At 42.7% G+C, this 288,358-nt stretch overlaps 1 protein-coding gene across 1 annotated transcript; it reads right to left on the bottom strand.

Moving 5' to 3' along the window:
• Positions 1 to 190,940: 190,940 nt before the first annotated feature.
• Positions 190,941 to 204,008, bottom strand: LOC126234995 (uncharacterized). The gene is made up of 2 exons (XM_049943732.1): positions 203,789 to 204,008; positions 190,941 to 191,494 (listed from the first exon to the last, which is right to left on the bottom strand). Exons 1-2 carry the CDS (start codon positions 204,006 to 204,008, stop codon positions 191,058 to 191,060), a joined length of 657 nt encoding a protein of 218 aa, XP_049799689.1. The 3' UTR covers positions 190,941 to 191,057.
• Between the last annotated feature and the right edge of the window lie 84,350 nt (positions 204,009 to 288,358).

Below are 288,358 nucleotides of genomic sequence, written 5' to 3'. Positions count from 1 at the left end.
TTGAAACCCCCGTTGAAAGGACGAAGATTTGCAACGATAGACAAGATAAAGGAAAATTCGCAGACGGCGCTTCGCGCGATCTAGCAAGAGGCGTACCAAGACTCCTTCCGGAAGTGGAAACGACGTAGGGAGAGGTATCAATTGTGGAGGAGAATATTTCGAAAGAGACCACGCACAATAAGTGAAAGGTAATCGTGAAAAAATTTTGTGGACAAAGGTCCGTAATTTTTTGAACGGACCTCGTACAATGTCTTGCATTTGCTTAACAGAATACCGCTGTCCTGTGGCCATAGTTCACTAGAATTTTGTATTTGTCAGGATAAGAAAATGTACAGTGTATGTTCTACATCTACATTTATACTCCGCAAGCAAGAGCTCAGATGGAAACCCAGTTCTAAGCAAAGAAGGGAAAGCAGAAAGGTGGAAGGAGTATATAGAGGGTCTATACAAGGGCGATGTACTTGAAGACAATATTATGGAAATGGAAGAGGATGTAGATGAAGATGAAATGGGAGATACGATACTGCGTGAAGAGTTTGACAGAGCACTGAAAGACCTGTGTCGAAACAAGGCCCCCGGAGTAGACAACATTCCATTGGAACTACTGACGGCCTTGGGAGAGCCAGTCATGACAAAACTCTACCATCTGGTGAGCAAGATGTATGAAACAGGTGAAATACCCTCAGACTTCAAGAAGAATATAATAATTCCAATCCCAAAGAAAGCAGGTGTTGACAGATGTGAAAATTACCGGACAATCAGTTTAATAAGCCACAGCTGCAAAATACTAACACGAATTCTTTACAGACGAATGGAAAAACTAGTAGAAGCCAACCTCGGGGAAGATCAGTTTGGATTCCGTAGAAATACTGGAACACGTGAGGCAATACTGACCTTACGACTTATCTTAGAAGAAAGATTAAGGAAAGGCAAACCTACGTTTCTAGCATTTGTAGACTTAGAGAAAGCTTTTGACAATGTTGACTGGAATACTCTCTTTCAAATTCTAAAGGTGGCAGGGGTAAAATACAGGGAGCGAAAGGCTATTTACAATTTGTACAGAAACCAGATGGCAGTTATAAGAGTCGAGGGACATGAAAGGGAAGCAGTGGTTGGGAAAGGAGTGAGACAGGGTTGTAGCCTCTCCCCGATGTTATTCAATCTGTATATTGAGCAAGCAGTAAAGGAAACAAAAGAAAAATTCGGAGTAGGTATTAAAATCCATGGAGAAGAAATAAGAACTTTGAGGTTCGCCGATGACATTGTAATTCTGTCAGAGACAGCAAAGGACTTGGAAGAGCAGTTGAACGGAATGGATGGTGTCTTGAAGGGAGGATATAAGATGAACATCAACAAAAGCAAAACGAGGATAATGGAATGTAGCCGAATTAAGTCGGGTGATGTTGAGGGTATTAGATTAGGAAATGAGACACTTAAAGTAGTAAAGGAGCTTTGCTATTTGGGGAGCAAAATAACTAATGATGGTCGAAGTAGAGAGGATATAAAATGTAGACTGGCAATGGCAAGGAAAGCGTTTCTGAAGAAGAGAAATTTGTTGACATCGAGTATAGATTTAAGTGTCAGGAAGTCATTTCTGAAAGTATTTGTATGGAGTGTAGCCATGTATGGAAGTGAAACATGGATGGTAAATAGTTTGGACAAGAAGAGAATAGAAGCTTTCGAAATGTGGTGCTACAGAAGAATGCTCAAGATTAGATGGGTAGATCACGTAACTAATGAGGAGGTATTGAATAGGATTGGGGAGAAGAGAAGTTTGTGGCACAACTTGACCAGAAGAAGGGATCGGTTGGTAGGACATGTTCTGAGGCATCAAGGGATCACCAATTTAGTATTGGAGGGCAGCGTGGAGGGTAAAAATCGTAGGGGGAGACCAAGAGATGAATACACTAAGCAGATTCAGAAGGATGTAGGTTGCAGTAGGTACTGGGAGATGAAGAAGCTTGCACAGGATAGAGTAGCATGGAGAGCTGCATCAAACCAGTCTCAGGACTGAAGACCACAACAACAACATTACTGAATGGAAAAATGCAAAATATTTGAGGTGGTTGATTCGATGGAATCCAAGATTACCATTTACAAAAAAACTTGATCACTGCGGAACGTGTGTAAGTCGGAAATCTGCCTAAATCACTCCTGACACGTACAATACGCTCATACACGTTAATTTTCTTTTATAAAGCAGAACGTGTCTAAAGCGGAAACGGAACGCAAATTTTAAGACTTTTCTTAATAATTCATTCGGTAACGCGGAAAGTTATTCACGACTCTGCAAGAAGGCTACTTATAACACAAAGCGGCGAAAAACCAAGAAAAGAGGATACGTGCTGCGGGTGTTGACATCAAATTGCACCGCTCTGTGCAACAACGAACAAGTTAACGCGTAGTGTTGAAAGGAAATAGTTAGCTCGTGAGCGCTCTTTGTCGGGGTTTCTGGTTTTCCATTATTATTGACCCGTGGGGGGGGGGGGGAGCGCATACTGGAACACTGTAGCGCACCTGTGGGCGCTGCTGCAATATGCGCAGTGAAAGAGGTGAGTGTTGTTCTGGTAAACAGTGGTTTTACCCGGCAAGATCAAGAATTCCAAACAAATGCACTAACTCCATTATTTCTGTCCGTTTCAGTTGACTAGTAGCGCTTTAAGTGATAAAATGATGCCGAACAAAAAGTGTATGTCGCTAACACTTAGGTAATCGAGGCGAGTGAGATAGACCACCTCTCTGTGCACGAAATAATGTGGCGTTTCAAATGCAAGACACAAATTTACGATACTTTAAGAAACAAGAATAAGATACTGGATGAATGGTTCACTGGGAACGGGCAAATGTAAAGAAAGGCGAAGAAGAAAGGAAATTAAGAAATTAACGAAATAATGTGGGAACGGTTCGTAAGCGCAGGAAAACAACTTTGTCTGGACCTACGTTGCGTAGTGAGCCAAAGAGCTTGGAAATACGTGGTTTAGGCATACACGGGAAGGCTGGGTAGTTTTAGAGCTACGCACAACATCGTGTGGAATGAAGTATGAGGGTGAGCAGGAAAGTGCAGGAAAGTGTAGCAACAGAACGGAAGACAATAATGTACGTCCTAATTGCGGATTATTACCCAAAAGACGTGTTCAGAGCCGATAAAAGAGGTCTGTTTCATGGCGCACTGCCTTCCAAATCTCTAGCAATTCGAGGTGAAAAGTGCACCGGCAGAAAAAGTTCATGGAAAGACGCACTATACTGCTGTGTGGAAACATAATACGTGAAAAGGAGAAGCCAGTGGTGATTGGAAAGGCGGCAAAACTGCGTTGTTTCGAAAACACTGACCTCAGTTATCTTCTAGTCACATGGCAAAGCAGTAACAAGGCATAGGTGGTGTGTCGTCTTACGGAAGAATGGCTGAGCTCTTCAATGCCAAACTGAGAACAGGAAATTGCAAAGTTTTCCTTTTCCCAGACAAAGCAACTTGCTACCCGAAAGTCAAGTTATCAAACGTGAAACTGGCTTGGTTCCCGCCACAACCAATGGACCAAGGGGTTATTTACACATTCAACTACGATTATGTGCGATTATAGATGCCATCTCGTATTCTTTGTGTTGAGGAAGCAGAAAGTGCATTTGCTCTTGCACGGTCAGTTTCTGTCCTGGATGCAGTAAATTGGATTGGCTCGGCAGCAGGGAAATAAAGTCTGAAACTGTTACCAAGTGCTTCAACAAAGCGGGGTTTAGAGCTCAAAAGAAGACTGTTTTGTGGCCATCGAAGCTCAAGGAAATGCAGCAGTAATTGCTTAAGTAATTAAAATGCGAAACATTTCATGTAGCGCAGTTATGACTTTCTGTCAACTAACGCTGCTTTTACGTCAGCAACACATTTAACAGGAATCCGCAACATAGAAGATGATCAGGACGAAGGAAAGGAGCAAAATTATGTCCCTAGCAAGATTAATTTCCCGAAAAAGATATTGCATGCGTAAACAATGTTAGCAATTTACAGTACACAAAAATTCTCTCCCATGCTGTTGGAACTGTAGTACAGTGCAAAACAATCGTAGAAAAAACAATTTTGAAAAGGAAATTCATACAGATTTCCCTCCTTGATATGTAGCAAAAAAGTGAAATGTAAAGCAAATAAACACAGGAATAAAGTGTATTAGATACAACAATAAAAGAATTTAAAGTTGGAGTAAAAATACAGGAATGCCATATTATTTATCAGTTAGTGTAATAGTCTAGTGTTCTATTGTACAATATACAGTAAACGAACATCCTTAGAGCAGGAGTGCACATACTACGTAAACACGCTCATAAATTTATACCTTTGTGCATGGTACCTGACGAATTTTATGTAGCCTAGTGAGTTTTGTGTAATCCGGAAACTTGCCCATTATTATTTTAGTCCCATGGGATTCCGTTTTGAGGGAGTCTTACTGTATACGAAGAGAAGAAGTAGCTGAACTTTTTCTTTCTTAATTTTGACCAAACAAGCCTGTAGATTGAGAATATTCTGTCAATGTATACAAGTGTTGGCAGGACAAGAAATGAGACATTAATACAGTAGGTGTAGGAATGGTTTACTGTACTGAATACATTAATCATATGAATATAAACTGAAATATTTAATCATCAATATGAAAAAAAATCGCAAAAACAATAAAATCCACTGGGCCCTTTTTTTTTAATACTCGGGTTTTTCTCAACCCTACTTCTTCCAGTTCAAGTTTCCATCAATATGTACACCGAAAAATTTGGTGCATTCAACCGTATTTAATGTCTCTTGAAATTTATCATTTCCATCAAATATGGTAAACGTATGCCTTAGCGGGAGGCGATTACCGTGGCGGTAAAGACACCCCTAGCAACATTATTTTTGGTGAGTAGGAACGTGGTGAATTGCAAGTATAGACCTTGAATACCTGGAGTAGTTTAAACCAGACTCGTTACTATACTCTCAAGGGCCAAAGTATTACTCCGCTGCCCACCGCGCAACTGAAAGCAGCTTGTTGACATGGCGGACACGTGACACGGTAGAGAAGCAGTGAAGGGTGAAAATCATTCCAGTGATAATATGGGTATTAAATGAGGAAATGAACCAATATGAGGTATTCTGACAATGGGAAGATTGTTACGGGCCTGTGCCTGGGAAGGAGCACCTCTGAAATTGCGAAACTGGTCGACTGTCGCTGTTGGTGAGCTGCAGTCGTGAGTATTTACAGTGAGTGGTTGAAGGAGGGAGGAACCAAGTGTAGGCGACCAGGTGTTGGACGTCCACGCCTCGTCACAAACAGTGGAGGTCGGAATGTCTGTGGCAGATGTGGCGACAGAGTTAAGTACTAGCGGGAGGTCAAGTGTTCCGGAGCACACAGTCCGACGCACACTGTTGAACGTGAGTCTTCGCAGACGTCGCTTACGTTTTCCCGTGTTGGCTCAACGACATGCGTTATGTGACCAATAGCATCAGGAAATAATGCAAAATTGATCACTAGATGTCACGAGAGGCGGACCCACTAGTATAATAACGGGTGAGTACCGCATTGTCAGCAAAGAATCAGTATAACAGCAGAACGAGTAAGTCAGGAAAACTGTGTCTTCGCACGTGGACTAGTCACTAGATGTCATGTGAGTAACAAATCCATCTGGGACATATCAACAATTCCATAGCTACACAAGTCCACTGTTGGTGATGCGACAGTGAAGCTGAAATGCGAAAGAACAACCGTAGCTAAACCAAGACCAAGCAGAATTGCTGGAGAAAGTTATCTGCCATCGTGTGTAGTGACAAGAGTGACGCACTCAGGAGCTGGTGTTACGATATGACAGTGTTTTCCGGGGTTAGATTGTGGTCCCTTCACTGCCCTTAAGGAAATGCTAAATACGGAAGTATATGAACACGAAGCACATTATTGTGTACTGCGTATAGCAGATGAACATTTCGGAGACTATCGTTGATTCTATCAGCATGATAAAGGAACCTGTCACAGAGCAGCACTTGTGAGGCACGACCTGAACGCTATGGAACACCTTTGGTGTGAGTCCAACGTCTACTTCGCTCCAGACCTTAGCGACTATCATTATCAACATCTCTGATTTTGCTTCTAGAGGAAGAATGGGCTACCATTCCTCCACCTTACTGAAAGAGTACCCAGCGTAGTTCAAAGCGTCAAAGGCGACGGACAAATTAACGTCCAGTAATAGATGTCCAGATGGTCAAATAGTGCAATCAGCAGGACTGCAGTGGGCACAGGATCATCTAGACTGCACTCTGAATCAATGTCAAAGTGTCGCCCAGTCGCATTAATCACGTTTCTAGTAGATCAGGCGATCGGCTGCTCAAAATACACTGAAGCGCCAAAGTAACTGAACAGGCATGGGCATTCAAATACAGAGATTGTAAACACGCAGAATACGGCGCTGCGGTCGGCAACGCCTATATAAGAAAATGGCTCTGAGCACTCTGGGACTTAACTTCTGAGGTCATCAGTCCCCTAGAACTTAGAATTACTTAAACCTAACTAACCTAAGGACATCACAGACATCCATGCCCGAGGCAGGATTCGAACCTGCGACCGTAGCGGTCGCACGGTTCCAGACTGTAGCGCCCAGAACTGTCGGCCGCCTATATGACAAATGTGTGGCGCAGTTGTTAGATAGGTTACTGCTGCTACAGTGACGGATTTTCAAGATGTAAGAGAATTTGAGCGTGGTGTTACAGTCGGCGCTCGAGCGATGGGACACAGCATCTCCGAGGTAGCGATGAAGTGGGGATTTTTCCGTGCGACCGTTTCACGAGTGTACAGCGAACATCAGGAATCCGGTAAAAAGTCAAATCTCCGACATCGCTGCGTCCGGAAAAAGTTCCTTTAACAACGACACCAACGATGACTGAAGAGAATCGTTCAGTGTGACAGAAGTGCAATCCTTTCACAAACTGCTGCAAATTTCAATGCTGGGCCATTAACAAGTGACAGCGTGCGAGCCATTCAACGAAACATCGTCGATATGGGATTTCGGAGCCGAAGACTCACTTGTCTACCCTTGATGATTGCACGACACAGAGCTTTACGCCTCACCTGGTCCCGTCAATACCGACATTGGACTGTTGACTGGAAACATGCTGCCTGGTCGGACGAGTCTCATTTCAAATTGTATGGAGTGGATGGACGTATAAGGATATGGAGACAACCTCACGAATCCATGGACCTTGCATGTCAGCAGGGGATTCTTCAGGCTGGTGGAGGCTCTGTACTGGTGTGGGGCGTCTGCAGTTGGAGTGATATGGGACCCCTGATACGTCTAGATAAGACGCTGACAAGTGACACGTACGAAAGCCTCCTGTGATCACCTTCACCCATTCACGTCCACTGTGCATTCCGACGGATTTGGGCCATTCCAGCAGGACAATGTACACCGCACACGTCCAGAATTGCTACACAGTGGCTCCAGGAACACTCTTCTGAGTTAAACACTTCCGCTGCCCACCAAACTGAGCGTATCTGGGATGCCTTGCAACGTGCTGTTCACAAGGGATCTCTACCCCCTCGTACTCTTACAGATTTATGGACAGCCGTGCAGGATTCATGATGTCAAATCCCTCCAGCACTGCTTCAGACGTTAGTCGTGTCCACGCAACGTCATGTTGCGGTACTTCTGCGTGCTCGCGGGGGCCCCTACACGACATTAATCAGGTGTACCAGTTTCTTTGCCCCTTCAATGTATATACCGCGCCAAGAACGCACGGCGATGGGAGCAGGACTGTGCTATAGGGAACATTCACCAGGGCTTTCTTCGGCATTAATCGAAAGCACCATGACAGAGTGGCATACGTGAACTCTGTTGAAGAGCATCTGCATCCATTTCAGCTTGTTGTCTTTCGCGACAACAAGGTCAGAATCGTGCTCAATCAGCTTGGAAAGGACGTCCGAGAAATATCGCCAATGTCTCGGCCACCTGGAACACATCCAGGTCACTTGCGGGCGCCAGTTACTGCCCATAATTTTCCGGAATTGCACAGACTCTCATGTGGAGGACACAGTAATAAGCATCCCTGATGTTGAGAAGCAGCTAGAGAGTAGTCCTCGGAAGTGGCCCCTTACGCAGTTTGCATTTATTGCTAATCTCTTGCGTTCCAAGCGATTGCATAGAAATCACTAGTGACGCTCCGCTATAAGTAGGGTAAAATAATGGACCCAAAAAACTACAGACTAATATCGTTAACGTTTGTTTGCTGTACAATTCTGGAGTATATCGTAAGTTCGAATACAACACATTTCTTTTGGAAAAAACGACATTTTGTCAGTGGAGCGGTTGATTATTTTCTAAATTTTTTTTGTTTATTTATTAGACGCAATCACATTCTTATGAAACAGTCATAACCGGTTTCGGCCATACAATGACCATCTTCAGATTCTATAACAAAAGAACATTTATATCAAAACCTAAAAAAAGTGCAATATTTAACCAGGCTTATTAGTAATCTAACTGAATTTATGCGAAATACTACGAACCATATGTATTTCGCATAAATTCAGTTTGATTACTAATGAGCCTCGTTAAATATTGCATTATTTTTAGGTTTTGATATAAATGTTCTTTTGTTATAGAATCTGAAGATGGTCATTGTACGGCCGAAACCGGTTATGACTGTGTCATAAGAACGTGATGGCGTCTATAAATAAACAAAAAAATTACACAACACATTTCTTTGAGACAGCACAGTTTCTGCCCACATATCAGTACGGCGAAACTCAGCATGCCCTGGCACAGTGTACTGGGAACCACGGATGAATGGCAACAGGCAGATTCCACACTCCTAGATTTCCGGACAGCATGTGACACAGTGCCTCACTGCGGACTGGCCTTTTAACGAAGGTCTGAAAGGTCTGAGGGTGCGGAGTAGGTTTCCAGACATGTGAGTGGTTCGAATAGTTTAACCGCTAAGTGTGGAGATGGTGGCAGGAAGGGATAACATGAACGCCTGGAGCGATTTCATCCCAACTTAGTACGTACACGACTGTCTGGAAAAATACTGTTGCCATATGACACCACTATCACGCTTAGGAGTGGCGAGCGGGACTGAAAGGGTGATACGTAAAAATACACGAAAAAGGCCGATAGTTGTGTTGAAGACATAATTTCGTGGGTCGCTGCGCTGTTTGGTCACAGTTTTGTGGAAATTTAACCCGTATGTAAAGCGTAACATCCTAGACTCCATTCCTTTGCCTATCTGTTATAAAAATGGGGTAAATAAGTATCCGGGCAATTAGCTAGTATTCATTAAAAGTCTTCAGTAAGATATACCAGCACCTGCCCTTTCAGACAGTAATTAAAAACAAGTATTCTACAAATGATTATAGTGATAACGCCCTAACGTATACACTTGCGTAATCCAGAATATAGCTTAAAGAGTATTACACTGCTGGCCATTAAAATTGCTACACCACGAAGATGACGTGCTACAGACGCGAAATTTAACCAACAGGAAGAAAATGCTGTGATATGCAAATGATTAGCTTTTCAGAGCATTCACACAAGGCGCCAGTGGCGACACCTACAACGTGTTGACATGAGGAAAGTTTCCAACCGATTTCTCACACACAAATAGCAGTTGACCGGCTGTGCCTGGTGAAACGTTGTTGTGACGCCTCGTGTAACGAGGAGAAATGCGTACCATAACGTTTCCGACTTTGGTAAAGGTCGGATTATAGCCTAGCGCGATTGCGGTTTATCGTATCGCGACATTGCTGCTCGCGTTGGTCGAGATCCAATGACTGTTAGCAGAATATGGAATCGGTGGGTTCAGGAGGGTAATACGGAACGCCGTGCTGGATCCCAACGGCCTCGTATCACTAGCAGTCGCGATGAAAGGCATCTTATCAGCATGGCTGTAACGGGTCGTGCAGCCACGTCTCGATCCCTGAGTCAACAGATGGGGACGTTTGCAAGACAACAACCATCTGCACGAACAGTTCGACGACGTTTGCAGCAGCATGGACTATCAGCTCGGAGACTATGGCTGCGGTTACCCTTGACGCTGCATTACAGACAGGAGCGCCTGCGATGGTGTACTCAACGACGATCCTGGGTGCACGAATGGCAAAACGTCATTTTTTCGGATGAATCCAGGTTCTGTTTACAGCATCATGATGGTCGCATCCGTGTTTGGCGCCATCGCGGTGAACGCACATTGGAAGCGTCTACTCGTCATCGCCATACTGGCGTATCACCCGGCGTGATGGTATGGGGTGCCATTGGTTACACGTCTCGCTCAGCTCTTGTTCGCATTGACGGCACTTTGAACAGTGGACGTTACATTTCAGATGTGTTACGACCCGTCGCTCTACCCTCCATTCGATCCCTGCGAAATCCTACATTTCAGCAGGATAATGTACGACCGCATGTTACGGGCCTCTCTGGATACAGAAAATGTTCGACTGCTGCCCTGGCCAGCACATTCTCCAGATCTCTCACCAATTGAAAACGTCTGGTCAATGGTGGCCGAGCAACTGGCTCGTCACAATACGCCAGTCACTACTCTTGATGAACTGTGGTATCCGTTGAATCTGCATGGGCGGCCATCCAAGCTCTGTTTGACGCAATGCCCAGGCGTATCAAGGCCGTTATTACGGCCAGAGGTGGTTGTTCTGGATACTGATTTCTCAGGATCTATGCTCCCAAATTGCGTGAAAATGTAATCACATGTCAGTTCTAGTATAATATATTTGTCCAATGTATACTCGTTTATCATCTGCATTTCTTCTTGGTGTAGCAATTTTAATGGCCAGTAGTGTAGTATATTTCCGAGCTATACGAACGTAAAACTTTTCGTATGTGAAATTTATTTTTGTCGCAGCTGGACTTTCACGTGACCACTGATAGCACGTCCTCTAGCGCACACACCTGCAGACGTGAGAGATCAGAATAACGAGACTACAGTACTGTTGACGCGAACCGCTATCTCAAGGCATTGGCCGCGGCTAACAACGAGCCAATCTCGGACAAAAGCTGGCGCGCACGCACAGATACCCTCTAACTACCGCACAAGTCTCGGAACACTACGAATATTCTACCCTTTTACCGCTTCATTACGTCCTGTGTTCCAGCCCTTCGCGCCAATGGTGAGTTGGAGCGAAATGTGGTTGGCATCCCTGCACACGCCTCTGCCTAATGTGTAACTGGCGGAAGCTTCACTGTCGTATGTCTTTCAGTTATTGTTCACTGCTGTATTGAGTACGTCATGTCGCACGGTTTGCGAATTTCGAGATGGCAGAGTTAAGAGGAGCAAAGCGTCTGCATTAAATCTTGTGTGAAACTGAAGAAAACCTTTACAGAGACACAGCAAATGATGCAGGAAGCCTTCGGTGATGAGTGCTTAAGCCGTACTCGGCGTTACGAATGGATCACACGCTTTAAAAATGGCCGGACGGAAGTTTAAGATGACCCCCGTCCAGGACGCCATTCCACGATTTCCGACGACTGTCATGTGTCAGGAATGTCAACGAAATTGTGCGTGACAGTCGGAGAATGCCTGCCCGAAAGACTGCAGAAGAATGTAACATTTCAGTTGGATTATGTCGTGAAATCTTCATACAGCGTCTTGGAATGCATCGTATTTCCGCCAAGTTCGTCCCACGGTTCATGAATCCAAGACCAGACCTCCTCGCAATCTGTGGAGAGCTTTTGGATCACGCAAACCAGAACGGGATGTTTGTTAAGACAATCATAACTGGTGATGCGACGCGAGTCAACGGTTATGATGTTGAGAGCAAGGTTCAGTCTTCACAGTGGGTCGCGCAGGTTTCTCGAAGACAAAAAAAAAAAGCTCGCCTGATCAGGTCAAATGTCAAAGCCATGTTGATAGTTTTCTTTGACTTTGTAGGATTAGTTCATCATGAATTCATGCACAGCGACAAACTGTTGTTAAGCGATGGTTGTATCGGGACGTGTTGCGACGCCTACGAGAAAATGTGAGAAGGAAACGGCCTGAAATGTGTCGATACAGTTCGTGGCTTTAGCATCACAACACAGCCGCACGTTTCTCTCTGTTGGTGTGTGACTATTGCACAGTAAACGAAATCACTATCTGGCTCATCCTCCGTACTCTCTAGACGTGGCCCCTGCCGACCGTTTTTACTTCCAAAATTGAAACCCCCGTTGAAAGGACGAAGATTTGCAACGATAGACAAGATAAAGGAAAATTCGCAGACGGCGCTTCGCGCGATCTAGCAAGAGGCGTACCAAGACTCCTTCCGGAAGTGGAAACGACGTAGGGAGAGGTATCAATTGTGGAGGAGAATATTTCGAAAGAGACCACGCACAATAAGTGAAAGGTAATCGTGAAAAAATTTTGTGGACAAAGGTCCGTAATTTTTTGAACGGACCTCGTACAATGTCTTGCATTTGCTTAACAGAATACCGCTGTCCTGTGGCCATAGTTCACTAGAATTTTGTATTTGTCAGGATAAGAAAATGTACAGTGTATGTTCTACATCTACATTTATACTCCGCAAGCAAGAGCTCAGATGGAAACCCAGTTCTAAGCAAAGAAGGGAAAGCAGAAAGGTGGAAGGAGTATATAGAGGGTCTATACAAGGGCGATGTACTTGAAGACAATATTATGGAAATGGAAGAGGATGTAGATGAAGATGAAATGGGAGATACGATACTGCGTGAAGAGTTTGACAGAGCACTGAAAGACCTGTGTCGAAACAAGGCCCCCGGAGTAGACAACATTCCATTGGAACTACTGACGGCCTTGGGAGAGCCAGTCATGACAAAACTCTACCATCTGGTGAGCAAGATGTATGAAACAGGTGAAATACCCTCAGACTTCAAGAAGAATATAATAATTCCAATCCCAAAGAAAGCAGGTGTTGACAGATGTGAAAATTACCGGACAATCAGTTTAATAAGCCACAGCTGCAAAATACTAACACGAATTCTTTACAGACGAATGGAAAAACTAGTAGAAGCCAACCTCGGGGAAGATCAGTTTGGATTCCGTAGAAATACTGGAACACGTGAGGCAATACTGACCTTACGACTTATCTTAGAAGAAAGATTAAGGAAAGGCAAACCTACGTTTCTAGCATTTGTAGACTTAGAGAAAGCTTTTGACAATGTTGACTGGAATACTCTCTTTCAAATTCTAAAGGTGGCAGGGGTAAAATACAGGGAGCGAAAGGCTATTTACAATTTGTACAGAAACCAGATGGCAGTTATAAGAGTCGAGGGACATGAAAGGGAAGCAGTGGTTGGGAAAGGAGTGAGACAGGGTTGTAGCCTCTCCCCGATGTTATTCAATCTGTATATTGAGCAAGCAGTAAAGGAAACAAAAGAAAAATTCGGAGTAGGTATTAAAATCCATGGAGAAGAAATAAGAACTTTGAGGTTCGCCGATGACATTGTAATTCTGTCAGAGACAGCAAAGGACTTGGAAGAGCAGTTGAACGGAATGGATGGTGTCTTGAAGGGAGGATATAAGATGAACATCAACAAAAGCAAAACGAGGATAATGGAATGTAGCCGAATTAAGTCGGGTGATGTTGAGGGTATTAGATTAGGAAATGAGACACTTAAAGTAGTAAAGGAGCTTTGCTATTTGGGGAGCAAAATAACTAATGATGGTCGAAGTAGAGAGGATATAAAATGTAGACTGGCAATGGCAAGGAAAGCGTTTCTGAAGAAGAGAAATTTGTTGACATCGAGTATAGATTTAAGTGTCAGGAAGTCATTTCTGAAAGTATTTGTATGGAGTGTAGCCATGTATGGAAGTGAAACATGGACGGTAAATAGTTTGGACAAGAAGAGAATAGAAGCTTTCGAAATGTGGTGCTACAGAAGAATGCTCAAGATTAGATGGGTAGATCACGTAACTAATGAGGAGGTATTGAATAGGATTGGGGAGAAGAGAAGTTTGTGGCACAACTTGACCAGAAGAAGGGATCGGTTGGTAGGACATGTTCTGAGGCATCAAGGGATCACCAATTTAGTATTGGAGGGCAGCGTGGAGGGTAAAAATCGTAGGGGGAGACCAAGAGATGAATACACTAAGCAGATTCAGAAGGATGTAGGTTGCAGTAGGTACTGGGAGATGAAGAAGCTTGCACAGGATAGAGTAGCATGGAGAGCTGCATCAAACCAGTCTCAGGACTGAAGACCACAACAACAACATTACTGAATGGAAAAATGCAAAATATTTGAGGTGGTTGATTCGATGGAATCCAAGATTACCATTTACAAAAAAACTTGATCACTGCGGAACGTGTGTAAGTCGGAAATCTGCCTAAATCACTCCTGACACGTACAATACGCTCATACACGTTAATTTTCTTTTATAAAGCAGAACGTGTCTAAAGCGGAAACGGAACGCAAATTTTAAGACTTTTCTTAATAATTCATTCGGTAACGCGGAAAGTTATTCACGACTCTGCAAGAAGGCTACTTATAACACAAAGCGGCGAAAAACCAAGAAAAGAGGATACGTGCTGCGGGTGTTGACATCAAATTGCACCGCTCTGTGCAACAACGAACAAGTTAACGCGTAGTGTTGAAAGGAAATAGTTAGCTCGTGAGCGCTCTTTGTCGGGGTTTCTGGTTTTCCATTATTATTGACCCGTGGGGGGGGGGGGGGGGGGCGCATACTGGAACACTGTAGCGCACCTGTGGGCGCTGCTGCAATATGCGCAGTGAAAGAGGTGAGTGTTGTTCTGGTAAACAGTGGTTTTACCCGGCAAGATCAAGAATTCCAAACAAATGCACTAACTCCATTATTTCTGTCCGTTTCAGTTGACTAGTAGCGCTTTAAGTGATAAAATGATGCCGAACAAAAAGTGTATGTCGCTAACACTTAGGTAATCGAGGCGAGTGAGATAGACCACCTCTCTGTGCACGAAATAATGTGGCGTTTCAAATGCAAGACACAAATTTACGATACTTTAAGAAACAAGAATAAGATACTGGATGAATGGTTCACTGGGAACGGGCAAATGTAAAGAAAGGCGAAGAAGAAAGGAAATTAAGAAATTAACGAAATAATGTGGGAACGGTTCGTAAGCGCAGGAAAACAACTTTGTCTGGACCTACGTTGCGTAGTGAGCCAAAGAGCTTGGAAATACGTGGTTTAGGCATACACGGGAAGGCTGGGTAGTTTTAGAGCTACGCACAACATCGTGTGGAATGAAGTATGAGGGTGAGCAGGAAAGTGCAGGAAAGTGTAGCAACAGAACGGAAGACAATAATGTACGTCCTAATTGCGGATTATTACCCAAAAGACGTGTTCAGAGCCGATAAAAGAGGTCTGTTTCATGGCGCACTGCCTTCCAAATCTCTAGCAATTCGAGGTGAAAAGTGCACCGGCAGAAAAAGTTCATGGAAAGACGCACTATACTGCTGTGTGGAAACATAATACGTGAAAAGGAGAAGCCAGTGGTGATTGGAAAGGCGGCAAAACTGCGTTGTTTCGAAAACACTGACCTCAGTTATCTTCTAGTCACATGGCAAAGCAGTAACAAGGCATAGGTGGTGTGTCGTCTTACGGAAGAATGGCTGAGCTCTTCAATGCCAAACTGAGAACAGGAAATTGCAAAGTTTTCCTTTTCCCAGACAAAGCAACTTGCTACCCGAAAGTCAAGTTATCAAACGTGAAACTGGCTTGGTTCCCGCCACAACCAATGGACCAAGGGGTTATTTACACATTCAACTACGATTATGTGCGATTATAGATGCCATCTCGTATTCTTTGTGTTGAGGAAGCAGAAAGTGCATTTGCTCTTGCACGGTCAGTTTCTGTCCTGGATGCAGTAAATTGGATTGGCTCGGCAGCAGGGAAATAAAGTCTGAAACTGTTACCAAGTGCTTCAACAAAGCGGGGTTTAGAGCTCAAAAGAAGACTGTTTTGTGGCCATCGAAGCTCAAGGAAATGCAGCAGTAATTGCTTAAGTAATTAAAATGCGAAACATTTCATGTAGCGCAGTTATGACTTTCTGTCAACTAACGCTGCTTTTACGTCAGCAACACATTTAACAGGAATCCGCAACATAGAAGATGATCAGGACGAAGGAAAGGAGCAAAATTATGTCCCTAGCAAGATTAATTTCCCGAAAAAGATATTGCATGCGTAAACAATGTTAGCAATTTACAGTACACAAAAATTCTCTCCCATGCTGTTGGAACTGTAGTACAGTGCAAAACAATCGTAGAAAAAACAATTTTGAAAAGGAAATTCATACAGATTTCCCTCCTTGATATGTAGCAAAAAAGTGAAATGTAAAGCAAATAAACACAGGAATAAAGTGTATTAGATACAACAATAAAAGAATTTAAAGTTGGAGTAAAAATACAGGAATGCCATATTATTTATCAGTTAGTGTAATAGTCTAGTGTTCTATTGTACAATATACAGTAAACGAACATCCTTAGAGCAGGAGTGCACATACTACGTAAACACGCTCATAAATTTATACCTTTGTGCATGGTACCTGACGAATTTTATGTAGCCTAGTGAGTTTTGTGTAATCCGGAAACTTGCCCATTATTATTTTAGTCCCATGGGATTCCGTTTTGAGGGAGTCTTACTGTATACGAAGAGAAGAAGTAGCTGAACTTTTTCTTTCTTAATTTTGACCAAACAAGCCTGTAGATTGAGAATATTCTGTCAATGTATACAAGTGTTGGCAGGACAAGAAATGAGACATTAATACAGTAGGTGTAGGAATGGTTTACTGTACTGAATACATTAATCATATGAATATAAACTGAAATATTTAATCATCAATATGAAAAAAAATCGCAAAAACAATAAAATCCACTGGGCCCTTTTTTTTTAATACTCGGGTTTTTCTCAACCCTACTTCTTCCAGTTCAAGTTTCCATCAATATGTACACCGAAAAATTTGGTGCATTCAACCGTATTTAATGTCTCTTGAAATTTATCATTTCCATCAAATATGGTAAACGTATGCCTTAGCGGGAGGCGATTACCGTGGCGGTAAAGACACCCCTAGCAACATTATTTTTGGTGAGTAGGAACGTGGTGAATTGCAAGTATAGACCTTGAATACCTGGAGTAGTTTAAACCAGACTCGTTACTATACTCTCAAGGGCCAAAGTATTACTCCGCTGCCCACCGCGCAACTGAAAGCAGCTTGTTGACATGGCGGACACGTGACACGGTAGAGAAGCAGTGAAGGGTGAAAATCATTCCAGTGATAATATGGGTATTAAATGAGGAAATGAACCAATATGAGGTATTCTGACAATGGGAAGATTGTTACGGGCCTGTGCCTGGGAAGGAGCACCTCTGAAATTGCGAAACTGGTCGACTGTCGCTGTTGGTGAGCTGCAGTCGTGAGTATTTACAGTGAGTGGTTGAAGGAGGGAGGAACCAAGTGTAGGCGACCAGGTGTTGGACGTCCACGCCTCGTCACAAACAGTGGAGGTCGGAATGTCTGTGGCAGATGTGGCGACAGAGTTAAGTACTAGCGGGAGGTCAAGTGTTCCGGAGCACACAGTCCGACGCACACTGTTGAACGTGAGTCTTCGCAGACGTCGCTTACGTTTTCCCGTGTTGGCTCAACGACATGCGTTATGTGACCAATAGCATCAGGAAATAATGCAAAATTGATCACTAGATGTCACGAGAGGCGGACCCACTAGTATAATAACGGGTGAGTACCGCATTGTCAGCAAAGAATCAGTATAACAGCAGAACGAGTAAGTCAGGAAAACTGTGTCTTCGCACGTGGACTAGTCACTAGATGTCATGTGAGTAACAAATCCATCTGGGACATATCAACAATTCCATAGCTACACAAGTCCACTGTTGGTGATGCGACAGTGAAGCTGAAATGCGAAAGAACAACCGTAGCTAAACCAAGACCAAGCAGAATTGCTGGAGAAAGTTATCTGCCATCGTGTGTAGTGACAAGAGTGACGCACTCAGGAGCTGGTGTTACGATATGACAGTGTTTTCCGGGGTTAGATTGTGGTCCCTTCACTGCCCTTAAGGAAATGCTAAATACGGAAGTATATGAACACGAAGCACATTATTGTGTACTGCGTATAGCAGATGAACATTTCGGAGACTATCGTTGATTCTATCAGCATGATAAAGGAACCTGTCACAGAGCAGCACTTGTGAGGCACGACCTGAACGCTATGGAACACCTTTGGTGTGAGTCCAACGTCTACTTCGCTCCAGACCTTAGCGACTATCATTATCAACATCTCTGATTTTGCTTCTAGAGGAAGAATGGGCTACCATTCCTCCACCTTACTGAAAGAGTACCCAGCGTAGTTCAAAGCGTCAAAGGCGACGGACAAATTAACGTCCAGTAATAGATGTCCAGATGGTCAAATAGTGCAATCAGCAGGACTGCAGTGGGCACAGGATCATCTAGACTGCACTCTGAATCAATGTCAAAGTGTCGCCCAGTCGCATTAATCACGTTTCTAGTAGATCAGGCGATCGGCTGCTCAAAATACACTGAAGCGCCAAAGTAACTGAACAGGCATGGGCATTCAAATACAGAGATTGTAAACACGCAGAATACGGCGCTGCGGTCGGCAACGCCTATATAAGAAAATGGCTCTGAGCACTCTGGGACTTAACTTCTGAGGTCATCAGTCCCCTAGAACTTAGAATTACTTAAACCTAACTAACCTAAGGACATCACAGACATCCATGCCCGAGGCAGGATTCGAACCTGCGACCGTAGCGGTCGCACGGTTCCAGACTGTAGCGCCCAGAACTGTCGGCCGCCTATATGACAAATGTGTGGCGCAGTTGTTAGATAGGTTACTGCTGCTACAGTGACGGATTTTCAAGATGTAAGAGAATTTGAGCGTGGTGTTACAGTCGGCGCTCGAGCGATGGGACACAGCATCTCCGAGGTAGCGATGAAGTGGGGATTTTTCCGTGCGACCGTTTCACGAGTGTACAGCGAACATCAGGAATCCGGTAAAAAGTCAAATCTCCGACATCGCTGCGTCCGGAAAAAGTTCCTTTAACAACGACACCAACGATGACTGAAGAGAATCGTTCAGTGTGACAGAAGTGCAATCCTTTCACAAACTGCTGCAAATTTCAATGCTGGGCCATTAACAAGTGACAGCGTGCGAGCCATTCAACGAAACATCGTCGATATGGGATTTCGGAGCCGAAGACTCACTTGTCTACCCTTGATGATTGCACGACACAGAGCTTTACGCCTCACCTGGTCCCGTCAATACCGACATTGGACTGTTGACTGGAAACATGCTGCCTGGTCGGACGAGTCTCATTTCAAATTGTATGGAGTGGATGGACGTATAAGGATATGGAGACAACCTCACGAATCCATGGACCTTGCATGTCAGCAGGGGATTCTTCAGGCTGGTGGAGGCTCTGTACTGGTGTGGGGCGTCTGCAGTTGGAGTGATATGGGACCCCTGATACGTCTAGATAAGACGCTGACAAGTGACACGTACGAAAGCCTCCTGTGATCACCTTCACCCATTCACGTCCACTGTGCATTCCGACGGATTTGGGCCATTCCAGCAGGACAATGTACACCGCACACGTCCAGAATTGCTACACAGTGGCTCCAGGAACACTCTTCTGAGTTAAACACTTCCGCTGCCCACCAAACTGAGCGTATCTGGGATGCCTTGCAACGTGCTGTTCACAAGGGATCTCTACCCCCTCGTACTCTTACAGATTTATGGACAGCCGTGCAGGATTCATGATGTCAAATCCCTCCAGCACTGCTTCAGACGTTAGTCGTGTCCACGCAACGTCATGTTGCGGCACTTCTGCGTGCTCGCGGGGGCCCCTACACGACATTAATCAGGTGTACCAGTTTCTTTGCCCCTTCAATGTATATACCGCGCCAAGAACGCACGGCGATGGGAGCAGGACTGTGCTATAGGGAACATTCACCAGGGCTTTCTTCGGCATTAATCGAAAGCACCATGACAGAGTGGCATACGTGAACTCTGTTGAAGAGCATCTGCATCCATTTCAGCTTGTTGTCTTTCGCGACAACAAGGTCAGAATCGTGCTCAATCAGCTTGGAAAGGACGTCCGAGAAATATCGCCAATGTCTCGGCCACCTGGAACACATCCAGGTCACTTGCGGGCGCCAGTTACTGCCCATAATTTTCCGGAATTGCACAGACTCTCATGTGGAGGACACAGTAATAAGCATCCCTGATGTTGAGAAGCAGCTAGAGAGTAGTCCTCGGAAGTGGCCCCTTACGCAGTTTGCATTTATTGCTAATCTCTTGCGTTCCAAGCGATTGCATAGAAATCACTAGTGACGCTCCGCTATAAGTAGGGTAAAATAATGGACCCAAAAAACTACAGACTAATATCGTTAACGTTTGTTTGCTGTACAATTCTGGAGTATATCGTAAGTTCGAATACAACACATTTCTTTTGGAAAAAACGACATTTTGTCAGTGGAGCGGTTGATTATTTTCTAAATTTTTTTTGTTTATTTATTAGACGCAATCACATTCTTATGAAACAGTCATAACCGGTTTCGGCCATACAATGACCATCTTCAGATTCTATAACAAAAGAACATTTATATCAAAACCTAAAAAAAGTGCAATATTTAACCAGGCTTATTAGTAATCTAACTGAATTTATGCGAAATACTACGAACCATATGTATTTCGCATAAATTCAGTTTGATTACTAATGAGCCTCGTTAAATATTGCATTATTTTTAGGTTTTGATATAAATGTTCTTTTGTTATAGAATCTGAAGATGGTCATTGTACGGCCGAAACCGGTTATGACTGTGTCATAAGAACGTGATGGCGTCTATAAATAAACAAAAAAATTACACAACACATTTCTTTGAGACAGCACAGTTTCTGCCCACATATCAGTACGGCGAAACTCAGCATGCCCTGGCACAGTGTACTGGGAACCACGGATGAATGGCAACAGGCAGATTCCACACTCCTAGATTTCCGGACAGCATGTGACACAGTGCCTCACTGCGGACTGGCCTTTTAACGAAGGTCTGAAAGGTCTGAGGGTGCGGAGTAGGTTTCCAGACATGTGAGTGGTTCGAATAGTTTAACCGCTAAGTGTGGAGATGGTGGCAGGAAGGGATAACATGAACGCCTGGAGCGATTTCATCCCAACTTAGTACGTACACGACTGTCTGGAAAAATACTGTTGCCATATGACACCACTATCACGCTTAGGAGTGGCGAGCGGGACTGAAAGGGTGATACGTAAAAATACACGAAAAAGGCCGATAGTTGTGTTGAAGACATAATTTCGTGGGTCGCTGCGCTGTTTGGTCACAGTTTTGTGGAAATTTAACCCGTATGTAAAGCGTAACATCCTAGACTCCATTCCTTTGCCTATCTGTTATAAAAATGGGGTAAATAAGTATCCGGGCAATTAGCTAGTATTCATTAAAAGTCTTCAGTAAGATATACCAGCACCTGCCCTTTCAGACAGTAATTAAAAACAAGTATTCTACAAATGATTATAGTGATAACGCCCTAACGTATACACTTGCGTAATCCAGAATATAGCTTAAAGAGTATTACACTGCTGGCCATTAAAATTGCTACACCACGAAGATGACGTGCTACAGACGCGAAATTTAACCAACAGGAAGAAAATGCTGTGATATGCAAATGATTAGCTTTTCAGAGCATTCACACAAGGCGCCAGTGGCGACACCTACAACGTGTTGACATGAGGAAAGTTTCCAACCGATTTCTCACACACAAATAGCAGTTGACCGGCTGTGCCTGGTGAAACGTTGTTGTGACGCCTCGTGTAACGAGGAGAAATGCGTACCATAACGTTTCCGACTTTGGTAAAGGTCGGATTATAGCCTAGCGCGATTGCGGTTTATCGTATCGCGACATTGCTGCTCGCGTTGGTCGAGATCCAATGACTGTTAGCAGAATATGGAATCGGTGGGTTCAGGAGGGTAATACGGAACGCCGTGCTGGATCCCAACGGCCTCGTATCACTAGCAGTCGCGATGAAAGGCATCTTATCAGCATGGCTGTAACGGGTCGTGCAGCCACGTCTCGATCCCTGAGTCAACAGATGGGGACGTTTGCAAGACAACAACCATCTGCACGAACAGTTCGACGACGTTTGCAGCAGCATGGACTATCAGCTCGGAGACTATGGCTGCGGTTACCCTTGACGCTGCATTACAGACAGGAGCGCCTGCGATGGTGTACTCAACGACGATCCTGGGTGCACGAATGGCAAAACGTCATTTTTTTCGGATGAATCCAGGTTCTGTTTACAGCATCATGATGGTCGCATCCGTGTTTGGCGCCATCGCGGTGAACGCACATTGGAAGCGTCTACTCGTCATCGCCATACTGGCGTATCACCCGGCGTGATGGTATGGGGTGCCATTGGTTACACGTCTCGCTCAGCTCTTGTTCGCATTGACGGCACTTTGAACAGTGGACGTTACATTTCAGATGTGTTACGACCCGTCGCTCTACCCTCCATTCGATCCCTGCGAAATCCTACATTTCAGCAGGATAATGTACGACCGCATGTTACGGGCCTCTCTGGATACAGAAAATGTTCGACTGCTGCCCTGGCCAGCACATTCTCCAGATCTCTCACCAATTGAAAACGTCTGGTCAATGGTGGCCGAGCAACTGGCTCGTCACAATACGCCAGTCACTACTCTTGATGAACTGTGGTATCCGTTGAATCTGCATGGGCGGCCATCCAAGCTCTGTTTGACGCAATGCCCAGGCGTATCAAGGCCGTTATTACGGCCAGAGGTGGTTGTTCTGGATACTGATTTCTCAGGATCTATGCTCCCAAATTGCGTGAAAATGTAATCACATGTCAGTTCTAGTATAATATATTTGTCCAATGTATACTCGTTTATCATCTGCATTTCTTCTTGGTGTAGCAATTTTAATGGCCAGTAGTGTAGTATATTTCCGAGCTATACGAACGTAAAACTTTTCGTATGTGAAATTTATTTTTGTCGCAGCTGGACTTTCACGTGACCACTGATAGCACGTCCTCTAGCGCACACACCTGCAGACGTGAGAGATCAGAATAACGAGACTACAGTACTGTTGACGCGAACCGCTATCTCAAGGCATTGGCCGCGGCTAACAACGAGCCAATCTCGGACAAAAGCTGGCGCGCACGCACAGATACCCTCTAACTACCGCACAAGTCTCGGAACACTACGAATATTCTACCCTTTTACCGCTTCATTACGTCCTGTGTTCCAGCCCTTCGCGCCAATGGTGAGTTGGAGCGAAATGTGGTTGGCATCCCTGCACACGCCTCTGCCTAATGTGTAACTGGCGGAAGCTTCACTGTCGTATGTCTTTCAGTTATTGTTCACTGCTGTATTGAGTACGTCATGTCGCACGGTTTGCGAATTTCGAGATGGCAGAGTTAAGAGGAGCAAAGCGTCTGCATTAAATCTTGTGTGAAACTGAAGAAAACCTTTACAGAGACACAGCAAATGATGCAGGAAGCCTTCGGTGATGAGTGCTTAAGCCGTACTCGGCGTTACGAATGGATCACACGCTTTAAAAATGGCCGGACGGAAGTTTAAGATGACCCCCGTCCAGGACGCCATTCCACGATTTCCGACGACTGTCATGTGTCAGGAATGTCAACGAAATTGTGCGTGACAGTCGGAGAATGCCTGCCCGAAAGACTGCAGAAGAATGTAACATTTCAGTTGGATTATGTCGTGAAATCTTCATACAGCGTCTTGGAATGCATCGTATTTCCGCCAAGTTCGTCCCACGGTTCATGAATCCAAGACCAGACCTCCTCGCAATCTGTGGAGAGCTTTTGGATCACGCAAACCAGAACGGGATGTTTGTTAAGACAATCATAACTGGTGATGCGACGCGAGTCAACGGTTATGATGTTGAGAGCAAGGTTCAGTCTTCACAGTGGGTCGCGCAGGTTTCTCGAAGACAAAAAAAAAAAAAGCTCGCCTGATCAGGTCAAATGTCAAAGCCATGTTGATAGTTTTCTTTGACTTTGTAGGATTAGTTCATCATGAATTCATGCACAGCGACAAACTGTTGTTAAGCGATGGTTGTATCGGGACGTGTTGCGACGCCTACGAGAAAATGTGAGAAGGAAACGGCCTGAAATGTGTCGATACAGTTCGTGGCTTTAGCATCACAACACAGCCGCACGTTTCTCTCTGTTGGTGCGTGACTATTGCACAGTAAACGAAATCACTATCTGGCTCATCCTCCGTACTCTCTAGACGTGGCCCCTGCCGACCGTTTTTACTTCCAAAATTGAAACCCCCGTTGAAAGGACGAAGATTTGCAACGATAGACAAGATAAAGGAAAATTCGCAGACGGCGCTTCGCGCGATCTAGCAAGAGGCGTACCAAGACTCCTTCCGGAAGTGGAAACGACGTAGGGAGAGGTATCAATTGTGGAGGAGAATATTTCGAAAGAGACCACGCACAATAAGTGAAAGGTAATCGTGAAAAAATTTTGTGGACAAAGGTCCGTAATTTTTTGAACGGACCTCGTACAATGTCTTGCATTTGCTTAACAGAATACCGCTGTCCTGTGGCCATAGTTCACTAGAATTTTGTATTTGTCAGGATAAGAAAATGTACAGTGTATGTTCTACATCTACATTTATACTCCGCAAGCCACCCAACTGTGTGTGGCGGAGGGCACTTTACGTGCCACTGTCGTTACGTCCCTTTTCTGTTCCAGTCGCGTATGGTTCGCGGGAAGATGGACTGTATGAAAACCTCCGTGTGCGCTCGAATGTCTCTGATTTTACATTCGTGATCTCCTCGGGAGGTATAAGTAAGGGGAAGCAATATATTCGATACCTCATCCAGAAACGCACCCTCTCGAAACCTGGCGAGCAAGCTACACCGCGATGCAGAGCGCCTCTCTTGCAGAGTCTGCCACTTGAGTTTGCTAAACATCTCCGTAACGCTATCACGGTTACCAAATAACCCTGTGACGAAACGCGCCGCTCTTCTTTGGATCTTCTCTATCTCCTCCGTCAACCGATCTGGTACGGATCCCACACTGATGAGCAATACTCAAGTATAGGTCGAAAGAGTGTTTTGTAAGCCACCTCCTTTGTTGATGGACTACATTTTCTAAGGACTCTCCCAATGAATCTCAACCTGGTACCCGCCTTACCAACAATTAATTTTATATGATCATTCCACTTCAAAGCCCGCATCTCGTGGTCGTGCGGTAGCGTTCTCGCTTCCCACGCCCGGGTTTCCGGGTTCGATTCCCGGCGGGGTCAGGGATTTTCTCTGCCTCGTGATGGCTGGGTGTTGTGTGATGTCCTTAGGTTAGTTACGTTTAAGTAGTTCTAAGTTCTAGAGGACTGATGACCATAGCTGTTAAGTCCCATAGTGCTCAGAGCCATCCACTTCAAATCGTTCCGCACGCATACTCCCAGATATTTTACAGAAGTAACTGCTACCAGTGTTTGTTCCGCTATCATGTAATCATACAATAAAGGATCCTTCTTTCTATGTATTCGCAATACATTACATTTGTCTTTGTTAAGGGTCAGTTGCCACTCCCTGCACCAAGTGCCTATCCGCTGCAGATCTTCCTGCATTTCGCTACAATTTTCTAATGATGCAACTTCTCTGTATACTACAGCATCATCCGCGAAAAGCCGCATGGAACTTCCGACTCTATCTACTAGGTCATTTATATATATTGTGAAAAGCAATGGTCCCATAACACTCCACTGTGGCACAGACTTTAACGTCTGTAGACGTCTCTCCATTGATAACAACATGCTGTGTTCTGTTTGCTAAAAATTCTTCAATTCAGCCACACAGCTGGTCTGATATTCCGTAGGCTCTTACTTTGTTTATCAGGCGACAGTGCGGAACTGTATCGAACGCCTTCCGGAAGTCAAGAAAAATAGCATCTACCTGGGAGCCTGTATCTAATATTTTCTGGGTCTCATGAACAAATAAAGCGAGTTGGGTCTCACACGATCGCTGTTTCCGGGATCCATGTTGATTCCTACATAGTAGATTCTGGGTTTCCAAAAACGACATGATACTCGAGCAAAAAACATGTTCTAAAATTCTACAACAGATCGACGTCAGAGATATAGGTCTATAGTTTTGCGCATCTGCGCGACGACCCTTCTTGAAGACTGGGAATACGTGTGCTCTTTTCCAATCATTTGGAACCTTCCGTTCCTCTAGAGACTTGCGGTACACGGCTGTTAGAAGGGGGGCAAGTTCTTTCGCGTACTCTGTGTAGAATCGAATTGGTATCCCGTCAGGTCCAGTGGACTTTGTTGAGTAATTCCAGTTGCTTTTCTATTCCTTGGACACTTATTTCGATGTCAGCCATTTTTTCGTTTGTGCGAGGATTTAGAGAAGGAACTGCAGTGCGGTCTTCCTCTGTGAAACAGCTTTGGAAAAAGGTGTTTAGTATTTCAGCTTTACGCGTGTCATCCTCTGTTTCAATGCCATCATCATCTCGGAATGTCTGGATATGCTGTTTCGTTTAGAGAAGGAACTGCAGTGCGGTCTTCCTCTGTGAAACAGCTTTGGAAAAAGGTGTTTAGTATTTCAGCTTTACGCGTGTCATCCTCTGTTTCAATGCCATCATCATCTCGGAATGTCTGGATATGCTGTTTCGAGCCACTTACTGATTTAACGTAAGACCAGAACTTCCTAGGATTTTCTGTCAAGTCGGTACATAGAATTTTACTTTCGAATTCACTGAAGTTAACAACTTCTGCGAAGAGCTGGTTAAAATTCTAACATATATAGCGTCCCATACTTGGTGAATGAAGTGCTGGGGAGCAGATACATGAAACCTGCATCGGCGTCCTGTGCAGTGTCCCAATAGAGTTGGTTCGCCGTTTCCTTCCTGCGTCCTGTTACGAACTGTCTGGTGTGTGCCTGTGTCGCGTGGATGAGTGTTTGGGTAGTATAGTGTTAGTCTTCTGTTGCTACGTATGAAGGGTAGGGGGAGGGTGCAACCCGCTGCTGGCACGTAGCCTTCCCCTCTGTAATAGCACCAAGACGCTAGCCGAGCGGTTGGGCCGATCACAGTGTCCCATACCCATACTGCGCGAGAGACTGCGGAAAGGTTCCGTATTTAAACCAGGACACTGTCGCAATGGCTTTACGCCACCAGCACCTCTCCCTCCCTTACCGGGCAAATACTGGAAGCGGAAATTATCCACTGCCAAATCCGAATGCGAATTACTGTCGAGTCGTGCGCCAGCGCACTAGAGTCCGTTAGCGACGTCGGCTACGGGGGCGGGTATTAAAATTCTAGAAAGGATCAAAACAAGGGAGTATGGTCTCCCGCCAGGATGGAAGACGTAACTTATTTATGTACGAAATTAATAGTGATAAAAGAAAATAAAAAAAATTAGAAAAAACTTGAAAACTAAAATGGTGTTCGTCCATCTGTTAATTTATCTGCTGCTGTTTCTACTTGTCACCTGCACCCTAGTAGCAACCTCAGGCCATGTTTCACAGATATTATTACTACTATTATTATTATTATTATTATTAGTAGTAGTAGTAGTAGTATTGGCGAATTCTCCCCAGAAATGGAAGACGTTAAGCAAGTAACTATCAATTTTTCTCTGAGTTGTTCTTGTTCTTCCAATAGGCTTTCATTCTTTCCGAAAAGGCTTGTTTAGGCTCGTCCAACCACTTTGGTCTGTACTGTTTATCTTTTGATTGCTGTGATGTAACTTTCCATTCGTCTCTTCCTAGAATGTCGGCTGGTCTTAGTCTTGCATTATTTGGGTCCTTTCGAATTTCATCTAGCCAAGGTGTGGTATTCTTAAGTGAGGTTACATAAGCTATTATTCTCTCCGTCAATCGATTTTCTCGAAGTCGGCAGAGGTGGCCAAAGAATTTCATTCGCATTTTCCTTTTATCAGTTTCGATGTTTGAAAACTTTTCTATTGTTTTAACTGATTGTAGCCTATAACTGTCTTGGATATGTCTTCCCCCTAGAATTTTCCTGATGCTCTTTCTCTCTTCTTTTTTGATGTCTTCAAGTTGTTGTTTTCTGTGAAGGGTTAGTGTTTCATTTGCGTAGATGATTGTTGGTTTTATGACAGTATTGTTGTGTCGAATTTTTGCCCTTGTTTTTATTATCATCATCATCATCATTAATTCTCCTTTAAGGAGAGTGCTGAAGCACAATTTTCATAGCATTATTTCTTTCTTTTTTCTTCCGGAAAACCAGCCCCCCATATATTCACTGTTTCTTCATCCTCGCTTCTGTCCACTTCCTGTTCTCTTTGGGCGTTTGCTGACATTTCTGTTTCCCGAATTTTTTCTCTGTTATTTCCCTGTCTGTCGTCGCCTGTGGAGATGTTCAATTTCTTGAGGTCTTCCACGATTTCCTTTACCCAGTTCGTTTTCATCGCATTAGTTGTCATTACGTTACGACTCTTCTAGTTCAGTCTGTTTTCTTTCATACTATGTATGTGTCCGAAGACCTTTCCCCTTCTTTTCCTGATTTTCGATCTTCCCGGGATTACTGCTGTTTCTGAGGCATACAAGGCCTCTTGTGCGATTACTCCACTGTAGTGTCTTACTTTGGCATTGAGGAAAATACTTCTGTTGTTGTAATGGTTCCATGTAAGTCTGTATGTTTTTTGTAGTTCTCTGATTCATTCTTCATTGGATGTTGAGTTCTGCCCTGTTTTCTGCATACTCTCTCCCAAGTATTTGAAACTTTCTACTTGTGTTACCTTTCCATACTTCATTACCAGAGGATGCCTGTCTATGTATTTTGTGTCCACGTACTGCGTTTTTTCGTACCAGATTTGTAGTCCTGTTTTGGCTGAGATTTTTGTATAGTGTCTCTAGAGCTTCTTTGACAACTTTCCTCTTATTTGTTATGATGGCTATATCACCAGCAAAGGCCAGACATTTTACGATCAAGGGTTTTACCTTCGTGCCTTTGGTTCTCTTTTGCTGCCTTTGTCTCGTATCTTCAAGGTGCCGACATGTCAATTTTTGGTTGTGGCACTGTCAGTGGACGGATGCCCTTCCTGTTACCCCCCTCCCCTCCACCCCTTTTGTGTACTCCTACTGTCTGCGTCAAGTGTTATTCCATGTGAAAAAGTTTTCGAAATGTTTGTGAACCGTGTAATTGAGTTGGGACGTGGGTACCTGTCTGCTAATCACGAAGTCGGATGTGGGAAACCGCCTAAAAACCACATCCAGGCTGTCCACCACACCGGCCCCCCTCGTTATATAATCCTTCTCCCCGAAACCCGGAAACGGCGTGCAGACGCGCACGGTCATCCGGGCGGGTGTAGTGTGCCTCATTATAGCGCTTGCCTACTTAAAAAGAAAGTAAGGGAAGTAGAGAATGAGACTGAGAAAAAGTAACAGTAGAGCTAGAAGAAGACTTCATAATTAATAAGGAGAGAGTAGCACTAATGCTAAAATAAAGGGTGGCGCAGTTAAAAATACCCCGCCTTCCCTGTGAATGCGAATGAAATATTTCGACTACTGAAATAAACAGCTACAGTAGTGCACAGCTTTATGCAGTAATCTATTGTTAGCATTCTTGTGTCAGCATTTCAGTTTATTTCATCAGTGAAGTTAGACCTTTCTCCTTGGGCTCTGATGAAAGTGACTTTCTTGACAGAAGAAAGAATTGAAATTGTGGAAGCATTTGTGAAAACAGGTTCCATTAAGGGAACTCGCGAAATTTCTGGGTCAAGTGGCCAAACAGAGGACTATCAGTACAGAGAGCAATACAAAGTCTGTATAAAAATTGGCACACCTACGGATCTGTGCAAAACGTAAAACGACAAAGAATTCCTTCAGTTCACACACCATAAGATATTGCAGACATTCGCCGAAGTATTATTCAGAGCCCAATAACACGAAAGGCAGTTTGTTAGACCCTTTCTCTGACATCATGAGTGGTAAAGCAAGGTTTCATATTTCCGGCCATGTGAATTCATAGAACACGAGGTACTGGCCAAAGAAGAATCCTAACACTGTGTGTCAGCAGCCACTTCATGCTGAAAAATATTGGCGTTTGGGGCGGTGTAACAGAAACGCGCGTCATTGGACCGATATTCCTTTACATTTCTCTCAACGCGGTTGCGCGTATGGAAATTTTTGATGCATTTTGTGCTCGACTCATTGAATATGCAGGACAATACTGCTTCTTCCAGCAAGATGGGGCAACATGACACACCTCTAAGGTATCCCTGCAACGATTCCACAAATGTCTTCACCGAGGAACGAACTGTCTGCGAACATTTATGTCCACCACGTTTGCCGGTTCTAAAAACATTTGATTTTTTCCTGTCGGAACACTTGAAGACCAAGTGTATGAAACAAATCCACACACAATACAGGAACTGAAAGACGAACATCAACTGTGAAGTTGCCACCATCGATATTTGAACTTTATGCCGGGTGTATGTGAATATACTTAGTCCGTGCACAGCTGTGTACCAATGTTGCAGGGGGTCACATTCAACATTTATAAATTTATTATTCACTATATCTTTCATTGCGAATAAGTGTTAAGTACATTACAGCTCTTCGTTTCTGTAATTTCATTGCGTTTTCTTTGTACTTATACAGGGTTCAAATGGCTCTGAGCACTATGGGACTTAACTTCTGAGGTCATCAGTCCCCTAGACTTAGAACTACTTAAACCTAACTGACGTAAGGACATCACACACATCCATGCCCGAGGCAGGATTAGAACCTGCGACCGTAGCGGTCGCGCGGTTCCAGACTGTAGCGCCTAGAACCGCTCGGCCACCCCGGCCGGCTTATACGGTGTACTTTTATCTGCGCCGTCCTGTATGCACGAAAGATAAGATAACTCAAGTACATTCACTCTAGGGGAGTTCGAGCCCCCTATTTGCAAGTGGAACAGGAAAGGAAATGCCTAGTGGTAGCACGTGGTACCCTCCACCATGGCTTGCGGAAGATATACATGTAGGTGTTGTTATATCGACAACGCTGTATTTTGTTACTTGACTTCCTTGTACTTCAGAAACCACTGTAGCAATGGACAAGAGACTTTTACAGGGCATTACACGTTATTTTCTTTGTGTACTGAATTAAAATCATTGCATTTCAGCCAGTAGTTTCGGAAATGCAATTTTTTACCTATAGTTAAAATTTTGTATATTTTGTACGCTCTGCAAAATAATTTTAATCATAATACACATTCTGTTTTTATTTTAGTTCAGTAGACTCAGTATAGATGTGTTGCAACTCCCTGGAAATTTGATTACTCTACTCCAAGCGGTTCCAGAGATTTTCAGAAACTGTTTCTAAAGTTGTGATTAAAAGTTACTGAATACATCTACATTGGATCAAAAATCCTTAAAGAGGATGTACATGTTACATGAGTCTTATAATGGTCATGCATCGACGCATCATATTTACTGATGTACCTGTTTTTGCTCCTGTACTCCTTGTGGTGCTACTGTGGACATTTTATTTCGGAAGTTTTATATATTTGACAAACCAGTGTGGAGCTGTATTATTGTAATTGGAGAATTTCTCAGTATGTCGACGGGACTGATGTGTAGTTATATTTCTGAGAGATCTGAAGCTGACAGCTAGTTACCGTTGAAAATAGTCATGAAATGCACTATTTCACACCAAGCGATCTTGGCTTCTAATATTACTAATTACAACGTTAGTTCGCCGTAACAGATTGCAAATTATATGTGACAGATACGTTCTGCTCGGTCCACTGATTTATTATAATTTTTTTTTTCTCCAGAATCTGGACTTCCCAGTATCTACACTGGACACTGCAGCAACAGAATTCTTAGAACTTGTACACACTACGTGGGTTTCTGTTATGAAAAGCTACTTATTGATTTTGACGGTGCTACCTACAGAATCAACGTAATTTCGCGTTTGTAATACTGCAGTTCATAGCCTTCAACATAAAAAGTTACTGACTTCATTTGATCTAGAAGTAATGCGAATGATTTTTTAAATTTTTTGAACAGGTCCAGACATTAAAAAAATAATTCCCATTCGAGTTTACAAATTTTGTTACGAAAATTGCAAGATTTATAATGCGATAAAAATCCAAAAATGTAAAAAAAATTCGTTCTAACTCCTCTTAAGTGAAACATTATAGCGTGACGCTGCAAAGACCTACTGTGTAGAATTAAAGGAATATATCACGAGGAAGCCTTTCAAATTACATGTGAAAATATAGGGTTTATCACTAAAATTTTTCCGTTGTAGTAAAGTCCTGATGATAACGAAACCCGCAGAACGGTCCAGAGCAGACCAGAAAGGTTGTACAAAGTCCAAACTGCCTACGCGCCTAGCGCTCCATGCTGAAACGTGGCTGTTCCTTTTCGACGAGTCCGTGTCATTAACTCCATAGCCTTAGAGAGACTTCATGCAGAAGAATGGTGAGGGCGCCGTACTGCAAGGGGGTGGTGAGACAGACCCCTGCCAAGGGCGCAGAGGGGACGCAAAAACTGACCGGAAAAAAAATAGGAAGAAAAACCGTCTTTGGATGAACCTGGAAAGGTATGCTAGTTTAGCAGGCACCACGTTGTCGCAGTGACATTTCGTCCAAGTAATATCATTAACATACCGCTGCTACCGAATAGACTTCTGTAGCTGACATGGTCTGTGTGACACCAGAGCGCATGGTTCACTCAGGCCGCCTACACACACACACACGCACACACACACGCACAGTGCGCTCATGTTCAACAATGGAGTTCTTGGAAAATGTTCGCGGGATGTGTAATTTACTCGTCCCTCCTGATGGTACTTTAGCTACTCCCCAGTTTCGATTTGATCTGCTTTGTAAATGAACAAAGAATTAAAGAATAAGCCATCTGTAGGTGATTTTTATTCGCACTTGTAGAGAAGTATACTCTGTTCGTCTGACAATAAACTCATTCCCTGTGTGAACATCCCTGCCATTAGTCATCGACTGCAGTACTCATGCATGTGTTGTCGTGAATCTACTGGAAGTAGTACTTGTGTATGGATGTAGGAATTTTGCTGTTGTTATAGCGAGAATGAAACGGACACACAGTAAAGCATCGAATGTCATAAGTTTCTTTGTAAATCACGGTGTTAAACGTCTAATCCATATAGCTCTTTTATCAGATGTCACAGACAGTCGATTTCTTGGTACCTGCCAGTCGTGCCCATGAGAACCAATGCACAGTAGCTGCAGTAAAGAAAAAGGCATGGATTTCTTTTTACTTTCTATGTTTATGTTAATTTTAAAGTATTAAAAGTTTATATAGCTTATAATTTGTTTACTATTGTTATACGTGTAATTTCTTATGTGCAATTCTTGATCAACACGTAATATTTTCAATAATGCTTGTTTCATTAAAGCTGCTTAAAATTGTAAAAATTTGTAGGAAAAATTGCAAAAAATTAGTTTTACTATGGGTATGGCGTGGTGGACGGAGCAGCTATTAGAGACGCTGGATCACTTCGGCACGGCTCTGGGAATGACAAGGGTTAGAATGCCAGAGATGGCTAAAGAACGGTCTATAGCAAACATCGTTTGTAGACGGAATTCAATATTTCAGCCTCCATTTTACTATTTTCCACTACATAAGGCAGACGATGGACGATAGAAATAATTATCGCTTCTAAATTTGCGCCATTCTAGCGAAGGGTCTTCCATTAAGAGTGATACTTTTTAAAATTGTAGTTTCCAGTTTCTAATATATTTCTTCTGTGCTTCCACGTGTGAAAATATCCAGTACAATTTGCAGTTTCATCATGCAGCGAGCGACTCGTGCTTTCTGGACGTCGAGAAATCATTAAAACATTTCACCAAAGTGGCAGCTCAGTTGTGGGCGATCATCGTTTGTCAAGTAGAGAACTGGGTCGCCATCGCCGTTTCTCTACCCCGGCTATACGCCGCACTGTGGCCAAGTTTGAGCGGGATGTCACTCTAGACGACCAGACGCCACCAAGATGGCAACATGAAGCGCCAAGTGAGGGCAATATTGCCGCAATAGCGACCAGTATTGAGGAAGAGCCGACTGTGTAACTATGAGTACAATCTCAACGCTTGTGGCTAGCTGAGACATCGACTTGGCGAAGCTCGCGGAAGGTTTGGGAACTACAGCCTTACAGAGTTGTACAGACTCAAGAGTTGAAGCCAAAAGGTCACAGATTGCGCCGTGAAGTCCGCTGACTGCGACGTACAGCAATTGGAAGCTAATCACGATTTCAGTGGAAAAATCATATTCTCAGGTGAGGCGCATTTTTATCTTAGTGGCTTCCTCATATGCAAAATCGTCGTTATTGGAGCTAGAAGAACCCACAAGTGGTGAATCAGGTACCATTGAATAACTCAATGTGTAGTGCAGGTTAAACCGTGGCGTCGTTATTGGACCTAATTTCTTTGGAGATGATGCGAGAAGAACCATCAATGGCAACCACTTCAGATCCACGTCACGAGAATTTCTGTGACCATATCGTGAGACCATAGATATTGAAAACATGTGGTTCTAGCATAATGGCGCTACATGCCACACAGCTCATGGATACGTTCGATTTGCTGAGGTAGAAGTTTGGCGACCGGATCATCCCAAGATGTGGATGTGTGAATTGGCCGCCACGTTTGCGTGGCTAAAAAAAATGGTTCAAATGGCTCTGAGCACTATGGGACTTAACATCTGAGGTCATCAGTCCGCTAGAACTTAGAACTACTTAAACCTAACTAACCTAAGAACATCACACACATCCATGCCCGAGGCAGGATTCGAACCTGCGACCGTAGCGGTCGTACGGTTCCAGACTGTAGCGCCTAGAAACGCTCGGCCACTCCGGCCGGCACGCGTGGCTAAAACTCACTTTGCAACGTTTGGAGCCGAACATACGCCAGGCTACTGCAGACATAACGCAACTATTGTTGGAGAGAGTGATTAACAATTGGAGCCATTGTGCACGTCAGCGTGTTCAAAGCCTGTTCAGAACATATCCGCAATGTCTGAGTTTCAAAATAAAGCACATTTTACTTCGACAGGTTGACTGATTTATCTTTTTTTTTTCAAATTTAAAAAAGTATCATCATTAATGAATGGATACATTACTGCACGGGAGAACTATAACACAGACGACGCAAAAGCATTCTTTTAAATGAACAGCAACAAATACACTAAAAATAACAGCAGCAGCAGCATAATATACGTTACTTTGAAGTCATAGTAGTCACAATAGGAAATGAGCAACTGTCGCGGCATCCGCCTGAATAAATCTGTTACGACGTCCGGACATACGCGGACACGGGGAGTTTGAGGAGAATCGCCTCTCGGCCGGTACTTTGCCCCCCCCCCCTCCCCCTCCCCAACCATCCCACAGGAGCTGTGTGAACGTTGTGCGAGATGAAAAACAGATCTCCGTGCTTACTTTGCTTCCGAAAGAAGAGCACGACATGGTGGTGTTTCAACAGAATGTAGGCAAATTGTTCAATTAAGGAGAGCTGGAACGCTCTATCCCGACAATGATAAATGTAGTGACTTGCTTCCCTGTATTTCAGGAACCACTGTAGCTATTGACATGAAACGTTTATAGGACATTAAACTGTATGTTCTGAGTCTACTGAACTACAATAATTGCATTTCAGCCACTGCTTTCGGAAATACAATTTTTTAATTACAGAATTAAATATTTGTGTACTTTTTTTGTACGTTATCCTAAATAATTTTAATTATGCATAACACTGTGTTCTTCTTTTAGTTCAGTAGTCTCAGGATATATATGTAATTACCCCCTGAAAATTTGAATACTCTACTCTAAGTGGTTTCTGAGATTTAGAGAAAAATGCAACAGAAAATATAAATTTTCAGGAACAGCTTCTAAAGTTTCAAAAGACTTTAACTCAATATATGCTTAATTTTTTATTTTTAGTAACTCAGAAGCACCATGCACCATACTGTATATTATCCTCTTGATCTTTTTCCAAGTTTTTTCTTCTTTTCTTCTTTCTGGACTCCTTAGTGGCCAACTGTTGTGCATGCTCTGCTTTATCAATGCGAACCTTGTCCATCTGTTCAAGTTCTCTGACGCAGTTTGCTCCAGGATTAATCCCCATACGCTGTAGCACTTTCACCCTACCAATGTTTCCTTCATTAAAAGCAATAACAGCATCACTGACTCCCCACTTTAGTGTCTTCATTTAACAAAAACATTTTTTGGTAAGCGAGTCCATATAAGATTATTGAAGGACTCATTGGGATTTTGAGTCTGACCATACAGGCACTTCTTCAGTAATTCAGGATTTGCCAGGTCTCTGTAAATATGTTTTATGATATCCATGACTGCTGCTGGGATGGAATGTTTATGGCTGTATGATCTGTTTGAGTACTGGGCTTTGCGGTAATTGCACCATGAATCAGGTCCAGGAGGGCAAAGGTGGTGTACTAGTTTTTCATCAGTTGACAGCCTGTGGAAGAAGGTAGCCCATACTGCCTGCTTAATTTTCAACAAATCCTCAGTATTATTTCTAATGCCCATCCCATAATACTGCCGTAGTTCGTCAATCATTTTGTCTGTCAGCCTGCCTCTTATGGTTTTACCCTCAGAAAGTGTCTTGTCTCTCAAACTTTGTTGCAACTTCCTCAACCTGGTGCCCATCCTCTTCAGCACGTGACCAACACATTCCAGTTTTGTGATAATCTTCTCACCATAAGGCTGAGCAGCTGCTGCACTGTTATATACTTTTGAGTTTCCATCACCTAAGAACTTAGTGTAACACACTCCCCTTTCGTTCACAGATCGACTAAAGATTTCAATAGCTGCAGACGCCTCCGTACCTCCACTTGTTTCTTCATAATTTCTGTCACAGATATGCCCTTCTTCATTCCCTGATTTACACTTACAACAATGTTTGGTTACAATCTGAAAATCTATTACCTTTCCAGTATCAACACTGGTCACCGTAGCAACAGAATTCTTAGAACTGTAGCCGCACTTCTGACGAGTGCCATCAAAAGCTACTAGTATGTCAGTAATATCATCATTTATTTCAACAGCTTCGTTTGCAGCACCCTTCATTGACTCACATGCAACAGATTCCACAGCAGCTCCAATAAATCCTGCACACTTGTCGATTTTACAAGGTGAGCGTGGCATATTCATCATGGCACACACTGTTTCTGCTGCAGTGTGTCCTTTGCCAATAGCTCTCAATCCATAAAACCACCTAACATTTATTTCAAAATAATTATCTTTACACTTATCAGAATTCCAAAATGAATGAGTATATCTACAACTGGCACAATTAATGTTAAGTTTCCTGGCTACTCCATTTGATACCTCACTGTCTTCATGCAAACTAACTGACCCTCCACATATTTTACAGCACACACATTCACTTAACACCCTTGTTAGGATTCACTTTCGTTTTCAGAAAACTGTGTATCACAACGTTTTATTTTAATCTTCGAAGCACTAATGGGTGTTTCTCTGGATACTGGCGAGTTTGCCTGAATTCCATTGTCTGTAACGTCACACACCACATGTTGAACACATTGTTTCCCTTTATTCGAAAATCTATTACCATGAAACCAACATTTCTTAAAAACCACTTCGTTTTGCCTTCATACTTCACTTTTTTAGAGATTTACAAATCTATTCGTCACTTTTCCTCGGAACAACGTTAGCACTGCGCGTGTGTATACTATAAAACGATACGATACTGTTTTCGACGGTGCTACCAATACAAACACGTAATTTAACCTTTATAACCTTTATTTTATTCGGAAAATTGCAAATTATCTAATGAGATAAAAATATGAAAAAAGTTTTCCGTTCTAGCTCCCCTTAATACTGCACGGTTTCTAGTCTATAAACAAGCAGAAGACGTTGTTTGGCCTCAGAATACGCCTGAAATAGCACTGCATGCATCCATTCGTATCTTTCTACTACATATTAAAAAAAAAAATTGTACCTCAGAGTGCAACTTATCGAATAGAATTGTGACACAAAATTCTGACGAAGCGTAAGTCTATATAAGAATAATATTTCCCATTTCGGAATGTGGTTTATAAATGATTCTCTGCGGCACTGGTTCCATTTTAAATATTAAAACACAGCGGTAGTCTACATTGTAGCTATGGAAAACTGCTTAACTTCGAACTTCTATGCAATAAGAGATAGTCTGTAAAATGCACGCCAGTCTCACGAAATGATAACAAATGATTAAGGAATATGGGCATCCAGATGTAGCAACACTTAGTTACGGGCTGATGAAAATCTGAAACAGTTTATATTTAGACTTCGTCCGTATCTGTTTATATTCGCATGTTACTCTACAGTAGCATCGATCTATTACATTACGGGATAATAATCAGAAAATTCTGCTTCTTTCTTTACCTTTAATTAGCTAAAAGCGTTATTGCGCAGTAGACATAATTGCTTTGAACAGTTATACTGCTGGATTATGCCGATATTACATCACTGAGCATCACTCAAATGGAGTTCCTGTTGTCAGAAATTTCAATCACTCCAGCCTTTTTGCAACTGCAATTTCCTCCCTAATTACCATATTTTCTTTCTCTGTTCTGTCCCGTGACATCATTAATAATTATTCGTACGTCGCAAGAGACATCGGATTTCAGTGAGCAAATTAACACGGAGTAAATCGTGTACCTGTTTTTTCCTTTATTCTTTCTACAGGTGGTGTCTGCAAACCTCGGACAAACCTTGTTGTTCTCATTTCTCCGACATCTTGTATCACAAATTGCAAAGGAGAATACTTGCCTCAGGAAGCCATCCTGATTACTCATTACAAGAAGAATAGTTGCTGAAGTCCCTGAATTACCATAGTCTGCTATAGTAACAAAAACTTGAAATATTTCATTTTTTTTTCTAATGAATTGAGTTATACTCCTTGCATCTCGTCGGAGGGCTCGCTGGGATGTGGAACGTGGTCAAAGATGACAGTTTATTTTAGTGAAATACAATAACGTAACATTACGAAATAATATTTTATTACAGCGCTAATGCTGGTTGATAAAAACATGTAAGAGTTTCTGTGAAGATGTCTCCAATAGATTAGACGACGGCCGAATAGAATGTTCTTTAATTCAGCCTTAAGCTCCCACGTGTTAATCATAATGCCAATTAACATGTTCTGGCGTGTTGTTAAATACACGTAACTCCGTCAGCTTCAACATGATTTTCTGTAACTTTGAAAATACTTGCACGAAGTTGAAGGAACAGCCTCGGAAACGGGTGTGATATGGTAGGACGCAAATCCAGTGAAATGCTGATGATAGAAAGAAGAAAACAGCAATTTTTTTAATATGATACGACGGTGTCAAATATTGAACGCTGTCAGAACAATTTCACAGCGCTGCCCACCAGGACTACATTTTTTTGGGGGAGGTAAATAGGGCGAACGCGTACACTCTTTAATCGAAAAGAGTTGGAAATTCAAAACATAAATAATTCATCACACGATAAACTGCATTCTGCCGAGCACTGTGCGACATAATAGTTGGAAGTACAACACACATGCGCACAGTGTGTCAGAAATCAAAACAAATGTTAACCACATTCGTGGCGACTTCAATACAACCTTCATTTCACACCCCCACTCGAAGACCACACATATACGGAACGCTTGAGGTGAACCAAAGAGCGAAACGAACCTCAAGTTGCTGCTGTCAATTATCTACAACACGTCACGCTTCTGTGCGACAACCAGTGCGAATTGCAAAACATTCACCGTGCGTTCCACCAATAAGACGCCGACGACAACACATCAAGGTAAACTGGATACAAGGGTGTCTCGACTCTCCAAACACGACTCCATTAGATATCGCAAAGCTGTTCATTAAAGCATACACATTTACACGCGATACCTTAATGAGTCTGTATTTAGAAATTTCCTCCCCGGTGGAAGGAAACTCGTTATCCTCGGTGCAGCGTCATCGACAGTCTTGCAGGAAAATTCTATCGCGTGGCACCTTCAAGCTATTACAGCAGTATACTGGCAGCTTACTAAATAATATTAGAAGTTGTAACAAACTTGATGTAGGGTGACAGGGTCACAGTGAAGGGTGCTGCGACGTGCACTGCGTGAAGTTCTAGTATCTGTGTCAATCTTTTCTCACACGTTTTACGTATATGTTATTTGCTAATATTTGCTTACAATGTTTCGTTACCCCTACTCACAATGGAACTCCCGCACCATCAGCAAATGGTTGACCCTTCGTAATATTAAAAAAGTACTGCCTTGTCTTTATTAAGAAACCGTACGATGAATGAAGGGCTTTGCATGCTGCCAAACCGCTTCTGTAAGAATTAACGGAAACAAATGGTACAACTACGGATTTCGAGAAACGTAATGCACGTCATAAAAATTCCTCGTTGTACAGACGCTTGGAGATTCTATCCGTACCAATGAAACTGATTTACAGGATGGGCGAGCCAACTGGTAATGTTTGACTTACTGATAAGACACGAGGATGTTACAGCACTTCCGTGAAATAGGTCGCTGATAAAAATGTTTGTCAGCCTAATTCGAATACTGCTGGATTGTATGCGAAACGTCTCATATTCAAATAGGTGTGAAAGAATGTTTTTAACATGAAAGGAGGGAAGGGAGAATGTGGTTTAACGTTCCGTCGACGTCGAGGCCAATAGAGACGGAGCACGAGTTCGGAATGTTACAAGAAAGGGGGAAGAAATCGGCCGTGGCCTTTCAAAGTATCCATCCCGACATTTACCTGGAACTATTTAGGAAAATCAAGGCAACCTAAATCTGAACGGTCGGACACGGATTTGAACCGTCGTCCTCCCGAATGCGAGTCCAGTTTGTTGACAGCTGCGCCGTCTCAGTGTATTGAACATTGACTTCTGGGATTCACGCGAACAAACAAACGCCTAGCTACGAGCTGACGGTAATTAATTCAGGTACAGACCACCCATCCCACATCGGCTTAGTAAAGAAAAAGACAATGACCACTCACAGACGGATGTACGAGTATGATGTACGAGCATTAAAATTTATTTAGGCCCCACCCTTGAAATGAAAGCGAAGAAACTCTGTAAATAGTGCACACTATACAAGCAATTGTACAAAAATAGTTTCCCCGTTACATTTGCACCGGCCTTTAACCCTCACAATACTATGAGGGGGACTTCATGCACACCTTTTGAAAATATTGTGCTCTAGTCATGTACTCTAATTAAAAGTTTCGAAAATATTTATTGTTCCTAATGATCCCTTACACCAGATTCGGTAACTGTGTTTTTAAATTTTTCAGTAAGACGTAAACCAAAAATCTAAGTCATATCACCTTTGGCAACAAATGTCATTCATATTTTCAAGTTCAGCAACCTTCTTCTACAAATATATATGTTTAAAAAGTATGTTACAAACGTCAGTGACAGTTAACGAAACCTGTTTTTTTAATGTTTTTGTGATGGTTATAAAGCACCCGTCACCACTGCGTACGCCTCGTGGAAAATGCGTTGTGCTGCTATGATTCTCTAAAAGATATTGTCAGGTTCAGGATCCAACTTAAACATCAATAATTATTTAAAATGCATGTTCTTAATACGAGTCAACAGCAATTAACTAAATTTGCTTTTTAACGTACCTCTTCGCGGTAGTAAGCGTTATGAAAGTGCATTGGTATTGTATTGCTATGGTTAATGAGCCAACGCTGTGACTAGTTTCGCCCTACTAACCCAGAGAGCCCAGCAGCTAAATGGACGTTTGTTGACATCTGCTACGCTCGAAGTAAACAATGCGCATGGCTTCCTGAATGTGTCAGCTGTCAAGATGTTACTTAAGTCGTTTGACAGAAAACACAACATTGTACCGCTCCCATCATCACGTATTTCTGTTCGATTGTCAAGAAGTAGCACTAAGATAGTTTTTCACACAACATTGCTAACTATTAAGATCTCGAATGCTTAAGAAGTGTCGCGTGCGTTCAGAAACCGACCGGTGAAGAGTAAGTTAGACAACCAGTCGAAAATATCAGCGGCTGAAAAAGTAACAAACTACAAGTTCCGAACTTTATAAATAAATAGGTAAACAGAACTGTGCAATCAATGCATTCAGAACCACACACTTTCGTTTGTTTACATATATGACGGGAAGAAAGATTTCGCACCATAAATATGAAAACGTTGTGAGGCCAACATGATCATTAATAAGAAACTTGGAAAGGGGCAGAATGGTAGCAATTTCTCTTTCCATACGGAGCTACGGCCTGACATGCGAATTTAGAAGGGCCTCATGAATGAAGCACAAAACTGTCTGCGTCACTCAAATTTAGACAACACCACAGATATTTTTCTAAATATAGCATAAACGTGTATTGCGAGCACTTTTGCCTTAAGTAATGTCTCTGTCTCTTTATACGGAAGATCGTCTCTGAATGTAGTCTGTAATTGTTACGCAAACTCGAATTAAGCTTCGCTGAAGAATGAGTGGTTCACAGAAATTGAGTTTATGGAAGTTCAAAATATAGTAGGTTTGTAAACAATGAATACAAGGCAACCTCCGTCACCGTTTAGGTATTGCGAAGATCTATAACAGGCGCACGTATTCTGTGAATTATCAGCAAACATTCCGAAAACATGGTGAAATGTACTGTTATGAACACAATTAACCGCATACTTTCACCAGCACAAAGGTAATGCGTCATAATATATGCTATCTTGTAAAAAAATTGAATATAAACATTTAGCATTAGAAATATTATAATGGAGAATATTACGAAAAAAAAATAAAAAGCATGGAAACAAGGGTATTTATCCATCCATTACAAACAAACGACTATCACCGTAAGTGTTCGTATTACGAAACCAGTCGAAGGCTGGACAGGTTTTTAGAACGATGCAGGTATGCCGATATTCTCAATGTGAAACATCTGTTTCTCCAAACATTTGTAAAATTCATATATTTATCACGCGATTAAAAGCTAACGGAAGACGCACACTGTTTTGCCGTCTACATAAATGTTGCTGACAATATAATTGAAGAATCAGAAAGGTTTCGTTGACACAGTTTTTTCCTAAACACATGCTATGTTTCACGAAACCACATCAACCTGATTTCGAATGTTCGTTGAGGTTACAGTTTTTTAGCACACTACTAAAGGATAAAGAAAAAACTGCTCGACAACTATAAAGATAAGTGCCTGACACATCAGCTGCTCAACGGGACAGCAAAGACAACACGCACACCCATTCAAAACGTTATCTTTAAGATGGTTCACTTCAAGCAAGGCAGCCGCATACAACTTTTACTTTCGTTCTCATTCTTGCACGATTTCGCACGTTGTACAAAACACATCTTCCACATTATTGTGTCCACCAGCGCACCAGAACGGTGAACTGTCAAAGCAGTGACGCTAACGCCACGGGACAGTAACCAGCACGCGTGATTCCAGACTCACGTGCGCCTTCTCACTTTCAAAACGAGTAACACGTCATTTTCAACCGTCGCTGCGGGGCGTAATTCACATCACTGGCGCCCGTTTTCCCTTGTCCGCCGGTCCCCTGCGCCGCACGCGGGCTCTGGAAGAGGGTACTCACCATCGTAATCCGGCAGCATGGTGTTGTGGTCGTCGCGTGTCTTATGTATGTAGAACAGCGGAATCCGTAGCGGTTACTCGACACAACCCATGCACATCCTCACTGCAGCACGGCTGCGCTCGCACTGGACTACTGCCTGCTAGCGGCGTTGGGGGGGGGGGGGGGTGTCAGTGAGGGAGTAGGAGGGAGGGGTGGAGGGGAAGAGACGGGGGAGGGGGACGGCCGTCCCCCCCCCCCCCCCCACGTACCAGCGGACCGCAGCGGGCAGGAGGCCAACGAAAACACGAGCAGGCACTGCTTCCGCTCGCCGAGACAAGTTGCATTCACTACGTACTACACGCACAACGCTGGTCACTGAAACGGCTACTGTTCTCGAAATTACTTCGTACTTGAGGCTGTAGAGCACGTACCGGGAGATACGAAGCTGCAACGTTGACGAAAGAAATTCTGACTGCTCGAGCCAACCCGACTCCGTTCGTCGTAAGAATAAACCTGATGTAAACAAACACAAACTGGATGATTGGTCAGAAGCCGTAGCACACCTACACTGGTGTTGTTACGCTCTTGGAAGTAGGTCCCACTTATGTTTTAGACATATTATTACCCTTCTAACGGTAAGGTTGGGGTTGGATCCGACCCCAGCGAGTCTGTTTTGTTTATAACTTCCCACTCCCTTTTCTGAGAGCACTGTGGTTGTAGCTACCCTACCAGCCAGTCGTCCCGAGAACGCCGAGGAGGCCACGTCAGTCTGGTGAGTGACCTGCAGCTACCCTCTCTATCCGAAACCTACATTACCCGCGCTCGGGTTGGATCCGACCCCACCCTACTGTTTACGTCACACTTATTAGTTCCTTTTGTGGGGAGGATTCAACCCCATATTGATGTTTATATTACATCTAGGTTTTGTTTTCTCTTCTAGTATCTTACTAAAATCGCGCATCAACTCCTTAGAACTCCTGATGAGATATACAACGAGTTTCTCCGACAGGAGGCTGAGTCAGAGGATGGCGACAATATCGATGCAGAAAACTGTTCAGAAACCGAGGACGATGTATTATCTAATACCGATGTCGAGGATGATGTGTTTCATTCTGCGGCAGGAGCAGTCGAGTTTGATAATTCTCAGTCAGATGTAGATGATGAGAGAAATTGTGAGCTAGGTAAAGACTTAGAGACAATATGGACCAACAAACCCATCCATTCAAAATTTTCTAGGACACCAGCGTCAAATATTATTACTCGTCTCCCTGGTCCACGTGGAGAAGCAAGGGGGGGTCACTAGTGAATTGGAAATATTTTTATTATTTATAGATTCGAAAATTATAGAAAAAATTGTTTTGTACACAAATATTGAAATCCAGAAATCTAGGCAAAAGTACAATACGGTCCAGCGGTTTCATCCACCAACAGAGAGCGTTGAAATAAAAGAGTTGATGGGCCTTCTCTTCATGAGTGGTGTCCTAAAAAATTCTATGCTCAGCGTAGATGAGATGTTCTCAGCAACCTATGGACCTCGGTATTTCGTTGCACTATTCTTCTTCTAGAAAACCAGAGAGGCCAGAAAAATCGACAAATTTGCGGCTTTCAGAGAAGTGTAGGACATGTTTGAATCTAACAGTGAAAAAAATTATAGTCTATCTGAATATGTCACAGTAGATGAGACTCTACTGAGTTTACGTGGTGCCTGTCCATTCATAACGTATATCCCATCGAAACCCGACAAATATGGGTTGAAAATAATGTCACTATGCGACGCAAGGACATTCTATTTTTTGCGTGGCATTCCATACACTGGCAAGGACAACAGAATAAAGAGGAGACCTGGAGATTTGCCTTTACCTGCCCAGTATGTTTTGCGCCTGGCGGAATCTATCAGAAACATTACAGCGGGCAATTGGTTCTCCTCACTGGAGGTGACTGACGCCCTCCTCCAAAAGAAACTCACATTTGTAGGTACATTGAGGAGGAACAAACCGCAAATACCACCATCAATGCTGCTTTCCGCTCCAGTAGGCTCTTCAACATGTATGTATCAGGACGACAAAACTTTGGTGTCATTTACTGATATCGTCTATGCACTTCTCTAGAGAGATAAATGAAAAATCAAATAAGCAGAAACTGTGGAGTTCTACAATCTAACTAAAGGAGGGGTCGGTGTATTAGATATGCTTTGCCACAGCAGGACCACAAAAATAAAATCGAGAAGATGGCCCATGCGGTACTTTTATGCTATTTTAGACATCGCTGCTATAAATAGTTTTACCATTTACAAAAGCAATAGCAAAATGGACAGCTTTTAAAATGACACGAGAATATCATTTCTCAAAAATCTTGCGCACTCTTTGACAAAACCTCTTTGGAAAAGAGGTTGAATAACACACATCTTCCCGTGACCTCCGTTCGCCTATTGGAAAACTTTTAGAAAAAGAACCAATCGAATTAGATAAGCCTAGCCAAGCACAGCCACTAAAGAAAAGATGTGATTTTTGTGACAGATCAAAAGATAGGAAGGGGAATGCTTTTTGTCGTAAGTGTAATCGCTCTATATGTGGGGAGCATAAAGTTATTATATGCCCTGGCTGTAAAGAAACTGAGATGTGATAAATTGTGGCAAATATGTATTTTCAGGGCTGTATGTGATCGTTTCCAGGATAACATTATCCATTTATTATTTGTTCCTATTACATTATGTGTACAAAGACATTTATTATTGAGAATTTTATATTTCGAAACTGCTGACACTATAATTATTTTCTACAGTTAGTAAGAGATGTTTCTCATTTAGTTCCTATCTATAGAATTTCTAAAACACTCAAGTTCCTAGTTGATGACTGAATTTATTGATTTTTACTATTTTTTTTGTAATCAAGTTCCTATTTTTTCCCAAGTACTTTATATTCTTACTTATTGACTATAAAAATAAAAAAAAACTTGTTGCTATAACAAATATTATATGTGTTTAATTCATAATAAAACTTTTTCACATTATTCATTTTTTATTTTACCCCGAAAAATCGATGTTTGGAGGGTGGGGTCTGATCCAACCCCACCTTACCGTTTATGTCAGGAAACTTCACCTTACCGTTAGAGGGTTACTAATTTACGTTAAATGAAACTTTAAGATATTCAAATTTATTAACAGCCATCAAAGTTTTTCTTAATCACGCTTTGGTTACGTAGCTTTTATTTCAAAAATCGTGTATAGTCACAGCACTGTTGTGCTCTGATTGTCACGCTGTTCATACGCAGTGTGAAAATGGCTGAGGCTGCTTCCGGTTCGGTAGTGAAACACACGTGTGGAACACGGTTAAAAAGTGCCGAGAAGTAGGTTGTTCTTAACGTTTCTCGTAATTTACAGGCATAATCGGCTTTGAAGTTTTTCGAGGGCCTATATTAGATACAGTCGAACCGAAAACGCAAGTTAGTATGCAGCGCAATCGGTAGTGTAATAGCATGATGACTTAGTGCAACACATGGCTCGCTAGTTTCAAATCACGCATGAGTCAATTTTCTTTCTCGTACAATTTGACCTACACCTCGTAATTGTAAAATTCATCATCATTTTTTATAAATAATGCACGTCTTCTTGTTTTTAATTACTTATTGCGTGCGAACTCCTGTTTTCAATTCAAATATAAATTTTATGATTGACTGTTAACAAAGGTTGTTTAAATTAAGAAAACATAACAATTTAATTTTTTTAAAGCATAAATGAGAAACTAAATACTCTTATTGTTTTCAATTTTTTATACCACAAATGTGTCGTAGAAACAAGGAAAGCAATCATTTTCACAGGATCGAGCACATCATACAAATTCTGCATTTTTACATTTGCCTCAGTACCATTACAATATGGACCCAACAGAACAAATCAGGAGCCAAGTTAAGGGATTTGGCCCGAGAAATAACGAGACTGTTAAGCTGCCAGACGTACTGAATCTAACGCACGCAACTTTTTTAATGTCACTGCCGAACGTTGGCGGGATGTGGAACGGCACGTCATGAAAGACGAGGAGAAAATGCGGCGCCTGGGTGGCTTCGTGGACTCATTATCAACGTAGCAAATGACAGTTCCTTCTCGGCGTTGGATAAGGAAGAAGCTAAGAGATTACCAGGCGGCTGACTGTAATTAATACCTTCAGTGGCTTCAGTATTCAACAGTACGGTAAATTTCCTGCAGTATGCTTTTGCACCACACACAGCTCAATCAGAAAAGTTGCCCTGTTTATAAATTAGGAATTTTCATCGCACTTGTTTGTAATTATAATACTATGTCAAGTGAGAACGAGACATTTTATGCTTTCCGTCTGCTCACCTAGGAAGGGCGCGGTAGTGCTGAAGTTTTGCTGAATATTATTTCATTCTCTTTAAAAATTAAATGACATTCAAAGCGATGTTGTTTCTTTGCCCGTCTCTTTTCACGTCTGAACTGCAACTGTTCACATCATTGCTTGCTAGATGGATCGCTTGTTGTGCTTTCCAAGACCAGTTTTGCTGAATATTATTTCATTCTCTTTAAAAATTAAATGACATTCAAAGCGATGTTGTTTCTTTGCCCGTCTCTTTTTACGTCTGAAATGCAACTGTTCACATCATTGCATGCTAGATGGATCGCTGGTTGTGCTATCCAAGTCTAATGCGCAGGTAAAGCTGTTGTCTCGCACATTCTATGTGCGTTTAACACAGCATAAAACGCATAATTATGATCGTACTTGACTGTACTGGTCGCAGCTTGGCTACCGCTCCACGTGAAACTAAATCCAATGAGATTCAAGCAAACGCGGAAGAATACATTGCGTAATGTTTACGACAGGTTTATTCTTATGATGAACAGAGTATAGTTCACTGGTTAGTTAGTTTCATGTTTCAGATGTGATTTAGTAATCCCTACCCACCCACCACCTTTTGCACATTACAATGCTAGAAATTCTTCTACAGAGTAGGAGTAGTTATCAAGGAGAAAGTTTCAAATTTGTTTTCAAATTTTACTTTGCTGTCTGTCAGACGCTTTATATTACCTGAAAGTTATCAAAAAATTTAGTTACAGCACTGTGCACCGCTTTTTGTGCTAGAGACAACCATTATGTGGGGTAATGAATGTCATTTCTCCTTCTGGTACTGTAATTATGTACATCATTGTTCCTTTTGAACTGCAGCGGATTATTTACAATAAACTTCATGAGGGAATAAATAAACTTTGAAGCAGTAGTCAGAATGTGCAACTCATTGATGATCATTGGTGAGCACAACATTTTATTCTTACAACACGTTTTTGAGCAATGAATACTTTCTTTCTTGAAGATGAGTTAACCGAGAACATGATTCAAAATGCCACCGTGAAATGAAAATATTCAAAATATGTCAACTTACTGATTTGTCTTTCTCAAAGATTTTACATGATTCTAAGTGTTAGTGTGGCTGAACTAAGTTGTTTTAAGAGTTCCAAAATGTTATTTTTCAGTTTTAAAGTCTCATCAATAGGAATTTTAAAGTTTCCTCCGTATTTATTATTTCCTCACCATGAGTTACACTTATCATTGGTGTAGTACGCCTAGATGTGTAGAACTGAATGTGCTGTATCTTATTAAAACTGAGACCATACGCAGAAAACCAGTCAATGATACTTTTAAGAACGCTGTTTACAATTTCTTCAGTTTCTCTATGTATGTTTGGATTGATTACAATACTAGTGTCATCTGCAAAAAGAACTAATTCTGGTTGTTGTATATTACATAGAAGATCGTTTACATATATGAGGAACAATAGTGGACCTAAGACTGAGCCTTGGGGAAACCCATACATGTTTTCTCCTCAATCATACTGTTCCCAGGTTACATTGACAGAATCACTAAGAACAACTTTCTGCATTCTTTTGGTCATCTATGACATTATCCATCGGTTGGCTATACCATAAATCCCATTGTTCCTTTTTGGGACCTGTTCATTTTTACTCATTCAACGTTGCTTTTTTATCTAATTGTGTGCTGTATGGATTTTAGACAAATTTCCACAAAAAATAATCAAATACGCATACACATCACTTCTGCTTGATAAATTCATTACCTAATGAAGACATGTTGGTTACTTCGATTTCCTTAGTTGAATATGCTCTCAGCAAGCATCACATTGGTTGGGTGATGCGACAGGCCAGTCACTGCATGCCAGACAAAGAGAAGCCGGGGGAAGAGTGGATGTATGGATTACAGAACCTGTTTACAACCCAGCGCGGACAGCCCCAGTCGTCATTCACGTTCGAGGTAAGCCCGTAGTTGTAGCAAGTGCAATGTCTTGGTTTTCACTTCGTTTGAAGAAAATGATATTATTATTGTGCGGGCATTAAGTAGCAAGAAATAACAGGAAGTAAACTATCAATAGTTTTCATCAATAGTTTTCTTTTACAATTTGTGTGTAAATTAACTACGCAGCAAAGTCTCATACTGTGTGGGATGTAAAAATTTGTTTGGAAAATTAACAACTTTTGATGCAGGATATAAGATTCTGTATACTAAAATTAGGTTTGTGTCAGCAACGGCGGTAACTACTTGAATACTCTGAGGTGACAGAAATCATGGGATAGCGATATGGTCTTATGCAGAAGGCACTAGTATCGCTTACACAAGGTATAAAAGGGCGGTGCATTGGCGGAGTTGTCTTCGTATTCAGCTGATTTGTGTTAAAAGAATTCCAACATGATTATGGCTGGACGATGGGAAGCAACAGACTTCGAACGCGGAATGGAGCTAGACGCAAGGGGCATTCCATTTCGGGAATCGTTAGGGAATTCAATAATCCGAGATACCAAATGTCGGGCGTTACCTCTCACCACGGACAACGCAGTGGCCGACGGTCTTCACTTAACGACCGAGAGCAGCGGCTTTTGAGTACGGTTGTCAGTGCTAACAGACAAGCAAAACCGCAGAAATAAATGTGGGGAGTACGAACGTATCCGTCAGCACAGTGCGGCGAAATTTGACGTTAATCGGCTATGGCTGCAGACGACTGACGCGGGTGCCTTTACTAACAGCACGACGTTGCCTACAGCCAGCGCCTCTTCTGGGCTGGTGACCATGTCTGTTGAACCCTAGACGAGTGGGAAACAATGGCCTGCCCAAATAAGTTCTGATTTCAGTTGATAAGTGCTGATGGTAGGTTTCGAGTGTGGTGCAGACTTCACGAAGATATGGATCGAAATTGTCAACAAGGCACTTTTCAAGCTGGTGGTAGCTCCATAATGGTGTGTGTTGTGTTTACATGAATGGACTGGGTCCCCCGGTCCAACTGAACCAATCACTGACTGGAAATGATTATGTTTGAGTACTTGCAGCCGTTCATGGACTTCACGTTCCGAAACAGCAGTTCATGGCAGTGGGCCACAGCTGTTCGCAGTTGGTTTGAAAAACATTCTGGACAGTGCGAATGACTGATTTGGCCATCCCGATCGTCCGACATGTCTCCCATAGAACATATGTGGGACATAATCGAGAGGTCAGTTGGTGCACAAAGCTCCGCAGCGTCAACACTTTCGCAGTCGTGGCTGGCTGTAGAGGCAGCGTGGCTCATATAATGAAAGAGATAAACAAGTTGTGCTGACTCTACTGCCACCATCGACAAAGAAACTGGGACAGATATATCACTTTATTTCAAGATATCTTAAATGAGCTTCCTCATGACTCAACTTCTTTTCCACCAGTCTTAGTGTTATAGAAACAACAGCTGCCAGACAAAGTTTCCTCTTACCAGAAAATTACGACACAAAGATCTCATACAACTAGCCTTAACAAATATTGCAAATACAACTGAAAAACGCACAAAACCTCATATGAAGGCACAAGACAGTAAATTCCACATAGGACAAAAAGTTCTAGTTAAATGTCATCCGATATAAAGGAAATGTAAGTCTCTTAGTCAGAAATTCTTCCTTCTCTACAATGGAGCCTACAGAAGTGAAAGAATAGTGCACAAGAATGCAACTGAGGTTGAAACACTGGGTGCGTTGAAATCCAAAGGAATGCACCACATACCACACATAAAGCGATTTGATGAGTAAATACTGTTGACAATACGTGATACTGTAGATAGTGATACATATGTAATTTTATGTTATTCATTAGGCATGCAATGAACTACTAAGTTGGTACATGATAAACATGTATATTGACAGTGTTGTATACAATTCCATGAAGTATGTAAATTTGCCAATTTGTGAAGACTGAGCAGAGAACAAGTGTTGTACTGGAAAAGTAATGAATTTTTATGAGGTATGTTATTTGTGCATTGACGCCACTGGTGTTATATTTTGAAGACGATGTATGACGACGTTTGATGAGTAGCATGATATATGTTGATGATAGTAGAGGCAATGATGAATAGTGATTTGTTGTAGGCTTTGTTTTCTGTTGACACATGTTGTTGGAAGAATGACAGCACTATTTCTTACAAATTTTCTTTAGAAACTTTATGAACTTAAAAATAGTTTTACCACTTTGTACTTATCTTCAGTCTTTTCTGTTCACCAGACCTCTTGAGAGTTCATGGTGAGAAATTTTACTGAAAATGTTTACATTCTGAAAGATCTTTGGGAGAGAATTACTCAAAAACTACGAGAAATGAGATAGGAAGTATGTCACAAAGAAAAAAGAGCAAAATTTTAATGATTACTAACAGTTTTTTTTTCAGGCAACACTTTTAACTTACTATATAACACATATTTAGTACAAGCAGTACATGGTACACCAGTCTAAGTAAGCTAGTGTAGATAATCGTATATTCTTGTTTTATGTTTCCATGTCATCCTTCTTCACTTGACAGGGAGATTAATTTATGTTGGTATGCAATACATTTTGCCCTGGTTTCACGATTTTTTGCTAGGATGAGGTTTGACAGCTTACTTGTCTATGATTTTGCATTTCCGTTGTTTCTTGAGTGCAATAGCATTAGTGATGAAATTTCTTTCAGATATGTTGTATTGTTTGGTTGGTGCTTCTTTTGCTTGTAGTTAGATGCTTTGTTTTTCTATATTGTGTGAATGAGTGTGTTTTGTACTATAATTTAGTGAGATCTCCCTACTTTAAGTAATAGATATAAGATACAAACTCATGAGTTAGCAATAAATTACCAGTGGTATATGTTAAGATAATGGTTACCATGAGTGAGAAAATTAGAGTTAACGAAATGATTTCAAGTGATGTTACAAAATACAAGTTTTTATGAAAGAAAATGGTTTTATATGAAGTGCTGATCTGAGAAGTCCCCAACTGAGAAAGGTTTTGAAGTTATTGTTTTAATACCAGATATCCTGAAATTTAGGTATGAAGTTTGAGCAATATTTAAGGCACTATTTGAGTTCTATGGAAGTTATATGATTGAAAGATGAAATTTTAGGAAAATGTAAGTGATGAATAACAGATTTTGGAAGTAGATTCTGGGAGATTTAAGAAGATGAAGCATGGAAATAATTTAATGAATTTTTGAAGTGTAGGTGAGAAGTACATATTTGATGCATGCATGGGGATGTTTGACAATTTTGGGTGAACATAACTTGTTTGCACATGACTCTATCTCAGCCCTCTTTTCCCTTCCCTAAACATATGATCACGAATCCAAGGCAGATATCTGAAATTTTAAAGTAGTGACTATTTTGGTAGGAAAGAATATATATTTCTAGTGACAGGTTTGTTTTTTGCTTTTCATGGTTCGAATGTAAAGATGCCTATTTCTAATACATCTTCGATTTTTTTCTGAACATACATGAATCTGTTTTTATTACACTACCGTGTTTCTTATTTTGTGGATTTCTTATTAATGTCTTATGTGATTTATCTGCGTATCTAATATATCATACCCTTTCCTTTATCATGAACAATTCATTCTGAATGTTTGAATTTTGATTATTATCTGTGTATTGTGTAAATGTATGTGTCATGTTTTATGTAATTTTTTATATGTGTTTATGTAATCCTTTTTTGTGGATGTAATTCTGTGTCATGTAAAAAGATTGTATATTATTTTCATACTTTGTAATATTTTTGTAAGTGCCAAGGATAAAACAATTAGTGCACACTTTTCTCAGATTAGGTACAACTTTCGGTTTTGTTAGTGAATGAAGGATTGTGTCGTTATCTGCACCGTGATTTTTTGTGCAGTACTTAGTTTTTTCTCTAATTTGTGACATTACCAGGCAAGAGACAGAGTTTGTTTGTTAGCCAAAAACCTCAATCGTTATTGCAAGAGACAGTTTTCAATGACTGTAGGAATTTATATTGGAAAACATGTTACTTTGTTAGGGAAGATATTATGTTGCTCAGTGAAGGACTTTTTGTAACATTCCTGATCTTGAAACTTCACCACTGCTAACAACATTGGTCACGGTTAGCGGAAGACAATTTTCTATGCTGGTCGCTTGGTCAGACGTCAGAGGAGTTTCCTTTGGTCGCTTTCCCAGACTCCAAACACTATTTGATGTTCCGCTTGAAGATCATTTTTTGCTGATCATTTCGATTAACTCCAACCCTCATTGGTCATTCTACTGCAATATTGGTGATGTTAATTCACGAGTGGACTTCGAGAAACTGAAATATCAGCTTCATATACAAATATAGTCATACACAGTGACTGAAGCAAATCATCGACTATTAAGATGTTAGATGTGATAGCAATATATATGGACTTCAATGACTTCTATTCTGCAATGATATTTTCGTGTGACGATTAAGTATTTCATTTGTGTGCCTAATCAGAACTTGGCAATACCTGTGCACAGACTTTTAAAGAAAAAACACATTCAATTTCTTTATGTACACTTTTTCAGTTTATATGTTTTGTAAAATTTTGTATATTTATTGTGTCGAGTTTTCGTAGTTTTGACATTGTAAGCCAACATAAAAGCGTACGAAAATGTTATCAAATGGGATGTGGGATTATGAAAGGTGGACATATATAGGTGGACTAGACATTTATTTGCGAATAGTCTCAGAATGAGTGGGAATTTCATGTTACAATAGCGGAGCAGTCGCATGTGACATCTGTGGAATAATTGACTTTCGGCAGTGACAGTGGTATCTCTGGACTTGTGTATCGTTGGCTCAGTTGTAGAGCGCAGAGCAGTAGAGTATTGAACGTGGAGTAAGCTGGCGGAACTTTTAGCGTAGTGCGTATTGGAGTTTGATTTTGCTGAAGAAAATCGTTAGGAATTATTAATCTGATGGAAGGACTTACAGACGCAGCTTTTATGGAACAGAGAGAATGAATTTGCATTATGGATATGTTTTTAAGGTAATAATTTTTGCTGGCGCTTACTGATAATGTTAGCGATTCTTTCAATAGAACAGTCCACCTCCCCACCTCAGTTTAGGTCATTTCAGCCCAATTCATTTCAATTTGCATGATTGTTAATGCATTGCCCTGTAAGACTTTTGTAAAGTTTTTGTTTTTTTGTGAGTTTTATGTTGTTGTGAGATAAGAGTTTGAAATACAGCATTACCATTTATCATTGTACTAAAGGGATTGGTATTTTCATATCAAGTAGGAAGTTTATTTAGTGTGAGAAAATCATCCTAATCTTTCTCCCAGCAGTTTAGTTTTAGTTTAGCATATTTCAGCTGGTGCGATTTCTTCATGCTGTGCCATTACTGCTGATAATGGTGTAATTTTTCAGGTGAGATTATTTTCATACTTTGTTGAATCTTTCGTTTCTCATCTCACGTTTCCATTGCGCAAATTCTAGGTATTTTCTTGGTAATTCAGATTTTTAGTGGGCCAGTGAACAGTGTGTGTTTCATAGTGTTGCTACGTAATTTCAGTGTTTCAATTGTTTTGGGCAGTATACAGTTTGATTTTGGTAATGGTTTTTGAGTAACAGTTTCATTTAATTTCCTGCACAGTGAAAGCCAGTTAGTGTTGTCTTTATGTAAATGTGTACACTGAGACACACTGTTTCGCAGCGGTAATTTCAGTTCAATCTTTTTATAGCAGAGGACAGTACACTCAGTTTTGAATAAAAACCAAGCAAACATTTTAATGCTATTGAACGAACGAACGATCGAGTCGAGGCAAATAGCTTTCATAATATGTAATGAATGATGCTTTCGAATTTCCTCCATCTTCGGATTAGGCTCTGAATATCCTAAGCAATATTTTTTTTTCCTATCTTTCTTTACATTCCGTTCCAGGAACGAGACCGGCCAAGACAGAGGTGAATGGTGAACAACCATTCCTTAGAATTCCTCGGTCCGTCCTTTTGAATAAAAACCAAGCAAACATTTTAATGCTATTGTACGAACGAACGATCGAGTCAAGGCAAATAGCTTTCATAATATGTAATGAATGATGCTTTCGAATTTCCTCCATCTTCGTATTAGGCTCTGAATATCTGATGCTGACTGCCCAATACTCTGCAGTTTTTATCCTGTCAGCCTTGCTAAGCAATATTTTTTTTTTCCTATCTTTCTTTACATTCCGTCCCAGGAACAAGACCGGCCAAGACAGACAGTCACTGCCAGGCACCAGCCGTGAATGGGAGACGTGAACGAAGACCCGCCCTGAGGACGTTCCGTACACCGCTGCTGCTGGAAGTCTGATTACGTCAGAGTGCAGTGCTGCTGGCCGACTCTTTGATAGCCTGGTCTAACAGCAGCATCAACATAGCTCGGATATAAGAGTGTTAGTGTCATTAGTCAGAACTGTGTATCAAAGTTAATACTTAAATACAATGTGATATGTGACTGTCACTTGATACTGTTCAGAGCAATAAACAGTTATCACTGTCTTCTGCAACATTACAAAAGCCGGCCAGTGTGGCCGAGCGGTCTAGGCACTACAGTCTGGAACCGCGCGACCGCTACGGTCGCAGGTTCGAATCCTGCCTCGGGAATGGGCGTGTGTGATGTCCTTAGGTTAGTTAGGTTTAAGTAGTTCTAAGTTCTAGGGGACTGATGACCTCAGATGTTAAGTCCCATAGTGCTCAGAGCCATTTTGAACCATTTTTGAACAGTACTAAAAAAATATTATCACTCATGTGGACATGAATTTCACCCAAGTTAAGTATTCTGTATTAAAGAGTTTTACTAAAATGAACTAATATTCTTTACTTGTGTTGCACTATCTGCTAGGGCTCCTCCAAAAGCAAAACTGTTGACCTGTCACTAGGTTTGCTACGAAATACCACCTAAACGGATATGCTTGGTGTACCGCTAGTTACAGCAGCAAATGATTTGTGTTTTGAATCTAATACAAAGTATTTAGCCATGTCTGAGCCTCCACGTGTACTATCGCTAAACAAAGTTGTTCAGTTTCAGGCTCAGCAGACTGAATGACTGCTGCTCGGTGCTCAACAGATGACGAACTTAGTGTTGAAACAAGCAGCTTCACAGCAGATGCTACAGAACTGTTTTTCCAAAACCAGTCCCATAACTGTCATAAAACCAGAGCTGAAAATACCAGTCGAATCAGAACAATTTTTAATCCCCACTGATAATGAGATGTGTATTAGTACCAATGATTGCTAGCACTTAATGTAGATAGCATTTTTATACTGAATTGCATGGCTCACCTAAATAAGCGGCCACTATGAAGGTCTACTTAGCTGGGCTGCAAACACATGGGTGTGCAGCAGGTCACGCTAGATGAATAGGGGAGGATGCCCTAGCAAAATTCCCAGAAGGACTTACTGGCTACTGTGGAGGCCAAGGCCACTTGGTTGGGCTAGCCTTTGCTTTGAAGAGCTACCCCTGGGCGTCACTTGCCGGAAGTGACAATGTGGGTATGATCACCTGTAGTGCAGGGCCACCAGCAGAGCCTGTGTTAAGAACCTGCATGTGGAAGGAGGAGCTGTGCTATTTTTGATACCGACCAAAGAATATTTTTATGAACAGAACGTAGCAAATAGAACTTCTTTGAAATACACTGAACACAATTGATAACACTGGAAAGTGTAGTGAGAACTTCGAAGATGGCATACCTTTGAAGGTGTGAAATGCCTCCAAGCTCAGGCACTGCAAAAACGAAATGTTTAACACAATGAAAGAACAGTCAGAACTGGCTAACAGAAATAATTTATAAGTTAGAGAGGGAAACCTGATGTGATGTTTAGCTCCAGTCTCAGTGGCTATGGACAGAGACAGAGAGAGAGCAGGTCACAGTGTTTCACTGCCGTTTTAGGGAGCGTGTTATTGTGTAACCATCTGAAACAGGAGCCATGGCACCTTTTTACTGATCGGCATTCAGAATATCAATAGTTCAGCCAAACGAAATGATGAGACGAACGAAACATGTGAAAACACGAGTCTTCCTTTTTAGGAAGCAGACAGTACAATATCACCTCTCGGCCATCTTTTTCTGCGGTAGTACCTGTCTCCACGTGACCTCTTCTTCTTCTCTTCATCAGCTGAGCATGTCTGTAGCCGCATGCCTTTTCTGGCTGAGTTGAACTTAGCCAGAGATGCAAGTTGTTCGTATGAAACTAATGACTGATTTTGCTACCAGTTCAACCTCCACTTGTAGATTAACATGGTGAAATCTAACAGTGACAGTGAGACGAACCAAAGGGACAGTCAAATAGTTTTTGCTAGGTTTCAGTAATTTCAAGCTCCATTCTGAAGTCTTTCTTGCTGATTCTATGGTCAATATACTTTAAACTCTGGTCACAGTTGCAAACACATTCCCATCTCGACCGCTTTCTGCTTAGTAATGCTGACATTTTGCCAATCAAGGTACTACGTTACAAATATCATTGCTTCACAATGATATGTGTTAGTTGTAGGGCACTGCCAGCATGAGCCAGCCTTCAAATTACCTTTCAAGCAGCACTTTCAGCTACTGACAAATGACTCAGTTGCGCATGTTATATTCGCTGATGTCAGCACCAGAACTTTCTTACCTCCAAGGCCATTCCAGGAATCTTGACAGCCGGCCGGGGTGGCCGAGCGGTTCTAGGCGCTACAGTCTGGAACTGCGTGACCGCTACGGTCGCAGGTTTGAATCCTGCCTCGGGCATGGATGTGTGTGATGTCCTTAGGTTAGTTAGGTTTGAGTAGTTCTAAGTTCTAGGGGCCTGATGACCTCAGAAGTTAGGTCCCGTAGTGCTCAGAGCCATTTGAACCATTTTTTGAATCATGACATCCAGCCACATGAGCAGGCCAAGGAGGGGAGGGGGTCTGCCTGTCATACCACAACAGCATCAGCACTTTCTTATTTTCTCAAGGCCACTCTGGGAATTATGTCACCAGAATCATTGCATCTGACCACATGCTAAGGGCCCGGGGGGAGGGGGGGGAGGAAGGGAGGGGAATGGGAGGGGGAGGCTACTACGCCTTGGGATACTGGAACGAGTAGACAGTGTCAGCATTCTTGGCCAGAATGCCCAGTAACCCACTACTTATCGCTTCTCTGGAATGGATGAACTCGATTTGTGAATCATATGAGTGTGAGTCAGATGGACGTAGTGTGGTGCATTATAATATTTCAAAATTTCGTCTTTCATTGTAGAGAATCCCATCTTCACTGGTTATTAATTTTATGTGGCAGTTAATTACAGGCGCGTCACGGGTAGTAGGCACACAGTCTAATCATTTTACCCAGTGCGAACTGTTTGTTAGTTGCCTCCTTTCGAGAGATCCGATTGGCATCAAACTAAATTAAATATAGTATTTCGGAAAAAAAGGATAGGGAGATTACATCAGACTGTAACAAACTCTGATATTTATCGAAATATAACAAGGTGCTTTTTAGAAGACAAAATTTCCTGACATGTCTGCGAAAAGTCTGATAGCAACCAGCACTATCCGTCAAGTGACTAGAGTATAACAAGTAATCTTACCCTCCCACACATCACCATTAAATTTCTCTGCCTCTGAAAGCTTCGAGAGGTGTAGGATATACAAAAGAAAAACTTTTTACTTATCTTCATTTTGTATTGTTGTTGGCTGCAGTTCTCGCGTATAGGGGTACATTCTTGAGGCTGAAATTTTGATTTTGTAGGTTCCTGTTGATCTGAATAATGTTTGAGGATTTGCCTGTTTTACTCTTGAATTTTATTTTCTGTCACATTTTTCAATATCACACCAATTTTACAATTTCCACTTCAAAATAGTCCGCCTCCCTAGCGCAGCGGTAGCGTTACCGCTTACCGTCGTCATAGAGACGCAAGTCGCCGAGGTGGCGTCAACTAAAAATACTTGCAATGCGGCGGCCAATAAATGCCATACGATCATTTCAATTCACTTCAAAGTACAAATGCACATTGTTAAAATTATAAATACGTCTGTTTCCATCAGAGTCATGGCCACTACTCCCAACATTCGGCGGTATTCACAATATTTCAAAGCTTTTACAAACTTTCTTGACAAAAGAAGAATCATCACCAAGATATAACATCATTTTACAAATGAATCCAGAAATAAATTTAATATTTAGCGTTAGACTCAATTAATAATATGAATTTAACTATGCCAGATATTTCGTAATTTCAAATATTTCTAAAAGAAGAATAATTTTAACCGTACATACAAAGTGTAACAAATTAATTTCTTTTATGCCTTTTAGTCTGAAATATAATACATCATATACAAAATCACACGAAATTCATTTAGTTAAACAACTGAGATAATGTTCACCTATACAAGAATCGATAGTATAAATGGTATTGGTTATTTCTATAAAAATGCGATGCCAGAAGAGGGTGTCCCATTACAAACATGAACAGCAACCCTCATATACGAATCTCCTGGGATACACCAGGTATTAATACTGGTACACTGTCCGTTCGACCCTCCATACAGCATAACGTGCTGCCTGTGAGGAAATTTTTGACCCAGTTGCAAACCTGTTAGCTATCTCAGCGGAACTTACTTTTCTTAGAAGGCGTCTATGTGGTAGTGATTAAATAGGATTTCGAAAGTCTACTACCCCCAAATTAACCTGATTTCCGGTGTATATGGGGATACCGCTCGTAAAGAGAGCGAATTATATTAGGCGTGATCCACATTCTCGAAACTCAGAAGATATTCGAGGATTCTGCAACAAATAACTGTAACTGACGATATTCGACTTACAGAAAAGTATCGTCGTTTGGTATTTGTAGTGAAGTATTCGACGAGTTGTCCAGTAATTCTACTGTTTAAGGGGAACGGGGTTGGTAGCCGTGTGCCATCGAGGAATACCCACGTCATTCACAGGGAACAGAAGGGACGAACCGCCAGCTGTTCTGCATTTGACACATATTCAGTTCTGTTTGTTTCTCGCAATAATTTGATTCGCTAGTGTTCTATTCGTTTTGTTTCTGACAATTCTGTTCTAAATACACACTCATTGCTCGTGACGTTTTTAAAAAACAAGAGCAATCTTCAGCAAACAGCATTTCCATTCCTTTCAAGAGAAGAAATGAGTTAACTGTGAACAGAACCTCCACTAACAAGAAAAAAAGAAATCACGGTATGACGGCACAAAGTCTACTGACATAATTCCCGTGCGCCGTGGCCAACAACTTTACGGAAATTAACTCAGGTAAAACTCATATTTAACTACATTTACGTATACGAAATGCGAGCAGCGAAGCGAATTTTCCAGGTAGCAGCCTCGGACTTGGTGCGGTTAGACAGGAAGGGCTCGAAATTCAAATAGGTGAACGTAGCTGAGTGCCTTCGGTTTTCGTCAGAAAGTTTTGGTACGTTAAGATATAAAAATCATCACCAATTATCCTGTTTTATGAGGGATTAAAATGCTGAGAAGAAGAAAAGTGTAAAAAATCTACTGCTACCTTTCAAATTCATGCGCATGAAACGTCTAAATTTAGAATAGTGATTTATCTATAAAACTAGTTTGATGCTTAGTGGGATATAAGTAGATAATGTTTTACTAGAGGATGAAACTGTCAGAAGTGAATGGAGAGGTTCGAAGATCGTGACTGAGTTTAAACAGGAATGTCTTTAGTTTTGATAAGGAAAGCAGGAAACATTAATTGAAAACAGTAAAAATTCTTGTTTTCCTATGTAACAAGGAAATAAATATTGGATCTAGCCAGTTGCATGTTCAGTAAACTAGGCAAAAAACTAGTGTCATATCCCACTGAGGAACTAGTCGATTTACACAGTGGCTTCAAAGTTAGCGTACAGTCGCACGCAAATGAGGCAGGAACTGAAACTGCGTGTAGCAAAACAAAGGCTGAAATGCTTAACTCCGATTTCAAATGTTCTTTTACATAGGTAAAGCCCAAGAGAACTGCCACCACTAAAGTGTGAAACAGATGTTAGTGTCTCTAGTGCTGAGAAACAGGTGAAATCATTAAAACTGAACAGAGCTTCTAGGCCCATTGGAATCCCTATCAGATTCTATACCCAGTTTCCGGCTGAGATAGCTCCTCTTTTAACTATGATCTATCGTAGATACCTCGAACGACCAACCGTGTCCAGTAGTTGAAAGAACGCAAGGATCACACCTGTTCACAAGAAGGGTAGTAGAAGTGATCCACAAATATACTGTCCAATATCCTTGACATCGATTCGTTGTAGAATCTTAGAACATAGTCTGAACTCAAATATAACGAGGTATTTGGAACAGAACGACCCCCTCAATCCCAACCAGCATTGATTCTGAGGTTACTATGAATAGCATCTGCAGCATCATTAATATACAACATGAACAGCAATGGTCCCTGGGGCACATCTGAAGTTACTTCTACATCTGATGATGACTCTCTACCCAAGAGAACCTGCTGCATTCTCCATACGAAAAAGTCCTCGATCCATTTTCGCTTTTGACAAGAGTAGATGTGTTACACAGTCATTGGATCATGCGAAATCCAATTTACACTTTTCTCAACTGAGATACTGAAAGCTTAGGATCAAAGCTGTTAGTTAGATGCAGTGTTTCTTGATTTTTGAGAAGCATTTGACTGTGTAACACATCTACGCTTGTCAAAAGCGAAGCTGGATCGAGGACTTTTTCGTAGGGAGAATGCAGTAGTTTCTCTTGGGCGGGAGTCATCATCAGATGTAGAACTAACTTCAGATGTGCCCCAGGGACCATTGCTGTTCATGTTGTATATTAATGACCCTGCAGATGCTATTCATAGTAACCTCAGAGTTTTTGCAGATGATTATTATCTGAAAGAAGCTGCATAAGTATTCAGTCAGACTTTGACAAGGTTACCAAGTGGTCCAAAGACTGGCAACTTGCTTTAAATGTTCAGAATTGTAAAAATGTGCACTTGACAAAATTGAAGAGAAACTAAGTAGTCTATGGGTATACTACCTGTGAGTCACAATTGATATCGGCCATCTCATACATAGACCTAGGTGTAACACTTTGTAGGGATATGATATGGAATGATCACATAGGCGCAGTCGTGGGTAAAGTAGGTGGCAGACCTCGATTTATTGTTAAAATACTGGGGCCATGGAGTCAGTCTACAAAGGAAGCTGCTTAAAAATAACTCATGCGACCAATTCTGGAAAATTGCTTAAGTGTATGGGACTCACACGAAACAGGACTAAAAGGGAATTCGAACGTATCCAGAGAACGGCAGCATGAGAAAACATACAAAATTTCAGGACCCAGCTTTAAATGATGACTCTAAGAATGTACTACATTCCCGTATGTGTCGCCTACATAGCAACTGTGAGGACAAGATTAGATTAATTGCAGCATGTTCAGAGACACTGAAAAAAATCATTCTTCCTGCACTCCATATGTGAATGGAACGGGAAGAAACTGAAAGGTACAATGCGACGTACCCTCTGCCACACACATCACAGTGGTGTTAATAGTATATATGCAGATGTACATATGGAGCAGGAACTGTAAACAGAATGGATTTGTTTGCTTCTCCGCGTTTTATACCAGCTGCTATACATCTTATCTTTGTTTTGATGCAAAACGTATAAGACTTCCTGACGCCGAGGGTTGGTTTGAACGTTGCAGTGCCGCACAACACGTCACATAATTTACTACCTGGTGTCTTCTGCACGGTGTTAACTGCGCCATTAAGTGGACTACGCCTATCACTATAGTCTAACCGTTCTGCATCCACATGTCCACACTTCAACACCTGACCTGCTTCCCAGGGGAAAATAAACATTAATGCCCCCCCCCCCTTGTCACATGTACCTGGAGGTACCAACCAACCTAAAAATATACTTCTCTTAATAGTTGCAATTATTAGCTCGCAAATGAAGTAAATATGGATGTAATGTTGTTCAGTACACTGTCCTCGGTCACTAATAAAAATATCCGCACTTATACCCCTAACACTCTGAATTTTCTAAAAATTTTCTTTTCATTCTGCGTAAACTTAAATATGTAGATTTATATACACACTGCAGTACATCGTTTTCAAAGTTAATTCTATTGATCAGCGCCTCCACAAACGCTCGTTGTTATCGCAGAATGTCAGGCGCTGGATTTTCATTACAGTTTTAGTTATCCGCTTTCATGTACGTTTAATATCCCACAGGACATACCTGCTACGAGCGCGTACCTGTTTATTGCATTCGAGTTTAACATGGTGCTCACCAAAATTAAATTTTTCCGTGTTTCGTTTGCGTCGTGTACATCAGTTTCGCCTCCTGTTACTACAAGGTTTTCTTTCTTTGATAAGTACAAGGGGAAAAGTTACCAGTCCGGCGTTGAAAGACTCCGTTCATGTAAAAGATGCACTCATTTCCCGGTATACTTTCCCAGAAGTTCTCTGAGGAATTCGTCCTATCCCAGATTATGTAATATTAGTTGGAGGCGACTTTAGCCTACTGACTACAGACTGGGATGTCTATGGATTCACTGCGGGAGGGGAGGGTGGGGGGTGGGGGGGTACAGACAGACAGTCATGCGAAATACTCTCAAATACACTCCTGGAAATTGAAATAAGAACACCGTGAATTCATTGTCCCAGGAAGGGGAAACTTTATTGACACATTCCTGGGGTCAGATACATCACATGATCACACTGACAGAACCACAGGCACATAGATACAGGCAACAGAGCATGCACAATGTCGGCACTAGTACAGTGTATATCCACCTTTCGCAGCAATGCAGGCTGCTATTCTCCCATGGAGACGATCGTAGAGATGCTGGATGTAGTCCTGTGGAACGGCTTGCCATGCCATTTCCACCTGGCGCCTCAGTTGGACCAGCGTTCGTGCTGGACGTGCAGACCGCGTGAGACGACGCTTCATCCAGTCCCAAACATGCTCAATGGGGGACAGATCCGGAGATCTTGCTGGCCAGGGTAGTTGACTTACACCTTCTAGAGCACGTTGGGTGGCACGGGATACATGCGGACGTGCATTGTCCTGTTGGAACAGCAAGTTCCCTTGCCGGTCTAGGAATGGTAGAACGATGGGTTCGATGACGGTTTGGATGTACCGTGCACTATTCAGTGTCCCCTCGACGATCACCAGTGGTGTACGGCCAGTGTAGGAGATCGCTCCCCACACCATGATGCCGGGTGTTGGCCCTGTGTGCCTCGGTCGTATGCAGTCCTGATTGTGGCGCTCACCTGCACGGCGCCAAACACGCATACGACCATCATTGGCACCAAGGCAGAAGCGACTCTCATCGCTGAAGACGACACGTCTCCATTCGTCCCTCCATTCACGCCTGTCGCGACACCACTGGAGGCGGGCTGCACGATGTTGGGGCGTGAGCGGAAGACGGCCTAACGGTGTGCGGGACCGTAGCCCAGCTTCATGGAGACGGTTGCGAATGGTCCTCGCCGATACCCCAGGAGCAACAGTGTCCCTAATTTGCTGGGAAGTGGCGGTGGGGTCCCCTACGGCACTGCGTAGGATCCTACGGTCTTGGCGTGCATCCGTGCGTCGCTGCGGTCCGGTCCCAGGTCGACGGGCACGTGCACCTTCCGCCGACCACTGGCGACAACATCGATGTACTGTGGAGACCTCACGCCCCACGTGTTGAGCAATTCGGCGGTACGTCCACCCGGCCTCCCGCATGCCCACTATACGCCCTCGCTCAAAGTCCGTCAACTGCACATACGGTTCACGTCCACGCTGTCGCGGCATGCTACCAGTGTTAAAGACTGCGATGGAGCTCCGTATGCCACGGCAAACTGGCTGACACTGACGGCGGCGGTGCACAAATGCTGCGCAGCTAGCGCCATTCGACGGCCAACACCGCGGTTCCTGGTGTGTCCGCTGTGCCGTGCGTGTGATCATTGCTTGTACAGCCCTCTCGCAGTGTCCGGAGCAAGTATGGTGGGTCTGACACACCGGTGTCAATGTGTTCTTTTTTCCATTTCCAGGAGTGTATATTATCTGGAAGCTGTCATGAGCAGCTAGCTCGGCAGCCCACAGGCAATGGAAATATCTTAGATCTTGTAACTACAAATAGGCCAGGCCTTATCGACAATGTCAGAATAGAAACGGGGATTAGCGATCAAGTTCTCATTTCAGCAACTACGGTTACGAAAGTTTCTAAATCTAAAGAAGCAGTTGTAAACATCTTACTTAGACAATGAGCTGGAAAGAATCATGGGGAAAGTTGAAGCAGATTGTAAATCGTGATTTGGAGGGTTATTTGTCTGGTAAGTGTGTAAAGGAAAGAAAAGATCCACCATGGTTTAACGAAATTCGGAAGATGCTGAGGAAGCAGAGGCTGTTGCACTCTCGGCTCAAAAGAGAATGCACAAATGACGACAAGCGAATCTTAGTAGAGATTCGTGCGCGCGAACCATAGAACAGCTACCACCGTCGCACCTTAGCAAAATATCTGGTAGAGAACCCGAGGAAATTCTAACCTAACGTACAATCGCTAAGCGGGTCTAAGGCTTCCATTGAGTCCCTTGTTGACCAGTTTGGTATGGCAATTGAAGATAGTCAAACGAAACCCGAAATTTTAAATTTCACGTACAAGAAATCGTTCACACTGGAGCATCGTGCAAACATACCGCCCGTCATTTGACCATTGGACAGACATCGTAATAAGCATCCCTGGCGTAGAGAAACAACTGAAAGATTTGAAAGCAAATAAATCGCCAGGTCCAGATTGAATGCCAATTCGGTTTTACAAAGAGTACTCTACGGCATTTTCGCCTTGCCTAGCTTGAATTTACTGTGAATCTCTCGCCCAGCACAAAGTCCCAAGCGACTGGAAAAAAGCGCAGTTGACTCCTGCACATAAGAAAGGTAAAAGAACGGACCCGCATAACTACGGACCAATATCCAACATTTCGGTTTGCTGTAGAATTCTTGAACATATTTTCAGTTCGAATATAATAAACTTCCTCGAGACTGAGAAGCTTATGTCCACGGGTCAGCATGGTTTTAGAAAGCATCGCTCGTGCGAAACTCAGCTTGGCTTTTTCCCACATGATATACTGAGAACTATGGATGAAGGACAACATTCAAATTCCATATTTCGAGATTTCCGGAAAGCATTTGACACGGTGCCCCATTGCAGGCTGTTAACGAAGGTACTAGCATATGGAATAAGTTCGCAGATATGTGAAAAGGGTTCCGTCAGGAGTGCCCCAGGGAAGTGTGGTAGGAGCGCTGTTGTTCTCTGTATACATAAATGACTTGGCAGATAGGATGGGCAGCAGTCTGCGATTGTTTGCTGATGATGCTGTGGTGTGCGGTAAGGTGTCGAAGTTTACTGAACGTAGAAAGATACAAAACGATTTAGACAAAATTTCTAGTTAGTGTGACGAATGGCAGCTAGCTCTAAATTTGGAAAAATGCAAGTTAATGTGGATAAGTAGGAAGAACAAACATGTAGTGTTCGGTTACAATATTAATAGTGTCTTGCTTGAGACAGTCACGTCGTTTAAATATCTGGGCGTAACTATGCAAAGCGATGTGAAGCGTATCAAACTTATGAGAACTGTAGTAGGGAAGGCGAATGATCGACTTCGGTTTATTGCTAGAATTTTAGGAAAGAGTGGTTCACCTGTAAAGGAGACAGCATATAGGATGCTGGTGGGACCGATTATTGAGAACTGCTCGAGTGTTTAGGATCCGTACCAGGTCGGACTAAAGGAAGACATCGAAGCAATTCAGAGGCAGGCTGCTGGATTTGTTACCGGTACGTTCGAGCAACACGTGTTACAGGGATGCTTCTGGAACTCAAATGGGAATCCCTGCAGGGAAGGCGAAGTTCTTCTCGAGAAACACTACTGAGAAAATTTAGAGAACCGACATTTGAAGCTGACTGCCGAACGATTTTACTGCCGCCTACATAGATAGCGCGTAAGGACCACGAAGAAATATTCGATAAACTAATGCTCATACGGAGGCGTACATACAATCGTTTTTTCCTCGCTCTGTTTCCGAGTGGAATAGAAAAGGAAAAGATTAGTAGTGGTACAGGATACCCTTCGCCACGCACCGTGCGGTGGCTTGCGGAGTATCTATGTAGATGTAGATGTAGATCCCTAACAGTGATTACCGACATTTCTAAAGTACGTTTCTAGAGCTGCCAAAACTTGATTGGTCTCAAAATATTTTTCAGGCACGATTTTTGTAGATGTAGGAATAGGTCGAAGGGAGAGGATACTACGTCTGAAGGATAGGATGAATGTTTCGAAAGTTCACATTTCAAATACTGTATCTCAGGAATGCACGAAAGGAATTATACGTTGATGTACCACACAGTACAGTACAGTTACTGCCATCTCGTAGAGCACACCATCGCAAATGAGTCAAGACAATTCCAAAACATTTCAATCGTATTTTCGACTTTGTAATAGATGTGTCAGTAATAGAGAGATAAACGATGGCCTGTACATAGTTTAGCGTTACATTTTCATTACTACGGTAACGGCACCTTTCTGCTGTACTTCCATAATCATATGTAGTAGTGATAATAACTCACTATCGATGACGTGCTCCAACTGATGTCGCGAACAACTATCCTCCTCTAGATATTTTAGGTAATCTACTACATGGATTTATAATTCCTATCACGTATTACTTTCAAATTACTTGGATTTTAGGTAGTAAAATTAAGCTAGCCTACTTCTGCCGAAATCTGTCATATCTGTAAAATACGTAATCTAGGCTAGTTAGTTAGTTTTATTTCCCATGGATCATTCTGCACGATAAATCGTGATCATGTCGAACTACTCATTTTACATTCACATTAATTTGTAAATATGGCAACATGTTGAACATATATGTTTTTTTAAATATACAGATATGGGGTAGTAATTCCTGCGCACCACTTTTTACACATTACAATAACACAAATTCTTCTACGGAACAGAAGGAGTTGTCAAGGAGAAACTTTTCAGTTTTTTAAAAATCTTATATAACTGGGTAAGTTGTTGCAGTATTGTGCACCAGTTTTTGTGCTAAAGATAACCTTAATGTGCAATAATTAATGTGATTTTTCCTTCTGGTATTGTACTTATGTACCTAATTGTTTCTTCTGAACTGTAGTGGATTATTTGCAACAAACGTCATGAGGGCAAGCAACAGTCAGAATGTTAAACTCCTTAAACAGTGTCTACAAGATGATCGTGGATGAGCACCACATATTATTCTTACAGCTCGTTTTTGCACAATTAAGACTTTCTTTCTTAAAGATGAGTTACCCCAGAACATTATTCCATATCTCGTTATTGAATGAAAATATGAAAAACGAAGGAAAACATGCAAAAACTGTCAATTTACTGATTTGTCTCTCCTCAAGATTTGCAATGATTCTAAGTGCAAATGTGGCTGAACTAAGTTGTTTTAGGCGTTCCAAAATGTGTTTTTTCCAGCTTAAATTCTCATCAATATGGAAACCTAAGAACTTCGCAGTTTCCACGTTATTTGTAATTTGCTCACCATGTGTTACACTCATCACTGGTGTAGTACCCCCAGATGTGTGCAGAACTGGACGTATTGTGCTTTTTTAATAATTTCGCGTGAGGCCATTCACAGAAAATCAGTCAATAACACTTTTAAGAACATTTTTAGCATTTCTTCTGTTTGTGTATGTATGCTGGGATCGATGACAATAACAGTGGCATCTCCAAGAACAGCTATTTCTGCTCGTTGTATATTAGACGGAAGATCATCTATATGTGCAAGGAGCAATAGTGGTCATACACTACTGGCCATTAAAATTGCTACACCAAGAAGAAATGCAGATGATAAACGGGTATTCATTGGACAGATATGTTATACTAGAACTGACATGTGATTACATTTTCAAGCAATTTGGGTGCAAAGATCCTGAGATATCCGTACCCAGAACAACCACCTCCGGCCGTAATAACGGCCTTCATACGCCTGGGCATTGAGTCAAACAGAGCTTGGATGGCGTGTACAGGTACAGCTGTCCATGCAGCTTCAACACGATACCACAGTTCATCAAGAGTAGTGACTGGCGTATTGTGACGAACCAGTTGCTCGGCCACCATAGACCAGACGTTTTCAATTGGTGAGAGATCTGGGGAATGTGCTGGTCAGGGCAACATGCGATCGTGCATTATCCTGCTGAAATGTAGGGTTTCGCAGGGATCGAATGAAGGATAGAGCGACGGGTCGTAACATATCTGAAATGTCACGTCCACTGTTCAAAGTGCCGTCAATGCGAACAAGAGCTGACCGAGACGTGTAACCAATGGCGCCCCATACCATCACACTGGGTGATACGCCAGTATGGCGCTGACGAATACACGCTTCCAATGTGCGTTCACCGCGATGTCGCCAAACACGGATGCGACCATCATGATGCTGTAAACGGAAGCTGGATTCATCCGAAAAAATGAAGTTTTGCCATTCGTGCACCCAGGTTCGTCGTTGAGAACACCATCGCAGGCGCTCCTGTTTGTGATGCAGCGTCAAGGGTAACCGCAGCCATGGTCTCCGAGCTGATAGTCCATGCTGCTGCAAACGTCGTCGAACTTTTCGTGCAGATGGTTGTTGTCTTGCAAACGTCCCCATCTGTTGACTCAGGGATCGAGACGTGGCTGCACGATCCGTTACAGCCATGCGGATAAGATGCCTGTCATTTCGACTGCTAGTGATACGAGGCCGTTGGGAACGAGCACGGCGTTCCGTATTACATCCCTGAACCCACCGATTCCATATTCTGCTAACAGTCATTGGGTCTCGACCAACGCGAGTAGCAATGTCGCGATACGATAAACCACAATCGCGATAGGCTACAATCCGACATTTATCAAAGTGTGAAACGTGACGGTACGCATTTCTCCTCCTTACACGAGGCATCACAACAACGTTTCACCAGGCAACGCCGGTCAACTGCTGTTTGTGCATGAGAAATCGGTTGGAAACTTTTCTCATGTCAGCACGTTGTAGGTGTCGCCACCGGCGCCAACCTTGTGTGAATGCTCTGAAAAGCTAATCATTTGCGTATCACAGCATTTTCTTCCTGTCGGTTAACTTTAGCGTCTGTTGCATTTCATCTTCGTGGTGTAGCAATTTTAATGGCCAGTAGTGTAAGATTGAACCTTACGAAACCCCATGCGCGATTTCTCTCCATTAAGAGTTAAGTCCACGGACTACATTGGTTGAATTACTAAGCACAACTTCCTGCATCATTTTGTTTAGAAATGGCATCATCCATTCGTTGGCTATACCATTAATTCCTTGAAACTTCAGTTTATCTAGGAGAATACTGTAGTTTACAGATAAATGCGTTAGGTCTCTCTCTCTCTCTCTCTCTCTCTCTCTCTCTCTCTCTCTCTCTCTCCTGACCAACCGCGGTGTCATCCTCAGCCAGTAGGCGTCACTGAATGCGGATATGGAGGGACACGTTGTCAGCACACCACTCTCCTACCCTTGTCAGTTTTCATGACCAGAACCGCTACTTCTCAGTCAAGTGGCTCTTCAATTGGCCTCACAAGGGCTGAGTTCTTCTTGTTTGCCAACAGCCCTCAGAAGACCCGGGAGGTCCCCTGTCTAAGTGCTAGCCAAGCCCGACAGCGCTTAAATTCTGTGGTCTGACGGGGACCGGTGTTGCCTCTGTGGCAAGGTTGTTGGTCAAAAGCCTTAGATAGGTCGAAGAAAATACCAACCGGCACTATGTTCTCATCGAATGCTTGTAAAATCTGGTAAACGAATGTACAAATGGCATTCACAGTAAAGCAACTATTCTGAAACCGAAACTGTGATTTACTCATGATATTACTTCTGATAAGGTGAGATACTCTTCTAGAAAACATCACGTCCTCAAAGATTTTGGAAAAACATGTCCGCAGTATAACAGGTCGGTTGTTTATTGACATCTCTCTTATCACATTTCTTAAAGAGGGGTTTCACAGCGGCACAGTTCAGTCTCTCTGGCAGAACGCTTTGAGTTTATGATGAGTTACATATTTCATATAAGACTGAGCTTATTAAATGGGAACAAATCTTTAGTACCCTGACGGAAACACGATCAAAAATGTTCAAATGTGTGTGAAATCTTATGGGACTTAACTGCTAAGGTCATCAGTCCCTAAGCTTACACACTACGTAACCTAAATTATCCTAAAGACGAACACACACACCCATGCCCGAGGGAGGACTCGAACCTCCGCCGGGACCAGCCGAACAGAAACACTATCAAAATGAGCTTTTATTTTAGAGCGGAGTTCTATATTGTTTTAATTTCAGAAGGAAAAGTTGGTGATACGTTGATATGATTTGCTTTGCTTAAAAACTTGCTTTGTACTCACAATGTATTGTTCCATGTTTTGCTACGTAACAAGCAAAAAGAACCCGTGTGCACCTCGTAAAAAACACGCTTTGGCCTTAAGCTCTTCTGAATAAATCTTCGCAGAAATGCTGAACGGCGTAGGTCTACCAAACAAGCTGTGTTAATAAACGTATCAGGTGCTTGCTAAAAGTTCACAAAATAACTACCTCTCATCTGAACAACTTTGAAAGGTTGCTTGTTGCGAGATTTTGCTATGGTACTCATGACATCATTACGAACAAAATGCTTCTTCACTGTTGCTTCTTTTATCAATCAACGACCTCTAAAAGAGTTGTATGTAAACCGGAGGCCCAGAAACGACGGAGAGGCTCCGTCCCCGCCGCAGTCGCAGTGGTCCACAACCCCACGACGACTACCGCAGTCCACTTCACCCCTCCGCCGCCCCACACCGAACCCAGGGTTACTGTGCGGTTCGGCCCCCGGTGGATCCCCCCAGGGAACGTCTCACACCAGACGAGTGTGGCCCCTATGTTTGCGTGGTAGAGTAATGGTGGTGTACACTTACGTGGAGAACTTGTTTGCGCAGCAGTCACCGACATAATGTAGCTGAGGCGGAATAATCGGAACCAGCCCGCATTCGCCGAGGCAGATGGAAAACCGCCTAAAAACCATCCACAGACTGGCCGGCTCATCAGACCTCGACAAATGTCCGCCGGGCGGATTCGTGCCGGGGACCAGGCGCTCCTTCCCGCTCCGGATCTTTTAGAGTTACTAGTTTTTTTTTCATTGCCTTTCCTGAATTACATTATTTCCACAAACTGTTGTACTGCCAATGAAGATACGCAGGAGACAGGCTACAGAACAGCAGGAACAAGCGAAAGTTTATAACTTCTATGTATGGGACCTGGATAAACTGAAAGAACCAAAGGTAGTAGAGAGTTTCAAGGAGAGCATAAGGGAACAATTGACAGGAATGGGGGAAAGAAATACAGTAGAAGAAGAATGGGTAGCTTTGAGGGATGAAGTAGTGAAGGCAGCAGAGGATAAAGTAGGTAAAAAGACGAGGGCTAGTAAAAATCCTTGGGTAACAGAAGAAATATTGAACTTAATTGATCAAAGGAGAAAATATAAAAATGCAGTAAATGAAGCAGGCAAAAAGGAATACAAACGTCTCAAAAATGACATCGACAGGAAGTGCAAAATGGCTAAGCAGGGATGGCTAGAGGACAAATATAAGGATATAGAGGCTTGTCTCACTAGGGGTAAGATAGATACTGCCTACAGGAAAATTAAAGAGACCTTTGGGGAAAAGAGAACCACTTGTATGAATATCAAGAGCTCAGATGGAAACCCAGTTCTAAGCAAAGAAGGGAAAGCAGAAAGGTGGAAGAAGTATATAGAGGGTCTATACAAGGGCGATGTACTTGAGGACAATATTATGGAAATGGAAGAGGATGTAGATGAAGATGAAATGGGAGATATGATACTGCGTGAAGAGTTTGACAGAGCACTGAGAGACCTGAGTCGAAACAAGACCCCGGGAGTAGACAACATTCCATTAGAACTACTGACAGCCCTGGGAGAGCCAGTCCTGGCAAAACTCTACCATCTGGTGAGCAAGATGTATGAGACAGGCGAAATACCCTCAGACTTCAAGTAGAATATAATAATTCCAATCCCAAAGAAAGAAGGTGTTGACAGATGTGAAAATTACTGAACTATTAGTTTAATAAGTCACGGCTGCAAAATACTAACACGAATTCTTTACAGACGAATGGAAAAACTAGTAGAAGCCGACCTCGGCGAAGATCAGTTTGGATTCCGTAGAAATATAGGAACACGTGAGGCAATATTGACCCTACGGCTTATCTTAGAAGCTAGATTAAGGAAAGGCAAACCTACGTTTCTAGCATTTGTAGACTTAGAGAAAGCTTTTGACAATGTTGACTGGAATACTCTCTTTAAAATTCTGAAGGTGGCAGGGGTAAAATACCGGGAGCGAATGGCTATTTACAACTTGTACAGAAACCAGGTGGCAGTTATAAGAGTCGAAGGACATGAAAGGGAAACAGTGATTGGGAAGGGAGTGAGACAGGGTTGTAGCCTCTCCCCGATGTTATCCAATCTGTATATTGAGCAAGCAGTGAAGGAAACAAAAGAAAAATTCGGAGTTGGTATTAAAATCCATGGCGAAGAAATAAAAACTGTGAGGTTCGCCGATGACATTGTAATTCTGTCAGAGACAGCAAAGGACTTGGAAGAGCAGTTGAACGGAATGGATAGTGTCTTGAAAGGAGGATATAAGATGAACATCAACAAAAGTAAAACGAGGATAATGGAATGTAGTCGAATTAAGTCGGGTGATGCTGAGGGAATTAGATTAGGAAATGAGACACTTAAAGTAGTAAAGGTGTTTTGCTATTTGGGGAGCAAAATAACTGATGATGGTCGAAGTAGAGAGGATATAAAATGTAGACTGGTAATGGGAAGGAAAGCGTTTCTGAAGAAGAGAAATTTGCTAACATCGAGTATAGATTTAAATGTCAGGAAGTCGTTTCTGAAAGTATTTGTGTAGAGTGTAGCCATGTATGGAAGTGAAACATGGACGATAAATAGTTTGGACAAGAAGAGAATAGAAGCTTTTGAAATGTGGTGCTACAGAAGAATGCTGAAGATTAGATGGGTAGATCACGTAACTAATGAGGAGGTATTGAATAGGATTGGGGAGAAGAGAAGTTTATGGCACAACTTGACTAGTAGAAGGGATCGGTTGGTAGGACATGTTCTGAGGCATCAAGGGATCACCAATTTAGTATTGGAGGGCAGCGTGGAGGGTAAAAATCGTAGAGGGAGACCAAGAGATGAATACACTAAGCAGATTCAGAAGGATTTAGGTTGCAGTAGTTACTGGGAGATGAAGCAGCTTGCACAGGATAGAGTGGCATGGAGAGCTGCATCAAACCAGTCTCAGGACTGAAGACCACAACAACAACAACATGTCTGGTATAGCCAACTCGTGTAACACATTCTGCACTTTCCTCCACTTAGCATGAACAAGTCACAGGAGTTACCTCTCATACCACCTACATCAGCCATCATTAGAAATAACCCGTTCAGTGTGTAAAAGCCCTGTTCACATACCACCTAGCGAAATGCAAAACGTAATTGATGCAAAACTACCCCTTATCCTCTTTAGCATGATAACTCTTCAATTGCAGAACATACAAAGATATACCTTTCGAGTGATTAAACAAGGAAAAATTAATATTATCCACTAACAGACGACGGCTGGATTAGCTGAGACTTTCAGCAATCCGTATTACTTGCTGCAACGCACTGAGATGGGATTTCTGAAAGCTGTATCGGGTTCCTGCTCGTTCGATAGCTATACCACAGCGCTCCACTTGAAAAGCATTCACAAAATATCTCCTATATATCGAGTAGAGTCCTTTCACCTTCAGATAAAACTGATGCCCTCAAAGCAGCAACTCGTTGTCTTTTGATCGCCGAGAACAAAGGCATCGATATGCCAGCACGAGAGAATGACAAGTGGAGAGTGTTTGGATGCAAAAGTTTTACATCACCCGCATCTGTCACAGAAAGACACACATCAATGTGACAACGGCTGAATAAAACTCATTTGCACGATGCGGCTACAGAGGGGGGGGACTTTCTTTTTATTTTGTCACACAATAACTGTACCGCACCGCACTTTCGGCGGTCCATGCGACTTTGAAGTGGTTCTCTCTCTCTCTCTTTTCGTACTTCTTTCTGCGTCTCTTTCAGGGAATATTTGTAAGCTACGTTAACAATGGCAGCTGTCCGCGAGAATAATAGAAGAATTAGCAGGCACGACATGCGTGTAAAAGAGGGCGTAATTCATCAGGTCCATTGTATGTAGCGGAGGGAATAAAGTGAGGGAATGCGTAATTCAAGAGTCGTATAAAAGTACAAGCGCACCAGTTACCTCTGCGGACGTTAACAGGAGATATTGTCCCTCTAGCGGAGACTAAGTAAGACACAGCAGCGGTGTTAAATGAAAGTAGTCACGCTGACCCTATCGTCGTTAGAAACTGAGTACAAAACTGAGTCTGGAAGCAGAAACTCCTGAGTTTGGCGAGCAACGTTGCGCCAGTTGAGCAAACCGAACAGATCACGGCCCGACTCACAATAGAAAGTTCGACGTTCGAGTCACTGCGGTTTCTGTAACTACATAAAGTGCTGTCTCCCACGCTATGGTGTGTGGCAGTGGGCACTAATGGTCCGCTACCCCTGCAGGATTGGTGCGTGTGTAGAACGGCTGATGATCTCAGAACCCACTGGGCACTACTCGTATTAATGCTATCAATTCTTAGTGACTACTGTCATTCGTAGCTCATTAGATATATTCAAACTTGTTTCAAATAATTTTTCATTTTCATGTTGAGATTTTGTTGCTGTTACCATATGAAAATTAATATCATTTTCGAAGTTGCTGTTAATGGTAAAAGCACAGTATGTGTAAGAGACGGTCTAAACGCTGTTACCTGATCATTATATATAAATAAACATATTAACTAATTCATTAAGTGATTAACGTGCTATGTAAAACGCGTATGGGCTTGTGTAATACGAACAATATAAAAATACTTTGGCCAAATAACCGAATGTATAAGGAACGATCAAAAAGTTTCCTTTTGAGGGCGTTGCTACAGCGTGTAGGCAACGTAGAGCGACTCCGATAATAATAATGAGCGTATGGCATTGGTGGCCGGGAGACCCCTCGCGGGGCGGTTCGGCCGCCGCTCCACAAGTTCTTTAACGCCACTACGGCGACTTGCCAGTGAACGAGCATGAAATGATGATGAAAGACACACTTCACGCAGTCGTCTCGAGGCAGAGAAACTCCCTGACCCCGCCGGGAATCGAACCCGGGACCCCGTGCGCGGGAAGCGAGAACGCCACCGCAAGACCACGAGCCGCGGACAGCGACTCCTAAGCGGGTCTATAACCACCGACAATTAGGCAACAGATTAGTGTGACATTCGTGTCTTTCCGACGTGCGGGCGGTAAACGCGGAAACTTTAGCTATGGCGACGTTATTATCAAACGCGTCCAAATGAGACCAACGTCCTTTATTCCTTTCTTTACTGGCGAAGCACAAACACCGGTACACACCCATCGGAGAAAGAAGTATGTGTGTACGGCGGCATGTGTGCCAAAAACCACTTTTGTACACTGAAGAGCCAAAGAAAATGGTACACCTGCCTGATATCTTGTAGGGCCGCCGAGGGCACGCAGAAGTGCCGCAGCACGACGAGGCGTGGACTCGACTAATATCTAAAGTAGTGCTGGAGGGAACTGACATCATGAATGATGCAGGGCTGTCCACAAATCCGTAAGAGTACGAGCTGGTGGAGGTGTTTTCTGAACAGCGCTTTGTAAGGCATCCCAGATATGCTCGATAATGTTCATGTCTGGGTGGCCAGCGGAACTGTTTAAATTCATAAGAGTGTTTCTGAAGCCACTATGTACCAATTCAACAGGTTTGGAGTGTCGCATTGTCCTGCTGGAATTGCCTAAGTCCGTCGGAATGCACAATGGACATGAATGGATGCAGGTGATCAGACAGGATGCTTACGTACGCGCCACTTGTCAGAATCGTATCTAGACATATCAGGGGTTCTATATCACTGCAACGGCACACGCCCCACACCATTACAGAGTCTCCACCAGCTTGAATAATCTCCTGCTAGCATGCAGTGTCCATCGATTCATGAGGTTGTCTCCATACCCGTACACGTCCATCCGCTCGTCCGACCAGGCAACATGTTTCCAATATCAACAATGCAACGTCGGTGTTGATGGGACCAGGCGAGGCGTAAGCTTTGTGACGTGCAGTCATCAAGGGTACAGGAGTGGGCCTTCGGTTCCGAAAGCCCATATCGATGATGTTACGCTGAATCGTTAGCAACGCTGACACTTGTTGATGGCCCAGCATTGAAGCATGCAGCAATTTGCGGAAGGGTTGCACGTCTGTCACTGTGAATGACACCCTTCAGTCGTCGCTGGCCCCGTCCTTGCAGGATCTTTTTCCTGCCGCAGTGATGTCAGAGGTTTGATGTTTTACCGGATTCGTGATATTCACGGTACATTCGTGAAATGGTCGTACGGGAAAATCCCCACTTCATCGCTACCTCGCAGCACTGCAGCATCAGTAACTGATCTAGGAACTGCACCAGACACTCGTTGTCTTATACAGGGAGTTAGAAAAAGGTACGGCCAAACTTTCAGGAAACATTCCTCACACACAAAGAAAGAAAATATGTTATATGGACATGTGTCCGGAAACGCTTACTTTCCATGTTAGAGCTCATTTTATTACTTCTCTTCAAAGCACATTAATCATGGAATGGAAACACACAGCAACAGAACGTACCAGCGTGACTTTAAACACTTGTTACAGGAAATGTTGAAATGTCCTCCGTTAGCGAGGATACATGCATCCACCCTCCGTCGCATAGAATCCCTGATGCGCAGATGCAGCCCTGGAGAATGGCGTATTGTATCACAGCCGTCCACAATACGAGCACGAAGAGTCTCTACATTTGGTACCCGGGTTGCGTGGACAAGAGCTTTCAAATGCCCCCATAAATGAAAGTCAAGAGGGTTGCGGTCAGGTGAGCGTGGAGGCCATTGAATTGGTCCGCCTCTACCAATCCATCGGTCGCCGAATCTGCTGTTGAGAAGCGTACGAACACTTCGAGTGAAATGTGCAGAAGCTCCATCGTGCATGAACCACTTGTTGTCTTGAACTTGTAAAGGCACATGTTCTAGCAGCACAGGTAGAGTATCCCGTATGAAATCATGATAACGTGCTCCATTGAGCGTAGGTGGAAGAACATACTGACGAAACTAAAATGAGCTGTGACATGGAAATTAAGCGTTTCCGGACACATGTCCACATAACATCTTTTCTTTATTTGTGTGTGAGGAATGTTTCCTGAAAGCTTGGCCGTACCTTTTTGTAACACCCTGTATAGGCATTTCCGACCGCAGCGCCGTATTCTGCCTGTTTACATATCTCTGTATTTGAATACGCATGCCTATACCAGTTTGTTTGGCGCTTCAGTGTAGAATAATGCTTCAAGTTCCACAGCTCGTCCCCATATCGCAAATGTCATGACGCAGAAGTTACGCCAACTCAAGTAGGAGAAACTCGAGCACTCGCCCGATAGTCCTGATCTCTCGCCACTAGATTATCACGCATTCGGTCGCTTAAGAAAAAAAGGCCTTGGAGGGCCGACGATTAGTGTCGGACGAGGACGTGCAGCAGGCAGTTACGGACTTCTTCACGCAGCAGGACACGTTGTTTTACCAAATGGGCAACTTCAACATGGTTTGTCTCAACGCTCACGGCGATTTTGCGTGGTGGCCCTGAGCACTATGGGACTTAACTTCTGAGCTCATCAGTCCCCTACAACTTAGAACTACTTAAACCTAACTAACCTAAGGACATCACACACATCCATGCCCGAGGCAGGATTCGAACCTGCGACCGTAGCGGTCGCGCGGTTCCAGCGTCTAGAAACGCTCGGCCACACTGGCCAGCGCGATTTTGCCTGATCGTCATACCAATTCTAGACCGTACGCCCTTCTGAAGGAAACTTTTTGATCGCCCCTCATACATATCGTGACTGAGACAATATGGAAAAGAGCGAGGTGGCGCAGTGGTTAGCACACTGGACTCGCGTTCGGGAGGACGACGGTTCAATCCCGCGTCCGCCATCCTGATTTAGGTTTTCCCTAAATCGCTCCAGGCAATTGCCGGGATGGTTCCTTTAAAAGGGCACGGCGGACTTCCTTCCCCATCCTTACCTAATCCGATGACCTCGCTGTTTGCTCTCTTCACCCAAATAACCCAACCCACGCAATGTGAAGATGTGCGCGGACTCTCGTGGTCTACATTTTGGCGGAGCTCCATTCGTTCACGAATCATAGTTTCTGTCGAGGACAGGTCAGTGAAAACGACCCGAGGCGTCAGTTGCCGAATTGCCTGGTGCAGGCTGCTATTCAATCACCAGGAATAGTAACTCTGCGGCTGCTGTGCAACATATACTCCGTTATGGGATTTGCATTTGTTAATATGATCTGTCCGGAGGGAACAGCGACTTTCACATATTGTACGTTCACACTGTGAAAGTTGCAGCTCCACTCGGATGAATCGTATTGTTGTTGTTGTTGTTGTTGTTGTGGTCTTCAGTTCTGAGATTGGTTTGATGCAGCTCTCCATGCTACTCTATCCTGTGCAAGGTTCTTCATCTCCCAGTACCTACTGCAACCTACATCCTTCTGAATCAGCTTAGTGTATTCCTCTCTTGGTCTCCCTCTACGATTTTTACCCTCCGCTGTACCCTCCAGTACTAAATTGGTGATCCCTTGATGCCTCAGAATATGCCCTACAAAACCGATCACTTCTTCTAGTCAAGTTGTGCCACAAATTTCTCTTCTCTCCAATTCTATTCAATACCTCCTCATTAGTTATGAGATCTACCCATCTAATCTTCAGCATTCTTCTGTAGCACCACATTTCGAAAGCTTCTATTCTATTCTTGTCCAAACTATTTATCGTCCACGTTTCATTTCCATACATGGCTACACTCCATACAAATACTTTCAGAAAAGACTTCCTGACACATAAATCTAGACTCGTTGTTAACAAATTTCTCGTCTTCAGAAACGCTTTCCTTGCCATTGCCAGTCTACATTTGATATCCTCTCTGCTTCGACCATTATCAGTTATTTTGCTCCCCAAATAGCAAAACTCCTCTACTACTTTAAGCGTCTCATTTCCTAATCTAATTCCCGTAGCATCACCCGATTTAATTCGACTACATTCCATTATTCTCGTTTTGCTTTTGTTGATGTTCATCTTATATCCTCCTTTCAAGATACGGTCCATTCCGTTCAGCTGCTCTTTTAGGTCCTTTGCTGTCTCTGACAGAATTACAATGTCATCGGCGAACCTCATAGTTTTTATTCCTTCTCCATGGATTCTAATTCCAACTCCGAATTTTTGTTTTGTTTCCTGAACTACTTGCCCAATATACAGATTGAATAACATCGGGGATAGGCTACAACCCTGTCTCACTCCCTTCCCAACCACTGCTTCCCTTTCGTGCCCCTCGACTCTTATAATTGCCATCTGATTTCTGTACAAATTGTAAATAGCCTTTCGCTCCCTATATTTTACCCCTGCCACCTTCAGAATTTGTAAGAGAGTATTCCAGTCAACATTGTCAAAAGCTTTCTCTAAGTCTACAAATGCTAGAAAAGTAGGTTTGCCCTTAATCAGTCTTTTTTCCACGATAAGTCGCAGGGTTAGTATTGCCTCACGTGTTCCAACATTTCTACGGAATCCAAACTGATCTTCCCCGAGGTCGGCTTGTATCAGTTTTTCCATTCGTCTGTAAAGAATTCGCGTTAGTATTTTGTACCCATGGCTTATTAAACTGATAGTTCTGTAATTTTCACATCTGTCAACACCTGCTTTCTTTTGGATTGGAATTATTATATTCTTCTTGAAGTCTGAGGGTATTTCGCCTGTGTCATACATCTTGCTCACCAGATGGTAGAGTTTTGTTACGCCTGGGTCTCCCAAGGCTATCAGTAGTTCTAATGGAATGTTGTCTACTCCTGGAGCCAACTAACATTTAAAAATAAATTAAAAGAATTTCTAGATGACAAATCCTTCTACTCATTGGCTGAATTTTTAGATATAAATTAAGGGAAAAAAACAAAAACAAAACAACAACAACTTAAACATTAGTGTCATGCAATATTTTGTGTAATGTAATATCTTGTACAGACATCTTTTATTAACCTGACACTTTCCACATCATTACGAAGTGTCGTATTCATGATCTATGGAACAAGTATTAATCTAATCTGTTTCGACTTAGGTCTTTCATTGCTCTGTCAAACTCTTCACGCAGTATCATATCTCCTATTTCATCTTCATCTACATTTTCTTCCATTTCTGTAATATTGTCCTCAAGAACATCGCCCTTGTGTAGACCCTCTATATATTCCTTCCACCTTTCTGCTTTCCCTTCTTTGCTTAGAACTGGGTTTCCATCTGAGCTCTTGATATTCATACAAGTGGTTCTCTTTTCTCTAAAGGTCTCTTTAATTTTCCTGTAGGTAGTATCTATCTTACCGCTAGTGGGATGTGCCTCTACATCCTTATATTTTTCCTCTAGCCATCCCTGCTTAGCCATTTTGCACTTCCTTTCGATCTCATGTTTGAGACGTTTGTATTCCTTTTTGCCTGCTTCATTTACTGCATTTTTATATTTTCTCCTTTCATCAATTAAATTCAATATCTCTTCAGTTACCCAAGGATTTCTATTAGCCCTCATCTTTTTACCTACTTGATCCTCTGCTGCCTTCACTATTTCATCTCTCAAAGCTACCCTTTCTTCTTCTACTGTATTTCTTTCCCCCATTCTTGTCAATCATTCCCTAATGCTCTCCCTGAAGATCTCTACAACCTCTGGTTCTTTCAGTTTATCCAGGTCCCATCTCCTCAAATTCCCATTTTTTTGCAGTTTCTTCAGTTTTAATCTACAGTTCATAACCAATAGATTGTGGTCAGAGTCCATATCTGCCGCTGGAAATGTCTTACAATTTAAAACCTGGTTCCTGAATCTCTGTAACAAATGCAGATCCCGTAGTGGAGTATATGTTGTACAAGGGCGGCAGAGTCACAGTTCTGAGCGCTTCCACTACGGCCCGTAGGAAGTTCCGCGACTAATGTCGTAGGCCATTCTGAAGGCAAAATATCTTATATGGCGCGTATGTTTTGGCACCGTGTCAGACAACATACGAGGTGTGCCTACAAAATAGCGGGACACATGCTGCCACACAGTAAGTACGCATGCGCGAAAGTTGAACGACCAATAGCTGTGAAGCGTCAAGCCTTCTGAATAGAATGCGGCATCTCTTGTGTCTATAGATAAATGATTGTAGCTGTGGCCTTCGTTTGCGTAAGAACTGTTGTTTTTCTGTGCCGGAAAAATTGCAAGTGTAATAACAGCAAAGAACTGTCGTGAAGTTTTAACGAAACTTGGACAAACTGCTACTGAAACCTATCTTTTACTAAAAGAAATGTATGGCGAGAACTGTTCATCACTTATGTTGTTTTCTGAGTCGTTCAAGCGTATCCAAGATGGCCGAGAAGACGCTGAAGATGACTCACGCCCGGGACGCCCTTGAACAATAAAAACGGATGGAAACATCGAAACAGTAGGTAATGTGATTCGAACTGACCATGGGTTGAGTATTCGATCGATTGCTGAAACTGTAGCAACTGACAAAGAATGCGTGCAGCAAAGTGGTGCCGAAAAGTCTCACGATCGAACATACAGAAGCTCATGAAAATGTTTGTACTGACACTTTGAAAGTCACTGAAAATGATCCTTATTTCTTGAAAAGAGTGATAACATGTGACGCATCTGGGGTTTTCACTTTTGATCCAGAAACTAAGTGCCAATCCGTGCATTTGAAGCACCCATCTTCACAGAAAGGAAAAATTCTCTAATTAGCTAATTAAGACTCAGAGTGATGATGAATGTTTTTTTCGATATTGTGTACTTCACTAGGTTTATGAAGGTGAAACTGTTAATCAACACTACTACCTTGAAGTTCTTGCTCAGTCTATAAGAAAATAAGAAAACAACGACCCGATTGTGGAAGAACACATCATGGGTTCTGCATCAAGAGGGCACACCAGCTCATCCTGGGGAAGTACAGCATCCCATTTTTAGACTGTCCACTTCATTTGGCTGACCTAGCTGCTTGTGACCTTCATCTACTCCGAATATCAGATCTACATTAAAGGGAACAAGATTTTAGTCCGTTGACACAGGAAAAGAAAAAGCGGCACGCTTCGTCAAAGAGTTTCCAGAGGAAGATTTCCAGCGCAGTTTCCGTCAATGGAAAATTCAGTGGGACCGTTGTAGCGATAGAGGAGGGGAGTACACTGAGGGTGACCATAACACAATAGGTATGTTTTTGAAATAAATGTTTGCAACGTTCTATTAATATCTATTATTGAATGAATGAATGAACGAAAACTGAAGTTATTGTGTAGCGTGTTGTCACTGCATGTAGTGTGCTTTCCCTGTGTTACTGTAAGCAAAAACTTTATACGAATCGATTGGGCAATGCATCCCAATACCAATAAAGAAATACAGTCACTGCAAAACACATTCAGCCCCTTAGGTACCGAATCCTCTGGCCCTGTTCAAAAATGATAACTTCGGCCACTGTTCACATAACAAATAAATTAATTGTCTTACCTCTAAAGCAGCAACGGTGGAACGCGATATATTCTGGTCTCTCACGAAAAAATAAAAATATACTAGCTACAAGCTCAGCGGTGTGCAATGCTGGCCATAATACTTCGAAATGCACATGAAATTCTTTTGACTGATAAATGAAAACATATAAGAAAAAACAACGTCTTTTAAAAACGTATGACCTAACACTGATTTTTTTTAGTGAATTATATTACAAGTTAAGTTTGGCTTTTCAAAACCATCTGCAGTTAAAATTACATTACTCAGAAAAATTACATCCTTTTTACTAACTAACTGACAAACAATGAGATTTATACAGCTAGTGTTATCTGACTTCAATAAAAAGCCATAAATACAAATGATCAAATTACATATACCTGTGTTAACAAATCTTAGAAACATTACAAAAGGAAAATATCTAACTACCCTTTCATCAAATCAGTTTACGTACATTCTAGGGTTACTCAACAGTTACAAATTATCAGCTAACTCATCAACACTAACGCGCTGGCAAAACGAGAGTCATAAATATTTAATACCTTTACCTTGCTTGCGAGAAGACTTCTGCTTACACGTTCTCGTAATTCCTACATTAATCTAACACTTGGTGGCTTCACGGAGCACATCACAAAAACTGCCCACTCCATCCTCCTTCGCTCACCGACAGCTACCCACTACTGTGCGCCAAGCGCCCTCTTACTCCGACACCATAATCTCACACCAGTAACAGTATCTTTGGCTCTGCGGTCGTGCACAGTCAGCGATCAGCTTTATAAAGCCTATCAGAGACATAAATGGTTTATTGTATTATTGTCATATTTGGATGCCACATACATGTGTACCCCAGTGGACTCCTTTCATGTTTTACAGCAACAGTCCTGTTTTATAGCCATACCTCATATGTACATACAAGGTGTAGAAGAATGAAGCCTGAATTTGGTTGCAATAACTACACGTCTGTTGTTTGAAACTGATAAACAATATCTTACTCAAAATAATCTCCATTGCTATTTATACATTTCTCCCACCTCTCCGGCACGCTATGAATGCCGCGCCAGAAAACAGTTCTTCTTTTGAAGCGAACCAGTCAGTGAGCTATTTTCGTACATTTTCATACGAATTGAAGCTTTGTTTATGAACAGCGTGTCCCAGTGATGCAAACAGATGATAATCGGACGGAGTCAAGTCTGAAGAATAAGCCGCTTGCCCTAGTATTTCCCGACTGAACGCCTCGATCGTTTCCCTGCCCTTTTTGCTGTGTGTGTGATGGGGTGTTATCACGGAGCATTATACCTTTTCTTGCCTTTCTCCATATTCCGGTTGTTTTTCAAGTAATGTTCGATTTAAATCGATCATTTCGTGTTGACAGCGATCAGTGTTCAAAGAAGGGCAGCTCGTTTTGTATTATCGCGAAATAGGGGAGATAGTGCCACAGACATGTTACGTGAATTGGAGTGGCAATTATTAAAACAAGAGCGTTTTTCGTTCGGACGGGATCTTCTCATGAAATTACAATCACCAGTTTTCTCCTCCGATTGCAAAAACATTCTGTTGGCTCCCACCTACATATGGAGAAATGATAATCACGATAAAATAAGATAAATCGGGGCTCGCACAGAAAAATTTAACTGCTCGTTTTCCCTGCGCCGTTCGAGAGTGGAACGATAGAGAGACAGCGTGAAGGTTGTTCACTGAACCCTCTATTAGGCACTTTACCAAGAATAGCAGAGCAATCTCGTAGACGTATATGTAGTGTTAACGGTTTTACCAGGGATTTGGCAGCTCATAATATATGACACTCTTCTGAACCCACCAGACAAAAAGCGATTTGGCCTTGCAGTGGATGTCGATGGTTTGCCTGGATTCACCTATGATTTACGACGCTTAGGATTTTTAAAATATATCCATTTTTCATCACCTGTCGCTATTCGATGAAGAAACGACTTTCTTTTGTATCTAGCGAACAGCATTTTACATGTTCTCTTTCGATTTGCTTGCTGTCTTTCACTCGGTCCACCTTACCCATGGCTTTCAACCGAACAGAAACGCCTCTCTGCGTCACATTCAATTGTTCCGCGTGTTGCTGTTGAGTTTGAGTATCATATCCATCCAATAAGGCCTGCAGTTCGTTGTCTTCGAACTTTTTCGGTGGTTTCCCGCGCTCGTCGTTCCTCATGTCAAAATCACCATTTTTGATTTTTTTTGAGCCACTCGAAACACTGTGATTTCCCAACAGCATGTTCACCGAAAGCTTCGACAAGCATTCGATGCGATTCTGCTACAGTTTTCTTCGAATGATAATACACTCCTGGAAATTGAAATAAGAACACCGTGAATTCATTGTCCCAGGAAGGGGAAACTTTATTGACACATTCCTGGGGTCAGATACATCACATGATCACACTGACAGAACCACAGGCACATAGACACAGGCAACAGAGCATGCACAATGTCGGCACTAGTACAGTGTATATCCACCTTTCGCAGCAATGCAGGCTGCTATTCTCCCATGGAGACGATCGTAGAGATGCTGGATGTAGTCCTTTGGAACGGCTTGCGATGCCATTTCCACCTGGCGCCTCAGTTGGACCAGCGTCCGTGCTGGACGTGCAGACCGCGTGAGACGACGCTTCATCCAGTCCCAAACATGCTCAATGGGGGACAGATCCGGAGATCTTGCTGGCCAGGGTAGTTGACTTACACCTTCTAGAGCACGTTGGGTGGCACGGGATACATGCGGACGTGCATTGTCCTGTTGGAACAGCAAGTTCCCTTGCCGGTCTAGGAATGGTAGAACGATGGGTTCGATGACGGTTTGGATGTACCGTGCACTATTCAGTGTCCCCTCGACGATCACCAGTGGTGTACGGCCAGTGTAGGAGATCGCTCCCCACACCATGATGCCGGGTGTTGGCCCTGTGTGCCTCGGTCGTATGCAGTCCTGATTGTGGCGCTCACCTGCACGGCGCCAAACACGCATACGACCATCATTGGCACCAAGGCAGAAGCGACTCTCATCGCTGAAGACGTAACGTCTCCATTCGTCCCTCCATTCACGCCTGTCGCGACACCACTGGAGGCGGGCTGCACGATGTTGGGGCGTGAGCGGAAGACGGCCTAACGGTGTGCGGGACCGTAGCCCAGCTTCATGGAGACGGTTGCGAATGGTCCTCGCCGATACCCCAGGAGCAACAGTGTCCCTAATTTGCTGGGAAGTGGCGGTGCGGTCCCCTACGGCACTGCGTAGGATCCTACGGTCTTGGCGTGCATCCGTGCGTCGCTGCGGTCCGGTCCCAGGTCGACGGGCACGTGCACCTTCCGCCGACCCCTGGCGACAACATCGATGTACTGTGGAGACCTCACGCCCCACGTGTTGAGCAATTCGGCGGTACGTCCACCCGGCCTCCCGCATGCCCACTATACGCCCTCGCTCAAAGTCCGTCAACTGCACATACGGTTCACGTCCACGCTGTCGCGGAATGCTACCAGTGTCAAAGACTGCGATGGAGCTCCGTATGCCACGGCAAACTGGCTGACACTGACGGCGGCGGTGCACAAATGCTGCGCAGCTAGCGCCATTCGACGGCCAACACCGCGGTTCCTGGTGTGTCCGCTGTGCCGTGCGTGTGATAATTGCTTGTACAGCCCTCTCGCAGTGTCCGGAGCAAGTATGGTGGGTCTGACACACCGGTGTCAATGTGTTCTTTTTTCCATTTCCAGGAGTTTAGAAAACCAATGTTGTCGGCAAACCGTAGTTCGTAGACACAAAACTCGACATGTTTACGGGCTTGAAACAGATACTGATTTATGGAACTTGGGTTACGGTGTGTTGACATTCGTCGTCAGCCGTTACAGGAAGAAGATGAAGGTGAAGACGCGATATCACAGGCCCTACACTGACGGCTAGTACCATCTATAGGGAAATTCCGGTTTCATACTTCTACACCTGGTACAGTCATTTGTCCAAAAGATCCCTGTATTTTTGTAATGTGTGTATTAAGGCGATTAACTTATGTTTCATATTGAACAGGGTTTTACACATACAATACTTTTTGCATAATAGTAACTGTGCCATGAAATTGTAATTCTGTGGCACATTTCTCTCTCCGCCCGTCCAGACGGTTGTCCCTGTGTTGGTGAGACTATGTGTCTGCACCACAGGACACATGTATCAGCAGACCACTGCACCAGTGCCACGATGGCCTCAGTTGGGGCAGCATGACGGCGAGGAAGGGGTCTATAGTGTGGAGCGCCAGCAGGGAGACTGACTTGTGGCAGTGCCGGAGGCTGCAGGAGACAGGAAGGGACAAGTTGTGGGGTGGCGCCGATGGTTGGTACGGCGCGCCGGCTGCACTTGCTTGCTTCCGGCGTGGCCGGCGCGAGGAGTCGCCGCAGTCGGAAGTCTGCTGGAGAACCTAAACCGTGAGCCGGAGAGGGGACGGATACTCCACACTGCACAAGTACTGAGGTCCGATGTGGGCGGTGGCGAACAAGCAATGGGTTCGTCGCCTGGCCTGGGTGGCGAGTAGACCGTGTGTGTCTTTACACTACTGGCCACTAAACTTGCTACACCACGAAGATGACGTGCTACAGACGCGAAATTTAACCGACAGGTAGAAGACGCTGTGATAACCAAATGATTAGCTTTCCAGAGCATTTACACAAGGTTGGCGCCGGTGGCGACACCTACAACGTGCTGACATGAGGGAAGCTTCCAACCGATTTCTTATACACAAACAGCAGTTGACCGGCGTTGCCTGGTGAAACGTTGTTGTGATGCAATGGGGTAAGGAGGAGAAATGCGCACCATCACGTTTCCGACTTTGATAAAGGTCGGATTGTAGCCTAGCGCGATTGCGGTTTATCGTATCGCGACATTGCTGCTCGCGTTGGTCGAGATCCGAAGACTGTTAGCAGAATATGGAATCGGTGCGTTCAGGAGGGTAATACGGAACGCCGTGCTGGATCCCAACGGCCTCGTATCACTAGCAGTCGAGATGACAGGCATTTTATCCGCATGGCTGTAACAGATCGTGCAGCCACGTCTCGATCCCTGAGTCAACAGATGGGGACGTTTCCAAGACAACAACCATCTGCACGAACAGTTCGATCACGTTTGCAGCAGCATGGACTATCAGCTCGGAGACTATGGCTGCGGTTACCCTTGACGCTGCATTACAGACAGGAGCGCCTGCGATGGTGTACTCAACGACGAACCTGGGTACACGAATGGCAAAACGTCATTTTTTTCGGATGAATCCAGGTTCTGTTTACGGCATCATGATGGTCGCATCCGTGTTTGGCGACATCGCGGTGAATGCACATTGGAAGCGTGTATTCTTCATAGCCATACTGGCGTATCACCCGGCGTGATGGTATGGGGTGCCATTGGTTACACGTGTCGGTCACCTCTTGTTCGCATTGACGGCACTCTGAACAGTGGACGTTACATTTCAGATGTGTTACGTCCCGTGGCTCTGCCCTTCATTCGATCCCTGCGAAACCCTACATTTCAGCAGGATAATGCACGACCGCATGTTGCAGGTCCTGTACGGGCCTTTCTGGATAGAGAAAATGACTGGGTGTTTGTGTTGTCCTCATCGTTTCATCATCATTAACGAAAGTGGCGAGATTGGACTAAGCAAAGGTTGGGAATTTGTACGGGCGCTGACAACCGCGCAATTGAGCGCCCCACAAACCAAACATCATCACAGTGCAGCGGTGTGTGCCGACATGGGGTAAGTGGGCTTGCGCCTGTGTGCTTGCATAGAAGCACGGCGAGGCCGTGGGGTTTATTGTGAAGTGAATTCCAGAATTGCACGGCACGGCCGTCGTGTAAGACACTGTAATATTTTGATGGTGAAATAATACACACGGCAAGTGATTCCCTGATTGTGTACTATTAATAAGTTATCGTGTTCTGTACTGTATTTTCTTACGATCCGTCTAGTGGCTGGTTCTGTGTGCTTGTGTTGTCTTTTAGAGCTGGTCTAACACACGATGAAGGTTGGTAGCATTAGATCGTGGACATCGATTGTAGATATTACAGTGAGGCAGTTGTTTGTGTTAGTGATGCTGTAAAGTTCATTACGAACTTAATCAAGTTATAATTTTAGTTGATATCCGCTTGTATTGGTTATCTGCACAAAGAAAGATTAATTTAAGTATTATATAGACGTGTTTTAGGATACGTTCTGTAATATGTTATTGTCACCGATTTGAGTTAAGAATTATTACATTTCGGTCTGGGCGAAGTAGTGTTGTATTTCTGGTATCAGCAGCTTTTCCAATTCATTATTTGTTTAATTGGACGGCTAGGTTTTAATTTTCTTATGCACCGACATGTTATATGTCCGCCCCCGATAGCTGAGTGGTCAGCACGACAGAATGTCAATCCTAAGGGCGCGGGTTCGATTCGCGGATGGGTCGGAGATTTTCTCCGCTCAGGGACCGGGTGTTCATCATGATCATTTCATCCCAATAGACGCGCAAAATGCGGAAGTGGCGTCAAATCGAAAAACTTGCACCTGGCGAACGGTCCACCCGACGGGAGGCCCTAGTCACACGACAATGTTGTAATCTAATGATTAGTTGTTGTTGTTGTGGTCTTCAGTCCAGAGACAAGTTTGATGCAGCTCTCCATGCTACTCTATCCTATGCAAGCTTCTTCATCTCCCAGTACCTATTGCAACCTACATCCTTCTGAATCTGCTTAGTGTATTCATTTCTTGGTCTCACTCAACGATTTTTACCCTCAACGCTGCCCTCCAACACTAAATTGGTGATCCCTTGATGCCTCAGAATGTGTCGTACCAACCGATCCCTTCTTCTAGTCAAGTTGTGCCACAAACTTCTCTTCTCACCAGTCCTATTCAATACCTCCTCATTAGTTATGTGATCTACCCATCTAGAAGATATTTACTATACTCTCTCTCTACGCAGCCCCCACTCAAACTCAACTCCATCCAAAACATGCGCTACATAAATTAGAAAGTCAGAATAATTTTAATATGATAAACAATAATAAAATACCAGTAATAAAATTAAAAATGATTTGGAACATGTTTTGAACGTATGTAATGACAATTGTGAACAACTGCACTGACGAAGGACTGAAAGTGTTAATACTAGAGGGGCATAAAGAGTTCCAAGGGAGAAAAATTCAGGTATACTACACCAGGTGGGGACTTTGGGTAATGAGGAAGGTTTAATGGTAAGAAAGGTATTTTGTTGTAGTGGTAAGGAATGCTTAGAGTAATAAGGGCAGACATTGTCGTCTTGGTACATAAATCACTAGCTGTGTTTCGAAGCTACAGATGTTATTCAGTTCTCTGGTACATCGAATTACATCATTCCAGAGTCGTGTCACTGCTACTGAAGAGGACTTACAGAAGGTGGCTCAGGGACAGAGTAGGACAGAAAAGATTTTGCTCTGATAGGAACGACTGTTTCTGCTGTGTTGTGCAGACAAGAGCGTTAAGAGCGAGGACAGATACGAGGGGCTGTATACATTGATTAGATAGCAGATAAGACACAGTGTGTGGAAATCTGTGCTTTTGTCTCCACTTAGCCAGGATAGTTTTGCGTAAGATGGTGAAATACGACGTAAAAGCCGAAAGTCACAGATATGTCGTACGCCGGCGTTCATCACCAGCTCCAAGCGCTTTGTGCTACTGTGAGAAAGACCTTGCAGAATAACACGGCTGTAATCAACAACTGGAAGTACGATCGTTTGTGAGAGTTTCTGTTTTAGCTCAAAAGGGAAGACCTTTCTCTATTTTTGTAGGGGCTCAGAGAGATGCTGATGTCATGCGTATTGTAGCTAGGTACTCAGCACAGTTCAGGACTTCATCTATTATTACTTCTAGGCTCTTTGCTAAGGTAAAGAAATGTATATTTCTCGCATTTAGAATTCAATACGGTAGGGAGTCCTATGTTTCGGACCAGTGAGCTCATAATCAACGACCAGAATCGCCTGTGCTGTGGATGGATTGAAGATTAACCCCTATACCTTGTGTCCATCTTGATGATGCACTCAGGCCGGTTCTACAATTTTCGATAGCTGCCCTCAGGCTGACTGGTTTTTGCTTGGGTGTAACTGGGGGTCATCAGTACGTGCGATATTTACAGTATGGCAGAACTGGTGGCACATCACTGACGAACAATGAAGAGAGTATGGGACTTAATACCGACCTTCAGGGACTTCTAACACTGCCTGTCTCCACTGTCTCGATGGTCCCAGACGTGACACATTCTTATCGAGGCATCAGGCAGGAGTGAGACCATTGCGTCGTACTTATCTAGGTTGTCATGTCTGGCAAGTAAAACATCGAAGCCGATTGTTGTGAAGGATTTGCTAAAATCTAAAAAACACACGATAGCTCCCTTTTCAGGAAATCTGTTACTTTTTTAAAAGCAGATGTTGTGCTCCGATGTTAGCGGAAACGTGACTGGTATTCGTCTAGCACGTTGTTTGTAGTATAAAAGCTGTTTACCAGGTTGTGGACTATTTATTGTAAGCCCCTGGACAGTGACAGAAGAACACAGACAGATCGGTTATCAGAAGGTGCTGCGGCCAAATCCTTTTTGTGTGTGACTTGATAACTCCCTGTTTCCCGGCTTCAGAGAAAACGTTTGTAGTCAAGGAGTGGTAGAGGATATCCGTTATTGTGGGCAGTAGTAGGTCAATAATAAGGTTCAGCATTTGGACCGCGATATCGTCGTGTTCAGTAAATGCTGATCTCATAAGCACGATGACTTCTTTGACAGTATTGCAAGTAACATCCTTCAGACGGATTTTTTCGTGTCTCCCGTCATTTATTCCCGTGAAGTAATCAGTATGTCTCTTCTGTGACGGCCTTTCAATTGTGGATGTCAGTAAAGTGAAGTATTGGTTTATTTCCTCGACCGGGACATTGGGATCAGCTGCAGCTAGAACATGCAGGTTTTTCCACAGGTGTGTCTGTCTATGGCTTTTGTTGGTTAATGTATGGGCATGCCTGAGTTGAGCGTGTTTCACAGAATGGCTGACTTTGTTCCACTCCTGCTTGTAAGCAATACAGTTTTCAGGGGTAGGGCGTAGTTTTTATGATAATATGCAGCGCCTCTGAAATTCTTGAGTTGTTATAACTCATGCGTTAGCCAATGTGCAAGTTTACTTATTTTTCCCCGTTTTTGGCGGGGAATATTTTCACATAGCCGAATACGTTCGTTAGTACATCGATGAAGCTACCTTTCAGCTGGCTAAGGCGGTGACCAAGAGAAAAAGTCTGTTGAGCTCATTGCTGTTTAATTAGTCTTTGTATGAGTATATGGTACGGAAGCTTCAGTGGTGAAAATCCCGCCAATCTTCATGTTTTTTGGACACACAGACGTTTTTAGCTATTGCTAAACAGTCTTTGTCTCTCTGTCTCTCGGCTAGCGCAGGTTCTGCAGCAGCGTCAGTTTCGCGCCGGTACCTTCCAGAATTAGCACTTTCTCGTTACCTCCGTCTGACGTAACGACGACATCATAACTTCCGCCCACGTACTCGCAACAGGTGTCTGACACGTTGACGTGTGCGTTTCCGGTTCTCAAGTCACGGGTCCTTTGTTACATTACCGTCTTTCCTTCGTAATTATTTATACAGGTTTTATTTTAGAGACAAGCGAGGAGCAAACCATCGTTCACTAAAGGAGAAGTTACGTAAATTCAAAATATTCTTCCGTGTACGCTTTATCTTATTATTATTATTATTATTGTAACCAGACTTTCAACTTTTTCTAGCCGGCCGCGGTGGCCGAGCGGTTCTAGGCGCTTCAGTCTGGAACCGCGCGACTGCTGCGGTTGCAGGTTCGAATCCTGCCTCGGGCATGGATGTGTGTGATGTCCTTAGGTTAGTTAAGTTTAAGTAGTTCTAAGTTCTAGGGGACTGATGACCTCAGATGTTAAGTCCCATAGTGCTCAGAGCCATTTTTTCCAACTTTTTCTATTGACTCATTAACATTTGTAGTGTTCCGTATTGATGGGACGGAACCACCAGTGATATTGAAAGTTTGATACTTCTGGAACTGTTTGGTTAAGAAGACTGCTCGCGATAAGCACGAAATCTGGGTTCGAATCCCGTATGGGCTCAGATCCTCAGTTGCCGCTGTAGGTCATTTATATCGCAACAATAGCGAAGGTGAATATATTTATTTTTGTTCATTTTTTAAAGGTCACAAATAATTTTATATATAGACATCGAATACACACACCATCGATAATCTGTTTCAAGTATTGTTTTCTTTGCCTGCTCCTAAAGTTTCTCCGTTTCACTCTTGCATCAACTGACGATCTGAGTATTCCTCCACTTCACTTCTTATTGAGAGCATTTTCCGTATATTTACGAGTATATCATTGGCTATTCTTTGCAACGTGTCTTCCCCCCGTATAGTCCCAGAGCACGTAATACTCAACATTCTTACTAAGTCTTACTAAGAAATATTATAGACTAAGTTAAATCCTGAGATCTTCAACAATGGAATATTTGTGCATAAGCTTACTTTTTACTTAAGCGCGTTTCAGCTCACACTGCTACCTGTCTTTCCAAATATAATCTTTCTTCAGCAATTCCCGCCACTTTCACATTAACAAAAATAACTTTTAAGCTTATGTACTAAAGAGCTTTATGTATCTTTCAGTACGGGCACGTCATCTACAGGATGTTTGCCTGATGAAGATACAAACTTTCACGAATGATGGGCAATTGTAAATGTACTAGTCTGAAGTGCAGAACACTGACTCACAAAATGAGTAAGTCGGTAACTATTCATCCGCCGATAACAAGCTAGTAGATATATAGGGTGATTCACGAAGGTATGCAAATATTTTAATACGTCATTCTACAAATAAAAGTAAAGAAAAAAGTTCATATAAACATAGGTTCGCAAATGTTTGATTACGGAATTGCGGCTAATAAAAGATTTTCCCTGTAATTTAGCAACTGCGCTAATATGAAGCCATCGCAAAACTGTACAAGGATAAAGTAAAGCATGATTTCCATTTATTTTGTTGTTATTGGTCTGGTGAATCTAATAAAACATGTCCCAGACGTATATCTGGAGTAGTTTTCCAGAACATCCAGAGAAGCAAAGATTATTATACAAGTAAATTTATTTACTTTCCATTAAGAATGTAGAAACATTTATGTCGTTGTTGTCAACCGTTAGTGAGTCGTTTCCTAACTTGAAACGAGTTAGTTTTCTGTATTGTTCAGTGTAAGAACATAATAACAACAGTGTATTTTCCCCAGAAATGGACTGGTCGTGGTGCTACACGTCTTTGGCCACCCAGGTCGCCCAATTTAACTCCACTGGATTTTTGTGTATGTGGATGGGTGAAAGTTTATGAGAAGGTCCATACACGTGAGGCATTACTTGCCCGCATTATGAATGCAACAGACGAAATTAAGAACAACCCTGTGAATCTGAAACAAGTAACAAAATCTATTCGTACAAGTGAAGCTAAATGCACTGAACTCGTTAGAGACATTTTTGAACGTTTATTGTGAAATGGTATGTACACTGTACAACTTCCTTAACACTGAGCTTTGTTTTTTCCGGTTTAACGTGAATTCACGTGTGCTATGGTATTAGTAACAGCAGATTATGTGGCACATTTATACAATTTCAGTTAACGTTATTACTATCATTTTTCCAAAATTAAAATCTCTACTTCTGTTCAAAACTTTGTGCAACTGTCCAGAATAAAAAAAAAAAAAAACATATTGGCCCAAGTAGTTAATAAATTAAAAATTTTACGGGATTACGTCTTTGCTTCCAGAATGAGATTTTCACTCTGCAGCGGAGTGTGCGCTGATATGGAACTTCCTGGCAAACTAAAACTGTGTACCGGACCGAGACTCGAACTCGCGACCTTTGCCTTTCTCGGGCAAGTGATCTACCATCTGAGCTACCCAAGCACGACTCGCGCTCTGTCCTCACACGTCTTTGCTTCTCTGGATGGTCTGGAGAACTACTGCAGATACACGTCTGGGACACGTTTTATTAGATTCGCCAGACCAATATCAACAAAATAAATGGAAATCGTGCTTTACTTTAGCCTCGTACAGTTTTGCGATGGCTTCATAAAAGCGAAGTTGCTAAATTTCAGGCAAAATTTTTACTAGCCGTAATTCGGTAACTAAACATTTGCGGACCTATGTTTGTATCAGGTTTTTTCTTTAGTTTTACTCGTAGAATAATATATTAAAATATGCGCATATCTTCGTGACTCACCCTGTATATGTTCTTTGTAATGTCATATGTCTACAAAGATTACAATATGTGCTCCATTCTCAATAGTTGCCCAGAGCGTACTCCCCTGAGCTTACACACAGTCATGTCGTCGCCACACGAGATTCCGACGAACCCGTTAGAACTTTGGCGCTTCCGGAATGAATCTTATACTCTGCAGCGGAATATGAGTTATAAAAAAATGTAAATGTCGTCTGACTAGGGCCTCCCGTCGGGTAGTTGATCTGAAACTTCCTGGCAGATTAAAGCTGTATGTTAGATTGGGAGTCGAACCCGGAACCGTGCCCTTTGCACCTTTGCAGGGAGATGCTCTTACCGACTGAGCTACCCAAACACGACTCACGACCCGCCCTCACAGCCTTACTTCCGCCAGTACCTCGTCTCCTACCTTACAGACTTCACAGAAGCTCTCCTGCGTAACTTGCGGGATGAGCACTCCTAGGAGAAAAGATGTAGCCTAGGGGATTTTCGTCACACTCACTCTTTCACATTATTTTCTTTATTCTCATTTCATTCCCCTAAAGGGGTGGGTGGGCAGCAGAATGTGACTGCTTTCAGGCGTTAATAGGTGAAAACAAACATGCGGTGTTAATGAAAATGTGCTAGTTTATAAGGAGAAAGTTTTGATCGTGGCGCTTCAGTGCTTTGGCTGAAGGACGATTTTTCTTACCACTTCCAGGGAAACAAGTGTGTGAAACTGTTATCTCAGCAAGGTTTATGATGGTAAATAGAGATAAGAATTACATTGTTCATAATTTATATATTCACAGAAACGTATTACACTGCGTACACAGAAAAAAGGGACAACGACTCAAATCTGGTCCGTACGTCAGACAGTGATAAGAAAGATGAAACAAATGAGCCAGCTTATCAACATAACAAAGCTACCAATTAATATGGTGCAAATTTCAACTTATCAAAAAGCTACATGTGATGCTCCCTAGAAAGTGGTTTACTTAACACGCCAGCGAGTATTTCCTTTGAAGGCAAGTACTTAATGAGAATCCCACTTCGTCCTAATTCAATCTACAATGCAATGCACGATTTTGTGGCGGAATTCTGGTTGTCATGAAAAACGATTACATGATTCCGATGATTGTTATTTAATAGTTTTCTTGTCGGCTGCCTCAAATACACTGCTTCTTTGGCCGCAGAATTTAAAGTTGCATATTCATCTTCAGTAGTTTCTTAGTCTCCCAGGAAACTATATTTTTCGTCAACAGAGAAGCGCTCCCACATTGTTACAACAAATGCTCGTTTACATAGTTTGCTAAGTGTTGTGGATCATTTAGTACCTTATCCCCCTCCCTTAGCAGTACGTTGTTCTGCGTTTCTTTGCCTCTCCCCGTTTCCTTTTTTATAAGATCCCAGACTGCTTTGCTTTTACTCTCTGCATTACATATTATTTTGTCATTAAATGACCTTTTTGTAGCAATCAGCACCTTCCTATAGATCTTTTTGTATCTATAATAGAAATTTAAGAATTCTGGATCATTGCGACCCTTGTCATGGAACTGAGGTATTTAAGTGTTTGGGAGGACTTCTTCACACCTATTATCCATCTGTTTTGTGAGATGTTGATAAAGACATGTATACTTTTCTAAATGCCTTTTCAAAATTCAATTTAAATAATGTGGGAAATTTAGAGAATTTCGTATTCACATTGGTTTCCTTGTACGCTTCATCCCAGCTTTGTTTTGCTAGTTCTTTTGAAAAATCTTTTATTTTGATTTCTGATAGATGTCGTTTGTAGGCTTGTATTTTAGGGCATGATTCAACCCCTGATTTTACTGTTGTTATTTGACAGAGATGGTCTGATAGTCCAAGATCTTTTACAGCTACGTCACATTTTTCCCTGTCCATATTTGTGGCCACACGGTCAGTTACTGATGCAGTCATTGTAATAACCCTTTTTGCACTATTGACCAATAGGGACATGCCAAAACTATGAAGGATATTTATGAGGGTGCTGCTGGATTCATTTATGATATTAGTGTTGACGTCAATGTCCCCACACAGAATTATGTTGACCTTTGTACTTGAGACTTTATCTAGAACTTCTGTTAAGTTATTGAAAGAAGTGTCCACACTACCACTGGGAGATCTATACACACACAAAATGATTAATTTCTTGGTGATATCAAGTGCTGTTAATACAATAGCTGATATTTCAAAGTGTTTGTCTTCACTTACTGTGCTGAGGTCATGTCTTGATTTGAACTGTGTTCCTTTTCTGATATAAATGCATGATCCTCCACCCCTTGAAGCAGTTCTGCAATAACAGTTTGCCCTTTCATACAAAGATAATACTACATGTTGAATTTCTGTCTCTACACCAGTGCTCAGTAACACAAACTACTGTGCAGTTCAAAGATTGGAACTCAACTAATAGCTCTGTTTTAATTTTTATTGATTGCATGTTTTGATGGAGGATTGTTAAGTCTATGAAATGGCCCATGTTACTCTTTCCAATGGTTTGTTTTTCTTTGTGACATCTGGTATGTGTGATATTTGGAGTTTTAAAATCTATCTTGTGAGTGATTGTTTCAGTATTTTTTATAGTGGTGGAGACACTCTTTAGGCAGTGGAACCTGTTGTCTGGATTTATCCTAAAAAATACTTACTTTTGCTACCCATGACAACAGGTATTTGACCATGTGTGGCCCAAGATCCACCCCCTATACTTGCATTAATCAACTGTACCAGTCTTCCCTTCCCAGCCCTGTTTAGGTGTAGGCTATGCCTAGTGAAACTCCATCTGTTGACAGTCCCGATGGGCACCAGAGAAACATGTACAAAGTTGGCTGCCCTCAGAGCCATCCCTAACCCGACAATGATTCGCCTCACAGCTCCATCAAGGTGTGGTCTATCATGACGCAGGAACAGCTCAACAAAGTGTACGTTGGTACCATGAGTCAGGGAAGCTATCTTGTCCAGGTCACCACCTGTGTCATAAGCCACATCCCTGTCCAAACTGATTCCCACCCCACCCACTATCACTCCGTGATCCTCTTTTGTAAAGTCCTTACATAAACACCCTGGGTCCTCTATCACATGACTTAGCCCTGCATTTGGCTTGAAGATACTGATGGCCTGGTATTCTGCCTCTAAACTTTCCTGTAACTGAAGGCCTACACTTTTCAAAATCTGTTGTGCAAAAGCTCAGGACAATTGGCTACGCAATAATCCTGGCAAGACAATGTTGATATTTGAGATCCCAAAAATTGTTAGATGCTCGCTATCTCGTGCAGTGACTCCCATAAACGTAATGAGTGCTTTCAGAAAAGCTGGCATTTGGCCTTATTACCCCAAAATTTTTACAGAAAACGACTATGCCGCATCGTATGTTACAGATCGCCCTTTAGTTTTAGTAAACGCATCAGATGTGGCTTTAGGCATTTCACATGACATCATCGCCAATGGGTCCGAGACTTTTACTAGCATAGATGGTAATGCATATGAAATTCTAAACATTAGTACAGATACAAGACAAGTCGTTGATGTGCCAGGGCCATCAGGGGTTGTTAATCTGCCTGCATCTTCTGGTGTCATAAACGAACTGCTCGGTGATCAAGTCCCATTCTCTCCAGGAGCAGTACGTCCTTTACCGAAGGCACTGCCAAGGGTTGGAACAAACAACAGATGTCTTAGAAAATCCGCTATTTTAACCGATACTCCAGTGAAATAAACCTTAGCAGAGGGCCAAAGCAAGAAAAGGAAAGTGAACATTAACAATGAAAAAATGAGAAAAAATAAAGGAAAAGGGAAAGGTGAAACAACACAAGGAAATGGAAAAGGAAAAGGCAAAGGGAAGGGGTAGTCTGCTAAACGACTGGTTTTTAAACAAGTAGTGAAATGTCTGAGAGTGAAGAGGACAGTTTAGAGTATTATTGTATACTCTGCTGTGACAGTTACTCTAATTTACGTTCTGCGGAAGAATGGATTCAGTGTCAAGAATGTAAGAACTGGGCCCCGTTCCAGATGTAGGCAGAATCAAACCTTATTAACGTACCTATGCCAGAACTGTGATTGTGAATATCTTCTGATGATTAAGTAATTATAAGTATACGAGTATATGTTTTCTGCCGATGACGGCAATATGATAGATATTTTCATCCTAAGACAAGGCCAATATTCTTGAAGACTGAATTATCAAGGCTGAGTAGCTACAAATTATTTGATAAGCTGTTAATTACTAAAGGGTTAATAATTGTTTAAGTAAAAATTATAGTTACTTGTGATATAACATCCAAATGTTAACCTGATGATTCGTAAGAAATTGTTGATTATTACTTAAATAAACAGACATGTTTTAATCATTTATTGTTTTTATTTCACAAATAATAGCTTTAACAAATATGGTAACAACTTACCCGATCTTGTTAATAATTTGCCCCACGTCGGGGTAAGTTTTTATTTTACGACTTTAGACATTAAAACATTATTACTAAAAAAAATCTCACAACAAATGACCCGAATAACTGTCTTAATATCAAAGTTACATATGTAAGTTAATTTTGATTGCATCGCATGAATACTAAAAACAAGTATTCTTAACGAATTTTGAGGTTAGCTAAAAATCGAAACTTGCAGCTCTGCTCTCTCCTAGTACAAGTACTGATAGTATTATCTTTATTAGTAGTTAGTCAATACTGTTTATTAACATGCCTATACATACACTAAAACTATTTTTATGTTAGTAATACTACTTAGTTACTACTCGTCGTATTAAAATTACTGTTATTTCTTAGGAAACTATGATGTAAAGAAATAGTATATGTGGGAAACCCCAGTCCAATATAGAAGAGGGCCTGAAGACCCCAGTAAGGTCTAATTAAATAAATAAAATATACTTCACAACACACTTTTTTTGCCGCTAAGCAGACGTACAAACCTATGCGCCCAGTCTATGTCCCTGACGTAGACCTGTTGCAGATTTTTTGAAAAACATTTATGCTCGCGTATTCTAGTACTTCTGGAGAACGAAATTCTCCTCTGTAGAAATCCACATGGGTTCCGAGAACAACGATTGTGTGAAACCCAGATCGCTCTGTTCGTCCTTGACTTCCGTAAGGCGTTCTGTTCAGTTACGCATCGCCATCTAACGAACAATATACGAGCGTACAGAGTATCAGACAAGATGTGTCACTGGACTGAAGATTTTCTAGCAAACAGAATACAGGCTGTCATTCTTAACGAAGTGAAATCTTCAGACTTAGTTTAAGTATAAAAAAATTAAAGATAAGCCTGAAAGGTCACAACAATATACATACTTTGAAGGAGTAAACTTTTTTTTTTTTCTCATTGCAGGTGCGACGTATATTTCCACGTAGGTAGCTAGGTGGTATCATAATATAGATGGCGCTTTCCGGAGCTGAGAAGTCTTTTTGCGTCCTAGAGTTTGACAAAACAAAGAGTGCTGCGGATGTCCAACGAAAATTTAGCGTGAAGTACGGGAAAGCAGCACAGGAAGTCACTCAACAGTTGGCATGTAAAGCTCGTAGAAACTGGGTGTTTGTGTGACAGGAACAGAAGTCGTCGGCCAGGTGTGAATGCAAATGAGTGAACGAGTGAGAGAAACTTTCAAAAGGAGTCCGGCAAAATCTCTCCGTAGAGCGTCACCTCAGTTGTGTGGCGGGTTTTCCGTAAAACAAATTAAACTTGAGAAAACAAACAGACTACAGTTAGTGAAAAAAGTTATATCCTAAAGACAAAGACCAGCGATTCGAGTTTTGCTGTGCACTGGAGGTTGCAGATGACGGTTTTGTGAATTCGATAGTTCTTTTCGGACGATTCAGATTTCAAACAAATGGGAAAGTAAACAGGCATAATTGTAGAATATGGGAAACATAACCCCCACATAAAATTGTTGAACACGAGTGAGATTCTCAGAAGGTCTATGTTTTTGTCCCATGTTGTTGTTGTTGTGGTCTTCAGTCCTGAGACTGGTTTGATGCAGCTCTCCATGGTACTCTATCCTGTGCAAGCTTCTTCATCTCCCAGTACCTACTGCAACCTACATCCTTCTGAATCTGCTTAGTATATTGATCTCTTATTCTCCCTCTACGATTTTTACCCTCCACGCTGCCCTCCAATGCTAAATTTGTGATCCCTTGATGCCTCAAAACATGTCCTACCAACCGATCCCTTCTTCTAGTCAAGTTGTGCCACAAACTTCTCTTCTCCCCAATCCTACTCAATACCTCCTCATTAGTTACGTGATCTACCCACCTTATCTTCAGCATTCTTCTGTAGCACCACATTTCAAAAGCTTCTATTCTCTTCTTGTCCAAACTGGTTATCGTCCATGTTTCACTTCCATACATGGCTACACTCCATACAAATACTTTCAGAAACGACTTCCTGACACTTAAATCTATACTCGATGTTAACAAATTTCTCTTCTTTAGAAACGATTTCCTTGCCATTGCCAGTCTACATTTTATATCCTCTCTACTTCGACCATCATCAGTTATTTTGCTCCCTAAATAGCAAAACTCCTTTACTACTTTAAGTGTCTCATTTCCTAATCTAATCCCCTCAGCATCACCCGATTTAATTTGACTACATTCCATTATCCTCGTTTTGCTTTTGTTGATGTTCATCTTATATCCTCCTTTCAAGACACTGTCCATTCCGTTCAACTGCTCTTCCAAGTCCTTTGCTGTCTCTGACAGAATTACAATGTCATCGGCGAACCTCAAAGTTTTTACTTCTTCTCCATGAATTTTAATACCTACTCCGAATTTTTCTTTTGTTTCCTTTACTGCTTGCTCAATATACAGATTGAATAACATCGGGGAGAGGCTACAACCCTGTCTCACTCCTTTCCCAACCACTGCTTCCCTTTCATGCCCCTCGACTCTTATAACTGCCATCTGGTTTCTGTACAAATTGTAAATAGCCTTTCGCTCCCTGTATTTTACCCCTGCCACCTTCAGAATTTGAAAGAGAGTATTCCAGTTAACATTGTCAAAAGCTTTCTCTAAGTCTACAAATGCTAGAAACGTAGGTTTGCCTTTTCTTAATCTTTCTTCTAAGATAAGTCGTAAGGTTAGTATTGCCTCACGTGTTCCAACATTTCTACGGAATCCAAACTGATCTTCCCCGAGGTCCGCTTCTACCAGTTTTTCCATTCGTCTGTAAAGAATTCGCGTTAGTATTTTGCAGCCGTGACTTATTAAACTGATAGTTCGGTAATTTTCACATCTGTCAACACCTGCTTTCTTTGGGATTGGAATTATTATATTCTTCTTGAAGTCTGAGAGTATTTCGCCTGTCTCATACATCTTGCTCACCAGATGGTAGAGTTTTGTCATGGCTGGCTCTCCCAAGGCCATCAGTAGTTCTAATGGAATGTTGTCTACTCCCGGGGCCTTGTTTCGACTCAGGTCTTTCAGTGCTCTGTCAAACTCTTCACGCAGTATCTTATCTCCCATTTCATCTTCATCTACATCCTCTTCCATTTCCATAATATTGTCCTCAAGTACATCGCCCTTGTATAAACCCTCTATATACTCCTTCCACCTTTCTGCCTTCCCTTCTTTGCTTAGAACTGGGTTGCCATCTGAGCTCTTTATATTCATACAAGTGGTTCTCTTCTCTCCAAAGGTCTCTTTAATTTTCCTTTAGGCAGTATCTATCTTACCCCTAGTGAGACAAGCCTCTACATCCTTACATTTGTCCTCTAGCCATCCCTGCTTAGCCATTTTGCACTTCCTGTCGATCTCATTTTTGAGACGTTTGTATTCCTTTTTGCCTGCTTCATTTACTGCATTTTTATATTTTCTCCTTTCATCAATTAAATGCAATATTTCTTCTGTTACCCAAGGATTTCTATTAGCCCTCGTCTTTTTACCTACTTGATCCTCTGCTGCCTTCACTACTTCATCCCTCAGAGCTACCCATTCTTCTTCTACTGTATTTCTTTCCCCCATTCCTGTCAGTTATTCCCTTATGCTCTCCCTGAAACTCTCTACAACATCTGGTTCTTTCAGTTTATCCAGGTCCCATCTCCTTAAATTCCCATCTTTTTGCAGTTTCTTCAGTTTCAATCTGCAGTTCATAACCAATAGATTGTGGTCAGAATCCACATCTGCCCCTGGAAATGTCTTACAATTTAAAACCTGGTTCCTAAATCTCTGTCTTACCATTATATAATCTATCTGATACCTTTTAGTATCTCCAGGATTCTTCCAGGTATACAACCTTCTTTTATGATTCTTGAACCAAGTGTTAGCTATGATTAAGTTATGCTCTGTGCAAAATTCTACAAGGCGGCTTCCTCTTTCATTTCTTCCCCCCAATCCATATTCACCTACTATGTTTCCTTCTCTCCCTTTTCCTACTGACGAATTCCAGTCACCTATGACTATTAAATTTTCGTCTCCCTTCACTACCTGAATAATTTCTTTTATCTCGTCATACATTTCATCAATTTCTTCATCATCTGCAGAGCTAGTTGGCATATAAACTTGTACTACTGTAGTAGGCATGGGCTTTGTGTCTATCTTGGCCACAATAATGCGTTCACTATGCTGTTTGTAGTAGCTAACCCGCACTCCTATTTTTTTATTCATTATTAAACCTACTCCTGCATTACCCCTATTTGATTTTGTATTTATAACCCTGCAATCACCTGACCAAAAGTCTTCTTCCTCCTGCCACCGAACTTCACTAATTCCCACTATATCTAACTTTAACCTATCCATTTCCCTTTTTAAATTTTCTAACCTACCTGCCCGATTAAGGGATCTGACATTCCACGCTCCGATCCGTAGAATGCCAGTTTTCTTTCTCCTGATAACGACGTCCTCTTGAGTAGTCCCCGCCCAGAGATCCGAATGGGGGACTATTTTACCTCCGGAATATTTTACCCAAGAGGACGCCATCATCATTTAATCATACAGTAAAGCTGCATGCCCCCATGTCTCACAAGAAACTTCCTTGGACTTTCTTATTTGAAGAACAAATTCTTGCTGGAGAGTCCTTCTTTCACATTTTGCAGCGCTGGTTAATGCCATTGTTGCAAACACGATCAGAGAGCTTTGTCCTTCATTTACAGGGTGCACATTCACATTTTCGCTGTGATGTTAGGGCTTACCTCAATGCAGTGTTACCCAGTCGTTGGATTGGTCGTGGTGGAGCAACAATCCAATGTGTGCTAAAATGGCCTCCTAGGTCCCCGCATATTACCCGTTGTGATTTCTTTTTACGGGGTTATGTGAAGGACCTTGCTTATGTCTCTCCTCTTCCAGTGATGTTGTGGACCTGAAAGGGCGAAATGAAAAAGCAACAGCCACTCTCGGAAGACATGTTTCTCCCGTGTGTGGCAAGAGTTCGATTATCGCGTCGGCGTTTGTAGGATCACACGTGGTTCCCACATGGAGTGTATATGAAGTGAATGTTGTTGATAAAAAAGCTTACAAGTTTACTCTTTCAAATTATATACATTGTTCTTTGTAATGCAACACTACTGGCCATTACAATTGCTACACCAAGAAGAAATGCAGATGATAAACTTGTATTCATTGGACAAATATATTATACTAGAACTGACATGTGATTACATTTTCACGCAATTTGGGTGCATAGATCCTGAGAAATCAGTACTCAGCACAACCACCTCTGGCCATAATAACGGTCTTGATATGCCTGGGCATTGAGTCAAACAGAGCTTGGATGGCGTGTACAGGTACAGCTGCCAGTGCTGCTTCAACACGATACCACAGTTCATCAAGAGTAGTGACTGGCATATTGTGACGACCCAGTTGCTCGGCCACCATTGACCAGACGTTTTCAATTGGTGAGAGATCTGCAGAATGTGTTGGCCAGGGCAGCAGTCGAACACGTTCTGTATCCAGAAAGGCCCGTATAGGACCTGCAACATGCGGTCGTGCATTATCCTGCTGAAATGTAGGGTTTCTCAGGGATCGAATGAAGGGTAGAGCCACGGGTCGTAACACATCTAAAATGTAACGTCCATTGTACAAAGTGCCGTCAATGCGAACAAGAGATGACCGAGACGTGTAACCAACGACACCCCATACCATCACGCCGGGTGATACGCCAGTATGGCAATAACGTATACACGCTTCCAATGTGCGTTCACCGCGATGTCGCCAAACACGGATGCGACCATCATGATGCTGTAAACACAACCTGGATTCATCCGAAAAAATGACATTATGCCATTCGTGCACCCAGGTTCGTCATTGAGTACACCATCGCAGGCGCTCCTGTTTGTGATGCAGCGTCAAGGGTAACCGCAGCCATGGTCTCCGAACTGATAGTCCATGCTGCTGCAAACGTCGTCGAACTGTTCGTGCAGATGGTTGTTGTCTTGCAAACGTCCCCATCTGTTGACACAGGGATCGAGACGTGGCTGCACGATCTGTTACAGCCATGCGGATAAGATGCCTGTCATCTAGACTGCTAGTGATACGAGGCCGTTGGGATCCAGCACGGCGTTCCGTATTACCCTCCTGAAGCCACCGATTCCATATTCTGCTAACAGTCCTTTGATCTCGACCAACGCGAGCAGCAATATCGCGATACGATAAACCACAATCGCGATAGGCTACAATCCGACCTTTATCAAAGTCGGAAACGTGATGGTATGCATTTCTCCTCCTTACACGAGGCATCAGAAGAACTTTTCACCAGGCAACGCCGGTCAACTGCTGTTTGTGTATGAGAAATCGGTTGGAAACTTTCCTCATGTCAGCACGTTGTAGGTGTCGCCACCGGCTCCAACCTTGTGTGAGTGCTCTGAAAAGCTAATCGTTTGCATATCACAGCATCTTCTTCCTGTAGGTTAAATTTCGCATCTGTAGCACGTCATCTTCGTGGTGTAGCAATTTTAATGGCCAGTAGTGTACTTATTCGGCTATAACAAACTTCTCGAACTTTTGAAACAAATTGTATTGCTCCCTCCTACGTACTCCTATATCTCTCTGCGATCGTTCTTCACGCGGGCCATTCACGACTGGAACAGGAAAGGAGGTTCAAATGCTTCAAATGGCTTTGAGCACTATGAGACTTAACATCTGAGGTCATCAGTCCCCCAGACTTAGAACTACTTAAACCTAACTAACCTAAGGACGTCACGCACATCCTTGCCCGAGGCAGGATTCGAACCTGCGACCGTAGCAGCAGCGCTGTTCCGGACTGAAGCGCCGAGAACCGCTCGGCCACAGCAGCCGGCAGGAAAGGAGGAAGTGACACTGCTGCAAGAAGTACTCTCCACCTCACAACGCACAACATAAGATGATTTGCGGAATGTAGATGTAGATCTAGACGAATAATTAGCAGTAGATGATCACAATGCATAACATGTGCCATGATGTAATCGTGCCTGTTTGTTCATAGTGTTTTATGTTAGCAACCGAAGAATTTTAGGCGTGTAAACAAATGTTTGAGAGAGTGTGAGAGAATGTGAAGTGGAGGTTTTGTGTTGGTTCCTGTGTTCGGTGTGGAAAGGAACTATTTCCACAGCAGGTAAGTAAAGAAATATCAGAGATTTCAAATATACAACATACACAATGCTACACACTAAAATAAGTTAATCCTTCCCGACACGGATATTAACATTCGGAACATAACATTACTGGCAAAGCCAGCATACAATATTTTCGCCACTTCACATCAGTCTGTGCTAAATGATGTATGTGTGGATAATTGATCGTTTTATTTCGTATAATTTGCTATCATTTATACGGTTCGGCTTTAGAAGTGGTTTAACAACTGAAAATACTATATTATCCTTTCTCTGTGAGGTACTGGAGGGACTAAATAGAAGGTTTCTAAGGCTAGGAATCTTTTTTGATTTAACTAAAGCTTTTGATTGTGTTGATCACAAAGTATTGCTCCAGAAGTTGGACCATTATCGAAAACGGGTAGTGGGTCACAATTGGTTCACCTCTTACTTTAACAACAGAAAGCAAAAGGTCATTATTTATAGTGATGAGAATGGCTGTGATGTGGGGTCTGAGTGAGGCGCAGTCAAATGGGGAGTTCCCCAGGGATCAGTGCTGGGGCTGCTCCTGTTCCTAATTTATATAAATGATATGCCCTCTAGTATTACAGGTGATTCTGAAATATTTCTGTTTGCTGATGACACTAGCTTGGTAGTAAAGGATGTTGAGTGCAACAGTGGCTCTGTTTCAATTAGCGCAGTTCATAACAGTTCATGGCTTGTAGAAAGTAAATTAATGCTAAATCACAGTAAGACTCAGTTTTTACAGTTTCTAACACAGAATTCAACAAAACCCGACGTTTTAATTCACAAAATGGGAATATGATTAGTGAAACTGAACAGTTCAAATTTCTAGGTGTTCAGATGGATAGTAAACTATCGTGGAAAGCCCACGTTCAGGATCTTGTTCAAAGACTTAATGCTGCCATTTTCACTATTCGAGCGGTACGCGAAATAAGTGATCGTTAGACACGAAAATTAGTCTACTTTGCTTATTTTAATTCGCTTATGTCGTATGGTATTATACCTTGGGGTAACTGTTCCTATTCTAAACGGATATTTTTGCGTCAGAAACGGGCGGTTCGGGAAATAAATGGTGTAAGTTGGCGAACCTCTTGTCGACCCCTGTTCGCTAGTCTTGATATTTTGACATTGGCCTCTTACTGTCGTTTCTTGTTAACAGTATCAGCTTACTCCCAAGAATAAGTAGCTTTCACTCAGTTAACACTCGGTAGAAATCAAACCTGCATCTGGATCGCACTTCCTCAACTCTTGTGTGGAAAGGTGTGCAGCATACTGCTGCATCCGTTTTCAAAAATTTTAGCAGTAATCCACGTGCTTTCAAATCGAAACTGAAGAGTTTCCTCATGGGTCACTCTCGCTATTCTGTCGAGGAGTTCCATCAAAAATTAAGCTGATTCCTAAGTTATATTGTCGATTGCTTTTACATAAACTTATGGCTTGCCGTTTTTGGGTTCATAAACATTTTATTTTATCTGTTATTACTTTTATGTTGTAATCTCATGTACTGACACTTTCCATGACGTTGGAGATTTGCTTCTCAATTTGATCCTACGGAACTGGACATGTAAAATAAAAAATAAAAATAAAAAAAACATCAACTGTTGCCTGAGATTTAGGGATACATGTGCCGAGTTTGGTTGAAATCGTTGCAGTGGTTCAGGCGGAAATGTGCAACACACACACACACACACACACACACACACACACACAAATAGATGCGGGCGCAAAAGACACAGAATAAATTGTACACTGATGAGGCAACGTATTGAGAGCACCTACTTAAAAGCGTTTTGGTAAACTTCTCGGACGCAGTTTACCAGAGATTCTGCGTGCCATGGATTCAACATGTACTTGATGGGTTTCCAGAGGTTTGTGGCACCAGATGCCTACACGCAGGCCACACACTTCCAGTAATTTACGGGCGTTGGTTCGTGGACACAGAGCTGGCGCACGACAGCGTCCCAGTTGGGTTTCATCGGTTTCACATAAACCGAATTTGATGGCGAAGACATCAACTTGAGTTCACATCATGCTCCTCAAACCATTGCAGCACGAATCTGGCCTTGTGACACGGACAGTTATTGTGCTGGAAGATGCCATCGCTGCTCCCACCGACCTGCGTCCGTGGCGCTCTGCATCTTTCGAGCAACCGTTCGCTTGGATGACCGCGGATCTACACACGGCCATCGACCTGGTTTAACAATAAACGGGATTCGTCCGACCAGTCGCCACGATTTCATTGATCCGCGGTCCAATCTCGATGATCCCGTTCCCACTGTAATCGTAACTGCTGGGTCAACATGGGAACACGAAGGGGTGCTCTGCTGCAGAACGCCGTGTCCAAAACTGTGCTGAACAGTGAGCTCCAAAACACCTGTGCCTGCGCCAGCACTGTACTCTGTCGTCAGGCCTGCCACAGATCTGACGATCTCTAGAGAGCGGGCAAGCCTCCTATCCCTGTGTTCTGTGATGAGGCACGGTCGTCCGATTTCTTGTCGCCTACTCGTGGTTTCAGCACTCTCCAACCACTATCCACAGACGCTCACAACAGTAGCACGCCAACAGACGACCAGCTTCGCCGTTTCCGAGGTGCTCGTCCCCGGGCACTAGGCCATAACAGTCTGGCTTTTGTCAAAGTCGCCTATCGTCGCTACAATTATTCCCCATTCCTCTCTGTTCGGCTCATATACTTCTATTTCCGCGTCATGTACACCCCGCGCCCCAAGGCAGCATACAACCTCACGGTGATCACTAGTCATGATGTCTTGGCTCATCAGTAAACACATATAGTATTTTATGAAGCTGGAAAACGACAGTTAGCTGAATGGGAAGTGCAATAGAGTAATCCATTTGGGTTACGGATAATAAAACGTGACATAAATTTTCATTTAAACCATCAAATGCGTAGCAAAATATTTTTATGTAAGATGTTATACATGTAATTTTTTCGACGTTTCTTTGTATAGATTCCCGAACTAAAACGTTGCGTGCAATGTATCATTTGACTCTTAAACTGTTGTAAGGTGGTCATGTCATTTTGATTTTTGTTAGGTTGGGTTGGGGTTCGGTTGTTTGGAGGAAGAGACCAAACTGCGAGGTCATCGGTCTCATCGGATTAGGGAAGGACGGGGAAGGAAATCGGCCGTGCCCTTTCAAAGGAACCATCCGGCATTTGCCTGGAGCGGTTTAGGGAAATCACGGAAAACCTAAATCAGGATGGCCGGACGCGGGATTGAACTGTCGTCCTCCCGAATGGGACTGATTTTTGTAAGTCATCTATGTGCACGTCAGAGAGTGAGAGAGAGAAAGTTACGTTACTGTTAAACAATCTTTGGTCTTTTCGTGGCACAGTCTTTGCTTCTGCGCAGTTTCATACATTCCTAGTTCAGGTGTGGAAGGTGATGGACGTACCTAGTAATGCTGTGTGCGCTTGTGATTGTATCTGTTAGATGAAGAAAAGACAGCAAGAATGAGTATGATGGGTATACAGAAACATGAAAGGAATATACATTTTGAATAATGTGATTATTTTTGAAGAGAAGAAGTTTGGGATAAAACTGCAGCACTGCGCATCTAGGAATGATTACTGTCAGCCAGTTAACTTGCTCAGAGCTGAGAGAAAGGCCACCCTACTTCCCTGAGTCATGGATTTGCACATTAATTGATTGAGCTGTTCGATTTTTGTAGAAATTATCTGTTAACTTTGTACACTGTTTTTAAATCATTGTTAACTTTAACCATAGTATTTTTCAGACCATTGTTATACGTGAAAATGGCTCTGAGCACTATGGGACTCAACTGCTGAGGTCATTAGTCCCCCAGAACTTAGAACTAGTTAAACCTAACTAACCTAAGGACATCACAAACATCCATGCCCGAGGCAGGATTCGAACCTGCGACCGTAGCGGTCGTGCGGTTCCAGACTGCAGCGCCTTTAACCGCACGGCCACTTCGGCCGGCTGTTATACGTGAAGATGAAGCTAAGTTTTACTCTGTCTTTTGAATATATATTTCATTCTAAAATCGTTGTCTTGCCATACCTTTTCATAGGAATAGTTACTCTCCCCACCGCAGTGTTTATTATTATGCATTACCACATGGAACAGTTCGAATATGTGTTTAGAAATAGAAATCTGGCTTAGCCGTTGCCTGCTTGCTGTTTGCTGATGTGCTTTCGGGAAATCTGCAACAATGTTGTCAAGACGCGAGGCAAGTGAAAATTTTAATTAGAGCCAGATAATTGTTTTACTTCCGTTGCGCATTTAATACAAAGTCAAGCTGCATTCAGGTCAATTACAGTTCAGTTCATATTAGGTTCTGTGAAATTGGGCTAAATTTCATACAGAAACGAATGTAGAGGGCAACTTACACTTCATCTAGAATATTTCTCTGAAGTGAAAACTACAACAATTTACATTGTGTTGTTTATGTATAAAATAGGTCAGAAACATATGTCACTCTCAAAGGTTACAGTTTTTGCAAGAGTTGCAGAAGCAAAACAAATAAATAGACAAAATAATTACCAGTTTTTAGGAGGATGACGGTAAAAATAGTCGCTAACGTGGTAATGTGTGTATGTGTGTGTGTGTGTGTGTGTGTGTGTGTGTGTGTGTGTAGGTGGAGACGGGAAGGCGTCAGGAACGACCTTGTCACACTTGGCTTTGCTTGCTGCTGCTGACCTTGAGACGATGACTTTGCAGCAAGCGTTGCTACACGCTATACGCCGCTCGTGTCGCAAATCGCTCTCTCCTTCGAGAGTGAGGTAATACAGTCGGAACGTACCTTTCTGAGTTATTTCTGTTACGGACCATCATTGTCTAATGGCCTCCTGAAGCCAGTGCCACTACGGAACTGATAGAGTACGGTGAAGAGCTTTGTTTACATTCCATGCAAATGAAAACGTACTCTAAGGACTTGCCCCAATGAGAAAATTAAATTATTATTCGACGAAAAACACAATTCAATCTTTCACACGAAAAAATAGAGTAAAATTCTTAAAAAATTGTAAGTACTCTTAAATCCATTTAAGTACTTAAAAATACTGCAATTTGAAGTTAAATACTTGCCGCTTACTTATTCATTTCTTTACAGAACACTGGGAGCATTACAAAATATTTGCGAACATTCTTAAATATTCGCGAAAGTTAAAGAGAACTGTGGAACATTCTAGAACATTCTAGAAGCACGTGGAATAGTCTGTAAAAATTTGTAAAATTCTACAACTTACTCCAACATTGTTTCTAGCAAGTTTCGGCACACGATTCCTATCTGCTTCACCGACTTCCCATAAGAATTCAGCTTCTACATGAATAACGAGACAGATGAAAAAAGTACAATAAGTAAACAGTTTATTATTCCAAAGCGAGACAGATGAAAAAAATTAAGTTAACAGTTTATTATTTCAAAAGTAATCACTATAATCGTTAATACTTTTATCTTAATGTGAGACAAGACAGTCAATTTCTTAATGGACAAATGTTTGCGACTGTCTACGGAACCACGATTTTGCCCAGGCGTCGGCCTTTTCGTCGGAAGCAAATCGGCGGCCACGAATGTCTTATGTCTTTCTCCAGAGCTCCAAAATATGGAAACCGCTTCGGTAGAGAACGGAAATGTGTATGAGGATTTGTAAAGGCATCCTAGCGAAAACTCTGCAGCGTAGTCGAAACAACAGGCACGCCAGCTCCGGCAAAGTTATGATGACCTTTTTCTTTGACTGCAAGGGTCCTCTGCTCGTTGACTTTCTGGAAGAGGGCGCCGCGTGGACACCTTGCAACAACTGAAGCGCGCGATCGAGTCCAAACGCCCATGAATGTTGACGGAGGCATCAGTTTATTGCAGGATAATTCCCGCCGACATATTATCAAGACTGTTTCGACTATGCTGCAGAAATTCCGCTGGGAAGCCCTTACACATCTCCCGTACAGTACCGACCTCTCCCCAGACGACTTCCATATTTTTGGAGTTCTGAAGAAAGACATTCGTGGCCGTTTGATTTGCTTCGGACGAAGAGGTGCACGATTCGGTACAGTTTAGGGATGGTGGTTATCACTGAAATAACCGGTTTTCGGCTATGTCGGTATTCTTCCGCGCTAGTTTAATCTGACTGTTAAAACCGCTCAAAATTACCAGTTTTTGAGATAACCGATTTTAGGTTTTTTATTCCTATTACTTCCTGTAATAGACGCAGAAATCCAATAAAGATTGAAATTCAGAATGAGATTTTCACTCTGCATTGGAGTGTGCGCTGATATGAAACTTCCTGGCAGATAAAAACTGTGTGCCGGACCGAGACTCGAACCCGGGACCTTTGCTTTTCGTGGGCAAGTGCTCTACTATCCTTTTTTTTTGACATTCTGTCGCGCTGACCACTTTTTTTGCTTGTTTGCGTTATACCTCTTTTTTTTAAAAAAAAAGAGAAAGGAAATGTCAGGAGTGAGGTTGTTTTATGTTTTTTATTTATTTATTTATTATTTTATTTTATTTTTTTAATTTTTTAAGGAAGGTAGGAGAAACAGAAACCTTTATTACTCACAAAATAAACATAATACCTTCTTATACATTATAACTGTCCTGGAAGGAACCTCGCTGCCGTCCTACCCTGCAAGTGAAATAACAACAAAATCGAAGTGTGGCCACCTCCGGCACCCTAAAGAAAAGTATTTTGGATATGAAAACAAAATTTGAAGTACATCCATTTGCTAACTGTTCAAGCGTGAGTTTTTCGTAGGTCGCATACTCGCATAGTGTTTTTAGTCGGTCACTTTACTTGGTCGGTTTCACAACGACAGCACCGCCGCTCATCTTTGCGCACCCGGCACACCCCAAGTATATGGCGGGTCCGCAAAAACCGTTTCTAGGAAATTGGCATACCAACCTTTGTACTTCTGTAGCCGTAACAGTTTTGTGTGTCCATCTTGCAAGTATTGCCAGTAATCCAGTACGTTCAGACGTGTGTCTCTATAGATGCATTGGACCGTCATACCTGTGATCCACGCCACTGCGTTCGTCTTATGACGCGGAAAATACGTTTCCTCTGGAAAAAAATACTATGTGAGAAGAGACTGCGGTATAGATAGTGCGCCGCATGAACGCTATTATCTTCCTTGCGAGAGTCCAGACTGCCAATGCCTCGCCGCAGACCAGCCGATGGTCGTCCGTATCCAGCACGCCGCATTGCTGACACAAGGGCGAATCCGCCAAATGTATTGCGTACTTTTTATCATTCGTAGGGTATTTTCGGTTCACTACAATGTACCATGTTGATCTGGCTGTTGTAGGTGGGGGAGGTGTACCGTGCGCCACACCACGTGCCAATTAACGGCTGGATGTTTCCGTTCCACCCTATTCCGGGCGATCTGTCAAAGAAGCAGATGATACACGCCCTTCGATGTCGACTGTCGGGTCGTCGGTAGACGCTCTTGAACGTAACTGTGTTCCACGATGAACGTGCGCACATACGCTAACGGGGGCGATATATGGCCGACACTGACTGGAGGAAGATGCGATGTTGGTACGAGTTCCTCGATGATCGTCCCCGTAAGCGAGTGGTTCCTGTTGCGCCACAGTTTGAGCATAGTATACATGGCACGCGTCTTCTCGTGCATGTTCACTAAACCAACGCCCCCCTCTCGCGCTGGGAAGGTAAGCGTGTTGTACTGTACCTTAAAGAGCTGCCCCAGGCTTACATAGTACCCAAAAGCCGCCTGAATCCTCATAACCATCGAGCGCGTCAAGGGGAGAAGGTGTGTCAGGTGACACAACATGGGCGCGAGATAAAGGTTGACGAGTAACACTCGCTTCCGCATATCCATCGACCGTAGGGCGTTTAGTCGTACTGCCGTGCGGACTCTGAGTAACAGCCTTCTGTAGTTGTCCGCAGCCGTTCCCGCCGTCTCCTGGTGAAAGGTGATACCCAAACAGTGGAGGGTTTGCACCGCAGGTAACGGTCCTTCCGTTCCTGTTTCTAGTCCGCGCCCCACGTGCATGAATTGTGATTTTCGGTAGTTGACCTCACTTCCAGCTGCCACCCCATACGTCTGTAGCCAATCCAGTGCTGTTTGAGTCTCCCCCTCATTCCGCACGAGGAACACAATGTCATCCGCGTATGCTCTGCATTTTAATGATAGATGCCGTAGGGAAATCCCGGTAAGACGGCGGCGAAGGCCTGCGAGGCACGATTTTAAGGCGATCGCATATAGGAGGATAGACAAGGGACAACCCTGTTTGACTGTTCTTAAGATCGGAAAATACTCAGTTCTCCCTCCATTGATAACGATAGCTGATCTGGCGCCGTGCAACAGCCGCATCACGGCAGTGGTCAATAATGGCGAGACACCCATCCTGTTCATCACCGCCGCGAGGTACACATGATCCACGCGATCAAACGTATGATCGAAATCTACAGCAACCATCGCCCCCCGGAGGCGGCATGCAGCCGCGAGAGCGACGACATCACGATAGTCTCCCAAGGCTGTGTGGATATTATTGATGCCGCCAAGACAAGTCTGATCGGCATGTATTCGGTTCTCCAGCGACTTTTTGATACGACTGCCCAGTATGCGCATGAAGATCTTGTAGTCACTATTAAGGAGGGTCAAGGGCGATAATCACAAGGCCGTTTGCCGTCAGGGGCTTTGGTATCGGTATCATGAGCCCTTCCGTGAATTTATTGTGAACCGGTACTTCTTGCCGCAGAAGCTCATTAAACATGCATAGCCACATCGGTGTCATAATGGTCACAAAGTCACGGTAAAATTGCAACGGGAATCCGTCTGGACCTGGGGACTTGTTGCAGGCACCTCGTCTAATCGCTTCCTCCAGCTCTTCACACGTAATTCCAGATAACCCGTCCGCTTCCCCGTTCACACTCGTCGCGTCTGGGATCTCTTCCAGGACGTTCCCCAGCTCCCTCTGACCCTCGTCGTAGTTCGCATAGAATCTGCCAAAATGATCCGTGAACGCCTGTGCTATGCTCCTTTGTGTTGTAAAACGACGGCCATCTATCTACATCTACATCCATACTCCGCAAGCCACCTGACGGTGTGTGGCGGAGGGTACCCTGAGTACCTCTATCGGTTCTCCCTTCTATTCCAGTCTCGTATCGTTCGTGGAAAGAAGGATTGTCAGTATGCTTCTGTGTGGGCTCTAATCTCTCTGATTTTATCCTCATGGTCTCTTCGCGAGATATACGTAGGAGGGAGCAATATACTGCTTGACTCTTCTCGAAACTTTAGCAAAAGCCCGTAGCGAGCTACTGAGCGTCTCTCCTGCAGAGTCTTCCACTGGAGTTTATCTATCATCTCCGAAACGCTTTCGCGATTACTAAATGATCCTGTAACGAAGCGCGCTGCTCTTCGTTGGATCTTCTCTATCTCTTTTACCAACCCTATCTGGTACGGATCCCACACTGTTGAGCAGTATTCAAGCAGTGGGCGAACAAGTGTACTGTAACCTACTTCCTTTGTTTTCGGATTGCATTTCCTTAGGATTCTTCCAATGAATCTCAGTCTGGCATCTGCTTTACCGACGATCAGCTTTATATGATCATTCCATTTTAAATCACTCCTAATGCGTACTCCCAGATAATTTATGGAATTAACTGCTTCCAGTTGCTGACCTGCTATTTTGTAGCTAAATGATAAGGGAATTATCTTTCTATGTATTCGCAGCACATTACAATTGTCTACATTGAGATTCAATTGCCATTCCCTGCAGCATGCGTCTATTCGTTGCAGATCCTCCTGCATTTGAGTACAATTTTCCATTGTTACAACCTCTCGATACACCACAGCATCATCGCCGAGATCGATCTCATGTATTAACGCCCTTCTTCTTCGTCTTTCCTTTAGTACATAATGCATCGAGGGAACCTCTTTGGGCAGGCAATCCTGCGACCTCGCGCGTATCATCGTACCCGCCATTCTCTGCGTCGCAAATTGGACCATCTTCGCCTTGACTCTGTGGACGGACGTCTGGCGTTGTGGTGTAGGTGGTTGAGCTAACAGTTCCCGGAGAGCAGTAAAGTAAAACTCTGTGGTCGTGCGCTGCCATCGAGAAACCTCCTTCCCGTAACCTATTAACGTCCTCCGTAAAGCTGGCTTCGCGCACTCGATCCACCACTGCAGGACAGAACCGAAAGAATTTCGTCGACGGAGGCAGCCGTGCCATGCGTCCTCCACCATGCGTCGGCATTCTGCATCACGCAGGTGGGAGACGTTCAATTACCCCTCCGTCTCCATACCTGCTGTCTAGGAAGGTTAACCGTACAAATATATGCCTCGTGATCTGTAAACGCTGTCGGCCATATTTCTGCGTCCACCGTCGATATTGCTAATGCCCATGAAACTTAGATCCGATCCAAACGGCTCGCTGAGTGGCTAGTAAAAAATGTATATCCTGGTTGGTTGTGATACTTCAGGTCCCACGTATCGACGAATTCCATCCCGTTGACTAGCTCCCTAAGTTCTTGGCTAGTAGTATAGTTAGGATGTTGGTCCTTTCTGTCGAGCACACAATTAAAATCTCCGCCGAGTATGCAAGCATCGTATCGTCCCTGGAACAACGGTGTAACCTCATGGGCGTAAAAATCTGCTCTGTCCCTTCTCTTATCCGAGCCTGACGGTGCGTATATGTTGATCAAACGTATTCCACCTATGGTCACGGCCGTACCACGGGCAGAAGGCAAATACTCTACTTCGTCTGCACGTATCCCTTCCTTTATTAGCATCGCTGTGCCGACGCCTCTCTCGTCACACGGGGAACAGTAAATGTCGTAACCGTAAAAGTCCGAGGGGGGAAGTACCAGAACTTCCTGTAATAGCGCTATGTCTAAATCCGCAGCCTTTATCATGTCACTGAGCATCTTGATTTTTACCGGCGTCCCAATGCTATTGATGTTAACAGACCCTATCCGATAAGCTTGTTGCATGGCTCTCAACGTAGACAGGGCACCGTACGGTCGCTAATTCTTCCGTGCACAGGCTGCTTTCGTACTAACGTCCCCCGCCGTCCCCTCATATGGTCTGCCGTTATTCCGTGCACTCTTCCGGTCTTACACCGGGAGATTGTGTGGGAGCAGTTCCTCCGGCATCGTCTGTTCCCCACGGGGGTGGGTCTTCTGACCAGTCCCCTAGCGTCCCAACGTTGTCGTGCGGTGCAGGCGCCGTAGCCTCCTCAGTAGCCTGTTGCCGTCGATCGAACTCCGTCGCTGTGTCTGGAGCATCGTCAGAGGTAGGTCGTGTCGCCGTCCCGCTGGCCACCGCTGCATCCACGATTGGCAGTTCTTCTGTATCCATGGTCGTCTGCTCTGTACACGAAAAAGTCTCAGAATTGCCTGCTAGATCAGAGTGGTCGTTCTCCACCGTGAGGCGGCGCTTCTTCCGGCGTTTTGGTGATCTCTGTTTGCGTTGCCGTGCTTCGGAATCAGAGGTCAGCATTGTCTCCGGTTGTTCGTGGGGGACGTCGGAATCGTGCGCCGTCGTATTATCGACGTCTGCAAGTGCCTTTTCTGAAGGGGCCGCAAGCGGCACCGAAGACATGGCGTCCTGTGATTTCTGCAGGCGGTCCAGCGAAACATCGTCCTTCTGTGGCTCGCCACGATCTGCCTCTGTCTGTGTGTTATGGTACGCTTCTGTCTCGCGGCTCACGTCGTCGCGTAATGCGGCGACATAAGACATGGGGAGCACAGTCGGATGCGGTGTTAGGGGTGGATCATCCCGTGGCAGCTGTAACAACCTTCGTTGAACACACTCAGAACGGACGTGTCACTCCTTCCCACACCCAGAGCACGTACTTGGTTGTCCGTAGTAGATGACAATCGCCCTACAACCAGCGATGTACAAGTACGACGGGACGTGTTTCCGCAGTTCGATCCGTATTTGTCTGACGCCATTGAGGACCGGATGCGTCTTGAAACTCGCCCATTTTTCAGCCACGTGGGATAGGACAGTTCCATAAGGACGCAGGGCGTCTGTCACCAATTCTTCTGGCACTTCGAATGGAAGCTCAAAGACGCGGATCGTTCGGAGTCCCATGCCAGCGTGTTCAACTGTTACCGCTCCTACATTCCCGACCGAATGACAAAAACGAAGTCCTTGTCGGTGTCGGAGTAGTAGTTCGTCACATGCCGCTTCATTTATGAGCTTGACATAGACCACTCTGCTTACTATAGATAAGTGTATTCCAACTAGAACGTCAGGTTAGATTTTCACCTCGTTCCGTAAATAACGTTCGATCTCGTAAGCCTTCGGTCGGCATATTCGTTAACAAAACTAAATTTCAGTGTCGATTTGCGGAACGACAAGGCCATGATTCGTTCTATGTATACCGCGACACACCGCTACACACTTGACGTAAACACCTGTCGCGCAGACGTGCGGCGGGGGCGTAAACACCGTCCGAACCGCTGCGCCGCTGAAGGCTGACTGTGGTTTAATCTGGCTGTTAAAACCGCTCAAAATTACCAGTTTTTGAGATAACCGATTTTAGGTTTTTTATTCCTATTACTTCCTGTAATAGACGTAGAAATCCAATAAATATTGAAATTCAGAATGAGATTTTCACTCTGCTGTGGAGTGTACGCTGATATGAAACTTCCTGGCAGATAAAAACTGTGTGCCGGACCAAGACTCGAACTCGGGACCTTTGCTTTTCGCGGGCAAGTGCTCTACCATCTGAGCTACCCAAGCACGACTCACGTCCCGTCCTCACAGCTTTACTTCTGCCAGTACCTCGTCTCCTACCTTCCAAACTTGAGCACTTGCCCGCGAAAGGCAAAGTTTCCGAGTTCGAGTCTCGGTCCGGCACACAGTCTTAATCTGCCAGGAAGTTTCAAAGATTGTAATTTTTAGAGTATCTCAGTTTCGAGATACATAGACTCAAAACATATTCATCTACATCTACGTACATAGTACGCAAGCCACCGTACGGTGCGTGGCGAAGGGTACCCTGTACCTCTACAGTTAATAAGATGTTCAGGGCTCTTATGCCGTGGTCAAATGGATTTCACCTTAAAATCCAACGTTTCGTCCCCGTCTGCGAAGAACATTCTCAAGGGGTATCGTATCTTCTTTGAGTGTCCGGTTCACGTCCTGGCGTGCTACTGTCTGCAGCAAAATTCCGTTTACGGTTGCTTCCGCGCACTGGCGTGACGTCATATGTTTTGAATAGCCGCGCGGAATTCGCCGTTATCGACTGCCGTTGTCCGCTGTTGCTAACACCCCATTACTGGTACACATCTTCTTCAGCACCGGGATCCAGATGTCATTCAGTTTCACGCCCCTCCTCCTTCATACTGAAATTCCTCTCTGTATGGTCTTCCATGGTATCCCCTTACGGCTGTCAGTATTTGAGTCCTATCAAAAGGAAAGTGTCGCCTCCTGGCTGCAAATCATGTTCCGCAACAGCTGATCCGTCAATCTCCCCTCTTCCGCAATTGCCTTTGTGCTCTTCTAGTCGTTTTTTGACCGTTCGTGCCGGTCGCTGTGGCCAAGCAGTTCTAGGCGCTTCAGTCCGGAACCGCGCCGCTGCTATGGTCGCAGGTTCGAATCCTGCCTCGGGCATGGACGTGTGTGATGTTCTTAGGTTAGTTAGGGTTAAGTAGTTCTAAGTCTAGGAGACTGATGACCCCAGATGTTAAGCGCCATAGTGCTTGGAGCCATTTGAACCATTTTTGACCGTTCTTTTTGTAGTACCCACGTATATCTCCCCACAATTACACGGAATCCTGTGAATTCCTGCTTTTTCCAGTGGTTGACGAGCATCCTTGTCCAGTTTTGGGTGAGGTAGCATCTTCCGGGTGGGTTTGTAGATTACCTCGATGTTCCATTTTTCAAGGTTTTTCCTGTGCGATCGGTAACGTCCTTAGTGAAAGGTAAGAAAACTTTCCATTTTGCAGGTGCTTGTGTATCTTGTGTATATGAGTTCTGCGCGGTGGTCTTAACCCTCTTTTTACCTAAGCGGACAAATAACCATTTTTGACCAATGCATCGGTGAGGTGTTTTCATTCCGCTTCAAGCAGCTCTGGTCTACAGATGTTCCTTGCTTTATCCGCCAACGTTTTTATGATGCCTCGCTTTTGTTGTGAGTGGTGGTTCGGATCCCTGTGTAGATAAAGGTGCGTGTGCGTAGGTTTTCGGTAAACGGTGTGGCCCGAGCTACCAACTTCTTCCTTAAAAACTAGGACCTCAAGAAAATTTAATTTTCCGTCTGCCTCCTTCTCAATGGTAAACTGAATCGTCGGATTAATCTCGTTGTGTGTGAAAACGACCAAGATCGTCCCTGCTAAGCCTCCACAAAGAAACATACCATCCACGTACCGGAACCAAGTATTCGGTTTCTTGTTTGCAGTTTCCAGTGCCTGTTTCTCGAATTTTTCATAATGAAATCCGCTATAACTAGGCTTAAGGGGTTCCCCAAAGGCACACCATACGTCTGTTCACAGAACTCATCGCTCCATTTGAAATACGTGGTTGTGAGGCAATATTTCAACAGTTCCACAACATCGGGAGGAAAAACCCGATTCACTGTTGAAACACTCCATTGAGTGGAACCATAGTGAATAGCGACACCACATCAAAAGTAACTAACATGTTCCCCTTCTGTACCCCTATGCTGTTTAAGTTACTGATAAAATGTGCCGAATTCTTGATATACGAATCCGACCGGCCCACAAACGATCATAATATTGTTTTCAAGAACTTGGCAATCGAATAGGCAGGCGAACCAGTATCACTATAGATTTTCGAGAGAAACTTTCTTTGTGAACCTTCGGCAACCCATAAAGTCTTGGTGGTAGCGCATCTGAACAGACTTTTCTGAACATCCTGTTCGACAGACTTTTTTATGAACCGCGTAACAGTTCTAAGAACATTGTCAGTAGGATCTTTACTCGGTTTTCTGTGTGTCTGTGGATCTAATAACTTGTCAATCTTACTATGATAGTCAGTCACATTCAAAACAACCGTTACATTTCTCTTGTCGCAGATGGGGACGAAACGTTGGGTTTAAATGTGAAATCTATTCGACCACGCCAAATAGCCTGGAACATATTATTAATTGTGACATTTCCGGCCATGAAAGTTAGTATTTTACAACCCTGTACCTCTACTATTCATGAAATAATAAATAGGCAAAAAATAAAACTTAGTCCGTCGCTACTTTTCTCGGAAAGTTGTAAGTCGTTGTGTGCTACAGAAATTCATCAGTATTATATTAATTCCAATGTTTTGAAACTCTGGTCAAAAATCATATAGCAGTCGGCACCACAGCACTAATTGGGCATTACTAATAGTCAGTAACAAAAAGTGTGAACTGAGGTTAAAGAAGATGTAAGTAGGCTGTTTAGGTTTTTTTATTGGTAACGCCACCTCTGTATAAAAATCACTGGCTGTGCTGTGTGCAGTCTGTGGCTGCTTTGCATTGTTGTAATACTCGCCATTGTAGTGTTACGCAGCTGGCTGTGAACAGCGCGTAGCGTTGCGCAGTTGGAGGTGAGCCGCCAGCAGTGGTGGATGTGGGGAGAGAGATGGCGGAGTTTTGAAATTTGTCATGAACTGCTATATATATATATATATATATATATATATATATATATATATATATATATATGATATCAAGGTAAATACATTGTTTGTTCTCTATTAAAATCTTTCATTTGCTAACTATGCCTATCAGTAGTTAGTACCTTCAGTAGTTTGAATCTTTTATTTAGCTGGCAGTAGTGGCGCTCGCTGTATTGCAGTAGCTTGAGTAACGAAGATTTTTGTGAGGTAAGTGATTTGTGAAAGGTATAGGTTAATGTTAGTCAGGGCCATTCTTTTGTAGGGATTATTGAAAGTCAGATTGCGTTGCGCTAAAAATACTGTGTGTCAGTATAAGCACAGTCTTGTAAAATTTTTCTAAGGGGACGTTTCATATGTCGACCCTTAGCCTAGGATACCTCACTGGAATCTTCTGATTTTTTTCTTGTAGTTTGTGTAATTAGTGTAGCTATTGTTTATTGCTAGCGCGTAATTGTAGGGAAAATCTCCTTTGTAGTTGCAGTCTTTCATTGTTGTACAGTAAAACAGTTGTGGCATGCATGTAGATTTGCACCAAGTATTTCGCAGCTGCAATTAACTAGATATTATTTTCAGTGTTATGTTAATGTGTTCTCTTATTTTTGCTCTTCAAATTGTGTTTTTCTGTGTTGTCGTGTGAAATACTGTGACAATAATGGCGTGTGAAAAACGTAATACTAGGCTCCAAAGTAAACTGAGAAATGACAGTGAAAACGAAAGCAGTGTGTTAGCGCCACCGAGTAATGAATTAACTGATGTTCAAAGTAGTAATTTGTAATTGTGCATAGGGAAATGGAGCGGGCGGCAAACAATGGCGTGGACAGTGAAACAATTAGTGAAGAGGGAAGCATTATCGATCGATCGGTCGGCAACAGCTCGCCTCAGGAATCGGGAATGACAGGACACAATTTTGCAAATATTGTAGATCCAGGTTTTGGGTTCTCACCGTTTTCTCAAATGAGTCAAGACACATTTTCCACTTGTCAAAATGTGAAAGTTTCCGGTGCAAATTCACTGCCGAAAAGCACTGAGGAACATGTTCCAGACACCAGTGCATTGTTATTACAATTAATACAACAAATGGTACAAACACAGCAAAAGCTTCAAAAGTTAGACACAATGGAACCAAATCTTCGAAAGTTAGACACAGTGGAACAAAATCTTAAAACGTTAGACACAATGGAACAACACCAGAGACAAACACAGCAACAGTTAGACGCTATGGAACAAAATCTTCAAAAGTTAGACACCACGCTTGAACAAACACGTCAAGATTTAACTACTGAGTTACATAACATTGAATCGAAATGTCAAAAAGTCTGTAATGACGTAAAAACACAAATTTGTGAGCATTTTCAGCCTATTTTTTCGCGGCATGAAAATGCATTACAGAATCATGAAGCAGCCATAAAAGAACTGCAAATTATTGTTCATGAAAATCATGAGACCTTGCAAGCTAAAATTGACTCAGTTGCATCTACCGATACGGTTATGCAACTTGCAAAAACTCAGGAAAACTTAAAGGACACAGTAGATACCATTTCAACACAAATGGACACTCTGAAACTTGGTTCAGAAAAACATACAGAGGAAATAATTTCACTATCGGATAAAGTAGCCGAACTTTCAGATCAGTTCACTAACTTACATACAAAGGTAGATGATAATCTGAATGACACAAAACCGGTAGTCTTTAATGAAACAGAAGAGTGCGAACAAATTAGGAAACTGAAACAAAATCTGAATCAAATTAATACGCAACACCAAAGAGAAATCCGGGAAGTACAAGATCAGCTGACACAGGTAATACAAGAATTACGTATTTCAGAGGACACTCGCGCCCCGACACGGGAAGAGGGACTTAGAAATACGGAACACCCACAAGATAATAACACAGGACACTTCGGAAATTATGAAAGAAATTGGCAAGGTGCACCGAATTTTGAGATGGAACCGCCGACACGACGTAACAATGACAGATATGCTACTCGCCGACACGATGATTTTGACTATAAGCTGTTTATTACTACACGTAAATTCAAAACATTTAAGAATTCTGCCAACGACATTCATCCACAAGCATGGCTCCATCAATTCTCTCATTGTTTTCCTCCCAACTGGTCATTGGAGCACAGGTTAGAATTTATGTGTGGCTACTTGGAGAATGAACCAGCTGTAAGAATGCGATCGGTCATTCACGATTGTCACAGTGAAGAAGAATTTTACCATGCCTTCCTCTCAGCATATTGGTCTCAAGCCACACAAGACCGAGTAAAACATAGCATCATAATGATGAAACGTTTCGAACAATCTGAATTTTCCAGTCTTATGAAATATTTTGAAGACATGTTGCATAAGAATCAGTATCTTTCAAACCCATACAGCCCCTCGGAACTCATCCGCATTTGCTTAATCAAACTGCCTGAACATTTACGACATATTATTTTGGCAGGACGTTGCAAAGACGACATTGAAGCTTTTCAGGGAATGTTACAAGAACTGGAAATTGACACTAACAATCGCAGAACGCAGGAGCACAACAATTACAGATCACATCCGTCGCAATTCCGCGGTGAAAGAAATAATAACTGGACACGACAAGGCTATTCTTACAACGCAAATCGTGAACAAAACAGACACCACCCATATGACAACCACTGGCAGAGTAACAATAGTTACAGAGAAAGATCGCATTTCCGTAGTAATGAATATGACAGAGATTACCTTAGAAACAGACAATATGGGAACCAAAACAATTATTATCAAGGGAGACAGAATAACTTCAGACGCAACAGTTCAGCGCGCAGTTACGATTCAGGAAGAAATTCTCCACCACATGACCGACAAGAAAGAAATTATGAAATCTACCGACATGACGACAGACGAGATAATCATAACGACAGACCTGAATTTCATCAGAACTGGCGGGATTCAAACAGAGCAGGGCACTTTCGACAACTTGAATTTGTAGAAGCTAGGTCTCCTAATCCCAATAACGACGCGCGCCAATAAAGGAACAGACAATGACTCGCACCGCAGGCAGCCACCTGCACCGGCTGGGCTTGAGAAAAGTAACACAGAAGGCAACATTGAGAAAAATTTCAGTATTCTTTACATTCAGAAAGTCGCCTTTGAAAACTTCATCACCACATCTTTAAAGGACATTGCTCATGAACAAGATAAAGATCCGATTTGGAAAGACATCAAAAGTAAATGGCATGAAAAGACACACACTCAGATTCGGCATTATTACCTGGTTAGAAACAACATACTCTTCAAACGCTGCACTGTTGATGACAAGCTATGGGTACTTTGCATTCCAGACGATTTTGTTAATAAGCTCATTTGGTACGTTCATTTCAGCTACGCACATTTTTGGCCCACGAAAATGTTATCATATTCTTCGAACGACTTGTTATTTTAACAATATGGAAAAGAGAATTAGAAGAGTCTTGTCTATTTGTAAACTTTGTCAAAAGGCGAAACCATCTACTATCTCACATCGTGCTCCGTTGTTTCCTATTATTCCTTCTAAATTAAAAGAATTTGCTGCTGTTGATCTCTTGGGACCGCTTGTCAGAACATCTAATGGATTTTCGTACGTTCTAGTCGCTGTTGAACTTACTTCAAAATTTGTTTCTTTCACACCGTTACGTAAAGCCACTGGAAGGTCTGTATCCAACGCCTTTGTTAAAAATTTCTTACGTGAAGTTGGACACATTAGTAAAGTCATTTCAGATAACGGACCGCAATTCAGATCTGCTGTTTGGTCACGCATGCTTCGCAACCATAAAATCAAACCTGTTTTTATTTCATTGTACTCACCACATTGTAACCCCTCCGAACGGATTATGAAAGAAATCAATAAGCTTTGCAGACTTTATTGTCACAGAAAGCATCAGCATTGGGACAGATATTTACACTTATTTCAAAACGTGCTGAATGAAATGCCTCATGATTCCACTGCTACCACCTACTCTTGTACTGAAGAATGAAGAACCACCGAACAGAATCAGAGCGCTTGTACCTTTCCCGAATACACGTAAACTTCGACACAAAGACATAATTGATTTGGCTCTTAAAAATATAAAATCTGCAGCAGACAAAAGGAGAAAACTACACGGTAAAGCAAATGCAAAGAAATTGTATATTGGTCAGAAGGTTCTCATTAAAGCTCATTCATTGTCACATAAGAAGAAACACTTGAGTCACAAATTCTTTCTAGTTTACAATGGACCTTACAGAATCCGACGTATACCACATGATAATTGCGTTGAAGTTGAAACTCTGCGTACTAGGAAGAGTAAAGGTTTACACCACATTTCACATGTAAAACCGTTTATTGAAAGATAATCTGCTTTTTAAACTTTGTCTTTGCCATAAAACTTTTCACTTCACATTTCTAGTATGCTTTGTCAGACTTAAGAAACTGTTAACATGCAACAATGTTTGAAGTTAAACATCCAGTCAAGAACCAAGAGAACTTATTTAAACAGAAACTACGAATGCATTGTTATAGTGAACAGACGAAACGGTGTCATTGTGTGTGTACATTCTTGCTTGTTAGTTGCATGATTATATAACGACTATAAGGCTTACATACTTAGAACATTTACCAGTACTGGTAATGAAATTTTAGTGCAACATTTTGGTTTACTTGAAAATACATTCTGGATTTAAAGTACTTTCTGTGAGATACCAGATGACACAGTGGTTATTTTATGTGACAGCTACACGATTTTATCACGACGCTACTAATGAGTGACAATTTACAATGTCGCTTTTTCAGTGTTTCTGTTTTATATCTGCACAGTTTTTCTGTATTATTCTGGAAAGTAAAACATGTTTTAGTAGTAACTTTTGTAGTATAGCTACAATGAGACAGGGTTTTCCGTAGCACAACAATACGTTACAGTACAGTACTTTCTTCATCACAACAATAAGCGTAATAACTACGATATCTATACACAAAGCATTTCACTTTTGTTTATCATGAGGTAAGTACATTGAGTTCTGCAGAACTTAGCTTTCGGAGGACGATAAATACGAGACTTCCACAGAGATTATCTTACAACATGACGCACAGTTTAGCGCTACAGTACACGTATTTGAGTGATTAATTTCGCACTTAAAACATTTATTTTTTTTAAGATATTTGAAGTGCAATGGTACAAGGGTTTTCCGTGATACATTTCATTCCATTGCTGTAATCTGTAACACCTGAGGGTATAATTACATTAATTCTCAGGGGGTTACACACTTACTTTGTGTACCATGTGTGTGGCAAGCACAAGGAGCCCTAGCTAATATGGTATTTGCTTATACAATTTTACACATCGGTACCATATTTCTCTAACACACAAATTACACAGCTATCTGATCATGTAACTGAGAGATAAACATTTTTTTTACTACATCAGTGACAGATGTTTACGTAATTACACAGATGGATAACTTCACACTTAAGAAATTGTATTTTGTCTGTACTTTTGTGAACTGTTCATATGTTTTCGGAACCATTGTGATGCTATGAGAGCTTTGAATGATGTATTTGGTATGGGATCATGATTTTTAAAGTACGATTGAGGTAGATGACACTATTGAAATGAGCAGAGAATTTTTGTTAGGTTTTGAAATTATTGCAGAAAGCTACGACGTTTTTGAGATTAGGCTGAGGTTTTATGATGTTATTATTACGATGATGATGTGTATTATGCTGTTGCGGTATGTTTATGATCAGTAAGCTGATGCTATATGAGTTATTTGATTATGCTATGTATTTATTATCAGGAAATATTGAAGAAGCGTCGACGAATTTGTATATGTGTAATAAGGTAAGGAGTAATGAATAGTGGTTAGGGACTCTGACTTGTAAAAAAGGATGTTGGAAACCAAGAATCGTACTTTAAGAGTTATGAAATGTGTGTAAATGCGTGAATGTATCACAATGCCGGCGAAAAATTTTTGGACACTGTTATATTTATAGGATTTTGTTTCTACAGATTTGGAACGCAAATATCTCGACCTCTGAAATTTTTTATCTGAGACTGTCACTGTAGCGGAAACTGCTGTCGTAAATATTTCCGTAAGAAAGTTAAGTGACCACCTGCACGTAATGCGTCGTGGGCACCCAGATGGGCGACAGTCGCCTGGAAAGAAGTCATTAGTGTGTGCCAGAGGCGCAGGCGGAGAAGAAAAAAAAAAAGGGAGGCCATTATCCTCACTATTGACGTTCCTTTGTAGAAAGCATCGCAAATACGACACGCTCATTACTTGGAAACATATCGTACTTTGTGCTACTTACTGAAATGCTTATGAATTGATGGGAAATATTCTGACATCTGCAAACCTGACAATGACAAGTGTCTTTCTACGAGAGTTGAGAGCTACTGACTTACGAAATGCCACATAGCTATTGAATGATGTTTTTATGCTTTGGTTTGCGTAATTGCTTATTTCATTTGATATCTGTTTTCCAGCTGTGTTGCAGCATTGGTTTTATAAAATAAACTTAAATGCATTTGCTAATGTGAAAACTTTCTGTCAACAGATCTATAAAATAATAATTTTATGATCCACGTTCTTCGAAAAAGGAAAGAACAATAAGCAGGGATTAATAACAGTAACTGCATACATAATTTTCTTTTCAACTACTTGGTAATTTTTTTTGGTAGAGTAAGTTATCGTGATGCATCACTGTAGTGTTAAGATGTGACATAGGTATTAGACATGGCCATTTTTAGTGTAATACTTTTTCTGCTTGAACTTTGTCATGTTTAGGTATAAGTTATGCTGTTTGCCAGGCATAGTGTTACTGAATTTGACTTTGTATTACGCTGTTAAGCCAGTTTTACTACTGATTTATTTTTCTTGTTTGCTGCTCATTGCCTTATATTAGTTGTAATTTATGCTGCTTGCTTTGCCTTTTGTATTTTTTATCATTGCTGTTTGTGTTAATTGTTTTGTGCTGCTGCATTGCCTCATCCTTTAGTTTAGCATCTGAGCTCAGTAGATTTAAGTTAGCTTAAGAGGGGGTAGACTATATAAGAGAATGAGTTGCGATGAATTGGAAGAAATGCATTGGGAAGTTATACAAAAAAAGTACAGAAAGCAGGTATAGATAGGACTTTTTGGGAATAATGATGAACGAAGGGAGATCTCCATGCAAAATACTGCAGTAAAACAAACACTGTCCTTTCCTTTTGTGTCATCCCTCTATGTGTTTGTGTACCCTTGTGTACTTGTGTTTTTCCTGTCTTTATGTGTTTAGCTGATGAGAGATATGTTGTAGAATTTTTCTAATACTATGTTATTTACTTTGTAAAGATGTTTAGACATTATTTATTCTGTTTTGTGGCTCATATGTGGAGGTGATGTTTCAAAAGTTATTCTGATCTTTATGTATGTACTTATGTCATTATTTTTGTAACACTGATGTATATGTCTATTTCTATTCTTTTGTAAAGCCTGTTTTACTACAAATGTTATCTGTATTGTTATGTTCTTTAATGATGTATTTTGTACCTTTGTAATTGTATTCACTTGTTATAAAATTGTAATTGACACCAGTTCATCAAATTAAGTAACTTGTAAGTTCCATTTCACTGCACAAGTTTCTGTTGGTCATAGTATATGGACAAAATGTGAGAAGTAGGGACTGTTAGTGTTTGCACGTGTGTTAATAATTCAGCAAGGGACTGGATAACAGCATTGCTGGTTCTAAGGACAATTCCAAAAACTTTGTGAGTGGACAAGTGGTGGTTTATGGACTTGCTATATTAGCCGCAAGACTCTTCAATGGTGATTGTGCACCTGCACAGTCACAACAGATGGCTGCTGGCCATCTCTACAAGGACTACAGTGGGTCTGCATCTTTGATGACCCACCAGTACCATTATCTCTACAAGGACTACAGTGGGTCTACAGCTTTGATGATCCATCAATACCATTATCTTTACACCAGGACTACAGTGGGTCTGCACCTCTGGTGGCCCACCAATACCGTAATCTCTACCAGGACTACAGTGGGTCTGCTCTGTGATGACCTACCTACCAATATTCTTCAACACTTCGAATGACTCTGTTGTGGGTTTGCTCTGTTGTGGCCCATTACATGTCAGCATGTCAAGAGTCAGCACTGCCTTTCCGTTGGAAGGACAACACTACTTCTTCAAGACTGCATGGAAATCCACTACTTCTGTGTGCAATTTCTTTTACTAATGAGACTTTGTGAAAAAAAACTGTAATTACTATTATGATGAATGATCAGGACTATCTTTACGGACTGTGAGAAAATTTTAGCTTTTGACCAACATTGTATCAATAAGTGTGTGCATTTGATTTCTTTGTTATTGTAATTACGATTATGAAAAATTTTAACAAATATGTATTGCCCAGTGCCCAAAACAATTTGTAAAATTTTTTGTGGGGAGCATGGGGGCTATGTAAGTAGGCTGTTTAGGTTTTTTTATTGGTAACGCCACCTCTGTATAAAAATCACTGGCTGTGCTGTGTGCAGTCTGTGGCTGCTTTGCATTGTTGTAATACTCGCCATTGTAGTGTTACGCAGCTGGCTGTGAACAGCGCGTAGCGTTGCGCAGTTGGAGGTGAGCCGCCAGCAGTGGTGGATGTGGGGAGAGAGATGGCGGAGTTTTGAAATTTGTCATGAACTGCTATATATATATATATATATATATATATATATATATATATATATATATATATATATATGATATCAAGGTAAATACATTGTTTGTTCTCTATTAAAATCTTTCATTTGCTAACTATGCCTATCAGTAGTTAGTACCTTCAGTAGTTTGAATCTTTTATTTAGCTGGCAGTAGTGGCGCTCGCTGTATTGCAGTAGCTTGAGTAACGAAGATTTTTGTGAGGTAAGTGATTTGTGAAAGGTATAGGTTAATGTTAGTCAGGGCCATTCTTTTGTAGGGATTATTGAAAGTCAGATTGCGTTGCGCTAAAAATACTGTGTGTCAGTATAAGCACAGTCTTGTAAAATTGTTCTAAGGGGACGTTTCAAAGATTGTTTATCGTGGTAATTTGTCTATTTTCAAAGGGCTACTAGCAAATAAAGGCATGTTATGTAGACACACGCAGCTACTTTCTATTCTTATTGTATATCATGAATGAATTGTTAAGTTTTTAATTTATTACTGTCACCATAATTTCCTTCCCCCATTTTTATGGAAAAGGTAGAGAAATCTTTATCTTTTAATGCAAATGAACCATTTTACTTCATTGATACGTCACTTCGTAAAAACATTTCCAGACTAGGATTGGTGCATTTTAGCGGTGCAATACAACGGATGTTCAGCAACTATTGCCAAAAAACTACAGTATAGAGCAGTCGGGGGCAAGTCTTGCACACAGCACGTACCTTAAGCCACGACAAACGGCAACAGGGACGTATTGTCTCAGCAGTGTAGTACCAATTCTTACGTCGTGTGTTCGCTGCCCATTTCTGTCGCCATTGTTAATAAATGATCGCTTTTCCTATTTCCTGTAACAACGCATCAAACAAATGCAAATTTTAGGAATACAAATTACTCCTTTTTTTAAAAAACTGGTTTACCCAAAAACGAAAACTTTTGGCACTGCTGCCACGGATAATTGATATTTCGGTTTTTTACTCGGTTATTAGTAGAAAAAAACACCTGTTATTAACCGAGACCAAAGACATACCGGTTATTCAGATCTAAAATGCAGGTATCGGTTTTAACCGGTCCGTTTTTCCCATCCCTAGAACAATTGTTCCGTAGGACACTGCAACATTTTGCCATGAAGGCACTGACTGTCTTGTCTCGCAGTGGGATACAAATATTGACAGTTATGGCGGCTACTTTCTGTAAGGGCTAGAGGCTTGTACGCAACCGTCGCGCGCGAACTGTTGCTACCCCGGAATGCTGACGTACTGCTGGCGTCAAGACACCCCGCCCGCGAGAGCGCCCCCACACACACAGCGGAGTCGCTGGTGGCCGCAGAGCTGTGTTAACTAGCGTGGTTAGGTCGAGGAATAAGTGTCTCTCTAGACTCACAACACAGTCCCGTATTTATCCGGTGGTAGGGCGACGGTAAGTTATGGCGAGTCGGCGCATTGTAACTGTCGTTACGGAATAAACTGGTGTAAGTTTCTTACTCGATGCTCCAGTATTCTGTACCCCACGGACCCAGTGTCTACATATCCTGACAAACAGCACGGGAAATCCGGAGGCCAGGAGAGACCCTCTCATATTTTGAAATAATAAACAGTTTACTTAAAGGGTGACAATTATTGAACTATATGAAAAAACGTAAATTAGTTACAAACTACAGCGTGCACACACTTTATTCAACATATAAACTTATATTCGGATTTAGGTTATGGCATGTTCGATATGCCTGCCATCATTGGCGATGATGAGGCGCAGACGAATATCGAAATTCTGCATGACTCGCTGAAGTGTCGGAATATCGATGCTGTTGACGACTACTCGAGTGGCTTTTTTCAGCTCAGCAATGGTTTTGGGGTTTTTGTTGTACACCTTGTATTTAATATGGCCCCAAAAAAAGGAGTCGCATGTGTCCAGACTCGGAGAATGTGGCGGCCAATCGAGGCCCATGCCAGTGGCCTCTGGGTACCCTGAGACAGAATACGGTCCCAAAAGTGCTCCTCCAGGACATTAAACACTCTCCTGCTTCGATGGGGTTGAGCTCCGTCTTGCATGAACTACATCTTGTCGATATCAGAGTCACTTTGAATAATGGGGATTAAATCACCTTTCAAAACCTTCACGTACCGTGCCGTGCCGTCAAGGAATATCGCACCAATTATTCTGTGACTGTACACTGCACACCACAGTCACCCGTTGAAGGTGAAGAGACTTCTCGATCGCGAAATGCGGATTCTCAGTCTCCCAAATGCGCCAATTTTGCTAATTCATTAACCCATTCAAATGAAAGTGGGCTTTATCACTAAACCAAACCATATTCACAACAAGGTCGTATTCATCAATTATGTGGACAATAGTGTTGGCGAAACACAACCGCTGTTCCATGGCCCCAGGGCTTAATAGCTGATGCGTCTGAATTTTGTATGGCAAGAATTGCAGGTCTTCAACAACAGTTTGTAGTAGTGTCTCCCGGTTGATTCCCACCTGTTGTGCAGCTCGTCTGATCGATTTCCTGGGACTGGTTTGAAACACAGCGCGTGTCTTCTCCATGTTTTCAAGCGGTTCCCAGGTTTTTGGACGACCGACACTGCCAACACTGTCATCACGAACTCTACCCGTTCTCTCAAACTTGTGAATAAAATTCCTGATTGTTAGCACGCTTGCACCGGTTTTCTTCAGCTTGAACTCGGTCGCAGACTACCTTTGAGCCGCAGTTGGGCTGTTATTGCTCGCATAGTAGGACTTCACATGCGCTGTACACTCAGGTACGCTGTGCCGTGATATTTTCACGTGCAAATAACAAACAACAAGGCGCGTGTGCATGCACATACTAATTCCCATCATGCCCCGCGGCCAACTTTGCAGTTTGAACGTCCTAACGCAGACCATTCAGAAGTTACGACGATTTTATTTCATATAGTTCAGTAACTGTTACACAATAATTGTCATACTTTTTCCCATCTGTCTCGTTTTCATTTGACTACTCCTTATACATCTACGATGCCCTCTTTTGACATCAATATTTTCGAACCCAACTCCTACAGTTCCAGCCCGAACCCTTCTTCATGGATGGGAAATGGAAGGTTACCGTACCATATAACACCCTTGGGGCTGTGCAGGTTGGCTGCAGAGTTATTGCGGCACGCAGGGGCAAATCGGGCCTCGTTTGTTGTTTCAAGCAAGAAGGGCTGACAACGCGGGAAGTTACGAGCCGAAATGACAAACTTCACTGAAAAGTCAGTTGAACATTCAGCCGCTATCGAGAGACATGAAACCTCAAAGAGTGTCTCATTTGTGGGAGGGTTGAGGCAGAAGTATACTTGGAAAATTAACGGAGCTATGGAAAGATTCCAGCTGAAACACTCCATGGTCAGTCAGAGGTTCCGATATCAGATACCGGATAGTAAGTGAAACATGGACGATAAATAGTTTGGACAAGAAGAGAATAGAAGCTTTCGAAATGTGGTGCTACAGAAGAATGCTCAAGATTAGATGGGTAGATCACATAACTACTGAGGAGGTACTGAATAGGATTGGGGAGAAGAGGAGTTTGTGGCACAACTTGACTAGAAAAAGGGATCAGTTGGTAGGACATGTTCTGAGGCATCAAGGGATCACCAATTTAGTACTGGAGGGCAGCGTGGAGGGTAAAAATCGTAGAGGGAGACGAAGAGATGAATACACTAAGCAGATTCAGAAAGATGTAGGTTGCAGTAGGTACTGGGAGATGAAGAAGCTTGCACAGGATAGGGCAGCATGGAGAGCTGCATCAAACCAGTCTCAGGACTGAAGACCACAACAACAACAACAACAACAACAATTTAGTAATGCTGAAGAGTAGGCTGAACTTTAACGAGATTCGTCGGCAGAATCGATGTGCATAAAAAGTGGCATACTGAACTACTGAAGGATGAGGAGACGTTTTGGAAGTTGTCTGAGATTACAGCAAATAGTGTGAAAGTGGTTCTATGAACCTTCAGCCAGACACATGAGTGTGAAATGCAGAGTAGCTACATAGATATAGGTGCGTACATGAAGTTAGTGACAAAACTAAGGCGGCGAAAGGGACGCTGTCATGAAAAACATAAAGAACATGCAAGCAAAACATCGCAGAGAGATGCAGAAGCAACACTTGACTCCAGTGAATTCTGTTTTCGAGGAATCTCATTGTTGCTGTCAGTCTCATCGTAGTGTCTTTTCTTTCTTTTTTTTTATCACAGGGTATACAATTACGAGTACTCAATCTCATACATGCGCAGGAAGTTATCATATTTATTTAACTGCATACTGAACTCATTTAATAGGTTGTAAAGGCAATACTGTGAAGATACACTTCACAGGTGAACCTCAACGTTAGTACAGTCCTTTATTAAGGACGGCAAGCAGGTATTGAGTGGAATATCAGGGCAAAGGTATTGTTAGGAATCATCCCAGCGTGCTTTACATGTATATAATTTCTTTAATTAATACAGTATACGGATATCGCCTGCAATATATAACTCTGTATGTATGTATATGTTGTACATGTATATTTTACATGGATATATATACTACAATGACGCTCTGTAGTACTCACTTTTAAACAGTACAACTCGACCTCCGACAGTGTGCTCTCACTTTGCACCAGTTTCCACATCACCGAGTAATTGTTAGTGTCCTCTGATGTAATTTTTTATCTTTCTGGCGCATCTTACCACCAGTTAGTCCAACAAACCATACAACTTCTCTCTCTGCTCAACTGTCCATTCTTCTGATTTTACAAAAATTTGTGCTCCTAGGCACAGTACTTTTACAACTGTATATATTATGTTGTAAAAGTACTTTGCCTAAAAATATTAATTTTTTGTACAGTCAAAAGAACGGACAGTTGAGTGGAGAGAGCAGTTGGGTTGTTTGTTGGACTAACTGGAGGTAAGATGCGCCAGGAAGACGAAAAGTTGCATTAAAAGACACTGAGAATTACTCGGTGATGTGGAAAGTGGTGCAAAGTGAGAGCACACTGTCGGAGGTCGAGCTGTACTGTTTAAAAGTAAGAGAAACAGTGATACGACTTGCAGTGTCCTCGATATGAATAGTGTCGGCATATTATTGTTCTACATCTGCACAGACACTGACTTGTAGTTAATAATAAACGATCGTCCATTTCCTTACACATAAACTGCTTATACGAATGAAACCGGAGTTTGTGAGCATTTAATATCCATCCCGTCCAAACATCTCACCATAAACTGTTGTCGTATGTTTGATTAAAAAACTGCTATTTTAAAGCCATCCATTAGTCATTAGCTTCATCAATAATTTTAGCGGCCAATTACGTAATATTCAAGAAAGAGGAGTCGCCATATTGGACACGGCTTCAGAGATTTTAGCATCACCCATCATCTTCATACGTTACGAGGTAGACGCAACTTCCTCACGTATGCCTTTGAACATCGAAAACCGCTGACAGCAAAAAGGAACAAAATGAACAGCGTCATGTGTACAAAGCAAGAACCAACAAACTGTTTCAAGGGGTCCTTCTTTTATGTACCAAAAAAAGCATTTATTTAGGAGAAAACGGGCAGGCTAAATTCACTGGATAATAGATATATTTATTAATTGGTTATGCTAGAGCCATAGGCATCTGCGAGAAGAAGCACCTGCCCCCTCCCCCAAATCTGGAGTACAGAGATTTTATAAATTCTATTCATTACAACTGCTCTTGTGGTTGCACCGCCCCCCCCCCCCCTCCTCCTCCACGGGAAAATGTCTGCGGACGGCCATTGCTGGAGCAGTGTGTTAACGTGGTAACAACAGTAATTCATAACTTCCACTATACCTTTAACCTAGCGGTAAGAACCACAACAAAAAGAAAATCTATTTTGTGAAGTTTACATGTGTCAAATGATCTGCGTATGCATGAAATTTAATATGTAGGTTGCGAATGTAATAATGCCATTGATACAAAGTTAAGTAGTGGGAGAAGATTATTAACGAAGTGAAATAAACAAAAGAACAAAGAATAACGTTGCAAATACGTACGCTCGTATATTGATACTTCTTGTGATAACTAGCTGTTGAAAAATTCTTCACCATGGCCCGCGCTTTCGACCCATAACTTTCGCTATCGTCAAAACTGCTTCAGTGTTTGTACATCCATCACTGGATCGCTGTTAATGACTTTCGGCTTTGCCGTATCCCTTGATGTGCAGAATCCAACAAGGATCTTGAAAAGCTGACTGCAGCGCTGGCAGCCCAGATCCTGTCTCCGCGTTGAGTAGCTGGCCATTTGCACGCAACACAGACATACACACACACGCGCACACATCCACAGACGTTCTATTGTTTGGAGGCGAGTGCCAACTGCGCAACCTTTGATCGCCACGCTCCGCCTTGCGGCAGTTCTGGCAGATGACGCAACCGGTGTGCCGACTCACGTTCTCAGAATTCCTCTAGACTAGACCCTAGAGCGGCGTCGCGAAACGCTAAACACTTTCGCTGGTAAGAAATCGGGCTTACTATTGGAATGAACAGGCCTCTGCCTGCAGACACATATCAGAACTGCAGCAATGAAATTAAGATCGTTTATTTATATTGTTACAGCAGCAACCAGGCACAATTTGGTTTCTGGTCACTTTATTGCAAAAGCAACAATTACTGGTTTTGAATTCATACATTCATCACCAAACGGCTTCCTTGCTTTTATCAAAACACGCGGTTCGTTGGTTTACAGGTGAGTTGCACTGTTTCAAAAGTGTGACAATAACAGTTGTACGTAGTGTTGCCAGATCCTATGTGCAGAAAATTGGGGTGCTTTAAAAAAATTTGCCGGAAAAGGACACAAAAGTCGGGTAACAAAAAAAGAATGTACGTTTTCAATCATTAGATATACACACATCAAAAAAAGTTTTGTAACCCCCCGTTCCCACAACTGGTGAAGATAGACGTTGAATGTGGATATTGTATCACAGACACAGTCGCTTTGACTGTTCAGAGATGTCACTAAACCCGCCCAAAGATGTAAACAACCGTACATGAGCAACGCCTGTTAGACGGAGGGAGTCCGACAGCCGGTCAGTTCCAGTCATTCCACCAGGAAGGAGGTACACGGCTCGTGTTGTCTGTAGTTCAACAATGCCTAGACGGTCAATACCGCGGTTCAATCGCGTCCGCATTGTTACTTTGTGCCAGGAAGAGTTCTCAACAAGGGAAGTGTCCAGGCGTCTCGGAGTGAACCAAAGCGATGTTGTTCGGACATGGAGAAGATGCAGAGAGACAGGAACTGTCGATGAAATGCCTCGATCAGGCCGCCCAAAGGCTACTACTGCAGTGGATGACAGCGGAATATGGCTCGGAGAAACCCTGACAGCAACGCCACCATGTTGAATAATGCTTTTAGTTCAGCCACTCAAATTGTGCGCAATAGGCTGCATGATGGGCAACTTCACTCCCGACGTCTATGGCGAGGTCCATCTTTGCAACCACGACACTATGCAGCGCGGCACTGATGGACCCTACAACATGCCGAATGGACCGCTCAGAATTGGCATCACGTTCTCTTCACCGACGAGTGTCGCATATGCCTTCAACCAGACAATCGTCGGAGACGTGTTTGGAGGCAACCAGGCCAGCCTGAACGCCTTAGACACACCGTCCAGCGAGTGCAGCAAGATGGAGGTTCCCTAATGTTTTGGGGTGGCGTTACGTGGGGCCGACGTACGCCGCTGGTGGTCATGGAAGGTGCTGTAACGGCTGTACGATATGTGAATACCATGCTCCGACCGATAGTGCAGCCATATCGGCAGCATATTGGCGAGGCATTCGTCTTCATGGGCGACAATTCGCACCCACATCGTGCAGATCTTGTGAATGACTTCCTTCAGGATAACGACATCATGTTCTCCAGACATGAACCCTATCGAACATGCCTGGGATAGATTGAAAAGGGCTGTTCATGGACGACGTGATTCACCAACCACTCTGAGGAACCTACGCCGAATCGCCGTTGGGGAGTGGCACAACCTGGGCGAACAGTGCCTTGATGAACTTGTGGATAGTATGCCATGACGAATACAGACATGTATCAATGCAAGAGGACGTGCTACTGGGTATTAGAGGTACCGGTGTGTACAGCAGTCTGGACCACCACCTCTGAACGTCTCGCTGTATGGTGCTGCAACATGCAATGTGTGGTTTTAATGAGGAATAAAAAGGTTGGAAATGATGTTTATGTTGATCTCCATTCCAAGTTTCTGTACAGGTTCTGGAACTCCCGGGACCGAAGTGATGCAATACTTTTTTTGATGTATGTATATACAAGTTATTATGAATGAAATTGATGCACAGGTACAGTTTTACTAGTAATAAAAAATAATATGCAAAAAATAAAATTTTATTTATAATTAGTCTGCCTGACATATACAGGGTGTTTCACAGTGTTTTGATGATGATTTCAAATTTGAATAGCGCACGCTAAAAGCAAAATACAGCGACGTCGGCGCCGTCTGTTAGTAGTGCGGAGTGTCAAGTTTCATTCCACTTACAGGTCAGTAATAACGTTGTACTAGTCGAAGCAACATCGTATGTTAGCGGTGTAGTGCTTTTTTCGCTACGGTGAATCTGCCGGGAGCGTGCAACGTGCCTCTCTTAAGCATTTTAAGATTCAGCCGCGATATCCAATTTCCGCTCTTGAATCTGGATAAAAAACTTCCGTGCTACTGAAACTGCATCGAGTCCAAAGTCACTCGACCCTCGGGAAACCGGCCGAACTCTCGAAAGCCAGCATCTCGTGATGGCTGGGTGTTGTGTGCTGTCCTTAGGTTAGTTAGGTTTAAGTAGTTCTAAGTTCTAGGGGACTTATGACCACAGCAGTTGAGTCCCATAGTGCTCAGAGCCATTTGAACCATTTGAACTCTCGAAAACATCGAACGTGTGCGTAGCAGTTTACAGGCAAGCCCTCATCGTTCGTTATGAAAACGTGCTCAAACGCTGACCATGTCACATATCCAACATCCCCTTGCAAGTTCTCCTTTAAGCGTTTCGTAACTGCATAACTTCCAGAAGCGCATGTGTCGAACGAACGCCTCGGCTCGCCTGATTTAACAGTGCCGGACTTTCACCTATGGGGTTGTTTGAAGCGAGAGTGTACTCCGACCGGCCGGGAAGCTTGCATCAGTTGAAAGGTGGAATTATCTTACTCCAACAGTTACGAAAGATAAACTAAAAAACTGGGTGAAATGCCTCGAGTATTATATAGCTGCGAACGGTTGTCATTTGTCTGATGTAGTATTTCATAAGTAAACTTGAATATATGTTGTGCCTTGTGTAATATTCAACTTTTATTCGTTATTAGTTTACTTGTTATTCAAACTTGAAACCGTCAAAACATCGTGAAACGGCCTGTATGACTGATAAGCTTGTTAACAAATCATATCCAACAACAAATAGCGCATTACAAAGTAAAATACGAAGAAATACGAGCATAATAAAGAACCGTATCCTTTATGCTACTTAAGAATCCTAATGAAACTTTAAAGACTAAGACGGGGCCATGTATAGGAGGTTAGCGTAGTTATTAAATACTCCTAACTATTTAAAGGTTTCTTTAAATTACCGCTAGCAGTCACAAACTTTGTCAACTATTGTATTACTTATTTATTTAGCGACATGTTTCGAGGGTTATACCTCATTTTCAGGCTAAATGGTATTACAAAAATAATTTTACAATAAGGTCCTACTGATCATACATAGAGTTTTCGTAAATGCTGTGGTCATCTTTGTTCTTCTGGCTGTTTGTGATCGTGTTTCCAAGTTACTGATATGTTAGTGACAATTTGTGAACAGTGACCAAGAGAGCCACGGAAATGGAAACACCGCAACGCATCACAACGAGACTGCCACGCCAGAAGAACAAAGATGACCACAGCATTTACGAAAAGACTATGTAACATCAGTGGGACCTTTTTGTAAAGTTGCTTTTGTAATGCCATTTAGCCTGAAGATGAGGTATAACCCTCGAAACATATCGCTAAATAAATAAGTAATACAATAGTTGCCAAAGTTTGTGACTGGTAGCGGTAATTTAAAAAACAACTTTACATCTTTCTTGACTCAGTCACGGTCGAAAAATAGTCAAAATGGCTTCAAATGCTCCTAAATAGCTTCACTCAAACTGCTTGTATTTACTATCTTTCAAAATATGTACATATTCTGTAAATTACTTACCATTCGTATTTCCACTGACTGAATGACTTGAGAACGCGACGGGTGTTTTGCACGCACGTGATAACGAGATGCCTCGTGCGTTTCGTTTCTCTCTACAAACGAAAGCAAGGAACGAACAAGTGAGAGGGCGCGAGGGGTGCCATGGAAGGGAAACGTTGCGGCGGCGCGGTTCATTCCGTCCCTTTACGACGGACCTGCACCTACCTGTGAACATTGTCTCAGCAGATCATCAGTAGGAAAGCCGAGTGAAACCTACTGTACTTCGACGTGAACCAGGCTGCAATTAAAGTCACTAATCTACGTTTCGGGAGAAAGTTTTCACACAAATGAAAGGTTGGAAATTTTGTCCTCAATTAATATATTATGAAGCTTAGGTAAACAAGTATCACTGTCAAGCCCGTGCTAGCCTTAACACAGTCACTCACAGTCCCTTTCACTCACGTTAGCAAGTTTACGGTGTTGCATTTCCCGAAAACGTAATAGCTACAAAAATACTGAATGTTTTTGATTGATAATGCTCGTCAAATATTAAGCCTGTCGGTACCAAATGCAGTTAACAGTTTTTTAGCCATCGACCTGCTCAATACGCCAAGCGGAATATATGTCTTTTATCGTCACAAAATTCACTTAAAAATTCTGAAATTTCTACACATACATCCGAATAATTATGCCCTCACTTTTGATGTATGAAACACTGCTAGATCCGGCAACTTAACATTTCCATCGGAACTACTACTACACAAGTCCGAACTGTTTCATGGCTAGGCTTCCACACTTCTCTAGAACACTCTTTCTCTACCAGCAGAGAAAGGCGCGCGAAGAATACTGCTTTACCATTGGTGAGTTTACTCAACAGCCAATAGCAAATCAACATTCTCCCACATCAATCCGCGCTTTTCATCTTATAACCAATCGCAAAATAGTAAACCTAACGACTGCACTTTTTCCCGACGTCATTATCTAATATGCTGAAGTTTTGCATATGCATAAAGTTATTTACTATTGTTATTTAAACCTGAATTAACTTTCCCTTTACCATAAACTTACTTTACAAATCTATTCCACAAAAACCCCTTTGTTCATATTCATACTTCTTCGAAATGTTCCCACACTAAATCCTACTACATAACTCGTTAAAAAATTATCTTCATATTAACCTTAAACCACTCTCACGCATCATTCATACTGCTAAAACACATTTATAACATTTTACATACACAAAAAGACATAATAACACTTTATGACATTACTAGAACAGTTTATGAAAAACATTCTATTACTTTAGTGCACTCTAGTGGGCACAATCGAAGCTAAAATCACAGTCCCCCTATCCAATATTGTCCTCTATCGGCTGATATATAAACTACGTGCGCGTCCAGTCTCATGTCACTATCCAGCTCTGAGACACATCTCCCACTTAACCGCCTCTAAGGCAGGATCGTTATAAGACGCTACGTCTCAACGTCAGAACATGTCTCGGCCGGTCAGTGAGCGAGAGGAGTGTCGGAAGTCGAAAGGCTTCCTTCGTCACTGCCATCGATGCATTCAGAAACTCATTTTAGAACTTCAATGTACTCGACAACGCCGGCCGAAGTGGCCGTGCGGTTAAAGGCGCTGCAGTCTGGAACCGCGAGACCGCTACGGTCGCAGGTTCGAATCCTGCCTCGGGCATGGATGTTTGTGATGTCCTTAGGTTAGTTAGGTTTAACTAGTTCTAAGTTCTAGGGGACTAATGACCTCAGCAGTTGAGCCCCATAGTGCTCAGAGCCATTTGAACCATTTTTTTACTCGACAAGTTTTAAGTGAATACGCATTACGTTTCTAACTGCTAGCAGCGCCCGGAAGTCGCGACATTTGATGTCCCGCATAAGCCTTGTGCGGGGTGGGTCATGACACTCCTAAAGATATGGACACCCCCGCGGAAATTGGGACATCTGCCAACACTAATTGAACTACAAACTCGAGTTACTCGTAGACTGCAATTTACGCACAATGATCGCCTGGAGGATTTGCTCCCAATGTCAGTCTCCAACGAGTAACGTTCATACTGCAAGAAAGAATTTTTTGCTCTGCAGCGGAGCGTGCGCTAAAATGAAACTTCCCGGCAGATTAAAATTGTGTGCCGGACCGAGACTCGAACTGGGGACCTCTGCCGTTTGCGGGCAGCTGCTCTACCTACTGAGCAGCCCAAGCACGACTCAAGACCTGTGTCCACGTCTCTACTTCCGCCAGTACATCGTCTTCTACCTCCCGAAGTTCGCAGAAGTACTTCTGCTTGTCTTGAGGGACTAGCACTCCTGGTTCCAAATTGTTCAAAAGGCACTGAGCACTATTGGACTTAAAATCTGAGGTCATCAGTCCCCTAGAACTTAGAACTACTTAAACCTAACTAACCTAAGGACATCACACACATCCATGCCCGAGGCAGGATTCGAACCTGCGGCCGTAGCAGTCGCGCGGTTCCGGACTGAAGCACCTAGAAGCGCTTGGTCACAACGGCCGGCTAGCACTATTGGAAGAAAGGATGTTTGTAGACATGGTTTAGCCACACCCTGGGGGATTCTTTCCAGAATGAATTTTCACTCTGCAGCAGAATCTGCGCTAATTTGAAACTTCCTGATAGAGTAAAACAGAAGGCTGAAACGGGATTCGATCCTGAGATCTTCACGTTTCTTTCTTGGATTGCGCAGTCTATAGAGCACTTGATGCGGAAGGCAGAGATCCCAGCTTCTAGTCCCAGTCCGGCACACAGTTTTAATCTGCCAATAAATTTCAACATTCATGTTGTTCTTGATGCGTTTACGAACACACATGTTTATCATCATTATTATTCATGTTCATTTGGCGTGAACAAATATTATCTAGAAACACGAAGTATTCTAACTGATCTATATGTAATGAAAACAGAGTATTCATGAAATCTCCTCTAGTTATCAGCCGAGCCGTGGTGCCGTGTTATGTCAACGTTTCGACGAGTTTCTTTGTTCTGGCGTCACCACAAGCGCCGAAAGAAGAGGAAGAACGCAAGACCATAGAAGGCGGTGAAACGACGTCGGCCACGAACCACGACAGGAGCGCCCTCAGCCGGCCGGAGTGGCCGTGTGGTTCTAGGCGCTGCAGTCTGGAGCCGAGCGACCGCTACGATCGCAGGTTCGAATCCTGCCTCGGGCATGGATGTGTGTGATGTCCTTAGGTTAGTTAGGTTTAATTAGTTCTAAGTTCTAGGCGACTGATGACCGCAGAAGTTAAGTCGTATAGTGCTCAGAGCCATTTTGAGCGCCCTCAAGCCGCTCCTGCTAGCCCCGGCCGGACATTCGTGGACAGGATTCGCAGAGTATTAGCACGGCCTAGCAAAGAGTGCTACGAAACCAGATTGTAGTGATCCATACTGCCTGTTTGAACGTTATGCATAGCAAGAACTCGGATCTATGTAGCATGTCGCTTATCACTTGCGTCACCTTTGACATTCAAGTTAAGTATTGTCAACCTACTTTGCGAGAACGCAGCCTCCTTTAAGCCACGGCAGATATGCCCCAAACCCCGCCCCCCCCCCCCGCCCCCTCCAGTACACTTCCTGCAGTATGCCGATGACACCACATTCCTTGCCCTCGCTCCTAACCTCCAACGGTCCCAATGCCTTCTCCAGAATCACCTTGACCTTTTTACCACATGGTGTAACCAGTGGCTCCTGAAAATCAATCCTTCCAAGACCCAGGAAATCATAGTAGGTCGTACCACTTGCTCCTTCCGGCTCCTGGGTTTCTCCCTTGCCATTTGCGCCTGTCCTGTCCGCCTCTCCCCCACCCTCACCTATCTTGGCCTCACCATTGACCATCACCTCACCTGGATCCCTCATCTCCGCTCCATCCAATCCAAAGCCCACAACCGCCTCCAATTCCTCAAACTCCTCTCTGGCTGGACATGGGTGTTGCACCCCTCTACCATCCTCCACATCTACAAATCCTTAATCCATCCCATCCTCTGTTATGCCAGTCCCACCTGGATATTCGCCCCCCCCCCCCAAATTCTATAAGTCCCTCCAGATCCTGGAGCGCCATGCACTCTGCCTCGCCTTCCGTATATGCCTCCTGTTCCCCAAGCGGATCCTCTACGACCTCATTCCTTTTCCCCATCTGCTCCTATTCCTCGAACATATCCACGTGCTCTACACCTCCCGCCACTGATCCCCCTCACCCCCCTTTCCTCTCCAATCCCTGCCCTATGCCAAGCCTTTACTGTTGTGTCCGCCATACCCTCCATCTCTACACCCTTCATCTCCTTTCCCAAGGTGGCTTCCATCAACTCCCCCTCCGGGATGATTCCCTCACCCCCTCCATTTATCCCTCCTATCAACCCTGATCCTCACCCCCCTCCTTTCCTGTCCTTTCCCTGGGCTCCCTCCCCCCCCCCTTTCCATCCTGTTTTCTCCCCACCTAACCTCTCTCTGCCTCCCCTCTCTTCCCCCTGAGTCCTTTTGTATACCCCTCCTCTGCATTTCCCCACTCCCTGTCGTGTCTGCCCAGCACCTGCCCCCCCCCCCCCCCCCGGCTCCTTTCGCCCCCCCCCCACACTTCGTTTTTTCCTCTCCCCCCCCCCCCCCTTTCCTTTCCCGTCATCTGTCCAGGTTCCCCACATCTGCCCTTGGCTGTGGTATATCATATTTGTGCCAGTTTTTTAGTGCAGTGTTCAAATGAATGTTCAGTTTTGTTCGTCTTTCCAAAGTGTTGCGAACAGAACCCATGCTGTCGCTGGGTGTAAATTTTATATCTCTTGCGATCAGAAACCAGACTGTCGCCGTGTTTTTTTAATTGTATGTCTATTCTTTCACCTGTCTGCTTCATATGTATTTTATTAGCATCATCAACCCTTTGTTTTATGTTTTAAGTTCCACGATTTTCCGCCATTTTACCATTTAAGTCACCGATTTTATCGCCTGCTTTTATTATTTATTATCTTCATCTCTTTAATACAAATTCTGTAGGCTGAAGAGCCGCGTACTAAGCCGCTGCCAGCCTGCTCCCTTCGGGGGGAATCGAAACTCAATAAAGGAGAAAAAATCCTTTGGGCACCCTATACGAGACGAGTGAGCAAGACGCAATATTCTTAATATCTGCAACAGGAATAAAACGTTTTCCCGTGTGGCTATGTAACTTTTCTAGCACCACCCTCAGTAGTTAGCAAGTCTGGCGGCCTATTTGAGACCAGGCCGGTGCGGGTACGCTGGTGAATGGTGTACATACGGCTGGAAGTGACTGTAGGTTTGGCGTCCTAGCAGAATACATCTCGCGCTGTAATTAATCGCCCCCCTGTGACTCGGCGCCTGATGCCTCCATTCTGCCGCCTCGCCGTCTTCTCGCCTTTCCACTTCCCGCCTCCGCTGGTGACTAATTCGCCTCTCCGCTGCTCTGAAAACCAGACAGAGTTTCGACCCGCGGCAACGGCAGCGAGTGAATGGATACCGCGCAGGTCGACATCTCAATTCTCTGTTTCTAATTAAACTGCTCGGGTAACGCAGCGAGTACCTACAGAATGCAAGATATCCATGAAGTGGAACTCACATGCTTCAATCCCCCAGTTATAGACGGAGATTCAAGTGGTTAGGGAGGGTAGTTGGGACAGGAAATCAAGTGAGTTTGTTCTAAATGACTTATCCGAAAATTACCGTGAACATTTAATCAGGGAACCGACTCTTGCAGGTAACGTCTCAGAACTACTGGTGACAAACGGACACGAAATTTTCGACTGAGCGTGGAACAGGTGATGATACAGCAACGCTGAATAAGGCTATAAATGGTGCTGTAAAGAAAGTTACGAAGGTGTCTATGCTTAGATAGAATGGTGTCCCTGTTCGAAAGAGTTTAATGTACATAAATTGCCAAGTAATGCGAGACACAGCTAGGTAACATTATGTAATCTAATTTTTGTAACATTAACAAATAAACTTTGTAGAGTCAACCAACGACCGTCGATAAGACATACGTCTTTGCTGTACAAGAAGGGGGCACATACTGTCATAAATATGGGAAACTATATGATATATGAAATACTTGTTAAATTTTATCACGTGCAGCAGATACTAGGCACCCTGTAGCACGTGACAAAGAAATGATTGTAATCAAATTATTTGCCACTACGTACTCGAATATTCAGTGACTGGATTAGGAAAAGGCAGAGGAAAAGTAGAATGTGTAGTTAGATTATATAATTGGTTCCAAACCAAGTGAACATAATACACAAGCCGTTTGACATCAGAAAGACATCTGTAACGCATAAGCAGGACATAGTGTAAGTAGGCTGTGTAGGTTTCATACGTAGCGCTCTGTATGAAAATCACTGGCTGTGCTGTGTGCAGTCTGTGGCTGGTTGGCATTGTTGTAATATTCTTATTTTGAAAAGCAGAAAATGTGTAGACTTAGAGAAAGCTTTTGACAATGTTAACTGGAATACTCTCTTTCAAATTCTGAAGGTGGCAGGGGTAAAATACAGGGAGCGAAAGGCTATTTACAATTTGTACAGAAACCAGATGGCAGTTATAAGAGTCGAGGGGCATGAAAGGGAAGCAGTGGTTGGGAAAGGAGTGAGACAGGGTTGTAGCCTCTCCCCGATGTTATTCAATCTGTATATTGAGCAAGCAGTAAAGGAAACAAAAGAAAAATTCGGAGTAGGTATTAAAATTCATGGAGAAGAAGTAAAAACTTTGAGGTTCGCCGATGACATTGTAATTCTGTCAGAGACAGCAAAGGACTTACAAGAGCAGTTGAACGGAATGGACAGTGTCTTGAAAGGAGGATATAAGATGAACATCAACAAAAGCAAAACGAGGATAATGGAATGTAGTCAAATTAAATCGGGTGATGCTGAGGGAATTAGATTAGGAAATGAGACACTTAAAGTAGTAAAGGAGTTTTGCTATTTAGGGAGTAAAATAACTGACGATGGTCGAAGTAGAGAGGATATAAAATGTAGACTGGCAATGGCAAGGAAATCGTTTCTGAAGAAGAGAAATTTGTTAACATCGAGTATAGATTTAAGTGTCAGGAAGTCGCTTCTGAAAGTATTTGTATGGAGTGTAGCCATGTATGGAAGTGAAACATGGATGATAACTAGTTTGGACAAGAAGAGAATAGAAGCTTTCGAAATGTGGTGCTACAGTAGAATGCTGAAGATAAGGTGGGTAGATCACGTAAGTAATGAGGAGGTATTGAATAGGATTGGGGAGAAGTTTGTGGCCCAACTTGATTAGAAGAAGGGATCGGTTGGTAGGACATGTTTTGAGGCATCAAGGGATCACAAATTTAGCATTGGAGGGCAGCGTGGAGGTAAAAATCGTAGAGGGAGACCAAGAGATGAATACACTAAGCAGATTCAGAAGGATGTAGGTTGAAGTATGTACTGGGAGATGGCTGGCTCTGAGCACTATGGGACTCAACTGCTGTGGTCATTAGTCCCCTAGAACTTAGAACTACTTAAACCTAACTAACCTAAGGACATCACACACATCCATGCCCGAGGCAGGATTCGAACCTGCGACCGTAGCAGTCGCACGGTTCCGGACTGCGCGTCTAGAACCGCGAGACCACCGCGGCCGGCTCTGGGAGATGAAGAAGCTTGCACAGGATAGAGCAGCATGCAGAGCTGCATCAAACCAGTCTCAGGACTGAAGACCACAACAACAACAACGTAGTGCTCTGTATGAAAATCACTGGCTGTGCTGTGTGCAGTCTGTGGCTGGTTGGCATTGTTGTAATATTCGCATTTTGAAAAGCAGAAAATGTGTCTTGACTTATTTGAGAAAACGGTGACGACGCAAAACCTGAATCTACAGTATTTGCAAGATTGTGTCCTGTCATTTCGAAATCCTGAGGCGAGCTGTTGCCGACCGATCGATCGATAATGCTTCCCTGTTCACTAATTGTTTCACTGTCTACACCATTATTTGCAGCCCGCTCCATTTCCCTATGCACAATTACCAAATTACTACTTTGAACATTAGTTAATTCATTACTCAGTGGCGCTAACACACTGCTTTCGTCTTCACTGTCATTTCTCAGTTTACTTTGGAGCCTAGTATTACGTTTATCACACGCCATTATTGTCACAATATTTCACACGATAACACAGAAAAGCACAATTTTAAGAGCAAAAATAAGAAAACACATTAACATAACACTGAAGATAACATCTAGTTAATCGCAAGCGCACCTGCGAAATACTTGGTGCAAATCTACATGCATGCCACAACTGTTTTACTGTACAACAATGAAAGACTGCAACTACAAAGGAGATTCTCTCTACAATTACGCGCTAGCAATCAGCAAAAGCTACACTAATTTCAGAAACTACAAGAAAAAAATCAGAAGATTCCAGTGAGGTATCCTCGCCTAAGGGTCGACATATGATACGTGCCCTTAGAAAAATTAATGAATTACTGTGCTGATAAACCTCTTATAGTATTTGATTTTCAAACAGCTGAGCAGAACTGAACGTATTCAGATATTCCGCTCTTTACCTATTCTGATCAACACTAAACTGACACACAATATTTTTTAGCGCAACGCAATCTGACTTTCAATAATCACTACAAAGGAATGGCCCTGACTAACATTAACCTATACCTTTCATGAATCACTTACCTCACAAAAATCTTCGTTACTCAAACTACTGCAATACAGTTAGCGCCATTACTGCCAGCTAAATAAAAGATTCTAACTACTGAAGTCTCTAACTACTGAAGTCACTAACAACTGATAGGCATAGTTAGCAAATGAAAGATTCTGATAGAGAACAAACAATGTATTTATCTTAATAGTGTTCAAAAGTCAGCGAAATGTCTGAGTGCGTTCAGTTCTGCTCAGCTGTTTGAAAATCAAATAATGTAAGAGGTTTATCAGCACAGTAACTCATTAATTTTTCTAAGGGGACGTTTCAATAGTAAAGATCACATGGTTCAGCTCTGTGAAAGATTTCGAGAAAACCATAGAATAAAGTAAACTGACGGGAAGAGTGATTGAACTAACTACTCAGTGTTTCGCATTAAATAGTAACAACTTCTGTAACCAGATTCAGGCCTACTAAATTAAGAAATACACGAAACTTTTGTAACTCCACGTGAGTTGATACAAGTTCAATTCCAAAAATTTGTAGCATAATGAGCACACGAAATCAGTGAGACACTGAGGCGTGGAATGTGAGCAGCACACGAAATATTTAATAGAACACCTTGCATATGAACCGCCACTTCGAACAACCGCAATAAACTGAGTTATCTAACCAACACTGCTGCCGCCGCATCGAACTCCCATCGACTACCTAGGCATCCCAGTTGACTACGAACAAATGTGAATTCTAAAGGTTTGGGCAAGTGTGCTCTCCTAAACAACTGCGCACCGATTGGTCCATTGCCCGTAAACTCGAGACACCTCAAAAATCTTCACTGTATGTATCGATACTGGTTACAGAAACACCTTTGCAAAGTATCGTGAAACAGAAGTTCGCGAGCTACTGAAATAAATCGACTGAAAATTTAAACGGAGCTGTTTAACAGGCAACTTTCAATCTGAAGAAACAGTCGACAGTACCTGGTGTGTATCTAGAGGTGTAGAGTTTATCACGAGATAGGAGAATATGGAAGACGACGCAGACAAGGAGAATGAGCAATGCCAATAAATATATGCCTGTAACGGAGCTGTATTTCAGTGTACAGAGGTGATTAATCGATCGGATTCCTTAAAACTGTTTTCAGCAGCGTTGATATCAGAAAAGATTACTAATGTTGAATGTTCCGAAATACGAAGCGTCTGTTTTAAGTAACTAGCCGTTTTAAATGTGGCGACTGCAGCGCTGTGGTCAGCTATCTGCGCATTCGCACCGAGTACCTTCATCTATTGGTTACCCACAGTCGACGTAACGGAAACATTCGTCCGTGTTTACCTTCGCTTATGGTAATTTAAAATGTCCCAGTTAATCCAACGTTTCAGCCGTCCGCTGTGGCCGTGGGGTTCTAGGCGCTTCAGTCTGGAACCGCGCGACCACTACGGTCGCAGGTTAGAATCCTGCATCGGGCATGGATGTGTGTGATGTCCTTAGGTTAGTTAGGTTTAAGTAGTAACTAAGTTCTAGGGGACTGATGACCTCAGATGTTAAGTCCCATAGTGGTTAGAGTCATTTGAACCATTTTTCCGAACGTTCGTCGAATATGAAATATGCGCAGTGATTGGACTTTTTTGTGGAAATGACGGAAAATCGGGCGAAATTAATAAACACATTACTGCTGTTTCTGGAGAAGCACCAATTGTCGCTGCAGTGGTAAGAAAGTAAGTTTGGGCGTTTAAACATGATGTAACAGACCAACGTGGGATATCCTGGTTATTATTATACCTTCCTGAAGCCATTATTAATGTTTTCCCTTTTGGTATCTCTTTTCATTAACAGTGCATATACGATAGTTGCAAGAAACAACTAATTTCTTGTTCAAGCAGAATTTCAATAAACTTCATAAATAAATGTCGCGTGATTAGGGCCTCCCGTCGGGTAGACCGTTCGCCGCGTGCAAGTCTTTCGATTTGACGCCACTTCGGCGAGTTGCGCGTCGATGGGGATGAAATGATGATGATTAGGACAACACAACACCCAGTCCCTGAGCGGAGGAAATCTCCGACTCAGCCGGGAATCGAACCCGGGCCCTTAGGATTGACATTCTGTCGCGCTGACAACTTTTTTTTGTCTTATTTTGTTCTATATTGTTCGTTGAATTTGTTCGTGGCAGGCGTCCGATGACACTCATTCAGGTTGTTCGTTGATCCGTTCACTCAGTTTTTTATTACAGAGGGTAGCTATCTCTCTGACCGAACACGCTGAGCCACCGCGCCGGCACCACTCAGTTATAGGGGGCGGACAATAAACTTCATTATTCTACGTCTATATCTACGTCTACATGGTTATTCTGCAAGTCACACTTAAATGCTGGCAGTGGGTTAATCAAACCACCTTCACAATAATTCTCTACTATTCCAATCTCGAACAGCGCCCGGAAAAAACAAACACCTGTATCTTTCCGCGCGGGCTCTGATTTCCCTATTTTATTAGGATGATCGTTTCTCCCTATGTAGGTCCACGCCAACAAAATATTTTAGCATTCGGAGGACAAAGCTGGTGATTGAAATTTCGTGAGATGATTTCACCTCAACGAAAAACGCTTGCGTTTTAATAATGTCCACAACAAATCCTGTATCATGTCAGTTACGCTCTCTCCTCTATTTCGTGATAATGCTAAACGTGCTGCAGCTCTCTAAACTTTCTCGATGTTCTCCGTTAATCCCATCTGGTAAGGATCCCAGGCCGGCCGAAGTGGCCGTGCGGTTAAAGGCGCTGCAGTCTGGAACCGCAAGACCGTTACGGTCGCAGGTTCGAATCCTGCCTCGGGCATGGATGTTTGTGCTGTCCTTAGGTTAGTTAGGTTTAACTAGTTCTAAGTTCTAGGGGACTAATGACCTCAGCAGTTGAGTCCCATAGTGCTCAGAGCCATTTGAACCAAGGATCCCAGACCGCGCAGCAATATTCCAAAAAGAGGACGGACAAGCGTAGTGTGGGCAGTCTCTTTAGTGGACCTTTTGCATCTGCTAAATGTTCTGCCAATAACGCGCAGTCTTTCGTTAGCCTTTCGCACAACGTTTCCTGTGTGTCCTGTCCAGTTTGTTTAATTGTAATTCCTAGATATTTAGCTGAATTTACACCCTTTAGATTTGACTGATTTATCGTGTAACCGAAGTTTAACGTATTCCTTTTAGCATTATGTGGAAGACCCCACTTTTCCATTATTTAGGGTCATCTGCCAATTTTCACACCATACAGATATCTTTTCTAAATAGTTTTGTAATTTGCTTTAATCTTCTGATCACGTTTCTAGGCGATAAACGACAGCATCATCTGCAAACAACGTAAGATGGCTGCTGAGATTGCCTCCTAAATCGTTTATATAGATGAGCGACAGCAGAGCGCCTATAACGCTGCCTTGGGGAACGCCAGAAATCACTTCTGTTAAACTCGATGACTTCCCGTCAGGTACTACGAACTGTGTGACCTCTTTGACCGGAAATCATGAATCTAGTCACTGTATATTTTACGACTCCTGATGATAATAGCACATTTAGTTCTTAGAGAAACTTTTTATTTAATAAATATTCATGATTTAGAGTAGTTGCAACCTAGCGAACGTAAAAATCAATTATGCAAAAAACTGTTTGTTTCCAGATTAACATAGCTCATTTAAAAACCTTCATTCTCCACTCTTGAACAAACACCTTACTTTTATCGAAAACACAGAATTTCAAAAGTTTATCGTATTTAAAATTTTCGTGTTGCAGAATGTCCCAGACTAGAAGCGTAATTCTTTCCAGAATCTAGTACCAAAGTTTTGAAGCCCTGACGTCCCTGTTTCTAAAACTGTATATCTTCACTCAATAATCAAATGGTTCAAATGGCTCTGAGCACTATTGGACTTAACATCTGAGGTTATCAGTTCCCTAGAACTTAGAACTACTTAAACCTAACTAACCTAAGGACATCACACGCATCCATGCCCGAGGCAGGATTCGAACCTGCGACCGTAGCGGTCGCGCGGTTCCAGACTGAAGCGCCTAGAACCGCTCGGCCACTACGGCCGGCACTCAATAATCCTCTTCTTCTTGTTCTTGTTCTTCTTCCTTGCTTTTTCCCGTTTCTCTAAGGAAGCGGCGTTGTTACATGGTAATAATTTTAGGAGTCATGTAGGAAAAGCAGTGACGTACATCTCATTGTCTTTAAAATAGTCAGTCGTGCTCACAAACGATGTTTTATTTCATTATTGGTGAGCGGTTTCAGTCTTAATAGACCGTCTTCAGATCTGTGGGTGACATCGTTGGTGACACGTGTAGACGATGAACAGAGCTGTTGTATATGCCGGGAGGCAACAGTCGCTTGTGTGTTAATATAGAATTCTGCAGTATTGTATACCATTTAATAACAGTTCACCAACATCAATAATAAGAGAAAGAAGACCAAAGCAGAAATTCCACGAGAAGTGTGAGGCAAAGGCTTATGAACGGGGTCGCGACCATCAGCCATTAGTTAGTAGAAAAAGTTCAAGGAAAGAGATATTTTACGACTTTTTCCTTATCTATTTAATTTACTCAAGTCGCAAGAATGATGTTTCATGTTGACATCATAATGGCCATTCAACAATGGTTCAAATGGCTCTGAGCACTATGGGACTTAACATCTGAGGTCATCAGTCCCCTAGAACTTAGAACTACTTAAACCTAACCAACCTAAGGACATCACACACATCCATGCCCGAGGCAGGATTCGAACCTGCGACCGTAGCTGTCGCGCGGTTCCAGACTGAAGTGCCTAGAACCGCTCGGCCACTCCGGCCGGCTCAACAATGGTACACAGGCCATGAAGCAGATATTTATACGAATCGAATTCAGAAATAGTTTGTTTTATTACGCTAACTGCCTTAATATTGGTGAAAATTTTGTTAAAAGAAGATGAAGATACAGGTTTTCATGTAATAATAAAATTATTTTTATACAATGAACTTGTGTTTATCTAGTAGAAAAAAAGTAATTACTTAAAGAACAGATGCCTCACACATTCACTGCCTGCTGAAATATGTGTGCAGTGCGTTTCAATTGCGAATGGCTGTGACAAGATATTAATCATTGTGAATATTCTGTGAATAAAACCGCCTAGATCACTTAATAAATTTTGTTACTTATTAAGTCGTTTCGGCTACAGTTATTATCAGATATCAAAAAACTCAGACCTTGCAAAACAAGGTTCTGTATCAGTATCAAAAAGTTAACATTGAACCTTGTTTTGCAAGGTCTGAGTTTTTTGATATATAAAGACACTGGTAGCCGAAACGCCGTAATAAATAAATCAGTTTATTAAGAGATCTAGACTGTTTTATTCATAGAATAGACAAGTATATTTATTTTCATACAAATTTCCCATTCGTTAAATTTGATCTTGCATGCGAAGGGACTCGTAGGTCGAGTGGTCGAGTATATTCTGTCTTTCGTGTGAAGTATCCTTGCTTTACGGGAGTTACACTTCCAATAAAAGAAAAGATAACGGCACCGAAAGTGGTTTTGTGAAACAGAGACAGAAAAATATAAACGTTATCATCTGTCTAAGTGTTTATGGTGTGATAAGAATCGCATTGATCGCTTTATCTCTGTACGCCCTTCACACTTGCAGCTTCTGATCGTTTCGACTAATCTCGTAGGACCACTTAAGCCAAGTGTATACTTATTGTCTTATTTGTCTCCCGTGGCAGCTGAGCAACAACAAGCAACGTAGTACAGATGTCTAATTTAAAACCATGCACGGGTAAATACGCAAGGAATGTCATTATAAAATATAGGCCACGAAAGAACTTGGAAATTCTTGGCAGAAAAGTGAGGACGACCGGAGCAGAAGAATGCAGAGAGGAAAGAGAGCGGACGAGGAAATCAAGATGTAGCGATCCGTTTGAAAACCTGGTGACGTAAACATGACCAGCCCGCATCTCGTGGTCGTGCGGTAGCGTTCTCGCTTCCCACGCCCGGGTTCCCGGGTTCGATTCCCGGCGGGGTCAGGGATTTTCTCTGCCTCGTGATGGCTGGGTGTTGTGTGCTGTCCTTAGGTTAGTTAGGTTTAAGTAGTTCTAAGTTCTAGGGGACTTATGACCACAGCAGTTGAGTCCCATAGTGCTCAGAGCCATTTGAACCATAAACATGACTGTTTTTAAAAAAAAAGCTGTCTTGAAGTACACACTGCAGTAGCAGAAACGGCCTTTCGATAGGTGAAATTAATGTGAAAGAGACACAGAAAACATTCATTACATACACTCTGGATGACGAACTTCAACTGTGACTTAAATTCACCGTTTATGTAGGTACAAAAAGGAACTAATCACCTGAATTTGATAAGGTTTATTATACCATTAACTACTTTTCGAGCCACTGCATTTACAGGAACTTTAAGTCTAGTTGCACATGGTCCAGAAAGTAGCGTTCTTGTAACACCTTGTTTTGATGATAAGCCTGCAGTAGCTCCAAAACTAGTTTATTACGAAAATCAAAAAGTGACAGGTCGAATATTGCACTTACATAAAACGCCAAGGCTCAATAACTTAAATAAAATAAAATATATGGGATTTGAAGTTTCTTTATGCTGTCGCTGACGTTATGATGAAAGTGACACGAGAGAAAATTAATCAGTAACCACCCCTGTCTCTTTAACCCTCTCTGTCTCTCTCTCTCTCTCTCTCTCTCTCGCGCGCGCGCGCTTGTAAACACTAACGGTTTCTTGAATCACACTTGTCAGAAGCTGCGTAATGTGCTCTTCTGTACATCATTATTTAATTATGACGTTTCTTATCTCTTTTAATCCAGCAAACAGTTTTCTTGGACATCTACCAACCATGTACCTAACTACATAGCTGGGAAGTGTACTGCGTATTTGGATATATGCAAATCATTAACGTTTCAGAAGGATCATACAAAATATGTGGGGTCAAAGACATCTAAATAAGTATACGAGTATAGTGCAGGAGTACGCAGCGGGTTTGTCATTAAAAATAGCATTTGAATGTTGTTTGTGAGAAGGTCGCGTTATGCTTCGTGTGAAAAGGAGAAACGACAACGCCATGGGTTCAGGAAGGCCATACTCAATGTCATGCAGGATATCAGTAACCCCAGCTGACTAGCGCCCTGGAGGACAGACATATTGTTCGCTCGGCCGTGGATGGTAGCACAGCCACGTCTCGCCAGGAATTGTACTTATTTCCTGCTAGACAAGTGTCCACACAAACACTGCGACAAGGTCTGGAGGATCACGCACAATCGGAACGTCCACCATTGTTGTGAATTCCCTCGAGGCGAGGACTGAGAGAGGTGCGCGAAGAGCTGGATACAGGAGCGTCGCACGTCGTCTTTTCAGACGAGTCCTGCTGCTACGTGTACAGCATGTAGATCAATGTATTCGTGTCTGCAGGCTCCGAGGAGGACGGACGTAGCGAAATCGCATTCGTCATCTTAATACCGGCCCAGTCTCCGCATCGTGTTCTGGGGTGCCACTGGGTACTCAAGACGATCGATAATCTCTGGTCTCGTAGCTGGCAATTAGCATAGAAGTAGTCACATTTCTGACACGTTAAGGGATGTGGCTTTTCCCCATCTCCAAGGTCATCATAACGCTATCTTTCAACAAGATAGTGAAAGACCACATGGTGCCCGTGCTGTCCTGAGCTAATTCGATGCCTTCCTGCTACCAAAATCCTCATCTGTACTGGCTTCCTAAGTGCCCTTCAGTAGGGTTACCACATTTTGGAATGCAAAAAAGGCACACTTTCTATGTTTTAGGGTAGAAAAGAGGACACTTTCCATATTTTAAATTTATTGCACAAGAACAAAAAATAAACATGTTATATACATCACACATACCTACCTTGCTCTAGAGCCTTGTTCTATGTGTATTTTTCATTGGACCGAATTTTTTAATAGTTTCTTTTGTTGGAACATAAATTTGAAAAAGTTTTTGCAGTTCTAATGTCTGACATTAAATGTCACCATTGTAATCCATTTAACAGATTCAGTTGTCAGTCGATTTCTCTCCATTGTACACTGTACAAGTATTAAATACATAGAAGAATCTCCCAACGCAAGCGTTATGGGCTGGCACTGCAAAGAAAAACTGTGCAGTTTTAATCATTTCACTACACTGTTCCTCACTACTACAGGACTTAATATACTTGCACCAATTTCTTCTGGCTTGCAAAAAGTACATAAATTGTTGACTACACGAGATTAAAACAAAAATCAAACGATATTAATTCTCGAAACTAAATATGCGGCCATTAGCAGAAATCTTAAAAATATATGCGGACGCTACATTAAATGTTGAAAATGCGGACATGTCTCCATGAATACCGACGTATGGTAACCCTACCCATCAGGCTAGCCATTACATCCATGCAGCAGAAAAGTATCTTCAGCTAACCTACAACACCGTTTCCCACTTCCAGAGGTAGGGGAAGCAGGTGTCACTCTAAAAAAATGGTTCAAATGGCTCTGAGCACTATGGGACTCAACTTCTGAGGTCATTAGTCCCCTAGAACTTAGAACTAGTTAAACCTAACTAACCTAAGGACATCACAAACATTCATGCCCGAGGCAGGATTCGAACCTGCGACCGTAGCGGTCTTGCGGTTCCAGACTGCAGCGCCTTTAACCGCACGGCCACTTCGGCCGGCAGGTGTCACTCTGATGGGTACCATGGCACGTGGGCATTCACGGTAGTGAAGCAGCATGTGACGGAGCTGAGAATGTCTACTTGGAAAATAAAATTTCTGAACGCGCTGCCCCCGCATATGCAATTACCTCGCCGTTGAGACACAGCGTCGTGAGTCTGTGAGAGGAGGAGTGGGTAAGGTTGAGAAACAAGAAACTGCGGCTGTTCAAACCGATGACACGACCGTGGCGTTCCTCCTATCAGCTGTTGCGGTGGGAGGAAGTTCTCTTAACGCATCTCCTGGTAGGGCACTTTCTTCTGACGCTAGGACTCCTCCCCCGGCAGGACGATCCACTAGCGTGCGGAACTTGTGATGTGCAGGTTTCTGTGCGCCACATTTTAACAGAATGCGTTTTATGCCAAGCCATGAGGGCTGCAACGAACTTACCATTTGACCTACCCTCCATTTTAGCACATGATGAATAGAATGTGGTCCGTGTTCTAAAATTCTGCGTGCCCTTCTCAGTAGTATTTTATGTAGAAGATTTCAATCTGTTTACAGGGTGATTGCTTCATCTATTACCTTTTGCATTGGTCAGTCATGCAAGTTCCCTTTCATACGCCCCGCGCGGCTGTAATCTCAGTCTGTGTGTTTAAATCACAAAATGCTTTGAGGGCAATGTCTTTTGGTCTTCAGTGCGAAAGTGTGAGTGTGAGTGAGAGAGAGTGCCCCAGGATGGCTCAGTGTTGCGTTTAATATTTTCCCTTCTGGTGCCTATGAGGGCGTGTTGAAAAGTAACGTCTCCGAATTTTTTTTCTGGTCTCAGTATCTGTTGAGGTATTATGTGTCATGCATATTACTCTGTCAACTTTCCCACTTCGCTGAAGCAAGATGCAGCCTTTTGCCTCTTCAGGACTCCGAATTGTAGCGTGTAAAATGGCGGTGTGTAACGGAACGTAGTCGGTGAATGACAAACAGCTTGCTGTTTCTAACTGCGGCAAACCTGCCTCCAATTGAAATCCATATGAGAGTGAAAGCTGCATATGGTGATGAGCGTAAACATCAGTAATGTGCCACGTTTGGCTGTTCGTGCTCGTTATGGAGGAAACTGTGATGCTACCCTCAAGTGTGTGACAGAGCTCGAAGAGGGCGACCGCGTACGGCAACCGGCGTGACTCATCGGGATCGGGTTGATGAACTAATCCAAGACAATCGTCGGATAACAAAAGCCTCAACTCTGAGGTAGGTGTGGCATATCACGAGAGCATGTACAGGCCGTCATTGCAGGAATGTGGTACAGAAAGCTGTGTGCCTCGAATGGTCACTCCTGACATGACACAGAGCAGAGTGGACAATTATCAACAAATTCTTTTGCATTTTGAGAGTGAGGGTAAAGGGTTCTTTAACCATATTATGACAGGTGACGAAAGCTGGGATCACCATTTTGATCCCGAAAACAAGAGAGTCTCAATGAAGTTCCGCCACAAAGAATCACTGACGCCAAAAAAGTTCAAGATCACGCCATCGGCGGGCAAAGGGATGATGGCCGTGTTCTGCGATGTTCAAGTAGTTTAGTTCAAAATGGTTCAAATGGCTCTGAGTACTATGGGACTCAACTGCTGAGGTCATAAGTCCCCTAGAACTTAGAACTACTTAAACCTAACTAACCTAAGGACAACACACACATCCATGCCCGAGGCAGGATTCGAACCTGCGACCGTAGCGGTCGCGCGGTTCCAGACTGTAGCGCCAGAACCGCTCGGCCACCAGCGGCCGGCAAGTAGTTTGGAATTGATGCCTAAAGGCACCACCATAAACACTGCAAGGTACTGCGAGATCCTCAGAAGCTAAAAGCACGAATTCGAAGAGTTCGTCCTCACAATGAGCACCTGAATCCTTCAGTATTACGATGCCAGACCACACATGGCTGCTGCGACATCTGCAACAATCCAACACCTTGGCTTCACTGTCACCGATCATCCTCCATATAGCGCGAACGTGGGCCCATCCGATTTTCATCGGTTTCCAAAACCTAAAGAACACCCTGTGAGATAACGGCCGAGTTGTGGAGGCCTGAACTAAGTTCGGAGTTAGCGTGGCCGAGCGGGGGCTTCTCGGCGGGCCGCGGCTGCGTGGTGCCAAACGTTAGCTGGGGTCCTGGCCGACCACGTGGCTGGGAATTCCTTGGTGACTCCGTGTCGATGAAAGAGACTTGTATGCCGAGAGTGCCAAAGATGGTGGACTTTGTGAAACCCTCACGGCAGACATTTCACAGTTCATATAGAAATTAATAGTAGCCAGATTAATCATGATACCTCGAAAAGAAACATGTACATTACCTTTATTTGCACGGCGATTCTGATTATGTAATCAGATTTTCAATATCTTTATTAGTTTTAAGTTTAGTATCTGACGATAAATTATACAAGTAACACCCAGCAACGAATTTCCAAAATCTAAACGGTTCATCCGATTTTGTTGATCGACATGTCTTTAGAAAGTTATTAGTGTAAAGCCACAGACAGGTAACTTGAATAGTACATGAGTTACTGGAGCTCAAAGTGGCCAATTATTAATAAGTGCGTCAGGCCATAAGTACTCCACAGTTACAAGAAAAAACGGTAGCAGCGTGCTTATAAATATATTTATTCGTCTATATCTTTGTTTATGTCCGATATAAACTATTGATGAAGAAATTGGTTAAATATTTACTGTGTTTTAGAAATCACAGATACATTAGGCTACTGGTCTACCTTTTGTTTCTATTCCTTTGATATATCTTTATTTGATTTGTTTATGTATTTAATAATGTATGTTAGAGCGTGTTTATGGTCCAGCCGTAAGAACATTTATTTAATTTCAAGTTATTTAAATGTAAATCCAGTATTTCAAATGTGTTTCATTATGTTTGTGTGTGTGCGTTGGCTTGAAGACATGGCGGGAGCGCTCTAGCCAATCACAGAGCTCGTTAATGGAGAGACTGTATGAGAGTATCGGGGAGGACAAGGGAGGGTTCTGGTACGGCACAGTACATGGGAGAGGCTGGACGGAGAGTCCTGGACACTACGGCGCGACGGACGCACGGTCGCGGGAAAGACTTGCAGAGTGGAGCAGTTTGCGCGTGGTCGCGGGAGATAGAAATATTTCGTAGTGCCAATTGTGCACTTGTGTGATTACCGTGGCTTCTGCAGTGAAGACGTAGTATGCATTTAGAAGTGAATATCTCGCGAGCTATGTTGTTGCTCATAACTAATTACGTGAAGTAGGAGTCTATTCTTTTCCTGTTATTCAACTTATATTTTATTTAATTCCTGGACCATCGACACCAATACGTGTTTTAGTTATAAAGGGCATTCTTAAAGGTACTTCTGCTATCGTACTCATCATTTAAAGTCATTAAAATAGTAGCTGCAGATTTTATTTCATTGCAATCTTTCATTTATAAATTTCTGTATAACATGCAAAATTCGCCATTGCCGAGTGATAGGAACCTTCGACCATTCGATTCATGTGTATATTCATATTGTATACTGTGGACTCAGCAGATTCGGCTTGTAATGCGGCAACTACGTATCTCAGCCCCTAGACAACGAAACCAGCCAAAACTTTCAATATTTGAACTCTGAATCTGAGGGTACGTAGTTGAGGGCCACCACTCATCATTTTTTATATCAAACCTTTGAGGGCTTCACGTTGATAGTGATGATGCAGTACCAGCATAGGAGAAGTTGTTGCTTCTGTGAAAAAAATGAAAATTTTACAGTGACGATATCAACAAACCGCTCTCTGGTTTGGAGAAATGTGTTCGTCGCCAGGGTGATTATGTTGGGAAATAAATATGTAGACATGAAGAATAAAAACGTACAATGTTAATAAAATTTAATTTATTTATAAAGCCGTAATAGTTTTCACGTGTAAGATTCGGATTACTTTTCAGCACGACCTCGTACTTTCCGCAAAACGAAACCACATTCGTATCCATTTAGTTGCGTGAGGGTGCTGATGACTTCGCTGTTGGTGCCCACCACTACCAGCCACATCAATACAGAAGGTATTCGACCATTGCCCTGAGCAAAGCGCTGTGCATCCACTACCCACTGAAAACGTCTGGCAATGGGTCGCCGACAGTGCAGCCATTACAAGTGACGAAATCTGAAACAGAACTGAAGCAACATGGAATGACGTATACGTCAGCTCAGCTCTATTCAATGCCCATCGAGGCTAGGTACAGCCAAAATCAACTACAAACTTGATCATGTATTATATTTGCTTCTGTACCGTATACGCACAATACAAAAAATTTCAATATTTTCCATCTATCCTCGTGTCGCAATTTAAATGACGAGTTGTGTACTTGTCCCATCCACCTCCACTTCATTTTCATAACAGTCGTAACTACGTCCACCATTCCAGGTTGTTCACTGATCTATCTCTACTTCTCTTTGAGTAACCCACAGTTTCTGAATGGTTCAGCATGAAAAATCTACATCTCACTGCCGCAACTATTAACAAACACTGTTGTCGCCCTGGCGTACCTGTCTACACACCACTTCTCAAGGGCTGTTACTAATGTCACAAGCTGCAACATCGCCGCGAATTAAACTGTGACCCGAAAATAAAATAAATATCCTTTACTTCACGTCTACGGTGACAAAATTTTATGTCCTCTGACTGCAGGTTTCTGTCTATAATGACCATCTTCCGAAATACAGCAAAACATGTGAAAAAACACAAATACAACTACCAGATTGTCTACAGCTGAAAGCAATAAAATAGACCATGATGAAAAGTATTACTGATACACATGTGCTTTTGTGCGTGTGAAATATGATGCGCACCTGTTTTATAAATGCATGTCCTAATATGAAACTTCCTGGCAGATTAAAACTGTGTGCCCCACCGAGACTCGAACTCGGGACCTTTGCCTTTCGCGGAAGGCAAAGGTCCCGAGTTCGAGTCTCGGTCCGGCACACAGTTTTAATCTGACAGGAAATTTCACATCAGCGCACACTCTGCTGCAGAGTGAAAATCTCATTCTCATGTCCAAATATACATAGTGCCATCGTCAAATGCTAAATCAGCGACAGCATCGTCAAACATATATAAATAATACTATACTCAAGAGTCATCTTGCCAGCAGCATTACTGTTCAAAACAACCTGCCGTACAGTAGCCACAAAATGTTTGTGTTGTAATTTCGCCAGATGTCGCTACTGTAGGCGTGCACATATTCTTCAGTGATAGTCGTTAGATGTAAAATAAACGAGTATACAGTCAGCAAGGTCTGTAATGGGCTTATAAGGTGTAAAAGGCATTGCAATAATAAAAAGCAATGAAATAAAACACGGCAAAAGTTAAATTTTTAAAATAGAACTTTTTTTGTAACTGAAAAGCATTCGCGAAATCTTGGAGTTCCTCAAAAGCACGCTATGGTGTCTGCTGTGGATTGCGAAGTGTAGATGAAGATGTAGTGCTCCAGTGCCACACACTAACAACCAGAGCACTGCTCACTATAAATAGCTGAAACATGTAATAGCTTTAATTACCTTAATTCAGTAAATATTTCCAATGGTACTACGATTGTTTTTGCCGCAGAGTAGGTGAGTTTACAATCGCAGAAGGACTATATCAGTTTCCGAGTGGCACGCTAGAGACTTGGTGCGCGATCCAGCTAGTCCTTGTGGTATGTGCGGCCTCGCTCACTTATCCGTATCTCGGCAGTAAACGCGGCGTTACCTTCGTACGTATGTGCATTAATTCCGAACTGCGCGTGCTTGGAATTCTAAAGGGCTTTATCTTCGTCGCGTGAGATGAAAGGGGCTAGGCAGACGTTTCATGCGTTACGACTGGCGCGAAATAGCTACCGTAACTCAGCTTGAAATTCTCAAAAGCGCGCAGACGAAATTTCGAACATTGTGGAGACATCACTGGATTCAGAGGAACTTTAGTGTCTGAAAAGAGAACTTTGAAGATATTTCGTATCCTCGTTGACAAAACACCAATGCAATTCTAAGCTATTTGATAAAAGCCAACAAATTTTGGGACATATGGTGAGGAGTTAAAATATTGTATTTGACGGGGAATCGAACGCAGTTGCCCGCATCTCGTGGTCGTGCGGTAGCGTTCTCGCTTCCCAAGCCCGGGTTCCCGGGTTCGATTCCCGGCGGGGTCAGGGATTTTCTCTGCCTCGTGATGGCTGGGTGTTGTGTGCTGTCCTTAGGTTAGTTAGGTTTAAGTAGTTCTAAGTTCTAGGGGACTTATGACCACAGCAGTTGAGTCCCATAGTGCTCAGAGCCATTTGAACCATTTTTTTCGAACGCAGTTCCCCAGACTCCATGGGCAGTACTGTTCCGCAGAAAGTGGCGTAAGGCTAGAGTTCAACTTCTCGTTGACGACTGCGTCATTACTGATGCAGCACAAGCTCTAATTGGCGAAGAAAATCTGCCCTGTCTGTTTCAAAGGTACCGTACCAGCATTCCATTTGAGAGATTTGGCGAAACTACCGGAAACATAAATTTGGGAGGCCGGAAGGGACCTTGAACCGCTGACCTCCCAAATGTGTATCCATTGTCTCCACCACTTCGCTTACTCGTTCGGTAGCACTCTTGCTATAACACTGTCCGTAAATCTGTCACTACCATCGTCACAGTTTGTATATATAATTTTCTTGAATCTGTACCTTCCAAATTCTTCTCACACACAGTTTTCAGCTCTATATGATCAGTCCAGAAGCACGCTAACATTACCTGAACAAAACGACTGGAAAACATTAAATTCCCAACCTCTATGTTTCCACTTAGAAGTTGAAAGTTTAATGTTAATACTTAAACTCGTGTTTGTAAGTGTCTGGTTGGTACCCGAGGATTTGGTAAAACTTATTTTTTTTTATTGAAATACGTAAATCTCAGTGCAGGGCAACAGAACTGCGTGAAAATTAAATTTAGAACGGAAGTATGTGAAGCACTCGCTACACGATGCGAAATCTAGATTAGCCAGTACATCAAACACCTATCTTGCGAAAGACCAATCCGTTTTCAATGAAATTTACATACGCTATTTGACTGCAAAATAAATTACTCAGATTACAAGGAATATGGTTATATCGATGCTACGGAGGTTGAGTCCATTTACGAAATTCACACTTCCTTTACATTTATGTGCAAAACTTCTTGAGTGCCGACATGTCAAATGGGACAGTCCCCTTTCAACGTACATCAGCGCTTTTAACCACAGACAACGACAAAACATGGCACTGCAGGTACAGCAATTGTATTCTAATATGGCGTCCGTTCTGTACTCCCTGCGACTCATAAAGCAGTATTCTATCGCTTTGGTTCACTTTTCAGTTTTCCTTTCTTGTCTCATCAGTCTTAGACTGGTTTGACACATCCACCACAACTCCCTCTCCTGTACTAACCTCTTATTTATTTTATTTATTTATTTATTTTCGAGTTCAATGGATCCTTGATGCGAGTATATCGTTAGGATATAGAACGTGTCAGATTATTACAGTAAGAACCATATATAAATGGTTATGAGGCTTACGGCTGAAATCATACGTGAACAGATAACATGAGGTTCAAGTGTTTAAATAACAACATAGATTCTACTAGTAATGATGGTTAATTCTAATTCGTATAAAAAGCATTTTGTCAACAATTGATACACCAACGCTACGTAGACATTTCTTATAAGAATTCTTAAAATTACACATTTCACTAAATATTACAAATTTTCAAAAAATTCCTGTAAAGAACTGATAGAAAAGAGAAAGTTTCACTCTTCGTTTCAGTCTTAGTTTTAGTCTTATTCCGAATGACTGATTTCACATTAAGCGGAAATTTATTGTATCCTTTTATGCTTGAATAATATACTCCTTTCTGTACCACGTTGAGATTTTTCATCTTGTCCGCAGCTCGTGGTCGTGCGGTAGCGTTCTCGCTTCCCGCGCCCGGGTTCGATTCCCGGCGGGGTAAGGGATTTTCTCGCCTCGTGATGACTGGGTGTTGTGTGATGTCCTTAGGTTAGTTAGGTTTAAGTAGTTCTAAGTTCTAGGGGACTGATGACCATAGATGTTAAGTCCCATAGTGCTCAGAGCCATTTTTCATCTTTTTGAAATTCATCCTTACTTCTAGTATCATGATCCTGATATTCACTGTTTGTTCTGTAAACTGTGCGATTATTGTTTACAAAGCACATTAATGAAAAAAATGTATTGGTATGGCATGGTGAGAGTCCCCAGTTGCTTGAATAAATTTCTGCAAGAGCGTGTAGGGCGCACTCTATCCATAATTCTGATGACTCTCGTCTGTGCAATAAAGACTTTATTTGCTAGTGACTGCTTTCCACAGAACGTGGTGGCATATGTCATTAGCGAATGGAAATACCCAAAGTAGGCAGCTTTAATTGTTTCCAAGTCAGAAACAGATGAAACTGAGTGAATGGCAAATACTGCTGAATTCAGTCTTTTACGAAGATCGACGATGTGCACTGACCTGTTTAGAGTGTTGTTAGTGTGTAATATGAGGAATCTGGAAGACTCAAATCTCAATATTTCTTTGTCACCACGTTTTATTTCACTGTTTCCAGGTGTTTTGTTTGGTGTTTGATACTGAATGAACTGAGGTTTGTTAACATTGAAGCGATCCAGTCCAGAGCTTGTTTGAACAGAGTGGTCGCAGAGTTCTCTTCATCACAGAGCAGCATTTACAGCCATTGTCTACGGACATATTCATAAAGGTAAAGAATGAAAATTGATAAACTAAACTTAACAACTGATAAGTGAGATCAAAGACTCCAAGTATAATTACGCTTCATTAAGCCATAGTAACAATACACCCTTTCATAAAGTTCTGCCGGAGGGATGGCCGAGCGGTTCTAGGCGCTACAGTCTGGAACCACGTGAGCGCTACGGTCGCAGGTTCGAATCCTGCCTCGGGCATGGATGTGTGTGATGTCCTTAGGTTAGTTAGGATTAAGTAGTTCTAAGTTCTAAGGGACTGATGACCTCAGAAGTTAAGTCCCCTAGTGCTCAGAGCCATTTGAACCATAAAGTTCTCACAACTAAACAAGTTAACAAAATATTTCTTAACAACATTCCTGAGCACAAGTATGTAGCATTATAATATTTCAACAGTAAACTTCAACCACACTAAATATTTAAACAATAAGAAATTACACTGTTATGAATACATTTGTAAAAAATTGAACTACCTTGAAATTTTCCCCCTTCATTTTCTACTGGTATAATGACATTTTCTTTACTCAAAACATGTTAGTGAAAAGTGCTTCTTAAATAATGCTGCCTCCACTACACTGCAGGCCAGCTGCCATTGTTTTGAAACCGAATACAAAGCCAGACTGTCTAATACACACTCCTTCCTACTGCCTTCAAAAGAAGTAACCTCTCTGACCAAAATCTGTGGCCATAGGAACAGACTTACAAAGAATATGGGTATATCGTTACTGCGGAGGTTGAGTAAATTTATGAAATCCACAACTTCCTGTCCATCTATGGCCAAAACTCCTTCAAAACCGACATGGCAAATGAGGCAGTCCCCTATCACAGTACAGCAGCATTTTTAACCACAGACATGCCGTTTCCCGATGTTTTTTTGTAACAAATCATACCCCATACGACGCGTTTTTTAACGCTTCGGTGCTTTGAAGCAATATACTCATAGCACGCAAGTTCCAAAACGGGAACGGCAAAATATGGCACTGCAGATACAGTAATTGTATTCTAATACGGCGTCTGTTCTGACTTAGAAAGCACTATCTCGTCGCTTTGGTTCACGTTTCACTTTTCTTTTCTTGCGTCATCAGTCTTTGACTGGTTTCATACGTCCGCCACAATTCTCTCTCCTGTGTCAACCTTATCATAACAGAGCATTACATCTAGTGTCTATGGATATATGACTTGGTTAATAGCATACAGCAACGATTTTGCGCTGCATGGAGTCGACAAGTTCTTTGAAGAGTTTCGGAGCTACGTGGCACCACATGTCCGGGCACAGACCACGCTATTCCCGTAAATTACGATCTGGTGGCTTGTGGGCGCGGAGATAACGCCGCATAGCGTCCCAGATACACTCCTGGAAATTGAAATAAGAACACCGTGAATTCATTGTCCCAGGAAGGGGAAACTTTATTGACACATTCCTGGGGTCAGATACATCACGTGATCACACTGACAGAACCACAGGCACATAGACACAGGCAACAGAGCATGCACCATGTCGGCACTAGTACAGTGTATATCCACCTTTCGCAGCAATGCAGGCTGCTATTCTCCCATGGAGACGATCGTAGAGATGCTGGATGTAGTCCTGTGGAACGGCTTGCCATGCCATTTCCACCTGGCGCCTCAGTAGGACCAGCGTTCGTGCTGGACGTGCAGACCGCGTGAGACGACGCTTCATCCAGTCCCAAACATGCTCAATGGGGGACAGATCCGGAGATCTTGCTGGCCAGGGTAGTTGACTTACACCTTCTAGAGCACGTTGGGTGGCACGGGATACATGCGGACGTGCATTGTCCTGTTGGAACAGCAAGTTCCCTTGCCGGTCTAGGAATGGTAGAACGATGGGTTCGATGACGGTTTGGATGTACCGTGCACTATTCAGTGTCCCCTCGACGATCACCAGTGGTGTACGGCCAGTGTAGGAGATCGCTCCCCACACCATGATGCCGGGTGTTGGCCCTGTGTGCCTCGGTCGTATGCAGTCCTGATTGTGGCGCTCACCTGCACGGCGCCAAACACGCATACGACCATCATTGGCACCAAGGCAGAAGCGACTCTCATCGCTGAAGACGACACGTCTCCATTCGTCCCTCCATTCACGCCTGTCGCGACACCACTGGAGGCGGGGTGCACGATGTTGGGGCGTGAGCGGAAGACGGCCTAACGGTGTGCGGGACCGTAGCCCAGCTTCATGGAGACGGTTGCGAATGGTCCTCGCCGATACCCCAGGAGCAACAGTGTCCCTAATTTGCTGGGAAGTGGCGGTGCGGTCCCCTACGGCACTGCGTAGGATCCTACGGTCTTGGCGTGCATCCGTGCGTCGCTGCGGTCCGGTCCCAGGTCGACGGGCACGTGCACCTTCCGCCGACCACTGGCGACAACATCGATGTACTGTGGAGACCTCACGCCCCACGTGTTGAGCAATTCGGCGGTACGTCCACCCGGCCTCCCGCATGCCCACTATACGCCGTCGCTCAAGTCCGTCAACTGCACATACGGTTCACGTCCACGCTGTCGCGGCATGCTACCAGTGTTAAAGACTGCGATGGAGCTCCGTATGCCACGGCAAACTGGCTGACACTGACGGCGGCGGTGCACAAATGCTGCGCAGCTAGCGCCATTCGACGGCCAACACCGCGGTTCCTGGTGTGTCCGCTGTGCCGTGCGTGTGATCATTGCTTGTACAGCCCTCTCGCAGTGTCCGGAGCAAGTATGGTGGGTCTGACACACCGGTGTCAATGTGTTCTTTTTTCCATTTCCAGGAGTGTATGTTACATTGGGTTCAGATCAGGCAATGGTTTCCATCCCTTCTGCGGTAATTACCCCTGAATAACTTCATATAGAAACCAATACTCACAACAGAACTTAAAATGCAACGAACCGGTGTTGATAACGCATCAGTGTGCAAAGGAAACTGGCACCTTTCTCTTGTGCTGTCAAAATATTCACCTTATTTCCTTGCAAGCCGGTCCCTCAAGATACGCCATTCTGGAAATAGTACATTACCTGTTATTTTGGGATGTAAGTCTTTCCTTTGTACCTTCCTCGTACTTCCAGGAAACAAAGCAGTCCCTGGTGGAAGCTCGAGCACTCTGTGTTAACACCCTGCTACTTGATAGTCACCGCGCTTTTCAGCTGAACAAGACCTCATCGAATTCGGCTCCGGTCCCTGTGCTTTATGTGAATGCACAAGATAATCCCTTGTTCATTCATTTTACCTATGTACCATTGCCTTGTTGTCCAAGAACGTCACGGATTTTCACATACTCGAGAGTTATATAGCCTATCGGGTTATAACATCTCGTTCATATTCAGTTATGTTCTTAAACGCAGTACTGTAAGCGCTCCGACAAATCAGTTCAGATATTCCATACCTTCACTGATAACGCCGTTGGCGCCTGCTCCGCATCGCACTTCCAGACCTCCAGCGTGGCCCTCCAAACATTAGTGGTTGGCGTTCCCACCGTGCGGCTGCCCAGCGGCGGACAATGTGAGTACTGTGTTTGTCCTCCACACTTAACTATCATATACGAGCGCTCGCTCGACGAAAGATTCGTACCCAAAGACTGGAAAGTTGCACAGGTCACACCAATTCGTTGGACAACAAATTAGAGGCAACTGGCATATTCTGTGACCTGTCAAAGGCGGTTGACTGGGTGAATCACAGCATTCTTTTAAGTAAATTAAAATATTATGGCGTCACTGGTAGTGCTGCAAAGTGGTTTCAGTCATGTCTTACTAATAGAAAACAAAGGGTGTCATTATGTAACACTTCAACAGTAGGAAATCAGACATCCTCTGACTGGGAAGAAATTACATGTGGTGTTCCCCAAGGTTCCATACTAGGTCCACTACTGTTTCTTGTGTATATTAATGACTTGTCATCTGTTACATTACCAGATGACAAGTTTGTCTTATTTGCCGATGATACAAACATTGCAATTAATAGTAAAACAAATATAAATTTAGAAAGGGCAGCTAATCAAATTTTTACTGATATTAATAGGTGGTTCATAGCCAATTCACTGTCATTAAACTTTGAAAAGACCCACTATATGCAGTTCAGAACTTCCAAGAGATTTCCTTCTGGTGTGTGTATAAAATATGATGACATGGAAATAGGAGAAGTTGAGAGTGTAAAATTCTTGTGATTACAACTTGATAATAAATTCAGTTGGGAGCAACATACTAACCAACTGCTAAAGCACCTAAACAAGTCTGTGTTTGCAGTGCAAATGATGTCAGACATAGGAGATATAAATATAAAAAACTGGCATATTTTGCTTATTTTCACTCCATTATTTCATATGGTATCATATTTTGGGATAACTCCACAAACAGACAAAAAATTTTTGGAGTACAGAAGTGTATAATAAGAGTAATGAGTAGTGTAAATCCAAGAACATCATGTCAAAACCTATTCAAAGAATTGGGCATATTAACCACAGCTTCTCAGTATATTTATTCCTTAATGAAGTTCGTTGTAAATAACACATCTCTTTTTCCAACCAACTGCTTAGTACACAGTATCAATACTAGGAGTAAGAACAATATACATAAAGATTTAAAATCACTTACTCTTGGCCAGAAAGAAATCCAGTATTCAGCAATGCATATTTTCAGTAAGTTACCAGCAGCCATTGAGAGTTTGGTTTCAGACAAGGCACAATTTAAACATAATTTAAAAGAATTTTTTGTGGCCAACTCATTCTATTCCATCCATGAGTTTCTCAAGTGCAGTAGACCATTTTAATGAAAATTTATTATACTTAAATTTTTGACAATACTTGGTTGTAACAGCCAAGAAACTAGCAAATGTCTGAATGATGGATTTAATGAAAGCAGATGTAAGTATTAAACCTGTAAATATTAGAAGTTTAAATTTGATTCATGTACATAATTTTACTGTTTATTGACTGAGGATCATTAAAATTAATGAAACTCAAGTTTTTCTAATTACATTTTTGTAATGTGTTTATCTGACATGTTCCACACCCAGGAGGATTCCCTCTTTTATGGGTCTATGGAATGAATAATTAATCTAATCTAATCTAATTAATATTCAAGAAAGGTAGTAGGAGTAATCCACTAAATTACAGGCCCATATTAACGTCGATATGCAGCATGTTTTTGCAACATATATTGTGTTCGAACATTACGAATTACTTCGAAGAGAATGGTCTATTGACACACAGTCAACATGGATTTAGAAAACATCGTTCTTGTGAAATACAACTAGCTCTTTACTCACACGAAGTGTTGAGTGCTATTGACAAAGGAATTCAAACTGATTTCGTATTTCTAGATTTGCAAAAGGCATGTGACACTTTACCACACAAGCGTCCCGTAGTGAAATTGCGTGCTTATGGAATATTGTCTCAGTTATGTGACTAGATTCACGATATCCTGTCAGAGAGGTCACAGTTCGAATAATTGATGGGAAGCAATCCAGTAAAACAGAAGTGATTTCTCGCGTTCCCCAAGATAGTGTTATAGGCCCCCTGTTGTTCCTTATCTATATAGATGGTTTCGGAGACAATCTGAGCAGTTGTCTTAGGTTGTTTGCAGACGATGCTGTCGTTTATCGTCTAGTAAAGTCATCAGAAGGTCAAAACAAACTGCAAAAGATTTAGAAAAGATATCTGAATGGTGCGAAAATTGGCAGTTGACCCTAAATAATGAAAAATATGACGTCATCCACATGAGTGCTAAAAGGAATGCATCAAACTTCTTGTACACAATAAATCAGGCTAATCTAAAGGCCGTAAATTCAACTAAATACCTAAGAATTAAAATTAGGAACAACTTAAATTGGAAAGAACATTTGGAAAATGTTGCGGAATAAGCGAACCGAAGGCTGCGTTTTATTGGCAGAATACTTAGAAGACGCAACAGATCTACTAAAGAGACTGCCTACACTACGCCTGTCCGTCCTCTTGTAGAATACTGCTGCGCGGTGTGGGATCCTTACCAGATACGATTGACAGAGTACATCGAGAAAGTTCAAAGAAGGGCAGCAAGTTTTGTTTTATCGCGCAATAGGGGAGATAGTGTCACGTGCATGATACAGGATTTGGGATGGAAACAATTAAAACGAAGGCGTTTTTCGTTGCGGCGAAATCATCTCACGAAATTTAAATCACCAACTTTCTTCTTCGAATGCGAAAATATTATGTTCACCCCGACCTGCACAGGCAGAAACAATCATCATAATAAAATAATGGCCGACCGCGGTGGCCGAGCGGTCTAGGCACTTCAGTCCGGAACCGCGCGACTGCTCCGGTCGCAGGTTCGAATCCTGCCTCGGGCATGGACGTGTGTGATGTCCTTAGGTTAGTTAGGTTTAAGTAGTTCTAAGTTCTAGGGGACTGATGACCTCAAATGTTAAGTCCCATAGTGCTCAGAGCCATTTGAACCATTTGAATAAAATAAGGGATACAAAACTGGCGGTGGTTTGAATAAATAATTAGTACAACTGAAGCGGATCTCTCTAAAGTAAATATTTATGTGTTAAAACAATTCGAAAGCCAAGATCGCACAAAATATCTTTAATTCAAGACAACCGGTTTTCTACAGTCTGAGCTGCCACCTTCAGGTCTTAGACATTTTTTGCCGTAAAACACGGTCATTTACGCTGAAGCACATGTAGAAGAAAGCGTTAAATGAACATGTTTCACCACAAAAAAATGTTTAAGACCTTAAGATGACATCTAAGACTGTTGAAACCGGTTGTCTTCAATAAAAAAACTGTTCTGTGTGATCTTGGCTTTTAAATGGTTTTAACAATTAAAACACATCACCCTTCAATACTCTCATAATTCAATTATTTATGTGACGACAACATTGTAATAACATACGTCTCACAGATTTCTCTAAGGATTTTCCTCAACCTAAATTTCCTCTATCTTACAAGCTTGTTCAAATGTTGAAATGTGTGTGAATTCCTAAGGGAGCAAACTGCTGAGGTCATTGGTCCCTAGACTTACACACTACTTAAACTAAATTATGGTAAGAACAGCACAGACACCGATGCCCGAGATAGGACTCGAACCTACAGCGGGAGGGGCCGCGCACTCCGTGACGTGGCGCCTCAAACCGCGCGGCCACTCCTCGCGGCCCTAAAATGTAAAAAGTTTTTGTGATGCATAGTATACGAAAGATTTTTCAGTTTGCATTTGCGTCCTAAAAATAACTATTTGTTGTTATTACATAGTTGTACACGCAAATACGCTCTATACATTTTACTTAGTTTCCGAAAAGCCTTCCAAATCAAATGGCTCTGAGCACTATGGGACTTAATATCTGAGGTCATCAGTCCCCTAGAACTTAGAACTACTTGAACCAAACTAACCTAAGGACATCACACACATCCATGCCCGGGGCAGGATTCGAACCTGCGACCGTAGCGATCGCGGTTCCAGACTGAAGCGCCTAGAATCGCTCGGCCATCACGGCCGGCGAAAAGCCTTCCTTTCCGTATTATAAGAAAGCAGTTTATTTTTCTTTTACAGTCCATACTGATTCATGAACTGAATTTAAAACAAAACAGGCACATTTGCTTGCATCGGCTGCTGACATGACGTGCCGAACAATGTGATATGTGAACAGATATGTTTCACTTCTGTACTTCAAAGGTACTCCTACATAGCACAGATAATTTTATACACTTTTACGTTTAATAATTTAGGTTTCAAAGACGCCGATAATGACCAATGAAGAAATTTATCTCTGTCAATTAATTATTTTTGTCGTTTCAAATTATAAGAGTTGCATAAAATTTTGGATGTACATTTGGTTTTTTAGTTCTAGCTGATCATTCAGTATGCAGTCTGATATATTGTTAATGTGGGTGTATATTTCTAACCCCTCTAACAAATTTGTCTGCATCATTTGGTCCTTTCCACATGTTCCCAAAGTTTTTCCTACTGCGCTGCAGAAGTTTCGCCGGGAAGCCGTTACACATCCTCCACAGGGTCCGATGTCTCCCTATGCGAGTTCCATATTTTTTAAGCCTGAAGAAAGATACTGGTGGCCGTCGATTTGCTTTGAAGAGATGCACGCCTGGGCACAATCTTGATTCCGTAGGCAACCGAAAACATTTTTCCATAAAGCCATTCACCGTCTTGTCTCACAGCAGGATAAATGTATTAACAATTATGGCGATTACTTTTTGAAATAGTAAACAGTTTACTTACTTTTTTCCATCAGTCTCGTTTTCATTTTTATGCTCCTTTACAGGATGTCTCAGAAACGTTGCGACAAACTTCTAGTTAAGGTTGGCCACATCATACGGATTGAGAATTGCATAACAAACCATGGTCGCAACGTCGTCGTACGGTGCTAGGTGGTGCTGTACAAGAGGCTACTGGAGGTGAACGCCGCTAGAAACAGGTAGGCCTACTTCCAGGCTTACTTCAAGATGTTCCAGGAAGTGTGAGACGTAGCATGTGGTTCGTACATAGTGGAAGGCCAGTCCATTTTGGACTAGCTGTTCGTATAAGCACCTGAACAGGTCATTCCCGCGTCGATGGGGTGGTGGGGCGGTTCCCTTGCCCCCACGCTCACCGGATTTATCGAGCCGTGGCTTGTTTTTGTGGAAAGCCATGAAATCTCTGTCGCAATCCTGTGGAGTCTGGAACGGAACTCGTCCCAAGACTCGTCTGTGCAGCTGTTGCAATCAAATAAACTCGCTCTGTGTTCGAGGAGTGTCCGTCGGTGTCTGGCATACGTGGGGTCTGGTGGTGCGAACTTGGTGCAACTGTTGTAACGTTAGAGCTGTGTTCATGTCTTACACCACGTGTACACATTTCTGTTGTTGTTGTGGTCTTCAGTCTAAGGACTGGTTTGATGCAGCTCTCCATGCTACTCTATCCTGCGCAATCTTCATCGTCTCCGAGTAACTACAGCAGCCTACATCCTTCTGAATCTGCTTAGCGTATTCATGCCTTGGTCTCCCTCTAAGATTTTTACCTTCCGCGCTTCCCTCCAATATTAAATTGATGATTCCTTGATGCCTCAGAACGTGTCCTACCAACCGATCCCTTCTCCTAGTCAAGTTGTGCCACAAAGTCGTCTTCTCCCCAGTTCTGTTCAGTACCTCCGCATTAGTTACTTCATCAACCCATCTAATCTTCAGCATTCTTCTGTATCACCAAGTTTCGACAGCTTCAGTTGCCTTCTTGTTTAAACTATTTATCGTCCATTTTCACTTCCACACATGGCTACACTCCATACAGATACTTTCAGAAAAGACTTCCTGATACTTAAATCTATACTCGATGTTAACAAATTTCTCTTCTTCAGAAACGCTTTCCTTATCATTGCCAGTCTACATTCTCTACTTCTCTACTTCGACCATCAACAGTTATTTTGCTCCCCAAATAGCAAAACTCATTTACTACTTTAAGCGTCTCATTTCCTAATCTAATTCCCTCAGCATCACCTTATTTAATTACACTACATTCCGTTGTCGTCGTTTTGCTTTTGTTGATGTTCATCTTATATCCCCCTTTCAAGACACTGTCCACTCTGTTCAACTGCTCTTCCAGGTCCTTTGCTGTCTCTGACAGAATTACAATGTCGTCGGCAAACCTCAAAGTTTTTATTTCTTCTTCATGGATTTTAATTCCTACTCCAAATTTTTCTTTTGTTTCTTTACTGCTTGCTCAATATACAGATTGAATAACATCGGCGATAGGCTACAACCCTGTCTCACTCCCTTCTCAACCACTGCTTCCCTTTGATGCCCCTCGACTCTTATAACTGCCATCTGGCTTCTGTACAAATTGTAAATAGCCTTTGATCCCTGTGTTTGACCTCTGCCACCTTCAAAATTTGAAAGAGAGTATTCCAGTCAGCATTGTCAAAAGCTTTATCTAAGTTTACAAATGCTAGAAACGTAGGTTTGCCTTCCCTTAATCTATCTTCTAAGACAAGTCGTAAGGTCAGTATTGCCTCACGTGTTCCAACATTTCTACGGAATCCAAACTGATCTTCCCCGAGGTGCTTCTACCAGTTTTTCCATTCGTCTGTAAAGAACACGTGTTAGTATTTTGCAGCCGTTGCGGCGGCGCGGTTCCTTTCGTTCATTACCAGTGAACTCGTCGCAGCAGATCGCCGGTGGGAAAGCCGAGCAGAATCCTACCGTACTGCGACTCGCACCAGGCTGCATACAACGTAACTATTCCAAGAATCGGGAAAAGGTCTTAATTTTGAATGAAAGGTGGAAATACCGGCAAAACTTCGGTTTATTCTGAAGTTGAGAATCACAAGTTCAATGCCAAGCCCGTGCTAATCGTAATACACTCATGCACAAACCCTTTCATTTACGTTAGCATGTTTATGGTAACGTATTTCCCGAAATCTGAGCAGCTACTACGCACGGATTGTTCTTAAATGAAAATGATCGCCATACTATTAAGTTTATCAGTGTCTAATGCCCTCCAATTTGTACTCACCAATCTGCTCAATATGCCACGCGGAATTACTTTCTAAAAAAACACACCTGAATAAATATGCCTTCCCTTTAAAGCACTTTTGAGGCACATAGCACAACTAAAATGGGGGCTCATACTACACACGACCGTGCCACTGAAAGACTGGGCTCTGACTGCTTTAAACTGCTGTATTCATTCTATATTTCCAAGAGAAATGATGCGTGAAGAATACTCCGTTCTGATTGGTTAGTTTTCTTTAAGGCCAACAGAGAAACATTGTTCTCCCTTGTTAGTTCGCACTTTTCATGACAAACCAATCAACAAATAACACACTTTCGAACTGTACTTTTTGCCGAAATAAATATCTAACATTCTGGTATTTCGTTTATATTTTACGTGATTAACTATTTTCATTTGCACTCGAATTAGCTTTCCTTTTATCTTAAACTTACGTGACATATCATGATACAAAATTCCCCGGCGTCTGCATTCACACTGTCTTAAAACTTTCTCACACTACAGTCTTCATCAGTAGAGCAATGATTTACATATATTTACTTTAGACCACGTTCACGTATCATTCACATTAATAAAAGCACATACAAATCTGTACAAACATAAGTCAATAAAAAAGCGTTCAAGAAATAACCAGAATAATTCACAAAAACATTGTCCTGACCTGTTTCTTGAATGTCTCTGTCCGCTACTGTACTCTGGTGGATGAACATTATAACTACATACCCGAGTGAACCCACTTCAGACCATCTGTCACTGTGCATGCATGAATCATTCTCCTGATACATAGGCTCTAGACAGCAGTGATACAAGGCACAACGCCTCACCGTGACTTATTAAACTGATAGTTCGGTTATTTTCACACCTATCAACACTTGCTTCCTTTGGGATTGGAATTATTGTATTCTTCTTGAAGTCTGAGGGTATTTCGCCTGTCTTATTTATCTTACTCACCAGATGGTAGAGCTTTGTCAGGGCTGCCTCTCCCAAGGCTATCATTACTTCTAATGGAAAGTTGAGCCGGCCGCGGTGGTCTCGCGGTTCTAGGCGCGCAGTCCGGAACCGTGCGACTGCTACGGTCGCAGGTTCGAATCCTGCCTCGGGCATAGATGTGTGTGATGTCCTTAGGTTAGTTAGGTTTAAGTAGTTCTAAGTTCTCGGGGACTGATGACCACAGCCGTTGAGTCCCATAGTGCTCAGAGCCATTTGAACCATTTGGAAAGTTGACTACTCCCGGGGCCTTGTTTCGACTTAGTTCTTTCAGTGCTCCGTCAAACTGTTCTCGCAGTATCATATCTCCCATTTCATCTTGATATACGTCATCTTCCATTTCCATAATATTGCCCTCAAGTACATCGCCCTTGTATAGATCCTCTGTACACTCCTTTCACCTTTCTGCTTTCCCTTCTCTGCTTAGAAGTGGTTTTCCATCTGAGCTCTTGATAGTCATGCAACTGGTTCTCTTTTCTCCAAAGGTCTCTCTAATTTTCCTGTAGGCAGTATCTCTCTTACGCCTAGTGGTATATGCCTCTACATCCTTACATTTGTGTTGTAGCCATCCCTGCTTAGCCATTTTGCACTTCCTATCGATCTCATTTCTGAGACATTTGTATTCCTTTTTGCCTGCTTCATTTACTGCACTTTTATATTTTCTCCTTTCATCAATGAAATTCAATATCTCTTCTGTTACCCAAGGATTTCTATTAGCCCTCGTTCTTTTACCTACTTGATCCTCTGGTGCCTCCACTATTTCATCTCAAAGCTACACATTCTTCTTCTACTATATTTCTTTCCCCCATTCTTGTCTACCGTTCCCTAATGCTCTCTCAACAACCTCTAGTTCTTTTAGTTTATCTACGCTCCATCTCCTTAAATTCCCACCTTTTTGCAGTTTCTTCACTTCTAAACTACAGTTCATAGCCAATAGATTGTGTTTAGAGTCGACATCTGCCCCTGGAAACATCTTACAATTTAAAACCTGGTTCCTAAATCTCTGAAATGAAATGAAACTTCGGGGAAGGTCGGCCCCCAAGTGCAAGTCGTATTTCATTCGGCGCCACATTGGGCGACTTGCGCGTCGGTTATGAGGATGAAATGATGATGAGGACAACACAACACCCAGTCCACGAGCGGAGAAAATTTCCAACCCGACTGGGAATCGAACCCGGGCCCGCTTGCATGGGAGGCAAGCACGTTATCTCCCAACTAAGCAGGCGGATCCTGAATCTCTGTCTTACAATTATATCATCTGTCAGAAACCTTCCAGTGTCTCCAGGCCTCTTCCATGTATACAACCTTCTTTCATGAGTCTTAAACCAAGTTTTAGCTATGATTAAGTTATGCTCTGTGCAAAATTCTACCGGGCGGCTTCCTTTTTAATTCCTTAACTCCATTCCATATTCACCGACTACTTTTCCTTCTCTTCCTTTTCCTGCTATCGAATTCCAGTCCCCCATGATTATTAAATTTTCGTCTCCATTATCTGAATAATTTCTCTTATCTCATCATACATTTCTTGAATCTCTTCGTCATCTGCGGAGCTAGTTGGCATATAAATTTTTACTACTGTGGTAGGTTTGGAATTCGTGTCTATTTTTGCTACAACAGTGCGTTCACTGTGCTGTTCGTAGTAGCTTGCCTGCGCTCCTATTTTTTTATTCATTATTAAGCCTACTCTTGTATTACCCCTATTTGGTTTTGTATTTATAACCCTGTATTCAACTGACCAGAAGTCTTGTTCCTCCTGCTACTGAACTTCACTAATTCAGACTATATCTAGCTTTAACATTATACTGTACACATTTTGTCCAGTAAACGTTTCAGATGAATCACTCTCTCGTTTCCTGTCCGATCTGGTTCCACTTGCCCTTGACGTTCGCGGCCATGGGTTGCTATGCAGTTCGTAATCCTTATACTGTGCCCCACGTTTCGGGGACACTCTATACGTTCCGTATCCCTGTTAGTCCTATTTGGTATACGATCCACACATTTGAGCAATATTCTATTGATGCGCCCCGCCACGAATTCCTCTCCTGTGCCAACCTCTTCATCTCAGAGTAGCACTTGGAACCTACGTCCTCAATTATCTGCAGGAAGTATTCCAATCTCTGCCTTCCCCTACCAGTTTTTGTCTTCTACAGCTCCGTCTAGTACCATGGAAGCCGTTCCCCTATTTCTTAACAGATATCCTATCATTCTTTCGCTTCTCCTTTTCAGTATCTTTCACATCTTCCTTTCCTCTCCGATTCTGCGCAGAACCTTCTCACCCCCTATTTTATAAGACCGCCTAATAATCAGTACTCGTCTGTAGCACCACATCTGAAACGCTTCGATTCTCTTACGTTCTGGCATTCCCACAGTCCATATTTCACTACCATACAATACTGTACTCCAAACGTACATACCTAGAAATGTCTTCCTCAAATTAAGGCCTATGTTTGACACTAGTAGATCTCTCTTGGCCAGAAATGCCCTTTCTGCCAGTGCTAGTCCTTCTTACTCCGTCCGTTTTTGGTTATTTTCCTGCCTAGTTAGCATAATTCCTTAACTTTATCAATCGTGATGTTAAGTTTCTTGCTTTTCTGATTTCTGCTACTTTTCATTACTTTCGGGTTTCTTCGATTTCTTCTCAGTCCATGTTCTGTGTTCATTAGATAGTTCATTCCATTCTGTAGATCATGTAATTCTTGTTCACTTTCACTCAGGATAGCAATGTCATCAGCGAATAGTATCATTGATATCTTTTCACCTTGCATTTTAATTCCACTCCTGAATTTTTCTCTTATTTCCGTCATTGCTTCCTAGATGTACCGATTGAACAGTAGAGACGAACCTAGCTGTTACCCATACTGCTGACAAGTCGCAACCGCAGTACCTGACGTTGGATGCTGGTAGCTCGTATGTTGTTGAAGTACGCTCTTTCCAGGACTTGGGATTTTAGTTACATCATCGTCCCATATGATCTTCAGAAGTGTTTTGAACTTCTGTTGCTAGAAGTGAATACGTTCTTTGGTTTACTTCCTTATAAAGCTATACTGCAAACAACTAATTTTTACGAAATAATTCGTAACACTATAATTTATGAAAATTCCTGGCAGATTAAAACTATGTGCTGGACTGACACTCGAATTTGTGAGTCGTGCTTAGGTATGTTAGTCGATAGAGCACCTACCTGTGAAAGGCAAAGGTTCTGAGTTAGAGTCTCAGTCCGGCATACAGTTTTAATCTCCCAGGACCTACATTACAGTACACACTTCGTTGCAGAGTAAAAATTTCCTTCTGGACTCTAAGTTATAATCGAAAAATATTTCTCTTTTCAGAAAAGCTTCTATTGCTGCTGCCAATCCAAATTTTGTCCTTCTTAACTTCTACTGTTGCCGTTTATTTTGCTGCTCTAAGTGCACAACTTGTACACTACTTTCAGTGACTTAAGCGGAACATAACTGCCTCAGCTCCTTTTACTCTACTCTTATTTTACTTTTATCGATGTCCATCTTCCGAGCTCCTTTTATGGCACTACCCGTTCTGTAGCCGAATAGAGCCGGCACGGTAACTCAGCATGTTCGGTCAGGGATTTATCTGCCCTCTGCAATAAAAAACTGAGTTAATGGATCAACGACGAACTGAAACGGATGTCTTGCGACGTCCGCCCCGAGCAGATACAACGAACAAAAACGAACAAAATGAGATTAATAATAATAATAATAATAATGGTTAGCATCGTTGCCTTCGGTATGGAATGGCCGAGGTTGGATTCCCGATACCTTCTCAAATTTTTTTCCTGGCGTTGAGAGGTCTGGAACGGAACCCACTCAGGGCTTTTGAGACCAAATGATGAGTTGCTCGAATAAAGAAGCAGCAGCAGCAGCATCAGGATTCATCTATCGGCAATAACTATTGGAGCGTCCGCCCCCGGTATCTGAGCGGTCAGCGCGACAGAATGTCAATCCTAAGGGCTCGAGTTCGATTCCCGGCCGGGTCGGAGATTTTCTCCGCTCAGGGACTGGGTATTGTGTTGTCCTAATCATCATCATTTCATCCCCATCGACGCGCAAGTTGCCAAAGTGGCGTCAAGTCGAAAGACGGTCTACCCGGCGGGAGGCCCTAGTAACACGACGTTTTATTTAACTACTGGAGCGGTTGGCGGCATGACGATCAAATGTCCCACGACCACAGATCGCTGACTAAGCGAGGTGGCGCAGTGGGTAGCACACTACACTCGAATTCGGAACGTCTCAAACCCGCTCCGGCCATCCTCATATGTGTTTTCTGAGAATTCACTAAATCGCTTCAGGCAAATGCCGGGATAGTTCCTTTAAAAGGGCACGGCCGACTTCCTTCCCCATCCTACCATAATCCAGTGGGATGATGACCTCGCTGTTTGGTCACCTCCCCCAAATCAACGAAACATCCAACAGATCGCTGCTCGCACTACCCTGTAGGCAGCAGTCGGAACTGGCCTAAGGCCTAATCCGTGAGCTGTGCTTACGTTTTGTCCGTCCCGATCAACTGATATCATATACTCTTTGCCTTCTCAGAGAGAAATGCACTGTCACCGGCAAACCTTAAAAAGACCTTGTTTCTTGTCTCTGAATTTCAAATTCCCATTCAAAATATCTGCTACTGGTTGTTCATTGTGCAGACGCACTTCATGTGCATTTTTCTGAATTATCTTTACGCACTAATCATTTCAAACTGGCCATAGATGTCCAAACAACTGTGAAACTATACACTTCTGTCTAATAATTAGAACCAAATGAAGAGACACTAACATCTCTTAATAAACTTTATAACGAAATTAAGGTAGCAGATAATTTGTTCAAGTGTTTAAAATAGTTCTCTACTTGGCCTTTTTTTATGAGTCATCAGTCTTCTAGGTATTTTGATGCGACGCGCCGGGGCCGGTCATTCAGTGACAAAAAGAACAGGAAGGCCACTGTTATATGGTCTTGAGCAACAAATGTTTTATACATGCTGCGACATGTCGCGAATAGGTCAGTGACCTAGAAAATGTAGAACAAATTTCTTTATTTCCGTCTATAATCACAAAATTGTTAGGTCCTTAGACAACCGGTTTCGGTCACATCTGTTTTAAAAGTATGTCCTAAGATTAGGACATGTTTTCAAACCAGATGTGAAATGGTAATTTCTGACCGAAACTGGTAGTCTAAGGACCTAAACATTTTGTGATCATAAACGGAAATAGAGAAATTAGTTCTAAATATTTTATATCTTAACTACAGCCAGTTAGTTATAGCCTCATTTGTACAGTTTGGGAAAGATGGGAGAAAGTAGGACTCCATGCGCTGTGCAAGAAACCAAACACGCATTCACTGAACTGGTTTAACGAATCCACAGATAACCTAACTGAGAGTGGTCTGACAGTGGTGTGCTTTGAGTCGAGCGTCATAAATCTTGAGCTTGCTTCTTAGATGGGAGACTGTAGACTGACTGTAAAAAACTTCTACATGTTATAGCAAATTCAGTAAAACAAATAGACTATGTATCACAATGTGCATCGAACTGCCGTTCGACCACTACTCTCCAGTCTGCGACCCTTCAGAAGCAGTATTAATAAATACAGGAGGTGTAAAGAATTCAAATAATGACAGCATGTTTCGTCAATGGTTATTTTAGTCAGTGTGACGGTGGCGTTAGTCAAACTCCAGTGCCAGAAGTTCCAAGCGAAGCGTTTTGCATGATAGTGTGGTTCACTGTTAACATTTGTGAAAAAAAAGGGGAAATGATCGTACGGCATTGTTGGCCGGGAGGCCCCATTCGGGGGAGCTTGCGAGTCAATGGTAATGGTGATGTAGGCGGTAAAGCTACCACTACGCTACAGAGGCGGACATTTCTGGAGCGTATGTTACAAGATGAGTTGTGCATATAGTACTCTCTCAAGGATCTTGCTAAGCACATCTCTTTCGTTATGGAGTAATGGTGGCTAAGTTTCAAGGCACACATGGGAATGCAAGGGGAAATGGAAAGGCAGGGGAAATAGGGAAGGAGGAGGGAGAGGTGGAGAGAGAGAGGTGGAGGAGGAGAGAGGGGAGAAAGAAGGGTAGGGGAAAGAAGGGTGGCAGAAAGAGGGTTGGCGGACAGAGGGGTGGAAAAAATGGGGAAAGAGAGGATGAGAGGGGGAAGGGTGGAGGGGATGAGGGGGTGGATGGGGACAGGGGGGAGCCAGGGGGAGAGAGGGGTGGTGGTGGCGAGGGGAAAGGGGAGACAGGGGTGAGAGTGGGGAGAGATGGGGTGGGAGGGTGGAGGGTGATGGGAGGGGGAAGGGGAGAGGGGCAGAGGGGGAGGAAGGGGTGAGTGTGGGGAGGGGTGGAGGGAGCAGTGAGAGGGGTAGAGGGGGTGAGAGAGGGAGAAGAGGGGGAGAGAGGGGAGAGGGGCAGAGGAGGGAGAGGGGGAGAGAGGTGGTGGGAAAGGGTGGAGAGGGGGAGAGAGGGGGAGGGGGAGAAAGATGGTGATGGGGAGAGTGAGGGGGAGACAGGGAGAGAGGGGGGAGATTGGGGAGGGGGAGAAAGAGAGGAGGGAAGAGGGAGATGGGAGAGGGAGAAGATATGTAAATCAATAGTGTGGCAATAATTTTCACACTTCCAGCTCACTTTCTTGCAAGTATAAATAAAAAGAATTACACTATACACAATATATAAGTCTTTGTGAAACTGGGCCGGTAATCGGTTTGTTTATGAATGAATTTTGCGCTACGAGTGACGACTTTCTTTTATCTATACTTTACAGGGCGTGTTTTGGGAGATGATTTTTATTTTCAAGTGCGTTTTTCTCTGTGTACTACACAATTTTTTCGTGATATTGTTGATATGAGAGGTACTGCGTTGCTCCGTTGCGTTTACTGACATATATAAAACGTCTAAGTTTTAGTTGATTATCAGTCTTCATACAGTATAGTTAGGGGCGAAATTTGAAAGAACTTTTCTTACGTTCCTTTGTACAGAGTCCCACACACATTAAACTGCCACAGAAACTGATAGAATACTGATGAAAAACTATGCATATGAAACAACGTATTCTATAAAAAGCAGCGTGACACTAGCTGAAGAACTAAAAGCCAAAAAACTACCCCACTATCCCATGACGCTCAGTTTTCATCAAGTGGCATTACCAGGCTTCACTCTAACATACTTATCCAAGAAGCTGCAACAGTAATCCGAAAGAACCTTATGAAACACATGAAACTTCCATACACGGAGATTGTTGAATTCATGGAGCTCCTCTAGCTAACCTTAACTTACAACTATTTTACTTTTAATGGCAACACTTACAACAAGCCAGATGGACTAGCAATGGGATCACGTATATCTGGTACCATAGCAGACACATGCATAAATCATTTGGAACAAAAACGTTTTACAGCCAAGAATCCTGCCTAAGGAAAACTGAATTTTGTAGAAGATATCTAAATGACACACTACTGCTAGTGAAAGGGGATACCAAGGGCATAACAGACATTCTAAATTGCCTCAGTAGTCTACATAAAAAAAATTGCATTTACAGTGTAACATGAACAAAACAAAAGCATCAAATGGTTCAAATGGCTCTGAGCACTATGGGACTCAACTGCTGAGGTCATTAGTCCCCTAGAACTTAGAGCTAGTTAAACCTAACTAACCTAAGGACATCACAAACGTCCATGCCCGAGGCAGGATTCGAACCTGCGACCGTAGCGGTCTTGCGGTTCCAGACTGCAGCGCCTTTAACCGCACGGCCACTTCGGCCGGCCAAAAAGCATCAATTATCTGGATCTAAATATTGCAAGACACAACAACACAAGCAAATTCAAAATTTGTGGGAAAAATACTGTAACTGACACCACAATCCATTACCAGGCAGCATACAGGTCAGTGCTCCATAGGGCAACTAAATACGTTTGAACTATGAAATCATACGACAAGGAATATACACAGTGAAACAGATTGCGGTCGCCACTGATTATACTGCTTCCATACTTCTCACAGTACTAGCCAAGTGAAGAAAAACTCAGATGAGAAAGACAAAAACAAATGTATATGTAGTATACCATACATCGGCAACATATCACAGAAGATGGCAAATATTTTCAAAAATCACAAAGTAAAAACTAGGTTTACTACATCTAATAAAATACGACAAAAACTAATACGTAACATAAAGTGTAATCATGACCCATCGCCAAAGTCTGGAATGTAACGTGCCGAGAATGCTTCATACCCTATATAGGAAAAACGAGCAGTGATTTCAATATCAGGTATACAGAGCACATTAAAGGCTACACACAAGAGACACACATCAGCAATAGCATACAAAAATGCAATACAAGACACCCATTTGAAAAAGTAGAGCAAAATGTCAAAGTTTTCCACCGACTAAATAAAGGCCATAAAATGAATGTGTTAGAAAAACTGGAGATATATTCACATTACACAAAATATGAAGATAAAATATTAGACGAGAAATTGTAATGTGGATCAAAAAACTTCTTCAGATGCTTCGACAGCATACTTAAATAAAAATAGGAACATACAGTGATAGGCACCTTTGTAAATAGATATAAGGAAATGATGATCCATATTGTTAAGATAAAAAATACCTTCTGCAAAAAAATTGTATTATACTCTGTGGAAGACCTACGGCATTATCTCTGTTGACTACATCTAAAAACATCTTTGCAACTGTTTGTTTATGTAAGTTGTTATTCTCGAAGTATACTGTGCACAGAAGATTGTGTGTCATGTTTAATATGTGTGAGACTCTGCGCAAAAGGACCAGAAAACTGTAACTTAAAGTTCTTCTATATATAAAGATCGAAAGTCAATTAAAAATTTCGCGTTTTTGTATACTGCATTAAAGAGAACAGAATAATGTAGTAACTCATACATCAAAAACATTAAAAAATGGTATAGTGCGTAGAGAAAGAAAACTTGAAAATCGGAAACATTTCCCAAAATGCGTCGTGTAAAATATAAGTAAAAGAAAATTATGACTAGTAGGAGAAAAGTTATTTACAAACAAACCTATAGTTTTTACAGTCGTAGGCTTGATGAGATTAGATCAGTAATTATGTGCGTGCATGTACGACTGAGTATTGTTTTATTTATGTTTTATAGCTGAATTGCAATGGCACATCTAATATAACTGTAAAAAGTTCTGTGTGTAAACAAAGAACGACATGGTCATTAACGAAAACTGGGGGGCAAAATCATAGAAGTTGGATCTCACAAGGTGAGGCCACGACGTTGGGATAAGGGATTTACTTCAAACTTTTCACACCTTTAGTAGGCTGTAAAACAATATAACGTGCAAGTCGTAAGACGCACTATTCTGGAAATTCTAGAAAATCGTAAGAGAAGTTTTATGCGTCTCTTATGTAAGTGATGTGCGAAGGTGCCGGCCATAAAAAGTCTGTGTGGTCAATCCCATGCCTTGGTAGCGCAGTACGCAGCGCTTAAGTCTCAAATCTTAAGGTCGTGAGTTCGGTCCTCGTCCGGGGCATTTAATTTTGCGGGCACGGTAGCGCAGCGTGTTCGGTCAAAGGGTTAGCTGCCCTCTGTAACAAAAAAAAAAAATAAAACTGAGTGAACGGATCATCGGTGAACTTAAACGGGCATCCGCCTCGAACAAATGCAACGAACAATAAAGAACAAAATGAGATCAAAACAAAAAAATGTGATTAGCATTCGCTCTTTGTAAGATGGTGATGGACGCGGCGACGGTTCGAATCGTCATGGCATTCATTATCTGCAGTAGTCGAAGTACAGGGAGTCACCTTCATATTTGTAGTACAAGTGTAAAATCTGTGACATTCAAAAATTTTGCACCTACACTATTCATTCTTGCTACATTAGCACTGTCTCACCGCTACGCTGGTTAACTGTCAAATGGGACCTGCCTCTTGTCTGCAGCTCGAAGCGCCGACGTGCGAAGTAGTGCCTGGTACCTTAGCAGATTGCATGTATGAAGGATTTCGCAAATCACGACAGACATACATTTTCAGAAAAATTCTATGCGTTTCTTCGTTCACTTGTTGATGATTCTAAATATGTTTGTTGTAATAATTAAATTTAAGTAAAAATCTTAAGTAGTCAAATAACATGAAATTCACTAAAGCTTCATGCAAATACACGTGGTTTTTTAAAAAATTATAATACCTCTCAAAAGTCATAAATTAAACAATATGACTAGTGATGAAGAAAATATAGACTAAAAACTATGTCTGAGCAGGAGTCGAATCGTCACCTTACACGCGTTCGTTTTACGAAGCTCTAACACTAACAACCCCTTTTTTTAAATCTCATTTTGTTCGTTATAACGCGTTGCATTTGTTCAAGGCGGACATCCCATGACCTCCATTCAAGTACATAGTTGATCCGTTCACTCAATTTTTATTACAGAGTGCAGGTAACCCTCTGACCGAACACCATGAGCTATCCACTTGACCACCATGAGCTTTCTCGTCTAATACCTATGCACAGATACATAAGCTACATCACAGACGCATGAAAGTTCTCTTACGATTTTCTTTTAACTGCCAGAGTAGTGTAGCTTACTTCTGGCAAATTATGTTGTTTTAATGGCCTACTGAAGGTGTACAAAATTTGGAGTAAATCTGTGATCGGAACGTCGTGGCGTGTTCTTCTTAGAAATATTTCTCTACTAGGCTGACTTGCAGTGACGGTCAAGTGAAAATAATTACGCAACAAAAATAACTAAAATAGTTAGAAAATTTTACTGTCAGCTTTTATTACATCATAGTAAACATTTATAATGCATACACATTACTTTTTTTATGAGTGAAGTGCTCTTCTGAAGTGAAATTTTCTTCAAACTTCACTCGGAAATACTGAAATTTGGCTCTTGTCTCGCGTTGGAATTTTCAGTACCCTCGCATTTTGTTCTCTGCTCTTCAATTCTGGCCACAGCCGAATTTCTGAAATACCTGTAGTATTTCAATTTGGGCAGCAATTCTCTTTTCTGGACTCAGCGACTGTAGCATCGGCACTAGAGACAGTGCAAAATTCATTTCCCCATCAGTTGCACTTATCGTCTTGTCTTTGTCCAGTGAGTCATTCACCGCCTTCGGTTTCGATTTGTCCCTCTGATCAGGCGGGCGGCTCGGCGTCTGTATCTTGTGGGAAATTACCAACACATCATCTCCTGCGGTGGCGGGGTCTGAACCAGCGATCAGCGAGTCCATCGTTGGCAGGAGGAACAGCAGTTTCTCGAAGTATATGTACTTCCTCCGCTTCTGCGGAGCTTGTCCAGACATAATGCTCTGCTGCGCTTTCAACTCTCGCGTGAAACACGTACGGATATTCCACCATCGCTGTCGGACATATCGCACTGAAATGAGACAAAAGAAAGAGCGATTAAAATTTTTGTTTACTCTTCCAGCAGCGTGATTACAGACGTAGACGTCAGCGTTTTGTCTTATGGCATCCTAGCCTGCAGCGAGAATTGTAACAGGAGTAATTAAGGTTGTCCGTATACAAACGGCATAGCTGTGCAGAAAACGAGGACGAATTTCATGCACATTACGATAGTTCAGTTACCTACACCATTTCAAAGGGAACTTAAACAGCCTACCCTGCCTGTGCTTAAAACAGTGCGAAGGAGAACAGGAAGCACGCAAATACGTTAGCACTTACCTTGAGCTGTAGAATATGACGTAATACAGTAGACAGCGTAGTTACTAAAGACTGGTAGTCCGGATCGGGCAGATTACTATAAAGAGGCTGTCGCTATTTTGACACGTAAATAAAACACCCATTATAAGGGGTTCGTCACCCTGCTGGAGCAAAAGTAATCTCGATGTATTGCTCAGTTGTTAGAACGACAATTCACAGGGGCTGGCTGAGACATAAAATATCTTTGCCCCTGTTAAAAGAGAGCTGCAATAGAGTCGCAGGTGTGTTTGTTCGTATAGCGCCCTGTATATTTAGATTGTCACTACATCCCTAGTAGAGACGGATACTTTTCGTACGTGTCGTGGATTATTTATATATGTTGCGAAGACATTTTAACAGTATCCATTTGATACCGGGAATAAACCAGCTACGTAACTTTTAAGGGCAAGTGATATTACATTCAGCTTCTTTGCGATAGGTGTCATAGTTCAGATGCACTCGATTTTTGGTAGTTTTTGGTATGATACCGCACTTTATAGTATTACAGAGCCTGAAGTACATTTTTGCAGTGATAGTCCTGCAAAACGACTTGACAGTACGTTAGTACTTTCGCAAGTGTCCGAAAAACACCGAATTTACCACACATTGGCGATTATATCCTTGCTAATTCGTCCTTTTTTCTTGTATTTCTGCGTATTTATTTTCTCGTTTTTGCGACCTAAAGCACAATTTTTCATAATGGTGGCACTTTGAGGTATTTATTTAACGCATTTTAAGTACTTGCTCCCAGTTCATTAAATAAATAGTAGACGGAGTAATCTATATACATAATTGACAAGTCACTGATAAATGCATGGAGGATAGTATTTACTGAAACAACTAACCTTTCCCTTTCCTGTTCCACTACGAGAGGAAGCGATTGTTTGTAAGCTTTTGTACGAGCCGTAATATCTATTATATAGTCATAAAATCGTAGAAAAATAGGTCTACAGAATCAAGTCTTAATTATAATGCGTCTCGAAATTTTTAAACGCATACAGTGTCTCTTACTAAAGTGAAAACTATAATTAGAGCTATATGGAATGTACCCATGAAAAGTTACTATCCCTCCTTTCACATATTTTTCTTTCCATCCGTAGCAACAACGTAATTCACCATCGCTATTACACTATCAACAAACGGTGAAACACAACAAAAACTCTTGGTATTATAAACTTCAAACGCTGCAGAAAGCACACAGGCACGGCGTCCCGAGATCACGTGACTATCCTGGTTTAATGTTGACAACATGCGCAGAACGCAATGCTCATTCCAGAGATATTTAGTCTACGGCCAGAGCAGTCTCTGCCGCAGTTGCAATCGTTCGCTGCTAATTATTATGGGTGTTAGGAGTAGTATGTTTTTAGGCTAGTTAGTACCTCCAAGTACATGTGGCAAGAGCAAGCCGTGAATGCTTATTTTCCCATGGGTAGCAAGTCTGGTGTAGAAGTGTGGACACGATAATGCAAAACGTTTAGCCTACACTGATAGGTGTAGTCCACTTAGGGGTGCAGTTAGAACGTGCAGAAAACATCAGGTAGTAAATTATGTGAAATGCTTGTGGGAAGACCGTTTGATGCAGAGCAGAAATAACCAGTACACTGATCTGTGTACGTATTAAGGTTCCACATATAAAAATATCTGCACTTATGTCCATTACACCCTGTATAAGTGTGCTGTCTGTTCTGTCAGATATGTCTGGCAAAACAGACAGCACACACACACACACACACACACACACACACACACACACACACTCTCACACACACACATGCACACACACGTATGTTGTGGTCTTCTGTCCAGAGACCGGTTTCATGCAGCTCCAGAGACCGGTTTCATGCAACTCTCCATGCTGCTCTATCCTGTGCAAGCTTCTTCATCTCCAAGAACCTACTGCAACCGACATCCTTCTGAATGTGCGTAGTGTATTCATCTCTTGGTCTCCCTCTACGATTTTTACTGTCAACGCTGCCCTCCAATACTAAATTGGTGATCCCTTGATGCCTCAGAACAAGTCCTACCAACTGGTCCCTTCTTCTAGTCAAGTTGTGCCACAAATTCCTGTTCTCCTCAGTTCCATTCAGTACCTCCTCATTAGAAACGCGATCTATCCATCTAATCTTCAGCATTCTTCTATAGGCACCCATTTCGAAAGCTTCTATTCTCTTCTTGTCTAAACTATTTATCGACCACGTTTCACTACCATGCATGGCTATACTCCATACAAATTCTTTCAGAAAAGACTTCCTGAGACTTAAATCTATACTCGATGTTAATAAACTTCACTTCCTCAGAAACGCATTCCTTGCCATTGCCAGTCTACATTTTATATCCTCTCTACTTCGACCACCATCCGTTATTTAGCTTCCCAAATAGCAAAACTCATCTACTACTTTAAGTATCTCATTTCCTAACCTAATTCCCTCAGCATCACCTGATTTAATTTGAGTACATTCCATTATCCTCGTTTTACTTTTGTTCATGTTCATTTTACATCCTCCTTTCAAGACTCTGTCCGTTCCGATCAACTGCTCTTCCAGGTCCTTTGCTGTCTCTGACAGAATTACAATGTCATCGGCAAACCTCAAAGGTCTATTTCTGCTCCATGGATTTTAATTCCTACTCGGAATTTTTCTTTTATTTCCTTTACTGCTTGCTCAATATACAGCTTGAATAACATAGGGGTTGGCTACAACCCTGTCTCACTCCCTTCCCAACCACTGCTTCCCTTTCATGCCCCTCGACTCTTATAACAGCCATTCGGTTTCTGTACAAATTGTAAATAGCCTTTCGCTCCCTGTGTTTTACCCCTGCCACCTTCAGAATTTGAAAGAGAGTATTCCATTCAACACTGTTAAACGCTTTCTCTAAGTCTACAAATGCTAGAAAAGTAGGTTTGCCTTTCCTTAATCTATTGTAGGGTTAATGTTGCCTCATGTGTTCCAACATTTCTACTGAATCCTAACTGACCTTCCCCAAGGTCGGTTTCCAGCAGCTCTCCATTCGTCTGTAAAGAATTCGTGTTAGGATTTTGCAGCTGTGACTTATTAACCTGATAGTTCGGTAATTGTCACACCTGGTTTCTTTGGGATTGAAATTATTATATTCTTCTTGAAGTCTGAGGGTATTTTGCCTGTCTCATACATCTTGCTCACCAGATGGTAGAGTTTTGTCATGCCTGGCTCTCCCAAGTCTAATGGAACTTGTCTACTCCTGGCGTCTTGTTTCGACTTAGGTCTTTCAGTGGTCTGTCAAACTCTTCAAACAGTATAATATTTCCCATTTCATCTTCATCTACATCCTCTTCCATTTCCATAATATTGCCCTCAAGAACATCTCCCTTGCATAGACCCTCTACATACTGCTTCCATCCTTCTGCCTTCCCTTCTTTGTTTAGAACTGGTTTTCCATCTGTGCTCTTGATATTCATACAAGTGGTTCTCTGTTCTCCAAAGGTCTCTTTAATTTTCCTGTAGGCAGTATCTGTCTTACCCCTAGTGATGTATGTCTCTACTCTCTCACATTTATCCTCTAGCCACCCTTGCTTAGCCATTTTGCACTTCCTGTCGATCTATTTTTGAGACGTTTGTATTCTTTTTTGCCTTCTTCATTTACTGCATTTTTATATTTTCTCCTTTCATCAATTAAATTCAATGTCTCTTCTGTTACCCAAGGATTTCTACTAGCCCTCATCCTTTTACCTACTTGATCCTCTGCTGCCTTCATTATTTCATCTCTCAAAGCTATCCTTTCTTCTTCTACTGTATTTCTTTCCCCCGTTCTTGTCAACCGTTCCCTAATACTCTCTCTGAAACTCTCTATAACCTCTGGTTGTTTCAGTTTATCCAGGTCCCATCTCCCTAAATTCTCACCTTTTTTCAGTTTCTTGAGGCTTAACCAGTAGAGGTCATAACCAGTAGATTGTGGTCAGAGTCCACATCTGTCCCTGGAAATGTCTTACAATTTAAAACCTGGTTCATAAATCTCTGTCCTACCATTATATAACCTATCTGAAACCTTCCAGTGACTCCAGGCTTCTTCAACGTATACAACCTTCTTTCATGATTCTTAAACCACGTGTTAGCTATGATTAAGTTATGTTCTGTGCAGAACTTAACTCCAAGAACGATGCAGATACAATAAATTAAGATGCCGTTTCTATTGTCACTATACAATCAAAAGAACTCCATGAGACGCGAAAGGGTTGGTGGTATGTTACCTCTGAGACTACTGCAACACTATCTTTCCGAACTTATTTATGTTATTGAAATACGCAGTATTAAATTCTCCACAATAATATTTTTTTACGTTTTTCGGCTTTCTAGGCCATCATCAGAAAATTAAGACTGAACAGACAGTCTACACTCCGTCAGCGAGAGCTTCTAGCTGTACAACGATTGATATTTCCAAAGATATGTGACACTGAAAGATTATGCATCTTTGCAAAAAACACAAAATTTGTAATGCTTCAATTACACAAGGGTAGAAAACAACAAATATTCTGTAATGCTATACTGAATTTTTTTGACTCGATAGATATGAGTATGAATCTGCAAACCAGAGACAAAGAAGAATATATACGAATAAAACGTATGCCCAGCCCGAGATGCCACAGCTGGCGGTCATGTGTGCGTGAGATGTGCTTGCTTGTGTGTATGAATCGTGTGTATCTATCTCTAACTGATGAAGGCTGTGGCCGAAAGCTTCGTGCAAGTGTCTTTTAATTATGCCTGTCTGCAAATTAACGTGTCTTCTTTACCGTACGTAACAATCTGTCTCTTCCTACATTGTTGATATTGCCACCTGGAGTTTCCATTGTTTCACGTATTAGAAGTATATATATACAACTGGTAAAACAATACACTAAGTGTAGAGCGACTCAGACTGGAATGGTGTATAGGCAAAAGTACACAGGTTGGTGAATGTGATGAACTGGGGTACAGGTGAGGAAGAAGACAATGCAGTGTGAGAAGTGGGAAACATTTATAAATTTAGACCACGTCTGTTACCTTAGTGTAAAAACCATGTTAACTGGCTGCTGGTGCTTTAGGAAGGGTGAATAATGGAACTGTATTCGATCGTTAACGACTAAGTCATAGTTCTGTGATTGATATTTGATAGACAGAATTTCCAGTAATGTGGGTTTTCTGCCTTTATTTGGTGTATGTAAAATATTACACTTTTAATATTAGAGTGGCATACATTCATAGCACGCACAGTAAAGGTGGAATAATTATTTTTCAGATTACAACTCCTTTCATGTTCAAATAGTTCAGTAGTTGTTATGTTTCTTGCTTTGTCCCGTGTCAAATTGAAGCATTAAAGATCTTGTGTTATTCGCAGATACGCGTGTAAACTTAAATGTCACAGAAGAATGTTGAAAATCAGGTGGGCTGATAAGGTAAGGAATGAGCAAGAGTGGGCAGATGGAGGGAATATTTTGAAGAGTTGCTCAATGTAGGTGAAAATACGATCAGTAATGTTTCAGATTTCGAGGTAGAATGGGATAGGAATGATGATGGAAGTAGGATCACATTTGAGGAAGTGGAGAAAATGGTCAATAGATTGCAGTGCAATAAAGCAGCTGGGGTGGATGAAATTAAGTCTGAACTCATCAAATACAGTGGAATGTCAGGTCTTAAATGGCTACACAGGATAACTGAAATGGCCTGGGAGTCGGGACAGGTTCCATCAGACTGGACAAAAGCAGTAATCACACCAGTCTTTAAACATGGAAACAGAAAAGATTGTAACAACTACAGAGGTATCTCTTTAATCAGCGTTGTGGGTAAAATCTTCTCAGGTATTGTTGAAAGGAAAGTGTGAGTATTAGTTGAGGACCAATTGGATGAAAATCAGTGTGGGTTTGGGCCTCTCAGAGGTTGTCAGGACCAGATCTTTAGCTTACGGCAAATAATGGAGAAGTGTTATGAGTGGAACAGGGAATTGTATCTATGCTTTATAGATCTAGAAAAGGCATATGACCGGGTTCCTAGGAGGAAGTTATTGTCTGTTCTACGAGATTATGGAATAGGAGGCAAACTTTTGCAAGCAATTAAAGGTCTTTACATGGATAGTCAGGCAGCAGTTAGCGTTGACGGTAAATTGAGTTCATGGTTCAGAGTAGTTTCAGGAGTAAGACAAGGCTGCAACCTGTCTCCACTGTTGTTCATATTATTTATGGATCATATGTTGAAAACAATAGAATGGCTGGGTGAGATTAAGATATGTGAACACAAAATAAGCAGTCTTGCATATGCGGATGACTTAGTTGTGATGGCAGATTCAATTGAAAGTTTGCAAAGTAATGTTTCAGAGCTAGATCAGAAATGTAAGCACTATGGTATGAAGATTAGCATCTCCAAAACGAAAGTAATGTCAGTGGGAAAGAAATATAAACGGATTGAGTGCCAAATAGGAGGAACAAAGTTAGAACAGGTGGACGGTTTCAAGTATTTAGGATGCATATTCTCACAGGATGGCAACATAGTGAAAGAACTGGAAGCGAGGTGTAGCAAAGCTAATGCAGTGAGCGCTCAGCTACGATCTACTCTCTTCTGCAAGAAGGAAGTGAGTACCAAGACTAAGTTATCTGTGCACCGTTCAATCTTTCGACCAACTTTGTTGTATGGGAGCAAAAGCTCGGTGGATTCAGGTTACCTTATCAACAAGGTTGAGGTTACGGATATGAAAGTAGCTAGGATGATTGCAGGTACTAGTAGATGGGAACAATGGCAGGAGGGTGTCCACAATGAGGAAATCAAAGAAAAACTGGGAATGAACTCTGTAGATATAGCAGTCAGGGCGAACAGGCTTAGATAGTGGGGTCATGTTACACGCATGGGAGAAGCAAGGTTACCCAAGAGACTCATGGGTTCAGCAGTAGAGGGTAGGAGGAGTCGGGGCAGACCAAGGAGAAGGTACCTGGATTCGGTTAAGAATGATTTTGAAGTAATAGGTTTAACATCAGAAGAGGCACCAATGTTAGCACTGAATAGGGGATCATGGAAGAATTTTATAAGGGGGATATGCTCCAGACTGAACGCTGAAAGGCATAATCAGTCTTAAATGATGATGATGATGATGATGAACAAGTTCCCTTCAGTATCGGTGAAGAAACGAGCATACGGAAAGCACTGACAAGAATAAGGGACAGGATGATAGGATATCTGTTAAGACATGTTGGAATAATTTCTATGGGACTAGAGGGAGGTGTAGAGGGTAAAAACTGTAGAGGAAGACAGAGCCTGGAATACATCCAGCAGATAATTGAGGACGTAGGGCGCAAGTGCTTCGCAGAGATGAAGAGGGTGGCACGGGAGAGGAATTCGTGGCGGGTCGCATCAAACCAATGGAGGTTTATCGGCGTTCCCTCTTCCCACACATCATTCGCGAATGAAACAGGGAAGAGAGGGATTTACAATGTTAACCTGCCAGAAGTAACCTCCGCCACACACCGTGAGCTCGCTTGTAGATACAGATGTATAGTAGCAGCTGTGTTCGACAACTTTCAGAAGGTAGGAGCTGTGCCGGCACTGTGGTTAAACTTAAATGTTTCTAAATATTTTTCATTGTTTTCATTTTTACGAATCCAGTATAAAGTAATTTTTCATTCATTGCACAGCGGAGTCAGTAGGCAGGTCCCACCTACCCAATTGACAATGGCCGAACTCCCACGTGCAACACAGCTCATCTGCCCACTAATCGTATGTCTGAAGTTGTCTCATTCACGGGAGTTCGATTTTTTAAAGAATTGTGGTGGCTCAAATGTGTGTCGTACAATCATATAAATTTGTGGTTATGCTCAGTGGTATAAAAAGGCTTTGTCTGGAAAATGCGTACCGTACAACGGAGTTAGTAGTAAAGAAATAATTTAAAACGTTATGATTAAAGTTTTACCGCATGAACAAAGAAAATTTATTAAGCGTTCACCTATTTTGCTTTCATTATTTTCTGCACCTGTAAGCAAAAAAATGTTTTGGGAGGGTTTGAAATTGTGTCTAAAGTTCGACGAAAGCCCCTAAGTGTTCCCATTATCAAAAAATGTATGAGTGCCATTTACAGTCTGGGTAATGTACGCTTCGTTTCAAAGAAAGCTGCTTTTCTCGCATCCCAATGTTTATAACGTCATATCTCCTGAACTGCATGTCGTAGAGTGATATACGTTTGAACGTCCATTCAGTGCTGTATGTGGATACCGCATACAAAATGTTTTGTCAATGGAGTAAGTAGTAACGAATTAATAAACTAAATAGCTACTCCTGTGCTGGAGTTGAACTGCACTAACAGCGGAAATCTAGTAAGCGATCATTTTTTCCCCTTCATCATTTTGTGGGTGGGTGTCACCAAGAAAAAGTTTCGTAAAGGTTCCAAACTGTGTGTAAAGTCTATTGGAAGTCGCTAAGTGCGCGTGAGTTACGGTGCCTTAACACATATACACTGTTCCTAACTGTAATATTTCATTTACTGTACTAAAACTTTAACATAATATAACTCTTAATACGAAGATTTTGGCAGAATTTTAAATTTTTAAATTCTGTCAATAGTTACTTATATGAAGCACTGAAAATAAAACTTTTGTTGCCCCTTGAAGCCTTTCGATAGGCAATCTCCAATCGTGTGAAGATGTCATTTCTATACCCGTTAGAATTTTGGGCTGTGAACAGCTATACTTTATTTAAAAAGTTGCCGTACTGTTCACAGTAGAATGTGTATTATCAGCTGAAAGAATGTACTGTAAATTTTCTGTTAACGTCTGCTATAAGAGAGTCGGATTTGAAGAAGATGGCCTTATGTCGTATGTCAGAGATATCTAATTGTTGCGAGAGCAAAGAGCTCTGTGTTGCAGTCGTATTGTGGACAGCTGAGGCGAGAAGGCGTGTGACGGGCTCGCTCTGTATCGATAAACCAGCATACTACCATGGTTCAGCAGCCACTTAAATCGATACAATAAACATTCAAAAAGGAAGAACAGAGTTGCTGCTAAAATATTCAGAGACTCCAAGCGATACACGGTTGCTCTCGGTTCGGAAATTGTTTCTCGATGTGCTTGGAATTGTGAAATTCTGACAATGGACATACGCAGAAACACAGCTAAGTATTCTGTAGATGGTACAGCCAATTCTCTTCATTTTCGTTTCGAAAAAAAAAAAAAAAACAACTTCATATTAAACTGTGAAACACTTATAGTTTCTGTCAAAGAACAGATCACCTTGCGGCATTAAGAACGGCATTAATTACAAGTCATCTGTCCAAACATTATCGTTTGTAATGAAATCATCGTCATGCATTAGCTGTATCAAAATTATAGAACCGGTCTAGTCTTGGGTTTCGCCATGATAATGTATTGCTCCACTGTAACTGACGGTTTCCTTAACCTTACGACCATGATCCAGTGAATGGATAACGGTGATTTCGGTACAAACGATCATGTTTAGACACTTGATTTGAAATTAATGTTGTTGTTAATGTCATGGGTTGATATGTTGTTTGACTAAAGCTGGTAGTATTTCAGTAAAGAAGCTATTGTGCCAAATTATGATTTTTGCAAAATATTTAAAAGCTGTGTTAATCATCGAGTTTTAAAAACAATATAAAATGTTTGCTGTCGGTTCCTTGCTTATTATAACCTAATGTTATGGTGGTCATTTTTTATTAATGAGAGACATTAATGTTACAGCTAAAACCGTACTTGTTTCTTTAGGTTAAAAAAAATACAAAAAGAAAAAAGATGATATAGTATGGGAGTAAACTGAACCAGTAGCAATAATATTTCTGTGTGCAGCACAATGGAAGGCTACATAATGTTCAACTAGGTAACGATTTGCATCGATCACATATAATGCTCTCCAAGAACAGGCGTCTGCAAGTGATAAATAGTACCTGTTGTGTGTATTTTATTGAAGTGAAACTCGTTAGCTGGCCCGTGAAAGAATTATCGTGCCTGTGAAAGAATTTACGCAGTCAGTTAGCAATTACAAGTGAAAGATATTGCGCTCTCTTTTAAATTTCACATTTTGGCAATAGAATAACCCTCAACAACGCAGTGACATCTTTCCACACAATTGATCGTTGCTTTAACATGAATCATAAAACCACCACAGTTATTATACATTACTTCAGTGCTTTTGAAAGGGTATTTTTATTTCAGTATTTCTATATTGTTTCTGGTTTTGAGACTTACGTGCATGCGTGATGGTAGTAAAGTGCTCATGTGGGTGAACGTGGTTCGATAGTGCTGTTACACTCTCTGCTACCTACGCGTGGTATCAATTAAAAATGCGATGCACTACCGTCACCACCTAATCATGTCAGACATCTAGCAATTCAATAGAACTCAACCAATTATTTTATGATATTCGTAGCTACAATGCAGCATTTGCTACGGTCAGTTTTGAGGCTTCAATTTCAGACACAGTTTTACGTGGAGTTTAAGGTACAGCACATTTTGTATCACAAATCAGGTGTAATGACTTCTACGTATGATCGTTCACCATGTTATGCACAGTCACACTTTTATGACAGCCGCACAATTAGTCGAATCTGACAACTTGCGATACTAGTTATCTTTATTTCTTTTACTATATAATTTATCACAATGATTTTACATGATTTATTCTGGTTTACTATATAAGAAGGTTATTATCTGGTAGATGTTTAGAAAGTTGAAACTTCCAGTATTTTAAATAATCGAAGACATTATTCCTTTGGATGTGCAGCATATATGTTCCTAACGACTTTTTGTCTAGAGATTCAATACACGCGATATATTACTAGAGCTTCCTCCTCCTCCCTCCCCCCCCTCCAAAAAAAAGAGGATCATACTTCAATAGTAATTCGAAATAACTGTGGTATCCAGGTTTTCATCTGTCACTCTTATTGGCACAGGATAATGTTTGCAAGGCAACCGCCAAACTACACAATTGACTTCGTATGTACGCAGTATAGATATTTCAATACAGAACTCTTATCTAACTTTAGTCCTAGAAATCCTGCTACGTCCTTATATTTAAAACTTACTTTGATTTTCTGACATTTTACTGTTGGGTCCTGCATGATATAAATATATTTTTGAAACGTTCAGAGCTAAACTGTTTATTTGGAACCATAGTTTTAAGCCATAGAATGTGTTAATTATGTAATCAAGGAGTCAGTTACGTAAAACAGATACATTATGTGCAAAAAGTAACGATGGAGCGCTGACAGTAATGAAAAAATCAGTAACATAGAACAACAGGAGACTAGAGGCTTGAGGAACACCTTGTGTCACTGTTCTCCACTTTGAAAGTACAATTTGTTGCGCTTGAGCAGATAAATTACTCTTTGTTTTCTGTTATACAACTGTAACGTACTTAGAACAGTTATACGTTGCCTTTTAACGTGAAAACCATACAAAAAAATGACGGTTTGTCAGAGAGCAAAAAAAAAAAAAAAATAAAATAAAATAAAATAAAAAAATAAAAAATAAAAAACAAAATAAAATACAAAAATATTGAGTGTCATGTAATATTTTGTCCAATGTAATATCTTGTATAGACACCTTTTATTAACCTGATACGTTCCACATCATTACGAAGTGTCGTATTCATGATCTGTGGAACAAGTACTAATCTAATCTAATCTAATTCTTTTTGTAATTGTTGGGTGATACACGAAAAGAAACAAATCAATTATGGAACTGGCAAGAGTGACAAACTCCATTATCACTGTAATGAAAATGAAATGGCGTCGGGTTGACATGTAGCCAGGCGAATGAATGATAAATGGAGAATTCCAGGAGGTAAGAAAAGGGCGAGACCATGCTGTACTGGGAGATGGATTGATAACATTAGAAAACATGTTTCGGCAACACGGATTCGTATCGCCATAAAGACAGCAAGGCACTGAAAAGGGTAGAGATTACCTTTGTGGAGTTGTGGATGTCAAATGGTAGTGAGGAATTCAAGAACATTAATTTGCACTGTCATACCTGTCTTTGTTTTCTGTGCTGCTGTTAATTTATCCCACGTCGCGGGGAAGAGCAATTCGCAAACCTCCTCCCACAGTTTCCGTTTCAAATCCGCATTCGTGTACTCTGCGCCCTCTTTCGTGTACAGAGGAGGCCGTTTCTGGATCTCCTCTATCAGGCATTCGTTGTCGATGAACTCTTCCCACGGAAGAACAAAGCAACGACTCATTTCCGGAGGCATAGCGTATTGCGCAAGAGCGCGCTGCGGTTGTCTCTGCGGCACTGACTGCCAGCCAGAGAGAGCGTGTACAAGCAAACGGAGACACAGGCATCCGGCGTAGGCCGTTGCCTCGTCAGCGGACAGAAAGGCTGACGAGCTGACGAGCCGTCACGTCGGCGCTTGTGCGCTCTTGCGTGGGGGCATTAAGCGGGCGACGAAAGCGGCTGTGTGCGCGCTAGCAACAATCCAGGTGCAGATTCGCTTTCGCGGCAGTCTGCCGGAAGTATCAACATTGAAGCCTTTGCTTCCGTGTATACGTAATGGAAACAAAGTCTATCGACAAGCGTTCAAACGCAATACAAACGGCAGACAATCGTCACATTGCACTGTTCGTTTCTGTTTGCAGTCGCATAGTAGGTTTGAAGCGAGTGTTGTGCTACGAGTAGCAGTTCTGGGGCATGAAACGTGGAGACCAGAATTCACATGAACTCACTGTTGTTTACTCTTGTTTCCCAAGATCTTGAGCACAACAAATCGCATTCCTGTTCAGGGTAATATTATGAAGCGATATACACTGCCGGAAAAAAAATACATGACCACCAAGGACAAGGCCATTTTATTGACAAGTGAGGTAACAGGTAGTTTATCGTTGTAGGGACATATGATAACAAACTAAGATCAAATGAAACACAAGTCACAGGAAAGGGTGCTCGAACAGTTGCATCACACACAGTGTATCCCTCTCTAGTGGCAAGCCAAGCGTGTATTCTCGCATACAAATGACCATAGAGGCGCCAAATGGCATAATGCTACAGAATGTGCCAAGCATCTTGCGCCATTTGTTGCAATTCGGCAATGTTTGTTGAATGCGCTGGAGAATGAGTGAGTTTCAGCTTCATCACGTCCCATACGCGTTTTCTTCATCTATATCTACATCTACATAGATACCCTGCAAATCAGACTTACCTGCCTTCACATGAATTTTCTATTATTTTAGTCTCGAACAGCGCCCGGAAAAAACGAACACCTATATCTTTCCGTGCGAGCTCTGATTTCCCTTATTTTATTATGATGATGGTTTCTTCTTACGTAGGTCGGTGTCAGCGAAATATTTCGCTTTCGGAAGAGAAAGTTGGTGATTGAAATTTCGTAAAAAGAACTTCTTTGAACTTACTCGATATTCTCCGTCAATCCCAACTGGTAAGGATCCCAGACGGTGCAACAGTACTCCAAAAGTGGACAGTCAAGCGTAGTGTATGCAGTCTCTTTAGTAGATCTGTTACAGCTTTTGAGTGTTCTGCCAATAAAACGCAGTCTCCGGTTTGCCTTCCCCACAACGTTTCCTACGCGTTCTTTCCAATTTAAGTTGTTCGTAACTGTAGTTTAGTTGAATTTACGGCCTTTAGATTTTATTTATTTATCGTGTAATCGAAGTTTAACGAATTCCGTTTAGCACTCAGATTGTCTCCCAAATCGTTTATGTAGATAAGGAACAGCAGAGGGCCTATGACACTATATTGGCGAACGCCAGAAATCACTTCTGTTCAACTCGATGACTTCCCATCAATTACTCCGAACTCTGACCACTGACAGGATATCACGAATCCAGTCACATAACTGAGACGATGGCCGATAAGCACGCAATTTCACTACAAAGCGCTTGTGTGGTGCCGGCCGCGGTGGTCTCGCGGTTCTAGGCGCGCAGTCCGGAACCGTGCGACTGCTACGGTCGCAGGTTCGAATCCTGCCTCGGGCATGGATGTTTGTGATGTCCTTAGGTTAGTTAGGTTTAAGTAGTTCTAAGTTCTAGGGGACTAATGACCACAGCAGTTGAGTCCCATAGTGCTCAGAGCCATTTGAACCATTTTTTGCTTGTGTGGTACAGTGTCAAAAGCAGCCTGGAAATCCAGAAATACGGAATCGATTTGAAAACCTTTTTCAGTAGCACTCAACAAAAAAAATAAAATAAAATAAAATGGTTCAAATGGCTCTGAGCACTATGGGACTTAACATCTGAGGTCATCAGTCCCCTAGAACTTAGAACTGCTTAAACCTAACTAACCTGAGGGCATCACACACATCCATGCCCGAGGCAGGATTCGAACCTGCGACCGTAGCGGTCGCGCGGTTTCAGACTGAAGCGCCTAGAACCGCTTGGCCACACCGGCCGGCAGCACTCAACAGTTCGTGTGAGTAAACAGCTACTCATGTTTCACAAGAACGATGTTTTCTAAATCTGTGTTGACTGTGTGTCAATAGACCGTTCTCTTCGAGGTAATCATAATGTTCGGACACAATATATGTTCCGAAATCCTTCTGCATTCGACGTTAATGATTTGGGCCTATAATTTAGCGGATTACTCCTGTTGCCTATCTTGAATATTGGTGTCATCTTTGGAACTTTCCAGTCCTTTGGTACGGATCTTTTATCGAGCGAGCGATTGTATATGACTGTTAAGTATGGAGCTATTGCATCAGCATACTCTGAAAGGAACCTAATTGATATAAAGTATGGACCGGAATACTTGCTTCTGTTAAGTGATTTACGCTGATTGGCAAGAAATCTAGTGATCTTACTGGTCATGGCAGCTGTTATACACCACTTGGAGCACGTTGCGTTGCAGCAGCCGTATGTTCTGAAAGTGCACGTCACCTTCTTGTCGAAGAAATGGCAGTAGCACAGGGATAACAACCTGTGTAGTGTAGGGGGCAATGGTTACATTACGCTGCAGTAACACCAATTGTGAACGCTAGTTGTGACTGATGCCTTCCTCCCTCACTACACAATCAAAGCCTTGGATGAGACCCTTGTGTCGTGGGGGAGAGCCCTTTGGAATAGGCAGCTCTCAGATCTACGGCATATGCAGGGTGATTCACGAAGATACACAAATATTTTAGTATGTTATTCTACAAGTGAAACTAAAGAAAAAGGACATAGGTCCGCAAATGTTTAGTTACGGAGTTACGGCTAATAAAAGATTTTTGCCTGAAATTTAGCAACTTCGCTAACAGAGAAGCAAAGAAGTAATTTCGTAAAATTTTTAATTTATTAAGTGGTGGTGGTGGTTAGTGTTTAACGTCCCGTCGACAACGAGGTCATTAGAGACGGAGCGCAAGCTCGGGTTAGGGAAGGATTGGGAAGGAAATCGGCCGTGCCCTTTCAAAGGAACCATCCCGGCATTTGCCTGAAACGATTTAGGGAAATCACGGAAAACCTAAATCAGGATGGCTGGAGACGGGATTGAACCGTCGTCCTCCCGAATGCGAGTCCAGTGTGCTAACCACTGCGCCACCTCGCTCGGTCCAATTTATTAAGTACTTGGCCCAATTTGTTTTCCAAATTCCAAACAATTGCACAAAGTTTTCAACAGAAGTTGTGGAGAATTTAATTTTGGAAAAATGACGGTATAACGTTAACTGAAGCTGTATGAATGTGTCAGATAATCTGCTTTTATTAATACCGTAGCACCCGTGAATTCGTGTTAAACCGGAAAAAAACAAAGCTCAGTGTTAAAGTTGTATAGTGTACATACAATTTCACAAAACATTCACAAAAAATGTTAAAAAATGTCTCCACCGAGTTCAATGCATTTAGCTGCACGTGTATGAATAGGTTTTGTTGCTTATTTCAGTTTCAGAGGGTTGTTCGTAATTTCGTCTATTGCATTCATAATGCGAACAAGTAATGCCTTGCGTGTATTGACTGTTGTTATTATGTTCTTTCACTGAACAGTACAGAAAACTAACTCGTTTCAAGGTTAGGAAACGACTGATACAACTCACAAACGGTTGCCAATAACGACATAAACGTTTATACATTCTTAATGGAAAGTAAACAAATTTACTTGCATAATAATCTTTGTTTCTCTGGATGTTCTGGAAAACTACTGCAGATTCAGGTCGGGCGCATGTTTTATTAGATTCACCAGACCAATAACAATAAAATAAATGGAAATCGTGCTTTACTCTAACCTCGTACAGTTTGAAGATTGCTTCATATTAGCGAAGTTGCGAAATTTCAGGCAAAGTCTTTTATTAGCCATAACTCCGTAACTAAGTATTTGCGGACTCATGTTTATATGAACTTCTTTCTTTAGTTTTACTTGTAGAATAACATATTAAAATATTTGCATATCTTCGTGAATTACCCTGTGTGTGCACGTCCATCACTCGCTTACTGGCAGAACCTACTTTCACCAATGAAGACAAGAGAGCGCCATTCCACGCTCCAGTAACCTGTGTACTCAGACATTGGCCACACCATCGCTGGAGCCTGATAACGATACTGATGACAACGACACAGAGTTTCTACATATCTCTTTTTGCCTGTGTGTGTGTGTGTGTGTGTGTTAGTGTTAGAATTTTATTTAGCCAGAGTCTTCCTTTCTATTTCAGAATCACATCGTCAACATCTGAGTATTGGTGGTTAAACATTACCCCATGTATTTAGATCAGGGCTTCACAACATACGTGCTCGCGGAGCAAGCTGTGAGCAGCAAGGCGCGAGCACGGAGCAGCGCGAGCACGCTACCCCCACTACAGGACCAGAGCGGAGAGTGGGGAGAGTCACGTGGGGCACACAACAGCTGCCGCCAGTCAATGTAAATCCGCGGCCACCTGCAGGGATATCACTCACGAATTATTACTGACACAAATGTAACAAATAAAGGAGAATGTACACATGCCACATAATTTTGGCTCAAATGGCTCTGAGCACTATGGGACTCAACATCTTAGGTCATAAGTCCCCGAGAACTTAGAACTACTTAAACCTAACTAACCTAAGGACATCACACACACCCATGCCCGAGGCAGGATTCGAACCTGCGACGGTAGCAGTCCCGCGGTTCCGGACTGCAACGCCAGAACCGCTAGACCACCGCGGCCGGCCACATAATTTTATTATCTTAGTGTATGCCTCTACATTCGCATTAATTTGTGAACTGTTACACAATAAAAGGTGTCACTGAAGTGTGGGATTCTCGGTTGTCTTGTACTTTTTGCCCTTTACAATTGCGTCTATGTTCGGAGTAAATGTTCTTGTGCATTTTAGGCGCAGCGTGCAGTTTAAATTTCGATCAGACAACGCGTTTCTCAGGCGCGTCTTGTTACATTTCATTGCAGAGAATAGTTGTTCACAAACATACGTGGAAGCGAACATTGATATTATTGTAGCCGCCATTTGTGCAAACGAGGAAATCTATCCTGAGGGAAGTGTCTGTAGAATTCCAAAATGTTTTTCTCGTTTTGAAATTTGTCTCTGTATTCTCTGTCACACTGCAGGTCAATAATTTCTTGCTGCAGCTCAGGACGAATCTCTTAAATATTCGCTGAATATGGAGAGAACAGATCAAAATCACTGTCTAGTGCTGTCAGATCTTCGAAAGCGCTGATCAACTAAACTATGTGAATAACGTTCACAGTCTTTGTGAACATCTTGCATGGATGATAATTTAGGAAAATGAGTTCTGGCGCTGCAGTCCGGAACCGCGGGACTGCTACGGTCGCAGGTTCGAATCCTGCCTCGGGCATGGGTGTGTGTGATGTCCTTGGGTTAGTTAGGTTTAAGTAGTTCTAAGTTCTAGGGGAATTATGACCTAAGATGTTGAGTCCCATAGTGCTCAGAGCCATTTTTTTAGGAAAATGAGCTAGGTTTCCTGTTTCCAGCTGACTCACCCAAAGTGTCAATTTCATTTTAAAATCTCGTATTCGATCTATGAAATGAGTAATTAGCAGATCTTTACCTTGTAGTAAAATGTTCAAAGCATTCAGATGGCTAGTTAAATCTGCTACGAACGCGAGATCACATTCAAACGTGCGCGCGCATTTCCCCTCCCTCCCCTCCCTCCCTACTCCGCGACCTTGCACCTGCTCGCGAGCACGCGCGTGAGCAGGCGCGAGTACTCGCGCTCAAACCGGCCAGTTGTTAAGCCCTGATTTAGATGATGGCCACATCGTCTTCGCGACACCAGAGTAGCCGTGCTTTGTGGTGTCAGTGGTAGCCTGGCCAGAGAGGCACACGTGGTCTTAAACCTGCTGCAAGAAGACTGTCCCCAATGGTCACTGATAACACAGTAGGTGCAAGATGGGTGCCCGTATTTCGTCCCTGGATAATGTTCGTTCAGCCACAGGTGCTCGCACAGTGCATCTATTTCGGCCTGGTTCTGTACTACGAGGACACCCGGAACATGGTTTATTGGTTTGGGAATGTTCCACAGACCACTGTTGAAAGCTTCGATGTACCACCGACACACTGTGCCCAACATGTGCAGCAATCCGTGGATAGATCCATCCAGCTTCCCACAGTTCCACAACCAGACTCAAATCAGAGGTTGCACAGACACAGACTCCTGAACGTCATCTGATCGACCTGCCACCTAACACAGCCTTTGAGGGTGTTGCATTTTTTTTCTTTTTTCCGGCAGTGTAAAACGAGACGATAATGTAAATCTTGTTAGCGAAGACAATTAAGACAGATTTGTTGGAATGGTTGTAGGAAAATGCAATCCATCTACACTATGTGATCAAAAGAATCCGGACACCCCCAAAAACATACGTTTTTCATATTAGGTGCATTGTGCTGCCACCTACTGCCAGGTACTCCATATCAGCGACCTCAGTAGTCTTTAGACATCGTGAGAGAGCAGAATGGGGCACTCCGAGGAACTCAAGGACTTCGAACGTGGTCAGGTGATTGGGTGTCACTTGTGTCATACGTCTGTACGCGAGATTTCGACACTCCTAAAGATCCCTAGAGCCACCGTTTCCGATATGCTAGTGAAATGGAAACGTGAAGGGACACGTACAGCACAAAAGTGTACAGGTCGACCTCGCCTGCCGGCAGCTGTTGCCGAGCGGTTCTAGGCGCTTCAGTCCGGAAACGCGGTGCTCCTATGGTCGCAGGTTCGAATCCCGTCTCGGGTTTGGATGTGCGTGATGTCCTTAGGTTAGTTAAGTTTAAGTGGTTCTAAGTCTAGGGGACTGATGACCTCAGATGTCAAGTCCCATAGTGCTTAGAGCCATTTGAACCATTTTTCGACCTCGTCTTTTGACTGACAGAGACCGCCTACAGTTGAAGAGGGTCGTAATGTGTAATAGGCAGACATCTATCCAGACCACCACACAGGAATTCCAAACTGCACCAGGATCCACTGCAAGTACTATAACAGTTAGGGAGGAGATGAGAAAATTTGGATTTCATGATCGAGCGGCTGCTCATAAGCCACACATCATGCCGGTAAATGCCAAACGACGCCTCACTTGGTGTAAGGAGCGTAAACATTGGACGATTGAACAGTGGAAAAACCTTATGTGAAGTGACGAATCACGGTACACAATGTGGCGATCCGATGGCAGGGTGTGGGTATGGCGAATGCCCGGTAAACGTCATCTGCCAGCGTGTGTAGTGCCAACAGTAAAATTCGGAGGCGGTAGTGTTATGGTGTGGTCATGTTTTTCGTGGAGGGGGCTTGCACACCTTGTTGTTTTGCATGGTACTATCATAGCACAGGCCTACATTGATTTTTTAAGCACATTATTGCTTCCCACTGTTGAAGAGCAATTCGGGGATGGCGATTGCATCTTTCAACACGATCGAGCACCTGTTCATATGCACAGCCTGTGGCGCAGTGGTTAAACGACAATAACATCCCTTTAATGGACTGGCCTGCACAGAGTCCTGATCTGAATTCTATAGATCACCTTTGGGAGGTTTTGGAACGCTGACTTCGTGCCAGGCCTCACCGACCAACATCGATACCTCTCCTCAGTGCAGCACTCCGTGAAGATTGGGCTTCCATACTCCAGGAAACCTTCCAGCACCTGATTGAACGAATGCCTGCGAGAGTGGGAGCTGTCATGAAAGCTAAGGGTGGGCCGACACCATATTACACCAGCATTACCGATGGAGGGCGCCACGAACTTGTAAATCATTTTCAGCCAGGTGTCCGGACAGTGTATAAGGGAAATCGCCTGTAAGTTGGACTTGTAAATCATTTTCAGCCAGGGGATACTTTCGATCACATATTGTATAATGGAAATTGCTTATAAGTTGGGATCACAACTGACGCCGAACGAATTCAGGGATGCGTGGCTAAGATCGTAACAAAAGAAAAACAGATACTGGAATGACTGAGAACGTCATAGTCTGAGCTGATTTGTTGGCTGAAATCCGATGTCTCTCGCGGCGCATGAAAGGTTATTAATGATCTGACGGGACAGATACGCAAAGAAAACATGCTATTTAGAAAGGAAATTGCAGTTGGAAAAAAGGTTAGGTGTAACTGAAATTTCTGACAACAGGAAGGTTATTTGAGTCATGTTTCCTATCCTTAAGTTAACAAACACTAACAGTGAATCTGCCATGAAAACCTACTAAGCAGTTATATCTGTCATCCAATAATGTTTTTAGTTAATTAAAGGAAAGAAACATTTCTTGTGAGTTCTGTAATTATTATTCCATAAGGCACGAAAATGAGTGTTTTAGAGTAATACTATACTGGTCATTAAAATTGCTTCACCACGAAGATGACGACTACAGACGCGAAATTTAACTGACAGGAAGAAGATGCTGTGATATGCAAATGATTTACTTTTCAGAGCATTCACAAAAGGTTGGCGCCGGTGGCGGCACCTACAACGTGCTGACATGAGGAAAGTTTCCAACCGATTTCTCGTACACAAACAGCAGTTGACCGGCGTTGCCTGGTGAAACGTTGTTGTGATGCCTCATGTAAGGAAGAGAAATGCATACCATCACGTTTCCGACTTTGATAAAGGTCGGATTGTAGCCTATCGCGATTGCAGTTTATCGTATCGCGACATTGCTGTTCGCGTTGGTCGAGATCCAATGACTGTTAGCAGAATATGGAATCGGTGGGTTCAGGAGGGTAATACGGAACGCCGTGCTGGATCCCAACGGCCTCGTATCACTGGCAGTCGAGATGACAGGCATCTTATCCACATGGCTGTAACGGATCGTGCAGCCACATCTCGATCCCTGAGTCAACAGATGGCTACATTTGCAAGACAACAAACCATCTGCACGAACAGTTCGACGACGTTTGCAGCAACATGGACTATCAGCTCGGAGACGGTGGCTGCGGTTACCCTTGGCGCTGCGTCACAGACAGGAATGCCTGCGATGGTATACTTAACGACGAACCTGGGTGCACAAATGGCAGAAGGTCATTTTTTCGGATGAATCCAGGTTGTGTTTACAGCATCATGATGGTCGCATCCGTGTTTGGCGACATCGCGGTGAACGCACATTGGAAGCGTGTATTCGTCATCGCCGTACTGGCGTATCACTTGGCGTGATGGTACGGGGTGCCATCGGTTACACGTCTCGATCACCTCTTGTTCGCATTGACGGCACTTTGAACAGTGGACGTTACATTTTAGATGTGTTACGACCCGTGGCTCTACCCTTCACTCGATCCCTGCGAAATCCTACATTTCAGCAGGATAATGCGCGACCGCACGTTGAAGGTCCTGTACGGGTCTTTCTGGATACAGAAGATGTTCGAGTGCTGCCCTGGCCAGCATATTCTCCAGATCTCTCACCAATTGAAAAAGTCTGGTCAATGGTGGCCGGGCAACTGGCTCGTTACAATACGCCAGTTAGTACTCTTGATGAACTGTGGTATCGTGTTGAAGCAGCATGGGCAGCTGTACCTTTACACGCCATCCAAGCTCTGTCTGACTCAAAGCCCAGGCGTATCAAGGCCGTTATTACAGTCAGAGGTGGTTGTTCTGGGTACTGATTTGTCAGGATCTATGCACCCAAATTGCGTGAAAATGTAATCACATGTCAGTTCTAGTATAATATATTTGTCCAATGAATACCCGTTTATCATCTGCATTTCTTCTTGGTGTAGCAATTTTAATAGCCAGTAGTGTATAAACAAATAGGGATGAAACTTTGACTTATATAAAGATTTAGATTTTGATCAGCTCGTAACTAAGTACTGCTGCAGTAGGATGTCCAACTTCCTTAATGATTGATGATAACTTCGTGAGACTGGCGTGCATTTACGGAGTAACAGCCCATTGAATATATGCTGCTATGATTTAATTCGAGAAGCTAAAAATGTTTTTTAATGTTTTAAATTTTGTGTTCAAATACTATCAAAAGTGCAGTACGAGGAAACTGGTTTCTGTTTCCTTTTTAAGAATGTACTTCAAAGACATGTGGGGATGCGTATACTGCTATTTCAGGGACATTCTAAGGCCAAATAATGATTTCTGCTTATTTATAGACTAGTAAACATTTGAAGAATTTGCTGTCTGTATGATGTTCTTACGTTTGGATGATGTCACTTGCTTCTTACCGGCCAAGTTGGTAACTCTGTGCTGTGGGCAGTGATGGTGTATGGAGACTGAGTATTGGGATGCGGTTTTTTCTTGTCTGCGTGTATGGACTCAGGTAACATGATGCTCCGACTGGTATCACTGACGCAATACGCGTAGAGCGAATTATGAATTTCGCGAGTTATTACGTGGCAGTCAGATTCATGGTTTGCAAAATTAGGATGGGTAGCTGTTTCACGATTATCATGCATGTGTTCTGGAAATCGTTACATCACATTTCACCGTTTTGAATCCGGGTAATGAAGACATAACTTTTCGTTAAAATTGTCTGATGCATCATCATAGCTTTCTTTCTTCGCGCTTGTGTTCAATTGATTATTGCTGTCAGCACTGTTTAAAATAGACTGGTACTTATTTTCAGATGTTAAGTTTTAGTTTGACCATGTTTTTCTTAGTTAAAATATAGGAACTAAATTGAAACAGGTATTTAATTCACTTGATCCAGAATCTTCATATTTCGTCTTAATGATTGAGAGCTTACTAGCACGATCTATCTATACATACGTTGCACAGTTTCGTGATTAGTGTTATTAAATCTCTGAGCACGCGTTGTACTTTGGCGTGAGCTGTTTTAATCGCTATTGCATACCAGCGCACTGGAAAAGCAGCGTGACTTATTTCAGGCCAACATGCAAGGAGTGCTTTATTACAGGTAGTATGCAGACCACAGCAAATTTCGTTGCACAGGAAAGGATTACTATCAGGCCCATGACAAAGCATTGTTGGGTTGTTTAGGGAACAGTGAACGTTTATGTGTTTCTATGTGATTTCGAAGCAGCATCGGTATCTGCACGTAGTGTTTATTGTTGTAGCGCCGGTTGCTCAATAATGTGTTGCGCAGACAGTTACTTTAAATGTCCTAATCACTAATTATTTTGTTCATGGAACAGGTTGCAAATTACCATTTCCACTCCAACGTAATAAAGTTTCACAGAAGAGGAAAACCTACTAAGTTGTGCAGTATTAGTATCAGTAGACAGCTGTATTGTCACACTGGGTTTTGGGATGCTGCAGCATAAATCACTTTAGAGAATTTGCAGCCTCAGATTACATTGCAAACACGTTTAGAACATTACAATCATATTTATAAAAATGTTATAGTCTGACTGACGTAATGGTATTGGCTGCGTCAGGCCAGAATAACTGATTGAATCTGATATTCACTGGATCTCAGTCAGTGAAAATATGACTAATATTACAGGGTGCATTGAGTGTACAGTTGTTTTTCAGAATATGAGACACGTATTTCTTACAAGGCGCATTGAGTGTGCCATTTTTTTCAGAATACAGATGCTTGTTCAGTAATTCTCTGTTTTCCTTTTACAACTTGAGAGTATTTAACTAGATGGTGATTCAGTCTTAAATTTATTACATTACAGTTCTATTTTCCTTTCATTTGAAAAAGTAGGAATCTTCAGGGAGCGATATTTATTCTGAGACAGAGGTCTTTCCCCTTGGAAGTTATGAAGCTATTATTTATCTCGAGCGAGTTGTAGGAATAAAGCGACGTTAGGCCGTGAAATGCAGATGTAGGGCCCCAGTAAGTCTCCAAATAATTATTCGTTGCACATATTCGAACATGTTTTACGCTCGCATATTATGACATTTATGGAAACCGAAAACTCCTCTGTAGGAACCAACACTGGTTTCGAAAATAGCGATCGTATGAAAACCAGCTTCCTCTGTTCATCGTGTTACTTGACTTCTGTAAGGCATTTGATACAGTTCCACACTGCCGCCTTACAATCAAAATACGAGCGTATGGCCTTACGAAATGCAAGCGCACGGCATGCCATATCAGCTGTGTGACTGAAGAGTTTCTAGCAAACAGAACACCGCATGTCATTCTCAACGGACAGAACACTTCAGTATCTTCGGGAGTACCCCAAGGGAATGTCACACGGCCATTAATTTTCACAATACATACTAACGGCCTACTGTATAATGTCGGATGCGGACGATGCCGTTGGGAGAAGTCCCAACGCTATAAAATTGTAGCGAAAAGCAGTTAAGAGATGCGGAGGATCGACGCCTGGTGCAGGGAGTTGCAGTTGACCCTCAACATAAACAAATGTAACGTATTGTGAATACCTAGACAGGAAGACTCATCATCGTATGATTACAAGATTGCAGAACAATGACTGGAAGACTTTACATCCATAAAATATTTAAGAGTACGCGTATGGAGCGATTCAAAGAGGAGAGACCGCATGAACGTAATCGGACGTAAGGCAGATGCCAAACTGTGATTCATTGGAAAACACTCGGAAAATGTAGACCAACCGCAGCCGACGTAACTTACAAAACCCTCTTTCTACCGATGCTAGAATAATGTTCGTATGGGACCCTTACCAGGTAGGACATACAGGAAACAGAGAATATCCAAAGAAGAGCAGCGCGCTTCGTTTCAGGCTGATTTAGTAAACAGGAAAGAGTCACGATGATTACACAAAAAAGGAGACAAATCGTCAGTGGAGAACTTCCGTCCCATTTCATTATTGGCAATATTTTCAGAAGTGTTTGAAAGGGTTATGTACAATAGCCTTTATAAACAATTAGTACAGAAAAATATTCTCATTGACAAAGAGTTTGTATTTCGGAAAGAATTGTCAGATGATATATTACAATCAATAAATCAAAAGTTATTACCACTTGGAATATTCTGTGATCTGGCTAAAGCTTTTGATTGAGTTAAGCATGATATCCTTTTACAAAAGTTAATATATTATGAGATAACAGGACTAGCAGGCTTATGGTTCCCATCCTATCGTTTTAATAGAAAACAGTGTGTATCTGTATCAGGCTTACCACAAAACAATAGTCATTCAAAATATGAAACCATCAGACAAGTGGTGCCCCAGGGCTCTATTTTAGGTCCCTTGTTGTTCCTATTATATATTAATGACCTTCCATATGCAGTGTCACAAAATGCAAATTTTGTCTTATTTGCAGATGATAAAAGTATTGGTATAAAAAAACAGTACCCGTCGTATCACTGAGCAATCGGCTAATAAAATATTTGTAAGTATCAATGGGTGGTTCACAGCAAATGGATTGTCACTGAATTTTGACAAGACCCAGTACATACAGTTTAGTACCTCACAAAGAATACCTGACCCTATACGCATAATGTGTTCAAACAATGAAGTTAAAGCTGTGGACTGTGTCAAATTTTTACGGCTACAAATTGACCACAACCTAAAGTGGAAAGCTCACACTCTTGACTTAATGAAACGCCTTAGTTCAACTACATTTGCAGTACGCATGATAGCAGAAATACGTGATTTAAAAATGAAGAAGTTAGTTTATTCGGCCTACTTCCATTCACTAATGAGTTATGGAATCATCTTTTGGGGAAACTCCTCTCACAAAGAGAACATTTTCAGAATTCAGAAACGAGTCATTAGAATTAGATCTGGTGTCAGTCCTAGATCATCATGCAGAGACCTCTTTAAGAAACTTGGTATTCTAACTACTACTTCTCTGTACATATACTCATCGATGTTCTTTGTCATTTCCAACACGTCTCTTTTTACACAAAATAGTTCCATACATGATTATAATACTAGAACCAAAAACAATCTGTATAAGGACTATAAAAGCTTAACATTGGTACAAAAAGTAGTCAAATACATGGGTACTCATATCTTCAGTAACTTACCAGAGCATATCAAAGGTCTTGTAAGTGATAAAGATCGGTTTCAGAGTGAATTAAAGAACTTCCTGTTGGCCAACTTCTTCTACTCCATTGATGAATATCTTAGCAAGGATTATAGCTCATAATTCTGTCTCCATTAGAATTGTACAATATCCATGTATCTGAGTAAAAAAGTATCTAAAAAAAGCACATTGACTCTTTCCACATCTTAAAGACTCATCTCCAAGGGATCCATGGAAAACATAAAATGTAATGTAATGATGATCAATCAACTCCAGTGGCAGACGCTGCAAGAGAGGCGTTTTGCATGACGGTGTTTACTTTAAAAGTCCAGAGAGCTTATGTTTCTAGAAGAGTCAACCAACATATTGCTTCCTCCTACGTTATCTCGCGAAAACACTATGAGGAGAGAATTACAGAGATTTGAGCCCACACAGAGGCTTACCCAGTACTCGTTCTTCGCGCGAACCTTTCAAGACAGAAAAAGGAAAGGGAGAAGTGACGATGTTATACAAAGTACCCTCCGCCACACACTGCAAGGTGGCTTGCTGAATACAGATGTAGAGTTGGGGATTTTTGTGATAGGTCCCAGTTTTGAAGAACGGTTCAACTGAGCCAAAACAGTAAGCACTATACTGTTTGTGAATTCAGCGCTCTATAACGCTAGGTTCGGACAGCTGTCAGTTAAACCCAAACATTCAGTACGCATCAAATACAAGGACATCTACACAGGCATCTCATCAACTCCTGAGGCGTTCTTAGTTCAACCTATTCTTACTTTCTGAGCATGGATTAGTTTGACTATCCATGACAAAAACTGGACATCCTCTTCCTTCTTGACATTCTTGCGGCAGCAAATACAACGACTCTCAGCTGGTAAGGATGTTTGTCCCGAAGGACGGTGCGTGATGAATCATTTGCGAGACTTCCCACTTCCCACACCGACCGGATAACCTTTGAGTCGCCAGTCACCCTTTTTGCTGCTCTGCCACATCTCCAATGAGTCTAGTTAACAATTTCAGATTTGAGAAAGTTTGAAACAGTAATTATTGCCCATTCTTTGGCTAATATTCCACCCCTACGTTGTCTCAAACGAAAATAGATTCTAAGACAAAAAAAGACACCGCGAATGAACTGTCCGAATGGGACGGAAATCGGTAGATGTGATGGACATGTACAGACAAAAAAATGATTACGAATGTTGAAAAATCAGATGAGTTATTCAAGAGAAAGAGCTTCACAAACTGACCAAGTCAGAATCGTGCTGGACCCGTTCTGGTTCTTATAAAAGCAGTTATTCGGCTTGGAATTGATTGGTAGAGTTCTTGGATGTGCTCCTCAGGGATGCCGTGCCAAACACTGTCCAATTGGCGCGATAGATTGTCAAAATCCCAAGCTGGGTGGAGAGCCCTGCCCATAATGCTCAAAACGTTCTCAATTGGTGAGAGAGTCGGCGACTTTGCTGGCCAAGGTAGCGTTTGGCACGGACGAAGACGAGCAGTAGAAACTCTCGCCGTGTGCGGGCGGACATTATCGTGCTGAAATGTAAGCCCAGGATGGCTTGCTATGAAGAGCAACAAACATGGGCGTAGAAAACCGTCGACGATATGCTGTGCTGTAAGAGTGCCACGGATGACAACCAAAGGAATCCTGCTATGAAAAGAAATGGTACGCCGGAACATCACTCCTGGTTCTTGGGCCCTATGGCGGACGACATTCGGTTTGGTATCCCATCGCTGTCCGGGGCGTCTCCAGACACGTCTACTCTGGTCATCGGAGTTCATTCCGAAGCTGGACATCACTGAAGATAATTCTACTCCAGTCTGTAAGATTCCAGGCCGAAGACGTGTCTAGAGAATCCCCTGACAGTAGTGGGATACCATCCAGACTCTGGCCTGCCTTACGGTCTGACAACCAGTTGTGATGGCCTGGGGTGGCATTTCTTTTCATGGCAGGACCTCTTTGCTTGTTATCGGCGGCACCCTTGCAGCACAGCCAGTAAGGTCGACGGATCTCTCTCCAATTGAGAACGTTTGCAGTATTATAGGCAGGGTTCTCAAACCGACTCGCGATTTTGATGATCTAGTTCGCCAATTGGACATAATTTGGCACGATATCAATCAGGAGGACATCCAACAACTGTGTCAATCAACGCCATGCGCCAGAGGTGAACCTTGGTGTTATTGACTTGCTCAGTTTCTGAGGCTCCTTCTCTTGAATAAATAGTCCAACTTTTCTGAAACTGTAACAATTTGTTTGTACAAGTACATCACATGTACCGAGTTCCGTTCCATTTGGGTACCTCTTCTGTCATGCATAGTTTTTTTTCTTTTTGTGTCTTAGAGCGCATGTAACGCCGGAAATGCATATCCTCCTATTTCCATCTATTGTACTATAATTTTTTTCCTTATTTTGTTACCTGAAGATATGACCTTTCTGTGTCTTTATATAAGCGCTGGCACGTCGATAGATACACAAACAAACACAAACATACACACAAAATTCAAGCTTTCGCAACAAACTGTTGCCTCATCAGGAAAGAGGGAAGGAGAGGGAAAGACGAAAGGATGTGGGTTTTAAGGGAGAGGGTAAGGAGTCATTCCAATCCCGGGAGCGGAAAGACTTACCTTAGGGGGAAAAGGGACGGGTATACACTCGCACACAAACACATATCCATCCACACATATACAGACACAAGCAGACATATTTAAAGACCCTAAGGTAAGTCTTTCCGCTCCCGGGATTGGAATGACTCCTTACCCTCTCCCTTAAAACCCACATCCTTTCGTCTTTCGCTCTCCTTCCCTCTTTCCTGATGAGACAACAGTTTGTTGCGAAAGCTTGAATTTTGTGTGTATGTTTGTGTATCTATCGACGTGCCAGCGCTTTCGTTTGGTAAGTCACATCATCTTTGTTTTTAGATATATTTTTCCCACGTGGAATGTTTCCCTCTCTCTCTCTCTCTCTCTCTCTCTCTCTCTCTCTATATATATATATATATATATATATATATATATATATATATATATATGCATTTATGTCGATGTATAATTGGTTTGTTTTGTAAATATTATTTGTATTTTTACGCTGGGCCTTGCCTAGGGAAAACTATACTATCGAACGATTACATCGATAGGTCGTGTGGAGAACCAAAGTGTTTAGGATCTTTGATAGTGTTAACTCTGCCGCATGGAGCGCGGGCAGAGAGAGTCTGGCGGGAGTAGGGCGGCGGAGCAGGTGTGGTGAGTGACGCTCCCACGAGTTGCCGCGCTTTCGGGGTTTGGCAGCATGTAATTGCGCTCGACTTGCTATGTTATTTTCTGACGCGGTGTCGCGGACGGGAAGCATTAGCTGGTGCACATCAAGAGCCCGTTTCGCCTGGTGACAGTGTCGAGAAGTAGGCGCGCCAACATCCAGCTTGTGCAACAGCGACGACCGACAATGAGTGACTGTCGCCACCTCCTCGACCGACGACTTCAAACCTTCAATCAACCAACAAGGAAGACTGGAAGCACGTAAAGTTTTAGAACTCAGCTTTACAAACTGTTCAATTTGTCTCATTGTCTCACAAAATTACAGCAACGTAGCATGAACCTTTGTTGCTCATTGTCCCAGTTGCATTACCAAGCAGGGTCCCTTCCTTTTCCGGAATGAACCCGAGTGTCGTTGAAATTCAAACGCCAGCATTAAAATAATATCATTTCATTTCACTGCTTTAGTTTCAAAGTTCAGTTAAAGTATTCATAGCTGGCTACAGTATTTAGATTACACAAGCACAAATTAAGAGTGCGAGTTTTGTTACCATATTTTAGCTTACCTGTGACTGCACCTCAGCTTGGTACGTACTAAATTTTACTATTGTTAATTGTTCAGAATCATTTAATTCAAGTTCAAAGTTAAATCTCTTATTTGTAAATTGCGTAGATTCAAGTAGCTTTTGAAATGATTGTTGAGGTAGCCCAAGACTAACCTTATTTTATTGAATTTCGTAGTGCTTCAGAAACAAAGTTCACTATTAATTTCAGTCACTAAATTGACTTTCAATTTTCCGGTTTTATTAATTCTTTTGCTAAATTAAGTCAGAGTGAAGCGAAATTTATTACTTCTGACAAACATTAAGTTTTCACTCAACACGTGTCAACCTTCAGTTGCCATCCTTTTAGTGCTACTTATATGTGCATTAATCTTTCATTTTCAGTTATTATAGTAGTTGTCCATAGGACTGGCGTCGGTAATTTTCCACAAATCTCAAATATCTAATTAACGTCAGTTACTTGTTAACGTAACGACCGCACATTTACTTTCTTTATTAATTTTACCCTTTTCTCAAAATTAATTTCCACCAATTTCATTTGCATTTTTCCTTTCATTTAGATGTAACCCTTTCCTCCCTCTTTACCGACAAATTAACTTCGGTGATGATTGCTTTTCCCAAATTTCCATTAGGTACACGCGGTTTAATTTTTACTGTCGTTAAGGTCGATAAGTGAGGGGGAGGTTATACGTAGTGTTGGTAGGCTGCATAAACATTTGCGCGCCCTGTCATCCAGATTTTGTTTACAGAATCTTTGGATGGTCATGTGTGTAGAAATATTATTTCTGAATTATCGTTCTTTATTAATATGTGTTCAAAGAGTCATTGCTGACCTGAAAAAATTTTGTTCGACAAATTCTGTTTTGGTTTGCATTTGAACTGCAAACATGGCTCATGACTCCAAATCACGCTACGGATGATTCGGAAACGATGACATACTGCCAATTTATGAAGCTGCCGTGCAGTGGGGTACTTACGCTATTGAGGGCCATGTCTCGGAATCCTCGCACAGAGTGACGAGCTAGATGTGGCGCCAGCGAACGGACTTACCTGAAATAGAAACAAAGACAAGACATTAATGGACATGCCTCAAGAATATGACGGTACTGGTTTCTCGCTGAATTTCACCGATGAAGTATCCTTTGGTTATCGAGTAGTATGGTTGCCTTCATACGACGTTTCCAGAAGTTTTCTGCCGGCATATTAAATAGAAATCACGCTTCCTGTAGATGACGAGCGCAAGCCTTACTGAAACGTTTCAGCACGACGAGCCTATTACTCGACTGACAACCCGAGAAGAGTGCTTTTACGTCAATCATTCTTATGTGAGCTGCGTCACGTTAACAACATGTGAACGTAAGAGGGGCAGATTCACATTAATAACATGTGAACGTAAGTGGGGCGAAGACATATAATGCAGCAGAATAACAAGGAGCAACACGGATCGAAAAGTACCTTTTACGACGCACTTTACAGTGATGTGCAGAGCTTAGATACGCATTTAGATTACGTCAGTGAAGATTCCTACTTCAGATAGTCGATTATCAAAAAAGAAACATTGGAGTCCTATTTCCTGTATGTGTACAACCACTAAAACGAAGTTCATCAGAGGTCCCAGAATGAATGTTTCACTCTGCAGCGGAGTGTACGTTAATTGAAACTTCCTGGCATATTACAAATTTGAGATGGACGGGGTCTCGAACCTGGGACCTTTCTATTTTGTTGCAGAGTACTTGCCCGCGAAAGGCAAATGAGTCCCAGTCTGGACACGGTTTTATTCCCCCAGTAAGTTTCAACACAGGGGTTTGCGTTCGGGTTCACTCTTGTGACAGATTATTACTGTGTATCCAGAGCCAGTGGGCCATGTTCTCACGTTATCTCAGAGGGATTTGCGACAGGCAGATAGAATGGCTGTGGTGAAGCCACTGAACATACAGAAGAATTCCGCGAGCGACAGCAAGGAAGGGTATGACTCAGACAATTTAGGAGAAAGAAAAGTCGTTCGCAATTTCCTTGTCTGCCATCTGGAGTTGGGGTTGCGTGAGACACGCCACGATACACCGGCGATGACGGGACGGCGCCAGTGGATTTGCGTGCGGATCCCAGCACTTGTTGCTCCAGAAAAGCCGCGCTGACCCGCTGAGCGTGGAGGAATTCCACTGTAACACACAGTGCCCAGGCGATGACACTAAATGGTGAAAGGGCTGTTGCCAAATTTACAGTTTTACGTGCGAGAAGAAGGCGGTAGCGGTGGGCTTAGCGATAGTGTGAATACAGCAGTTCGGTGTGCTTGCCTTGAAGTCATACACTGTTTGTTGTTGTAATGGTACATCGGGTGATCTCCGAGTCCTGGTCACCTGATGAACATTGTCCGTCCGTGCACTGCGGACACTCGTTTGATCCTCAGTTCTTCCGCGGTCATTTCGGTCTTTCGTTGTTGCCCTCTATTCAGCATTTCCTTGCTTTTCGTGTACGTCATTGACCTCACGTTCGTCCGAGCGTAATGGCTTTTCTAGTAAGCCTTGTGCTCTTCTGATACACCAAAGGTACCTTAATTTCATCTGTAGTATTTTGGGCCCCAGATATACCTTCGGTTTAATTTTTTCTAGGACTGTTTAATTTTCCACTTTTTCAGTCCATGAAACCCTCAGGATCATTCTCCAAATATACAGTGACAATGAAACGTTTTTCTTGTGATACACTTTTTTTCCACTGTCCACGGCTCTCATTCGCAGAAAACTATTGGAAAGATAAAACTTTCAGCCTTTTTGTTTTGATAAGTAGTGACAGCTCTCTTTTCTTCAGCCACTTGCTTACCTTATTTATAGCGTACTATTTTGTATATAGTGCCGCCATAGCTGAAAAAGTACATTGTTAATATTTAAGAATCTTCAAACGTCGTTTTACTACAATAGTTCTTATGAGTTGATAGGATTCAAAATGAATGAAGAAAGTAGTTCCCAATAAATGACTATAAAGCGGCTTCCAATTGATACGAAATTTTTAGTAAAAAGACGGTTTGAAGATTCATAAACATTAACAAATTAATTATAGCGGATTTTTCAAGTTGTAGCTTTCTTCTTCAAGATGTGTCCTCATTCTTTTTTCCTAACATATCCTAAAAATGTCTCCTTATCGACTTCCTCAATTGTTTCTTCGTCTATCACTACATTTGTCCGATTCTGTCGTCCAAATTTTTGTTGCCTTAAAATTCAGCCTTAAGCTAACTTCTTCAATTTATTTTCGTATTTTTTTTCCAGCATACTTTTAATATCTTCTTCACTGTTGAGTAAATTAGAATCGTAATCCCAGTTTTCATATCTGTTAGACCTGCAGCCCTGATTACATATTCACCATACAAATTGAAAAGAAACGTCTTATTTGATTCCTATACGTATCTCAAAAGTTTTTGTACATTATTGTTGAGCTTTTAATGTTACTTCCTGGATTTTGTACAGATTTCTGATTAGCTGTGTAAGGTACTCTAGTATTTCCAGAAAACTAGTACTTCCCACATTCTTTTGAGTGACATACAGTCAGATTCTTTGCTATAGTCTGTTAAGCACATCCGGTGCTATGCACTTATCCTGTTGTTCATAGATAATCATATTTACTTAGCAAATACGGAAGTGGTTTGCTGTTGCTTTTTTCTGTCATTTTATACCTTCTGCCAAGTAAGTAGCAGGCCGGTTCTAACACTATATCAATAACAAAACGTTGACTTTCGATTTGAATAAACCTTCTGGTGACACGTGCTCTGTACAGTTATTATACGGCTGACAATTTTATGGACTATGGTTGGCCTGCAACAGCAACTTGTAATCATTTACATCATGGTATTACATTGATGCCACTTATGCCTCCTAAGCTTGAAAACGGTCTATCACCGAAAGTAGTACCATTGTGACGGGGAAAAAATCATAACACCAAAAAATAATTAATGTAGAGTAATGAAAATTCGGGAATAAGTTTTTCTAGGTAACATATTTACGTGATTAGTAAGCTCAAGATAAGCCATTGCTAACATGAAATGTTGGTACATTAACAACCAGAATGTTGAATGTTGAATGCAAGCATGGAAACGTGCATGCATTGTGTTGTACTGGCACCGGCTGTCAGTTTGTGGGATGGAGTTCCACGCCTGTTGCCCTTGATCGGTTAATACATGGACGATTTATGCTGTTTGCGGATGACGCTGGAGCTGTCGTTCGATGATGTCCCAGATGTGCTCGGTTGGAGACAGATCTGATGATCGATCAGGCCAAGGCAACATGTCGACACTCTGTAGAGTATGTTGGGTTACGACAGTGATATATGGCAAGCGCTATCCTGTTGGAAAACACCCTCTGGAATGCTGTTAATGAATGGCAGCACAACAGGTTGAATCACCAGACAGACGTAAACATTTGCAGTCAAGGTGCGTGGGACAATCAAGAGAGTGCTCCTGCTGCCATATGAAATCGCAGCCCTCCACATGTAGGTCCTTCTATCACGCAGACTGGTTGGGTGCAGGCCCTCAATTGGCCTCCTCCTAGCCAACACACGGCCAACACTGGCACCGAGGCAGAACCAGCTTTCACCAGAAAACACGACAGACCTCTAATGATCTCTTGCTTGACGCCATTGAAGTCGCGAACGACGGTGGTTTGGGTTCAGTGGAACGCACGCTAGAGGGAGTATGGCTCGGAGCTGTCCTTGAAGTAACCGTTTTGTAGCAGCTCGTTGTGTCACTGTGGCGCCAACTGCTGCTCAGATTGCTGCGGCAGATGCAGTGCCATGCGCCAGAGCCATACGCTGAACACGATGGTCGTCCCTCTCGGTAGAGCCACGTGTACGTTCGGGGGCCGGTCTTCTTGCGATCGTACATTCTCGTGACCAGTACTGCCGACAGTCATGTGCAGCGACTACATCCATGCTGAGTCTTTCTGCAGTATCGAAGCAGGAACATATCTAGCTTGTCGTAGCCTTGTCACACGACCTCGTTCAAACTCAGTGAGATGTTCAGATTGTCACCTTATAGGCTTTCCTGATTAGTATCGACTCGCTACGTCCCATCTAAATGTAACTAATGCTCACAACCGTTAAGCGTGTATTTAAAGCAAACCTGATTCGTATCCTAATAGTGGCGCTAGCAGCAGCACTATTATACGACTGGCGCACGTATTTTGTTTCTCCATTAAAAACCGGTACAGTTATGGATAAACGAAATGACACAGTTTCAGAGACTTTACTAGTCTCATACAGATAAGATTTTATGTATTTAGACTGAAGCAGCGAGTGAAAATTTGTACTAAAGCCGGGAACCAGGAATCGAACTCGAGTCTCCTACTTACTAGGCAGGTGAGCTAGCCACTAAGCCACCTTATGTCACACAACTCCTTTTTGGTGATCCGTTTTTATTTTTTTTCGTCAGTGTGAAAGACAGCTAAATATTTTCACCATGAATTTCAAAGATGATATGAACAGGCCACCTGTCGCCATTCTGTGAACATCCAGTTGTGGTAATGGTGTGCAAATTCCAGAATACAAAAATTTTAAATACTGTTATAATTTACTCATAAAGAGGCAAAGGCCTTACGTTAAAAGTTTAGTACAATAAATCAAGTACCGAAGTTAGAAATTGCGTATATGTCCCGAGACATCCTAACTTTCGAGGGGAAATTACTCAGGTTATACCCATCCTTTACTTGAGAATGAGAGCAATTTGTGATTTCCAACAAATTTTACACATAATTTCAAAACTTAACGAAACTTTTCCTCCCTGACACTCCCCATAAAATACTGAAGGGAAAAAGAAGTTTGGCCTGCCTGACTGGCCGAGCGGTTCTAGGCGCTTCAGTCTGGAACTGCGCGACCGCTACGGTCTCAGGTTCGAATCCTGCCTCGGGCATGGATGTGTGTGATGTCCTTAGGTTAGTTAGGTTTAAGTAGTTCTGAGTTCTAGGGGACTGATGACCTCAGATGTTAAGTCCCATAGTGCTCAGAGCCACTGGAAAAAGTTTATCGCCTACTACGTTTTCCATGTTCACACAGTGAAACTCTATCATAAGGCAAGACCCTTTAATTTATTACTTTCTTACTACTAACCCTGATGACTACACATTTTGCAGACAGTATTCAGCCGGCCGGTGTGGCCGAGCGGTTCTAGGCGCTACAGTCTGGAACCGCGCGACCGCTACGGTCGCAGGTTCGAATCCTGCCTCGGGCATCGATGTTTGTGATGGCCTTAGGTTACTTAGGTTTAAGTAGTTCTAAGTTCTAGGGGACTGACGACCTCAGAAGTTAAGTCCCATTGTGCTCAGAGCCATTTGAACCATTTTGAACAGTATTCACGTACATAACTGAATGTACCTGCTCACTTATATCATAGTAACACACTCATAATTTGGGAGATGTGACGTCACAAACATTGAAGCTGCATTATATATGGGTGCTAGATTCTTCAAACAATCTGAGGAGAGGGGGTTACTGGTTAGTTACTGAAAGTAGAAAGAAGGGACTCGAGGCACTGTTGCTGAATTATGCCTTTAAAAAAATCATCTAACGAAAACCTCCGGATAAAATTTTAATTTTTTCACGACACTGTGTGTTCAAATGCTCGCTGTAAGCGAACTACCCGGTCAGTGTCGCAGCTACCACCGTTTTAACAATAACAAATTACAAATATTAAAACAGCAGAAATGCCTCCATCTTTATAGCGCCATCTAGCGGTCCTTTTTTAAAGAAAACTGGTGGCCCTTCTGTTAGGAATGTTATTCTAGACTATAACGTATCTGGAAATATGCGCTGACCAGACATTCCGGTTTTGCCAGAACAGTCCCGGGTTTCACATAAATGTAGCGGCGTTCTGGGAAAATGATATGGGACGCATAATTTCCAAGGTGGCTTAGTGGCTAGCTTACCTGCCTAGTAAGTAGGAGACTCGAGTTCGATTCCTGGTTCCCGGCTTTAGTACAAATTTTCACTCGCTGCTTCAGTCTAAATACATAAAATCTTATCTGTACGAGACTAGTAAAGTCTCTGAAACTGTGTCATTTCGTTTATCCATAACTGTACCGGTTTTTAATGGAGAAACAAAATAGTGCAATATATTTCTTATTTAATCAAATATTTGTGAAAAACATATTTCCTAGAAGTAGAATGTTATAGAAATACTTATTTTCACGTACATACCGCATCTGGCTTAACTCGCCTTATGCTCGAAGAAATAGTAAGAGCTATGGTCGAAAACAAAAACAGGTATTACCTACCCCTGTCCCTAGCCGTCGAGATAAGTAAAACAAAATAAGGTATAATGGAGGTTCACTTAAACCATTTTTCCTGACAGGACTGCAGCCACATGGTAGTTAAATTTGTGAAGAATGTGAGCGATGCAGCGCGTGTCAGCACTGCTCATTGAGTATTGTTTGGAATGTGTGCACGCACGCTTGCCCTAACAGTTTGAAATCAAACGAAAGGGCGGCGCATTGTTGTCAGATTTCACTCACTCAGTGACAAAACCTCAAGTCTACCAACTGACAACAGATCTGACACAGAAGTAGAAGTCGGCGGATGACGATCTGTGCAGCCAAAGTTATTACCTACTACTGTTAGTAGTAAGTGACTGTGAATATTAAACTCAGAAATTGTGATATCAGACGAAAATGCCCAGGGGGAAGTGTTCATTTCATGAAACATTAAAGAACGAATGACAGCTGTCATTATTGTGAGAATTCAACTTAGTCTATTTTGCACAGAATTTTACGATTGTTGTTTCTAACAAAGAACTACTAGAATCAATTCATTCTTCTGATAAAGTCATCTTAGGATGAGATGTATAATTTGTATCTGGTTACTGATTGGTGATATTACACAGGTTTTAGGGTTAACAAATTGCACCTGTCTAAAATAGTTAGTGGCAAAACAGAAATACATCCAAGCTATAGCAAAAAAGCGTATATCAACATTTTTGTTTCTGGAGAGAAGAATTTCATTTATGTGTAATGTATCTAGATTTTCCGTTCTAGTTCACCAAATGAAGATACATTCTTGCTATGAGTGTTCCAGCAGCTGCATCGTCATAGCCCTATTACTCATTTCAAAATACACTCCTGGAAATTGAAATAAGAACACCGTGAATTCATTGTCCCAGGAAGGGGAAACTTTATTGACACATTCCTGGGGTCAGATACATCACATGATCACACTGACAGAACCACAGGCACATAGACACAGGCAACAGAGCATGCACAATGTCGGCACTAGTACAGTGTATATCCACCTTTCGCAGCAATGCAGGCTGCTATTCTCCCATGGAGACGATCGTAGAGATGCTGGATGTAGTCCTGTGGAACGACTTGCCATGCCATTTCCACCTGGCGCCTCAGTTGGACCAGCGTTCGTGCTGGACGTGCAGACCGCGTGAGACGACGCTTAATCCAGTCCCAAACATGCTCAATGGGGGACAGATCCGGAGATCTTGCTGGCCAGGGTAGTTGACTTACACCTTCTAGAGCACGTTGGGTGGCACGGGATACATGCGGACGTGCATTGTCCTGTTGGAACAGCAAGTTCCCTTGCCGGTCTAGGAATGGTAGAACGATGGGTTCGATGACGGTTTGGATGTACCGTGCACTATTCAGTGTCCCCTCGACGATCACCAGTGGTGTACGGCCAGTGTAGGAGATCGCTCCCCACACCATGATGCCGGGTGTTGGCCCTGTGTGCCTCGGTCGTATGCAGTCCTGATTGTGGCGCTCACCTGCACGGCGCCAAACACGGATACGACCATCATTGGCACCAAGGCAGAAGCGACTCTCATCGCTGAAGACGGCACGTCTCCATTCGTCCCTCCATTCACGCCTGTCGCGACACCACTGGAGGCGGGCTGCACGATGTTGGGGCGTGAGCGGAAGACGGCCTAACGGTGTGCGGGACCGTAGCCCAGCTTCATGGAGACGGTTGCGAATGGTCCTCGCCGATACCCCAGGAGCAACAGTGTCCCTAATTTGCTGGGAAGTGGCGGTGCGGTCCCCTACGGCACTGCGTAGGATCCTACGGTCTTGGCGTGCATCCGTGCGTCGCTGCGGTCCGGTCCCAGGTCGACGGGCACGTGCACTTTCCGCCGACCACTGGCGACAACATCGATGTACTGTGGAGACCTCACGCCCCACGTGTTGAGCAATTCGGCGGTACGTCCACCCGGCCCCCCGCATGCCCACTATACGCCCTCGCTCAAAGTCCGTCAACTGCACATGCGGTTCACGTCCACGCTGTCGCGGCATGCTACCAGTGTTAAAGACTGCGATGGAGCTCCGTATGCCACGGCAAACTGGCTGACACTGACGGCGGCGGTGCACAAATGCTGCGCAGCTAGCGCCATTCGACGGCCAACACCGCGGTTCCTGGTGTGTCCGCTGTGCCGTGCGTGTGATCATTGCTTGTACAGCCCTCTCGCAGTGTCCGGAGCAAGTATGGTGGGTCTGACACACCGGTGTCAATGTGTTCTTTTTTCCATTTCCAGGAGTGTATGACGATAACTGACAAGAAAGGTAAGCGTAAGGGAAGTAATAAAGTTAAGTAGAAGGGATGAACACAAGGTTCCCGGTTTTTTCTCTTTGACATCTGGTCAGCCTATGTAAATAATAAATGCGTGGCAGCAGGTTAAAGCATTAACATGTGTTACGCGAATGTTTGTAGCTAGTCAAAAGAAGGGCCATACACGGCAGTTTTATTTGCCAGTTACACGGATTCGTTGATCGGCTCTGGGACACGCACGCGCGTGCAAAGATAAGTGAACAGAACACGATCGCGTACTCGAGCTGCTTGCCTAGAGTTGCTCGTCGGGGTCAACGCTCGAACTGCGCCTAGCGCTGTGCGTATTACTAGGGGCACGGCCCGCTTATAAATCTGCGGAGGTGTGTAATCTGCAGGATCATTCGTCACACGAGCCGCGCTCATTACCTCTCGCCTCGTCCATCACAATCTGCGCACCCGACCTGCCAATTACGTAGGCGCCGTGCCGCGTAGAGCGCGGAGTGAGCCGGAAGTCGGCTGGTGCGTCTCAGTCGCGCGTCTGCAAGATGACTAGGCAGGAGCGCAGGCTCCCGGCGCCAATCTGACACGCAGAGCGCATTACGCAACACCACTTTGCCTTGTTTACACGTTGTCAAATTGCACGCACTCGAACTTTAAAGCACTTTGTCATCTTCAGCGCGAGCAACTCTCAGCTGCTACGTTCATTTGTCAAGGCAGATAGAGTTCCCTGCATTCAGCCGGCGCCAAGGCCGGTATCACACTATCACATTTGTTTGTCAAATTTTGTATGTCAGATATTTATGTCAAAGAAATTTGATAGTTTAATAGGGAACTTTGTCAAATCTAGGGCCTCGCCGTAGTTTTGATCAGAAAAGTCGTTCGTCTTCTGTTCACTGCAATGTGATTTGTAACTGCTTGGTCCGCTGCAAAAATTTTGTTGGTGTGTTCCTTGGACTCTTTTAAATAACCTTGCTTTGACTCGGTTGGGGGGGGGGGGGGGGGGGGGCGTACAACGCGTACGCTATTGTCGTGTGCTGATGCGCAGGTGGGATATGCTGCAGGCGGCTTGAAATCCACAATCACAGCTACAGCCATCCATCTCTACATCTGGCGTCATCCAGGCCCCTTTTCAGCAAACCGAAATAGAGAAGAAGGAATCGAAAATAATAATAAAAAATATCTTAGCTCTCTATTCTACTTTGTCTATTTTTGAACTCTGGATGCCACAAGTTAAAAAGTGCTTCATCTGTTTCGTTCTTTTTATTAAGTTTGTAGTTGTTGGAACACTAATTATATTAAATTATGAAAAAATAAAAATAGTTCTTATTGTCCATGCCGTGTGTCCTAAACATTGCCGGCCGAAGTGACCGTGCGGTTAAAGGCGCTGCAGTCTGGAACCGCAAGACCGCTACGGTCGCAGGTTCGAATCCTGCCTCGGGCATGGATGTTTGTGATGTCCTTAGGTTAGTTAGGTTTAACTAGTTCTAAGTTCTAGGGGACTAATGACCTCAGCAGTTGAGTCCCATAGTGCTCAGAGCCATTTGAACCATTTTGAACCTAAACATTTATTTACCTCCAAATATTCCTCCTTCATTGCTTTATAAATCGCTTCACACGATTCTTGGATTGTTTTGGTTAATATGCTATGTGGTATTGGAGGGCTGCATTGCAAGCTACAATAGCTCTCTCCTGCAGCAAGAAATCGCTGTATTATGGGGATCTTCTCTTGTGCACGTATAGCATTTTTGAACTGAGTATTCTGTTTTGTAATATGAGGAGCCACTTTGCTGAACCAATACTTAAATGCACTCTCATCCATTCGTAAGTAATTTATATAACACTTCACGTTCTCCACTTGCAACTCTCGTAAAAAGTTTTGCTGAATGCTTTTATTATGTCGACGTAAAACACACGACCTCGCCCAAGTATGTTTCCTTTTCTTTTCCGCCGCTTCTCTTCGAAATGCACACACAAGGCAACTGTGGTACAAGCAACTGCAGCGCACAGTAACAAGTTGTTGTTGTCCGCCCTCTTGAAATCTGACGAAAAAATATGATGACAGTGTAATACACATTTTTAGCACCACGTCAAAGATCTTTTTCAAAGAAATCTGACGAATGTTTGATCATATTTCTTTGTCAAAGAAATATGATAGTGCAATACCGGCCTAAGCGCTGTCATTCGCCCGCCTCACAGCTTCTTTAACAGTGCAGGTCAGCGTCGGCTGAATGTTCCGTGTTTCCGTGCGGTGTAGCATGTTCATGTGTTGTTTCAGTCTTTCACGGAACTGTGCATTGACGTGTGTTTGGTAGTGAACGACATGCAGGAGCAAGGGCCCTTGTGTATTACTACTACAGTCGGTGTGTGTAAGGGGCAGAAAGACATTCAAAAATTATCTTAAACTGTCGTATCGAACGTACTGAACATATTTTACTGATATAGCTAAGCATAATATAAATTTTGCGGAGGCTTACCTTGTTTTATTTCCGAATTAAAAGTGCAGTAACATCGGAAGAATCTTTAGATGTGAACACGTATTTTGATTCTCCAAAAAAAGGGTTATAAATGAAAACGTAATTTACGGAATTTGACGATTATGACAAAAAGTTAGTGCGTAGAACTGTACTTCGATACTACGGCAAAGAGAGTATCAAACGGTTAGAAAAATACAGACCGATCTCCGTAGGAAAATCAGTAATTTTGGCTCGGACACATCCGCTCACTTGAATTTTGATCCAGAAATTATAATTACGGGAAAAATTTTTTAATGGAATCCAGAGACATTGCAGCAGCAAGAACGAAGATTTGTGTGAAACACATTTACTTCGTGCTGAGGATAATAGCCTTGTACTATACTTCCATAAAATAAGGGTTTCACAAAACCATGGCCGGCCGCGGTGGTCTCGCGGTTCTAGGCGCGCAGTCCGGAACCGTGCGACTGCTACGGTCGCAGGTTCGAATCCTGGCTCGGGCATGGATGTGTGTGATGTCCTTAGGTTAGTTAGGTTTAAGTAGTTCTAAGTTCTAGGGGACTGATGACCACAGCAGTTGAGTCCCATAGTGCTCAGAGCCATTTGAACCATTTTTTTGAACAAAACCATAAACAAAAATTTGTTTTGCTCGACTTCAGAAAGCTCCTGCAATTATTTTTGCATAGCGTACATCGGCGATTTGGTTGACGTGTACAGTGGCGGAGGGTCTGCAAGAGATGCAAATAAAATTTTTTCTTGAGGTAGGCATTGTCATCGAACGTTCTCGCCCGGCGGCGGCACACAAATACTAGCGCGCTGTCGCTGTCTCTCGTAATGCTTTCGTACCTGACACGATACAGTAATGATGTCTGCGATGTTATCAAAGTCCAACAGAACGCAGCTTCATCAGCGATGACATTTTTCGTCCACGCCCGGGTTCCCGGGTTCGATTCCCGGCGGGGTCAGGGATTTTCTCTGCCTCGTGATGACTGGGTGTTGTGTGCTGTCCTTAGGTTAGTTAGGTTTAAGTAGTTCTAAGTTCTAGGGGACTGATGACCATAGATGTTAAGTCCCATAGTGCTCAGAGCCCTTTGAACCATTTTGAACATTTTTCGTTACTCAGGCCAAAGAGTTTCCTTCCTCTTACGGTATTTTCTTTTTTATCTCTGAATACTTTTACGTTTCTCACGATAAATATGTATGACATGCATCTATAATCTTTGAGAATGTTCATATACACACACAAAAAAAATAGTATCACCTCGGTTCCGAGAGTCCCGGAACCTGTACAGAAAATTGGAATAGAGATCAACATAAACATCATTTTCGCCCTTTTTATTTCTCATGAAAACCACACATTGCATGTTCTACCACCATACACCGAGACCTTCAGAGGTAGTGGTCCAGATTGCTAAACACACCGGTACCTCTAATACCCAGTCCGCAGCTCGTGGTCTCGCAGTCGCTTTCTCTTTTCCCGAACACGGAATCCCGGGTTCGATTCCCGGCGGGGTCAGGGATTTTCAGCTGCCTCGAGATGTCTGGGTGTTTGTGTTGTCCTCATCATTTCATCATCATTCCTGAAAGTGACGAGATTGGACTGAGTAAAGGTTGGGAATTTGTGCGGGTGCTGATAACCGCGCAGTTGAGTGCCCCATAAGCCAAACATCATCATCATCTAATACCCAGTAGCACGTCCTCTTGCATTGATGCATCCCTGTATTCGTCGTGGCATACTATCCACAAGTTCATCGAGACACTGTTGGTCCAGATCGTCCCACTTCTCAACGGCGATTCGGCGTTGATCCCTCAGAGTGGTTTAAGGATCACATCTTCCATAAACAGCCCTTTTCAATCTATCCTAGGCATGTTCGACAGGATTCATGTTTGGAGAACACGCTCGCCACTCTAGTCGAGCGATGTCGTTATCCTGAAGGAAGTCATTCACAAGATGTGCATGATGGGGACGCGAATTGTCCATGAAGACGAATGCCTCGCCAATATGCTGCAGATATGGTTGTACTATCGGTCGGGGAACGGTATTCACGTATCGTACAGTCGTTACGGCGCCTTCCATGACCACCAGCGGGTCCCACATAATGCCACTACAAAACCGCAGGGAACCTCCACCTTGCTGCACTCACTGGACAGTGTGTCTAAAGCGTTCACCCTTACCGGGTTGCCTCCAAACACTTCTCCGACGATTGTCTGGTTGAACTCATTTGCGACACTCATCGGTGAAGAGAATGTGATGCCAACCCTGAGCGGTCCATTCGGCCCATTGGGCCCATCTGCACCGCACTGCATGGTGTGATTACAAAGATGGACCTCACCATGGACGTCGGGAGCGAAGCTGCGCAACATGCAACCTACTGCGCACAGTTTGAGTCGTAACACGATGTCCTGTGGCTGCACAAAAAGCATTATTGAACATGGTGGCGTTGCTGTCAGGGTAACTCCGAACCAAAATCCGTAAGTAGCGGTCATCGACTGCAGCAGTAGTCCTTGGTTGGCCTGATCGAGGCATGTCATCGACAGTTCCTGTCTCTTTGTATCTCCTCCATGTCCGAACAACATCGCTTTGGTTCACTCCGAGACGCCTGGACACTTTCCTTGTTGAGTGCCCTTCCTGGCAGAAAGTAACAATGCGGACGCGATCGAACCGCAGTATTGACCGTCTAGGCATGGTAGAACTACAGACAACACGAGCCGTGTACCTCCTTCCTGGTGGAATGACTGGAACTGATCAGCTGTCGGACCTCCTCCGTCTGATAGGCGCTGCTCATGCTTGTTTGTTTACATCATTGGGCGGGTTTAGTGACATGTCTGAACAGTCAAAGGGACTGTGTCTGTGATACAATATCCACAGTCAACGTCTCTCTTCAGGAGTTCTGGGAACCGGGGTATGCAAAAGTTTTTTTTTAATGTTTGTATTATTTTGAGTCCAAATATGTCAGTGCTTCTGTTATATCCATACGTTGAAGCAAAAAAAAAAAATCTTCAAAATTTCTTATGCTGTTAGTTTTTATTTTATTTTTTTGTAGCAGCTGGCAAGAATTTTTCTTTTGCTGTGTACTCCACAATACTCTAGACTATAGGTAGAGATATATATCTTTCGGTATTTTTACTAACATTAGTTATCAGTTACTGACAGTGCTGTAATATGTGAGATGACCCTGAGGTGACAGCCGCTTGCAGATCGCTTAAAGTAATAGTTATTTTTATGATTAGCTCCCTATTCCATTTCTTTGTTTGTTGGATAGAAATATACGGGTTTTATTAAAGCACAAATTATTCTCCTGTGGATTAACGGTTCATACCTTAAAGACATAAAAAAACCAAACTTTGAAATTTTCTGTTATAATTACTGCGAATATTTTCGTTTAGAACACCAATTTCTCGGTGAGAAGACGTAGATGACGAAAACATTGGCTAATGATCAAATAACAATGCCTAACTGAGGTGGATACAATGAGCAAAGTATCTTCGGATGAGGAAGATAATGAAGACACCGATGCACTGAAATGCATTGACATGTTATTAGAATATGCAGGACAAAATTCCTTTGACTGTAGCGATATTTTTAGTGACCAAACCATGAGGACCGTCGTCATGCAAAAAGTGAATTAAAATCAGAGACAGGAAAATTTTGACAATAGTTCCCCGAAGATGAAATGAAAGCAGGTGATACAAATGTTGTGGTTGGCAGAAGAGCCAACACCGTGTTACTAGAGGAGGTCGAAATGCACGCGTTTTAGCTCACGCAGGCTGGCGTGAGGTCTGGAACAGGACAAGGAAATTAGAATTCAGAAAAACGGACGTAGCTGGTGGAATACTTAACTTTAATCCATTAATGATGAACGTCGTTCTTGACGGTACATGATTCACAATATCAATAGTAACTGATAATGGCACCTTGCTAGGTCTTAGCAATTGACGTAGCTGAAGGCTCCTCGACTTGCGCCATAGGGTGGTGGGGTTTCGGGTTCCGCTGGATAGGTCAGGAGTCCACTACACGCAGCAAGCGGCTACACGGGTAGCAGGGGTTGTGTGGCGTGGACTGGGCGGTTTTTTAGGTTAGATGGCCTCGCGCAAGTACAGAAAGGGCAACAGCCTCAAAGGGTGCGGAGCAAAGTCAGGACATGCGGGGACCAAGCAGCAATCGGTATTGTAATTGTAAACTGTCGAAGCTGCGTTGGTAAAGTACCGGAACTTCAAGCGCTGATAGAAAGCACCGAAGCTGAAATCGTTATAGGTACAGAGAGCTGGCTTAAGCCAGAGATAAATTCTGCCGAAATTTTTACAGAGGTACAGACGGCGTTTAGGAAGGATAGATTGCATGCAACTGGTGGTGGAGTGTTCGTCGCTGTTAGTAGTAGTTTATCCTGTAGTGAAGTAGAAGTGGATAGTTCCTGTGAATTATTATGGGTGGAGGTTACACTCAACAACCGAGCTGGGTTAATAATTGGCTCCTTTTACCGACCTCCCGACTCAGCAGCGTTAGTGGCAGGACAACTGAGAGAAAATTTGGAATACATTTCGCATAAATTTCCTCAGCATGTTATAGTCTTAGGTGGAGATTTCAATTTACCAGATATAGACTGGGACACTCAGATGTTTAGGACGGGTGGTAGGGACAGAGCATCGAGTGACATTATACTGAGTGCACTATCCGAAAATTACCTCGAGCAATTAAACAGAGAACCGACTCGTGGAGATAACATCTTGGACCTACTGATAACAAACAGACCCGAACTTTTCGACTCTGTAAGTGCAGAACAGGGAATCAGTGATCATAAGGCCGTTGTAGCATCCCTGAATATGGAAGTTAATAGGAATATAAAAAAAGGGAGGAAGGTTTATCTGTTTAGCAAGAGTACTAGAAGGCAGATTTCAGACCACCTAACAGATCAAAACGAAAATTTCTGTTCCGACACTGACAATGTTGAGTGTTTATGGAAAAAGTTCAAGGCAATCGTAAAATGCGTTTTAGACAGGTACGTGCCGAGTAAAACTGTGAGGGACGGGAAAAACCCACCGTGGTACAACAACGAAGTTAGGAAACTACTGCGAAAGCAAAGAGAGCTTCACTCCAAGTTTAAACGCAGCCAAAACCTCTCAGACAAACAGAAGCTAAGCGATGTCAAAGTTAGCGTAAGGAGGGCTATGCGAGAAGCGTTCAGTGAATTCGAAAGTAAAATTCTATGTACAGACTTGACAGAAAATCCTAGGAAGTTCTGGTCTTACGTTAAATCAGTAAGTGGCTCGAAACAGCATATCCAGACACTCCGGGATGATGATGGCATTGAAACAGAGGATGACACGCGTAAAGCTGAAATACTAAACACCTTTTTCCAAAGCTGTTTCACAGAGGAAGACCGCACTGCAGTTCCTTCTCTAAATCCTCGCACAAACGAAAAAATGGCTGACATCGAAATAAGTGTCCAAGGAATAGAAAAGCAACTGGAATCACTCAACAGAGGAAAGTCCACTGGACCTGACGGGATACCAATTCGATTCTACACAGAGTACGCGAAAGAACTTGCCCCCCTTCTAACAGCCGTGTACCGCAAGTCTCTAGAGGAACGGAGGGTTCCAAATGATTGGAAAAGAGCACAGGTAGTCCCAGTCTTCAAGAAGGGTCGTCGAGCAGATGCGCAAAACTATAGACCTATATCTCTGACGTCGATCTGTTGTAGAATTTTAGAACATGTTTTTTGCTCGAGTATCATGTCGATTTTGGAAACCCAGAATCTACTATGTAGGAATCAACATGGATTCCGGAAACAGCGATCGTGTGAGACCCAACTCGCGTTATTTGTTCATGAGACCCAGAAAATATTAGATACAGGCTCCCAGGTAGATGCTATTTTTCTTGACTTCCGGAAGGCGTTCGATACAGTTCCGCACTGTCGCCTGATAAACAAAGTAAGAGCCAACGGAATATCAGAACAGCTGTGTGGCTGGATTGAAGAGTTTTTAGCAAACAGAACACAGCATGTTGTTATCAATGGAGAGTCGTCTACAGACGTTAAGGTAACCTCTGGCGTGCCACAGGGGAGTGTTATGGGACCATTGCTTTTCACAATATATATAAATGACCTAGTAGATAGTGTCGGAAGTTCCATGCGGCTTTTCGCGGATGATGCTGTAGTATACAGAGAAGTTGCAGCATTAGAAAATTGTAGCGAAATGCAGGAAGATCTGCAGCGGATAGGCACTTGGTGCAGGGAGTGGCAACTGTCCCTTAACATAGACAAATGTAATGTATTGCGAATACATAGAAAGAAGGATCCTTTATTGTATGATTATATGATAGCGGAACAAACACTGGTAGCAGTTACTTCTGTAAAATATCTGGGAGTATGCGTGCGGAACGATTTGAAGTGGAATGATCATATAAAATTAATTGTTGGTAAGGCGGGTACCAGGTTGAGATTCATTGGGAGAGTGCTTAGAAAATGTAGTCCAGCAACAAAGGAGGTGGCTTACAAAACACTTGTTCGACCTATACTTGAGTATTGCTCATCAGTGTGGGATCCGTACCAGATCGGGTTGACGGAGGAGATAGAGAAGATCCAAAGAAGAGCGGCGCGTTTCGTCACAGGGTTATTTGGTAACCGTGATAGCGTTACGGAGATGTTTAATAAACTCAAGTGGCAGACTCTGCAAGAGAGGCGCTCTGCATCGCGGTGTAGCTTGCTCGCCAGGTTTCGAGAGGGTGCGTTTCTGGATGAGGTATCGAGTATATTGCTTCCCCCTACTTATACCTCCCGAGGAGATCACGAATGTAAAATTAGAGAGATTAGAGCGCGCACGGAGGCTTTCAGACAGTCGTTCTTCCCGCGAACCATACGCGACTGGAACAGGAAAGGGAGGTAATGACAGTGGCACGTAAAGTGCCCTCCGCCACACACCGTTGGGTGGCTTGCGGAGTATGAATGTAGATGTAGATGTAGATGTATGCTAAACTATCGTCTCGGCAAACGAGAGCGTATTTTGTCAGTGAACCATCGCTAGCAAAGTCGGCTGTACAACTGGGGCGAGTGCTAGGAAATCTCTCTAGACCTGCCGTGTGGCGGCGCTCGGTCTGCAATCACTGATAGTGGCGACACGCGGGTCCGACGTATACTAACAGACCGCGGTCGATTTGAAGGCTAGCACCTAGCAAGTGTGGTGTCTGGCGGTGACACCACAACAAAATACTCATTATTTTATATGTTATTTTGTACATACGTTGTCAGTTTCTGGCGAAAAAGCGTAACTAACGCAGTGGGATTTCATTTGTGGCATGTAGCACGTTTTGTAAATACAGTAAATAGAAATTTCCGGTAAAAACGCTTGAATTTTGTATTATTCGTGATTGTAGGTTACCCGTGCAGTATAGAATACGCGTTGACCAGGATGATCAGAAGACTGCCGTATTTGTCACCCCTCATGAAGATATATGTGACAAATAAAGCTGCCGATAAACGTCAACAGAACAATGAAAAATAGAGCATTCAAAGATAAATCAAGCGAGGAAGCTCCATATGTCAAACAATATTCGCAGCGCTCCCAGACAAATGTTTTCAGTACGTTAAACTCAGGCCACCAAGGAGGAATGCAATGGAATGCAATCGACCCGCCTCCGTTTCACTGACAACACCGTATCATTTTCTTTAGTGGACATGAACTTCAAACGCGAATGGAAGATCTTAGCCGAATAAATGTGAAAGTAAGAATCAAAATGATTGCTAGTCAGAAATTTGGAACAAACACACCGAACAGAAAACAGAAGAAATTAACAGTGAAGACATAGAACTACTTGGTGCGTTTTTGTATTTGGAGCAGTTCAAAACTATTACTGGACGGGTAGGAAAAGATGTAAACAAAATAAAAATGGCGTTGGGTGCTTTCGATAAACTAAATGATGTTTCAAAACTAAGCTTTCAATGTTTCTGCAAGGGAAAGTTTACAACTAGTATGTATGACTATTTTCGACTTATGGCGGTGAGACATAGACATTTAAAGCGAAAACCATTCCAGACCTGAGGCTTCTTGAGCATGTAATGTAGAGACGCTGATGAGAATTACTACAGGATGACAACGTAGAATTGGCCCGGAAAATACAATGGTGTTCGAAACGTGAGGACGAAAGTAACTTTCGTATCAAGTGTCAATGGCGAGCAACATAGTTCGATGAAACTTGGATCATACGTAGAAGGAAGTACTAGAGCACAGTACAGAAGGCAACTGAAAAAAATACACAATGCAACGGACACAAATGACTCTTTTATTCAAAGACAGTAATTACACTGAAGTCACCACTATTTAAGACGGTCCGCTTGCATAACAAACGGCGGCACATGGTGTGATATTCGCTATTTTTGGCTTCATTAAAACAGCAAATAGTTAATACTTTCAGCCAGAAGGCAAATACTTGTTTATAAAGAATGATTACTGTATAATAAGGCGTCGCATAGCGATGGTGGAATTTCCTAAATAATGTAATTCGTCGTCCTTGGGCGGCAACATAAACAGAAGAATACGGATAGAAATGCGATCCTTCACTACTTTGTTCGCTGGAGAACAAATGAAGCCTTGAGCGCTAAACGTTTGTACTGTTTTTCTTAAGTAAGACGGACGCAGATTTGTGACAGTCTGATCTAATTTTTACTAAATGTATAAAAACGTGTTACGTCTAAGTTTGAGTGAAGTGTAAAAAGAAGAACTGTTATAACTTATCGTGACGACGCACGGGCGACTCAAGAGGACAATGGCTCTATAAAAGAGCTCTAAATGGACATGAAAAGGACATAAAATGTACCATCATTGTTGTACTAAGCATAAGGTACGATATATCTTTTAGTTATAATAAATATTTGTTCTGGAAATATTGAATCATTTAGCAGTGCTCATTCCTATCATCTCCTCAGTATTATTTTCATTTTAATTATGGTTGGTTCTGAGCACTGTGGGACTTAACATCTGAGGTCATCAGTCCCCTAGAACTTAGAACTACTTAAACCTAACTAACCTAAGGACATCACACACATCCATGCCCGAGGCAGGATTCGAACCTGCGACCGTAGCGGTCGCGCGGTTCCAGACTGAAGCGCCTAGAACCGCTCGGCCACACCAGCCGGCTCATTTTAATTATGAATATTGCTAAGATTGTAGACGCCAAGACCAGCAGTTCAATGTGCGTGTTACATTGACAAAAAGAAAACTGTTTTATCGTCTTCTTGCATCAGCTTTAATATTGAATTTCCCTTTTGTGTGATGTTACAGTTGTTTTTGCGCCCTTAAGAACTTTCTGGTCCCTTAGGAAATTGTTTTCTCATAGCAATAACTTCACGTCCGGGTATGATCGTATCTACGATCATGAAGTAATTAGAAAGACGATAATGCAATTTCTTAATCAATAGCACGCTAGCTGTGACTGCTTCAAGCCACGCGAAACTACAAGTAAAGACTATTCACATTTCATAACGCAATATTTTATGACAATGGTCAATTCATGATTCTTACGCCAATTGTGATTGATAAAACAGTAAGCGAAATCTCAATTTCCAACTTTTCCATTGAATAACAACATCACTTTTACTTTGTTACATCACAATGGTTGTTCATAGGGTGTGTTTGGTTTGTTGATGACTTTTAGTTTGTGGGGCACTCGACTGCGCGGTCATCAGCGCCCTTACGAAGTCCCAGTCTTTTTACACAGTCCAATTTTGTGTGCAGTCCAATCCATCCAGTGTCACGGATGATTATTGTGATGATGAGGAGGACAGCACAAACACCCAGTCCCCAGGCAGAGAAAATCCCCAACCCGGTCGGGAATCGATAGGGAGTGTGATCACCACGGATGCCAGTCCGTGCCCTCCACCAGCGCGCTTGACAACTGCTGGATAGCGTTGGGGCGTGGGGATCTGCTGCAGTATGTCTGCCCAATGCGTCCCACAGGTGACCGGCGGGTTTTAAGTCGGGGGAATGGGTACGCCAGTCCTTCTGCCCAGCGTCACTTCTTTGCAAGAGCTCCTCCAGCTGCGCTGTTCGATGCAGTCTTGCATTGTCATCCATAAAAATGAAACCAGGGCCTAACTCACTCCTGAAGAGTCACATGGTGATGCTGTACAGCGTCACAGTAAAGTTGATCGCTGAGTATAGCGTGTTCGAAGATCTGGCGGTCAGTGCGATAAGCAATGTTATGCTTTCCCGCTCCGTAGCACGTGAACTGCGATGTTTTACCAGTGGCAGAAGGATCAGTCGTTGACACTAGTTCGACGTTTCCAGGGTACACCCGACTGTGTACGCTCTGCGGAAATAATTCGTGGAGGCTCATTCCACACAATATTATACATGAACTGACTGGTTCAACATGACAAGCACAACCTGAACTTCTTCGATCATCAGTAATGGGACTCTGTTTTGCAGCCGGAGAATAGGCGGCACCAGTATGGGAGACGTCTCGCCACTCCAAACAAGTAGATGTCGCTTTAAATGTAAAAGAATGAAACAGCCACAGCCGTCCTTACGTTGTCATTTATTGTCCAGCTACCAGTTTCAGGGCTTCAATGGACCATCTTCGGGCCTTAGTTGATGTTGAAGGGGTTATCACGATCCATATATACGATGCATCAGTGGCCAACAACTGGTTTACGCAGTTTAAATGAGACTGCCAGGTTGCCTTCGGGTGCCTGTGGCCTACGCATGACAACAATATCTACACACTTGCGGCCATATCACCCCTAAATATCTGTAGCCAGTGACATAGAGAGGAAAAAGCAGTAAACACACCCACGAGATTTAATGTGCATCCACCAAACATCCCCAACTCGTCTTAATACAAGGAAAAGTTTCATCCAACGGACAGTATTACTAGTAGGTCGACCTGATACCCACCGACTGTCTTTATGGTTGGACTCTCTGCAAAACACAAACCTGGACCCCAAAGAGGAAATCACACAAGGGCAGCAGCTAGAGTACACTACATGGAGAGTATTGCATAGATTAATAACAGGAGTCGTAAAATGTCAAGTAAACAAGTTTATGTGGGGCTTTTCTGAAGAAGACCAGAAACACAGACGATTGAACGTCGGCCCATGTGCCCAGGGATGGAGTTTGTTTGCACAGCGGAAGGTCATTAAATCTGCAGATTTTTGGCGGACTTGCCTGCACACGAACAGTAAGTATGTAAGTAGCACTTGTACTACCAAAATCATCATATTCGACAATGTACCTAGGTGCCTTACTTGCTCCCACCTCTCCCCACATGAGGGAACGTCCAGAATCGGTGCTCATAGTGAGTCTGCTCTCATCTCGAGAAGGGCACGCGTTTCCACTCCACGTTGCTGCAGTCCCTGTGCTCTTGGCACCATCGCAAAACATTCAAAAAAATGGTTCAAATGGCTCTGAGCACTATGGGACTTAACATCTATGGTCATCAGTGCCCTAGAACTTGGAACTACTTAAACCTAACTAACCTAAGGACAGCACACAACACCCAGTCATCACTAGGCAGAGAAAATCCCTGACGCCGCCGGGAATCGAACCCGGGAACCCAGGCGTGGGAAGCGAGAACGCTACCGCACGACCACGAGCTGCGGACGCAAAACATTCGACACGGTGCATTCACCGCCCAACGTTATTGTGACCCTGTACTTGTTCCCCCGACTTAAAGCCCACTGTGCACCTGTGAGATGGCTGCTACGGTCGCAGGTTCGAATCCTGCCTCGGGTATGGATGTGTGTGATGTCCTTAGGTTAAGTACGTTTAAGTAGTTCTAAGTCCAGAGGACTGATGATCTCAGATGTTGAGTCCCATAGTGCTTAGAGCCATTTGAACCATTTGAACCTATGTCATGCGTTGGGGAGAGGCGGTAGAGAACCTCCACACGCACCAACAACCATGCAGCACTTACCAGCCGCACTGTTGGAGGAGCGGAAAGCCTTTCAAGAACAACTCCTCACCAACCTTGTGGCCAGCATGAAAGTACGTTGCAGGGCATGCATTGCGTCCGTGGTGATCACACACTATTTAAGATTCATTTACCGCGTCTTCTATCGTCCATGGAATCTTAAATCGCGCTGACTTCACTGTAATTATTGTTTCCGAATAGAATTCTCATTTCTGTTCGTGTCACTGCACATTTCTTTCTGTTACCTTCTGTACTAGACTGTAGCAGTGCTTTCTATGTATGGTCCATGTTTTGTGTAACTACTAGCTGAGTATCAGGCTTTCCCCAGGTATGTATCTAATCCATTAGGCCCACCTCTTCCCTCCCACTCTCTTTGTCCCTCCCCTCTGTCCTCCTGCCCTCCTCTCTGTCCATCTTCTTCTCCCTCTCCCCTACCTGTCCATCTCCTACTCCTGACCTTGTACGTCTATCTGCTCCTGTCTCGACTCTCCATCTATTCCTTCCCCTCAGTACATATCCTCTTGCCCCTCAGAATCCATCTCCTACTGCCCTTCTAGTTTCTCATCGCGCCCTCTAATTCTTCCTCTCCCTCTCTGTCCATCTCCTCTTCTTCCCTATCTCTGTCCATTTTCCCCTCCCTTCACCGTGTCCATCTACTCTTCCTTCGTATGTGTGTCCATGTGCTCCTCCGTCGTATCTGTTCCATATCCTCCTTCCACCTCTTTCTGTCCATCCCATCTCCACATTATCACCCCCACCCCAATAGTAGGTTGCTGGTCCTTAACCCACTGCGGTCGCAGGTTCGAATCCTGTCTCGGGCTTGGCTATGTGTGATGTCCTTAGGTTGGTTAGGTTTAAGTAGTTCTAAGTCTAGGGGACTGATGACCTCAGGTGTTAATTCCCATAGTACTTAGAGACATTTGAACCATTTCGCTGGTCCTTACCCCCACAGTCACCCCCCATGAACCATGGACCTTGCCGTTGGTGGGGAGGCTTGCGTGCCTCAGCGATACAGATGGCCGTACCGTAGGTGCAACCACAACGGAGGGGTATCTGTTGAGAGGCCAGACAAACGTGTGGTTCCTGAAGAGGGTCAGCAGCCTTTTCAGTAGTTGTAGGGGCAACAGTCTGGATGATTGACCGATCTGGCCTTGTAACACTAACCAAAACGGCCTTGCTGTGCTGGTACTGCGAACGGCTGAAAGCAAATTACAGCCGTAATTTTTCCCGAGGGCATGCAGCTTTACTGTATGGTTAAATGATGATGGCGTCATCTTGGGTAAAATATTCCGGAGGTAAAATAGTCCCCCACTCGGATCTCCGGGCGGGGACTACTCAAGCAGAACGTCGTTATCAGGAGAAAGAAAACTGGCGTTCTACGGATCGGAGCGTGGAATGTCAGATCCCTTAATCGGGCCGGTAGGTTAGAAAATTTAAAAAGGGAAATGGATAGGTTGAAGTTAGATATAGTGGGAATTAGTGAAGTTCGGTGGCAGGAGGAACAAGACTTCTGGTCAGGTGACTACAGGGTTATAAACACAAAGTAAAATAGGGGTAATGCAGGAGTAGGTTTAATAATGAATAAAAAAAATAGGAGTGCGGGTAAGCTACTACAAACAGCATAGTGAACTCATTATTGTGGCCAAGATAGACACGAAGCCCACGCCTACTACAGTAGTACAAGTTTATATGCCTACTAGCTCTGCAGATGATGAAGAAATTGATGAAATGTATGATGAGATAAAAGAAATTATTCAGGTAGTGAAAGGAGACAAAAATTTAATAGTCATGGGTGACTGGAATTCGAGAGTAGGAAAAGGGAGAGAAGGAAACATAGTGGTTGAATATGGATTGGGGGAGAGACATGAAAGAGGAAGCCGGCTGGTAGAATACTGCACAGAGCATAACTTAATCATAGCTAACACTTGGTTCAAGAATCATAAAAGAAGGTAACATACATGGAAGAAACCTGGAGATACTAGAAGGTATCAGATAGATTATATAATGGCAAGACAGAGATTTAGGAACCAGGTTTTAAATTGTAAGACATTTCCAGGGGCAGATGTGGACTCTGACCACAATCTATTGGTTATGAACTGTAGATTAAAACTGAAGAAACTGCAAAAAGGTAGGAATTTAAGGAGATGGGACCTGGATAAACTGACTAAACCAGAGGTTGTACAGAGTTTCTGGGAGAGCATAAGGGAACAATTGACAGGAATGGGGGAAAGAAATACAGTAGAAGAAGAATGGGTAGCTCTGAGGGATGAAGTAGTGAAGACAACAGAGGACCAAGTAGGTAAAAAGACGAGGGCTAATAGAAATCCTTGGGTAACAGAAGAAATATTGAATTTAATTGATGAAAGGAGAAAATATAAAAACGCAGTAAATGAAGCAGGCAAAATGGAATACAAGCGTCTCAAAAATGAGATCGACAGGAAGTGCAAAATGGCTCAGCAGGGATGGCTAGAGGACAAATGTAAGGATGTAGAGGCTTATCTCACTGGGGGTAAGATAGATACTGCCTACAGGAAAATTAAAGAGACCTTTGGAGAAAAGAGAGCCACTTGTATGAATATCAAGAGCTCAGATGGAAACCCAGTTCTAAGAAAGAAGGGAAAGCAGAAAGGTGGAAGGAGTATATAGAGGGTCTATACAAGGGCGATGTACTTGAGGACAATATTATGGAAATGGAAGAGGATGTAGATGAGGATGAAATTGGAGATACGATACTGCGTGAAGAGTTTGACAGAGCATTGACAGACCTGAGTCGAAACAAGGCCCCGGGAGTAGACAACATTCCATTGGAACTGCTGACGGCCTTAGGAGAGCCAGTGATGACAAAACTCTGCCATCTGGTGAGCAAGATGTATGAGACAGGCGAAATACCCTCAGGCTTCAAGAAGAATATAATAATTCCAATCCCAAAGAAAGCAGGTGTTGACAGATGTGAAAAATACTGAACTATCAGTTTAATAAGTCAGAGCTGCAAAATACTAACGCGAATTCTTTACAGACGAATGGAAAAACTGGTAGAAGCCGACCTCGGGGAAGATCAGTTTGGATTCCGCAGAAATGTTGGAACACGTGAGGCAATACTGACCCTACGACGTATCTTAGAAAATAGATTAAGGAAAGGCAAACCTACATTTCTAGCATTTGTAGACTTAGAGAAAGCTTTTGACAATGTTGATTGGAATACTCTCTTTCAAATTCTAAAGGTGGCAGGGGTAAAACACAGGGAATACAAGGCTATTTACAATTTGTACAGAAACCAGATGGCAGTTATAAGAGTCGAGGGGCATGAAAGGGCAGCAGCGGTTGGGAAGGGAGTGAGACAGGGTTGTAGCCTCTCCCCGATGTAATTCAATTTGTATATTGAGCAAGCAGTAAAGGAAACAAAACAAAAATTCGGAGTAGGTATTGAAGTCCATGGAGAAGAAATAAAAACGTTGAGGTTCGCCGATGACATTGTAATTCTGTCAGAGACAGCAAAGGACTTGGAAGAGCAGTTGAAAGGAATGGACAGTGTCTTGAAAGGAGGATATAAGATGAACATCAACAAAAGCAAAACGAGGATAATGTAATGAAGTCGAATTAAGTCGGGTGATGCTGAGGGAATTAGATTAGGAAATGAGACAAAGTAGTAAAGGAGTTTTGCTATTTGGGGAGCAAAGTAACTGATGATGGTCGAAGTAGGGAGGATATAAAGTGTAGACTGGCAATGGCAAGGAAAGCGTTTGTGAAGAAGAGAAATTTGTTAACATCGAGTTTAGATTTAAGTGTCAGGAAGTCGTTTCTGAAAGTATTTGTATGGAGTGTAGCCATGTATGGAAGTGAAACATGGACGATAAATAGTGTGGACAAGAAGAGAATAGAAGCTTTCGAAATGTGGTGCTACAGAAGAATGCTGAAGATTAAATGAGTAGATCACATAACTAATGAGGAGGTATTGAATAGAATTGGGGAGAAGAGGAGTTTGTGGCACAACTTGACAAGAAGAAGGGACCGGTTGGTAGGACATGTTCTAAGGCATCAAGGGATCACAAATTTAGCATTGGAGGGCAGCGTGGAGGGTAAAAATCGTAGAGGGAGACCAAGAGATCAATACACTAAGCAGATTCAGAAGGATGTAGGTTGCAGTAGGTACTGGGAGATGAAGAAGCTTGCACAGGATAGAATAGCATGGAGAGCTGCATCAAACCAGTCTTTGGACTGAAGACCACAACAACAACAACAACTCCCACAGTACTTCTTTCCAGATCCAAGGTTGGTTGAAATTGATCCAGCGATTTAAGAGGAGCTTTCCTGCCTCGCCTCAGCCCCTGTAACATGTACGTGGTTGTTATTCCACAGTGATTCTCTCCAGACAGTAAGCGATATGTGTACCAACGTTTGTTGAAATTGGTCCAGTGGTTTAGGAGGAGACGTGGAACATACATAAATACATCCATTTTCATAATATGATGGATGTTCTTGGCAGTGACACACCCTGTTAAAGCTACTTTCGTCCTTAAGTTTTGCTCGACAGTGTATTTCAAGTACCTCAAGACAGGCAACGCAACTTGCTCCATTCGCCCCAGCTGTAGATGGTGGGTTGCCTATCTTAATGTCTATGCAATACTCTTTGCGCCAGTTTATTTTGGCTGCTTTGGCTTCCTGTAGGAGAGACGAGGAAAGAAGAGATACATATCACGGAACTCAGTGGAGTGGAAGATGTACTTATGATCGCAGTGAGGGACATGTAGCCAGACAAATGTATGGCAGACCGACCAATCTGCTGGATAACCAAGAGGCTAAGGAAAGACAGGGACGACGACCTGACGTGAGGAAGCAGGAGCGACATGGGTTACTGTGTCTGATGACTGTAAACCATGGAACAATCTAAGGAACGCCTATATCTAGTAGTTTATTTCAAATTGCTGATGATGACGCTGAAGATGATGATGAATGTCCAAATTACATTTCGGCAAAATTGTGTCTTGCTCTGTCGACGCTGGTTCTCTTTCGTCAGGATATTTTGCGATTTTTCAAGCTCTCATGTGTTTTTTTTTTGTGTTAGAAACTACAAAAATTTCGTCGTTTGTTTTCCAATGTCAGAAAATAAAACACGTGAAAAAACATGCCCAGCTAGAAACATCGTGGGCAAGGAAGCTCACAGTTATTTAACAGTCGGTTCTTTTGCAATCACGATAGGCAACAAAGAAGTTTTGCAGGTAACAGTGAAATCACAAGAATACCTGACGACAGTCATACTGTTTCAGACACTAAATTCTAATGAAAGTTCTTTAAATAATGATATGCCAAACGTGTTTGGCATATCAAGCAAAACAGCATAAAAATAACTTTTGCCAAAGTGGACCTCTACTAATATCTTTTTCCTCTAAAACGGCGTTCCTGCGCAAACGGATGGTCCCTACATGTGTACAGGGTGACATTTATTGAACTATATGAAATGAAATAGTCATAACTTCTGAACGGTTTGCGTTAGGACTTTCAAACTGCACGATTGGCAGCGGGGCACGATGGGAATTAGTATGCACATCCATAGTTTGGTTTAGCGACAATAACCAAAATTGGCGCATCTGGGGAACTGATAGTCCGCATATCGCGGACGAGAAGTCTCTTCACCCTCAACGGGTGACTGTGTGGTGTGCAGTGTCCAGTCACGGAATAATCGGTGCGATATTCCTTGACGGCGCGGTGACTACCGAACGGTACGTGAAGGCTCTGGAAGATGATTTCATCCCCATTATCCAAAGTGACCCTGATTTCGACAAGATGTGGTTCATGCAAGACGAAACTAGTCCTATCGAAGAAGTAGAGTGTTCGATGCCCTGGACGAGCACTTTGGGGACCAGCTTCTGGCTCTGGAGTACCCACAGGTCAACTGGCCCGGGCGTCGATTGGCCGCCATATTTCCTGGATGTGAAGGCATGTGACTCCTTTTTGTGGGGCTATATTAAAGACAAAGTGTACAGCAATAACCTCGAAACCATTGCTGAGCTGAAAACAGCCGTTCAGGAGGTCAACGACAGCATCGATGTTCTGACACTTCAGCGGGTCATGCAGAATTTCGCTGGTCGTCTGCGCCACATCATCGGCAATGATGGCAGGCATATCGAATATGTCATAATCTAACTCCAAATACTTGTAGTGATGTTTACATGTTGAATAAAGTGTGTATACGATATAGTTTGTAATTTAAGTTTCTTTCATATAGTTCAAAACTTTCACCCAAAATACACATTTCAGGAATGGAAAAGAAAAAAAAAGATGCTTGTAAAGTTCATACAAAGTGATACCGTTCTTGCAGTGGATTAAAATCGCCACGTCAATGTCTGGATACTTCTGTAGAGAAGAACTACTGTACTACCAATTTTTGACAAATTGCTAACTACAGCTGCTGTACATGTAGTTTAAATGTTTCCCCCAACTTCTGCAAGTATAGTTGCTTTTCTGCCATAGATGACATTCTATAGAGTTGAGTACAAAGCACTCCGTCTTCAGGCCACAAGTGGCCCATCTGGACCATCCGACCGCCGTGTCATCCTCAGATGAGGATGCGGCTAGGAGGGGCGTGTGGTCAGTACACCGCTCTCCCGGTCGTGATGATGGTTTTCTTTGACTGGAGCCGCTACTGTTCGGTCGAGTAGCTCCTCAATCGGCATCACGAGGCTGAGTGCACCCCGCAAAATCGCAACAGCGCATGGCGGCCCGGATGGTCACCCATGCAAGTACCGACCACGCCCGACAGCGCTTAACTTCGGAGACCTGATGGCAACCGGTGTATCCACTGCAGCAAGGCCGTTGCCCTTATAGAGTTGAGTATAGGAAGACGTTAATTGTTGTTTAATTCAACGAACAGTTGGGAAATTTAACTGATGAACCAAAACAAAATTTCTAGTTGGTGAGATGAATGGCAGATAGCTCTAAATGTAGAAAAATGTAAATTAATGCGGGTGAGTGGGAAAAACAGTACCATAATGTTCGGATACAGCATTAGTAGTGTCCTGCTTGAGAGGGTCACATCGTTTAAATATCTGGCGTAACGTCGCAAAGCGATATGAAATGGAACGAGCACGTGAGGACTGTGGTACAGAAGGCGAATGGTCGACTTCAGTTTACTGGGAAAATTTTAGGAAAGTGTGGTTCATCTGTAAAGGAGACCGCATATAAGAGGCTGGTGCGATCTAGTCCTGAGTGCTGCTCGAGTGTTTGGGATAGGAACCAGGCCGGATTGAAGGAAGACATCGAAGCAGTTCGGAGGCGGGCTGCTACATTTGTTGCCGGTAGGTTCGAACAGCTCGCGGTTGTTAGGAAGATGCTTCGGGAGCGAAGATGGGAATCCCTGGAAGGAAGGCGATGTTCTTTTCGAGAATACCGTTTGAGGATTGCAGAACGATTTTACTGCCGTCAACACACATTTCGCGTGAGGACCACGAAGATAAGAGAAATTAGGGCACATACGGAGACAGTCGCTTTTTCCTCGCTCAATTTACGCGTGCAACAGGAAAGGAAGTGACTAGTAGTGGTACAGGGTACCCTCCGCCACACACCGTACGGTGGCTTGCGGAGAATTTGTGTAGATGTAGATGTAGATTATAAGCACATGGTTAATAGTCTGCCGGTTCGCCTTTGGAGTGCAATACAGCAGCGTTTCCGCTAGGGACAGATTTGAGAAGTCGCTGGTAGGTTTCCCGAGGTGGCACCAAAGCTCTACGAACAGATCACGTGATTCCCGTAAATTATGGGCCGTTGGTTTGTGGGAGCGGAACTGGAAGTAAATAGCGTCACAAATGTGTTGCATCGGCTTAGATCAGTCGAATTTGGTGGCCAACAAATGAACACGAGTTCACTATTAAGCTCATGAAACTATTGTAGCACGATTGTGACGCGGACATATGCTGATGGAAGACGCCTTCCCCGTCGGGGAAGAGTACAAGTATGAAGAGATGCAGTGGTCCGTACACTGCCTTCGATTAGCACCCCAGGTCCCACGGGATCCCAGGTGAATGTATGTCCACGGAACGCCACGGCAAAACGACCGGCTCGACCGTAGGATGCAGCTCCGGCTTAGACCAGACGGTGCGCCGGGTTCTCAGCTGGGAACGAGTTCACCAACTGCCACATGGTCGCGTATACAAACAGTGATCCAATACTGTCAAATGTTTTTTATTCCAGTCCTTGATGACAGTATCAATTCTTCAGAAGATGACCGATTTCAGTCCGTAATGACCATCCTCAGATCTACAATATACAAATATATACACCTAGCGAACAGTGTGTCTTTCAACACAATACAGCAATACGTATCACAATATACTATCATACAACCAGGGAATTCATCATCATCATCATCATCATCATCATTTAAGACTGATTATGCCTTTCAGCGTTCAGTCTGGAGCATAGCCCCCTTATAAAATTCCTCCATGATCCCCTATTCAGTGCTAACATTGGTGCCTCTTCTGATGTTAAACCTATTACTTCAAAATCATTCTTAACCGAATCCAGGTACCTTCTCCTTGGTCTGCCCCGACTCCTCCTACCCTCTACTGCTGAACCCATGAGTCTCTTGGGCAACCTTGCTTCTCCCATGCGTGTAACATGACCCCACCATCTAAGCCTGTTCGCCCTGACTGCTACATCTATAGAGTTCATTCCCAGTTTTTCTTTGATTTCCTCATTGTGGACACCCTCCTGCCATTGTTCCCATCTACTAGTACCTGCAATCATCCAGGGAAATGTACAGATAAAATGGGGCGAAACGTACCTTTTTTACATAATGTCCTAAAGTGATAAGGCGATTATGACATCGTCAAATCATATAAATATAATCAGCACAGCATCGTCACATAGATCTAAAATAAGGTGCAGAATAGGCCACATAGTCCACACACTCATTATTGCAACTGGCTACTGAAGTACAGTAGCTGCCAGAAATCTGTTTCCCTACATCCTCCCGAGATGTCACTTCTGTGGTCTTAGATGTAGTCAGCATTTACGCCAAAAACTTAATCTGATAAAGACACATTAGGTAAAATACATGTAGCAGACTTTTAAAATTGATAATTATCATAGAAATCAATTGTGATACATTAAAAGACGAATACAGTTACCCATATAAAATTATTAAAAGGAAATATATGAAGAGAATAGGTCCGACCCTTCTTATGGTGAATTTACGGTCAACAATTAATGTACATAATACATTGCCTGTAGCAGCCTACAAATTGCGTATGAAAGATAAAATGTCTATATGACGGCTGAAAAAAAAAAAAAAAAAAAAACAGATCAATGATCAGCGCCCTCTGTTGGGTCGGCCGCTAGGATATTATGTAGGCGCACACCGATAGTAAGAACTTAACCACTAGAGGACTTTATATACATCGTGATATGTCTCCCACAGAAAACGTATAATATTTCCTTTGCGATGATGACAGACGCCTCGCCAAATGACTCATCGTTCTTTCGTTCAATACCAGGTCTCAGTAAACATCCCGCAAGTGCCTACGAATATCTGGTTTTCTGCCAAGTGAAACTGAATGTCAGCTCTGAGCTTCGAACGCAACTCCACTGGGTACCTCATTTTGAAGGCTACATATAGCGCCATCACCAATCGGAACTTCATGAAACTATAGGGGCTGAAGCGAGAATATTTCACTATGTCCCACGACAGATTCCGCATTTTGCAACTGTAACTGGCTGAGAATAAATGTGTTTCATTATTTATTCAACGGCCCTCGTAATTACCGAAATGTTTTCTGACAATGGTCGCTGACACACCACCTCATAGTGCTTGTCAACGAGGGAATTCTCGTGCTTCGGAGTATACATCTGTAGTCGTATCAGAATACATAATATTCAGTGCCTCTTTTTTATGAATGAAATTTTGTGGAACAGAACAGTCGCAAAATCTGAGGAGACATTTAAAGGTCGGTGAAAAATTATGCCGAATACACACTCTACGAATCGCCTTACTGTGCTTAAGCGATAATTAAAATTACTCTTATTGACGTCAAGTTATCAACCACCACAGGGACGAATTAAATTATTATGCAATGCAAATGTTTCATCTCCTACGAATACATAAGGTTCTTCCACTGTAATATCTCGGAATGCCTGGGAGGTAGGTTCATTGCGTTTCTTTGCAACTTTTTTCATAAAAGTGTTTCTTTTTTACACTTGAGTCATTCCATTTACAAAAATTGAGTTACAATTCGCATCCATCAGTATCGTCAGGATTAATGAATAGTAGCCTTTATAACTAAAAAACATTGAATCACTTTCTACTGATTTGATCATCCTGATATGTTTACCAACTGCAGTTTGCTCCTCTGCAGTTTGGAAAATTTGGAATAATTTCGAACATACGCGCTATACTCATCCAGTTACTTTCCTTCGTAATGGGCATATATGTGTGTTACACAGTGACAACCACACCTTCATGCAAACCTCCCCGGCCGGAGTGGCCGAGCGGTTCTAGGCGCTTCAGTCTGGAACCGCGTGACCGCTACGGTCGCAGGTTCGAATCCTGCCTCGGGCATGGATGTGTGTGATGTCCTTAGGTTAGTTAGGTTTAAGTAGTTCTAAGTTCTAGGGGACTAATGATCTCAGAAGTTAAGTCCCATAGTGCTCAGAGCCATTTTGCAAACCTCACATACAACTCTACTAATTGTTTTTATTCCCAGTCTGAAACTGCAATGGAGATCGGCGAGGGTATTTTCTGTTGCAAGGTACCTGGAATAAAAATAATACTATTTTGATTCTATTTTGGTTTTCTTTGCTTTTCAGGAAACATGGTAATAAAAGAATCGGCCCAACATCAGGGACAATTTGATGAAATGTCACAGAAAATTAAACGAAAAGAATAAGACCGGTTCTGGAGCAAATAAGAAGGAGAAATACATGTTTTATAAGCGATTACAATTTCTGTTAGAAGTTCTACAAATAAGCCTGCTAATAGTTGCAACGTAATCCATGCCGACAAGCAGCCTGAAGAAGATTGTCACCAAAGTAAAGAAAACCCGCAGAAAAACAGGGGAGCTGCAAATGTACTGAACAGGAAAGTAATGACCATCATTGACACATCTATTGAACAGGGTAGAAGCAGAAGTACGTTTTCTTTAAGGAAATTGGATTCACTGTAGATAAATTTAACGAAAAAGGTGTCGTAGATCTGTACAACGCAGTCATAAAACTTTTTAAAAGAATTATGTCGAAAGAGCTGACCGGAAGGATGCATGTGTTCTCCTGCAATGATGCGTCACGCGAATACCAAACTGTCGGTGGTGCGTCATCGTACTATCCACGACGGCCTAATTAATGTCGTAACTATTCAGTGTACGGCCCTGCCGAACATTCTGTACGCTCAACTGGTGCAAGTGCTGCATCTAATGAAGACACGTATTTGGAATCATATACGACGTCTGCTCCCAGATAATCTTTCGCTTCAGACAGTTCCGATTTTTGGAAGTATTTCCAAAACGAGCGGTGCTTTTTCATCTTAATATAAATAAGATAACATTATTCATTGACTTTCCACTTAGTTTGCAAAGAGCTTTTTTAAACTCTGGTGTTCAATTTTGCACATTAAATAAATATTTCCTAACAAGTAAATTTCAGTTGTGTTCTCGTGTCAGGAGGAGAAATGTAGTTCTGCGTATCGACATCTTTGTACTGCAAATGAGTCAGTAACATTCGTAATAATTTGTCAAACGTAGTTTTTTAAATCCTGAAAAAATTAACATTCTTTGTGTCGTCCTCTCGTAGTTTTTCATAGAGTGTACTGAAGGCACAAAATTTAAATTAGTCTTGCGACACGCCGATGTACCGCACATTTCCTACGTTGACGCTGCTTCTTTTTGTAAAAGTGAGGTCGCTGACATCCGTGCGCTCTCTCGCACACAACACGACCGCAGTATTTCTGGCGCGACCGCCGCCTCCGCGGACAAGGCCGCGCGTTATTTTTTTTTTTTTTCCGTCCCCGGCCGGCAGAAACACCGGTTCGGCGAAATTTCTTGTCGTGAACAAGGGTCCTAAGGTCTGCGTGCGTGTCGCCATGCGTGTTTCGATTAGCCGTTCGCCTGGATGACGGCGTGTCCGGACACTGGGGTAACATGAAAAGCGATTCAGCCGATCAGCCGACATGTTTCCATTGATCCACGGTCGAATCGGGATGCTGAGGAACCCAATTTCCAACGGTTTGCTCCGAAAAGCTTATGTCTGACAAGAAAATCGTTTCTGAAAAAGAATTGCCGGCTGTCGTGACCGTTCGGTTCTAGGCGCATCAGTCCCGAACAGCGCTCCTGCTACGGTCGCGGGTTCGAATCCTGCCTCGGGCATGGATGTGTGTGATGTCCTTAGGTTAGTTAAGTTTAAGTAGTTCTAAGTCTAGGGGACTGACGACCTTAGATGTTAAGTCCCATAGTGCATAGAGCGATTTTGAAAAAGAATTTGTTAACATCTGGTTTCAAATCAACGGTTAGGAAGCTTTCTAAATGCGGTGTTACAAGCGCCTAGAACCGGTCGGCCACCAGCGGACGGCTGTGGTGTTACATAGGCATGGTAAAGATTAGATGAATAGACAGGGTAACTCATGAAGAGCTGGAGAGGAAATGTCTTCATGGCACAACTTGCATGAATGATGGGATCGGCTGATATCACACACCTGGAGGCATCAACGAATCTAAAGTTGTTAGTGAAGGAAGTGTGCGGGGCAAAAATGAAGACTTGACTGCAGTCAGCAGGTTCAAATGAATGTACTTTGCAGTAGTTATGCGGAGCTGGAGAGACGTTCACATGATATACTGCATTACCGTGGGGGTCGCCATCACACCAATCTTTGCACTGAGCGTTAGTCCAAGATATCTTTTTATTCTGTAAATTCGACGAGATACAGTGTATTCATGTCCTGTTAATACTACTCTGAAGATGGCTTACAGCTTTAAAGGCTTAAAATTGTAAAATTGAAACATAAAAAAATGCGCTCAAGACGGGGGTATTACATTGTTTATGTACTCTATACAACAACAACAAGCCTGAACGGCTCTTACTTTTGATTACACGTCATAGTTATCCGCGGGACTACTGAAGTTGCGCTCCCCCGCCCCCCCCCGCCCCCCCCCGCCCCCCCCCCCCCCGCGCCACCTTTTAACCTTAAAACTAAATTTCCGCGATTTTTCTGTACAGATTTACCAAATTTTATATAATTTTGAAGCATTGTTGAAAAAAATTACATAAACGAACTGTATTGACGGAAAATATTGCAAAGGAGGAATTAAACGCGACTTTGTACATTATAAATTGGATAATTTTTCTAAGCAAATTGAAAGTAAGACAACATCTATATGTTGTTATTTATGGCAGCTGCATTTGTTTTACTATGATGTACAATAAAGGAGACACTTAACTTGCTCCTCAGGAATTATTAGTGGTACCCAGTCGGTAGAAATCTGAAAAAATCGGAAGCCTTCAATCAAGTATCATATTTGCTTCAGCACTCGTCTATCCTTCAGAGTCATCGATACCACAGCGTAGCACCAGCAAGAACATTGAACAGGAGCGAGCAATGTAAGCGTGCGTGTGTGTGTACTAAGTGCCCTATAAACCACAGATGTCTGTTTCCTGTACGGTACTACTTGGACGAAAAGCCACTGTCGCACAGCCTATGTTTACAGTCAAACGGGAAGGAAAAGCTTCTTCTTGTGGGCAGAATATACAAACAGTAGGAGAACTCAGGTTCTCTCTCTGTTTCGTCAGTTTTTGCGCCCCTTCTATCCCCGCGTCCTTGGCGGTATCCCGTCTTGCAATCATCTCGGTACGTCCTTGCGGCTTAGTGAGGGTGTTGGACTTCTTACAGGATCGAAATAAAAGCAGGTGTGCGGTCTGCACAGCATGCATGGGGTAATGGGGTGTTTTCTTACTTACTGTCAGTGTGTGGCATCCGATTATACACGAATATTACTTCTTTCTTATGGCGGTCTTATTGCCTGAATTTGATACGGGATTTGATAAACAATTTTCCCTAAGATATCACAATATGAGAACTTCATCTTTGTCTTTTATACATCAACGAAAGAGAGAGCGGTTTTAGAGTAGTGTTAAGTCTAGTACCAACGAGCGTAAGTAATATTCCCATGTTATATTATGTAGTAATATAGAAGATGATATCAATTTCCCCTACATTTCGGTGGAAAGGTTCTCAGTTTGATGGTTTCGGAGTGACTGCTGGCTGCGACATTCTGTGAAACATGCAGCTAGATACCTTTCGACTGACAGGAAGTGTGTGCTTTATGAGATCGTGTCGTCTGACATCGCGTTTAATTACCGACCGCAGCTTTCTAGGTTATCGCTGTTGTTTGCGGGTCGAATGTTGCGTGCTTAACGACCTGTGCATGACAGTGAATAACATTTCTTTTTGGAGCAAATGCGCTTTGGTGTTGTGAACACGTCAGGGCACATTGAACTCTGTTCGACCTCGTAACTGTTGGACAAATTCTACTAAGTTACTGCAGACCGAACATCTCCAACTTCCTCCGTCACTATCCGTACTCCGTGGTTTGTGGCGGAGGGTACTTTTTGTGCCAATGCCATTGGCGCTTTATTATAATTCCAGTCTTGGATCACAGTGTTTATTTGTAATCAGGCTGTTAATTTCTATCACTGATTATGATCTTCAGACGTGAGCAAGAACGTGTTGCGTGACAGGTCTGAAGATGGTTATTACTTCAAAAATGGTTCAAATGGCTCTGAGCACTATGGGACTTAACATCTGTGGTCATCAGTCCCCTATAACTTAGAACTACTTAAACCTAACTAACCTAAGGACATTACACACATCCATGCCCGAAGCAGGATTCGAACCTGCGACCGTAGCAGTCGCGCGGTTCCGGACTGAGCGCCTAGAACCGCTAGACCACCGCGGCCGGCGATGGTTATTACTGACCGAAATTAATAACCTGACTACAAATAAACATTGTGAACCAAGACTCGAGCTATAATAAAATAAATATTTTCCTGGATCGCTCGAAAGTTTTTCGTAACTGTGTCACATCCTGTAATACTTTTTTCCCCGTTCCTGTTCCTTTCGCGAAAGTGTGCAGTAAGGACGACTGACTGTGAACCTCCGTATCAGCTCCAATTTCTCTGGTTTTCTCATCGCTAGACGTGTGCGAGAGGAAGAAGTAAATCGTTACCCGACTCTGGTTTGAAGATACCCCTTTCGAATTGCTGCCGTAAACTGTTCGGTGATTAATGACGCCTGTCTTGTAGCGTCTTACACCGGAGCTAGGACTCTTGATATTTTAAAAAATATCGCGAGTCCGATATATCGATACTCGAAGAAATATCATTATCGGCTCCCGATATATGGACGGAAAAAACATCAACGGAAAAAATAGTGACGTACGTGCTAATAAAAATATCGGCTGCATTGTACGTATACTTCTGGTTTTAGAGCTCTATGTTTAAGTATTGATTTATTACTAGATATTATGTACATCGACAAGCTGGCAGCCTGCCTGTCCCTCTTAGAGCAAGAACTGAAAGAATAACGAAGCACGTTCACGTTTGGTGATAACCGTTTTGCTGACAGCAGCGACTGCATGTAAGTGGCACAATAAAAGGAGTCCGATGGGTCCGTGTTCCGGTTTCGTCACATATCGGATTTGTCTGGAAATCTTCATGTCGACCTTCCTGTTTTTTCTTTTCTGCCAACGCCAGCGACCGTTGTTGTGTCAAAACTGCGTGGTGAAGCTAAACGTTGCAGTTTCTGGCGGCAGCGTCGAGCACCGATTACGTCAGCATTTCTCCTCGCACATCTGCCCTCACAGCAAAGATGAATCTTGTCATTTAGAGTTTTGTTCATTATTTTCAGCAACTGTTTTTGAAGAACGCCGATGTGAAGAAATAGCACACTAGTTGCGTTAAAAATTGGTTTTTAACACAACTGTTGTGCTATTTCTTCACATCGGAAATTTTGCGATTCCATTAATACCGGTTATTCCATTCACACCGCCATCCCCCCAGTGCAGTCGGACTTCTCCTTTGTGCCACTTATACTTCCTTCAGTCAAAGAGGAAGGTTGGACATGATGAAAGCTAAAAAAGTGGTAATACTCCTACACACGGTGAAAGTAAAATTATGTTCTACTACAATTTCAAAAGAACAACTTCATACACTTTTTCCGAAAATTGTGTAAAAAAATATAATGTAAAATAAAACTATCGGCACTCGATATTGCCATTTTTAAACTGATACATCGGGTGAAAAAATATCGCCGATATATGCCGATGTTTTTTAGAGAAAATATCGATATTTTATCAAGAGCCCTATCCGCAGCTGGACGATTGCTTCCGTGAGGGTCTGGTGTTTATTAAAAGATGCCGTGACGAAAGCACCTTTCTCCTTTGGATCTTCCCTATTAACTATTTTCTTTTAGAATCCCAGACTGACGAGCAGTACCCAAAAACTGATCGAGTGGAGATGTATACGGTACGGACCTAAATGTAGCGTTAGAGACGAGAAGAGACAAGAATGTAATTTCGAGGTCGAGAATACGTCCTCCACAGGAAATATGCGCACTGCCGTGTTTAAGTCCTAACCTGTTAAAAGTTGATTCTACTGGACACTTTTTGGAGTCTTCTTACATTTCTCTTGTCGATCGCTGGCCCTCGCTTACACTTCACCCAAACAACTCAAAAAAATATAGACTTCAAACACATTTTGTTCAACTTTAATTACGCCAGTGAACATTTAATAACATAAGGCATGGAAATAGTGCAAAAATCCGTTAACACGGTCAGATGTGAAGCTGTGTAAGGAAACAAGTTGTTACAGGTGGCATCACCGTCGAATAAGCGTTTATTTCTCGCTTCTCCGCTTTGACATTTTTTGTCGGTTGCTACCCAACAGGATTTTCTCAATCATCTGGTTTTTGCGATTCAGGTATTTATTTTTCAGCGTAAACATCAAGTTAATCGTATAAGAATAAAAATATTTTTGTGAACAAGTTGTTGGGTACTCTGGGTTTAACAACGATATAATTTCTGGTTGTTTAATATACGAGATGGCTTTCGCATTCATATTGTACGTTGCTCGTTAAAAAAGTGGAGCAACAGCAAGGAGGGGGGAGGGAGGAAACGAAATGAGACTACGCAGGCTGAGGGTGTATGTGATGCCATTTCGCCGCACGACCCCACTTATCATCACTGTGACGTTGCACACACTCTGTCCTGGACGCACGTACTGATTCGGTTGGGAAGGGTGTCATAAAGCCGTTTGTATCGTCTCCTGAGTAGAGCTGGTGCACAGCTGTTGTAACTGCTGGTCCTCGATATCGTGGATGTTGCCACTGGGGTACGGTTGACGTCCGAGCTGCTCACACATCATGTTCTGTCAGGGACCGATCGGTGGATCTTGCTGCCCACGGGAATATCTCAGTATCACGTAGACAGTTCATAGAGACACGTACCGCGTATGAACGAGCATTGTCCTGCTGAAAATCGACAACAAAATATTGCCGCACGGCAGCTAACACAAGAAAACGCAGGATGTTCGTGGCGTACTGTGATGACGTCCGAGCTCCCTCAGTCACTACCACCCCTGACATGTAGCCACACCCGATGGCTCAGCACACAATGACGCCGGGAGTAACACCGCTGTGCCTCTACAGAAAACTGGAAGAGTGAGCCTTCTTCATAGGTCGCCGATATACTCGTCAGCGATCGGCATCTGGGGCAGTGCAGAACTGCCATTTATCGCAGAACACAGTGTGACGTCATTAATCAGCATTCCACGTCTGGTATGATTTTTTTTGTTAAAAATAAAATTGGTTCTTTTTGTCGTGACAGAATAAATTACTATTAATCACACCAGATTTGTCGGAGAACAGCAGCAACATGTGTAATTGATCCAGCTTTAAGAAATTCTATTACCTTTTAGCGGAAAATTCGTGCGGTACTCTCCGACGTTAGAAAAGTCGTGGTGTTCCGTTCGGAGCAGGAGGCGGCTGTCTTTTCTCATTCGCGATATCAAAAATTACTAAAAAATGAACAGAAATTTTTTTTCGGAGGAAGATCGCGCGGAGAAAACAGACAGAAGTTACATGAAAGAAACCTAAGGGACCAACTAACTGGATTTGTACGAACATATAAACGGAACTGAAAGAACTTGAAATAAATACTATAACGATGTCGTCACGACAGCCTCCTGTTCCGACAGAACACACGCTGGATCATAAGCTGCATAAATCTTTTAAACAGGAAAGATTATCACAAGTATAGTTAATGAAAATAAGGTTGAGAGATTTTCTTTGAAATTAAATAAACTTCAAGGCTTCAAGTATTATATTATGAAACGGAAACTTACATTAACATGGCCACCCATTGTGGCGGTGGAGCGAATTTTCATGATATACATTCTCGCTTGTTTGTGGCTACATATATTTTTTAATCACTTAAACTCTTAAAGTTCCAATAAAATGATTATATCAGTATGGAGCACAATACTTTTGCGTCCGACTCGCAACACATTCACAGAACAGCTAGAGAGCGGCGCGGCTCCCTGCAGAAGTAAGAATTGGCAATTGTTATTTTGAAACATAGGTCCATCGTTTTTTTTTTTTTTTTACTGATCCATAGCAGCGTATAACAGTTTATAGCTATCGTGATATTCTGCGCTTTTCAGGAGCGCGGCAAAGATATCTGGTTACAACATTCATTGGTATATGTTAAAAGTTCGCACATACTGACGCGAATACAGAAAAAAAAACTTTTACATGTTAAAAATCGCAGTGATAAAGGCTGTAATGTCACACACGCTCTCCTGTCACGGCACCACTCCAGACGCACTGTTTGTGTTGTTGCGTTTACGGCTTACGTGGGAAAGTACTTGTGGAGCCTGATTGCTGGTAGTCTCTGACCAGTGGTGGTGGATATCACAGAATGCTAAAGGGAATCCATCACTTGTTCTCGGAAGGTAGATGTAGAAGGAATCGCAAACCTACATTTATGGCATTTGTAAACTTGGAGAAGCCTTTTGACAGTATTGACTGGAATACTCTCTTTGATATTCTTAACGCAGCAGAGGTAAAATATGGGGAGCGAAAGGCTATTTACAATTTGTACAGAAACCAGACGGCAGTTGTGAGAGTCGAGGTGGACCTGAAAGGGAAGCAGTGGTTGAGAAGGGAGTGAGACAGGGTTGTAGCCTATCCGCTATGTTATTCAATCTATATGTTGAGCAAGCAATAAACGAAACAAAAGAAAAATTTGGAGTAGGAAATAAAGTCCAGGGAGAAGAAATAAAAGCTTTTGGTTTGCCGATGACATTGTAATTCTGTGAGAGGCAACGAAGGACTTGCAAGAACAGTTGAACGGAATGGACATTGTCTTGAAAGAAGGATATAAGTTCAACATCAACATTAAATCATGTTATGCTGAGGTAATTAGATTAAGAAACAAGACGAGTTTTGCTATTTCGACAGCAATAACTGATGATGGCCGAAATAGAGAGGATATAAAAACTAGACTGCCAATGGCGAGAACAGCATTTCTCAAGAAGAGAAATTTATTAACATCGAATATATTTTTAAGTGTTAGGCAGTCTTTTATGAGAGCATTTGTCTGGAGTGGAGCCGTGTATGGAAGTGAAACGTGGACGATAAACAGTTTAGACAAGAAGAGAATAGAAGCTTTTGAAATGTGGTGCTACTAAAGAATTTTTAGGATTAGATCACATAATTAACGAGGAGGTACTGAAAAGAACTGGGGAGACAAGAAACTTGTGGCACAACTTGAAGAAGGGATCGGTTGACAGGACGTGTCCTGAGACATCAAGGTATCACCAGTCTAGTACTAGAGGGAAGCGTGGAGGGTAAAAATCGTAGAGGGAGACCAAGAGATGAATGCAGTAAGCAGATTCAGAAGGAGGTAGGTTGCAGTAGTTACTCGGAAGTGAAGCGGCTTGCACTGGATAGAGTAGCGTGGATAACCGCATCAAACCAGTCTTCGGACTGAAGACCACAACAACAACAACAGGCGCAGATGTGAAGGGGTTACGATGTTCTTGTGCACAAAACGGCGATCCTGCTTCGTGGTGGTCAGCAGCGACCGACTGGAATCTTTCTACATCTACATTTACGTACATACTACGCAAGCCAGCGTATGGTGTGCGGCGGAAAGTTCCCCGCACCACTACTAGTCAGTTGCTTTCCTGTTCAATTCGCAAATACAACGAGCAAGAAACTACTGTCTCTACGCTTCTGTTCGAGCCCTAATCTCTCCAATCTTGTCTTCGTGGTCCTTATGCGGAAATGTTCATTGGCGGTAGTAGAACCCTTCTGAGTCAAACGCCAGTTCTCTAAATTGTTTCAATGGTGCTCCTCGAACAGAACGTCGCGTTCCCTCCAGTGACTCCTGTTTGAGTTCTCGAAGAATCTACATAATACTTGCGTGTTGTTCGAAACCTTATAACAAGTATGCCCGTCCTCAGGTTCCCATGCATTTCAATATCAGGTTACCGTCACATCCGAATAACCCAAAAATCTGAGGACGTAGTTCGAAGAGGGACTCATCACTCCAGTCAATTAGATCGCAGGCCGAACACGTGTCTCGAGATGCCCTGCACAGCTGTGAGATACTAACCCGACTGTCGCCAACCATAGTGCCCAACAACGAGGAGTGGCGGTCTGGGGTGCTTTTTCTTTCCATGGCGGGACCACTTTGGTTGTCATCCGCGGCACCTTTACAGGACTGGGTACGTCGATGATATGACACGACTCGTTTTGTTGCCCTTCATGGTAAGCCCTACTTGGCTTACATTTCAGCAAGATAATGCCCGCCTACACATGGCGAGAATTCCTACTGCTTGTCTTTGTGGTTGCCAAACCCTACTTTGACCAGCAATGTCACCGGATCTCACCCCAAATTGAGAACGGTTGGACCATTATCGGTAGGGGAATCCAACCACCTCGGCATTTTGAAGATGTAACGCGCCAATTGGACACAATCTGGCACGATATCCCTCAGGAGGACATCCAACAACTCTATCAATTACTGCCAAACCAAGTAACTGCTTCCATTAGGGCCAGGGGTGGACCAACGCGGTATTGACTTGCTCGATTTGTGAACCTCTGTCTCTCGAATAAATAATTCCATTTTCTGAAATAGTAATTATGTTTGTCTGTACATGTACATTACATCTACCGATTTCCTTCCCTGTTCAATAATTCATCCGTGGTGTGTCTTTTTTATGTCTTAGCGTGTATGTTAAATGTTTGACATCAAGCATGTAAAACCCTTACGATTTTTATGAAATAATAAATACAGCAACAGTCACTTGTAATAATATTTTATTAGCACGACGCGTTTCGGCAGCAGGCTGCCATCATCAGGTGCATTTACAGTTACCTTAACGTTGTAATTAATACAAAGTGAGGTTATTTTGCTTTGGTGAGTGTGTCTCACTGCCACCTGATGATGGCACCATGCTGCCGAAACGAGTCGTGCTGACAAATTATTACTACAAGAGACTGTTGCTGTATTATACACACATCAAAAAAGTTTTGCATCACCCGGTTCCCAGAACTCCTGAAGAGAGACGTTGACTGTGGATATTGTATCACAGACATAGTCCCTTTGACCCGCCCTAAGATGTCAACCATGCATGTTCGATCGCGTCCGCATTGCTACTTTGGGCCAGGAAGGGCTCTCAACAAGGGAAGTGTCCCGGCGTCTCGGAGTGAACCAAAGCGATGTTGTTCGGACATGAAGGAGATACAGAGAGACAGGAACTGTCGATGTCATGCCTCGCTCAGGCCGCCCAAGGGCTACTACTGCAGTGAATGACCGCTATCTGCGGATTATGGCTCGGAGGAACCCTGAGAGCAACGCCACCATGTTGAATAATGCTTTTCGTGCAACCACAGGACGTCGTGTTACGACTCAAACTGTGCGCAATAGGCTGCATCACGTGCAGCTTAATTCCCGACGTTCATGAGAGGAGGAGTTGCCATATATGTCAAAAGCTTCCACAGTGTAAAAAAATTAGAAACTAAAAAATTTTTGTGTAGAGCAACATACGGAAGCTTGTGGCACTGAACTTAAACTAAATGATGGCACTTTCATAATTGTAACAGTGTATAGGTCCCCCTCAGGGAATTTCCAGCTATTTCTAGAAAACTTGGATGCTTTGTTGTGCTATCTGTCAGACAGGGGGAAGCAAATGATCATTTGTGGGGATTTCAATGTTGATTCCCTGAAAGAGTGTAATAGGAAGAGTGACCTTGCAGTATTACTCAGTTCTTTCAATTTGAGCTCCGTCACTGATTTTCCTACTCGGATAACAAAGAACAGCAGTACATTGATAGATAACTTTTTTATAGACCAAGGTAAGTTTAAGGACATAAATGCTTATCCTGTAGAGAATGGTCTTTCAGATCATGGTGCACAGCTAGTTACAGTACATGACATAGGTCCATGCAGTATATCAAATCAGACTTTCAAAGCTGTGCGTTCAATTAACAATATAAATATTGCATACTTTAGGGAAAGCCTACAGCAGCTAGACTGGGATGAAGTGTATAAGGAACCCGATGCAAACTTGAAATATAACTTATTTCACGATACATTTTTAAGGGTATTTGAAAATTGTTTTCCCAAGAAAATAGTGAGACATAATTCCAAGAAAAAATATAAAAAACCTTGGCTAACTAAAGGAGTAAGAATATCTTGCAACCGTAAAAGAGAACTGTATCTAACAGCAAGAGGGAGTACTGACCCCGAAATTGTTCAATATTATAAAAACTATTGTGCGGTACTAAGAAGTCCAGAAGCATGTCTGAGATCAGTAACTCTGATAATAAAATTAAAGCAATTTGGAATATTATTGAAAGGGAAACAGGGCAACCAAGAGCACAGGAAGACTTTAGTGCAATAAAACTGAATGACAAGTGTACTAACAAACAATCAGAAATTGAAAATATTTTCAATAATCATTTTTTAAATGTTGTGGAGAAAATAGGATCTAGATCTTCACTAGAAGAGGCAAGGCTACTAATAGAAGAGGCCATACCTGTGCAGTTTCAAACAACTGTAACTCCACGAACCTCTCCCTCTGAAATCAGTAAAATAATAAACTCACTGGAAAGTAAAAGCTCTTACGGAATTGTTGGCATTTCCAGCAAGGTACTTAAAGCTTGTTCCCCACAGATAAGTAGGATTCTCAGCCACGTATGAAATAGCTCTTTGGAGCAGGGTGTTTTCCCCGATAGACTGAAATATGCCATTGTAAAACCATTGCATAAAAAGGGGGATACGTCGGATGTCAACAACTACCGCACAATCTCTCTTCTGACAGCTCTATCAAAAATTTTTGAGAAAGTAATGTATTCAAGAGTAGCCTCCCATATTTGTAAAAATAAAGTACTAACAAAATGTCAGTTTGGTTTTCAGAATGGCTTTTCAACAGAAAATGCTATATACGCTTTCACTGATCAAATACACTCCTGGAAATGGCAAAAAGAACACATTGACACCGGTGTGTCAGACCCACCATACTTGCTCCGGACACTGCGAGAGGGCTGTACAAGCAATGATCACACGCACGGCACAGCGGACACACCAGGAACCGCGGTGTTGGCCGTCGAATGGCGCTAGCTGCGCAGCATTTGTCCACCGCCGCCGTCAGTGTCAGCCAGTTTGCCGTGGCATACGGAGCTCCATCGCAGTCTTTAACACTGGTAGCATGCCGCGACAGCGTGGACGTGAACCGTATGTGCAGTTGACGGACTTTGAGCGAGGGCGTATAGTGGGCATGCGGGAGGCCGGGTGGACGTACCGCCGAATTGCTCAACACGTGGGGCGTGAGGTCTCCACAGTACATCGATGTTGTCTCCAGTGGTCGGCGGAAGGTGCACGTGCCCGTCGACCTGGGACCGGACCGCAGCGACGCACGGATGCACGCCAAGACCGTAGGATCCTACGCAGTGCCGTAGGGGACCGCACCGCCACTTCCCAGCAAATTAGGGACACTGTTGCTCCTGGGGTATCGGCGAGGACCATTCGCAACCGTCTCCATGAAGCTGGGCTACGGTCCCGCACACCGTTAGGCGTCTTCCGCTCACGCCCCAACATCGTGCAGCCCGCCTCCAGTGGTGTCGCGACAGGCGTGAATGGAGGGACGAATGGAGACGTGTCGTCTTCAGCGATGAGAGTCGCTTCTGCCTTGGTGCCAATGATGGTCGTATGCGTGTTTGGCGCCGTGCAGGTGAGCGCCACAATCAGGACTGCATACGACCGAGGCACACAGGGCCAACACCCGGAATCATGGTGTGGGGAGCGATCTCCTACACTGTCCGTACACCACTGGTGATCGTCGACGGGACACTGAATAGTGCACGGTACATCCAAACCGTCATCGAACCCATCGTTCTACCATTCCTAGACCGGCAAGGGAACTTGCTGTTCCAACAGGACAATGCACGTCCGCATGTATCCCGTGCCACCCAACGTGCTCTAGAAGGTGTAAGTCAACTACCCTGGCCAGCAAGATCTCCGGATCTGTCCCCCATTGAGCATGTTTGGGACTGGATGAAGCGTCGTCTCACGCGGTCTGCACGTCCAGCACGAACGCTGGTTCAACTGAGGCGCCAGGTGGAAATGACATGGCAAGCCGTTCCACAGGACTACATCCAGCATCTCTACGATCGTCTCCATGGGAGAATAGCAACCTGCATTGCTGCGAAAGGTGGATATACACTGTACTAGTGCCGACATTGTGCATGCTCTGTTGCCTGTGTCTATGTGCCTGTGGTTCTGTCAGTGTGATCATGTGATGTATCTGACCCCAGGAATGTGTCAATAAAGTTTCCCCTTCCTGGGACAATGAATTCACGGTGTTCTCATTTCAATTTCCAGGAGTGTATTAAATGCTCTGAATAACCAGACATCACCCATTTTTGTGATCTCTCAAAGGCTTTTGATTGTGTAAATCATGGAATTCTTTTAGATAAGCTAAATCATTATGGTTTGAGTGGGGCAGTGCACAAGTGGTTTAATTCATACTTAACTGGAAGAATGCAGAAAGTTGAATTAAGTGGTTCATGTAATGTTAAAACAACAGCTGATTCCTCAAACTGGGGGGCTATCAAGTATGGGGTCCCACAGGGTACGGTCTTAGGTCTTTTACTGTTCTTGATATACATTAATTACTTACCATTTCACATTGTTGAAGATGCAAAGTTAGTTCTTTTTGCTGATGATACAAGTATAGTAATAACATCCAAAAACCAAGAACTAAGTGATGTAATTGTAAATGATGTTTTTCACAAAATTATTAAGTGGTTCTCAGCAAATGGACTCTCTTTAAATTTTGATAAAACACAGTATGTACAGTTCCGTACAGTAAATGGCATAACTCAAGTAATAAATATAGACTTTGAACAGAAGTCTGTAGCTAAGGTAGAATTTTCAAAATTTTTAGGTGTGTCCATTGATGAGAGGTTAAACTGGAAACAACACATTGATGGTCTGCTGAAACGTCAGAGTTCAGCTACGTATGCTACTAGGGTTATTGCAAATTTTGGTGATAAGAATCTCAGTAAATTAGCTTACTATGCCTACTTTCATTCACTGCTTTCGTATGGCACCATATTCTGGGACAATTCATCGTTGAGTAGAAAAGTATTCATTGCTCAAAAACGTGTAATCATAATAATTGCTGGAGCCCGCCGACGCTCATCCTGCAGACATCTATTTAAGGATCTAGGGATCCTCACAGTAACCTCACAGTATATAATTCACTTATGAAATTTGTTGTTAATAATCCAACCCAGTTCAAAAGTAATAGCAGTGTGCATAGCTATAACACCAGGAGAAAGGATGATCTTCACTATGCAGGGTTAAATCTGACTTTGGCACAGAAAGGGGTAAATTATGCTGCCACAAAAGTCTTTGGCCACCTACCAAACAGCATCAAAAGCCTGACAGATAGCCAACTAACATTTAAAAATAAGTTAAAAGAATTTCTAGATGACAACTCCTTCTACTCATTGACTGAATTTTTAGATATAAATTAAGGGAAAAAAACTTAAACATTAGTGTCATGCAATATTTTGTGTAATGTAATATCTTGTACAGACATCTTTTATTAACCTGACACGTTCCACATCATTACGAAGTGTCGTATTCATGGTCTATGGAACAAGTATTAATCTAATCTAATCTAATGGCGAAGTCCACCTTGCAACCTCGACACCATGCAGCGCGGTACAGATGGGCCCAACAACATGCCTAACGGACCACTCACGATTGGCATCATGTGCTCTTCACCGATGAGTGTCGCATCTGCCTTCAACCAGACAATTGTCGGAGATGTGTTCGGAGGCAACCCGGTCATGCTGAACGCCTTAGACACACTGTCCAGAGATTGCGGCGAGGTGGAGGTTCCCTGCTGTTTCGGGGTGGCATTATGTGACGTACGCCGACGTACGCCGCTGGTGGTCATGAAAGGCGCCGTAACGGCTGTACGATACGTGAATGCCATCCTCCGACCGATAGTGTAACCAGCTCGGCAGCATATTGGCGAGGCATTCGTCTTCATGGACGACAATTCGCGCCCCCATCGTGCACATCTTGTGAAAGACTTCCTTCAGGAGAACGACATTTCTCGATTAGAGTGGCTAGCTTGTTCTATAAACATGAACCTTATCGAACATGCCTGGGATAGATTGAAAAGCGCTGTTTATGGACGATGTGACCCACCAGCACTCTGAGGGATCTACGCCGTATCCCTGTTGAGGAGTGGAACAACCTGGACCAACAGTGCCTTGACGAACTTGTGGATAGTATGACACGACAACTACCAGCTTGCATCAATGCAAGAGGACGTGCTACTGGGTATTAGAGGTACCGGTGTGTACAGCAGTTTGGACCGCCACCTCTGAAAGTCTCGTTATATGGTGGCACAACAGGCAATGTGTGGTTTTCATGAGCAATAAAAAGGGCAGAAATGATGTTCATGTTGAGCTCTATTCCAATTTTCTTGTACAGGTTCCGGAACTCTCGGGACCGAGGTGATGTAAAACTTTTTTTGATTTGTGTTGTTGTTGTTTTGGTCTTCAGTCCTGAAACTGGTTTGATGCAGCTCTCCATGCTACTCTATCCTGTGCAAGCTTCTTCATCTCCCAGTACCTACTCCAGCCTACATCCTTCTGAATCTGCTTAGTGTATTCATCTCTTGGTCTCCCTCTTCGATTTTTACCCTCAACGTTGCCCTCCAATACTAAATTGGTGATCCCTCGATGTCTCGGAACATGTCCTACCAACCGATCCCTTCTTCTAGTCGAGTTGTGCCACAAGCTCCTCTTCTCCCCAATTCTATTTAATGCCTCCTCATTAGTTATGTGACCCACCCACCTAATCTTCAGCATTCTTCTGCAGCACCACATTTCGAAAGCTTCTATTCTCTTCTTGTCTAAACTATTTATCGTCCATGTTTCACTTCCATACATGGCTACACTACATACAAATACTTTCAGAAACGACTTCTTGACATTTAAACCTATACTCGATGTTAAGAAAGTTTTCTTCTTCAGAAACGCTTTCCTTGCCATTGCCAGTCTACATTTGATATCCTATCTACTTACACTATCATCAGTTATTTTGCTCCCCAAATAGCAAAACTCCTTTACTACTTTAAGTGTCTCATTTCCTAATCTAATTCCCTCAGCATCACCCGACTTAGTTCGACTACATTCCATTATCCTCGTTTTGCTTTTGTTGGTGTTCATCTTATACCCTCCTTTCAAGACACTGTCCATTCCGTTCAACTGCTCTTCCAAGTCCTTTGCTGTCTCTGACAGAATTACAATGTCATAGGCGAACCTCAAAGTTTTTATTTCTTCTACGTGGATTTTAATACCTACTCCGAACTTTTCTTTTGTTTCCTTTACTGCTTACTCGATATACAGCTTGAATAACGTCGGGGATAGGCTACAACCCTGTGTCACTCCCTTCCCAACCACTGTTTTCCTTTCATACCCCTGGACTCTTATAACTGCCATCTGGTTTCTGTACAAATTGTAAATAGCCTTTCGCTCCCTGTATTTTACCCCTGCCACCTTCAGAATTTGAAAGAGAGTATTGCAATCAACATTGTCAAAAGCTTTCTCTAAGTCTACAAATGCTAGAAACGTAGGTTTACCTTTCCTTAATCTATACGTCGTAGGGTCAGTATTGCCTCACGTGTTCCAACATTTCTATGGAGTCCAAACTGATCTTCCCCGAGGTCGGCTTCTATCAGTTTTTCCATTCGTCTGTAAAGAATTCGCGTTAGTATTTTGCAGCTGTGACTTATTAAACTGATAGTTCGGTAATTTTCACATCTGTCAACATCTGCTTTCTTTGGGATTGGAATTATTATATTCTTCTTGAAGTCTGAGGGTATTTCGCCTGTCTCACACATCTTGCTCACCAGATGGTAGAGGTTTATCAGGACTGGCTTTCCCAAGGCTGTCAGTAGTTCTAATGGAATGTTGTCTACTCCGGGGGCCTTGTTTCGACTCAGGTCTTTCAATGCTTTGTCAAACTCTTCACGCAGTATCATATCTCCCATTTCATCTTCATCTACATCCTCTTCCATTTCCATAATATTGTCTTCAAGTACATCGCCCTTGTGTAGACCCTCTATATACTCCTTCCATGTTTCTGCTTTCCCTTTTTTGTTTAGAAAAGGGTTTCCGTCTGAGCTCTTGATATTCATGCAAATGCTTCTCTTTTCTCTGAAGGTCTCTTTAATTTTCCTGTGGCTGTATCTACCTTACCCCTAGTGAGATAAGCCTCTACATCCTTACATTTGTCCTCTAGCCATCCCTGCTTAGCCATTTTGCACTTCCTGTCGATCTCATTTTTGAGACGTTTGTATTCCTTTTTGCCTGCTTCATTTACTGAATTTTTATATTTTCTCCTTTCATCAATTAAATTCAATATTTCTTCTGTTACCCAAAGGTTTCTACTAGCCCTCGTCTTTTTACCTATTTGATCCTCTGTTGCCTTCACTATTTCATCCCTCAAAGGTACCCTTCTTCTTCTACAGTATTTCTTTCCCCCATTCCTGTCAATTGTTCCTTTATGCTCTCCCTGAAACCCTGTACAACCTCTGTTCCTTTCAGTTAATCCAGATCCCATCTCCTTAAATTCCCACCTTTTTGCAGTTACTTCAGTTTTAATCTACAGTACATAACCAATAGATTGTGGTCAGAGTCCACATCTGACCCTGGAAATATCTTACAATTTAAAACCTGGTTCCTAAATCTCTGTCTTACCATTATATAAACTATCTGTAACCTGTCAGTATTTCCAAGCTTCTTCCATGTATGTTACCTTTTTTTATGATCCTTGAACTGTTAGCTATCATTAAGGCGGCTTTCTCTTTCATTTCTTACCCCCAATCCTTATTCAGTTACTACGTTTCCTTCTCTCCCTTTTCTTACTGCGGAATTTCAGTCACCCATGACTATTAAATTTTCGTCTCCCCTCCACTATCTGAATAATTTCTTTTATTTTATCATACATTTCTTCAGTTTCTTCATCTGCAGAGCTAGTTGGCATATAAACTTGTACTACTATAGGAGGCGTGGGCTTCGTGTCTATCTTGGCCACAATAATGCGTTCAGTATGCTGTTTGTAGTAGCTTACCCGCACTCCTGTTTTTTTGTTCATTATTAAACTTACTCCTGCATTTCCTCTATTTGATTTTGTATTTATAACCCTGTATTCACCTGACCAAAAGTTTTGTTTCTCCTGCCACCGAACTTCACTAATTCCAAGTATATCTAACTTTAACCTATACGTTTCCCTTTTTAAATTTTCTAACCTACCTGCCCGATTAAGGGATCTGACATTCCACGCTCCGATCCGTAGAACGCCAGTTTTTTTTCTCCTGATGTGTCTAGTTTCATAAAAATCTTGCAATACAATCGCAGCCCTCAAATAAAATTCATATAATATGGATAAATTTAAGTAAAATCTCTAGAGTTGAAGATGCAAAACACGAACTGTTTTTGGTTTTATTAGTTTCGGATTACTCAACCATAGTAAGCGGTAAACTCTTTCCCTTTCATTACTTTGTCGGCCTGTGAGCGAGGCAAAGAAAGTTTAGAAAATGTTTGAAAATATATTTAAAGTTTGTTGGAAATTGCGAAGTGCTCTTATTATCGAACACTGGACGAGTACAGTATGTGTGAATTGTGCTACGCTTTAAGAAAATATAGTTTTTCACGCATCTCAACGTTTATAACATCGTAGAGTCATGTCTCCTTAACTATGTGTCGGACAGTGATATAATTTTGCAGACACATTCCGTGGTATATGTGGTGGATCCTGCCTGTGAAATGTTTTGCGAATTAAGTCAGTAGTAAAGAAGTAACAAACTTAAACTTCATATCTGATGCTGAAGTTTTACTTTAGGAACAGCGAAAGTCTAGTAACGTATCTACTTTTTCATTCTCATTATTTTGTGGGCAGTTCCAACGAGAAACTTGAAATTATATGTAAAGTTTGTTTTGATTCACTAAGTGCTTTCATTCTCAAATACTCGATAAATATAATGTTGGAAATTAGCTCATCGTCGTTTAAGCTGCCTTATTGTGTTAAACTTTTAACGTAACATTACACCTCTTAATGAGTAGATTATGACATCAGTAAGTCCTGAAAATCAAATTTTTGTTGCCCCTGGAAGTCGTTATGTAAGCAACCTGCAATTGAGATTGGAAATTTTCAGCTGGAATATAAACTGACGGAATCTCACTGTTGCGATGGGTGTTACGTCACGATTTGAATAGTTTTCACTTTTTTCGTACTCTTGTTTATATATTCACTAACGTTACGTTAGCTTTTCAAGTAAATGGGAATTCCGTGTGGCTAGGGCCTCATGTCGGGTAAACCGTTCCCCTGGTGCAAGTCTTTCGAGTTGACGCCACTTCGGCGACTTGCGTGTCGATGGGGAAAATCTCCGACCCAGCCGGAAATCGAACCCGAGCCGTTAGGTATGACAGTTCGTCTGGCTGAGCGCTCAGCTACCAGGGGCGGACAGCTTTTCAAGTTACACTGAGGTGACAAGTCTTGGAGTAGCGATATGCACATAACAGATGACGGTAGTGTCGCGTACACAAGGTATAAGAGGGCAGTGCATTAGTGGAGCTGTCGTTTGTACTCACGTGAATAGGTGTCAGACGTGATTATGGCCGCACAGACTTTGATCGTGCTGTGGTAGTTGGAGGTAGACGCGTGGGACATTCCATTTCGGAAATCGTTAGGGCAGCCAGTATTCCGAGACCCACAGTGTCAACAGTGTGCAGAGGATACCAAATCTCACCACGGACGACGTAGTCGCCGACGGCCTTCACTTAACGACTGAGAGCAGTGGCGTTTGCGTAGAGTTGTCAGTGCTAACAGACAAGCAAGCTACGAGCTGATGGCAACGTTAGAGAGTGGCGCAGACCCCACCAAGGCATGGACCCAAGTTGACAACAAGGCACAGTGCAAAGCTGGAGATGGCTCCAAAATGGTGTGGGCTGTGTTTACATGGAAGGGGCTAGGTCCTCTGGTCCAAATGTTCAAATGTGTGTGAAATCTTATGGGACTTAACTGCTAAGGTCATCAATCCCTAAGCTTACACACTACTTAACCTAAATTATCCTAAGGACAAACACACACACCCATGCCCGAGGGAGGACTCGAACCTCCGCCGGGACCAGCCGCACAGTCCACGACTGGAGCGCCCCAGACCGCGCGGCTAATCCCGTGCGGCTCCTCTGGTCCAACTGAACCGATCATTGGCTAGAAATGCTTATGTTCCACTACTTGGAGACCATTTGCAGCCATTTATGGATTTCATGTTCTCAAACAATGATGGCATTTTTATGGATGACAATGCGCCGTGTTACCGGGGCATCAGTTGTTCGTGATTGTTTAGAAGAACGTTCTGGACAAATCGAGCGAATGATTCGGCCACCCAGATCGCCCGACATGAACCTCACCGAATATTTAGGGAACATAATGGAGAGGTCAGCTCGTGCACAAAATTCAGAACCGGCTACAGAGTCAGCATGACTCAATATTTGAGCAGGCGACATCCAACGACTTGTTGAGTCCGTGCCACGTGTGGTTTCTGAACTATAACTGCAAATAGGAGTTTCGACACGATATTGGGGGGCATGGCATGACTTTCGTCACCTCAGTGTAATATCTACCTATTACAGTCAATACAGTGGTAACAGGTGTAAATGTGGTTTCAAATTCAGCGGCTTGATTTCGCTTATGCGTCGCTGGGGCGGTAATCAACACCGAAGCATCTAACTAGTTGCCGCAGACGTGCGTTCCCGGACTTTGCCAGGCTCCGACGTTAACAAAGTAAGAGACAGAAGGAGAAGCCCGAATTACATTAACTCTTTGATAAGTTCAGTCGTGCGTGCGGCGTTGTGCGAGCAATTGTACTCGTCAATTCCTGACACTTGCGGCGCTCCGTGACAGCGTTACATATTGTCCAATCAGTCAACTCGATAATTCCGACCACATAACGTATTAAATCGTCTGCCCCTTCCACACTCCTGTTTCACCTGACATGCTATCATGCCTGCAGCCGTTGAATTTCATTTTGCAAGCGATGATTGCGACCAAGTGAGCAACACGAGAGTTTCAAGTACATTTGTGTTTTAAGGTCCGTGACATAATTTTATTTTCCATTACATATATAAAAATAAATAAAATAAAATGCTGTCACATATTTACAGTGTACCCGTGATCTGAGGGGGTGCCCCAATGATGTATCTGCGATCACCTTCCATGGTACGGTGTACCAACATGTAGAGGCCAACGAACGGAAATAATAAGAAAATTAAATAAAATAAAAAGTAATAAACAAATAAATTAAAATCCAAAGATTAAAAATATATAAATAAATGTATAAAAACTTGTTTGATACTAAATGGTATCTCCTATCCCTCATTCCTATGGACCTTAAGGATTGGCGCTCGAACTATTGCCCCTTTTAGTTGACTTAGTTTAGCTTTCTTCGGGGGTCGGGGAGAGGTTTAGGTGCAGTTAGGATGACAATGATCCAAGATTTTCGAAATTCTGAGGAAAACAGGAGTAAGCTGTAGCGAAAGACGGGTAATTTACAACATATACAAGAGCCAAGAGGGAACAATAAGAGTGGAAGACTAAGAACGAAGTGCTCGAATTAAAAACGGAGTAAAACAGGGATGTAGTCTTTCACGCCTACTGTTCAATCTGTACATTGAAGAAGTAATTACGGAAATAAAAGAAAAGTTCAAGAGTGGAACTAAAAGTCACGGTGAAAGGATATGTAATATGCACAAGAACGAAGAGGGAACAACAAAACTGGAAGACCAAGTACGAAGGGCTCGGATTGAAACGGATGTTAGACAGGGAGGTAGTTTCGCTGCTGCTGTTCTATCTATACATCGAAGAAGAAATCACGGAAATAAAAGAAAGGCTGAAGAGTGGGGTTGAAATTCAATGTGAAAGCATGTCATTGATATGACTCGCTGATGAAATTGCTATCGTTAGTGAAAGTGAAGAAGAATTACAGGATATGTTGAATGGAATGAACAATCTAATCAATAGAGAACGTGGACTGAGAGTAAATCGAAGAAAGACGAAATTAATGAGAAGCAGATTAGAATACATACAGCAAATAACTGAGGACGTAGATTGCAAGTGCTACTCTGAGATGAGAAGGCGGAAATAGGGGAGGAATTCGTGGCGAGCTGCATCAAAGCAGTCAGATGACTGATGACTTACAAAAAAATTACACGTCTAGTTCCGCAGGACCAAACTGAGGAGCAAATCTTTATAGCCATGGAAGGAGTCAGTAGATGCAATTAACACCATAGAAGCTAATAACAGATAAAGTGTACGCGAATCTTTACAGGCGACAAGCAGCTGAATATATACAAGCATAAATAATATGACTCTGGAAGAAGAATTCCCCAAACGAATAAAAGGAGCGAGTCGTGAGACTCGGTTTGGACTTTGAATGGGTGTTCAGGATCAGTGGTGGAAAATTTGTACCAGGGGTAGAGTAGGATGTCAGTTGTGGCTTGGGTCAGATGACACGATGAAGATTCAGTGTTGGTGTAGAAATTAGGGGATTCCTATTGAGGGACTGCGGGAAATTTACGGATGAGGAGTTATGTAACTGTCGAAGAGTATCGATGAGAATGGCAGCATCAGTAGCAGAACGTAAAAATTTTTTCTGTGTGATTTGCGCCTTCTTGAAGCTGGTGTTTGGAGCTAACGGCTGCACTTTGGAAACATTTGTGGTCCTTGAGAAAAAAAGAAGAAGAAGAAAGTGTCTGTCTGCGCATTTCGGGCCTGCGCCGTATATACACTCCTGGAAATTGAAATAAGAACACCGTGAATTCATTGTCCCAGGAAGGGGAAACTTTATTGACACATTACTGGGGTCAGATACATCACATGATCACACTGACAGAACCACAGGCACATAGACACAGGCAACAGAGCATGCACAATGTCGGCACTAGTACAGCGTATATCCACCTTTCGCAGCAATGCAGGCTGCTATTCTCCCATGGAGACGATCGTAGAGATGCTGGATGTAGTCCTGTGGAACGGCTTGCCATGCCATTTCCACCTGGCGCCTCAGTTGGACCAGCGTTCGTGCTGGACGTGCAGACCGCGTGAGACGACGCTTCATCCAGTCCCAAACATGCTCAATGGGGGACAGATCCGGAGATCTTGCTGGCCAGGGTAGTTGACTTACACCTTCTAGAGCACGTTGGGTGGCACGGGATACATGCGGACGTGCATTGTCCTGTTGGAACAGCAAGTTCCCTTGCCGGTCTAGGAATGGTAGAACGATGGGTTCGATGACGGTTTGGATGTACCGTGCACTATTCAGTGTCCCCTCGACGATCACCAGTGGTGTACGGCCAGTGTAGGAGATCGCTCCCCACACCATGATGCCGGGTGTTGGCCCTGTGTGCCTCGGTCGTATGCAGTCCTGATTGTGGCGCTCACCTGCACGGCGCCAAACACGCATACGACCATCATTGGCACCAAGGCAGAAGCGACTCTCATCGCTGAAGACGACACGTCTCCATTCGTCCCTCCATTCACGCCTGTCGCGACACCACTGGAGGCGGGCTGCACGATGTTGGGGCGTGAGCGGAAGACGGCCTAACGGTGTGCGGGACCGTAGCCCAGCTTCATGGAGACGGTTGCGAATGGTCCTCGCCGATACCCCAGGAGCAAGAGTGTCCCTAATTTGCTGGGAAGTGGCGGTGCGGTCCCCTACGGCACTGCGTAGGATCCTACGGTCTTGGCGTGCATCCGTGCGTCGCTGCGGTCCGGTCCCAGGTCGACGGACACGTGCACCTTCCGCCGACCACTGGCGACAACATCGATGTACTGTGGAGACCTCACGCCCCACGTGTTGAGCAATTCGGCGGTACGTCCACCCGGCCTCCCGCATGCCCACTATACGCCCTCACTCAAAGTCCGTCAACTGCACATACGGTTCACGTCCACGCTGTCGCGGCATGCTACCAGTGTTAAAGACTGCGATGGAGCTCCGTATGCCACGGCAAACTGGCTGCCACTGACGGCGGCGGTGCACAAATGCTGCGCAGCTAGCGCCATTCGACGGCCAACACCGCGGTTCCTGGTGTGTCCGCTGTGCCGTGCGTGTGATCATTGCTTGTACAGCCCTCTCGCAGTGTTCGGAGCAAGTATGGTGGGTCTGACACACCGGTGTCAATGTGTTCTTTTTTCCATTTCCAGGAGTGTATATATATATATTTGTGAATACGCCGGGATATAATCATAACACGTGTCTGGTATAAATATGTAATTTGATTGTTGTTGTTGTAGTGGTCTTCAGTCCTGAGACTGGTTTGATGCAGCTCTCCATGCTACTCTATCCTGTGCAAGCTTCTTCATCTCCCAGTACCTACTACAACCTACATTCTTCTGAATCTGCTTAGTGTATTCATCTCTTGGTCTCCTTCTACGATTTTTACCCTCCACGCTGCCCTCCAATACTAAATTGGTGATCCCGTGATGCCTCACAATATGTCCTACCAATCGATCCCTTCTTCTGGTCAAGTTGTGCCACAAACTCCTCTTCTCCCCAATTCTATTCAATACCTCTTCGCCGGCCGAAGTGGCCGTGCGGTTAAAGGCGCTGCAGTCTGGAACCGCAGGACCGCTACGGTCGCAGGTTCGAATCCTGCCTCGGGCATGGATGTTTGTGATGTCCTTAGGTTAGTTAGGTTTAACTAGTTCTAAGTTCTAGGGGACTAATGACCTCAGCAGTTGAGTCCCATAGTGCTCAGAGCCATTTGAACCAATACCTCTTCATTAGTTATGTGATCTACCCATCTAACCTTCAGCACTCTTCTGTAGCACCACATTTCGTAAGCTTCTATTCTCTTCTTGTCCAAACTATTTATCGTCCATGTTTCACTTCCATACATGGCTACACTCCACACAAATACTTTCAGAAACGACTTCCTGACACTTAAATCTATACTCGATGTTAACAAATTTTTCTTCTTCACAAACGCTTTCCTTGCCATTGCCAGTCTAAACTTTATATCCTCTCTACTTCGACCATCATCAGTTACTTTGCTCCCCAAACAGCAAAACTCCTTTACTACTTTAAGAATCTCATTTCCTAATCTAATGCCCTCAGTATCACCCGACTTAATTCGACTACATTCCATTATCCTCGTTTTGCTTTTGTTGATGTTCATCTTATACCCTCCTTTCAAGACACTGTCCATTCCGTTCAACTGCTCTTCCAAGTCCTTTGCTGTCTCTGACAGAATTACAATGTCATCGGCGACCCTCAAAGTTTTTATTTCTTCTACATGGATTTTAACACCTACTCCGAACTTTTCTTTTGTTTCCTTTACTGCTTGCTCAATGTACAGATCGAATAACGTCGAGGAGAGGCTACAACCCTGTCTCACTTCCTTCCCAACCACTGATTCCCATTCATGCCCCTCGACTCATAACTGCCATCTGGTTTCTGTACAAATTGTAAATAACCTTTCGCTCCCTGTATTTTACCCCTGCCACCTTCAGAATTTGAAAGGGAGTATTCCAGTCAACATTGTCAAAGGCTTTCTCTAAACCTACAAATGCTAGAAACGTAGGTTTGCCTATCCTTAATCTAATTTCTAAGATAGGTCTTAGGGTCAGTATTGCCTCATGTGTTCCAACATTTCTACGGAATCCAAACTGATCTTCCCCGAGGTCGGCTTCTACCAGTTTTTCCATTCGTCTGTAAAGAATTCGTGTTAGTATTTTGCAGCCGTGGCTTACTAAACTGATAGTTCGGTAATTTTCACATCTGTCAACATTTGCTTCCTTTGGGATTGGAATTATTATATTCTTCTTGAAGCCTGAGGGTATTTCGCCTGTCTCATACATCTTGCTCACCAGATGGTAAAGGTTTTTCAGGAATGGCTCTCCCAAGGCTGTCAGTAGTTCTAATGGATGGTTGTCTATCACGCAGTGTCATATCTCCCATTTCATCTTCATCTACATTTTCTTCCATTTCCATAATATTGTCCTCAAGTACATCGCCCTTGTATAGACCCTCTATATACTCCTTCCACCTTTCTGCTTTCCCTTCTTTGCTTAGAATTGGGTTTCCATCAACGCTCTTGATATTCATACAAGTGGCTCTCTTTTCTCCAAAGGTCTCTTTAATTTTCCTGTAGGCAGTATCTGTCTTATCCCTAGCGAGATAAGCCTCTACATCCTTACATTTTCCCCTAGCCATCCCTGATTAGCCATTTTGCACTTCCTGTCGATGTCATTTTTAAGACGTTTGTATTCCTTTTTGCCTGCTTCATTTACTGCATTTTTATATATTCTCCTTTCATCAATTAAATTCAATATTTCTTGTCACCCAAGGATTTCTATTAGCCCTCGTCTTTTTACCTACTTAATCCTCTGCTGCCTTCACTATTTCATCCCTCAAAGCTACACATTCTTCTTCTACTGTATTTCTTTCCCCCATTCCTGTCAATTGTTCCCTTATGCTCTCCCCCTGAAACTCTCTACTACCTCTGGTTCTGTCAGTTTATCGAGGTCTCATCTCCTTAAATTTCCACCTTCTTGCAGTTTCTTCAGTTTTAATCTACAGTTCATAACCAATAGATTGTGTATACAACTTTCTTTCATGATTCTTGATCCAAGTGTTAGCTACATGCTCTGTACAAAATTCTACCAGACGGCTTCCTCTTTCGTTTCTTACCCCCAATCCATATTTACCTACTACGTTTCCTTCTCTCCCTTTTCCTACTATCGAATTCCAGTCACCCAAGACTATTAAATTTTCGTCTCCGTTCACTATCTGAATAATTTCTTTTAACTCATCATATATTTCATCAATTTCTTCGTCATCTACAGAGCTAGTTGGCATATAAACTTGTATTACTATAGTAGGCGTGGGCTTCGTGTCTATCTTGGCCACAATAAGACGTTCACTATGATGTTTGTAGTAGCTTACCCGCACTCCTGTTTTTTTTTATTCATTATTAAACCCACTCCTGCATTACCGCTATTTGATTTTGTATTTATAACCCTGTATTCACCTGACCTGTTCCTCCTGGCACCGAACTTCACTAATTCCCACTATATCTAACTTTAACCTACCCATTTCCCTTTTTAAATTTTCTAACCTACCTGCCAGATTAAGGGATCTGACATTCCACGCTCCGATCCGTAGAACGCCAGTTTTCTTTCTCCTGGTAACAACGTCCGTAGTCCCCGCCCGGAGTTACGAATGGGGGACTATTTTACCTCCGGAATATTTTACCCAAGAGGACGACATTATCATTTAACCATATAGTAAAGCTGCATGTCCTCGGGAAAAATTACGGCTGTAATTTCCCCTTGCTTTCAGCCGTTCGCAGTACCAGCACAGCAAGACCGTTTTGGTTATTGTACAAGGCCAGATCAGTCAATCATCCAGACTGTTGCCCCTGAAACTACTGAAAAGGCTGCTGCCCCTCTTCAGGAACCACACATTTGTCTGGCCTCTCAACAGATACCCCTCCGTTGTGGTTGCACCTACGGTACGGCTATTTGTATCGCTGAGGCACGGTAGCCTCCCCACCAACGGCGAGGTCCATGGTTCATACTATCATATTATCAATATCTTTCATGCGATGGTTACAGAGATTAGTATAATGGCTACAGAACAAGTAAATCGCAAATCTGAGCAGTCGCTGGCTGCTGCATAAGCGACGGACCAGCTACGTAAACACATTGCGCCGTTTTCCATTTCCTTTTCGACCTTGGCGTGGCCCTGACATTTGCTCGGCACTTTGGATTTGTATCGCGCGAGCTTTTCTCCGACTTCGGTTCCTGTAATTCAGAGTCTATTTACGAGTCATCTGAGGCGACATCTTTCATTATTTTGAACATTCAGTTTAGTAGCAACTGTCACTTGTGTTCCGGTGAATATTTTTACTGTCTCACTTTTGTCAAGCTCTTCACAACGACACCCGAATCAATGTCCTAGCTAAGCAAGTTTCCACGCTACACCTGTTCATAATTTTACACAGACCTACTGCACCTATAGTAAGATGACGTCACTGACACTGCACGACAAAGACGTACCACAAGATCTATCCGTTGTGGTCACAACCATTGTTTACGCATTGTTATCTCGTAATTATTAGTGATTCAAATCTGACGGTATTTTTTCACTCAAGAAAGTTCGACCGACGATGCAATATTTTATCGCGTAAAAAAAAAAAATTGACGAAATGCGAGTAGGTTCGCGACCTAAGGTTTCCGTACAAAATTAATTACGGTTTGTTCATCCCTCCCGGAGAATCGAGAATCTGGACGATTTTTGCATGTCAGCGATATCGACACTTAACAGATGGACAGACAGTCGGACAACGAAAGACAAAAAAATATTTTGTTTCATGTGATATATCTAAAACTCATATATAGAGTAAATTATATATAGAGTATAGATTTAAGTGTCAGGAAGTTTTTTCTGAAAGTATTTGTATGGAGTGCAGCCATGTATGGAAGTGAAACATGGACGATAAATAGTTTAGACAAGAAGAGAATAGAAGCCTTCGAAATGTGGTGCTACAGAATAATGCTGAAGATCACGTAACTAATGAGGAGGTACTGAATCGAATTGGGGAGAAGAGGAATTTGTGGCACAACTTGACTAGAAGAAGGGATCAGATGGTAGGGAACGTTCTGAGGCATCAAGGGATCACCAATTTAGTACTGGAGGGCAGCGTGGGGGGTAAAAATCGTAGAGGGAGACCAAGAGCTGAATACGCTAAGCAGATTCAGAACGCTGTAGGTTGCAGTAGTTACTTGGAGATGAAGAAGCTTGTGCAGGATAGAGTACTATGGGGAGCTGCATCAAACCAGTCTCTGGACTGAAAACTGCAACAACAACAACAACAATTACAAATTAACAATTTTCGAATTTTTGGTTTACTTGTACTGTAAAACTTTGCTTCTTACCAAATCTCACAATCTTAGGTCAACGGCAAGTATGCTAGAGGTTTTGATGAGTGAGTTTGCGAGTATCGAAGTATGTGACATTAATGGCCGTATATCTGACTGCATTGACTTAGAAGCTTAAGTTCCTTACACCGCCAAGGGACCTTAGTGTGTGACATAAATTTGAACTTTATACGTCTAGCCGTTCCTGAGGAAAAGGGGTCTTAACAGTCGGGCGGGCAGACGGACAGACATAGAGATAGACGAACAACGAAGCGATCCTACAAGGGTCCCGTTTCTGCGGTAGCGATCGGTACAAAACAGGTTTTTAAAAAAATAAAAAAAATTTTAACTTCCGGATAAGCCCCAGAGGGCCGCGTTGTGCTGACCGGCAGCTGTCATTCTACGATCTTCTTCAGGAACCATACGTTTGTCTGGCGTCTCGACGGATAGCGGTTGCACCAACGGTACGGCTACCTGCATCGCCGAGGCAGGCGAGCCACTTCGTCAGGGTCTATTCCCAAGGTAAACCTAACCAAGTCTGCGACTGGATCGAAAATATGACGAAGGGCGAAACACAGCGCGTTATACTGGGTGGAGAGTCGTCCACAAACGCAGAAGTAATATCTAGTTTACACAGCTAGGGAATACGACCGTTTCTGTTCGTTTTATACGAGGGTTGCCCAGAAAGTAATGGACCACATTTTTTTTCTCAGCCAAGAACAATGCTGAGAATGCGCAACGTTGAAGTCTCCTGAGTGAGGGCGCCAAGTTTCCGTCACTTAACGACACCGCAGCTGCAGGACAGTTTCAAAACGGTGTCTGTAGGTGATGTACGTTACAAGCAACGACTCGTCATTGAATTTCTCACTACACAGAAAGAAACAGTGGGGAATATTCACAAACGCTTGTGCAAAGTCTATGGAGCATCTGTTGTCGACAGAAGTACAGTAAGTCGCTGGGCACGGATGGTGAGGTCATCAGAAGGCGGTTCGGCGGAGCTCCACGATTTGAAGCGGTCGGGGAGACCATCCACGGCTGTGACATCTGAATTGTTGGTGCGAGCTGCTGTTGTCGTTCATTAAAGGATGCCATTCGTGGAAGACATTTTGAGGACGAACAGGAGGTGATTCACACAGTGAAGCACTGGCTCCGCCGGCAGGACAGGGATTGGTACCGACAGGGCATACGCGCCCTTTTTTCGGGCTGTAGGTAGGCCATAGTACGGGATGGAGATTACGTGGGAAAGCAAGATGTGTAGATGAAACACCATTCTTTCGCGTGTGTAATTCTCATTTTGTTAATAAAGAACTGTTGAAGAAAAAAAAATGCTGTGCATTACTTTCTGCGCAACCCTCGTACATTACTACTTAGTGCGTGATATTACTTTCGTTCTCACACTTTTCACTTTTATGAATGCACATTCCAAACCATCGGATTACCAATGAAGAAATGCTAGATAAAATCAGGCCCAAAACAAAATTGTGGCTCAACTTGGTCAAATGAAGGGCTTGATTAACAGGATACAACTGAGCATAAATGGAGAGAAGTGTGGTGGGGGCTAAAAATCGGAGATGAAGACAAAGGCTTGAATGCAGTAAGGACGTTCAAGTGAATGTGAACTGCACTGGTTGTACAGAGACGAAGAGACTTGCACAACTTGAACTAGTATTCGGTCTGAAAGCCGCAAAAAGAACAATGAGGAAATTCTTTCAGGGATAAATTGCTGTAATATCACGTCAAAACAAAAAAAAAATCAACCCGTTGTAATGACTACCAATTTGCTCTTAACTTAGAGAAAAGCAAGTTTCCGCTCTAAAAAAATATGAGCGCGAGACGTCTAATGGTTCTAATGGCTCTGACTACTATGGGACTTAACATCTGAGGTCATCAGTCCCCTAGAACTTAGAACTACTTAAACCTAACTAACCTAAGGACATCACACACATCCATGCCCGAGGCAGGATTCGAACCTGCGACTATAGCGGTAGCGCGGTTCCAGACTGAAGCGCTTACAGCCACTCGGCCACTCCGGCCGGCCGCGAGACGTGCTTTGTTTACAATTTTAACGGGTGACAACTAGAGTCAGTCA

The sequence above is a fragment of the Schistocerca nitens genome, chromosome 2 (assembly GCF_023898315.1).
Source record: "Schistocerca nitens isolate TAMUIC-IGC-003100 chromosome 2, iqSchNite1.1, whole genome shotgun sequence".
In the NCBI taxonomy this organism is placed as follows: domain Eukaryota; kingdom Metazoa; phylum Arthropoda; class Insecta; order Orthoptera; family Acrididae; genus Schistocerca; species Schistocerca nitens.
This window is presented reverse-complemented; position numbering and strand designations above follow the sequence as displayed.

What these genes read in the sequence shown, in the direction of transcription:
- LOC126234995 (XM_049943732.1), bottom strand. Translation starts at nt 204,008, where the DNA reads ATGCCTCCGGAAATGAGTCGTTGCTTTGTTCTTCCGTGGGAAGAGTTC. An exon ending in AGCACAGAAAACAAAGACAG is followed by an intron (nt 191,495 to 203,788) that starts GTATGACAGTGC and finishes GTCTCATTTCAG; the next exon opens with TGCGATATGTCCGACAGCGA.